The sequence below is a fragment of the Panicum virgatum genome, chromosome 1K, assembly GCF_016808335.1.
Source record: "Panicum virgatum strain AP13 chromosome 1K, P.virgatum_v5, whole genome shotgun sequence".
NCBI classification, from domain to species: Eukaryota; Viridiplantae; Streptophyta; class Magnoliopsida; order Poales; family Poaceae; genus Panicum; species Panicum virgatum.
Genome location: NC_053136.1, coordinates 3,624,992 through 3,901,574, shown reverse-complemented (window position 1 = coordinate 3,901,574; position 276,583 = coordinate 3,624,992). Strand labels below are relative to the sequence as shown.

Below are 276,583 nucleotides of genomic sequence, written 5' to 3'. Positions count from 1 at the left end.
AGGAGCAGCCACGGGATGCGCCTCTGCCGCCGCCACAGGAGCAGCAGCAGCAAAAGCAGTCGCCGAGCCTCCGTGGGCGCTGGAGACCCGGCGCTTCAGGGTAAGTGTTCTTCCGTTCACTTCCCTTATTCTTGGTGCTCCGCTTTTTACTGAAGGCTTTTTCTCTTTGTTTGCCAGGGCTTCTCGCCCAAGCAGTTCTTCCACCGCCACTGGCTCGTCAGCGGGGATCCAGGCGACCGGGGCCTCGGCGGCGACGGCGGGAGCGACGGCGGGTGCGGGGATTTCGGGTGCGGCGGCTTCCGCTAACCCGACGGTGCCCAACGTGGCGACGGCGGGTGCACCAGCACCAGGCGAAGGAACGCCCGACACGGCGACAATAGATGCGCCAGTGCCAGGCGCAGCCACCCCCGATGCGGCGACAGCGGATGTGCCAGTGCCAGGGGCAGCCACACCCGACGCGGCGACGGCGAATGCGCCAGTGCCAGGCGCAGTTGCACCTGATGTGGTGGCCCCCGAAGCTCCAGCTACGGCGGCAGCTGCGCCGACACCAAGCTCAGTGACGGCGAGCACAGCGGTAGAGGGCGCAGCAACGGTGAGCACCCCGGCAGCCGAGGTCCCGATGCTGTGCCGGAAGTTCCCACCCCCAGCTCCGAACCTGCGGCAGAGGAGTTCCCACCCGACGTCTCTGGTAGGTGGCTCCTGCAGGGTCCCCCGGAGGAGGAAGCGGCTCCCCTCCCGCAGGTGCTGGTCCGGGTCCGGCAGTCGATAGAGGAGGCGACCTCTACCGCCGAGGCGGCCTTCCGGCGGGAGTGGGCTGCTCTGGAGAGCGAGCGCTAGCACCTCGGCGACTGGCACACCCGCCTGGAGGCGCGCGCGATGGCCGAAGCCTCCCTTGCTGCGCGTGTCCGGTCCGAACTCAAGGCCGACCAGGAGGCCTACCGAGCTAATCTTCGGAAGGTGTTCGACCGGGAGTTTGTGGTAGCGAGTCGGGAAAAGGCCCTGGCGCTGCGGGAGGAGGCTTTTGCCAAGGAGGTGGCCAGCTTCGCGGCTCAGCGGTCCAAGCTTGAGACTCGCCTCGTGGCTCAGCGGTCCGAGCTTGAGACTCGCAGCCAGGGTCTCGAGATCCGCAAGCAGGAGCTCGACAAGCTCTCTGAGACCCTGCAAGGATGGCACGAGCAGCTGCAGGAGGCCGCCAGCAAGCAGGCTGTTGCCGAGTTGGAGCTTGAGGAGGATAGGAAGTCCCTTGCGAAGCGGGAATCCCTCACCGCCAACATCGAGCTCCAGCTCGAGCGTCAGCGCGAGGCCCTCAAGTCCCTGAAGGAGTCGGCGGCGAAGAAGAAGGCCGAGCTCGGGGAGAGGACCCGCGAGGTGGAGGTGACCAAGGCAGCACTGGACACCCGGGTGCAGGAGGCGGTCCAGAAGCTGCAGGAGGACCAGCGCTTGGGGGCCCAGCGAATCATCGACTGGGCGAGCGAAGCAAGCTCAGCTCTAGTGCCAATTGGAATGAGTCCAATCCAAGTGGCAGAGCTACCTGCTTCGACTGCTGACACCCTCCTAGTGCTGAACTCCGCTTCGGATAGGCTTCGGCGTCTAGAGCCGGTCCTTGCTGGCCAGCTTGAAGCTGAGGGCCGCGAGCTGATCCGGATGGTGGCGGAGCACATCCTGACCTGCCTCCGGAGCCACGACCCAGCCATCTCGCTAGCCCCCGTGGTTGACAGTCCTGTGGCGGAGATGGACGCCTCTGCTCGAGAAGGCGTGCGGGACGTCGTCGACTTCGTCGCCGCCTACTTCAAGCGGGAGCATGCAAACTCCTGAGCTGGACATTGTACTTTTGTTTTTTTTTGCGTTATGTAACAAACATTGTACTTGTTGAAATTTTAATAAAAGAAAATTTCAACTTAGTTGTTTGTCAGTTGCTCTGGTTGCGGTATACAGCACCCCGGCGCCCTAGCCCCCTGGCAGATAGGTTCACTTGTTAGGACCTATCTGCCATCCGAGCCGCAGAAGACACTCCGGACCCCCGTATGAGGTTGAGCAAGCGTCCTTGGGCATAGGCGTAGCATAGATTGCAACTCGAACGAGCGACTTATTCCCTGTATAGCAGAAAAACTACAGAGAGGAAAATCAAACTCGCTTGTATGGTAGTAATGATGCTGCAACTTAGCTGTTTGACGCATGCAGGATCGATTCTTGGTGTCTGGCTCAAAGCAAATGCCCCGGGCCCCTGGGAGACAGGCTCAGTTGTTTTGAGCCTATCTACCATAGAGACTGGACCTCGATCTGCATGAAGTCTTAAAGCGGATGCCGGGACCCCCTTGTAGGTAGGCTTAATGGTTTGAGGCTAGCTACCACCAGTCAAGACTTAACCTGTGTACCACTCAAAGTCACAGCTTAGTAGCAGGCCCGCGGGACCTATTCTGGACCGGCCCCCAGGCTAGTACGAGGTCCGGAGCTCCGGATACACAGGTCCAGGCAGTTCAATGCTTGTTACAGAGTGGTTGAGTGTGTAGGCTTAGGGTGCGGAATCAGGTTAAGGTGCTACACAGGGCTCCGTACCACTCCAGGAAACAAACACGACTTTACCGGACCTGGCTCCGACGCTCCAGACCCCTCCTAGCAGTGGGTGAGGTCATTCTGTCGTACTCGATCCTTTGAGATATGGAGCTGGACATGCCGTGTAGGACTTAGGAAGCCAACCCTTGGGCTAAAACGAGGTCCGGGCCCCTAATTACCCAGCTCCGAGTACTAGAGCACTCGTTACAGGGTGGTGGAGTGTGTAGGCTTTGGGTACGGAACCGGCTAAGTGGCTACACAGGACTCCGGACCACCCCAGGAAACAAGCACCCCCTCTCCAGAGCAGGTCCTTAGGGGTCCGGACCCCTCTCCCAGCAGCTAGGGGGTCCGGACCTGTACGGCAGTCCAGCAACTCAATACAGATCTTAGCTGTAGCGACCAGAGTGGAAGTCCGCGCGGGGGTTAGAAAGGTAGAATCTCGAGAATCGAAATGCGAAATAAAATTTTGACACAAAGACAGAACCGGGGCAAATCTTTCCTTTGCAACTTGATATACATGGCTTGCGCTATGGATGCCAGAGGCCGGGTTTACGAGGGCGGACCTCTATCGTTCTGGGCCGCGCGTTAATGCTAGCCGATGGTGCGATGGATGCCAGAGGCCGGGTTTACGAGGGCGGACCCCAACCGCTCTGGGCCGCACGCTGATTCTATCTTATTACAAAGGAAAAAATTCATTTCCATGCTCTGCCTAAGTGTAAAACTTACGCAGATGCTCTATATTCCATGGATTGGGCAGCGACACCCCATCTTCTATGGCAAGGCGAATGCATCCGGGCCGGCATACTTCTGTAACCTTGAAGGGCCCCTCCCAGCTGGGGGAGAGTTTGTGGAGCCCTGCTCGGTTCAGGATCCGTCTCAGGACGAGGTCACCAGCCCGGAGCTCCCTACTGTGCACGAACCGTTGATGATAGCGCCTGAGCGCCTGGTTGTAGCGTGCATTTCGGATTGCTGCTCGCCACCTTCGTTCGTCAACGAAGTCCACATCGTCACGCCGCAGCTATTGCTGCATGGATTCATCAAAAACCTAGACCCGTGGTGAGCCCAGGTGAATTTTTGGGGGAAGGCATGCTTCAGCCCCGTAGACCAGGAAGAATGGAGTCTCCCCGGTGGCTCGGCTGGGTGTGGTCCGGTTGCCCCATAGCACGCACGGAAGCTCATCAACCCATTTGGCACCATGCTTCTTCAAGCAGTTGTAGGTGCAGGTCTTGAGTCCCCTGAGGATCTTTGCATTCGCTCTCTCGACCTGTCCATTGCTGCGGGGATGTGCCACGGACGCAAAGCATAGCTGGATGCCGATGTCCTCGCAGTACTCTTGGAAGAGTCTGCTTTTGAATTGGGTCCCGTTGTCCGCGATGATGCGGTTTCGGACACCAAATCTGCACACAATGGACTTGAGGAATGCGACTGCTGATTTTTTAGTGATGTTTACCACAGGGGTAACCTCCGGCCAGTTTGTGAACTTGTCGACGGCGACGTAGAGGAACCGGTACCCGCCGACGGCCCGGGGGAACGGCCCCAGGATATCCACGCCCCATACGGCGAATGGCCATGAGGGCGGGATCATTTGTAGAGCTTGAGCCGGTGTGTGTATTTGCTTTGCATGGAACTGGCATGCTTTGCAGGACTTTACCAGCTCAGCCGCATCCTGGAGTGCTGTCGGCCAGTAGAAGCCATGCCGAAAGGCCTTGCCAACAAGCGTGCGAGATGAGGAATAACTTCCACACTCGCCTCTATGGATCTCCGCGAGCAACTCGCGGCCCTCTCCCTGGAAAATGCACCGCATGAGGATACCATTGGCGCCACGGTGGTAGAGATCCCCTTCTACCACCGCGTAGCGTTTAGCCAATCGTACTATGCGCTCAGCAGACACATCATCATCAGGAAGGATATTGTCTTTCAGGTAGCCCCAGATCTCGGAGATCCATGCATCGGGACTTCCCTGTGCAGGTGGGAGTGGCTCTATGAGGTCTCTAGGATCCTCAACAGAGCTCACAACCCAAGGCGGGCACCACAGGTGGAATGCCGCCGGGACCGCCAGCTTCGAGGTGCTAGCTTGATCCCCTTCACCCAGTTCGGCAGGCTGGGCGGTAGGTCTTAGCAACCATCTTTCGAAGACGCCCTTGGGCATAGGTGCCCAGGTAGATGCTCTCGCGGAGAGATCATCTGCTGCTGAGTTGAGTTCACGGGGAACATGTTGCAGTTCCAAGGCGTCGAAGTCCTTCTCGAGCTTCCTCACGTGGATGAGGTATGCCGCGAGCTGGGGATTGTTGCAGCTGTAATCCCCTCAGACCTGCTTGATGATTAGCTGAGAGTCCCCCCTCACCAGAAGCTGCCGGATCCCCAGAGACAGGGCTTATGTCAGGCCAAAGACCAGAGCTTCGTACTCCGCCATGTTGTTGGTGGCCTTGAACTCAAGGTGCACCATGTACTTCAGCTGATCTCCGTTTGGGTCGATGAGGATCACACCAGCTCCAGCCCACTTCTTGCGGACGGACCCATCGAAGAAGAGTGTCCAGTGCGGCTCGGTGAAGACTGGTGTCCTGATTTCCGGCTCCGGGGGTCCGGCGTTGAGGTCCGGACCCCCAGAATTGCTTGGGGAAGGAGTCAATTCCGCTATGAAATCAGCCAGGATTTGGCTCTTGACTGCATGGCGAGGCTGGAAGTCCAGTTAGAACTCAGCCAACTCTGCTGCCCACTTGGCGATGTTGCCGGTGGCGTTGGAGTTGTGTAGGATTGCTCTTAGCGGGTAAGAGGTCACTACGATAACTCGGTGTGCCTGAAAGTAATGGTGCAGTTTCCTGGACGCAAAAAGTATGGCATAGATAAGCTTATGCGTCTCAAGATACCTGGCCTTCGCCTCGTGGAGGACTTCACTGACATAGTAGACCGGCTTCTGGACGGTCCTGACCCCGGCGACTGGGTCCGGTTCGCCTTTATCCACCACGTCAAGTCCTTGGGAACCCAACGGTTATGGGTTCCCACTGGGACGAGGCTCCTCCGGACCCCCTTGTCCGGGGTCCGGACCTTCAGACAGAGGTGAGGCTGACTGGCCCCCATGTCCGGGGTCCGGCTCACCATCCTTGGCCGGGGAGACCCTGGTGTCCCCCTGGCGAGCTTGCTCCGTCCTCTCGGCGACCAGCACCATGCTGACCGTCTCTGCAGACGCAGCAAGATACAGAAACAACGTCTCACCTGGCTCTGGAGCCACCAAAACTGGCAGTGAGGTGAGGTGCTGCTTCAGTTCCTGGAAGGCTTGTTCAGCCTCTTCGGTCCAAGAGAATGGACCGGACCTCCTCAATAGCTTGAAGAAGGGGAGGGCCCTCTCAGCCAGCCTCGATATGAAGCGGCTAAGAGCGGCAAGAGATCCAGTAAGCTTCTGGACGTCCTTGATGCTGCCAGGAGGCCTCATCATCTCGATCGCATTGATCTTGGCTGGGTTTGCCTCGATGCCTCGATGTGAGAATAGGAAACCCAGCAGCTTCCCTGCCGAGACGCCGAAGATGCAGTTCTCGGGATTCAGCTTTGTGCGCGTGGCGCGCAGACGGTCGAAGACGAGGGACAGGTCCTCAACTAGTGTTGACCCTACCTTAGTCTTGACCACAATGTCATCAACATACACCTCAACAATATCTCTAATTAGATTACAGAAGGTTTTGTTCATAGCTCGTACAAACATGGGTAAGGCATTCCTCAGACCATATGGCATGACAATATAGCAATAAAGCCCATCCACTGTTACAAAAGCAGTATGCTTCCTATCCTCTCTAGACATCTTAATCTGGTGGAAATCTGAGTATGCATCTAGGAAAGACAAAAGGTCGCATCCGGAGGTGGAGTCCACGATTTGATCGATACGTGGAAGAGGATAGGGGTCTCTAGGACATGCCTTGTTGAGGCTGGTGTAGTGGATGCACATCCGAAGCTTCCCGTTGGCCTTTGGGACGACGACCGGGTTGGCCAACCACTCGGGGTGGTGGACCTCCTCTTCACGGATGAAGTTCTGCCACTCCATGGACTGCTTCTGAGGCTTCTGGCACACCGGCGTGGCATCGGGGTAGATCCTCAGATGGTGCTTGATCACTTCCCTGGGAAACCCAGGCATCTGCAACGGTTCCCAGGCGAACACGTCCACATTTGCCCGGAGGAAAGTGATGAGCGTGTCTTCCTATTTCTCCTCCAAGTTTCCAACGATGCGAGTGGTCCTGGAGGAGTCCGCTCCGATCTGCACCGTCTTCACGGGAACATCGTCCGGATCTGACGGCTGGACCTTAGGTGCCTTTGCAGGCGCCCTGGGTCGCGAGGTGGATGGGTCCTCCTTGGAACGTGCAGCCTCTGCCACCAGAGCATGCAGTCTCTCAACTGCAGCGACGGCAGCGGTGCGGTCACCCCGCACGGTGAGGACATGTGGCAGTACCGCCCTAATTAATCCGGCTCAAGTGCGCTAACCATCATCTTAAAGATAATCCCGGCTAACACGCACTTCAAACGGAGTAATTCGGCAGTGCTGTCGGGTAAAGTGTAACACCCCTGTGTTAATCGTCTCGCTAATCATGAGTTAACTCGCTAATCGTGGACTCAAATTCGTCGTTAACGCTAATCGCGTTCGCGTAGTAAACAGCTACTTAGCTGTGTTCGATCTCGTTTTTGTCCTTGTTCCGAGCTCCAAATCAACTTTCGCCCAAAACGAAAGTTGTAGATCTTATTTTCCTCTACAACTTTTGTTTTGGCCAAATTTCATGTTCCCATATGAAAATTTGAGTTTCAACTGGTCAAACTCGGGCAAAATCATTTAAACGAAGAAACAGTAACTCCACTGTGCTCTCCACTGTGACGCCCCGACGCCATACCGGCGACTGTGGCCGGCGGCGAGCTTCCACGCGTCGGCCATCGCGTCTGTGCGCCGCTCTTCACCTCGCGGACGACCTCGAACCTTCCTGCCCCGTCCCGTCCTCCCCTTCCATCCTCATCCTCAAGCTCGTGCGACCCGAGTCGAGCAGAGTCGCCGCCGTTCGTCGCGACGGCCACGGCTCGCCGCCCCGCCTCGATTCGTCGCACCCCGAGCTGCACAGCCTCGCCGTCCACCCACCCCGACCACCCACGAGCGCGGCCGAGCCCCTACCCGGCCGAAATCGCGCACCAGACCACCATCCACCATTGAAGCTCCGCCCCGAGCTTCGCCCCTCTCGTCGACGACCACCTTCCGGCCATCCTCCGCCCCAAATCGACTCACGGTGAGCTCAATCGCGGCCTCCTCCTACTCCCCGACCTATTCCCCACCCGAATCGGCGCCGCCGGCGTCGAATCGGAGCCGCGCCGCCACGGAATGCGCCGCCGCCGCCCGCGCATGCCGCCGGCTCTTCCTGGGCGCTGCCCTTCGCCGCTGCCGCGCGCCCTAGGGCCGCCTAGCCCCCCTGAGGCTCACGCCGCCCCACCCCGCGGCCGCCGCAAGCCGCCGCCGCCGGAACGGCCGCGCGCCGCCGCCGCCCAGCCCCTGCGCCGCCGCGAGCCACGCTGCGCGCGTGCCCTAGCACGCCGCCGCGGGCTCCGGCCTCGCCTGGCCGCTTGGGCCGCGGGCGGGTCGCGCCGCGCCGCCGGCAAGCCGCGCCCGGCGAGCACGCCGCCGCCGCCGCGGTGCCAGGCCGCCTCGCCGGCCACGGCTGGGGCACGGGCGAAACAGAGGAGGTGGAGGGGGCGGGCTGGGCTCCCTGGCAAGTGGGGGCCCGGCTGTCAGCCCCCCCCCCCCTTTTTCATGTTTTCCATTTCTATTTTCAGCTGAAGTGTTCTTAATTGCATAGAAATTCGTAGAAAATTCCTAAAAATGCAAAGTAAATTTTGTTAGATTTCTAAAGCTGGGATGTTTAGAAGAAAAATTGCTGTGCAGAGCAATTGTCACTTTTGCTCTGATGAAAAATTCAATTTGTGTTTAACCTAATTTATTTTGTACCACTTGTTCTATGACTCAAAAAATTATGAAAATTTTTGCAGTGGCTTAGTTCTTGCATGTGCAGTCCACTGTAAAAGTTGCAGATGCTTAGCCTATGTGCTTGGTTGTGCATCTGTTAGTGTTTGTTTTCCTTTTCTAGGGCTAAAAGAAATGTGTTTCTATATCAATAAATGTTAGAAAAATTTGGGTGGCATGCTTCCTGTTTTCAAGTTAAGCTCGCAAATTTTTGTTACTAGAGCTTATGCGCAATTGAGGGTTTTGCTTAGATTGTGCCCTAGCCTTACTCTTTTCTTTATATAAGTGTTGTTAGTTGTTATTTTCATGTATGTGTACCTCAGCAAAGCAAACTCCGGTTTTAATCCTTGCTGCTCTAAGCAAAGTCAGTAGTTGTTTTTGAAAGGAAACACTTCAGGCTAATTTGAGTTAACCATTTCATCGCATTATGTGCTCATGCATTGCTCTGTGTCCTATTTGTTGCATGACATATTTTATTCGTGTAGACGCCACGACCGACGCTGTCCACGAGCTAGTTGCTGAGCCGGTCCAGGAGCCACGAGCAGGAGCGCAGCAGGAGGACGCTGTTGAGCACGCCCCCGGAGACCTAGTTAACCCCGCTGACCTGCAAGGCAAGCCCCGGAGCATAACCATAATTTAAAGTATTCATCGTTTATTTAAGTATTGTGCATTTATGTTCTAGGAGTTGAATGGAACCATAGTATGCATGTGCCCTAGGTACCGTGGGCCTATACTAGTATGCAGGTGTCGATAGAAATGCTTTGCTAAATAGGATTTCGGTAGAAGTCGAGTGATTGCTGTCACTCGCGAGTTTAGGATCTTGATCCCTTAGCTTTGGCTTGAAATGAATTGTGGAGTAAAGAGAAATGGAGACCGGGCGGAAATGGGTTGGTTTTGGTATGGAATAGATGGAAAGTTAGCTCCGCCTGTGTCGATTGAGGACCGTTCCGTTGTTGGCAGTGCTGATCGAGGATTGAACAGTACTAACCACATACCGGAAGTAGGAGGTAGTCGAAACCGGTAAGCTGTGTACCACCTTACAGCGGTGATTTGAATTCCGCCATGCTACGCTGGGCGTGGGAGTTGGCGGGTGTTGGATAGGATGCCGCCTCCGGGTTCTCCGGGAGTTCACTGCGAGGGGCCCATCACCTGGGTTTTAGCAGGCGTAGTTCAGATGCCGTGGTAATGTGGAAACAGTTGACGCGAGTGGCCCGACGAGGCTTACATGTGTCGTGTGAGTTAGGTCCACCTTGCAAGGTTAAATCGGATCGATTCGCCGCGCCGTGACTCGCGGTTATGAGAGCCTTGATCTCTTTGTGACATCGTAGTAAGAAGTTGAATTGAAAACGGAATGAAAAAGACTGGTTTGGAAGTTACTAAAAGATAATCTGTTCCACCATGTGTGTTTTAGATGAATAGGCGAACTTAGTAATACTTGGTATACTAAATGGAGCTAAAATATTGAAAGTAAGGATTCACTTCTAGCAGCTTTTCAGCAAAAGCACTCCAGAGCCAAAAAGCTTTGCATGTCTAGGTAATGGGCTAAGTATACCCAGAGTCGGGTAAGCCTTGCTGAGTATTAGTATAATCAGGGTTGTTGTTGTAACCCTTCTGAGCAGGTTGTGTCCCTGCGGACTTCGAGGAGATCTGTGCGTCCTGGATTGGACAGCCGCTTCCTCCAGGTTGGACCGTCGAGTGGGCCCCGTCTTCCCCGTGAAGATTGGGCAGGTTGGCGTCACATCGGTGGGCAGGATGTGGAGCTCACCTTTTATCGTCGTCGTAGCTATCGTATTGTATTTCGAACTCAGTTTTAAACTTCCGCTGTGCGTTTGAACTCTGTTGTTTGTATTTAAGACTTTTATGTAAAACTGGTGTTGTAAATTAATTTGAAGATTTCTGTATGCTGGTAACACCTGTGCTCGTCTTCGTACGGGTCTAAGTGCAATTGTGATCCTGGAGTACAGTAGTTTAATCGGGATTTTACCCGACAGCCTGTCAGGTTACACCGTTTTAAGTGCACAGTAACTTGATTAATTATTAAGATGATGATTAGTGCATTTAAGCCGGTTTAATTTGGACGGTGCTGCTACAGCTGGCATCAGAGCTCTAAATTGCACTGGGGTGATTACCTTGCAACGATTTTGGGTTTTTCGAAAAGTTGACGCTAGATGCGCTAAGGAATAGAATAGATAGTTCGTATGCCCTAATTATGTTTTATAAGTTAGGTGGCAACTAAGTATCTATTTTATTCCAGCACTTCCAGCTTTTACTTTTTGTTAAACCTTACTTCTGTAACGACGCACCTACGTTGAGGTAAGCAAGGTAAGCATTCTGGTAGTCCTTAGAATAGCCCACGTGTTTCATACGTGCGCGGGTCCCGTATGTTGAGCATACGAGGAGGTGATAAGGCTCAATTCAAATGAGCCTGTCACTATCTGCCGCCTGATATGGAGTGCGGATTTCATGCCGTGTGATTGCGATCTCGGCCATTTCGTAAGGCAATATTACGAGATGTAAACCTGTCATGCGGTTGGCCATGACCGTGACCCTTGGGACACGTCTACCCTTGGATGTCCCGTAAGGCGAGTGTACGGGAAGTGAATACATTGTTCTGACGTATGCAGCGCTGCCCATTCAGCGTCGAACGTCTGGGTGCCATCTCTATAGTGGATGGTAATGTATGTGTGAATATGTGGAAAACTGCATATGCGTTACCCGTGTGGCGTAGGACACATGGGGGCCGTTCGTGTGTGCTGGCACGAAGGGTCCAGAAATGAATATTATATCTGTCTCTGTGTTCTTCTGCAGGAAACTAACCACGTAAGCGCGTTATAACATCCTTGATCGTAGGAACGACTAGTCTATATATAGGGAGAGAACGTAATTGTGCCACCGATTGCTCTCGTATACCATATTTTGGTACTTGTTTGGGTGAGAAACGCTAGAACGTGGCATGCATCTTGCATTCCTGAGTTGTTGTTTATTTTTGTTACCTTCGGTTGCGCTTCACAGAAATTTATTTGGATCACCATGTTTTTACTATGTGTTCTTAAAAATTTATTTGTGTTGCGTTGCCAAGTTTAAACCTGTTTCTTTTGAAAACTATCACTTACGTCAGCACTATGTGTTCTTACAGATGGCTAGCTTCACGCACGTGATCGTGGACGCTGAGGGTTGGGCGCACTCCAGTGCCCTCCACACCGGCCACTTTCCTCGTCTGCTGTGGCAGATGCTCAGGGCGTTTGGCTACACTGAGCCCCCACAGTACTCCGGACACGAGTCTAGCTTGCTGGGCACCGAGCGCTGTCAGATGATTGTGAAGATTCCTGCTTGCCCCGCTCGCTTGGATTGGGACTCGTGGCAGCTCACTGTTTATGGTAGGAAGCTGGCAGACTCCTGGGAGATTGCAGCTAGGAGGGCCATTGAGGAGTTCTCAGAGAAGCATAATGCAGAGGTGATAGATACTCCTTACAGTGTGTTTCCTCTGAAGGATGAGACCACTCAGGCCTATGCAGATCGGGTTAACCGCAACCTGAACATCATGATGCCCGACTACAGCGTCAGGATAGCACTCTCGTTCAGCTACTCCTCAGCTTTGAGCAACATGTATGAGCAGCTTTGTGAGGAGAATGCGATATGCAGGAGCAAGGCTCGAGAGGCTCACCTCCATGAGCAGCACATGATTGGTACCCAGGACAAGATCAAGACCCTGAAGGCCAAGTCTAGAGCAAGGAAGATCAGGATTCAGGAGTTGCAGGAGGAGTTAGAGAACAGGACTCAGATGGTGCAGCACCTTGAGGGGCAGCTTCAACAGGCCCAGGAGTGGATTGAGGACGCCCAGGCTCAGGTGCAGGCAGCAGCAGAGATGGAGGCTGATGCAGCAGAGGAGGAGCCAGAAGAAGAAGAAGAAGAGGAAGAGGACCCTGAGGAGATCGAGGGAGTGTCTGGAGTCGAGTCGGGACCTGGGACTCCGTGAGGACGTGGATGGATAATGTTGATTCTCCCCTTGCAGTGTAGCCTTACTGTAGGATAGTTGGGTAGGATGACCAACATAGAGCTTTAGGCTAACCTTGGGTTGAGAATTCTTTTGTGGCTCAGTAGTTCGAGTCATGTAGGATAACCCTCCTAGTGTGGTGTGTAGCCGGGTCGTGTAAGACCCCGTAGTGGTGTGTTGTAGGGTCGTTTGTGAACCCTTCTCCCATGTTAGTTTGTTGCCGTAGCACGGCTTGGGGTGTACTGAACCTTGTTCCAGCTGAAGCAGCGTGGCTGCTTATTGTAAATTTTACTTCCGTAATGATCTTTTCTGTCAGTGTGTGAATTTTCAGATTTGAGTTGTGTTTTGATCGTCTTCGAATCTGAAACATTGTTGAGCGAGGTTCAGTTTTGCATACGTTAGAGCTACTCTGGACGAAAACTTGTTGTATTGATACATTTTCAACCAAAGCAAGCTAGTTTATCTTCCCTCGGAGAACCATATCGTGAGGGGAAGGATTCATGCTGTGTGTTCATATTATATATGCACATTCTTTATATTGCATGAATTAGTCCTGATAGCGAAATGGCTAACCAGGGGAATGATTATTTTGCAGATGGGTGATAATCATGACAATGACAATCACGAGGCACTGCCCCAGCAACCTCCCTCTTTGGCTCAAGCTGTTGCAGCTCTTATCGCCGACCGCAACGAGCAGACGGAGTTGATAAGGCAACTGGTGCAAGCCCAGGTCAATGCCGGCAGAGGTCGACATGCTCCCCCGCTAGCACCAGCAGAAACTGACTATGTCGGATTTCTGGCCACCCAGCCACCTCTGTTCCATAAGGCCGATGATCCCCTTGAGGCTGATGCCTGGATTCGCACCATTGAGGATAAGTTCAGCATCCTCAATTGCACAGAGATGGACAAAGCCGCCTTTGCAGCGCAACAGCTGCGAGGACCTGCGAAAATATGGTGGGTCAATCACAAGGCTCTACTTCCCGCTGGTACACGTCTCACCTGGGATGAGTTTGTGGCAGCTTTTAAAGCCCACCACATCCCTACAAGCTTGATGAGGAGAAAGATGGCAGAGTTCCTAGCCCTGAAGCAAGGGAACAACACCGTACTCCAATATGCTCAGACCTTTAACCAGCTATCCCAGTATGGTGGTTTTCATGTGGACACTGATGAGAAGAAACAAGATTGCTTCAGAAGGGGACTTAGTACAAAGCTCCAGGACAAACTGGCTCTCACTACTTGCAACAACTTTACTGATCTGGTTAATAAGGCCATCACGCAGGAAGATGCCACACTAGCACACAAAGCTGATAAGAAGAGAAAAGCACCTGCTGGATCCTCCAGCAATGCACCCCAGAGGTACAAACTGGTTCAGACAGGGAATCAGCAGGCTTCAAACCGTCCTCCACAGCAGGGCCGTTGGGTCGCTAGGCCACCCCAGCAATAGCAACCGTGGGTACCTCGTTTCCCGACACAGCAGCAGAGGCCGCTAATGCTACAAGCTCCACGCCCCAACAACTACCCTTGTTACAATTGTGGTAACCTGGGGCACTTTGCACGAGACTGCCGTCTGCCACCTCGGCAGAACATCTACAAGACTCCAGCACTGAGTCAAGGTTCCAGCCAGAAAGATCAGAAAAAGAAGGTTGTACCTGCCAAGACTGGTCGTGTGAACTACACCACTCTGGAGGAAGTCCCGGAGGGCACCCAAGTGATGGCGGGTACGTTCTCCGTTAATCACTGCCCTGTTACTGTGCTATTTGATTCTGGAGCATCTCATAATTTTATCAGTGAAGCATGTGTGGCACGACTTCACTTACAAGTAACATGCCTAGAGAGACCCTACATTATTCAGACACCTGGCACCCGGTTAAATGCTGGCCAAGTAGTTCGAAATGTTTCCCTTACCTTGGGTGGGAAAAATTTTCCACTCACTCCCATTGTTCTTCCAAGTCAAGGGATAGATATCATACTTGGAATGAATTGGATGAAGAAGCATGGCGTTATCATCAATACCTCTTCTCGTATTCTTCAGTTCAACTCTTCCATGTATGGTTCTATGGACATTCATCTTTCCCAGCATGCAATTCCAGCCACTGTCATATACCATCTGGAGGGAAAAATTCTAGAAGTAATTCCGGTGGTTTGTGAATACCCCGATGTGTTTCCTGAGGACTTGCCAGGCATGCCTCCCTATCGGGATATTGAGTTTGTCATTGAGTTACAGCCTGGCACAGCCCCCATATCTCGAAGGCCATATAGAATGACTCCCAGTGAGTTAGCTGAATTAAAAATCCAGTTACAAGAGTTGCTGGATAAAGGCTATATCCGACCGAGCACCTCACCTTGGGGTTGTCCGGCTCTGTTCGTAAAGAAGAAAGATCACGGACTGAGGCTATGTGTGGATTATCGACCGCTGAATGCAGTCACCATCAAAAACAAATATCCACTTCCTCGTATTGATATTCTTTTTGATCAATTAGCTGGAGCTAAGGTATTCTCAAAAATAGATCTACGATCTGGTTATCATCAAATCAAAATCAGACCGGTGGATATACCAAAAACAGCTTTCTCTACTCGTTATGGTTTATATGAGTATTTGGTGATGTCTTTCGGATTAACCAATGCTCCCGCTTATTTCATGTACCTCATGAATTCGGTATTCATGCCGGAGTTAGACAAGTTCGTCGTGGTCTTCATTGATGATATCTTGATCTACTCCAAGAATGAGGAAGAACATGCTCATCATCTTCACATAGTACTTCAGCGTCTGAGAGAGCACCAGCTTTATGCCAAATTCAGTAAGTGTGACTTCTAGCTGAAGGAAGTGCCATTCCTCGGTCATGTCATATCTGCGGAGGGCATCTCTGTGGATCCCAGTAAAGTGCAGGATGTACTCGATTGGGAAGCCCCAACTTCAGTCCCTGAAATTCGCAGTTTCTTGGGTTTAGCTGGGTATTATCGTCGGTTCATCCCAGAATTCTCCAGAATTGCGAAGCCGATGACTGAACTTCTTAAGAAGGGTGTCAAATTCTATTGGAGTGCCCAATGTGAGGAAGCTTTCCAGAAATTGAAGACACTTCTCACTTCTGCTCCAATCTTGGCCCAACCAGACACTACAGAATCATTTGATGTGTACTGTGATGCCTCAGGCACAGGACTCGGCTGTGTCCTGATGCAAGAAAACAGAGTGATTGCTTATGCTTCTCGATCACTCAAGAGACATGAATAAAATTATCCCACTCATGATCTTGAATTAGCAGCTGTGGTCCATTCACTGAAGATCTGGCGACACTATCTCTTAGGTTCATTGTGCAACATCTATACCGATCACAAGAGTCTCAAATATCTTTTCACTCAAGCTGATTTGAACATGCGTCAAAGAAGATGGCTTGAGTTGATTAAAGATTATGAACTCGAAGTGCATTATCATCCTGGCAAGGCGAATGTAGTTGCCGATGCGCTAAGTCACAAAGCTCACTGTCATTGCATCTCAGCTATACCATTAAGCAAATCTCTTTGCTTTGAAATGGAAAAGCTGAATTTAAGTATTGTACCACATGGCACATTGGCTCATTTAGAGCTTACTCCTACTCTTCGTGATCTCATCATAGCGGCACAAAAGCAAGATAAGGGGGTGAAGGAAATTCAGAGAAGACTATTAGAAGGAGACCCTAAAGTGAATTGCTTCCACCAGGATGCTGAGAATGTGTTATGGTTCAAGCACCGACTAGTGGTGCCTAAGAATTTTGAGCTTAGAAAACAGATCCTTGATGAAGCCCATACTTCACGACTATCAATTCATCCGGGTAGCAACAAGATGTACCAAGACCTGAAGCAACGATTTTGGTGGACTCGGATGAAAAGGGAAATTGCCAAGTATGTGTCCGAGTGTGATATCTGTAGAAGAGTTAAGGCTAGTCATCTCAGACCAGCTGGAACTCTCCAGCCCTTGAATATTCCAGAATGGAAATGGGAAGATATAAGTATGGATTTCATCGTCGGCTTACCTCGAACTCAAAAGGGTTACGACTCTATTTGGGTTATAGTGGATAGATTAACCAAGTCGGCACATTTCCTCCCAGTTAAGACGACGTACTTGACCAAGCAATATGCGGAATTGTACATGGATCGCATACTATGTTTACATGGTGTGCCAAAGACTATCATTTCCGATCGAGGAACTCAGTTCGTTGCTCGTTTTTGGGAGCAATTACATGCTTGCTTGGGAACGCATCTTATTCGCAGCTCTGCATATCATCCTCAAACAGACGGCCAAACTGAGAGGAAAAATCAAATTTTGGAAGATATGCTCCATGCTTGCGTCTTGACCTATCCACATAAATGGGATCAATGTTTGCCGTTAGCTGAATTCTCTTATAACAATAGTTATCAAGAGAGCATCAAAATGGCACCATTCGAAGCACTGTATGGTCGTCGATGCCGTACACCTCTACATTGGTCTGAAACCGGAGAAAGAACAATATTTGGGCCTGACATGGTTCAAGAGGCTGAAGAACAAGTTCGCCTTATCCAAGCCAACTTAAAGATTGCGCAATCTCGACAGAAGAGCTATGCAGATAAAAGAAGAGATCCACTCGTCTTTAAGGTCGGTGACCACGTCTATCTCAAAGTATCACCTTGGAAAGGCGTGCAAAGGTTTGGAATAAAGGGAAAGCTAGCTCCCCGCTACATCGGTCCATATTCAATTGTGGAACGATGCGGTCCTGTGGCTTATCGGTTGAATCTTCCAGCGAATCTTTCTGCAGTTCATAACATCTTCCATGTATCGCAACTCAGAATGTGCCTTAGAGTTCCGACTGAAGTTGTGACAAGTGACTCGATTCAATTAGAATCTGATCTCACTTATTCTGAGCATCCTATCAAGATTATTGATCGCAAGGATCGAGTTACTCGTCGCACAACCAACCGATTCTACAAAGTTCAATGGAGTAATCACTCCGAAGATGAAGCCACTTGGGAGAAGGAAGAATTCCTGAGATCCAAGTATCCGGAGTTTTTAAACGCTCATCCAGGTACTACATCTTCGAACCCTTTCCGCCTGTTTGAATTCTCTCATGCTTGAATCTCGGGACGAGATTCTTTTAAGGGGGGAAGGCTGTAACACCCCTGTGTTAATCGTCTCGCTAATCATGAGTTAACTCGCTAATCGTGGACTCAAATTCGTCGTTAACACTAATCGCGTTCGCGTAGTAAACAGCTACTTAGCTGTGTTCGATCTCGTTTTTGTCCTTGTTCCGAGCTCCAAATCAACTTTCGCCCAAAACGAAAGTTGTAGATCTTCTTTTCCTCTACAACTTTTGTTTTGGCCAAATTTCATGTTCCCATATGAAAATTTGAGTTTCAACTGGTCAAACTCGGGCAAAATCATTTAAACGAAGAAACAGTAACTCCACTGTGCTCTCCACTGTGACGCCCCGACGCCATACCGGCGACTGTGGCCGGCGGCGAGCTTCCACGCGTCGGCCATCGCGTCTGTGCGCCGCTCTTCACCTCGCGGACGACCTCGAACCTTCCTGCCCCGTCCCGTCCTCCCCTTCCATCCTCATCCTCAAGCTCGTGCGACCCGAGTCGAGCAGAGTCGCCGCCGTTCGTCGCGTCGGCCACGGCTCGCCGCCCCGCCTCGATTCGTCGCACCCCGAGCTGCACAGCCTCGCCGTCCACCCACCCCGACCACCCACGAGCGCGGCCGAGCCCCTACCCGGCCGAAATCGCGCACCAGACCACCATCCACCATTGAAGCTCCGCCCCGAGCTTCGCCCCTCTCGTCGACAACCACCTTCCGGCCATCCTCCGCCCGAAATCGACTCACGGTGAGCTCAATCGCGGCCTCCTCCTACTCCCCGACCTATTCCCCACCCGAATCGGCGCCGCCGGCGTCGAATCGGAGCCGCGCCGCCGCGGAACGCGCCGCCGCCGCCCGCGCACGCCGCCGGCTCTTCCTGGGCGCTGCCCTTCGCCGCTGCCGCGCGCCCTAGGGCCGCCTAGCCCCCCTGAGGCTCACGCCGCCCCACCCCGCGGCCGCCGCAATTCGCCGCCACCGGAACGGCCGCGCGCCGCCGCCGCCCAGCCCCTGCGCCGCCGCGAGCCACGCTGCGCGCGTGCCCTAGCGCGCCGCTGCGGGCTCCGGCCTCGCCTGGCCGCTTGGGCCGCGGGCGGGTCGCGCCGCGCCGCCGGCAAGCCGCGCCCGGCGAGCACGCCGCCGCCGCCGCGGTGCCAGGCCGCCTCGCCGGCCACGGCTGGGGCACGGGCGAAACAGAGGAGGTGGAGGGGGCGGGCTGGGCTCCCTGGCAAGTGGGGCCCTGCTGTCAGCCCCCCCCCCCCCCTTTTTCATGTTTTCCATTTCTATTTTCAGCTGAAGTGTTCTTAATTGCATAGAAATTCGTAGAAAATTCCTAAAAATGCAAAGTAAATTTTGTTAGATTTCTAAAGCTGGGATGTTTAGAAGAAAAATAGCTGTGCAGAGCAATTGTCACTTTTGCTCTGATGAAAAATTCAATTTGTGTTTAACCTAATTTATTTTGTACCACTTGTTCTATGACTCAAAAAATTATGAAAATTTTTGCAGTGGCTTAGTTCTTGCATGTGCAGTCCACTGTAAAAGTTGCAGATGCTTAGCCTATGTGCTTGGTTGTGCATCTGTTAGTGTTTGTTTTCCTTTTCTAGGGCTAAAAGAAATGTGTTTCTATATCAATAAATGTTAGAAAAATTTGGGTGGCATGCTTCCTGTTTTCAAGTTAAGCTCGCAAATTTTTGTTACTAGAGCTTATGCGCAATTGAGGGTTTTGCTTAGATTGTGCCCTAGCCTTACTCTTTTCTTTATATAAGTGTTGTTAGTTGTTATTTTCATGTATGTGTACCTCAGCAAAGCAAACTCCGGTTTTAATCCTTGCTGCTCTAAGCAAAGTCAGTAGTTGTTTTTGAAAGGAAACACTTCAGGCTAATTTGAGTTAACCATTTCATCGCATTATGTGCTCATGCATTGCTCTGTGTCCTATTTGTTGCATGACATATTTTATTCGTGTAGACGCCACGACCGACGCTGTCCACGAGCTAGTTGCTGAGCCGGTCCAGGAGCCACGAGCAGGAGCGCAGCAGGAGGACGCTGTTGAGCACGCCCCCGGAGACCTAGTTAACCCCGCTGACCTGCAAGGCAAGCCCCGGAGCATAACCATAATTTAAAGTATTCATCGTTTATTTAAGTATTGTGCATTTATGTTCTAGGAGTTGAATGGAACCATAGTATGCATGTGCTCTAGGTACCGTGGGCCTATACTAGTATGCAGGTGTCGATAGAAATGCTTTGCTAAATAGGATTTCGGTAGAAGTCGAGTGATTGCTGTCACTCGCGAGTTTAGGATCTTGATCCCTTAGCTTTGGCTTGAAATGAATTGTGGAGTAAAGAGAAATGGAGACCAGGCGGAAATGAGTTGGTTTTGGTATGGAATAGATGGAAAGTTAGCTCCGCCTGTGTCGATTGAGGACCGTTCCGTTGTTGGCAGTGCTGATCGAGGATTGAACAGTACTAACCACATACCGGAAGTAGGAGGTAGTCGAAACCGGTAAGCTGTGTACCACCTTACGCGGTGATTTGAATTCCGCCATGCTACGCTGGGCGTGGGAGTTGGGGGGTGTTGGATAGGATGCCGCCTCCGGGTTCTCCGGGAGTTCACTGCGAGGGGCCCATCACCTGGGTTTTAGCAGGCGTAGTTCAGATGCCGTGGTAATGTGGAAACAGTTGACGCGAGTGTCCCGACGGGGCTTGCATGTGTCGTGTGAGTTAGGTCCACCTTGCAAGGTTAAATCGGATCGATTCGCCGTGACTCGCGGTTATGAGAGCCTTGATCTCTTTGTGACATCGTAGTAAGAAAGTGGAATGGAAACGGAATGGAAAAGACTGGTTTGGAGTTACTAAAAGATAATCTGTTCCACCATGTGTGTTTTAGATGAATAGGCGAACTTAGTAATACTTGGTATACTAAATGGGGCTAAAATATTGAAAGTAAGGATTCACTTCTAGCAGCTTTTCAGCAAAAGCACTCCAGAGCCAAAAAGCTTTGCATGTCTAGGTAATGGGCTAAGTATACCCAGAGTCGGGTAAGCCTTGCTGAGTATTAGTATAATCAGGGTTGTTGTTGTAACCCTTCTGAGCAGGTTGTGTCCCTGCGGACTTCGAGGAGATCTGTGCGTCCTGGATTGGACAGCCGCTTCCTCCAGGTTGGACCGTCGAGTGGGCCCCGTCTTCCCCGTGAAGATTGGGCAGGTTGGCGTCACATCGGTGGGCAGGATGTGGAGCTCACCTTTTATCGTCGTCGTAGCTATCGTATTGTATTTCGAACTCAGTTTTAAACTTCCGCTGTGCGTTTGAACTCTGTTGTTTGTATTTAAGACTTTTATGTAAAACTGGTGTTGTAAATTAATTTGAAGATTTCTGTATGCTGGTAACACCTGTGCTCGTCTTCGTACGGGTCTAAGTGCAATTGTGATCCTGGAGTACAGTAGTTTAATCGGGATTTTACCCGACAGCCTGTTAGGTTACACCGTTTTAAGTGCACAGTAACTTGATTAATTATTAAGATGATGATTAGTGCATTTAAGCCGGTTTAATTTGGACGGTGCTGCTACATAAAGTCCCGAAGAATCCACCTGAGCGTCGATCGAACCCAAAGCTTACATGCAACCCACACGAAGGTGAATCCAGAGAGTACAACATTTCACAGATACATTACATTACAGAGTCTTAACTTAATTATTACAAACCAGTTTCGAAATCTCCGAAAAGTATTTGAAGTTCGAAAAGAAAGCAGTTCAGAGTTCATTGCAGCGGAAATAAAACGAGTTCTAAACGACGATACATGATGTCACGATGAAGCCCGTACATGACATCACTCGGCATTGACATCGTTGGCCGGAGTCGTATCCCACTCGACCGACCAACCAGGCGGTAAAACACACGGCCAAGTCAAATTAGCTATCTGATCTTCAAAAGTATCACCTGAAACAAAATTGAGCCACAAGCAAGGCTGAGTATACTAATACTCAGCAAGGCTTACCCGACTAGGATATAATTAGCCCTCTAACTAGACATACAAGTCCTTTGGCTTGAGGGGTTTGTCTTTGCCGAAAAGCAATAAAGAGTAAGTCCTTATTTTCCGATTTTAGCCTTCAAGTTCTAGTTTGATTAACCACTCTACATTAGCATCTACCCTAAAGCATACATGGTGAAAAACAATTATTTTTCATCATTCAATCATATTTCTCATCATCATTGTTCCACTTCTTACTCTATGTGGCAAAAGGGTTAAGCAGTCTCAATATCCGTGAGAGACGGGCGATTCGAATCGAATTTGTTAACCTGGCCAGGCAGACCTAAACACACGCATGGGGAATGCAATCACCCACGCGACTTTTCCCCTTTTTCCCCGGGCATGAAACAGGCCCACCGCCCTAGGGTGCCCTGCACCCGTGCGTGACCAAAGACCAGACAGTGGGGAGTATGTTCCACGGCCGGTTCCATCAGGTACTTAAGCTTACTGATTACCATATTCTCGGCATGTGGTTAGTACGTTCAAACGCTTAACCACCACTACCACACACCGCGGCCTTATCCATTTTTGCTAAACAGATGGGGTATCACGAGTACAACAACCCCGCCCGTAAACCTTATATTGCAGTGTGTAGCAGTCATTCAACTCCTATGAGCTCGCGAGTGACAGGAAATCACTCGACTTCTACCGAACCATTAGCATAGCCAACTAACGACCTACACATACTAGTGCTCAAGCATAGGTACCTAGGATCATGCAACTAAGGTTCCAAACAATTCCTGCAACTTAAATGCACAAAGAAAATAGGAATATAAATAGTTGCATAAATTAAAATAGGTAGAACATGCTCTGGGGCTTGCCTTCCTGAGCGGAGCTAGCCTTGGGCTCTTCAGAACTCTGGTTTAGGTCTTCAGTGATTTCAGTTAGGTTAACTTGAGCTTCACGCTGCTCACTCTCGGACTGTGGCACCAACTCGTACGTACCGTCGGGGAGAGTAGTCGAATCTATACGAAATGCATAAGCATGAGTTACTTTAGTGATAACGATTTATTCAATTCTTCACGATAGAGTTGTAATCCAACGCAACTTAAGATGATTTGCAAATATTCTGTTACATCCTTTTGGGCAATCATTTATAGAGTAATAATCATTATATCTGGCGTCACAAAGTAACTAGGGTGGATTTTACCTTTTCTCCCTATGCAGCAAAAGAATGATTTTTCCCATTTATTACTAGGTTAAGCATGTCCTTATCATAATTAAAGTTACACAGAGATTCTGGGTTTGAAATTTTTATGCAAGGTACATATCTAAGTAACTTGCCTACTGTGAAATTTTCAGCCCATTTCATGCAGCCTATTAACCATGAAAAATAAAACAAACAGCTACTGCTGGAAACAAAACTGAATTTTACAGGTCAAACTATGCAAGTTATGGTAACGAAATTTTAACTGAGTGTTTCCTACCTAAAGTTGAGCTATCCATAAATTTTTCACAATCAAACAATCTTGGTACAGGGCATGAAAAATAGTACAATGCGTATCTGCATGGATCAAAATTAAATTCTATAGACTTCTATAGAAAGTTCCAGAGCCTCATCTTTTACCAGAATGGTTATATACTCAAATTTAACCCCTAGAAAAATTATTAGAATTTTTCATGTACAGAAACTATTTTTAATGATTTAAAGTATCTATCTTCACCAAAAATCATTTGTTCCAGATTGACTTAACTAAAATTCCTAAAACTTTTTATTTAGACTCTGGTAACTAACATACCAGTACTGTAAAAGTTTTAACCCATGAAACATATCAGAACAACTTGAATAAATAAAACTATCCCTCCTAGGCATACATCAAGATTTATAGAAACTGATAGTTAGGCATGTCAACTGTCCACGAAACTTTTACACAAGACTATACATCTAACATGTACCCCATTGACCAAAAATGGATAACAACTCATGCTTGTAACTCGAGATCTAATATAAAATATATTTTCTTTGTATTTTAAATGAAGCAAAAACTGTTGAGCAAAAGAAAAAGTGTACGTAACAAAAGTTGTAGATTTCTTTGCAAAGATTACAGAACAGTTGAGTTTGCATTTTTCTGATTTTTCTACAATTTTTAAACGAATTTACAAGTTTGCTGATTTTCAAAACAAAAAGAAAAAGGAAATGTAAACTTGCATCTAGGCCCCTGGAACAATTTGGGGGCTCACAGACATGCCCTTGGCCGGAGCCAAGAACAGGGGAGGCGGCGGCGGAGGTTTTCCGGCGAGGAGGAGGCTCGCCGGCGGCGGGGATGGTGTCCAGGGGTGAGAGCTCACCGAGCTCTACCTAGGGGTGGGTGATGTGGTCGACGGGGATGGCCGGAGCAGGGATGGCGGCGTAGCAGCACGGCCGGCGGCGGTGGCGAGCTGCGACGGCGGCACTCCGGCGCGAGAGGAGGGGCAAGAGCAGGCCGGGGAGCTTCACGGCGCCATGAGGAAGCTAGCTCGGGGGTTGATTGGAGTCGGGGAGGGGCGGAGCAGGGGGTTCCGCGAAGGGCGGCGCTGGCTTCGGCTCTGCCCCGGCGAGCTTCGGTGGTCGGAGCGGACGGAGGAGGGGGCCGGTGAGCACCAAGGGGAGGTGGGGATCCCGTTCTCGGGCTCCGTTGGGGCGGAGGGAGGCCGGAGGTGGGGGCTCCGCGGTGAGGCGGTGCTCGGCGGCGGCAATGGCGTGGGCGGCGGCGTTCCAGGGCGCGGGGAGCGGAGTGGGGGCTGGGCTTGGGGTGGAAGGGAGAGGGAAGGAGCGGGAACGCGGGATGGCGAAGCAAAATGGGGAGGAGAGGGCTGCAGAGGGGAGCTCGGCAGGGGAGGAGTTAAGGACGGGCGCACTGGCATGGGCGGCGGCTCGTCGCGTCGCCGTCGTCGCGGAGTGCCAGCACTCGAGCGTGGCACAGCGAGGCAGGCGAGCACTCGAATGCGGCGCGGGGTCAACGGTCGGGGAGGGGCATACGTGGCGTGACCGGGCGGCGGGGCAGTGCTGGCGCCACGGCAGGCTCAGCGGGCTCTGGTGGCGAGGGTGCCGTGCGGGCGGCGGCAGCGAGCGGCGTCCTGGCGCGTGCGCACTCGAGCGGAGTAGGGGGGTCAGCGGCGCGGCGAGGCAGCGCGGCGGCAGCGAGCGCAGCAAGCCCGCGGTCAGCGGCGTAGCGAGGCACGCGCGGGTGGCGCGCTCAAGTGCCTGCGCGCGCGCAGAGCAGAGAGGGGAGGGTCAGCGAGGGAGAGAGAGAGGAGAGAGAGAAAGGGAGTGGAGAGAGAAATAAAAGTCAGCGGTTTGACTTGGTTCAAACTCGAAATTTTCAATTGAAACTCGAAAAATTTTGAACACGAAAGTTGTTCAAAATTAAATTTCCTACAACTTTCCTTTCAGGCAAAACTTCGTTTGAGCAACGATTTGAAAGTTAAAAATTTGAAATCAAGTTTAAATGAACCCACTGTTTTTCGGGGTTTTTCTCAAAATTTCTTATTGTAACTTGAAAAACTTTGAACACGAAAGTTGTTTATCTTGTCAAACCCTACAACTTTCATGTTGGGCAAAAGTTCATTTGGGCAAAGGTGCGAGAGTTGACTTTTTGGTGTATTTAAACAAAACTCGGCTTTTAAGTAATCACCAAAATAGGGTTTACTGTGTCATTTGATGTTAATGGCATGTTTAAACAGTGCTAAACACCGGAGGTGTTACAGGACACCGGCAGGGGAAGAAATCTTCATGACCAAATACCCGTAATGGGCAATGGTCATGAAGCGGTAGAGAGCTGGCCGGCCAATGATGGCATTGAACGGGAGGTTCACCTCCGCAACATCGAACTTGACGCTCTCTGTGCGGAAGTTCTCCTCAGTCCCGAACGTGACCGGCAGAGTGATGCTCCCCAGAGGGAACACCGGATGGGGGCCCACTCCAAAAAATGGGCGAGGGAGTAAGCTTGGACTCCGAGATCTGCAGCTGCTTGAACGCTGCATAGCTGATGACGTTGAGGCCGGCCCCACCATCTATCAGCACGTGATAGAGCTTGATGTTAGATATGACAGGGGCGGTGACTAGAGGTAGTACACCGGCCCTGGGCATGTGGTGCGGCGCCGCCTTCGGGACCCCCGGCTTCACCGAAAGGACCTCTCGGCGATGGGTCTTCACGTCCCGCCGGGAGACAAGATCCCAACTTCCGCCGTACATTACGTACAGCTTCTTGCGGCGGTCGTCGTTGTCGGAGTCGGAGTTGTCGTCGTGGTACACGCCCTTCAGCTCCCGAGCGGGGGATTGGTACCCCAGCTCCTTCTCCCCGGTAGCGGTCCCGCTCTCGGAGGCTTTCTCCTTGCCAGACCGCTGGCGAGGAGGGGGTGAGCCGTCCTTGGAGGACTGCTCACGCCGCCCACTGACCCGCTTCGCGAGTTTTTGGATCTCGCGGCAGTCAGCGGCGTTGTGGCGAGCGGTGGGATGCACTGGGCATGAACCTCCGCTGCCACCTTGCGGGCACGGGCATTTTCCATGCGCATTCTGGCCCCCAGCCGCTGCCGCAGCAGCTGGTGCCGCTGCTGCAACGGCTGGACCGCCGGGTTGCGGCTCCCCGCGACTCCGGTTCTTGTTCTTCTTCTTCTTGCCACCGCCCTGGGCGGTAGCACTGGAGCCACCAGCTTTGGAATCTCCGTCTTGGTGGACTGAGTGCCAAGCGCAGCCCTCAGCGGCCCTGACACACTTGTCTGCCAGGGAGAAAAGCGTGGTAACGCTTTCCACCTCGTGCGTCGCTAGCTTCTCGAGCATCTTCTCATCACGTACCCCCTGACGGAAAGCAGTGATAATGGATGCGTCAGAGATACGAGGAATGGTACCCCGTACCTTGGTGAAGCGCGAGATGAATGCCCGGAGTGTCTGCCTGGGTTTCTGCCTCACGGTGTGGAGGTGAGCCTCCACACCATGCTGCTGGTACGCACTGGCGAAGTTCGCTATGAACCTCGCACAGAGCTCCTCCCAGGACTGAATTGTAACACCCTGGGTGTCTGCACAGTAATTAAAAAGGTGTCTGCACAGTAATTGTGTATGTTTGCTATGCATCATGTGCTTGAATTGCTTAAAAAGGATCTTTTTGTAAATATAAAGGTTATATGTGTAATTTTAATTTTATGCAAGGTCCTTTCTATAGTTATGTTGAATAGGTTGTGAAATTATAGCTTTTGTGGAGGGTGTTTTTGCAAAAGTTCAGTGCATTTAATGCATGGCAGCAAAATTTGCTTTTAAGTGTAAGTTTAAAGTGAAATTGCATTGAAAAAGACAAGTTTCCTTTGAATTCAAAATCCTTTCAATGTTTTAAATTTTAGATCTTGAATCTTTGATCAAATGAATTTTTGCACAACATCAAAGTTGTAGATCTTGAAATGTTGAACAACTTTCATGTTGAGCACTTTTTCATTTGAGCCCTATTTTAAAAGTTATTGCTTATTTACATAGTGGTCCCTGGAATTTTTGGAAATTGCAAAACGACCCTTATCCCCATCTCCCACCTCCCTGCTCTGTTCTCGCCGCCGCCCACCGACAGCGCCGCCCGCCGGCGTCGTGGAGAGACTTCCCGGCCATTAATTCGCCTCGCACTGGCACCCACGCGTCGCACCGCTCCTCCTCCCCCTCCTGTTGCCTCGCGCTGGAGCTCCCTGGTCGTGCCACGCGCGCCGCCGAGTCCAGAAGCACCCGCGCCGCCGCCACCTCGCCGTCGCGGTGGAGAGCCCGCTGCAGAAGCCGCCGCACCCTTCTAGCGAGCGCCCGAGCACTACAAGAGCCCCAGAAATCCATTCCTCTCTCTCTTTTGCTTCCCTCTCGCTCCCACGCCTCGGAACGCTGCCGCCGCACCACCCTGAACCCCGGCGAGCTCACCTCCGCCGCGGAGCCGCCACCACAGACCCGCTCCACCCCAATAGCCCCCACCATTAGCCGCGCCTCGTCCTAGCGCAGCTCCCAGACCGCTTCCCCTCGCCCGAACCTCACCGGAGCCACCCCGCCGCCGTGCTCCGAGCTCCACCGGCCGCCGCTCGCCGTGGACCGATCTCCTCCCGCCCTCATTTCGCGACCCAAGAGCCTCCAGAGAACCGCATCGACCTCTACTCCATTTCCCCCAACCCATACCTCGCCGCTGGTGAGCCCCTCGCCGGGAAACAGCCGGTCAAACCCGCGCTTCCCCTTTGACCCGACCCGAGGACCTCGGGTTTGAAATTCCAGAAAACCCAGGGGGTTATTTGAATAGGCCTAGACTCAAATGAATAGTGCCTTAGGGACTGCTTTGTAATGTTTTTCAGTGAACTTTGAAATTCAATATCAATTCGTAGAGAATTCGTAAAATAGCAAATCTTGATGTTTTGGAATCCTCTTGAAGATCTCTATGCAGTAGAACCATAATATGTTAGGCTTTAGTTACAAGTTTTTGCTGTAGATTTGGATTTGTGTTACTAGTGCATAAATATTAGTAGATTTTATCTTTTTCTTATCTACTGTTTGAAGCCTGATCTTGCAATGAAATTTTTATGGTGATTTACCCATATGTATATGGTGTTTCTATAAAAATTTCGTGCTTTGTTCTTATATGTAGCTCTTTCTTTGATTTAACCCTTGTTTGGTAGACTTTAATTATGGTAAATAGTTTATGTTCATTTTAAATCATGAAAATAATTCTGCATGTTCTTCTAGAGTATCTTAGCCTGTCCAGGAAGTTTGAGCTTCAATTCTTGGCTAGATCAGGAGCTAAAAATATATCTTGCTGATATGTTGTCTGTTTTGTTTATTTTCTCATATTTATTTCTTTGTAGATAAAATCATGAAAAATTCACTGTAGTTAGTTGATTTCTGTGTCAACCTCCTGTTAAATTTTTAGCTTCTTATTTGCTCTAGTTTGACCTGTATAATTCAAGCTTTTGCTAGGTGTTGCTTGCATGAATGATTTGTTGTGGTTAAATGGCTACATGTCTTGGCATGATTTTTACAGGGTAGCTTAATTTGTTCATGTTCTTCTTAGGGTAATTTTTGCTAAATTTATTACTATTTGTGCTTTGAGTTATTTATTTATTAGCAAACATGGAATTAATTGCTATAGGAATCAACCACCACTCATTTTATGAAGTTAGTGTAATGTGCTTGTGCTGTTGATCATGATGCCTTGTGTAGTTAAATTTGGTATTTAACTACTCTATAAACGATTGCCCATGTGTGTATTTATAATGTTGTTCTTGCATTACATATAGACACGACTGCCTTATCGGACGGGACGTACGAGCTGATCCCGGAGTCTGACGGAGGTGTTATTGAAGCTCAGGTAAACACTGCTGAACTAACTGAAACCCCGGACCAAAGTTCGGAAGAGCCTAGGGCTGAAATAGTTAGCAACTACCGAGAAGGCAAGCCCCGGACATAACCTATATTTCAAATTATTATCATTTACTGTTATTATTTACTTGTGCATTTACAGTTCTTAGGGTTTGAATTGAAACTCTAGATTCGTGATCCTAGGAACCTATGTACTGAACACTAGACTTGAGTTCGACTACTTGCTAAGCTTATAGGACCGGTAAAAGTCGAGTGATTGCCTGTCACTCGCGAGCTTTATAGGAATTGCTTGTTTACTTCTGTTATCAATATAAGGACGACGGACGGGGTTGTGATCGATATCATGACTTTATGTGAGACCCCGTCTGTGTTGATGAACTTGCTAAGGTCGCGGTGTGTGGTAGCGGTGGTTAAGTTTTTGAAAGTACTAGCCACATGCCGTAAATATGGTACGCGGCAAGCCTAGTAACCGATTGGACCGGGGAGTGGATATACCTGACACTCTCTCTTAGGGATAGGTTTTATTTTATGTTGCGCAACACTACGACTTCAAGGGACAAGGTTTGGCCTTGGAGCTCTGTAGTCGCGGAGAGTGTTCCTATCCACAAGCCGGAAAGAAAGGTCAACGGTTGTTTGGAAACGACCCGACGGTGTTCCAGACGTGTGTGTTATGTTTGTCTGGCCAGGTTGAATTTTGATTCAGAATCGTCCGCCTCTCACGATGAAATGAGACTGCTTGATCCCTTTGCCACACAGAGTAATAAGAGCAACAATATTATTTATCAATCTTGATGTTTGCTTAGTTTTCTACCATGATTGAATAGTAGTTGCTTACATAGAATGGTTAATCAACTAGAATCTTGAAAGCTAAAACTTGAAAGTAAGGACATACTCTTTATTGCTTTTTAGCAAAAGGAAAACCAGAACCTCACAAAACCTTGCATAGTCTAGCTAAAGTGGGCTACTTATACCCGTTGACGGTTAAGTCTTGCTGAGTATTAGAATACCCAGCCTTGCTGTTGAACTTTCTTTCAGGTATGAGTTTTGAGGATCAGATCGCTAGCTTGACCTACCCTTGCTCGTTGCCTCCTGGCTGGTCCGTAGAGTGGGATACGTCTGCGACCGGCAATGACTATGACGAGTGATACCATGCTTGGGCTAGCCTGGTGTCCTTTTGCGACGTGTTGTAGCCGTCGTGTTTTATCTTCCGCTGTTTTAAACTCTGAACTTATAGTTGTGGCTTGTATAACTGCTTTACTACGTTTGGTCTTGTATTAATGCTTTAGAACCGGTTTGTAATAACTTTTATGCATGTGATGTAAAAATTGTGGTTGTAATATCTCTGGACTCGCCTTCGTGCGGGGTATCCATGTTCGATCCGAGAACCGGTGGTTGTATCGGGACGTTACCCGACAGACCAAGAATTGTTCCGTTTGAAGTGCGTTTGAGCCGGCGTTGCCTTTATGGTGATGGCCCACGCACTTGAGCCGGGATAATTTAGGCGGTTCTGCCACATGAATCGTCCCAGGAGTGAGGTTCATGAGTCAAGTCCGGGCTGGCCCAGTCAAGGCTACATGAAAGTAGCTCGCCATGACGGCGTCGTTTCCACCAGCTGTTGTGATGGCGGTAACATACACCTGTAGGAATTTCGACGGGTTAGTGGTACCGTCGTACTTCTCCGGCAGGTGTGGGCGGAACTTGGATGGCCATGCCACCGCGCGGAGGTGATCCGCCAGCGCAGCGCAGCCCACCCCGGCCACCGGTGTACCCGCCTGTATCCGGGCGTTTACCGGAGGCTTGGGTGCTAAAACATCCAAGTCTGCATTGAGGTTGTGGCCCTCAATGTTGAGGCGGCGCTCTCGCGCCCACTCCACAGAGATGCGGGCGTCCTCACCCGCACGCCTGCGGTTGAGCACCGCCCGCAGGTCTTCTGTTCGTGCACCCCTCACTGTGGGGGAGCGCACGGATGCCGACGCACCGCCCTGGCGCCGGTGGTAGGGTACCACCGCATTGCCAGGCGGAGGTCGTTGCCCAGTCCTTGCAGAACTGGGGGAGGCCTGAGCCAGATGGAGGAGACGGTCAACGTCGTCCCTCTACTGCCTCAGGGCGTCTGGCGAGGCTGCAGCAGCCGGAGGGTTGCGAAGCAACTCCCTAGCCGCCGCCAGCGCTCCACCGCTCGCAGCTTGTGAGGTGGCCCTTTGACGGGCGCCCTGACTCTTGCCGATGTGCAGCGTGCGCCGCCGCCGACGGTGGCTGCTCCACGGGCACGGTTGCCCCTGGAGCAGGAAGGCGAGAGGCGTGTGGCGCGGATGACGCCACACCCTCCGTCATCTCCACGTCGTCCACCCGAACCATGGAGACGAGCAAGAGATGAACTGAAACCAGCTATGCCCCTACCTGGCGCGCCAAATGTCATGGTGTGGTAAACCACATCCGGGTGGCGGAATGCACCCGCCTAAGCCCAGAGGGTGAGTACTCGGGGGTTAGCTAGGACTAGTTCGATCTCCTGGAAGAACACGATGAACACAGCCGATTTAGAGTAGTTCGGGCCGCCAGAGCGTAATACCCTACGTCCACTGTGTGCTGTATTGCTTGAGTCTGAGTGAACCTGGAAAAACCTCTTTTTTTGTGTGCGGCGAGCGCCTCCCTTTTATATCTCAAGGGAGGCGCGTACATAGCCGTTGGGTCCCCGGCAAATGGGCCCAACAATGCAGTATAAAATAGCGTACTATTCATACATTATGGCGCTGCAGGCGAAGTAGATCTCATCCCCGGATTTCCCTGGTTTGTCCGCGGGAATCTTCCGACCGGCGTGCTTTGCCCTGTCTTGTCGAAACGGCGCCAGGGTGTAGCGTGCGGCGTTGCCTGCAGCGTAGCTGAACGGGCTGTGTAACTTGCGGCGTAGGCGACATGATGGAAAAGTGTCGTGCCGTCGTATCCAATTAATGCGGCAGACGGGCTCTGCGCGGCTGCAGCGCAGGCGGCTGCACTGTGTACCTTGGTAATACGCGGTCTACAGTGAGGACTGACAAATGCTTTCAATTCGGTGGGTGGGCGAGTCTTCCAGCGGAAGACCCGCGCCCGCGCCTGCAGGACACGTGGCGGCTCCGGACCCCCCTGGCGGTATGTTGGTTCTACGCGCGCGGAAGGTCCGGACGGGCGCGAGGAGGTCCCGGACCCCTATGGGGGGTCCGAGCCCTCGGTTGTTGGTTCGGAGCCTCCCCTCCTCAGGGACACGTGGCATCACCGGACCTGTCCCAAAGCGTGGAGCGGGTCCGGGGCCGTTGGCCCGGTGAGGTAGGAGCCTGACCCGTGGGGCCCGGCTGCTCCGCCCCTTATGGCGTAGTTACGGTTGACTACACGAGTTATGCCTTGCTGCAGGAAGAGTGGGTATCCCTGCTGCAGGGTACCGACAATATCTTAAGACCAAAATAGCTGGAGTCCAGCCCTGAAAAATATATTGCAAACGGAAAAGGTAGAATATAGATGTATGAATTAAAGCATGCATAAATTTGGCTAATATTTTCATTAAATATTTGAATGTGTCTGCAACAAATCTTGATGCTTTATCTCAAGCAAATTGAATGCCCCATGCATGACCAAATAAAGAATTTGTTTGCGACACAACTGAAACCTGAAGTCATTCACAGGTCACGCACACCACCACCTGTGCTCTTGAGCAGGGTGTGCGAACACTCGTCGACCTCAGGTTCCGTCAATATAAGTAGAGGGAGGTCTATCAAAATGCAACCCAAAGAAGCTAAAAAAATGAGAGGGCAACAGTAACAGTTAACTGGGTTAATCAAAACAATGTGCTTGCACATAAAATTCTCGATTGGAGTATGTCAGTAACAATTATGCAATTAAAATTTCAAACAAGGAAGTTTGCACCAGGCGGAGTGTGCTACTGTCGTTGTGGAGCGTGGAGACCTGCTACTCGGGGCTCGGCATTACAGGGCTCGAGATCCTTGGTCGTCCTCCAGCTCATCAGGTACACCCTCTTCCGCTCCCGCGCTTGGTGTGCGTGCGTAGGCGCGATTCCGCAGCAGACACTTCAGCCAGATTCTGCTTCTTGTCCCCCACGGTGCGCCCGCGCTTCTTCCTTGCCCACGGCGACTGCCCCTGCGCCCCTGTAGGCGCCACCAGCTGCCACAAGCGGGTCGTGCCGACCGACGCCAATCTACTGCACAACTGATGACAGGAATACAGGATCGCGCTCGCGAGTGCTTTTGCAGCGAAGTAACCAGGGTCCGGTCATCCCTCTCGCTGACTCCCTCCCCCTTCGTCCATGCCATGGCGGCGCTCAAGAAGAACTCCCTGGCCAATGATCTTGGTAGGACTGGTAGTGCTATTGCTAATTAATAGCCGTATAGTAATCAATCGTTCTCGGTCCAAAGTCCTTCTCTCCATGTTGAGGATCACATATTAATTCCTGATCAACCCAAGCAGCGTTCCAAACCGTGAAACTGTCTGCCTCCTCTGAATCACAAAGTGGGGACAGATTCTGCCCTGCCGTTTGTGAAAGCTTGGTGCCTTGCTTGATTTTGTTCCCTCCCAGCGACGGGAATCTTCTGGCTCAATTAGACTCTTCCTCATACCATCTCTCATTTAGCCTTTCTGGGGTTTGCTCTGATTCGTGATTCCCCGGGAGGAAATGTTCCTCATGAGTCATGAGTTGGTGTAATGAGATGATTCATCTATCTGTCTAAAAGTTTCAGAAGATTTGTTTTCTTATATATATATATATATGCAGAGAAGAACGTATATACTAATTTCTGAAACGAACAAGGAAATGTGTGCTCTCTGTTCTTCCATGGGTGCTGATTTGCAGGTTTTGCATGGTCCAAATCCAGGTTCAGACGTTCACTGATGCCCAGAAAGTTACTACCTGGCGCCATGGAAAAGGTAGCTTGTACATTTCAACGTACTAGTATAGCATGCAGTAACATAAACTTTTATGTTCTTAGCGGTCGATTGATATCACTAATCATATAATTATGATAATTTATAACTGTATTTAGGCATTGAAACCCAGTCAAAAAAATCCAAACTAAAAGAAGTAGAAGTAGAAAACACACACCTTGCAAGAGATATATAGAAAAAGGAACATGCATTACAAAAAGAAACTGAACATAATTAAATTTGAAAAGTATGAATTCTATTGCATCATATATGGACGTGTTCCACCGAAACCTGTATTTGTCAGTGATGATGAGAACCTCATCAAAACCCTACTTTTCAACGAATTAAAGTTCGCGCAGTGTGGTAATTACGTAATTAATCAGTAGCTTAACCTCGTGCATGTATCTAATTAACTGATGTATCTATCTACAATAGAAAAGGGGAAGGAAATTCTGCCGCGGACTCCATGCTGCGCGCACGGTCGCGAGCTCGATCCCCTCGGGTCATCAGTCACTGTGCAGTTCCCGTCACGCCATCTCGCCGGCGGCAACGGCGACCTGCGCCTTCTTGTCGCAGCAGGAGGCGCAGACAGCGAGCCTGGCAGGCGCCGCCCGGAGGCCGGCGAGGTCCCGGCGGAGGCGCGCGTTCTCGTCGGTGAGGCGGTCGCACCAGCGGCGGAGGAGCTCGCAGTCGACCTCCGTCTGCTTGAGCTTGGTCCTGGCCCGCCGGTTCTGGAACCACACCTCCACCTGCCGCGCGCTCAGCCCCACCCGCCGCGCCAGCTCCTGCTTCTCGCCCTGAGGTCGATCGACGCCAGAGAAAAAAAATCCAACTCTGATCAGATTGATTATTTATCCAAAATTCCAAACCCAACAGACGGGATCGAAACGAAAAGGAAATTTAATTTGGATATGAAGGATTATCATAAGAGATGGAAGCCATGGATTTCTTGATGGAAATGAGCGAGCGTGTGGGCATGGACATACATGAGAGAGGATGTTGTGGGCGCGGAAGCTGTCCTCCAGCATGGCGGCCTGCGCGGCGTTGAGCCGGAGCTTCTTCCTCCCGGCGCCGCTGCCGCCGCCGCCGCCGCCGCCGCCGATCGTCAGGCTCCGGCGGTCGCCGTCATCATCCGCGTCCTTGACCTTCCTCGCCTTCTTGTTCTGCTGCCTACTAGCCGGAACAGCCGCGGCGCCGCTACCGCTGCGATCCCTCCTCTTCCTGCCCGCCGGCGCCGCCGTGGGCTCCCCGTTGTTGTCGCCCTCCAGCGACAGCACCTCCCCGAACAGCTGCACCGTCCGCGGCCGTGGCCTCCCTCCTCCTCCTCCTCCTCCTCCGGGCCCGCCGCCGATGCCCAGGGACAGGTGCGTGCCGAACTCCTCGGCGGAGACGGAGTAGTGGCGCTCCTCCGCGCTGCCGGCCGTGGTGAGGCTCGACATGGCGGCGGATCGATCTCTGGCCGATCGAGCTGGTACGGCGACGATCGATGGAGAAGAGCTAGGCTCAGCTCGTGCAGCGTGGCAGCTTCGCGGCGGAGGCCTGGCTGTGGTTTATATAGGCGTGGCAGCAGCGGCGCGGCCAGCCCGGCGACCTGATGGACACGGCCGCGTCCGGTGTCGATCGTGTGGGGGGTTAGCAAGCAAGAGGGCAATTAATTAGGTTGATGATCAATGGGGACCCTGCTAATTACACGTTGATGCATGCTTGGACCCTGCCAATCTTTTTTTTTGCGACTTTATTTTGGACCCTGCTAATCAATACGCACCTGATGCACGAAACAGCTGCTGCTGCAAAGTACGGGTAGTATAGAAATCTCGGTTTCGTCTTGCATTGGCCGTCAAGATGAGATGAAATCATCAGGTGCATGGCCCTGATTAATTAATGGGCACTTAATTTGCTAATACTAGTAGTAGTAGTAACGCTGGCTGGCCCTGTTAAGTTGTTGGGAAACCGACGGCGATTTGATTACGAGTAGTAAAAATACATTTAACCAGGCGTTTAGTACTAGCTTTATTTACATTTTTTTTAGAAGAAAAATGTATTGATCTTAGCGCATTACACCGGCTCTTTCACAAACAGGACCCCCAAGAAAAGGAAAATTACAAAAAAGTCCAAAGCTCATGTTCATGTTCATCTTCCTCGAAGCCTTCAGAGATCCGTTCGTCACCGCCGCCGAAGCCGCTTCCCAATCGTCGTCGGACACCAGAGCCAATCTCCACAAGATAGAGGCCGCAGAGAAGGGCTTACTTCTAGACGAATCAGCCGAGTACACTGCCTCCCAGGCGCATCGGCCAACTCCCATACCCACGACGCATTCTTCGATTCCACCGCCGGCAACCCGAGCAAAACTCAGATTTTCACCAAAGATCATCTTCCTCGAGATTAACAGGGTCAACAACATCATCACATGAAGAAGACGACGATGCGCCGGCTCTCGACTCCTAGACAGGTCTCCCCAGCCTCTCCGTTGACGTCGGAGTAGATCGCCATCGGAGAACGGAAGATGCTGGGAGAAATTATTCCACTGCGCCGCCGTCGCTTCCGCATCGCCGGCGTCGCCAGGAAAAGCAAGCCGCAGAGGGGCCACACTCCACCGGCAAAATCTAACTCCACCGCCGAACATCGACGGCGAGCAAACTCTAGATCTAGGAGGACTCGACTAAGACCCTACGAAGACAGACGGTCTGTTGAGGAGACAGACCCCCGCTCCTCGTCACCACCGGCAGCGAGGCCGGAGGCGAGGGAACGGGGGCCGCAAACGGTGGCCGCGGCGGCATCGCCCCTCGGCTCCTTTCTTTCGCCCCCCTTGGAGAGAGAGGCGGCGGCCTTTTGGGATGTTGCATGCATGCAGATTTGTTGGACAGCTTTATTTACACTTGATGCGGCAACAATTAACCTATAGTACAGCAAGAGGGCGCTAGTAATACAGTAAAAACGTTATGATTATTATTGTTGCCTGATTCTCTGACCGTTGATGATTGTCCCTAGCTAGCCCCAAATCTCTAACACATGATGAAATAATCTTTAAAAAAAAATGATACGGGTATTGGGTAGTAGCCTGCATGCTTTGGAAAGTACTATTTATTTACAGAAAATCTATTTCTATTCTACTACTCTAAGCTAGCGGGCGTCAAAGTCTAGGCAGGTGGTTTGATGCAACATGTGCATGCATGCTGGGCAGTCAAAAGCACCACCGATCGAGTGGACGCCGAATCGTCAGGGCAGACGTCGAACGGACAAGGCGAGAAGGCGAAATTGATTAAGGTGTGGAATGTAATTAAGGCAGGTGTGAAGGGGTGGGTTAGGGTAACAAGTAAGGTGATTGGAGTGATCGATTGCTTAGTTGAAACGCCAGCTCGCAGTGGTGATCTGGAGCGAGCGATTGACTTTGACCATCCGGTGGGCCGGATGGCCCGGGCAGCAGCGCCGTACGGCATGCATGCAGGGTGCTCTCGCGCATGCGTACGTGTAGCCGCTGGATGTCTGCCACGTGGCGCCGGGAACTTGACAAGCGGGGAGAGCCGAGTCATGCATGCTACGGCGAATAATCTTCTAGAGACGGAGTAGTATGTATGCATCCAGCACTGTTCACACGGATGTATTCAGGCATGCATGCATGTTCTAAATCATATACTGTCGTTTTAACTTTACTACTGGATCTGTAGCTTTTTGCTAACAACTTATATATCCTGGAACAACGAAGAAGCAAGGATACATACCAGAGGCAAAGCTAGATTAGAATTAACTCTGGTGCACTCTCCGTTGGATAGTAGGAAGCTACTATAATTTACATGGTAAAATTTAGCTAACTAGTAGAAATTTTCCATTTCACCATGGTGCATGTGCACCAGGCAAAGAGAACGTAGCTTCGCCCCTGATACATACTAACTATAAAGAGTGATATTTTTATGATTTGGTCGATATATATGGATGCGTTATGCTGGCACAGTAATGTGCAAAGTATCGATCTATAGGGGCAATTTGATCTTTTTGCGTACAATTCTATTAAAAATGATTATATTGATAGGTGTAGTGTCCAGCATCCAATTGTCATAGAAGTTTAGTGTGTTTGAGCAAAGACACATTGTTTTAGTGTGTTGTGGCAAATGCCACTTTTTTTAGTATCCAGGATCTAATTTTGCCATCTCTGGGACGCCGTGGTACCCACGCCGGCGGACGAGTCCTTGGACGTGACCTGCGGGAAACGCACGGCCCAACGGCGTCAACGTCCGCGAGCGGCCGCCGTTTGTTCGTTCCCGCTGACGCGACCAAGCAGCCGAAACACACCTAGCTAGCGGATCGATCGGAGCCTCGGAGCGAGGTGAGACGACGACGTATGCCATGATGATTTGATACATGTCTATTTGTCAATCCATTTTTGCACGTACACAAAGTCACAAACTAGCTGGTAAATTAAAACCTGAGCTACTACATAGGAGAGAGAGGTTATCGTCATAGCACACTGACACAAGTCAAGGGACAATTACTGCGGGCGCAGATAAGAGAGCAGAGGTCTACTTTATTTTTACCACGAAACACGGTAGGGTAAACTTGAGTCTAATCACATCAAACGTGTGGATGCCCATTAGAAGTACTAAATAAAGTTTATTTATAAAATTATTTGTGGAACATGTAGGCTAATTCGTGAGATGAGTGTAATGAGAATAATTAATTCATAATCAGTGGATATTTACTATAGCATCATTGTAGCAAATTAAGAATTAATTAACCTCATTAGATTCGTCTCATGAATTAGCACCCAGTTGTGCAAAAAAGATTTATACTCAAATTTTATTTAGCACTCTTAAGTGATAAGATTCTCGTTTAATGTGACAGGGTTAAAGTTTAGCCATATGGAAACAAAAAGTATATAATTTTTGTGCTCTCTCTCCCCCTCTTTATGTCAAAGGAACGGTGTTCTCGTGAATGTTTTATTCGACACTTGTGTTCCCATGGGGAAATCTCAAATCTGTTGTTTTAATTTTTTTTTTCAAAAAAATCTCAAATCTGTCGGATTCTACGTAGCTAGCTATGCTACTTCTGTACGATCGAGTACGACGCCGTTCGATCAGTCTTTGCAAGATAACCTCAGTGTTGACGTGTCATCGTGTTGGGACCCAATAACAATAATGCATGTAGGAACAAAAAAACGTCCAAGTAGTCAATCATATACGTGCGTGACTGTAATCTTGCGTGCACGTGCCATGCTGGTCAATGCAGGAGCTCCATCGGCAGCTAGCAGCCTCCCTTACCTGGTACCACCCCTCTTGACCGGCCTCCTGCTCTTTCCCAAGCTAGCTTAGCTTGCAGCAGAGATCTTTGAACGAACAGGGAAAAAAATCAAGGTTTTCTTGTATCTCTTCATCTCCGTTTCCCGATGATGATCCAGGTCACTGACAGGACTTCGATCTCAGTCAAGGAAGAAAAGGGAAATATATAATATCACATCGAGTGCAAGCCCATGGTCGGGGGGGGGGGAGGAAAATAGATAATAAAAAAATAATTGTTTCTTTCCCGTACTAAAAGTTATTTCATGATTTTGACATTAAATCCGTATATCCTTCACGAGAATTAATTACAATTGCGGGTCGTCAAGATAAACCGCAGCGGCGGCAAGAAAAGAATTTATTTCTTGGTCTGCCGCGGTTGCTGAAATTTGCGCGGACTACTCAGCTAGTTGGCAGACACGACCATCTCAAAAGCCAAGGTTCGAGAGCAACATTGCCAGCAAAAGACGGTGCATCACCATGTTTTTCTTTTCATGGAGGCGATGCGTGCATCACCTTTACTTGCAAGAACACCGATTCTTCTTTAATTTGTTCATGGGCCCAACATAAGCAAAATCTCTGATAATGATCTCCATGACTCGGTCTATCTAGAGCACACGCGAGGAAGGATCGTATCATACACATCATACACTTATTACAAACAGTCCTTTCATGCACTTTGTTGCTTTCACATCAGATCATGCCAAAGAGCTTTGTTTACTACTACTTTTGTGTTTTGTCATGCATGAACATCGTTTTCATCGGTGAATCGCGGGCAATCGGCATGGGCGAGATAGATCTTCCCTTATCATTAGGATATTCTTGGCCAAAGCACGGTCCAAACAAGTAAAGCCCGGCAGTTTAATTTACACGAAAGCATGCCTTATGCTTAAGCTGATCTGCATGTTGACCTCCAAAAAGTTCTGTATCAATCATCAAGTCAGTGCCTAGTACCTTCCTGGAACATCATGCATACAATCGATCAATTTGAGACGAGTACGGCGTCCATATATCTGATCCCCAACTCTCTAGTATGCTCTCACTTTATTATTTTGACTATGTGTGATGGATGGACTGGTGGTGTAGCTATCCCCTAGAGTTCAGTACTGCAGCTTGACTATTTCAGATGATCTCTGTTCTAGTTAGCTGAGATTGATGTATGAATTGTTCAGTACTAGGTGTGGTTAGCAGTTGATAGGTGTTCTTGTTTATCTTTTCTTTCCATCTATCATAACTGTAGTTCTTGTTGTTATTGTTAGGGCAGGGCAGGTACTGCAGTAGAAATGGGCCGAGTTGCTCCAACAGTCCAACTGATATCCACAGCAACCTCATATTTTACCTGTTCAAGAGCAAGATTGGTTCCAAGGTTGTCATTGCTAATTTACCGCGCGCTGTTCATCAGCTTAAATATCACTGTGGAACATGTCAAAGGTGGTAAAATTACGTTATTTGTTTTTAGTCTATGCTCTGATGTATGATAAAAATGCACATGCGTGCCCATGAATAATAGATCGAGTCAAAAAAGTTCGCTATATCAAGTCTTAATCAAACAAATCGATCACAAAGATAATAAAAGTTAAAAAAAAGAATCATAAGTATATTTAGTGGAATTTGTTCTCTACTACATACTCGAGTACGTGCTAATAAGTAATAAAGATACAAAAGGCGAGGTGACCAAGACCAAACCAATGAGTGGACAAATTAGAAGGGAGTATAAAGTGAGCAGCAGACAGAACCAGATGGACCAATTAAAGGCTCTTTTCTTCTTCTTTTCCCCCCCTGAATGTCGCACTTTACTATGTACTCTGGTCTCTGATGCAAACAAACACTTAGCTTTTCTTTAATTTGTCGATCGTCAGTGATGGCGCCAACGCCGTCAACATCCACGAGATCTGACGACTGAGCGCATAAATCCTTTGGCAAGCAGTGCAATTCATCTACCATCTATCATCATCAGATCAGCATAGACGAGATCATCATCATCAGAAGCTCAAGAGAGAGGGATGGGTCTCGAGATGACGAGATGTGAAAGGAATTCGGGACGAGAAGTTGGTGGACGGACCGGAGGAGGAGGCCAAGTCCATGTCGCCGGCTTTGGTGGACGCCTGAATTGGATGCACGCCAACAAGGGTTGTGCAGTTCTCGATCTCCGGCTGCTGGACAGGGTGTTGTTGTGGCACCGGCACACACGTGTGTAGACCTCACGTACGGGGTCGCTGGTGCGCGCGTAAGCGGGCGAGACCTTTGGAACTCGACGCCGTTCTTCGTTCCCTCGCCGTGGAAAAGGATCGGTCCTCATGTACGGCAGCAGCCAGCACCGATGGTATTCATAGTTTACATTGTAACCTGAAAATGGTTTCATTTCTGGCCTGCTGTTTGGAGTGAACTGCAGGATGCAAACTCACCGTAAAAATACTCTCATCATTGGATCGAACAAAAAAGTTGATAAATTGAAATTCATTGTAATTAATTTGGTAGAACACATGAACTAAGACAAATTCCGGGAGGGCCTTACGAGAATTTAGAAGCACGATGCTAAAGAGGCAGAATCTTCAAAGATCTCTTGATCTCTATTTGCAAGAACATCTTTACCAATTCCTCTTCATTTTCTAGCGCCCGGCAGAAGCAAAATCTCCGGTAATGATTTTGACGATAACTCGGTCGGTCATTACAGGCCTATCATTAGGCTATTCTTGGCCGCCCAAGCACGGTCCAAAGAAGTAAATTAAAGCTCGTTTAACTTACACGCAAGCATGCCTTGATGCTAAGTTTGAACTGTGCATGTTGACCTCCAAAAAGCTCGAGGTCTAGTCAGTGCCAATGCAAGGACCTTCCCTGGAACCTAGCTACTAGAACCGACAAATTTGAAACATGTACGGCATCCATATATAATTATAATTAATATCCCAAATCTGTATTATTGTCTCACTTTGGTTTATGTTTGCTTTGACTCTCTACAGTATGCACGGATTGGTACGGTGTAGCTAGAGATCCCCAAGAGTTCAGTACTGCAGCTTGACTGCTGTTTCAGATGGTCTCTGTTCTAACTCAGATAATTGATGTGTGAATAATTGTTCAGTACTAGCCTACTAGGGGTTGTTGGGAGTTGATGGTTGTTTTTGTTTATCATTTGCTTTTATTTTATTAATCATAACTTTTTTATTTTAGATAATGTAACGAGTCCCGGCCTCTACAAAGTATATACAGCCAAATTATTACTGCATAATATAGCCAAATTATTAATCATAACTAGTTCATGTTATATATCTTGCTAGGTCCAGGCACATATGCTGATCGAAAGTTGACAGTAATAAAGGGTCACGGTGAGCTGGAGCACATGGTAATGTCGAAAATGTTGTATCATGCACATAGGGAGAATACATAACTATTATTTTTAAGAAATTTTTTTACGTAATCCAGAAAATGCATATATAGATAACGCTAAATTTTAGAAAATGCTGACACGAGCTTACAAAAGTTCCTTGCAAGCGAAAGGCCTGGATAATGTAACAAAGTTTTCCTTTCTGACAAATAATGAATACATAATATTCACGCTCACCAGTCAGTGCAAGTTATTTTTTTTAAAAAAGAAAACATTTCGTGGAATTTGCTCTCTACATGCTAAAGGCGTAAAGGGGTATGTTGGTGGAGAGTGTCTCCGAGAAGGACAAACACTACAACAGTCGGAAAATGTGTGTGGAACGAAGATGCAATGAACTTGGGGAAACACGGGTGGTCTTTGGACAATCGTCCGGAGTCCTTTCTCTCAATATTCAATGTTTCATCGGGTATTTATAGGCGGCGGTTTACATACTAGACCTCCAAATTACACTATAATGCCCTCCAAGAACTAGATTCCCAGTATATTCCCGGAGCAGAGCCGTACTTTTACATTACTCGGTGGATTACAGCTAGATTCTCACTCGGGCTTGCCGCAGGCCCAGCCGCCTACGTCATCCTCGGTTCGTTCCGGCCTTCAACGCCTTCGTCGAAGCTCGGGTCTTCGGGCTTGTCTCCGGACACCGCTTGCATTTGGTACTTGCCTCCTCGCCCCGACTGCTTGAGGGTTTCGCTCTTGATGAGGCGGCCAAGGCCTTCTTGAGGCCTTCGCTTCGCCTTCTCTCGTTGTCTCTTTGTTTGGCTGACGAAGACCTTCGTCGGGTCGAGGCTTTCGCCCGGTCTTATCTCGACCAGCTCGCCCAAAGGCGGACCCTTCGGTGAGTGGCCGAAGGTGGCGCCCCAACATGGTACAAAAGGATTGGTGATCAATGCAAGACCAAACCAATGTGTCTACAAATTAAAGGGGACTAAAGTGAGCCGAAGATATATAGAACCAGGTCGATGGACCAGTTAGAGGCGTTTTTCCTTTTCCCTGAACTTGGCATTGCTACATATATACTCCTGGACTCTGATGTAAACCCTTAGCTTTTCTCGATCGTCAATGATACGATACCGTCAACATCCACGACCACGAGATCTGGTGGACAAAGCGACCGTTAAAAATCCTTTGGCAGGCAGCGGTGCAATTCATCATCAGCAATTCGGCATAGACTGAAGTGGATGGACCGATGGACCGTCGACGGATCGGAGGAAGAGGGCATCGTGAGAAGTTGTTGGACGGAAGTGGAACGGAGGAACTGAGGAAGAGACAAGCAGCCTATGTTTGTTGCCCTCCCGGTTAGGCCGTTGGGGCCTTGAAGACTTTTGCGACTGGGATGCAAGTAATCACAGAAGGACCTAAGGCCTATCATGAGCCTGCCCCTGCCGCCGGCCACCTTTTTTTTTTTGTGTGTCTCCGGCGGCTTTCTGCCGCCAGATCCGCCAGCTACTGTCCCGCTCGGTTTTCTACACCACCGTTCTAGTCCTGTGTCACTGGTTATCTACCCGACTACCAGCAGCGGCAGCGCTCTGCCACCTCACGAAACCGCCCCCTCAGCCCACCACCACCACTAGGCTTTCCTGCCGCCCTATCGCCTTTATTCTATATCAGGCGGTGATGGATGCCAGTGCCCAACAACCCTCCCCTCTCCTCGAAACCAGCCAGCGTCGTGAGGACAAAGATGGACAGGTGCTAGATCCACTTATAGCGACAGAGGCGGAGCTTCTGCTAAGATTGCACCCCCGCGCGCGACTCCTAACATTAGCGCCCTCCGTTCTAAAATGTAAGATATTTTAATTTAGTCTAAGTTTAAGTAGTCTAAATTTTACTAAAACCTATAAATAAGAATATTAATATCTAACAAATTATAAAAATATTAAATCTAATCATTTTTATTTGATATTCAAAGTTATTATTCGTTTCTATAATTGATCAAATTTAGAATTTAAAATAGTATATCTCAGAATGGAGGGAGTATGCCTGCATTGGATCATTGGATGCATGAGCCGCGGCGCGCACACATGTGGAATGGTGGCCTGACCTAATCACCTAATAATGTTCAGTTTCCTTCTGTGGCTGTCGAGGGTTTAGGTAGAATCTGTGTACATCAGCGGAACGGAGTGAATGGATCGACACGCGGAGAGGAAACGCCCACATCGGATTTTCGTTGGGCCGACCGACTCGCCAAGAAACACACAAAACCGCGGAGCCCGAAAGGCCCAGAGAAGCCCGCCCGCGCCGTTCCCCCAGCAACCAGCTGCTCGTCGCCCTACTGCGCCCGAGCCAGCAGCCAGCAGTCTCCTCGACGCCGATGGAAGCATAGAATCCTCCACGTAGAATTGCTAAATGCTCTTCTTTTCAAAAAAGAATAGCTGATGCTCTAGCTGTTCATACAGCAGGGAGCAGGCTATCTTGCATAACAAATTCAAACACACAACTCTGAAGAAGAAACAGATCAGATTCATTTGGTCGCACAAACAGTAAATCGACGACTAATGTACCAAATTCTTAAGTTTGACACCGAAAGGCAACAGAGCGAATGTTGGGAGATTAATTGTTACATACTGCGGTGCACAGCTTGCTTCAAATCGTTCCAACAGTTTTACACGCACTTGCTGCGAAGAAAACCTCCAAGCACGATTCATGAATCAACAGCAACGGAAAAGCTACATTACAAAGCTTAATGGAAATGGAAGAGTCCACCTTGGATCATACAGTAACAGCACTAGCCCTGTCGTCCATCTAGGCCAGCCAAGACCAAGAGCAACAGGAGAATGACAGTTGGGGCGAGTCAGTTTCCTTGCGGAACAGCTGCGCGGACGCACAGCGACAAGGCATCTACTTCGAGCATCAGATACAACATCCAGAAGAACGCATGCATGATTCTGCATGAGCAACTAGGAAGTTTGGTCATGGGCAGACTCTTTCTCTTTCTCTTCGCCTGATTTATCACCAGAGGTCGTTCCATCTAGGAAGCGGACAATGACAACTGTGATGTTGTCGGAACTTCCCCTTTTGGAAGCTTCTCGGAGAAGCTTGTCTGCTGCTTCCTGGGGGTCCTGAATAGGCTTCACCATGGCAACAGCTTCCTGGGAAATACATTACATCAGATAGGCAGAGACCAAGTGCAGAATATCCAAAGTCCAAACAAAAATTTTTCAGTAATATTTTCCATACATCATTAGTCACGACATCCCAGAGTCCATCACTAGCAAGGATGAGGAATTCAAGGGAGCTGTCAACCACCTCCTCCTGGTAGTAACAGAAAAAAATCGCTCTGAGATGGTTATGACAATTGCTGATGATACAACCTCCACTTCTAGACACTTACAAACTCGAAATACTTCCTCAAACCATGATATGTTTGTACAAATATTCATCAAATTCATAAGAAAACAAAACTAGACAACAAACCTTGATTTCTGGGTCAGCAACAACATACTGCTTCAAGAGTTTATCACCAAATGCTCGAGAAACGGCAAGAACACCACCCACACGCCATGTCCCTACAAAATTCCAATAATCAAACAGTAAAAAAACAATTATTGGCACATATTAAGATAGTTTTATTTTCACAGATAGATTCAGAGGAATCATTACCAGCCCACATAACAAAGCCTCCAGCATCCTCAATTCTTTGTCTCTCATCTGACTGATCAGGTTTGTGATCCCTTGAAACAGCAATGGCTGCAGGTCAAGATGAGAAAAGCATTGTTAAACAGGAATGCGAGTAACTTGGAATGCTGCTATTCAGTTTATCCATGCGTCATGGTGAAATACTCGACCGCAAAAAGGTATAGCACATAATAATTTGAAAAGTTCTGATGGAAGTGGAAGTATAGGAACACAAGACACTGAGATATGTTATGTTACAGATAATAAACTTACCCTGTCCACCTTTACTTATAACGGCTCTAGAATCTCCGACATTTGCAACAAGTAAACGATCACCAACAATAATAGCTGTTGAGGCAGTTGAGCCAGCATCTCGAGTCTGACTACTATCAGCTTTCAAAAATTCTGAATCTGTTTGGTTGTAAGTTTCGGCTGCAGAAAAATAACAAAAGGATAGGAAATCAAGATCACCCTATCCCAGAGTAGAAGAAGCACAATGTCTGCCGTAGTTATGTGCGCGTACCGATTGCAGCCTTGGTATCAGTGATGAACTTTGGGTGTTTAATTAAATTGCTGAAAAGGTGCTGCTTGACATATTCAGCTGCTCGCACTCCACCGTGACCTACAGAAACACAAAACTATGCTCACTTTACAACTCAAAATAACAGCTCCGTGAAGGGTGCTGGCACTATGAAAATCAATGGAATCAGTACTTTTAATGACACTTGGCATACATACATACCATCATATACGCCAAACATTCCAACTTTCTCTCCATCAACGTCGTCTATCCTTGCCTCATAAAAGTCCTCCATCGATGCTCTTTTCCCAGGAGAACTTGCAACTCCATAAATGTAGCGACCATTTTCACTGTTACTGCAAAGGAAAATGTTCTGTCAACCCACTGTGAATTCAAACTTGCGCGATATTGCAGACTTATCATATAAAGAGAAATCCGGTACAAAGAATTTCCTGTGACATTGATAAATCTAGATAGGAAGTCTGTGTGCTCTATATATCATGAGGAGAAGATTTGATGGCAAAAAAATAAACATCTTACTTCCACCAAGTTCATCAAAGTGACGATTTCTTTCTCTCTCTTTTTAAGTAACTTAGAATACAGTTTTACACATTAGTGCAACTAGTTATCTTATAGTGCTTATGCTTAACACGTAATTATCTTATTTGTATCTCAGGACAAGTGATCAGTCTACACTTCTATTGTAACCAAAGAGCACGGATGCAAGGAATGTTTTATTTGCAAGGGGTACATTTGGTGATCCAAGACATCCTTAAGGTCCAGTGATAAATATATCACAGAATCAAATATCAGAAAAATCCACAATAAAACATGCACGAACGAGTTTTAGTTAGTGCGGACTTAGAGCAGCCACGGGGCAAGGAAGGTTAATTAACTAGGGCGCTAGACAAACTGACTGGATGTCCAAAACCTTAATAGATCCTGACGCTTTTGGCATCAAAACGGCAAGCTATGCATCTTTGATCTGACTTTGCGCGACACATCGTTAGGGGAAAGTGGGATCAGTGACGTGCAGTAACAAGCAATGGAATGGTAGTCCTTAATGATGAAAAAGGAAGGAAATACTTGTAGGCAGAAGAGGATCAGAGGAACTCGTGGATGACCCCCTACAGCACTAACTCATCACGTTCCCGTGCTCGTCAGCATCGCTACAGCACGCAGCTACCAGAGATCGACGCTAGGAATCGGACAGATTCAATTGAGAGGCTGGCTGCTCAGCTCGCGTCCGCCGTCTAACTCACCCGAAACCCGTGACCACCCCACCCCCCGAACACCCAGATACCGCAAGCGGCACAGCTCACCCCCGCGGCCATGGATCTCCGCTCCAGAGCCTCCCAGAAAGCTAAAAGTCAACCAGAGGAGGAGGAGAGGGAGGGGGCCAATAATGAGATCGCGCGGAGCAACCGGGTTCGAAGCGGCGAGGCATCACCTGATGCCGCCGCCGGCGTCCGGCGGCCCGTCCCCGTCGAGCCCCATGCGCTTTGCTGCTGCCGCCGCCACCCCCGCGGCGCCTTCCTCCGAGCGGCAGGAGCAGGAGGCCGGCCGCCCCGCGAGCAGGAGGGAGAGGAGGAGGAGCAGCACCACCACCAGCACCGGAAGCGGGGGCGAGAGGCGCGCGGCGGGAGGCGGTGGACCCCACGGACCCTCGCGCATGAGAGGTGGGAGGAGGAGGAGCGGTGGGCAGCCGGGCGTGTGGGGAGGAGAGAGAAGGGGGGGTGGGGGAGGAAACGGATGGACGCGACGGGTAGTGGTGGAAGGAAGGGAAGGGAAAGCGAGCGGGGCGAGGAGGAGTGGACGAGAATGATCGGCCGGTGGCTGACGTGGCGGGGCGCCCGTGACCGGGCCGACCCGGTCAACGCCCCCCCCCCCCCCCCCCCCCCCCGGTCAAGCCGCGCACGGAGTTTACGTGTACACCGGAGCGGGGCAGGTCGATCGGCACCCCCTGTATTTATTTATAGCTTCGGCACGACTCGTTATGGTGTTCGTGACTTCGTGGTGGTGGAGCGTTGTGTGTCTAGCTCAATGTGGTCATTACTAATGACTTTTTCGGATCATGTCAATACTACTTGCTCTATTCGGCTACAACCAGCTAACGATATTTTTTTTCACACTAAACTAACACCAGCCAACCAGCCCAACAGAGTGAGTTTTTCTTCTTCTTTCAATGATCCGAATAAATTCCGACATACTTCCTCCATTTAGAAATACAAGTTGTTTTAACTTTTGTAAACTGTGCGGATAGACAGAGTATATATCATAAAATATACTCTCTCCGTGCGAGAAAGTTGGTTATGGGATGGAGAAAAACGTGTAGAACCAATCAAATGTTTAGCAGATTCTACTTTTCTAGTTACAATATATATGCATTTATGACGTGTAAAAAAATCAAATGAAAATAAACAGCACGGTTTTTTTTTGTCACAATTGCTCTTTTGGTGCAAAGTTTTTGAAGTATACGAACACACATTTAAAGTATTAACGTAGACTAATAACAAAACAAATTACAGATTCCGTCTGGAAACTGCAAGACGAATTCATTAAGCCTATTTAATCCATCATTAGCAAATGTTTACTGTAGCACCACATTGTAAAATCATGGTACAATTAAGCTCAAAAGATTCGTCTCGCAATTTACACGCAAACTGTGCAATTTTTTTTATCCACATTTAATACTTTATTTATGTGTCCAAACATTCGATATAATATTTTTGGCCAAAAATTTTTGAATCTAAAAGCCGGCCAACAATGTCATTTCTAGGATGGGTAACGTGTCTAAAATTTTCTAAAAGCTTTAAAATAATTCATTATTTAAGACTGATGGAGTATGTATTAGTAGGAAGTACATAGTTTTGCATACGAGAGCTTGGTGTAATTATACTAATACGCTAGCTAAAAGGTAGCAACAACGCGTTCTACTTAGACAAAGGGGACGGAGGACGCGTATGAGCATGACCACGGTGAGGTCAATGGGGTGTGTGGGTGTGGCCGGCGCAATCTCTAGCATATCCCACTGTTGATCCATCCAATGATCCCCTCAAGTTTACTACCTGGAATGTCGAGCGGGACAGAGACACAGGTGATGGGGGGGGCACAAGCACATGCAGGAGTTGCCCGCCCATTTCCTTGCCTCGCTCGCAAGATGGCTGGGCTGGCTGCCTCCCTGCCCCACGCGGTGCACTCGAGATGCGCGCGCGGGTACACGTGGCCGCTACAGGAGTTGGAAGTTACAAAAAAAAAAAAAAGAATCCGGAATGGAAGGAGCAGGCCGGCCTGCCCATGACCCGACCAGAATTTTCAGCAGCCAAGGATATTTTTGAACTCCCGCTTTCGTTGGTCCGTTTCGGCGATTCGTCACTGAATTTCGTCAGGATTTCATCGAAGAATCAGACAAGTTTGGGAGGAACACCCTATGGATCGTTCGCCTTCCTCCAGGACCATCGTTGGATGGATCCACGAGCGAGCCGCTGCGGTCTGCGCGGCTGTACAGCACCTCCCGTCCGGCGTCCGGAGCTGTGCCTGGAGCTGGAAGCACTAGTGTGTGTCTAGGCCTGAGAGCTGGCACCAAAGATGATACGAAGCTATACAAAAGTTTGAGAAAAAAAGGCGGACGAAAAAAAAGAGCAGGAAACAAGAAAGCAGTAGAACAGGGAATCTCAAAAAAAAAACTCAAAGTCGGTTGCAGTGGCCAGTGGCGAATCCAGAAATTCTTAAAGGGGGGCTGATTTCTTTTTTCCTCTCTTCTTCCTCTCCTTCTTCCTCATCTTTTCTTCTCCAAAATGAAGGGGGGCTCCATGGTGTTTTTGGGTCTAGGGGGCTCCAGCCCCCCTAGACCCACTGCTGCTTCCGCCACTGGCAGTGGCTGCTGTAGCCAGGGATAGTTCTGGCTGTTATTTGGGAGCATCAACCTTGGTTTTTGCTGGCGTGTCTGATCCAGAACTATTGGAGGTTTTGGCTTGCAGGGAGGTTCTTGCTTTAGCAAATGATCTCCTAATCCAGCAGGCTAGAGTGGCGAGTGACTGCCTTAATGCAGTTAGGAGCATTCAGACAGGAGGAATGGGCATCTATAGCCATATCACCCAGGAAATCAAGGCGAGAGTGGAAGATTTTCTGAAGATTGAGTTCGTCCGCGAGCGAAGAGAATCCAATACCGAAGCGCATAACCTGGCAAAGAGTGCCATTTATGATTCCCCTGGCCGCCATGTGTGGCTTGTAACTCCGCCTATGGGCGTTTGTGCTCAGCACGTTTTAGCATCTTAATAAAGTTCGCTAACCCTATAAAAAAGCAAAATATGGAATCTTATTTTCTGGGGTGGTTTTGTGGGGGGTTCAAAGGGGTGGTTTTGTGGGGGGTTCAAAGGGGCCCAGCCCAAGCCCACGGAAAATCGATCTCCAACAGCAGAGAGGCAAATGTTCATTTGCCTTCTGTATATAGTACAACGAGATATATTTTTCATTTGTGTCTCCAACAGAAGAGAGGAAGAGGCAGTTGCAGTCCCGCTCGCCACGCCGCCGCAGCCCCACTCCTTCGCCGGCGCGCCGTCCGGAGGCTGGGCCGCCGTGGATGCCTAATCGATTCCCCGATGGAGGAGGGAGAGGGCGCTCCTGCGCGCATAGGAGGCTCCGACGTACGACGACGACACGCCCGCCTCCGCCTCCCCTGCTCCGCCCGCCGCGCTGGACGATGACGAGCTGGACGACGCGCCCGCCTCCGCCTCCCCTGCTCCGGCAGTCGGGCGTGGTCGCATCTGCCGAGCCCTCCGTGGCGCACAGCGAGGCGAAGACGGCGAGGCGAAGGCGGCAGCGGCCCGGCCTCTCTCCCCCTGCTCCGCCACGCACCGGCGAGCTCGAGCTTGACCCTCCCGACACGGATCTAGTTCCGCGCGCGTGCGCGAGCAGAGACCGCCGGCGGGTCGAATCCCGGCGGCCGCGCCGCCCCTGCTCCCTCCCTGCAACGCCGCCGCACCGGACCGGCGGGCGGGCGGGCGAGCTCAGCGGGGCCCAAGGAGGTGCGGCGGAGGTCGGGATGGGGCAAGGGGGTCCGTGGCGCGCGGAATCGAAGCGTGGCGGTGGGGAAAGTCCGGCGCGGAGGTGCTGGGTGGGGCTAGAGAGCTCGCGGCACGCGGCGAGGTCGTCCTCCTCCATTGCCGGCTTGCCTCGAGCTCGTGGATCTCGCTCTCCTTGCGGCGACCAGGAGCTCCGCCAGGCTCGAGCTCGATGGCCTGGAGCTCCGCGGTGTAGGGTCGAGATGGCGGACTAGAGGGGGGTGAATAGTCATTTCTAAAAATAATCGCGTTGGCTAACCGAAATTTATGCGGAATTGAAACTATTCGCTTAGCCAAGACTTCACCCCTATAACTATGACTCTAAGCACCTCCAAAAAGATTCTACATAAAGCAAATAGAGTGCCAAACTAGCAAGAACTCTCCTGACAATTCTAATGCCAAGCCACACAAGACTAAGCACTAGTACTTCACAAACCGAGGGAGCTCCTACACAATTCTAATGAGCAAAAGCACAAAGACAAACCTAAGCTCATTACATGCTCAAGGACAAGGATACACAATCCAAATCCAAGAGCTCAACTTGCTTAGCTACACAATCTAAGCAAGAGCAACTAATTGAGCTACACAAGCTAACTAGTTACACTAGAGAGCAACTACACAAGCACAAGATATAGATGAATGTAAATACAAGGCTTGTGATTTGGAGAATACAAACCACCGAGAAGAGTAGACAAAATTGACATGGTAATTTTTATCCCGAGGTTCACTTGGTTGCCACCAAGCTAATCCCCGTTGAGACAAGCTCCAAGGTTGCCGCCGATCCTCTTGCTAGTGGTGACTCTCAAGTCACACTCTCCCACGTGGAGTGCTCACACCGAGCTCTAAAACATAATCCGGCCGAATCACTTGTTGCTCTTCACATCTCGCTCAACTAGAGTTGCTCTTCGCGGCTCCCGCGGGGTGAGCACAATACCCCTCACAAACTCTTCTCCGGAGCACCGCACAATCTTCTTGTGGGCTTCAACGGGGCCTCTTGCCACCAAGCCGTCTAGGAGGTGGCAACCTCCGAGAGTAACAATCACACCGGCTTGCAACACGATCACCTAGGGCCACTCGATACAATCTCTCAAAGCAATCGCACTAGAATTGCTCTCTCACTCGATCGGATGATTACTATCAAGTTAGAGTGAGTAGAGGGCTCTCAAGCACTCTCACACAAGGACACCAAGTCCCCAAAGTGCTCAGCAACCACAAATGGCCGGCCACACCCTCTATTTATAGAGGTAGGCCCCAAACTAGCCGTTATATTCAAAGCCCGTGAAAACAGAGTTTTCGCGGACTGTCCGCCTCACAAAAACCGGACTGTCCGCCATTCAAACCCAACGGCTAGATCTGCAATGATTATGTGTCAGAGTCGACCGTTAGAGCCCTTCGCGGACTGTCCGCTCCCTATTGGCGGACCGTCCGCCGTTCAGACACTCCGATCACTCAGAGAGAGAACGTCTCTGGACAAACTTAAAGTTTGAGGGGCGGACCGTCTGCGCCCCTTGGGCGGACCGTCCGCTCTTCACATCGTGCAACCCACCAGAAGCGAAATCGTCTCTGGACAATTTTTCAACTGACCTGCGGACCGTTCGCACCCCAGGGGCAGACCGTTCGCCCTTCACTCTTAAATCCCACCAGAGACCCAACACGTCTCTGGTCAATTTGTTAAGTGATCTGCGGACCGTCCGCTCCCCTTGGCCGGACTGTCTGCAGTCCAACCTTTCATCCTAAGCCAGAGAAACAACCTCTCTGGACAATTTCTTTAAAACACCCGCGGACTGTCCGCATCCCAGGGGCTGATCGTCCGCAGTACGGCCTTCAAGCCCAAACAGAGCTGCAACCTCTCTGGACAAAAATGAATTATACTTGTGGACTGTCCGCCCTACCGGACCGGACCGTCCGCCCGTCACTTCTTTTTCCCACAAGTTAATCAACATCAATTCCAACACCTTCTCCTTTGCAAATGTGCCAACACCACCACGTGAACAACACCATGTGCATGTGTGTTAGCATTTCACAATTATTTTCAAAGGATTTTCACTTGATCTCGCCACGCCACTCGATCCTAGCAACATCGTAATGTTAGATCGCTCAAGTGGAACTAGATGACCGATATGCAAACAAGTTTGCCCCTCTTGATAGTACGGCCATCTATCCTAAATCCGGTCATGCACTTCTCTACACAACCTTTGACCGGTGAAATGAAATGCCCTACAAGTCATACCTTTGCCTTGCGCATTCCATTTCATCTTCCCAAATATTGATGCCTCACAAGCACCAAACTCCATCAAGCCTTTTGATCATCATCATGAGTCTACACTTAGCTTGATCTTTCTTGAATGATATGATCCACTCCATATCATCACATGACCTCTTTGGTCCATCGATCTTGACCTTTCTCGCTCTTCACCGTTGCCTCGGTCCATCGGCGCCAAATCTTGCCCAAGCTTCACCGCCTCGCGGTCCCTCGCTTCAAAGCCTTGACTTGCCCTTCTCCATTGCAACCGGTCTATCAAGCCAAGCCTTGTCTTGATCTTCTAAACTTTGGTCACATAACTCCATGTCATGTCTCATATGCAATGAGCTCCTCCATCACACTATATGAGCATAGCATCAACCCTTAGCCATTTCTCCTCCATGACACATGTTGCTCATACTAGTGTCTTTGTATGGACTAATCTCCTGAGTATCTCAACATAAACACTTATTAGTCCACCTAAGTTGTCACTCAATTACCAAAACCAAACAAGGGCCTTTCACGCGGCCTCGTGCGGACCGGTAGGGCAAAAGTGGCGACGGCACACGACGGGGCAGAGGCGCGGCGCGCGGCACGCGCGGGCCGGCCGGGCGAAGCGGCGGCGGCTCTCTCCGGCGGCTCTGGTGGCGGCAGTTGGGGATGGCGCACCGAGGCCGTGGGCGCGCACTCCTCCCTCCCCGCGCGGAGCTCTCCTCCCCTGCGGTGAGGCGGGCCGCGTGCAGGACGGCGGCGCCCCCTCCAGCTTGCCCCGCGCAGGCAAATGCGTCGGAGGAGAGAGGGAGTGCATTTTTCCATCGTCTCTCTCCTCTGAGGCATTCTGCCTCTCTGTTTGCATCTCTTGTTGGAGATGGTTGCATTCGCTACAGTACCCAGTGGTGAGGCAAAAATAGAATTGTCTCATCCGATGCCTCACCTGTTGGACTCAGTCTCAGCAAGTGGTGTGGTCAAGGCATCAGGCATTAGGCCCATGTATGCATTAATTAGTTAAGCCTATCTCCTTCCTCTCTTTCTTTCTTTAATTGCAGCTGGACTACTGGGCCCAAGAGGTAGACCCAACATTTGACCACTTCTTCTAATCCAGTGAGCGCGGCGGATCTCTGTGTGCCCACGAAAATAGGGGGTGCTCGCAGTCAGCCGCCGCGTGAGAGCAAGTTTTATGGTTGTGCCGAGCAGCGGGCAGAAAGGGAGCTAGCACGGCATGCGTTTAATACTGCTGCAGCAACGGCAGCAAGCGGCGCAGTGGCAGCGGCCAATCGCCAGCGAGCGGCGCAGCGAATGGGAGCACCCCGGCGCGCGCATCCGCTCGCTTCAGCCGGCGTCTCGCGAAACGTCAGCTTGCTTCTATTATATATTTTCTATCTCTTCCACGTCGGATTCCACGGCTCCCTGTCGCCTATAATACTTGCTCTGACTGTGATGCCATCCATCGCATCAAGTTGCCCCCACACTAGATTTCATGTTTTAGGACAGCGTTCGGCAGCTCTTCTTCCGGCTTATTGTGCAGTACTTTCTCTCACAATCAATCTGCCGTACAACTTCTTGCGCTGTACTTTTCTCTCACAACGAATCTACCGGCTTATCCATTTAATACCTGCCGAACAGAGTCTAGATCTAAATCGGCCCAACAAACCAATTTACTGTAATTTAGTTAAATTTGTTTCGAAATAACTTTTTTGTTGTGGAACAATTTTTAATTGTTTTAGTAATACAAAAAATTGTTTTGAAAAAAAATTATTCTAAAATAAAAAAGAGTTATTGAGCTTTGTGTGATGATTTAACTATCATTTACACATGCGACTCTTAACATTTGCGCGAAAATATGCTCGACATATGAGAAGTGTTGTTGGGCCCCACCAGTGCGCCTGCGTCCAGTGGGCCCATACGTCCCGCTGGCGCCGCAACAATCCGACGGCCCACGTCTGCAGCTTGTCCGTCTTTGGACTGTTTGTGTTATGGGTCGGGATCTCATTTTTTCTTTTTCTCTTTTTTTTTACCGGGCTCATCCGCCACAAAGACCAAGCCACTTCAAATCTCTCCGTCTCCTGTGAATTTTGTCTGGATGAATTTGAAGCAACATCACTTTGGATTTGTAATTTGTTCCTACTTTGTGTACGTTGAGAAGTGCACGTGAGTTTGCGAGAAGTTTGAAGCCTGGACGACCGAGGAGAGAATCTCTCAACAACCAGACCAGGCCGCGGCAGACGACGGGCGATGGCAGTTTTTTTATTTTTTATTTTCATTTTTTACAAAAATATATTTTCGATTTGGAAATTTACGGGAATATACCCCGGCCGCCCAGCTGCCGAGCGGCCGGGATCTGGCCGCTCGGCAGCGGGGCGGCAGGGGCATTTTTAAAAAAAATTTCGCGAAAAAAATTGCGCGCAGGTCCCGGGACCGGTCGCCCGGCAGCGGGGCGGCCGGCCCTGGCTGCTCCAGGAGCGCCTCACATCCAGCATCGGCAAGGTCGGGATCGCCGTCGCAGTGCTGTCTTCGCCGTGCTCACCGCGCGCCACTTCACGGGAAGCACCAGGGACGAGCAGGGCAAGCTGACGTTTGACAGGCACCTCGTCACCGGCCTTCAACAGCGTCTTAACCGCGCTCGTCGGCATCTTCCAGCAGGGCATCACCATCATCGTGGTCGCCATTCCCGAGGGCCTCCCGCTCGCTTTCTCCATGAAGCGGATGGTCAAGGAGCACGCGCTAGCTGGTGCGCACGCTCTCGGCCTGCGAGACCATGGGCTCCGTCACCGCCATCTGCACCGACAAGACGAACACTTTCACGCCGAACCAGATGAAGGTGACAGAGTTCTGGGTCGGCTCCGACCGACCAAAGCAGGTGGAGGTCACCAGTGCCGTCGCCAGCTTGCTGCGCCAGGGAGCAGGGCTCAACACCACCGGAAGCGTGTACCCGACGGAGAAAGCACTTTTGTCTTGGGCCGTGGCGGACCTCGGCATGGACGCCGACGCGCTGAAGAGGAGCTGCAAGGCGTTGCACGTTGAGGCGTTCAACTCCGACAAGAAGCGCAACGGCGTGATGATCAGGGACAACGCGACCGGCAAGGTGACCGCGCACTGGAAAGGCGCCGCGGAGATGGTCTTGGCGAGCTGCCCAGCATGGCCATCAGGCATATATAAAGTCATGTCCCATGAACAGCTGACTCCAACCAGCATGCTCGTTAGCAGTATGAGGCCATGTCTCATGCACAGCAACTCTGCCCCTTCGATAGCCCATCAACGCCAACCAGACCTCTCTCGGGAACCTTTCACGATGGTCCAGTCCATGGCCCCAACGAATAAAAAACCACACCGCTCCATCCTCTCTGCTTCTGATGACATGCTTCCACAGGCTTCCACATTCTTTATTTATGGGGCATGCACGGAAGCGGGCGCGTGAGAGAGGCTGGCCGCCCCGCTGCCGGGCGGCCTGGGGAGCCGGCCGCCTCGCTGCCGGGCGACCGGCCTCCAGGGACTTGTTCGTAATTTTTTTTGTAATTTTTTTTTAAAAAATGCTCCTGCCGCCCCGCTGCCGGGCGGCCAGATCCCGACCGGGGTATATTTCTGTAAATTTCCAAATCAAAAATATATTTTTATAAAAAATGAAAATAAAAAATATAAAAATAAAAGAACCGCCGGGCGATGGCCCTGCCTGCGGATGCGCTAGCCTCTCAGTCAGATCGAGCCCGTTGCGATTTGTCACCTTGTACTGCTGCAGCGTGCACGTGCTTGGCCCGCCGCCGCCCGGACAAAACATTGGATCTCCGTCACATTATTTCCGCGCTCCACATGCAATCAAAAGATACGATCGTCTTTTCCTACCTTCAACTCGGCAATGATTTCAGCCAGGATTGAGGCATGCCGGCCGGGTGGATCCATGCGGAAAGTAAGTAGTAAATCTAGGGCATGCACACCCCCCCTCTTCTAAAACCCATCAAGTTTCTATTGTTAGCCTCCTCTTTTTCTTCTTCTTTGCGCCCTCTGTCCCATATTATCAGTCGTTTTGGTTTTTCTAGGTATATAGATTTTACTATGCATCTAGATATAAATTTACTCTGTTCAGCTAGCGTGGTTGGGGGTGATACTACTCCTGTATGATTGAAGATGGAAAACTATCAGCTCTGTATTTGCGATTGCAACGAGCTAGGATTAGATTGTGATAAGTCGTAAGAAACAATCATCTAAGCTTACTGTATGTTACTACCTTTCCCCCACCCCACAGCCGTAGGTCACCAATTTTTTTTTTCTTTAAGGCTGTGTTTAGTTTCGTTTTTCAAAAATTTTGGAAATAGAATCTTGGCATTTAGAAGTACTAAATGAAATCTATTTATAAAACTTTTTACACGGATGTGTTCTAAATCGCGAGACGAATCTAACGAGACTAATTAATCCATCATTAGAGATTATTTACTGTAGCATGACGTTGTCCAATCATGACATAATTAGGCTTAAAAGATTCGTCTCGAAATTACACTCGGGGGTTATAGAATAGGTTTGGTCAGTTATCCACACTTAAAACTTCTAATTAGTGATCAAACGTTCGAAAGCGCTAGAAATTTTTTGGAATTTTAAGAACTAAACACGGGCTAAGTTTCCGCTTGCACAAGGCGGAGCAGAACATTCTCCCTCCACTTCTCCTCCCTGTTCTCTCACTTGTCAGCAGCACAAAGCGCAAGATTGCCACAAGGCTTTCATGATTGCCGCCGCACGAGCAGAGCAAAGCAAACCCTTCGAAAAGCAAAACAGCCACGCGAGCGCAGCCAAACGTGCTTTTCCGCCCGGAAACAAAACCCCGCCTCTCTTTTCGTCGTCCCCTTCCCCGTTTGCCCCCCTGCCTCCTCGTCTTCGATCCTTCCCTCCCTCCCCCGTCCCAAACCAACCAAAATCCCCCTCAAACCTCTCCCACTCCATCTCCACCCGCAACCCGAGAGGAAGCAGCCGGTTCCTGTGTGTGTGTGTGTGTGAGAGAGAGAGAGAGAGAGGGAGGGGAGGCTCCGGCATCCGCCATTGCGTGCCGGATCCCGCCGATTCGGGCGGCGGCGGCGGGTGATGGGTCAGGAGGAGGAGCAGGACCGGGTGGCGGCGAGCCTGGCGGCGGCGCGGCGCACGCTGCGGGCGGGGGTGGAGAAGTCGCGGGCGCTGGGGGACGCGCTGGCGCGCGCGGGGCCCCGCCTCGAGGAGATCCAGGCGGCGCTGCCGGCGCTGGAGGCGGCGGTGCGCCCGATCCGCGCGCCGCGCGGGGAGCTCGCGGCCGCGGGGCCCCACATCGACCGCGCCGTGGGCCCCGCCGCCGCGGTGCTCAAGGTGTTCGACGCCGTGCACGGGCTCGAGCCGCCGCTCCTGGCGCCCGGGGAGGACCTGCCCGGGTACCTCGCCGTCCTGGCGCAGCTCGAGGAGGCGTCCCGCTTCCTCGCCGGCAACTGCGGCCTCGCCGCCCAGTGGCTCGCCGACATCGTCGAGTACCTCGGCGACCGCGACCTCGCCGACCCGCGCTTCCTCGCCGACCTCGGGGTCACGCTCGACGGGCTCAAGGCGCCGGAAGGCGACCTCGACGGAGGGCTCCTCGCCGCCGCCCTCGACATCCTCGAGGCCGAGTTCCGCCGCCTGCTCGCCGACCACTCCGCGCCGCTCGCGATGCCCAAGTCTGGGGCGGCGGCGGCGCCTGCCCGCGTGCCCGCCGCCGCCGTCCACAAGCTCAGCCTCATCCTCGATCGCCTCCTGGCCAACGGCAGGCAGGACCGCTGCGTGGCCGCGTACATTGATGCGCGAGGGAGCGTGGTGAGCGCCAGCCTAGGTTCTCTAGGCCTCGACTACCTGCGCGACCCGCCGCAGGATGCGCAGGAGTTGGGACCTGCACTTGAGATGTGGGGGCGGCATTTGGAGTTTGTGGTGCGCCGCCTCCTCGAGTCAGAGCGGCAGCTCTGCGCCAAGGTGTTTGGGCAGTACAAGGATGATGCATCTGCGTGCTTCGCTGAGGTGGCGGCACAGGCCGGCGTTCTTGATTTCCTGAAGTTTGGCCGTGCAGTTGCCGATGCCAAGAAGGACCCCATCAAGCTCCAGCGGTTGCTGGAGGTGTTTGATTCGTTGAATAGGCTGCGCCTGGACTTCAATAGGTTGTTCGGTGGTAAGGCCTGTGCAGAGATTCAGAGCCAGACGAGGGACCTTGTGAAGCTGTTGATTGATGGTGCTGTTGAGATCTTTGAGGAGTTGATTGTGCAGGTTGAGCTACAGCGACACATGCCTCCCCCATCTGATGGGGGTGTGCCACGCTTAGTTACCTTTGTCGTCGAGTACTGCAACCGGCTGCTTGGTGATCAATACAGGCCAGTGCTTGGGCAGGTGCTCACCATTCATCGCAGCTGGCGCAAAGAGGTGTTCAATGACAGGAAGCTTGTTGACTCGGTGCTTAATATTGTCAAGGCCCTCGAAGCTAACTTTGATGTTTGGTCCAAGGCGTATGACAATGCTATGCTGTCGTATCTCTTCATGATGAACACACACTGGCATTTCTTTAGGCATTTGAAGGCTACTAAGCTAGGTGAGATCTTGGGTGATGTGTGGCTGCGAGAGCATGAACAATACAAGGAATACTATTTGTCAATGTTTATCCGGGAGAGCTGGGGAGCACTTTCCCCGCTATTGAACCGGGAGGGATTAATATTGTTCTCAAAAGGCCGAGCCACGGCGAGGGACCTGGTGAAGCAGCGTCTCAAAACATTCAATTCAAGCTTTGATGAGATGTATTGCAGGCAATCATCGTGGGTCATACCGGACAAGGATTTGCGTGAGAAGACGTGTAATCTTGTGCTACAAACAATCGTTCCTACTTACCGGAGCTACTTGCAGAACTATGGGCCACTTGTGGAGCAAGAGGGAAATACTGGCAGGTACATAAGGTTCACTGTCGATGGTATGGAGAAGATGCTCGGTGCTCTCTACATGCCCCGTCCCAGGAGGGCTTCAAGTATCCAGATCAGGCACTCGAGTGGCAAGATTAACAGTGCAATGACCGGGTTGCATCGGAGCGCTTCTGCAGTGAAATAACTTCTGTTGACGAACCCAAAGATTGGATCAAGTATTATGCAATGACTGGTATGTGGCAAACGATTCATTTGACCCAGTCGGTAAGGAGTCCCGCGCTGGATAGGTGACCCAATAATGGACCAGTGATGATAGCAGTGGTGGCATATGAACATAAACTCCTCTTTAGTTAGCATGAGAAGAGAAGATGGCGTGATCGGTCGTCAGCTCCTACTTGAGATGTTACTTCCTCCTGGACTATCTTCTCTTGTTTTTGTACTTCTAGTGTCCCCGACACCATATCATTCATTTGGAGGATATTCAATCAGCAGCGTAGTGTATGTAAAATCTGTTGTATTTTGAACTCATTAATTCATTATATATGGTGGATTATATGGAAACATAACCCAATTTCAAGGAACTGGGAATCTTGGTTGCTAGCAGTCCCGGGGCTCCAAAGTGAGGCTCTGTGATTTGTTTAACCTGTGATTATATGTGCTCTATATCAGTTGAATTTCATATTTTCCTTCAGTTCGTGCCACGATTCCAAATGAATTAGTTCATTTCTACAAGACCCTTTTGTTTTTGGTCGAAACTGATTTGTGCACCTGAAAGCCTGAAAGGCCCCCTGTATCTTGACTCGACATCCAATTCATTGACTTCGATCCGGGACAGGTTTTTAGCTCTGATTGCAAGTTGCAACTCAGTCCAGTGAACCATGAGTCCATGGCATAAGCTACTGATGTTTACAGTGTGCGCTGATGCAGGATGAATTTGAAGGAGCTTGAAATTATGTAGCTTATCTTGTGCATATTCAGTAGTAAGTATCTGAAATTTGATTCGAGATTTCTTTTTTCTCCCTTGCAGTTTGATTGGTTCCATCAATTTTTCTTTTTGCGGGAGAATATTTTTATTCACCCGGCTCATCATTTTTCAGTTCGGTTCAGTTCAAAATGTATTGACGGGCCGAAAAAAAAAACGTTTGGGCCGACAACAGATAGTCGTGCTCGACGAGCCCACGAACAAAATGCTATGATACGGCATCTTTTATCTGGACCGTTGGTCTATCTCAAAAAAATAAAAATCTGGACCGTTGGTTGGGCCCCTTCCCGTGCGCGAAGCTTAACCTGTCTGTCTCGTGCGCCCTTAGCCTGTCTGTCTCGTGCGCGAAGCTTAACCTGTCTAGTGCGGCGACAAGAGTTACCGTGATTTCGCCCATTTTTTTTTAAGATTATATATTACAATTCAGACACTCACAACGCATGCACACTCACACTTTTATGAATATACGTACGTAAACCCTACCTCTATGAGCATCTTCGAAGACTGAGCCGGCAAATCCTCGAAATTGACGAAGTCACCACAGACGCCTCGCTGTCGACGAGAACGTCGCCTACCACTTAATGCACAATGCCGTTCAATCCCAGAATATTCGCTCCCATAGGGAGTCGAACTCAGGACCTCAGGTGCTACCAAGGCTCTTATAACCACTAGACTACAGGCCATTTCGCTGATTTCGCCCATTTTCACTATGGTAATAGATGCAAGTTGCTACTTCATAGTGGCCAGAAAATATTTGGCAGGAGTGACGGGTGCTTTTTTCTTTAAATTGCTAATGGAGCTAAACCTAAGCTAATGAGAGTTAATCAAAGACTAATATACTCTAATGACTAGTTAGCTTGTGTAATTAGATCAATAATTATTTCAAATTTAATCCTACTATTTGGCATTTGGCATGGGAACAAGCTACAGTTTAGCCACTGAATCGAAGCACATTCCGAGTCTCGTTAGCAACGTAGGTGGATATTCACTAACAATTTGGTTAGCACTTCGTACTACTTCAAAGGCTCATCTGTCAGACAACTATAGTATTAGATGCACTAGTATTATCTAACATAGGAGTATGGGTTGGAAATTTTTTTAAATAAAACTTCTATTGGACTTCTTATCTACGCCGAGGAGTCTAGAATTGTAGTGATATTTTTTGTTATATTATGAGACAAAAGCTTCAGGAGGGCTGAAACTGGTTTTCTGGAATCATTGTCACAAAACAACAAATCCGAACAACCCCTAAAGCATGAGACAAATAAACAATCCACAGGTGAAATAGGTAAACCGCAACTTCCAATAAACATCACTCTGAATGTAGCAGAAAACGGGCACACGACACCACAAGCAACTAACCACAGAAAGTACGCTGCTTACACACTCGCATAACGCAGTTCATACAAACACCAATTGTTCAGACTGGACGCAAAAGACTGACACCATCACATATGACACCAACAATAACACACGAGATAAGACAACCACGACACAAGCAAGACACAGATAAATAGTAGTAACGGAGTGCTGTGAGATCAAAGCAGTGCCGCATCCACAGGCCTCACTCATCATCCTCTTCTTCAGACTCAGCGCTCTGGAGCCACTCCACAAACGGCTTGGCATTCTTCACGACCTGGGAGTTCTTGCCAGCAGCCACGGCGGCATTGTACCACTCCACGATGGTTTCCTCCTCCAGCACATCTCCATCGTACAGGGCTTTCAGAACGACCGGGACCTCCTTAAGTGCCTCGGGGCTGCACTTGCCACCAAAAGACTCAATGGCCTGGACCAGGACAGTCTGGGCACCCTCATCAGGCACAGCTGCGGCAAGGTACTTCTTGTTCTTCACCACCTCCTTTGCAAATCCCTTGCCCACTCCATCAAAGAGAGCCTCAAGGAGAGCATTCATCACATCCTGGGGAGGGAGGGCTGAGGATGCCAGCACGCCCTTGAGCTGAGGGGGTGTTGCAGCACTTCCCAAGCTAGCCTTGATGTCTCCAACCAGTTCATTGTAGGGACTGGGCTTAGTGACGGTTGGCTCAGAGCTCTCTTGGGCTTTCGCAGAACCATTAGCAGTGGCTTCTTTAGGGGTGGCCTGCTTCGTCTTCTTCTCAGTCTCATCAGTGGACAGCATCACCATCTCAGCAGTTGCCGCACTCAGTTGCTCCTGCATGCGTTGTTTTGCAGCCTCCAAAGAAGTGTCGGTCTGCCACTTGACATCATCATCATCATCATCCTCGTCTGCAGCTGCATTGTCACCATCACGACTGCGAGTTGGAGACGTTGAATGATCTTCATCGGAGCCAGCAGCAACAGCTGCAGCAGCAGCCTTCTTCTTTGAAACCTTAGCTGTTGATTCCTTGGAAGATGCACCTTTCTTCTTTGCATCCTTCTTCAGTTTCTTCTGCTCCTCATCAGCAGCCTCACCTTCCTTCAGACGCTCCTTCTCAGCTCTCCTCATCGCCTTCTTATCTTTTCCTCCCTTCTTCTGTTCAGGTGGGTTCTTCAGGATAAAGGTTGTGAGCTTGTCCCTCATGTCAACATCTGAGACGAAGCCACAGGCAGCACATTTCAGTGATATCATCTGGGTCTTGGAAATGAGAATCTCAGTCTCAGGGTTGCCACACCCATAACACTGGACATACTTCTTGATGAACACCTCAAGGAGACCAGCCAGCTTTGAAGTGTCATGAGCCCCATTAACCAAGGAAATTCCTGTCTTCTCATCAAACTTAGACTGTGCGCCAAGCTCACACCCAAAGTATTTGGTTGTGTAGGAAGCTGGCCTGGCAAGTGCTTTTGCAATATCAACCATGTTCACAATATTTGTCTTGATGCCATTACCACGCCCTTCTATTTTGGTAATCATCCGGGGCATCTTGTACCTGTAGAAGGCATCATCCCTGTTTGAAGCACCAATGTTTTGCAGCGCCATCTTGGATAAAGATTTCTGAAGCAGATGCTATCAGATGTGGAAGAATCCTGAACCGAGAGTAACTGCTGATCCTTGGAGAAAACCAGGCTGACTCTGAGCACCAGCAAAAGACACCTCAGAACAAGATGACCAGATGGGCTCTTGATGCATGCAGTGGAATGGAAGCTTGTGCCTTTTTCTCGTTGCACGAGAATACTCTCCCAACAATCCCAAATAAAGCAAAGATTGTTCAGACATAAAAGAAGCAGCAACACCTAAGCCCTCCACTTTGTCAGACTGCAGCCTGCTACCTGTTTTAGTACAAATAGAGGAACAAATGTCAGTGGTCAAGTATGATTGATAAAATTTGTCAAGGTAAAAGGCAAATCATCACACCATACCATAACAAGGAATACTGTGTGAACTATCAAACATTACATCAGAAGGCACCCAAATCTAAATCTCCAAATGAGGCGCAACAGCATAAATTACATTGCATATACCACACAAATAGACATTAGAGTTTCTACAGCCTATACAACAACACTCCAGTCTTACCACAATCAGAACTGTGCCGAAATAACATACCCAGGACTAAAACTAAAGGAGATAGTAAACAGAAAAATCCATGACTTGGCAACAAAACCACCAAAACCTTACACGATCCCACAGCTACAGTGATGTTATACTAATTCAGTAGTACAGCAAGACATTACCAGGTTTATTCCTCAACGTGAGTAAGTACATCACATATGCTTAGCAAATAATGAATTTATGTTGCATTTGTAAAAGCAATGGCAAGAAAATACAAAACATAATAAATAACAAAATATGCAAGTGGTGAAGCTGGCAATCAGAACAAATCAGCAAACGAGTAAAATTGAAAGTGCATTTATGCCCTCCCACACTATAACAGATAGGCAAAATATTGTGCATCAAAAAGAGACCAGCAATTCCAGTACAGACAACAAAACAGAGCAAAATAAAAAACCACAGCAGCACTAAATCGTTTAATCACTTCCGCTGTAACATCCAACAAAATATTAATGACTTGAAATAGCTAGAATAACCACGTTGCACACGCTAGATGAAAATTAGAATTCCAATCTCCCTATCAGAACAGTTCCTAAAGAGCTAAGCTACGCAGGACTCACAGTTCCTATCTACACGATTGAAAATTACATCGACCTGACGTAGAACCATATCCCACCTAAACCCAATACATGGATTGCTACCAAAACCAACACCAATAAATACTAGTGCCAAGCTGTCACGAAACCACTCAAACCCTAGCTTACGCCGACATCACAACCACCACCTACGAAATTAACTCCAGGGTCTGGAACTCTGAATCCGGCAGCATCGCGCCCAGATCCGACGATCAGGACGCCCAGGCTACCACCCCGCGACCGCAAATCGAGCATACCAGTCCCAGTTCGCCGACGGCCAACGCCGCGCCCACCAGCTACCCGAACCAAGCGACCGGCAACCAGCGCGAACACCCTTGCTCCGGCGCCGCCGGCTGAAACCGATAAATCCGATAAGGGGAACACAGGATCCGAAGCCTGGAGAGGCCGCTACCTACCTAACCCCCGCGGATCGGATCGAATCGAATCGGAACGGAACGAGCATAGCAAGCAATCAACGAGCCAAGCCGTGGACGGACGGGCGCGCGGGTGCTCACCTCGGCGGCGGGGCGGAGATCTGGAGGGGGCGACGGCGAGCAGGGCCGGGGCGCGATTAGGGCGAGCGGTTGCGGGGAACGGCGGCGAGGCGATGGAGTGCAGGGGAGGGGTGGAGGCGGGCGGCTTTTATGGGGGAAGACGCGCAGGGGCAAAGCAAAGCGAGCTAGGGCTGCCGCTGCCGCTGCCGTATCCGGCTTGCCTTCTTTAATTTTTTTTCTCGAGTTTTTTTTTTCCTTCGCGTTTTCGGTGTGGTGTGCTCTGGCCTGGGGTTGGCTTCTCGTCCGCTTCCGAAAACTGCTTTGCGTTCTGAGTTGTGTGGCCGGTAGGACCGTGTTGAATAATCTTCCACAAAATATCTGACGAAACTTGGGGGGCCACTGTAAGTCGGTACTAGAATTAAGGGAAATTAACATCAAATTTCGAAGAAACTTTTGAACGAGTGTCTCGTGTAAAAATGAATGCTTAGGGAGGGGAAAATGTTGGAAAACAAGTTCCAGTGATAGTAGCTTCTGTTTAGGTTAGGTGACACAACAGGTCCAACCTAGAATGCAACCAAAATCGGTGACCAAGATCAAGATACTTTGTTACAAGATTAGAAGCAGAAGGAGCATGTTTAAAGCATGAGAGATGGATGTAATTCTGCAGCGGTTGAAGAGCTTGTGCTCAAATCTGAATGCCTAGCATTACGAAATGCATGAGCTGATTAAGCAATCTCGATCTGGCTGTTTCGATTATAAAACAAAAAGGGTTTTGTATTCAAACATTTCTTTTCCAAACATCTTTTTATTTTCTGGAATCTCAATAGAGATTTTTGCTAAAGGACTTTTATGAAGTGCCTGAACAATTAAAAAAAGAAGAGGAAAAAATATGCTACTCATAACTCATTGGCATTGAAAATTTTTAGTGAAAATATTGCGGGATTTAGAAATACATAAAGATTTGATTGGCTCTAACCCTCAGCTGAGCACGATCACTACTGTACCGGCCTGGGTACTGATACTTTGCATCCATCAAGAGGTCATGCTGATCATCTAAAGCTCTTACTGGTAGTTTAAAAAAAATGACTGGCCGCAGCTGCTTGTCGGTGTCCCGACCCGGGGGCCCGGATCCCAACTAGTAAATGCTGCGTGTTTCCTCGTCACAGATGATGATGCAAGAGGCAACACAGTAACGCATGATTTATCCTGGTTCCGGCCACGGGGCCGTACGTCCAGCAAAGGGGGTGTGCGAGGGCACTGTATTATCTTGCACCCGGAGTGCTTGTAGTAGGGGATACAAACGAGGCGAGAGAGGGAGGAAGACTCCCAAGTCTCTGCTAGAAGAGGGGTTGAACGTGGCGAATAGGGATGCCGGAGTGTAAGTGATGATGGATCTCGTCTGGAAGCGTCCCGTCTAAAGGAGGCTCGCCTCCTCCTTTTATAGTCACAAGGAGGGGCGGCGCACATGAGTGGGGCGTGGAAGTCGTCGTTTTCCCCCGAATCGCGGGGTACAGTGGTCGGATACTGTAGAAAGTACACTGTGGGGCATGGCGTTGGGCGTGGCAGCTGTCGTGGATATCGTCCTTGGTCTTACGGAGATCGTGCCGGCGTCCTGCCAGTCCTTGCGGGCGGCGTGGTCGTCGCTGTTGGAGGTACTGTCTTCCATATGTGGCGCGGTGGCGTCCGGTGGGCCCCGCAGGTCAAAGTCTTGCGTGCACCAGCGGGGGTGGGGCACGCGGCGGTCCTGAACCCCCTGGACGGAGTGCAGGCGCGCGCACCAGGAAATCTGGGAGACACATGGAGGTCCCGGACCCCTCGAGGGGGGTCCGGGACTCCGGCTGCGGGTGATGGACATCCCTCCTCGAGGGGCCCGTGGCGACACCGGACCCCCTCCCGAGCAGGAGGTGGGCCCGGGGCCATGCGTCTGATGAGGTAGAGTCCGGACGGCCGGAGTTGGCAGAATAGTGATGGGAACTGTGCTGGGCGCGTCTTGTCCCGCGTCACAGGTTCCACAGAACCGCCACAGCGTCCGGGATGGCGGAGCAGTGACCGGAGGTGATGGATAGGACTCCTGTCACAGCTACTGTGGGAATGGCGGCCCGACGTCGTCTGTCCTGAGCACTATGGAAGAGTGATGGGCATTTAATGCCTCCGTACGGCGAGCGGTTGGGCGGCGGGGCTGTTCGTCCCTTGTGCTGAAGGGTGACCTCGAGCGAGGCGGAGATGACTTACCCGCTCGAGGGTAGATTTGCTACCCTCGAGCGAGGCGGAGATGCGTTGCGCGGTCGAGGGTCCCGAGGGGAGCCCTCGAGCGAGGCGGAGATGAGTGACCCGCTCGAGGGTGGGCTCGCTACCCTCGAGCGAGGCGGAGGTGCAGGGCGCAGTCGAGGGGTCTCGACGGGGACCCTCGAGCGAGGCGGAGATCGTCCCGCGGGTTCGAGGGGGATGCGAATGGGCCGCACGCTGGGCTTCTTTGATTTCTTTCCTTTCTTCCAGATTTGGAAGGAGGCCGTGGGCCTTCGTGGGCTCAGTCACTTAACATGTGTTTGCGTTTTTAAGGCGGTCTGAGTACCCCAATTAGGGTGTCCCTAATTGTGGTACCCGACAGTAGCCCCTGAGGCTTTGGTCGAGTCAAGGGATTCGGCCAAAGGGTAATTTGGCGATTTCTCCCTTGACGTGATCGGACGAAGTCGTGCACCTGCTAGGCGCGCCTGAGCGCGGGCTCGGCGGATGTGACAACTCGTCGGTCGGAGTAGTGCGCCTGCGGGGAGGATACTCCGAGGCGCGTGCCTCTTTGTTTGTTTGTCCCGGGGACAAGACGTGTCCGCGTGCTGAGGGGGGCCAGGGTGACAACGGCGTCTGCTGCTCGGTAGCTGGCGCTTTCGTCGCACTGTCCCGCACTTAGGGCCTTGGCCCTGCCTTCCCTGGTTGCCTCGCGGCGCACCGTTCGAGGGCGGTCGGCCTGAGCCGATGCTGTGCCGCCTAGCGTCCAGGGGCTCAGCTTTGCTTTATTTCGTTCAGTCGCGTCTCGGCGCGGTGACCGAGGGCATCCTTTGCTCGTGGAGTGCCGCGCCGTCACGGGCGATCCAAGCCCCCACTTTTCGACAGGCTTGAAGCTTGGTGCCCGGCGCAGCTATAAATAGGGGTCGTGGGGTTCCCTTTCCTCTCCAACCTCCCAGCTCTTTCTTCCAGCCTCGCCTAAATCTTGTAATGTTTTCCTTTGCCTTTCGTGACCGGCCCCCAGATGGGGTGGCCTGGCTTTTTTAGGCTTTGGCGCTAGAAGAATGCTTGCGAGCGATGGGGGAAGACCGGAGTGGGCGTGTGCACCATCCCTCAGCTTAAGTGGGATCAGCAGAAGAGCATTGGGCCCGTGGGGTCCTACTCCTGCGATGTCCCCTAGCCTGAAGGGGGATGAAGACGACTGACCGTGGCGCCGGTGCTAGGTCTGGTGGCTGTTCTTCGCATCGTCCCCCCGGCAACAAGGTTGCTCTTGGGGAGACGGTGCGGAGGGTGTTGTCCGCCAGCTCGACCCCCCCCCCCCCCACGTTGTCTTCGGTGGAGGAGATGCTAGAAGAAAGCTTGCGAGGAAAGCATCCTGCTGGACCCGTGCGGCCTGGGGGCTGTTCCTCGCATCCCTAGCAGCCTGGCCGTTGCGTCAGCCAGGGGCTCGGTGCCTTTCTTCGTCGCTCGCTCCTCCCCAAGACAGGGAAAATTGCCACGTAGGTGGCAACGTGTTTGTATCTTTCGACGGCCTCGCGTCGGTAACCCTTTGTAATCTTTATTCGTATTGAGCAATACAGTCCCTCTTTCTTTTGTACGAGAAGTATGATTGAGGGTATAGGGGCATGCAGAGGGTTATAGGCCTCGAATATGTGTGAAGTCTCCTTCGCGGGGGCGCATCAGCGCACCCGCGGGTGTAGCCCCCGAGGCCTTGGAGGAGAGTTTGTGCTCGTCCAAGGGCTATGAACGTTGTCCCACTGGGTTGCCACACCGGGATGGTCGTCCAGCGTCTTTTTCAGCCGGCAACGGCACTCTTTCAGCCGCCCTCGGCATTCTCCGTGCTGGTACAACGACCCGGCGTTCAGCTTAACCGTCAGGAGAGCGCACGTAAATAGCGGAGGATTTGGCTACACACGTGGAGCTTCGTAGTTGACAGTCGTCGACTTATTCGAGGGTGCGATTGGAACCGTGGTGTGCGAGGAGCCCCCGAGCCCAGGCTCGTGGGAAGGCGTTCAGGGGAACCCTCGACTTTGATTACGACCCTCGTCGCCCTTCCGTAGGGAGGAGGGGTGAAGCGCACCACGCTACCCATGCCCGGGCCGCGAGCTATGGCTGCTTCGGTCAGCTGTTAGCGGGTTGTTCAAGCGGACGTCCGTGCCCCGTTCGATAGGGATCGGCTCGTGGTCCATGGACACGTCTCATAGAGCGCTCGCGAGGGTTAGCTAGGCGGGGCTCGGACCCATTCGATAGGGTCTGAGGGCTCGATGCTCTCCCTCGATGGGATCCCCCTTCTAGGCACCCTCGACCGGCCTTGAACACTGCGTAGGATGTCTCGAACTCCGCGTTCGAGGGTGGCTTGTACGGCACATCCCTGCAGTCCCTGACTCTGGTGATCTGGGCGCCTGACGAACCTCCGAAGGGCCAGGCTTCGAACCCCTGATCAGTAAGGCCTCGAAATGTGATTCCTTCGAGGGTAAAGGGACCCCTGAAGGAATATTCCGTCTTGATTCGAAAACGACGCAGAGTCGCGAGTCGCACGCGCGGGTCTTCCGCTGGTGGTGGGCGGCGTGGCCCGATTCGTGCAGTGTGGTGCGGGCGCGCCTTTTCAGGCGGCAGCCTTGGGCAGACGAAGCGGCGTGGGCGGATGGGATAGCGCAATAGTCGCGCCGCGCCCGCCGGTTACCGTGTCGCAGTTATTGCTGCGTGCGCGCGTGGGAGACCCCGCGGTCGTGGGGCCCAGCCGTCAGCGACAGAGAAATCTACCGCATTCAATGCGGCAGATTCGGGCTGAGGTGGCGGACCCGCCCATCGTGGTGAATAAAAACAAAGAGAAGGTGGATGTTTGGGCTCACCTGGCTGTTTGCCTTCATCTCACTTTGCCTTCTCCGCCTCCCCTGCATCCTGAGCCCGCAGCCAAGAGCGAAAGGAGGAAGAGGAAGGAGAGAGAGAGAGAGAGAGAGAGCACCTTAGCCATTTCGGAGCCTTCACTCCCGCATCCCTCCTCGACTCGCAGAGATGTCGGACATCCAGGAGCCATTGCCGTGGGGGAAATCCTCCGCCACCGCGGCGGTTCTGGAGCAGTTGGTCGCCAACCGGCTGCTGCCACGGATTTCTGACTCGGGGGCGCCGGCATGGATTGCCCCGCGGCCAGAGGAGACCGAACCGAAGCCTCCGCAGGGCTATGTTGTGAGCTTCGTGCGCCTTCACGAGCGAGGCTTCGGCGTCCCCGTCAGTAGGTTTATGCGGGCGTTGTGTGACTATTATGGAGCGGAGCTGCACAACTTCAGCCCCAACTCCATCTCGCAGGCGGCGGTCTTCGTCGCCGTCTGCGAGGGGTACCTCGGGATAGAAGTGCACTGGGATCTCTGGATCCACCTGTTCCGCGGCGAACTCTTCATCTAGAGCGGGCGGGGCCAACCGAGGTGGTTCGTAGGCGCCGGCAGCCTGACGTTCCACGTGCGTCACTCCCGGAGGAACCTCTACATCCATAGCAAGATGACGACAAACAACGCCGGGTGGAGCCGAGGGTGGTTCTATCTTCGGAACTACCGTGGCGCGCTCCCGGCGTTCACCAACAGAGTTCTCCGGGAGCGACTGCCGAAGTGGGACTGGGGGGTGTCGCCCCCAGTACAACAAGACAAGCTCGAAGTCCTCACCTACGCGCTGGCGCACCTGGCGAGGAAGGGGTTGACGGCAGCGGCCGTCATCGCGAACTTCCACCGACAGAGGGTGATCTCTCTCGTGGAAAGGGCCCTGCTGATCTTCCAGCTCACGCCCGGGAGCCAGGTGGAGGGCTCGAGGACGTCGTTCAAGCTTCTCTCCCGCACCATCGTCGCCTGGAGGGCAAAGTACACGGTGGCGGAGTTCCCCCAAAATCCCGAGGATCTTTGGAGGATCAAGATGCGCCCCGAGACGGGGTACATTTCTCTGGTAAGTTTTGACTTCAAATCCGGTGTGTGTTGTGTAGCCCCCTTTTCCTGACTCCATCTCGGGCGTGCTTTGCAGGGGTTGAGGTGCGGCACCTCGAAGCCCCCGGTCCCGGAACAACGCCAGATCAACCGCCTCCACGCGGAGAAGATGAAAAGGCGAAAGGACGCGGCGGAGGCAAAGGTCGAGAGGAAGAGGAAGGCGAAGCACGACAAGGCATGCAAGCTCGCTCGCGTGGAGGGGAAGCCGCAGCCCGCCACGCCCGAGTCCTCGGAGGAGGACAAGGAGGAGACCTCGGATGCCGAGGACCACTCTCTGGGGGGCGACGGGGCGGCAACGGGTGCGAGCCCCCCGCAGAGCTACCAGTGGGAGGATGATGAGGGGGCGCCGGCGGCGCCGGAAGAGACAAGGGTCGTGGCAGAATTATCGGCGTGCCCATCCCTTGAGGGTGCAGAGCGGTAGTCGTCGCCTCCGGCAGCCGGTGAGGAGACGCCCGCGATCCAGGTGCTGATCCGTGGTGACGAGGCTGCGGCGGGTGCGGAGTCGTCCGTGCTGGCAGCCTCGAGTCACCAGGCCGACACGAGGGGGGCGCCCTCGGGGCAGTCTTCGAGGGGCAGCACGGTGCCTCGGGCCTGAAGAAGCACCATGAGGAAGCGGAGCATGAGTGCTCGATCCGGGTAAGTAAACTTTGGGTTTCGTTTCTGTTATGCGTTTGGTCGATTTCTTGATCCTGTTGTCCTCAACTTGCGTTCCTCGATTTTCAGCCCCGGGGCCGTCCCCAAGGATGCGGTGTAGCTTGCCCCGGCTAAGGCCCTCAAGACCGGGGCACGCAGCACGCCGCACACGGCACCGCAGCCCCTGCCTGCCGTGGACCTCGTGGCGGAGGCGGCGAAGCTGCGGGCGGCCGTGGCCCGAGGGGCCCAGGCGGCCCAGCAAGCCTGAGTACAGGAGGAGGGCGACGCCGGCCAGAGCGGTGCCGAAGCAGCCGCTCAGGCTGACAACGCCGGGGAGACCGGCCGAGGCGGTGACGGTGGCGCTGCTCGGGCCGTCATTGAAGTTGAGGCCGGTCAGGGCGACGCGGCCAGCGCCGCCCGACCGGATACGGGAGGAGAAACTGGCAGGGGCGCGCAGGAGCGCCCTGCCGACCATGTAGAAGAGGAGGCCCTCGTCCTCGAGCCCTTGAGGGCTGAGGACGAGGGCGTCGCAGAGGAAGAGACGGCGCAAGGGGCGCTAGTGGTGGAAGGAGCCCCCGTCTCGGAGCCCACCGAGGCCCGGGACGAGGGTATCGTCGCGGTAGTGCCCGTGCCAACATCGCAAGGGAGCGTGGCGGCGGTGGTGGAGCTGCCGGACAGCAGCGAGGAGTACGGGGACTCGATGGACATCGACCCCGCTGTTGCGGCAAGCACCGCCGCGCACATCGCCGAGTTCGCGTCGGCCAGCGCGAGAGTGCTTGAGGCGGGGACGTCCGAGGGGCGTCATCTCGGGGCGATCATCCCGTCCGGGATCCCCTCGGAGTTCCTCCGCAAGGAGCAAGAGGAGGAGGAGGCCTGGAACACGCAGCTTGGCGTCGGCCGCGATATCCTACAAGCTCTCGACCGCGCGTTCCAGCTCCATCAGGGGGCGGATTACCAGGTCAGCCAGGTAAATGCTTTCCCCTGAAAATTGCTCGGATTCGATTCGTCCTTAACAAGTTTTTACCCACGCCTTCCCACCTGCAGCAGCTGAGGGACATCTCGCGCGAAAAGAGCACCGAGATGACCCGGATGTACTCCCAGATGAGCCAGCTCGGGCAGCTCAACGCCGAGCTGGTGCTCAAGAACATCGACGCCAACACGAAAATGGCGGATCTGGGAGCGCGTCAGCAGGTGCTGGAGGAGGAACTGGTGCAGGTTACCGGTGAGCGGGACGTCCAGAAGGCGGCAGTGGAGCAGAAGGCTCGGGAAGCCGAGGCGCAAGCTGCCGAGCTGCAACGCCTCCGGACGGCACTCGAGGAGAAGACTCGGGAAGCCGAGGCACAGAGCGCCGAGCTACAGTGCCTCGGGACATCGCTCGAGCAGCAAAAGTCCGAGCTCCTCCACAAGGAGGTGGCCATAGCTGCGCTCACCGGGACCCTCCGGGAAATGGGCGAGGCCCTCGAGGGGAAGGAGGTCTCCTTGTCCTCGCTCGAAGAGGCCGCCCGAGCCCAGAGGGAGGAGGCACAGAGGAACATCACAGGTGAGTACCTTTGAGTTTTCGTCGATTTGTTTCCTTTCATAGCTTACGTTGATTTCCTTTGCCCAGAGCTGAGGCAGAAGGTGGCGGACGAGTCCGCGGTGAAGGAAGCAGTCCACACGGCGCTCACGGCGGCGCAAATGGAGTTTGCTGAGCTGGAGCAAACCGCCGTGAGCATGTGTCAAGAGCTCGAGGGGGAGGGTGCTGTCTTGGGCAGTTCGGTGATCAGCCGCCTGCGCGCGCTGGGCGGTCGGATTGCCGAACACGCCAAGAGCACCTTCCGTCTCGGTGTCCTGCGGGCCCTCGCCATGGCCTCGACACACTACCTCATGAATCTCTAGAGGGTGTCGTCGGGGTACGTCGTTCCCGATGATGCTGATGCGGACGCCGCGTCGGCCATCATGGACGAAGCCGACGCAGCCGCAGAGGAGTTCGCCACCGTACTTGCTGAGAAGCTCGAAGCCGACATCCCTCCCATTGCTGAATTCGACGCCCCTGAAGACCCGCAGAGGGGGATGGCAGCCTGGAGGAAATCTGGGCCTCGAAGCCCGTGTAATAGATTAGTGAACATATCATAGTCGCGCTTTGTAATCGCATCATATGAATATAAGATATTTATTTTTGTTAAATTGACTGTGTGGCCCATCGAGGCCTTGTGCGTTCGAGCCTATGTTTCTTTACTTTATTTCCGTGTTCTCGTATGCGACTTAGATAAATGTCTGCGAGGAATTTCGCGTTCATAAGCAACGAAGGCGTAGGGTGGTGAGGGGGGTGCCGTATCCCGGAGGCGTAGGTAGCCCCACGACTCGGCCGGCCCCGTACCGTAGTTGCTTACGCCTCGCGTCTGTTTTTTTCAAGGATACGAGAAGCTTAGGGTCGAGACGGAAATATTTCGAAAAAACATTGGCGACTTTTTGGGGACGTTCGGGGGTTCCCCCCGTAGTAGCCCCCGAGGGAGGCTCGGCTTTGCCGAGGGTAAAGCCGAGCGTACCTCAGAGTTAGCGCGCATCCTAGCCTTTGAGGGCCCGGATGGTTCCCAAAAATAAACCAGTAAAGCGTACTTTATTACTTCGGGAAATTTAAAATGCGAGTAGGAGCAAATGTACAAAAAACTTGAAGTTCTAGGGATAGAAGCGACGTAGTTGTTGTATGTTCCAAGCGTTGGTGAGGACTTCGCCTTTGTCGTTTGCCAGCTTGTACGTGCCGGGTTTGAGCACCTCGGCTTTTATGTACGGTCCTTCCCATGGAGTTGAGAGCTTGTGGCGGCCCCTGCTGTCCTGTCGAAGCCTCAGCACCAAGTCCCCTTCGTTGAGGTCTCGGCGCCGAACCCTCTGTGCTTGATACCTTCGTAGGGGCTGCTGGTAGCGCGCGGAGTGGAGGACCGCCACGTCTCGAGCCTCGTCCACTTGGTCCAGCGAGTCTTCGTGAGCTCGCTGGTTTTGTTGCTCTTGGTATGCCTTGAGCCTTGGCGATCCGTACTCCAAGTCAGTGGGAAGTATGGCCTCGGCGCCATAGACGAGGAAGAATGGGGAAAAGCCTGTGGATCTGCTTGGGTCGTCCTCAGGCCCATGGATCTGCTTGGGGTCGTCCTCAGGCTCCAGATGACCGAGTGTAGCTCCGTGAGCCACCTCCGGCCAAATTTATTCAGCTTGTTGAAAATTCGTGGCTTTAGTCCTTGGAGGATCATGCCATTGGCACGCTCCACTTGCCCGTTCGTCTGTGGGTGCGCCACAGCCGACCAGTCCACACGTATGTGGAAGCTGTCGCAGAACGCCAAGAACTTCTTGCATGTGAACTGGGTGCCGTTGTCGGTGATGATCGAGTTCGGGACCCCGAACCTGAACACAATGTCGGTGAAGAATAGAACTGCTTGCTCGGATTTGATCTTGCCGATGGGTCGAGCCTCGATCCACTTGGAGAATTTGTCGATTGCCACCAGCAAGTGGGTGAAGCCCCCGGGCGCCTTCTGCAGCGGACCGACGAGGTCCAGTCCCCACACGGCAAACAGCCACGTGACCCAGATGGTCTGCAGAGCATGGGCCGGGAGGTGTATCTTTCGAGCGTAGAACTGGCAACCCTCGCAGGTCCGCACGATGTCAGTGGCGTCGGCGATCGCGGTGGGCCAATAGAAACCTTGCCGGAACGCGTTACCCACGAGGGTGCGCGGCGCAGCGTGATGGCCGCAGATGCCGGCGTGGATGTCGCGGATCAGCTCCTTGCCCGCGGGGACGGGGATGCATCGCTGCATGACGCCCGAGGGACTGCGCTTGTATACCACATCGTCAATTAGAACGAAGGACTTGGCCCTCCTGGCGAGGCGCCGCGCCTGGGCGCGGTTCGAGGGTGAGATCCCTCGAATCATCCAGTCGAGGTACTGGACGCGCCAATCTTGCGAAGTGGGGGCCTCGTCAACTTCCATTGCCTCGGCTTCATCCGCAGAGGTGGTCTCGAAGTCAATGTTCATGGGCTCGACCCCGTCCGCCGGGGGGTTCCCGACGAGGGGCCTGGCTCCGCCGGATCCTTGAATTCGGCGGAGGGCTTGGTGATGTCGCAGGCGAAGATATTCGGAGGGACGGTGGTCCGCCCCGAAGCGATCTTGGCCAGTTCATCGGCGTCCTCGTTGTACTTGCGCGGGACATGATTGAGCTCTAGGCCGTCAAACTTGTCTTCGAGGCGGCGTACTGCATTGCAGTACGCCTCCATCTTCGGGTCGTGACAGCTAGACTCCTTCATGACTTGATCGACGATGAGTTGAGAGACACCGCGCACGTCGAGGCGCTTGACGCCGAGCTCGATGGCGATGCGGAGGCCACTGAGGAGGGCCTCGTACTCCGCCATGTTGTTCGACGTAGGGAAATGCAAGCGTATCACGTACCGCATGTGTTCTCCGAGGGGTGAGATGAAGAGGAGGCCGGCACCGGCGCCGGTTTTCATCACCGACCCGTCGAAGTACATAGTCCAGCATTCGCCCTGGATTTATGGTGAAGGTAGCTGAATGTCCGTCCATTCAGCCACGAAGTCGGCCAAGATTTGGGATTTGATCGCTTTGCGTGGGGCATAGGTAAGAGTTTCTCCCATCAGCTCCACGGACCATTTGGCAATCCTACCCTCGGCTTCCCGGTTGCGGACAATCTCTCTCAAAGGGAAAGACGAGACCACGGTGACGGGATGGGCCTCGAAGTAGTGGCGCAGCTTGCACCGAGCCAAAACCACTGCGTAGAGCAGCTTCTGAATCTACGGATAGCGTGTCTTAGTTTCAGACAACACCTCACTGATGTAGTACACCGGCCGTTGGACGGGCAGGGCATGGCCCTCCTCTTGTCTTTCGACCACGATCACCGCGCTGACCACTTGGGTCGTCGCAGCTACATACAGATAGAGGGGCTCGCCGTCCGTGGGTGGCGTGAGAATGGGGGCACGAGTGAGCGACGCCTTCAGCCTTTCGAGGGCTTCTTGGGCTTCGGGGGTCCACGTGAAGCGTTCGGTTTTCCTCAAGAGTCGATACAGGGGTAAGCCTTTCTCGCCGAGACGCGAGATGAACCGGCTTAGGGACGCTAGGCATCCCATGACCCTCTGTACCCCCTTTAGGTCTCGGATCGGTCCCATCCGAGTGATGGCCGAGACTTTTTCAGGGTTGGGCTCGATGCCCCGCTGGGAGACTATGAAACCCAAGAGCATGCCTCGAGGCACCCCGAACACGCACTTCTCGGGGTTGAGTGTTACCCCCTTGGCCCGTAGGCAATCGAATGCGATCCGGAGATCGGTAACCAGGTCGTCCGCCTTCCTGGATTTTACAATGATATCGTCGACATATGCCTCTACGCTGCGCCCGAGATGGTCTCCGAAAACGTGGAGCATACACCGCTGGTATGTGGCTCCGGCGTTTCTGAGGCCAAAGGGCATCGTAACATAGCAGTACATGCCGAAAGGTGTGATAAAAGAAGTCACGAGCTGGTCGGACTCTTTCATCTTGATTTGGTGGTAGCCGGAGTAAGCATCAAGAAAGGATAGAAGTTCGCACCCCGCAGTAGAATCTACAATCTGCTCAATTCGTGGCAAAGGAAAGGGAACCTTCGGACATGTCTTATTTAAACTAGTGTAATCTACACACATCCTCCAGTTTCCACTCTTTTTCTTCACTAATACTGGATTAGCTAGCCACTCGGGATGGAATACCTCCTTGATGAATCCGGCCGCCAGAAGTTTCTGCAACTCCTCGCCGATCGCCCGGCGCTTGAACTCGTCGAAGCATCGCAGGCGCTGCTTCACCGGCTTGGAGTTGGGTCGGACATCAAGGGAGTGCTCGGTGACCTCCCTCGGTATGCCAGGCATATCCGAGGGGCTCCACGCGAAGATGTCAGCGTTGGCACGGAGAAAATCGACGAGCACCACTTCCTATTTGCCGTCGAGGGTGGCGCTGATCTGCAACGCCTTGTCGTTGGGGTGGCTCGGGTCAAGGGGCACCTTCATGATACCCTCGGCGGGTTCGAAGCTCCCGGCGTGTCGGTGCGTGGAGTCCAAGGCCTCGCTTGCCATTTTGTCGAGGGTGGCTGCGAGGGCCTCGTCCTCCGCTTGAGCCTCCGCGCGCTCAACGCACTCGACGTCGCACTCGTAGGCATGCTCGAACGAAGAGCCGATGGTGATGACGCCCTTTGGACCCGGCATCTTGAGCTTGAGGTAGGTGTAGTTGGGGACGGCCATGAACTTGGCGTAGTAAGGACGGCCAAGGATGGCATGATAGGATCCTCGAAACCCCACCACCTCAAAAGTGAGTACCTCCTTGCGGAAGTTGGCTGCCGTACCGAAGCATACAGGCAGATCGATCTGGCCGAGGGGTTGGACGCGCTTCCCCGGCGCAACACCATGGAATGGCGACTTGCTGGGGCGAAGCTTGTCCAGTCCGATCCCCATGAGCTCCAAAGTGTGGGCGTACATGATGTTGAGGCTGCTGCCTCCGTCCATGAGCACCTTGGAGAAGCGGGTGTTGCCGATGATGGGATCGACAACGAGCAGATACCGTCCCGGATGCGGGACGTAGTCGGGGTGGTCCTCGCGGCCAAAGGAGATGGTATCCTTCGACCAATCGAGGTAGGATGGCATGGCTTTGGTGACGGAGAAAACTTCCCGGCGCTCGCACTTGCGCTGCCGAGAAGTCATGTTCGTCGTTGCTCCTCCAAAGATGAAGAAGGAGTTCTCCACTGGGGGGGGGGAACTCGTCATCTCCACCTTTGTCGCCCGCATCCTTCTTCTTGTCTTCGTCACGATGCGCGACGCGGTTGTAATACTTCTTGAGCATTTCGCACTGCTCGAGGGTATGATTGACCGGGCCCTTGTGGTAAGGGCACGGCTTCTTAAGCATATCGTCGAACTGGCCACCACCGCCTCGAGGGGGCCTCGAGGTCCTTTGCGATCCGGGGCTGCAGCGAAGGCCTCCTCGGAGTCCTCTGCCCGCCCCGACCCGTGCTGGTTCGGTGGGACCGGCTTCTTTCCCTTCCTTCCCCGCTTCTGTTTCTTGGCGGGGGCGTTGGGCTTGACGTTGCTGCCCTCCGCGGGTGCATCGTCCTTGCGCTTGGTCGGCTTGTCGTCGAAGATGGCCCCAACAGCCTCCTCGCCGGCGGCGTAGTTGGTGGCAGCGTCGAACAGCTCATTGGTGTTGGTCTGACGGCTTCTCGCGAGCTCATGCACCAGGTTCCTACACGTCGTACCCTCGAGGAAGGCGTTGATGACCTCGACGTGGGTGACGCTGGGGAGCTCGGTGCATTGCTTGGAGAAGCGCCGCACGTAGTCGCGCAGGGATTCGTTGGGCTTCTGTCGACACCCTTTGAGGTCCCAAGAGTTCCCAGGGTGCACGTATGTGCCCTAGAAATTGCCCACGAAGATCTGGACCAAGTCGGCCCAGTTGTGGATCTGATCCGCAGGTAGATGCTCAAGCCACGTTAGTGTGGCGTCAGCAAGGTGAAGAGGAAGGTTGCGGATGATGACCGCGTCCTCCGTCGCGCCGCCTAGCTGGCACGCTAGGCGGTAGTCGTTGAGCCAGACTGCAGGATCAGTCTCGCCCGAGTACTTGACGAGGGTGTTGGGTTGTCGAAAGTGCGGGGCAAAAGATGCAGTTCGGATTTCCCGGCTGAACACCCGGGTGCCCGGAGGCTCCGGTGACTCACCCCTGTCGTGCTCGGGGTCGAAGCGTCCACCCCGTCGAGGGGTGTACCTCCTGACGTCGATGATGTAGCGGGCGTCGCCGTCACCGGCGTGCCCGCGCGTGTCACGGTTTCGCTCCCTTACGAGAACTCTGCCGACGCGCTCGTGCTCCGAGGGTGCCTTCGCACTGGGCGCTACGGCTGCCTTGCCCTTCCCAGCTGGTGGTGTGTGCACAGAAACCTCGCGGTCCTGGTGCGCAGTCCCACCAGGCTGCTCCGGGGCTTTCGAGCGCATACGAGACGCAGAACTCTCGGCTGGCTGCACGACAGCTTGCTCGATGAGCTCCTGTGCCTCGCGACGCAGGTTGCGGCCCGAAGGCATCGATGGCTCGGGCATAGCTTGGAGTAGATAGGCCACAGCGATGAGTTTTTCACCGGTCGTCTTCAGTTCCGGAGATTTGTCGACGTTGTCGTCGGCCAGGATGCGCTCCCGGGCAACACGTCCCGCCTCCTGGGCATGTACACCACGCGCGGTACGCTGCTGCTCGAGTGCGGCGCGCAGCTCCTGGGTTTGCTGACGCTGCTCGTCGAGCTTGGCTTGAAGCTCCTTGAGCTGCGCCAGCTGAGCTTGCCGCGCCGCCGAGCTTGACGAGGAAGGGGCTGCAGGCGGCATCACTGGTTGGTTTGCCTGCGCGTCCGCCCCGCCGTCCCCGTCGTTGCTCGGGGCGTTGTCGTTTTACTCGTCCGCGAGTTGGACCATGAAGCACTCCCGGGAAGGATCGAAATCCCCCTCGCTGGAGTCTTCGAAGCAGGTGAGGCAGTAAGCCGTCGCCAGCTGGAACGAGCGAAGAGCGTTGGGGTCGCAGACCCCGGAGTAGTCCTCGGCCTCCTCGGCCGTGAAGTTATTCATGAAGAAGTTGATGTCCTCGGCGATCGAGCTCGTCGTCTCGGGGTAGGATTCGTCGAGAGATGATGCGATGAGGTTGCGGATCGACAGAAGAGGCATAGGTGCAAGCGGCAGTGTTGCGCATCCCGAAGGGGAAGGGCGAAGGCGAGGTCGAGCCCCCCCTGGGAGACACTGGTGCCGCGGCAGGTGACGGTGCCGGCGCAGATGACGCCGAGGCACGTGATGTCGAAACGGTGGCCCCGTTGGCCATGATGCTGAGTTGCGACATGCCAGCCTCGACCCACGTGGGGGAGCTGTGGCGTGCCGCGCGATGCCGCTCCGCGCGTGCTTGTCGCGAACGCTGACCCGAGCGCCTGTCGTGCCGGGCTGGTGAAGTCAGGGTGATGGGGTTGCATCTGGGCGAGAGGAGCCGCATGAGGTAACCGTTGCCGGTCGCTGTGAACTCGAGACTCCCGAACCAGATCACGAATCCCGCTGGGAGCGGATCCGAAACACCCATAGGATATGGGTTGGATCTGCCCGCCATCCCTGGAGATCAAATGGGAACAAGAGAGAAAAATGTCACGCAGCGTGCCCCTACCTGGCACGCCAACTGTCGGTGTCCCGACCCGGGGGCCCGGATCCCAAATAATAAATGCTGCGTGTTTCCTCGTCCCAGATGATGATGCAAGAGGCAACACAGTAACACACGATTTATCCTGGTTCCGGCCACGGGGCCGTACGTCCAGCAAAGGGGGTGTGCGAGGGAACTGTATTATCTTGCACCCGGAGTGCTTGTAGTAGGGGATACAAGCGAGGCGAGAGAGGGAGGAAGGCTCCCAAGTCTCTGCTAGAAGAGGTGTTGAACTTTGCGAATAAGGATGCCGGAGTGTAAGTGATGATGGATCTCGTCTGGAAGCGTCCTGTCTAAAGGAGGCCCGCCTCCTTCTTTTATAGTCACAAGGAGGGGCGGCGCACATGAGTGGGGGCGTGGAAGTCGTCGTTTTCCCCCGAATCGCGGGGTACAGTGGTCGGATACTGTAGAAAGTACACTGTGGGGCATGACGTTGGGCGTGGCAGCTGTCGTGGATATCGTCCTTGGTCTTGCGGAGATCGTGCCGGCGTCCTGCTAGTCCTTGCGGGCGGCGTGGTCGTCGCTGTTGGAGGTACGGTCTTCCATATGTGGCGCGGTGGCGTCCGGTGGGCCCCGCAGGTCAAAGTCTTGCGTGCACCAGCGGGGGTGGGGCACGCGGCGGTCCTGAACCCCCTGGACGGAGTGCAGGCAGCGCGCACCAGGAAATCTGGGAGACACGTGGAGGTCCCGGACCCCTCGAGGGGGGTCCGGGACTCCGGCTGCGGGTGATGGACATCCCTCCTCGAGGGGCCCGTGGCGACACCGGACCCCCTCCCGAGCAGGAAGTGGGCCCGGGGCCATGCGTATGATGAGGTAGAGTCCGGACGGCCGGAGTTGGCAGAATAGTGACGGGAACTGTGCTGAGCGCGTCTTGTCCCTCGTCGCAGGTTCCACAGAACCGCCACAACATCCGGGATGGCGGAGCAGTGACCGGAGGTGATGGATGGGACTCCTGTCACAGCTACTGTGTGAATGGCGGCCCGACGCCGCATTTCCTGAGCACTGTGGAAGAGTGATGGGCATTTAATGCCTCCGTACGGCGAGCGGTTGGGCGGTGGGGCCGTTCGTCCCTTGTGCTGAAGGGTGGCCTCGAGCGAGGCGAAGATGACTTACCCGCTCGAGGGTAGATTCGCTACCCTCGAGCGAGGCGGAGATGCGTTGCGCGGTCGAGGGTCCCGAGGGAAGCCCTCGAGCAAGGCGGAGATGAGTGACCCGCTCGAGGGTGGGCTCGCTGCCCTCGAGCAAGGCGGGGATGAGTGACCCGCTCGAGGGTGGGCTCGCTACCCTCGAGCGAGGCGGAGGTGCAGGGCGCAGTCGAGGGGTCTCGACGGGGACCCTCGAGCGAGGCGGAGATCGTCCCGCGGGTTCGAGGGGGATGCGAATGGGCCGCACGCTGGGTTTCTTTGAGTCATTTCCTTTCTTCCAGATTTGGAAGGAGGCCGTGGGCCTTCGTGGGCCCAGTCGCTTAACATGTGTTTGCGTTTTTGAGGCGGTCTGAGTACCCCAATTAGGGTGTCCCTAATTGTGGTACCCGACACTGCTTAAGATATTTTGCTAATCGATTTTACAAGGAATTAATAAAGTGGCCCTGAATACTACTACTAGTACTCTCTAAAATAAAACTACGTGCAAGTCAAACTTGTGTAACTAAAACGTATGATCATTTTTTTTCTATAGATTGCTCATTGTTCAAATGCTGCCGTGCAGAGCCCACATTCGCCACAAAGATAATTGAGGGAAAAAATAGTTACAAAAGGGAGTTTTTCCCTGGATCCCAACATCCAGCAGCAACTATGAGCAGTTTGAAGTTGAACGACCATGCAGCTTGTGTGTCTCACAAATGGAAAAATACAGTAGTGAAACAGCAAACAGCCAACAGGTAACTGTTGTATAAGAAGTCTATCTAAAATATCCTCATATATGAGCGTATAGGACGTGCTAGAGCCTGCAGAACATGATGAAGCATCACATTATTGGAGACCTAAAAAAACCTTTCGGGCTTCATGCCTCAGGAACCGAACGTAACTGCTTTCAGGTCAGATACACTGGTTGCACATGCTATCAGGATGAACTAGCTATGGTTATCAGCGAAATCAAAAAGGACAACTGGAAATTCTCTACAATCTTCTCAAGTCAAGAGCGGCGATTTCTTCCTTTGGAGCATCGAGATCTTTGTAACTGCAACCAGAGCGAGAAACAAGTTAGATATAGTTGAAAAGGTTCATTAAGACAGTGGATTCATGATGAGACATTCTATCGCTGCACAAAGAGTAAAGTGCAAATATACAGCAAGTCTTTCAACCCTAGGATAAGTCCCTGCATGGTAAATCTAAAATAGTGGGAAATCTGTCAAAGTTACAAAGCTATAACTTGCAAAATGGGGGAGCACGGAAGAAAACAGGGTTGAATATCACATTAAGCTGAATGTGGCAGCCACTTATATGGAATGTACTAGTTCTGCATAGTCACAAAGCAGTCTGACTAATCCAAGAGAAAGTTGATGAGTAAAAATTGGTTGTATTCCCACCATAGAAAGCAAACCAAGTACCATAATCTTGTGACACAGAGTTGATCAGAGGGGAACTAAAGTACCTTCGATAAGTATGTATGTCAAGTGGAAATGATGGATACATGGGTAGCATTGGTCCCAGCACCGAAGGCTTCCATTGTCGAGCAGCATCTGGTCCTGAATGTCCTTTCTGCGTCATCTGCATGGCCATCTCTGAAGGTGCAGGAACAAATGGACCGTATGGGCTATAAGCAGAAAAGAAAAACAAAATACCCAACTTTAGTAGACTTTAGTAGACAGCATGGATATTCGAACCGAATTATTAGCTGTTGAATTCATAACCTACCCAGCACCAGGCACAGGTATTAGTACTAGTGAAGGTTTGGGGAGAAGTAGAGTGTCTGAACCACGTCCACCAGAAGCACCATACTTCTGTTCATCAGGCCTTCGTCTCATTCTATCCTGCAAATGAGGAAGTAAGATTACCAACAAAGATGTTAAACTGCAAATCCAGCATGTTGAGAAACATCACTATTAGCTATAAGAAATGAAACTACAAATGCAAGTGTGTCAGCACAAATCCTACTCAGAATCAAACAGAATCCTACTCAGCACAAACTAGAAATGTAATTTTACTGAAGATGTTCTTATCAAACAGAAGGGTCATGGGTGCAATAAGAGCATCAAAATCTTGAATCAGAATCTGAAGTTTAGTAATTAAAAATATCTAATTTTTCTAGTAACAAGTCTTTAGCAGTAAACTTAATGCAACTGGAAAAATGGAAATCAGAGGGTTCTGTTTCTTTTTTCCTCTAATAAAGAGATAAATGCAGTTCAGTAAACAAACTAATGAAGAGGGAATTTTCTGACAAGAAGAATTGTCAAAGGAATGAGTTTGCTACAGCATATCATGTAATAAAGAGAAACACTCTAGATCATGCCGTTCATATTAGAGTTCCTTTGTTGGAGCAAGCATCACATTTGTCTTGCCTGCTGGACAAACAAGGAAATGCTGAGCCCAAGTGGCAGAATGTAACTAAAAGGCAAAGATTCTTACAGGTTCCATTTTCTGCATAACTGGTTCTCCTCCTGGAGCATCTGGATCACTGCATCAAAATTCAAAAACAGAGGTGAATCATCACCTTTTGTCACTTCTGAGTATAATGATATTTCAGTTGTGTATGGCCTTACTCCATGTAATTTTGGAAATAGATATCATTTTCGACTCTTGAGGCCAAAATAGAGACCAAACCAGGATGCTTGAGCCTCAGATGCTTGTGTACATACTCAGGAGCATGAAAAAGCTTTTCACATCCATTGGCACCACAACCATACTTCCAGACATACTTCTTATCCCGCATTTTTCTGACATAAGTTTCTAGAACTTCAGCAATTGCTGCACCAATTCTGTCCTTGGCAGTCAATACAACTAGAGGATCCTCACCATTCATCAGTCTTTCTTCCCAGAAGGAATCCAGTTTCCTCTCCCAATCAGCAGCATTGATATTTTCAACCATACTGCCACTCTTGTTGTCAGCTCTCACATGACGAAAACCTTTTGCATATTTCATCTCAGACATGCCATAGTAATCAACACCATGGACACGCCACAGATAAGTAAGGAGAGTGTCTAGGAGCTCAACACCTTCAAGGCCCTTGACAGTATTTAAGCTCCGGATAATAACTACAGGCCCCATGGACTTGCTGAATGATTCATCAACATTTGACTTGCCGTGAACACCAGTTAATAGCATGTTTCCCACAATATCCTTCTCTGAATCAAGCTTTTTCAACAAAGCAAGAGTTCGCTCTATGTCAACGTGAATCCTTCTGTACTGTGAACTGACCGGATGAGCTCTAGGAGCAGCTGAAAGCGGTTCTATCTCTTTCCGGGGACCTCTTCCATGCTTTCTTTCCCTTTCACCATAATCTGCATCATCCTCAGGGCTTCCATCCTTGCCTCCTGATTTAATCGGTGCATCAGCAGTCACTCCAGGACCACTACACCACCAAACATCAAGATATCAGCAAAACTAACAAAATGCATCACAATAATTCTAGCGACACAGATTATACAGAATGCATCTCACAGATCCAAAGTTCCATTCCGCAGGTCGAGAATCAAATTTTTTGCAACAGTCTTGCAAAACTCATTCCTCCTGAGTGTAGAAGTCTGACGGTTAACAATCAGCAACAAGAAAAGTTCCAGCAAAAATAAGGAAACAGCGAACTAAAAAAATGCTAGAACTTATCAAAAGGAACTATTATGGTCTCTTGTAAATGCTATACATAGACTTTCTATGATAACAATGGGAAAGCTTTTCACCTTTCAATAACAGATAATAATTTTGTTGGGTGGTACATGTCTTTCAACCTGCAATTAAAGTTAAACCAAAATCAAGGAACCATCTAACTAATAATATTACAATAACACCTAAACAGAATAAGGACTTTAGCATACCAATCTTCATTCTTATTGAGATCAAAATAAGCACGTTTCTGAGTAGCTATGTATTCTGTCCTGTATTCTTTGTACCTTTGTAATCAGGGAACAAACAGTATCATTAGACAAGCAGGTGGTGTGAGCTATAAGTAGAATTGATACCAACTATCATCAAAACGAATCCAAGCTCTGGTGTTGATTACCTGGCCCCAGCTTGAGCTGGTGAAACATCATCCTCAAGAACTTGGGTAAACTGTTTGTATGTCATTAATCCTAACCTAGAAATAATCAGAATCATATAAGCTGTCATATACTGGTGGCAATCCATCAGGGAAATAAAAGGAACTGAATATAGAAGAAATGGATGAACAGAACACCCATGGAGCATGGAAATAAAATAACAGTAACCAAGATACAAGCATGTCAAACTGGACCACTATTGGGTAATAATTTACATACCTTTCAGTATTATCTTGACCATTAGTGGTAACACCATAGTGAGGCCTATCTGAAATAAAAGAAGCCAATTTTTATGAGACATTGTCAGGAAACACATGAACGACCATGGGCTGTCTATTCATTAGTTTGTCTTCTTAGTAAATACCAAATTATTCGGCTGCTTTACTTTGAGGAATCCGACAAGTACTGATGTCAACTCGTGTTATCAAGTTAGGAACTCTACACGACGTTTACCCCTCAAGGCGTCCAACAAGCAACGTGATTGATGGAGCAAATGTTCAACTGAGAGAACAACTCAAAACTCATTATTTGTATGACGGCACATTGTGCAATGCACAGCTATGACCAGATGCCCACCTATCTACGTATTTACTTAAGCTATATAAGACGACGCAAATTCAATCTCCAGAGCCGTTTGCTTCCAAAATGCTGATTAGGACAAAGACAAACTTATGAATAATACCCAATTTCACAGTTTTTTTTTTTTGCGAGGAGCTGAGGAACCCAATTTCACGTTCTATTTTTAGAAGACTGATGGTTGGTAAGAAGTTTCCCCAACGAGATCAACGCAAATTCACCAACTTTAGGCTAATATGGAAGAAGATTGAGGGCTGACGTACAGCTTGAGAGCACACAACACCATGACTACCACACACTGTTCATGCCACGTACGGACATCAATTCAATGCACGATCGTGTGAGCTAATCAGTTCGGAAATGCCAAAGACCGATCAGTTTGGAAATGCCAGAGACCATGCCGTAATTAGGCTCACCTGGAGAGCGAGAGCGGCTGCCCCTGCCTTCACTTGGCCTGTCCTTGCTCCAGGAACTGCGCAACACACAAAACCCCAAAACTTTCACTATCGTACATGTACATCAGCTACGAACTCTACTAAACGTAAAGCGAGACGCACGGCGACGAGGCCTCACCTCCCACGGCGCGACCGCTTGGGCGGCGCGGGCGACGGCGACGACCTCCGTTTCGGGGAGCGCCACCGCCGCTGCAGCCGCTGGCCTCCTCCCGCTCCCGCTCCGGGGCTGGCGCTCCTCCCCATGCTCCCGGCAGCGGCGGCAGGCCGCGCGTCGCCGCCCTCGAGGCGGGCCACGGCCAGCTCTGGGCGCGACGATCCCAGCGGTGGAGGCGGAGGGAGAGGGAGCGGCGGCGCGTCCTGCGGCTCCCGCGGCGGCGTTGCACGGGCCCGGCCACCCGCTCCGGGGCTAGCGCTCGTCCTCCTCCTCCTGTAACACCTCCTCGTCCGCGGCGCGAGGGCCTCGAGGCGGTCGGCGAGGCGCTCCGGTCGCGACGATCCCAGCGGCGGCGGCGGGGGGAGAGGGAGCAGCGCCACGTCCTCCGGCGCGCCGCCCGCCGCAGCCGCCGCGGGGGGTAGGGACGGCGGGCCGGGCGAGCCGGCGGGGGAGCGGAGCACGTCCTCCATCGCGGTGGACGGAGCGGGGTTTAGGGTTTTGGCAGTTGAGTGAGACGGCGGGGAGGAAAGGGTGGGAGGGAGGAAGACGACAAGCAGGAGCGGAAGCGGGAGAGCAGCGCAGCGATCATTCAGCGAGCACGCACGCCGCGGAGGCGGTTGCTGCCAGCTGGCGAGAGAAAGAGAGGAAGGGGAGCAGTTCGTGCGCCCGGCGCGCGGGGTAAGAGGTCTTGGGCCGGGCCGAGGAAGACGTTCGAGCCCAAAATCGAAACGGGCCCGAAAGCCCGATGGGAGGTTTCAGTACGTTTTTCCACCAAGGGCCGCGCCCGAACTTCATTACTTCAAGAAGTAACGAAATTGCAGAAGTACCAGTTTATAGGTTCTACAAAAAAAAAGGAATGGAGTAACCAGCAGATTGCTGGCCCGACCAAAAGGCTAAGGAGCCAGAGTCTACCAAGCGGGGGACACAGCCACCCAAACCGAAACAAGACCAAAACCTAAGCCAACAAAGACTACCACCAGCCGGGAATGCAGAGGGCAAAAAGTACTGAAACTATCTCCTGCAGAAAGAGGGAAGCCAGCTCGCGTCTACCGATGAAGAACCAAACCCGTGTCTTCAGGGGGAGCTTCCTGTGGGTGGAAGGACAGAGCAGTGTTCTTTAGAGCTTCAGCACCCGTCATCAGCTCCAGCTTTCCTTGGGGCTTTTGCAATCCTGCCCAATAAGAGAGAAAAGATGATGCCAAGCAGATGATCTCAGTAGGAGATCGACATTTTTTATCTTCAAAACAAATAGAGTTTCTTGTTCTCCATAAAGCCCAACAAATGGCTGCCAGACCGACCATGAAAATATTTTTATGATGAGGCATGTATTTAGCAGCTCACACCCAAAATTGTGAGAAGGAGGATGGTCTACAGTCAGCTGCAATTACAATAGAAACTAGACTCCAACAGTATCTGGCCATTGCACAACCAAAGAAAAGGTGCTCAATAGTTTCTGGAGTACTGCAAAAGGAGCAAGTTTGATCTCCCCGCCACCCTTTTTTGGACAAATTGTCCTTAGTGAGAATAGCATTAAACTTCACTAGCCACATAAATACTTTAATTTTTAGAGGGATTTTTGCCTTCCAAAGATTTTTATTTTTATCTTCAGTATCAGCTGCCCGTAGAGAAGCATATTGGGATTTGACTGAGAATTTACCATCTCTTTCACCCAGCCACTTGGGATAGTCTCTTTCACTTGACAACGCACAGGGAGCCAACATATCCCTCAGCTTTCTCACGCTCTCCTGTTGTCTCTCATCTAGCCATCTTCTAAATGACAGGTTCCAACCTCTATTTGCAAAAAGGGCTACTGATCCTGTAGTCTCATTACATATGTCAAATAAATCTCGGAATTTCTCTTTGAGAGAGATCATGCCACACCAAGAATCCCTCCAAAAATCAGTAAACTGTCCATTTCCCACACACATTACTCTTCCTTTTAGATAAATGTCCTTTATTTTCAACAGATCGTTCCAGACCGGCGAGTTCACTGGTTTTACTTTCAGTTGTGCTATATTTTTATCCTTCACATATTTTTTCATAACAATTGTCTGCCAAATTCCCTGGCAAGCCTCCAACTTCCACCACCACTTACACAGAAGGCTGATATTCAATTTCCAGAGATCTTGGATGCCCAACCCGCCTTTATTTTTTGGTCGGGCTACTTTTGTCCATTTCACTAGATAGTATTTCTTTTTTATTCCACCTCCCTGCCAAAAGAAACGTTTTCTTGTTTTGTCTAACCTCTTGTGAATTGTTTTTGGTAGCATATACAAAGACATACTATAAATTGGTATACTGCTAAGACAAGAATTCAGCAGGGTTAACCTCCCCCCAAAGGACAGTGAATTCCCCTGCCAACCTCCCAATCTTTTAGTAAGTTTTTCATCAAGAGGCAGCCAATCCTTAATGTGAAGGCGAGAACCACACACCGGAACCCCCAGGTATTTCATAGGCCACTGTCCAACTGCACAGTTGAAAAGTTATGCATATCTCAAGGATCTTCCTTCATCTTGCGATATCATAAGCACTTCACTTTTTTCAAAGTTGATCTTAAGACCAGACAACTGTTCATAGAGATAAAGCAAAAGTTTCATATTTTGAGCTGTGTCGTCCTCATCTTGCAGACATAGAATTGTATCGTCCGCATATTGGAGAATTGCAATGCCTTTATCAACGTAATCAGGTACCAGGCCTTGGATTAGATCGTTTTTTGGGCCTGTTGTATCATTTTTGCTAATGCATCAGCTGCAAGGTTAAACAGTAAGGGAGACAGAGGATCCCCTTGTCTCACATCTTTGCCACTTTGAAAGTAACTTCCCACAAGATCATTTGCTTTTACACTCAGAGTACCCCCAGTAACCACCAGCTTAATCCAACGACACCACTTTTCACAAAAACCTCTCTGCCGCAGGCAGCTAAACAGGAAGTCCCAATTTAATTATAAATTATAAATCTGGGAGGTTTCAGTACGTATTCATGATTCTTTTTTTTTTGCCATAAAAAATGATTCTTTTTTTTTCCTTATAAACGTATTCATGATTAATCTCTGCGAAGACACGATGCAAGGTGACTTGACAGTAGGGCAAGTAAAAGGATTTGCGATGTCAGATGGTTGGTGTCGGCCATCAAGTGTCATGATGTGGCTGCGTAGTTAGGGGGACTGCAGCCAGACGCAGTTTCATGATCTGACGAGGACACTGAAGTTCAACTCCTTAAAAGCAAACACATGCAGAAAAATTTGTGAGCATTGCAACACGCACACGTGTTATGAACCGTCGACGCAGCGTTTGGACATCCACGGATCCACGGGATGAGAAAACATGAAAGAGGAAACGAAGAACAATTGCATGGTGCTCGTGTTTCTGTCCTGGCCTCCTGGGTGTGCGCCTGAGAATCTCAGTGCCTGATTGCCTAATACTTGTAGTATGGAAATTGAGATATGTACATGGGGAACGAGCAGAGCAGCAGTTCAGGCTTCAGAGCTCGCCAGCCTCCTCTTGAGGGACTCGTTCTCCTTCCGGAGCTTCATCACCTTCTGCTTCAGTGTCTCCACATGCTGGACCGACACGGAGTCCCTCTGCTGCTCGGCCTGCCTCATCCTCATGACCCTCGCTGCAGCATGAGAGAACGAAGCCGTCAGAGGCAATAATGGACTGATGGGATCAAACAAAGGATTCGAAATTCATGTTCCCCTGCTCAAAACTGGACGGCATATCCATGGAACACTAGTTTACATAAGCATGTTGGCAATAAGAATCATGTTTTCCTGTTTGAATTGGTTCATGATGCCGGTGCAGTTTTCAAAAGCTTTCCCCCTCCCCTTTTTTTTCAGCTAACCAGCTCAGCTTGAACTTACACTCGTTTTCTGCATTCTGAAGCTTCCTGTGCATGTCCTTCTTCTCCTCCTGTTCAACAGCAATCACATCCCTCAAATCCTGGATCTCATTTTTATCTGTAGAAGGGACCACGGGGGATTTCCATCAGGTGAGATAGAGACAAGATTCCAGAAAAAAGAGCAATGCAACTCTTAAACATGCGTAAACCTTACATTGTGCATGCACATCGGCAGTAACCTGCTCCAACCTGCTACTTAACATGTTGATATGAGCTTTATGAGCACCCAGCTCCAACTTCAGTTGCTTCATCGCAGCTTCATCTGTTGCTTGCTGAACAAGGGCATGGCTGATTGTCGACAATCAGTACTCAGTAGTTCGTTCAGTTTTCACAAGGCAATCAGCAGTAAAAAAAAATCATCTGAATATCATGACTCCCACAGCAGTCATATAGGCCACCCTCAAATATAGTTTCTTACCTGAGCTCATTCTCCAGGGCATTGCTATTTATTTCATTGTTGTGCCTAAGTTGCTCAACTTCCCTCTTATGCTCCTGCATTAAATTGACACCTGCTAGATTAATACTATGGATGACCGGCAAAGCTTAGGTGTTAGGAGGCAGTTGGTTACCTCTTCCATTGATATCAATTTACTATTTGTCTTTTCCAGTTCTTCCTTCAGGCTTTGAGCTTCTACATGAAATTTCACCTGAATAACAGTAAACATATCAGAAACAATCCAAGGTTTTACAAACAATGATAGGCTCTGCATACCAACCAAAGCACATATCATATCATAAAACTTTATGCTACAGCCGGGCACTATCTTCTGACATCACAATGTCCTTGAACAGATGTTGAGATACTTAATATGGCCATGATAGCACATGTGCTCGAACTGGTTTCACATTTTCAGGAGAAAGAAACAATAAAATCAAGATCAAGGTGCAGGTGCATTAGATGAAACGATCACTTGCTCCAATCTATGTAAAGTATTAGCGTTGGAATATGCCAATTAATTAGTTGTGACATCATCTAAGTACTACATTTTGACCACCTTGTAATTGCATACAGTAACTAGCAACCTACCTGGTTGGTGAACTTGAACAGAGTTTCTGTGTACAGTCTTCTTAATCGCTCATTATCTGCATGACATGAACAATTGATAATTTCTTTTTTTTATTTCTTTGGAAAAACAAATGCTCATTTCTTTCGACCCTCAGGAAGGAAAGTAAATGATCAGTTATTGCATAACTTACAGTGCCTTGAGAACAGGAAATTTAATTTGAACTTGTACAGATCACAGAAGTTTCAGTTATACCGCTCTTAAGATCTGCAATATGAGATTCAAGCGCTTCACGCTTCTTGGACTCAGCACTGCAGTTAACTCTTAAAGCCTGGACCTCCATAAGTGCATCTTTGTACCCCTGTTCAGAAAAAAGAACCGAAGGACAGCAGAAGATCAATGAGAATTGAGGACAGAAAATGTATAGTATAGGCCCTCCTACTTAAACAAATGCAATCATGTACGTGTAGAAATTTATAAGGAAATGAGCTATTCTTCTGCGTATACGCCAGTCGCCAGCCACACCGCATTGTGATCTCAGTGCAAAACCCAACCAGCAAGCAGCTGCTAGCCTGCTAGGCTGCTACTTTCTGGGCAAGAGATCCTGCCAAACATGCCAATGTAAGTGGAGATGCCCGCTTCCCACTTGCATTCACTTGGGCATTTCATCAAACACCAGCTGCGCACGCGTTGACTACCTCAGTATAGACTGCAAGGTTCCGCAAACGATCACAACAACTCCCAGGCCTCAAACTGGTCAGCGGAGCAACACACGAAAGAGACGTTGACGATCTCGGCGCAAAGCACAGCTCAAAACCTATTCCGAAAATGGGGCGCGGGTGAAGCGCGACACGATCGGCGGCCGGGCGACCGTGGCGGAACTGAGCAGTAGGCAGTAGAGGTGCTGCGGCCTGCAGGAAGAGGGAGTTTAATGAAAATAATCGGATCGCTATTATTAATCGCGATCCTTTTCAGGGGGGTATTGGCAAAAAACTGCATCGCTGTCTGGCGTCGGTGTCTGTCCCGAGGCCCGGCGAGCCCGCGTCGGTGCTAAGGAAGCTACCTCCGCTTCATATCCTCTGCCCAGTTCACTGATTCCTCCATCCCTAAGCTCCCGTCCGCACTCGGATGAGGAAGAACCGAACAAGGAGATGGCCGCGTCGTCGGCGGCCATGGAGCCTGCCAGTACCTGGGAGACGCGGTGGAAGTTCCGGAGCAGCGATTCCAGCTCCTCGTCGCTCGCCGTCGCCTCCATTGACCCGCCTCGTCGCGCTTCTTGGCCCCGCCGCTCCGGTGGACGGTGGTGTGGCGGTGCCGGGACGCGTCGGCGCCGCGCGCGGCCGTTGGCGGGTGGGGAGAGGAAGGATAGAGAGACGTGGGGCGGAACGCGATACGAAGGAACTGTGGGGTCTCTTTTGCAAAAACGTGATCAGGACTCCCACGTGTCGCCAGCTAATGATTTGGGATGTCAAGAGAAAAATGTTGCAGTTTCACCTGAGTATCTGACATGCCACTCGGATTAGTGACTATTTAGTCACCTCCTGTTTGGATCAAGTGACTAAAAGGAAGTAAAGTTCAAACAAAATGACTAAAAGTGATTAAAATGAGGAGCATGCTCACTCAACTCCTCCTTTTAGCTGCTTTTAGCTACTCTTTGGGGACTAATGAGACAAACGTTTTTAGTCGCTTTTAGTCACTTTGTTTGGAATTTTAGTCATAAAGTGACTCAGTTTAGTTACTTTGCTTTAGAAGGTGGGATCCAAATAGAACTTATCCTTCTACAGAAAATTTTATTTGTTACTACTTCGCATCCGGGCTGCAGTTACTTCGAGAGGTAAATGTCACCAGTTCTCCACTCATCAGACAAGACATGGGCCACAAAAGCACTGGAACCTGTCAACGCAAAGTGTGCTCTGAATGTACGCGGCATTCATGTTCCAGAACCCTTTCCTTCCAACTTAAGGGTAACTGCTTGACAGTTACACAAGTTCAACTGTTAAACATCCTGTAAGAGCGGCCTCAAGTCCTCAACACTGCACTAGCAGTAACATGTTTCGAATTTTACTGGGGATATTTCGAATCTCCTGCTTATTCGACACACAAAGGGGCTCATGGTGATTGAGTTCTAGGCCCTCAACAAAAACACTGAAATGAAGTCTCTCTACGACAACTCCGGCAAATCATAAAGACTAAAACACCCGCACTGTACAAAACTTTTTGCAGAACTTCCAGCTTCAGCTTCAAGCGCGTCTCAAAATAGAGCTCTTTGTCCACCTAGACTTGCTGATGATCCTCTTAAGCGCTTCCTTGGCTTCGTCCAGTGTTTCTATGCTGCGATTCACCTCAAATGCTATCCTCTGGATGTTGAACTGCAAAACCCGCGCAACAAAAGCTTCAGGAGTTTCTTGTGTCGCACCACGCAACAAGAAACAATGATATTGGCTGCATACTATATCAAAGGAAAATTGCATGATGCCGTAGTAAGGGTCGGGAACATAACAGGTATTGAGTTAGGGCTCACGTCTGACAATTGACACGTACATTCAAATAATGTGGTAAATTAACTTCGACAAGTTTTTTTAAAAAAGAATCATTTCTTGTTTAACAACAAATTCAACGTCACGGTTATGTCCACTCCGGAGAAAGATAAAATAGGGGAAAGGAGAAACAGACAGATTGTGATTTCATCATGCAAGTACAGTATCATAACCACCTCAAGGCCACGTACGGTAACACAGATTTTCATTACCCAGAGATGCAAACCGAGTGCATCTGAATATAAGAATGGACTTTTCTGCTATTACTGCATAGCATGAAACACTGCATCTGCAGTGCAAAGATAAGTTTTAGAAGGTTTTACCTGTGCACCTTGTCGCACACGGATATCAATACCTTTGCTATCCATTGATATAACAGCTACATCATCTACCTCTGCTTCAGCTGATAAGAGTTCTTTCAGAGGCTTTGAGAACATTGAGTTGATTTCCTATTCAAAGATCAAAAGATGGTCAGAAGGGAGCAGTGAAATCACTTTCACTATAGTGCCTTGGGTCAAATGATGAAAACATATTCAGGAAAAGAGTTCTCTTTAGTCCTTAACGCTGTTCTCTGAGCAAATGTACTCATTACTTACCTTCAAATTTTGCTCCCCTCCATCCATTGAAAGCTTATCAGGTTGCAGAGACTCGTATTCCTTCACATCTATCCAAGCCACAGTACCAAAACCTCCAATGAAATATATGTCGCTGGAACAAAGTTCAAATGTAATTATCAGAGTTAGCCAATCTAAAAAAAATGGGGGCAACACAGAAACAATAAATTATGAGCTGATGTACTACCGATACCGCAAATCAATGCAATACCAAACTAAATAAGTTAAACTTATGCAATCTCACAAATTTATTGCAACTTTGTGCAGGAAAAGGGCATTCCATTTGGTGTTCTTTGTATTTTGTTCTTTGAGAGTTCTTTAGAAAAAATGCATCTTACAAGCAATGCCCATGAAATCCCAAAAAATACCGTATGGAATGTTGCAAAAATAGTTCTTACTAATGCAAGTTCAGGAGCTACCTTATCGTCTGCATTCTGTAGTAGTAAAAGTTACCCCACTGTTGAGATGCCCACTGCTGGTGCTTTGAAACATACTGCTGATGAGCCCATTCCTGATACAGAAGAGAAAAAATCAAAGGCAGAAGCATCATCATAAAACCTACCTCATTGAAAATAGACTCTTAACTCCCATATGTTAAAAGTCATGTTCAATGAATCTTTTTACCCCCAATTTATTTTGTCCGTTTTTCAGTTAGGTGGCTTCCATTGACTGCCACTGATCACAATTGGTGAACAGAAGTACTAAAAAAATAACTGCAACTTTAACTTTAACATGCATTAAGCAGAAGGAAGGTTCAATAAGTGCCTTGCCTTTGAGTTTATTTTATTAATTCCCATGTATAAGCAGTATATTAATGTGCTGAAGCCAGCAGGGGTTAGCTTTCTGCCGTTAATACTCCCTCCTTCCCTGTTTATAAGGCATACACGTATATCAAGATTCAAATCTTGTCATCTTTGACCAATAATTTGACTATTAAAATTTTATTTTTATAATGCAAATTTCATATGATTGGATTCATAATCAAATATATTTTACAATGATTATAAATTTATAATCAAAGTGATATAATATATGATAAATAAATGGTCAAAATGTTGTTTAGAAGACCGTGTCATGTTCCACCATGCCTTATAAACGGGGAAGGAGGGAGTAGTTCACATACAAACAACATAGTAGCAATATGGCACACATCCCCATAAATAGTTTCATAAGTGTAAATACTAAACACAAAAATTACTGAATTGGATGACTTGCAGGAGGCGGTATTAAGGAAAATAGATAGTATCACTAGCAATTTTAGTACAAACCTGTTGTTCAGCAGGCAATGGAACGACATCACCAAAGATAGTTACCCGTGTATTTGATAGTCCACTCGATCCAGTTATCTAAGGAAGGTTCAGAAGATTTTATAGCACAAAAATCAACAGACATTTCAAGAGCTAATTATATAGTATATTGGAATGTCAAATTTACTTGTACAACAAGGCTGCATCTTGGGTCTGCCAACAAATTTCTTGTGTGGATGGCTAGTGGGGATAATGAGAGGATTGGGTCTGCATGACAAATTGTATTTTGTAAAAAAAAATAAGTATAACCATCTAGAAACTTAATAGATACAAAATGAGATATTGAAATTACTTACGGCCTAATGAGTCAGGTGCAAAATCTACTAGAGAACCAAATGGGTATCCCGCACGACGATGATGCATCTGAGACATTACAGTGCATAACTGAGCAAACCTTGCCTGGTTTTGGAAAAGAAACATGGGCATCATCATTTAAAGTTAATAACCATATCCATATTTAAGTCTTTACCTCTTTCTATCTCAGATACAACTAAACCTAACAAATGGATAGTTTTAGTGACTGCTAGGAGTGCTAGCTCCTAATAGATGGCTTCTTTTTGTAGGAAAAAAAGAGAGTAAACATACCTGTTCCATGAGATTGCGAACGGCCAAAGCTGGTGGTGGCAAATCATGAACAGCAGTTGCACTGTGCACACCACCTGAAATAGGTGTTCTGAATAGACCAGCCCTTGAGCCGCCAGTGTTACTCCCACCATTTCCAGAAATGCCAATCTCATCATGTTTAGTGGTATCCATTTCATGGCTTTCACGTACAGTATTCTTTCAATATTACAAAGAGAAAGAGAACAACGATCAAGCTCATATAATTTCAAAATGATACAAAACAAAAACAGTTAACCATATGTGTCACAGGTACCCAAAGTGTAATAGCCTATGAAATAAAAAAAGATTAAGAATTCATTGTCCTAATATTCACTTCATTGTTGTTGTTTATAATTATTGTGACATAGTTTGTTGTCCTGATATATTCTTCATTCTAATTGCTTGTGATTTCAGTACAAGAATGAAATATTTTGCCAAAGTTGTCATGTATCAGCAATTGGTATTGCTTAAAGAGCTCTTAAAGAGAAAATTCCTGCCAGTCTCCCAGACTACTAACTGTCCACTTGTTTAAATAATCTGAACTGACAGCAAACTTGACAAATATTTTGATCCTTCAAGTGCCGATATATTGTTTATATTTTAAAAAACAGTTACAACCCTTTCACTTTACGGAGTACTAGAGCAGTTAAACTGTCAAAAACGCCAGCGAGTTTAGAGCAGCGATCTAAACAACTGAAGTACAGTATCAAAAAAACAGCTGAAGTACGATCTCTCACGCACAAAATCGCACAGGTTAATCCCGACAGCGCATCAGCGAGTACCTCGAGTAAGGGAAAGTATTCCTCCTTGCCACCCGCATCACCGGCGGGGTCGGGGGACCCGCCTTCCCCTGACCCAGCGAGCAGACGGCCGCCGCCGCGGCGGTGAGCACGCGGCCAGCGCGTGGAGATGGCGAGGGCTGAAGGGCTCCTGCGGGGCCTGGGAAGCGCGACGGACACCCGGAGGGGCGATGGGGAGGGAGACGCGTCTCCGGCGGCCGCCGGCGGCGAGAGCACGGAGGAGCGCGCGACGAGAGCATCCATTAAAGGAAAAATAAAAAGAGGTAGGGAAAGGCAACAGTGAATTGAGAGCGAGGGGTGGGGTGCAGGGGTGGTATCCATCAATGCCATCCGTCACCGTCTGATGGAGATCCAACGGCTCGAACAGCGCTTACACGGTGAAGTGACCCCACCTGCATCCCTGGGAGAATCTTCTTCCACTTTCTCCAATAATGGGGAGTGGGATTGGATTAGATCGCTGGGAATGGGATAAACAACATTCCTTGTTTCACCTTGCAAATTTCAGTCCAAAATGGATGTTTATAGAACACAAACAGAACAGTGTTTGTAGACACCAGAAACCGTTGGGCCTAGTGTGCTTGTCAAAGGTGACGTTCTCGGAGAAACTTGTCAAAATTACAAATCAAATCGATGCTTTCTTTGTATTTTGCTCAAGCCTAGCATGCATCCACCAAGGCTCGAATGGTAATTTTCCAGATCCAGCGGACCCCCAGCTTTGAAACGACAAAATCTGGCATGAACTTTCGGCCCTCATGGTGGGTCCATACAATTATACTTTTTCACAACTTCACTTGAAGAGAACAAAAATGTGCAAGCTCCCCATTGCACAGTATGGATAATAATAAATGAAATAATCACTGTGTTGTACATGTAAACGAAAAGGCTTGAGAAAATATGTGGGGGCAACCCAAGGGAGGGGGATAACCTCTTACCATCCCAAAACCCTAACTTCCAAAACTACCATGTCACTTTCCTATAATCCTGTATCATATAGTATAGTAGATGCTAGCACGTAAAACGCCCTCCATCTTTCTAAAAGCAAAGAATAGAGCAAACAAAAATGTATGTACATGGGTTCGTTGCTGCTGTTTCTTCAGTTATCTTCCATCCATTTGCATCATTGTCTGGCCATTGCAGGCGCTCTTGGGCCCCAACTAAGCTAGACGGGATTCAAGGCATGAAGAAGACGGGTGAAAATGCAACCTGAAGATGGCTCGCAGCTGCCAGTACGGCTCAAGTATTCAGTAACGTTTCCAAAATAAAACACGATATTAGTGCTGTCTGCTTGCTTAGCATAGTTTGCTATGGACATAGAAACAGTACTGTACAATCACTCGCCAAGGGCATACTAAAGCTGCACAATAACATCAAGAGAAATTTGTTAATATGACTGGAAAAAAACAACACCACAATTTCATGCGGGTAAAACATGATGGAGTAGTGCACCTTTGTTAGGATGGTTCTGTAATAATTTTATTGACATATTTCATTTAATCGAATAACTGGTGGCTCTTGCTTCATTTGTTTTTCATTTCCTAAACTACTGATTTGGATCAGACCGGTGCTACTGCTATAGTGATGCAAGTTCAGCAAGTCTGCCGCATACATTTAGATAAAACATGGTGCAAGAATATGCCGTATTTGAGCATGTGCAACACAGTTTGCCAGACAGCAGGGCCATAACAGTAGAAAGATCAATTGGAGTTTAGTAAAATTATCACTCACCTCTACACATAGACTTCAAATAAAACTTGCGAGCAATGCATGCAATGCGATCCAATATATCAAGACACCAAGTCTTAAGGTCGGTTGCCTCATGAGCAATCTATCACCAGAGACCCTGTTAAAATAAAAAGGAAATTAGTGACTCTGCCAAAACCTGATTGACCAGTAAAGTACCAGGTGTAATTGCAGTTACCACATCCCATCAATTCTGTCTGATATCGGCCGAGTGAACTTGGGAACAAAGTGTGACATAGTCAATGACTTGAAACCATGTGCTGCCATAACAAATGTGAAATCAAAAAGAGAACAAAACTAAAAGTGAGTCTGCGTTCAGGAAGCAGAAAATATGACTACCTTTATCATCATCTTCATCATCTAATGGCTTGTCCTTATCCATCTCTACATCGATAGCAACTTGGTCATTGTTGACTTTTCGCACCCCTCGAAGCTGAGTGACAACTGCTGGGCTTACTTTTTCATTCTGCACTCAATTGAAATATGCAGGTAAGCATAAATAATACATATTAATTTGTTCCAAGTTCTATCCAGTTTGTACAAGTACTTGTATAATCACAAAATAGAACAGACTTACCATTTGCTCAATCTCTGAAGTACCAGGCAAGTTTATAGATCGGCTCAGCTGACTGGAAGCTCTGTCCCGGCGAAGCAACCCTATTTGAGAATCCTTTTGGCTCAATGAAGCTTCTAAAGCATCTGATTTACGCATCAATTCTTCCATTTTGGTCCTTTCAACCTGTAGTAAAGAATCTTTGCTTTGAACTATAACCCTTAAATCATCTGATTCAGTTATCAGAGATCCTATTTTTTTGCTCAACATATCCATATAGGCAGAAACTTGAGAGCCATCACAATCACAATGCACGCCAAACTGCAAAAGTGCTGTTTCTAACCATTTAATGAAATCGCTTATCTGTGATGAGTACTTTTTGTTGCTCTCTTCAGTGGTTAGCAGTTCATTAGTACTTCTTGTAACTTCCTGACGCAGAAAAGAGATCTCTGAATCTCTTTCTTGCAATTGTGACTGAAGGTTTTCCACTTCTGCAAGAAGATTTTCAGACAAGCTATGCAACTCATCAAACTTGTCGACAGTTGTTGCAAGTTTTGCTAGAGCTTTAGTCCTAGAAATTTCTGCGCTCTTTAAAGCAAATTCTTTTTCTTGCACCAATTGCTCCAACTCATGGCTTTTGTTCTCCATGACTTCAAGCTCTTTTTCTTCTTCATCAAGTGCTTGCATCAAACCTTCAATTTCTGCAGAATAGACAGAAAACATATAAATCACCATAGCAACGTATGTTTTCATTTTTGTATTGTGCGAAAATAATTTAGAAGTGAACAAAACAAAAGTGATCATACTAAACTGAATCATAGCATTCTGACAGAGCTCACCTTGGTCTTTTCTGCTTAGCTCATCAGTCAATTTCTTAATTCTTCCGTGCTGCTCACTTGCCACTGACTCCATATTTTTAAGCTCATTTACTTGAGTCTCTAGAGCCTTGTTCTGATTATGCAACATATCAACTTGTTTTGCCAAATTGTGGACCTCCATTCTTGCATCTTCAAGCTCAACTGAGAGTTGCTTTGCAGAAGATTCAGCTACCCTTAACTGATATGAAAGCTCTGAACTGATCGTACTAATTTGGATATCTTTAGCTTGAAGCTCCTGCTGCAACTCAAGAACAGTAGCCTTCAATTCCTCTGTGCTGCCTTCATTACTGTTCTGAGAAGTTTTTACAGCCAATACTAACTGTTCAACTATTGATTTTATACATTCATCCGCAGAATGCTCAACAGCATAGCTCCGGTTACCAGGGTATATATCAGTCATCCCTTCAATCTCAGCAACTGAACTGGTGCATGCCTCATATAACAAGCTCATATTCCTGCGTGCAGATACAATCTCCTCATCTCTTTCCTTCATCTCTGACTGTAGTTCAACAAATTTTGCTCTCAAAGATTCCAACTCATTATGCTGAGAAGTGAGTCGGTTCTGCAAGTTGGACATAACATCAAATAGCTCTGTTGCTTTCTGTTCAACTGAAAAGCCATGCTCATCGATGCTCCTCTTGATATCATTACAGTCCTTAACACAATCAGATAAGGCATGGCACGCAAGAGCAAGATGATGCAAAATCTGCCTTTCATCGCTATCATTCATCTTAATTTCCAAAGGAGCATTTGGAATATGAGCCTTCTGTAAAGAGCAATTTAAGACCAATTAGAAAGTGGTTAGAACGTATTACAAATCCAAAAGTAACACTTATAATTCCATATTGTGTGTACTGTTTCAGCACAGGAAAAAAGCAAGGTCTTCCATCTTACTATGGGTGGAAATGCCATATTCTGAGGAAAACATTAATGACTTCCATGGTGAACGAATCAACATGAAAGTTTAAGGATAAGGATATATTATATATAAATATTATCTTTCAGGTTTTAACAATATGAATCTCACTTAAAGAAAAATAGGTTGGAGTTACCTAACTATGCAGAAAATGCAGGATAATGAGCAGGTAGTACATGTCTAGGATATACATGTGATGAAACACAGATACAAGTTAACCTAAGCAACCAATTTTACCTTCAAAATGGTACATAACTAGCTAAACCATAGAAGATGCTGTGAGTATATTGAAATGAAGCAAAACACATAGAAGAGTACTTATAGCATAATATACCTTGTTATTTATGCGGTTGGACAAAACATGTTTAGAAGCAATGGGTACATCCATCATATTTGTGCCATCCATCCATTTACCAGAAGACTTCATGAAGTTTTCCATATAGCAGATAAGGTCCACATCCTTACTGAATGCATTGACAAGATGATGTGAAAGTTCATAGCAGACTTCTCTTAGTTGACTGCTGGAGGAGTTCAACTCCATCAAATGATCTACTTGCTTCCTTCTTGTTTGTGACTGCACATGCATAATATGCTCAAGGTGACGAACAGCATCAGCTCTTGCAGATTCTGTAACACGGTATTGTTTAGAAGATTCAGAAAGCGCAGCTTCTGCCTTAGCCAATTCCTCCTGCAGGTTGTCAGCCCTTTCATGGGCTTCATTTAACTCAGCTAGAAGCAGCTCTGTTGCTCGCTTCGATTTCTTCACTTCATTTTGTGATGAAACCACTGTTTCCTGTAGGTCAAGGCAAAATTTTGCTATTTTCTCAACCTTGGTGATTGGATCCATATCAAATTCCCGAGCAACATCCACTTTATTTAAAGCATTTAATAGCCCACTCAAGTACTGGTTTGTTTCATGCAAGCTCTTCTCATTCTCAGCCAATCGGTCCATCAAAGATGATTTCTCAGTCTCAAGTGATTCTATATGCTGTTTTCTTTCATCTTTAAGTTTCTCTATCACAGCACTCATCTCTTCCATAGTTTGCTTCAGGCTGTCTCTGTGTTGCACTAGGCCCTTCCCTTTTCTGACAGCAACATTTAGTTTCTCCCTCAAAGAGGCACACTTTTGTTCCTCCTGATTTAACTGCTCCTGTAGATTGTCCCGCTGCTTACCCACAGATTCTAGCTCAAGAGCTAGCGACTGGTACTTTTGCATCTGCTCAGCATCACTTTCGTGCAATTTGTTTATTTGAGCATGTAAGGTCTCAATTTCCAGCATTAGTGATTGCCCCTTCTCGATAGCTTCATCACGCTGCTGCTCCACTAAGGCCAGATTGTTGCGAGCATGATCTAACTCACTATTTAAATAATTTAGTTCAATCTCTTTGTCACTTGTACCAGTGTCTGATGTAGATGCATTGTTAGATGGCTTGATATCCTCTAATTGAACATCTCTCTCAGCAAAATTGCCTTCAGCGGACTTGGACAAAAGAGTACCATAGTCATCTAAAAGTTCCGTCACCAATTTACCCAAGCACAAAATGGCAGACGTGTCACCTGATGAAATTTCAGATTTACTGCCATCCTGCAATGTGTTTTGCACCAAATTCAGCAGCTTGTGGATCTCTATGTCCATTTCATGATAGTGCCTGCTTTCCTCAGTTTTCTCAGCTAACTTCTCCTGCAATTCAGATAGATCTTTTCGCAAATTACCTCTGACAAACTCATCTTGAACTGCTTTCTCAGAGAGTCCAAGGAATTCAAATCTTAGTTTCTCTAGGCTTTGTGAGAAAAAATCCTTCTCAGCCTTTATAGCAACAACCTCTGCGCTGAGTTCAGATATCCTTTTATGTGACTCTTCCAGATCAGCAATAAGCATTTCAGAGGAATCCTCAAGGTGCTCAATCTTCATCTGTAATGAATCTCTTTCCTGCTCCACCTCCAAGAGTCTGTTCCCTAACCATGCTATCTTATCTTCTGCTCCCAACATCCTGAACTGTGGGGGGATGCTAATTTGACCAAGGACTTCTTCCCATTTCTGTATAACACTGTTCCTCTCCACTAGAGATTGTTCCAACATGTTATTGTGTTCAGCCAGCTCATAGAATCTCCTATGCAACTCCTCATATTTGTTCTTTAATTCATCTGATGCTGGATTTGAATTTGAGTTCTGCTCGTCGTTTATGACATCCATGGCCAAACCAGACTCAGAATGCCCATCAACAGAGGATCTCTTGTCACCATCAGGTAGAGTAAAAGAAGTGCCAACGGCCATCTTTGACAGCAGTTCTATTTTGTCAACTATATCTCGAGAATGAAATTGCTCTGGCAAATCCAGGTCTTCTAAGACTTCTTCGATTCTCTGAAGAACAGAGTCTTTGAGAAGAAATGAGTCCCTTAGAGCTGTAGCTGAATTCCTTATGTACGAGAGCTCTGATTCCAAAGCTTCAATTCGATCTGCTTCTGTATAGGATTTGAGCTTGGCTTCCAACTCTTTCAGTAATGTTTCCTTCACCTGCAGTTCTTGTGTGAGCTTCTCGACCTCGCCAGACTTCTCCAACAGAGACTGCTTCAGGCTGTCACGCTGCACTATCAAACCTTTACCTTTTGCAACAGCAATACTAAGTTTCTCCTTGACAGATGAAAGCTTCTGATCTAACTGTTCGAGTTCAGAAACCTTTTTCTGAAGCTCGGTACGCGATGTTTTAAGAGCTTCATCCAACTTTTCCATGCCATCCCTGAAGACCGGAACTTCAGTTTCCAGCTGAATGTTTAGTGCATTGAGCTGGTCGACTCTGTCTTGCAAGTCATACAGCTTCGGTAAAATTTCCTCTTTGATCAATGTAGGCAAGGGGTAAGACCACTTGTCAAATAAAATCTTGTCAAAAATATTGATCTCTTGCAAGGATATCTTTGACGAGCGGATTTCTTCAGCTGCATTTTCAAATTTTTCAATGCATGAAGTCACACCCCCCTCAATGCATGGGAGAATGGTGTTAAGGATATGATCTTCCTTGCTAAACCCTTCATCACTATCAGATGTCAATTGAACAATTACTGAGGAATGATTTGCTGAGTGGGAAACCAACTTTTCTGCTAAAGCAAGGCATCTACTTCGTAGTTCATCTTGTGTGGCATTTTTACTTAAAGAAGCTGACTTAAGCTCTTCATTCAGAATGCAAACATCGTTCAAATTTTTTGTAAGAGAACTGCATCTCATGTTGAGCTCCTCGACTTCTTCACATTTACTCAACAGTCTCGACTCAAGGTCAGCATTGGTTGACAGCATAGAATTGTGTTCGTGCAACAAATTCTTTAAATATTCGATGAGTCTTCCATATTGACTTTCAATTGGTTCCTCAGCACTATATCCTGTACCCAATTGATCTGAACTTTTAAGTGAATCACATAGAACTTCCTGCAGGGAATCATATAGTTTCTTTATAATTTCAAATGCTTGTTCACTCCCCTCTTGAGCAACACAGTTTGCTTTCCTGAGCTCCACCAGAGAACTATTGAGCTGAGCATTATCAATTTGAGCAGCCTCTAATTTCTCCTGAAGACTTTGCAATGATGTAGAAACAAGGTCTACACAGCTCAAAGCGCGGAAGCAGATATCTTCACTTTCACTGGAATCATTAGGAAACACAGCACGTCCCAAAGAGGTGAGCTTATTTGTTACATCAATGAGCAAATCTGATAAATACACCCTCTCCTTCTCGAGAATAGAAATCCTTTCTACCGCATCCTTCTGCAACAGTTCTGCTTGATCAATGAGCCTTCCAGCATTACTGTTTGCATCCTGTTGTATAATAGTAACCTGATTGTGCAGATTATCAATTGTGTCCTTGTAGCTGCCCAGCTTCGCAGAAAGTTCATCCATTTTGGCCTCAAGAACAACAGTCTGTTGTCTATCTATATCATGCTGCACAGTAGACTTGATGGTAAGTTCAATTTTGTCACAAAGTTCGGCCACATATTCTTCGGTCTTTGCAATGTCTGTGCTCATCGCCATAAAATTTTCCCCAAGGCTACGTATCATCTCACGAGTTGACTTTCGTAAATCATCATGCTCCCCCTCAGACGGTCCAGTATCATCCTCATTTCCTTTTGGCTCAAAGGATTTTATGAGCTTTGATACCAGAACACGTCCATCAGACCTAGAGGAAATCCTCTCTAGCAACTTTTCAAGGTCATGCAAATCACCTTTTGCCACCTCTAGATGGCCCTTCAATGACTGCAAAGCAGTAGAGTTACATGAGTGATTCGTGTTGGCCACATTAAGTGTACACTGATTACTACCATGACTAACAATTATAGGGCTCATAACGGCTCTTTCAGCATTTTCAGTAGTGACTTTAGGTGAATCCAAATGAAGTTCACTTTCTTGATGCACAACATTCTGGAATTGGCCCAGCAACAAACTATACTTCGTGTGCAAATCTTTGATTACAGATTGGTAAATATCGGCGCTGCTACTCGCGTACAGACTTTCCTCAATTAGCTGTTCATTAAGTTGTCCAAAGTATGTTTCCGTATCTTTGACATGTGACTCAAGCTGCTTATGCTTGGCATATGAAAGATGCAACTTGTCATTTAGTTCAGATAAATCTGAAGAAAGCCTACCCATTTCATTACATAGATCCACATTGTCTTCTTCAAGTTTCTTTTTTGCTTCTTTTTCAGAGGCAAAATCCGCAGATAACTCCAAATTATCTTTTTGCAATGATTCCAATAAAGCCCTACAGTTTGCCAATTCTGTCAAAGTATGCTCCAAATTTTCATTGGACGAACGCAGCTCAAACTCCAAAACTTCACATCTGCTACTGCCAGCATCCATTTCCTGTTTCATAGAAGCTAAGCTAAGCTCAAGACCTGACAACTCTGATAAAAGCTTCCTGTTATCAGAAGATAGATGGTCCCGCTGCTCCTCAACTGCTTTTTTTGCTTCTTTCTCAAAAGTAAGGCTTGCAGTAAGCTCCAGGTTCTCCTTTTGCAGGGCTTCCAGTAACAATCGACTGTCAGCTAATTCACTCTGGATTTGTTGTGTGTTTTCCTTGGATGAATGTAGCTCACTCTCCAAATGTGCACACCTTAAGTTGCTAGTGTTGATTTCTTCTTTCAAGGAAGCCGTGATAAGTTCAAGTTCTCCCTTTACTGTGATCACCTCGGAGAGCTCATGTCTACATTGATGAAGTTCTTTGCTTACTGCTAGTTTGGTTTCTTCAGTTTCTTTTAGTAGTAGCTGGAACTTGGTAGTCTCATCAGAGGACTGCTGTGTAGCAGCTGAATAAAGGCCAGCAGTCTCATCTAGCTGCAACTGGAGAAAATCCCTCGATAGAGTTACAGAATAGAGATGCCTCTGTATATCCTCAAAATGATTTGGCACACTGCCTTGCAATACCGCACTTGTAAATAAAGCTGGATCACCATTCAGCTCGCAAAGTGGCATATCCACCGCCCCTGTTGGCGTGGTTGTATTGACAACTTCATCAGTTACATGTGTTGTACTTGGATTTTCTTCAACAGGTTCCCTGTCTACTCCATCAGTTTCCTCCACAGTGCCTATTCTCACAGTACTTTCAGGAATCTCATTTGAAGCTGCAACAGTCAACTCTTCTTCAAGTGCAGTCGCAGGAACTGCAGGCTCAACATCACGTTGTACATCTCCAATTAATGGCCTCCCAGAGACATCCATCACCATTTCTTGAGCTCCTTCATCATTGTTACTATCAGCTCCAATGTCTTGAGAAGGAATTGGCATCTCAGCGACTTCTCCGAAACCGGGGCTTGTTGGCCTGTCAACAGGATCCGTTTCCACCGGCTGGTGTTCCCCTAGTTGGTTGGAATCATCATCAGCTCCATCATGTTGAGAAGAAGTATCCAACTCCATGTTGTCCTTCAAAATCGTATCTGGCAGTTTACTATCAACATGCACCTCACCCAGCTGAGCTCCTACAAGATCACCACTGTCTTCTCCGCTGGTAGAATGAATTACCAGGTCCTCACCATCAGCTGTCCCACTTTCACGCTGCTCGGAACTGCCCTGCTCACTAGTACCGGCATTATGTGCATCAGAGCTATCAGCTGCCGTCTCCTGCTCTCGCACTGCATCTGCATTCTCCATAGAGCTGGACTCCACGGTACCAGGCCCCTCTCCATTACATTGCTCCGCTTGCGACCCCTCGGCTTCCTGCATTAACAGACGAGCATTACACACAGAAACAACAGCAGCAACCCACTCAAAACCCAGACCCCCAAACTGGCGAACACGAGCTTCACCTCAAATGGAGTGCTGCCGCCCTCCCCGGCGAGGAACTTCAACCCAACAGGCGATCTCGGCTCGGGCACGGGCTCCTCCGCCTTGGCCGCCCCCTCCTCGGCCTCCGCGTCGGCGTCAGCTTCCGCCGCCTTCTTACCGGGCTCCCGCTTCCCCTTCTTCTTCCGGAACTGTTGCAGCTGCACGCAAGCAAAACGCAACACACCCGATCAAAAATCGAGATCGAGAGAACTCCAAAAAAAAACCCACGGAAATGTTGAGAAGAAATCAGCGGGACTCGGTACCTTCTTCCGCCCGGCAGAGAGGAGATCGGTGCGGCTACTGTTGCCGCCGCCGCCTCCTCCTCCTCCTCCCCCTCCTCTGCCGCCGCCGCCGCGGCCCCTGTGATCCATGCGGAGGAGATCTCCAGCCCCGGGGCAGCGGTCACGCGAGGCGGGGAGGCATCAACCAATCCCGTCCCGCGGCGCCCGCCCCCGCCCAACCCAAACCCTAGTCGCCGGCGGACCGCCTGAATCGGACCGGGTTGGCGCCAATCTGCAAGATCTGGGAGGCGGGAGGGAATCGGCGCGCTCGAGTTTGGGGGGATTCTGGAGCACGAGGTGCAGGAAGGAAGAAATTGACGCCCCGAACAAAAAAAAGGAAACAGGAGGTTGGCGTTGCACGTTACGTCCCGTGCTGGGTTTGGGCTGGGCCCCGGCCTGGTTGGTGGCCACAGTGGCCTGGCCGGTGTCGGTTCGCCAGATTCCTATCCATCCTCCGGATGAAATTTACTTATCTTCCACTTTATAATTCGCATGCAATCAGTTGCCCGAACGAGACGGACTGAGCCTGAGCGGCTAGCCCATCAACAGGAGCATGTGGGAGCACGCTGGAGGCTAGTCTGGATAGGGTGGCAAGCTATTGCTAGTGGATGGATCGTTTGATTTTCTAAAGTTCAAACGTGATTTCCTCTCAAATGGTGCATCCAATTTTAATTTTATTTGAACCACTGCATTCTTCAGAATTATTCTAATAAAATGAGGTCCACTATGGTCATATTTTTTTCTATTTTTATTGTTTTAAAATGTCAACATTTTTAAATATATTGGTTCAACATTTTAGCGATACTACTTCAATATTTTAGATATACTATTGCAACATTGCCATATAAATGTTGAACTAGTTGATTCAAAAAGTTGAATCAGATTTGAAGAAATGTTGAATACAGTGTCTCAAAATGTTGAACATAATAGATCAACATAACTCATTTTTTTGCGGGTAGTCCAACATAACTCATGTTAAGTAAATTATAAGGACATATAATGAGAAGGAAAAAATTACCATAAGTTCATGACATGTGTTGATGGGCTCATGGTCGCACTGTACAAATTTATTAGCTCCAGTAGGACCATCTGTTGATGGGCTCATGGTCGCACTGTACAAATTTATTAGCTCCAGTAGGACCATCTGCTGTCTCTTCTAGTGCGTTGTTCTCCATTGGCCATTAGGGCCTTAGCACTCCGCTAGTAAGCAGCAACAAATAACAAATCAGGCACGCCTGTGTTTTGTTCCGTGGAGGTTCGTGGGCTGCTATGGGCCTATCAGATATATTAGCTGGACTGCTACTGGATCTAAGATGGATAGCCTATCTATCTACCAGAAAATAGATAGGAGCTCCCGTCGGTTCGAGGGCTACAACGAGACGGTTTCCGGCCTGTGCTCTCAAGCTGGCTGCGTTGATCTGCTGCTCGACCTCTCTCGTCTCTGATGGTTTCTTTAATCTTTTCAGGATAACAGTGCAGAATAAAAATGAGAGATATTTTAGGGAAATCAAGAGAATTTCCCTACTGCTTGCAATGTGTAAATCCACCCTGAAAATAAAAGGAAGTCGATCGTTTTCGTGTGTCGCATTTTGTACTTACCTACTGCTTGCAATGTGCAAAATGAATAGGCTAGCCGGCTAGGTAGTAAGCTAGAGTCGTCTCTTCTTAAGACTCTGGATAGTGCCTTAGTAAGTTCTAACAAGCTGATCAGTTACTGCAAGCTGATTCTAAAGATTGCAAGTCATCTTCTAGCAGGGGTAATGACTGACTGATGGGTGTTAAAGTAATCGGTCACAGTACAGTTACGAGAAAAGCTCTGACAAGCTAAGCTTGCTCCGCACTGTTAGTCTTAGGCTTGCCAGGACGAGCCCTCTTCCTTAGCCAAGCCTTTTCCAAGTCTTCTCATGTATTTGGGGATATGAAACCAGATTTCATATATTTTGATTATACAAATGAGGTGTTTGATGCTATGTTATGGATACCTAGGCCATTTAGAATGCCATTGTAGAAAAAAAAATTCATAGCATACAGGATGACACCAGAGTTAGTGATTTACGACGACACATCAGAGTTAGTGACTTAGCATATATATGGATTGCTCTTGTTTTAGTCAAAAGGTGGCACTGAAGGAAGAATACATAACAATCTACAAGGTTGGAGAGTCATTTTGCGATGTTTTAAAATTTCATGTACTATTAACAGATTGTTTCATGAAAACACCCATAAAAGGATTATCGGTATTGCGTCTCTGTTTTGGTATGAGGACACGACTCTTTCAAAACTCAGGGGCGTCCCGGCCAAACCGGGGGCCCAGTGCGAAATATTAACATGGGGTCTAGTGGTCTAATAAAATTAAACAATAGTAATAAATAACAATAGAGCATATATGATATATATATATAATGTATTACATATAAATGGGATATTTCAAGAATTACCGTACTTGTTCTTCATATTTTCTAGACTGATTTGCCAACGATATGACTTGCAATGGAAAGAACAAAATTAATAGATGTATTTTAATCATCAACATAATTAAATGATGAACTAAAAAAATAACACGATGCTCTTAAGTCTTACTCGGCGTTTAGGCTCCGGTAACCGTCTAGGAGTTGCAGTGGCCCGCGGCCATGTATCTGGCGACCGGCGTCGGCGTCAGCGAGTCGACACTTTGACCTCCAGGCATGAGTCTGCTCTGCCTCCGCAAGATTGTGGCACGAGTGTCAGTGCGCAATAGAAGAGGAAGTAGCGTTGGTCTTGCCTTCAGTGTTGGTGATCGAGTCAAGCGCCGAGGCGGCTGCCGAGCGGAAGGCTGGGAGTCGGACGATTGACAATCAGCGATACGATGTGACTTCTAGGTGCAATTTGGATTGGACTGCAAATTAACAAAATTGAAGCCTATACATAAGATATATTTTATATTTTAGGGGCCCTTCAAATTTGGGGGCCCGTGCGATCGCACGGCCCGCACGGGCTCAGGGACACCCCTGTCAAAACTTTGAACGATATGTTTGGTATATTTGCTAATCTTAGTTCAGGCCGAAGCTAAAAGGATATACAACCATGAGAAAATCTATGGCCCTGTTTAGTTTAAAAAAAAATATACAGTACCCGTCACATCAAATCTTGGGACACACGCATGGAGCATTAAATACAATTAAAAAATAATTAATTGCACAGTCTAACTGATTTGCACAAGGTGAATCTTTTAAACCTAATTAGTTTATGATTGGACATATTTGTCAAGTAACAACAAAATGTGCTACAATACCAAAATCCAAATATTTTCACCAACTAAACACACTCTATGTGTATTTATATGTCTCGTTTGGTATGGCTACGGCTTCTCCAAAAATAATTCCGGCTCCGACTCCGACTCCTCTAACAGAGCAAATTTTTTAGTGGAACTGAAGGCGTGTTGAAAAATGTTTCACAAAAGGACTTCTTCAGTTTAAACTTTTCTTCCATGAAAGTCGTTCATAAAGCTCGTGGAGACATGATTCGCGGCTTTACCTCCGCAGTGGAAGCCATTTCCGGTTGCACTGGCCGGCTTCATAGTTCATACACGAAGTCGTCACCTCTTTCGCTGGCGAAACCGGTTATGGAGCCTGCCAAAGAGTTTTTTTATTTTAGTTTTATTTAAAAATATTATAAAGCTTCGGATGCGCTACTGTCACGGGCATTCCGTGCCAAGTGCCACCTTTCCTCCTCGCACCCGGTTGGTCGGCACGTCGCCCCCCCCCCCCCCCCCCCCTCTCCCCGAACACACACGCATCGGTCGCGTCGCGCGCCGCCCGGGCCGCCCCGTCGTCGCATGCATGCAGCCAGGCGGCAGCACAGCAACCCACCTACCCTTCTCCTTCCCTTCCTTCCCGGTCGCCCCGACTTCCGAGCACACCCCCGTGTCGGCCTCGGGCGCGCGCGACGTAGCCCCCCACCACCGCCGCATCCGACGGCCGACCGGCGCCCGGCCGCCGGATCGACGGCGCGCGGGGCCGATGCCTCCGTGACCCCGTCAGAATATTCCTCCCCCTCCCCACCCCCCCGCGGCCTCGCCCTCTCGCAGTCGCCCCCGCATCCTCACGGGACTCCCCCCCTTCTCCTCTGTTTCTTCCTCCCCCTTCCTCCCCCACGCCCTCGCTCGCGGCTGGAGGTGGTGGCCGTAGCGTGCGTCGCGAGGCCTCCGGTTGGTTCATGGCGCTGCCGCTCCGATCCTAGCTGCGCACCGCCCCCGGCCAGGCGCGCCACCCCCCTCTCCCTCTCTCGTGTGAGTGAATCCACCGCGGTTTGGTTCTCTCGCGTCGTATTTTTTTTCTTCCCTTTCTGTCTGCTAGTTTGGTTTGTCCCCCCACCGTGCAAGAGCGGCGGGTTGCTGTCCGGACTCGATCGATCTCGCTTCGGCGGAGCTGGGGCGCGGTTCCGAGCTCGTGATCTGGGTTACCCTAGCTCTAATTGCAAGCTCTGATCGATTGGCGCCTGCGTAGCTGAGTGTAATTTGGTACCGACCGTCTGGTACTCTGGCGACGATGAATTCGGGGGGTGGGGCGCGTCCCTATCCGCGGTGACGATCAGGGAATGTGGTGATCGGTCGGTCAGTGTCCGTGATCTGCTGGTTCTGTGATCAGTGGCTGAGTAACCATCTGGGTGGTTGCCTTCAGGAGCTAGATGTGGGCTCAATTGCTTGCACGGGGCGAATTTGGGATTAGGAAATTAGCTTATGATTGCAGCACTGAGGCTATTCTATAACACGGGAGCTGGTAATAGTAATGCTATTGCATGCTGGCCAGCGATCGAGGGCACCAAACAGAGAGTGCCTTGTGAGTTTTTGGAGAAAGAGTCACGACAGGGGTGGAGTTGCATAGGTGGGTTGACCTAGCATTGAATATGCTCGGTTGCCCAAACAATGCTGTGCTCCTTTTCTGAGTTGATGTAGTGTTAATGTTTGACTGCACGTCCATGTGATGATGTGAACATGTACTCATTGGTGCTACTAACTGCAGGATCTGATTATGATATAATAATGGATATTATTGATTTATAGTTATAGTACACACTACAGTTTTTGTCTCGGTTCTAAATATTCTAGCTAAGTTTCACCTCAATGCTCATTGGAATAAAAGATGAGGAGACCATTTTATTTGGCGTGCACTTTCAGGTGGACTCACTCTCAGCTAAGAAGTGAGAATTGAGAGCATGTCAGTTACCACATTGTATTATAGCTGGTGACCTACAATCTGTGGGCATTCTAGATAACCGTGGCCACCCTGTTCTATCTGGTCATTGACTACAAGTTTTTAGGTCCTTTGCATTTGTAATTTTGTAACTGTTCCAACTCCTCTGTTTTAATCATTACACTAATAAGCTAATGGCTTTTGTTTCCTTAGTAAAAAATGGCGACGATGGTGGATCCTCCGAATGGAATAGGAAGCCAAGGAAAGCATTACTACTCTATGTGGCAAACATTATTTGAGATTGACACCAAATATGTGCCGATCAAGCCCATAGGGCGAGGAGCTTACGGAATAGTTTGTTCATCCATCAACCGCGAGACAAATGAGAAAGTAGCAATAAAAAAGATTCACAATGTTTTTGACAACCGGGTGGATGCACTAAGGACCTTGCGGGAGTTGAAACTCCTTCGCCATCTCCGCCATGAAAATGTCATTGCTTTGAAGGACATAATGATGCCAGTACACAGGAGGAGCTTTAAAGATGTGTACTTGGTCTATGAGCTCATGGATACTGATTTGCATCAGATAATCAAATCACCTCAGGGACTTTCTAATGACCACTGCCAGTATTTTCTTTTTCAGGTAAATATTATTTCATATCTATGTTGTACCCCACACAAATGTGCAGGGTAAGGCTTGGGGCTTAAAGACAACCCTTCCTCAGACCCCGCACAGTGCGGGAAGCCTACGGCACTGGGTATCTATGTTGTTATCTACACAATCGCAGTCAAAAGAGCATAATCTCCAGGGCAATTCTAGTGGGTTTCACATATGGTTGCACTTAGTTACTAGTGTTAGATATAACTGACAATAACTCGTCGTTATCTTCCCCTTTGAAGCACAGATTACTCTATAAATATAGACAACTTCGAATCTAATGTTCTGGAACAATTTAAGCCTTTCTATTTCTTTTGGGCTCAAAAAGATAATCCTACCTTTTGGGCTATTCAATCCATAGAATAGTCCAAATGTGATATGTAGACCCCCCCCCCTCCTCCTCCAAATACAAATTAACAACCAGCAACGTGAGTGCGGTCTTCGACGAATTTTGAATTTCTCAAGTTTGATTTCATATGCGTATGTTGTCACAGGCTCATAAATCCAGTCATTCTTTCATTGGCTTATCAAATGTACATTAGTCATAGCCGCATGCTTTACAGAGCCTAACACTAACACCCTCTATTTAGACATTTAATATCAATCACAGTATGTTTTACTGACTTGTTCGAGCCACATCTCCCATTCCATTTGATATATTAAGGCAACTTGGACTTGATCAGACTTCCTGTTTAAATTAAACAACAGATTTTATTGAAAATGGGATCATCTGATAAAACTGCACAATAGCAATTTTTCAGCTCGATTGCATAGTAGTTCTGCATAGGGGTTTCTGAGGCCACAGAAAGTAATCTCTAGATGAAGTAAAGAGCAGGTTGATGAATTTCTCATTCACTCTAGCCTTAAGCAATTCAGCTTCATTTTTATTTTGACGACATTTGAACTATTTTGTCCTTTCATTCTTGATGTTTGCTACCTACGTTTCACTGGTAATCTAAGATGCTGTTCCTTTTGTTCTTGATTGTAGTTGCTCCGAGGACTGAAGTATCTCCATTCAGCAGAAATACTCCACAGAGACCTAAAACCTGGAAACCTGCTGGTGAATGCAAACTGTGATCTGAAGATATGTGATTTCGGTCTTGCACGTACAAACAGTAGTAAAGGCCAGTTTATGACCGAATACGTCGTCACCCGCTGGTACAGAGCTCCTGAATTGCTCCTCTGCTGTGACAACTACGGCACTTCCATAGATGTTTGGTCTGTTGGGTGCATCTTTGCTGAACTCCTTGGTCGGAAGCCAATATTTCCAGGAACTGAGTGCCTAAACCAGCTCAAGCTCATAGTAAATGTTCTCGGCACGATGAGTGAGTCTGACCTAGAGTTCATCGACAACCCGAAAGCTCGGAGATACATCAAGTCCCTTCCCTACACTCCTGGTGTCCCCCTCGCAACTATGTACCCACATGCTCACCCTCTTGCCATTGATCTACTGCAGAAGATGCTCATCTTCGACCCCACCAAAAGGATTAGTGTCACCGAGGCTCTTGAGCACCCTTACATGTCCCCTCTGTATGATCCAAGCGCGAATCCTCCTGCCCAGGTGCCCATCGATCTCGACTTAGACGAGAACATCAGCTCGGAGATGATCAGAGAAATGATGTGGCAAGAGATGCTCCACTACCACCCTGAAGTCATCACGACAATAAGCATGTCATGATCTTGCACTGCCCCAGGACCTCGGCAGGCACACCTTTTTTTTTTTGATAAAAGCCTACTGTGATGCGATTGCCAATTATGGCGTCTAGCTGTTGTAGCACCCTTAATGTCTGTTTGGATACTTCGCTTGTGTAAATATGATGCGCCGAATAGGAGCGGCGTATGGATATCCATTATCTTTATGGACCATCACATGGTGTATGTATACTGTATATCAGTCGACTGTCGTTATGTTGTATGAGTTCGTGACACTCTGTTAAAGTGAACCCAGTAATCCCATGAGTACTTAGTTTCAGTTCGTATATATGTGCCGAGTTTCAGATTTCAATGGCTGGCTTAATTTTCCGGGTGATATTCTGAGGTGATCTGCTGTTAAAAAGATTTCAATGGCTGGCTTAATTTTCCAGGTGATATTCTGAGATGATCTGCTGTTAAATTCTCTTCACTTCCGGGCGATACAAGTATAACACTATCAAGGAAGTGGAGTACATTTCTGAGAGGAAATTCCTGATTACAAAAGTGGAGACCTCCATTCTGAATTTGGAGAAGCAGACGCCCATATCCAAGGCACATCTGTCCAAGTTCAAGAAGCTGAACTGAACGAAGATTGATCAGTAAGCCATTGGCCATCATCAGCAAAAGCCTACCTCGTTCTCGCAAGATACTGACGCTCCCGAGTCCGCGGCCTCACATTGCAGCCTGCGATGCGACCGCAGGCAGGCCGGCGGCGTACGGCCCCCACGGCGGCCGCCGATTGCCGGTGGGTGGCGGTGGTAGCGGGAGGCGGGGCATCTCGTGGAAGGGACCCTCCTCCGGAAGCTTATTCGCTGGGAATGGCGATACCAGGGGGCGGACGGTAAACGAAAGCACGATCGGGGGCGGACGGTAAATGAAACACCGTCCAGGCCGGATTCACTCTTGACCGTCAGATCTGGGATAGACGGCCCCGATTTGCCAAGGGAGGGGAGGTATCTTTCAAAAGGCCCCCCCTTTCCAGCGCTCCCCTTCGTCCTCCCGCGGCGTCAGGCTCAGCAGATCGAAGAGCGGGGAGCAATGGCGGCGCGGCGCGGCGCAGGCGCGGACTGCTCCGAGGAGTTGAATTGGATCTCACCGCTTCGAATGCTTCCTTTGATTCTCTCAGGTCAGCAGCCGCAGCCGCAGTCGCAGCCGCTCCGTGCAGGGCGCCATTTCCGATCAGTTGATCAGCTGTGCAGACTGCATGGCAGCATCTGCAGGATGGCTCCTTCCCCCCTATCATGTCGAACCAGGGAGGAGGCCGTGGATTCACGAGTTGTCACCTCTCGAACTCTAGCCGCGCTGTTCATGCCGTTGGGATTTTGTACTGCAGGTGGGGATAAGTGAGCAGAGGGCTCTCTGTCCTCTCACCTCTGTGCGCTCAATCATTTCGTTGTTTCTGTCTAATTCTCTGCAAGTAAAAAGGTACTACCATCTGAGAGCTTCAAACACGTGCTGCTTTGTATACTGTTTTGTAATCAACACCTGATGTTGTGAAATTGCAGAGTTTTTTTTTCAAGGTGGTAGTGAAGTGAGATCTACAGTGCTCCTTTTTTTCGTTTGCTATTTTCCTAGTGACTGCAGTAAATGTTTCATGTAGTTGCATGCCTGCAGGTAATTTCTCACTTAAAACGGTGACAAGAATAATGCTTGAATAGCAGATGTTGTGATTTGTGAAATGGCGTTAAAATCATCCATGCTGTTTGAAGTTGCATTCAGTCAGTAATTTTGGAGCAGTAGAAGTAAATAAAAACCCATCATTTGTGCTGCTTGCTATATGACTATATTCTAACATCACTTTATTTCCTTCCTTTACCTCACATTGTAAACCTGAGACAAACTATTTCACCACCACACCATGACAATCCACTCTAAAGGCATCCTATTCTCTCCAGAGCAAAACTCCGAAAAAACCCCGGGGAAAATCCTCACTCACATCTCTTAGCTAATGATAAACTAAAAGGGACAAAAAGATGCTGATAAAAAAGGCTAGCAAGTATCACTGTCTAGCTCTCTTCCTCCAGGGCTTGCTGAAGAAGAGATGGGCTCCTAACAAACCTTCCCTGCAAGAATCAGAACAGGAAATAAACAAGTCAGTACTTCAGACACTTTGCTATGGTTAACTGCATGTGCAGGCTAAACACATGGTAATTTTGGTGTGATTGAACAGTGAGTTTTTTGCAGTTTTTGCCTTACGAACAGATCTTTTATGCTTTCTAATCAGTTCTAGTGCTTGCCTTCATCCGAGGCCGGCAGTCAGCGTTCATCTTCCGCACTTGGTACCGGATCTTCTTCGAGAACAGCCGGGTGCGCCTCTTCTCCTTGTACCTCAACACACTGGCTTCTCTGATGCCGCCACCAGCTCCATTCTCTGGGAACAGATCAATGTCTGCAAGTTTTGCCTGCAACAACGATAGATCTTCGTCAGTAAAACTGTGTAAGAGCAGGTTTACATTCTCTGAAAAGTCTCTCAAGGAGAGATACATGTCATAATATGTCCATATCACAAAATACTGAACGTATCTATAATTATGATTCTTGTCATTTCTGACAGCTGCAAATATTGGCGGTTGCCTGTGCAAATTGCAGAAAATCCAATAGAATTGGGGCTGCAGTTTGTTGCAATTGGTCTATCATTGGACCAAAGGGCATCAAAATGAGCCCAAATGACCCTTTGCAAGAAGACAGACATGTAATCCTTGGCATAAGGTCTTCCCAAAAAAATCTTTGGCCTAAGATCTCCAGGCTCTATTGTCTGTGGCCCACTGTTGGATAATTGAGTTTAACCAACCATAGCCGAATAAAATGGCTGAATTTAATTTACACATAAGTTTAACAGATTTTTAAATGCCTCATGAGTTCTAAGAACGGTTCTTATTAAAACTTCCACAATGGAAAACTTATTTTTTTGGATAATTTTATTCTATGAGTTACTGCAGTACCACTGATACTCTGGAAAGACGTGTACTCACAGATAATGTAGCAGTGCGGTACTACACAGTACTTTGTGCGAGGGACCATCCATTTTTTGGATAAACAGTACCTAGTCTAATTTTACATGTGACTTCTGACGTGTGACTGTGTGAGTGTCCATTTTTACTCTTTGAAGGAAGCAAATGTCCAATTGACAATTCCCTTCTTTCTTATGAAATCTGAAACGAATTCTTTCTGATAAAATCGATACAATATTTCTATCAACAAAACATATTCAGAGAAATTGTCCAATTATATGAATGTAATAAAGATGTAAAATTCAGCTATAAAGTGTCAAAATCTTACTATTTGATCTAATTCCAAATGTTATAGATACAGTCACCGATAAAAGCATCAAAATTATGCTCCACTTTCCTTCACTGCAAGAACCTTCCCCTTTTTTTGTCCTCAGGGAAAGCAGCAACACAACACTGAAGACGCAAGCAGATGGTAGTCAATTACTTACCCGCACGTCGGCGGCCGACGTCGGCGACTCCGGCCCGCCGCCATCGGTGAACATCGACCCTTTGTCGGACCACGCCTTGAGCACCTCGTCGGCGTCCAGCTTCAGCCCCAACCCGGTCTTTGGCGCCTTCGTCGTCGGCGTGCTGTCAGCGTCGCCATCGCCATTAGCAGCCTCGACCGAGCCGTCAGCTTCCTCCTTGCATTTCGCGCTGGGCAGCTCCTCCTTCCCCTTGGCCATAACCTTCTCCATCTTCACCACCTTCTTCTTCTTGCTTTTCTTCTTCTCTGGCGCGGCCGGCACCTGCGTCATTGCAGTGTCCGGCGCAGCCGGTGCCGGCGGTGTCGGCGGTGCCACCGTTAAGTCCTTCACCGGCACGGCCGGCCACATCCACCAGGCGCCGTCGTCGTCCCGCCGCTTCAGTGCGCGGTTGAGGTTGGGCCGAGCGCCGTGCCGGAACCCGAGGCCGAGCTCGAACCTGCCGGCGAGGCCGACCACCATGAGGCTCCTGAGGTAGGGGTGTATGCCGGAGCTTGACAGGATGGAGTCATCGGACGTGGTGGCCGTGTTGCTCTCCACGGTGAGGCTGCCCATGATGCCGTCGAGGCCCTCGGCCGCGCCGGCGGTGGCCTCGTCGACGTCGAGAATCGACTCGGCGTCGAAGCCGTCGTCATCGAAGTCGATTTCGCCAAGCTCGTCGACGTCGACGGTGTTGGGGCTCGCCGGTGACGGCGCCGGGTCGCGGAAGTCCCGGAACACGCTGCTCACCGGGGCCGGCGATGAGCAGTTCTTGGCGCCTGACGGGCTCTGCGGCTGCGGCGACGGCGACGGCGCGGGCATGTCCCGGAGCAGGAATGCCGAGTCCGCGAGGACGGGGAGCGGCGGGAGGAGGGAGGAGGAGGGGTCGAACGCCGCGGCGAGGCCGGAGAGCTGCCGCGCCGGCGGGCGCGTCGCCGTCTTGGGGCTCTTCTTGACGGGGAAGACGGAGGGGTGGATGGACGCGAGCAGCGCGGCGGCCTCGTTGTACGCCTGGTTCGGCCGCTTCCGCGGCGCGCGCGCCCGCTTCAGCGACACCGACGTCGCCGATGACGACGCGTTCGACGCCTCCGACAGCGTCGACGACGGCGACGAGTGCACCGGCCGCAACGGCGACGAGTGCGCGACAGGCGACGTCGCCGCCTTCACCATGTCCAGGTCCAGCCGCAGGCCGGTTGGTATGCAGGAAGACGACATTGCAACGCCTCAACAACAACAACTACTACTGCTCAAAACGATCACTTCGCCCTCGCCTTCAGGGAAGGTGAAATGAACAGCTGCAGATATTCTTGGATTGATTCTACAACCATCAACCCAAGAACACAGGAGCAAGAAATTCCTAACCTAATCAAGAGCAAAAACTAGTATAAATTCACACTTTGCCTCCACCTGGGACACCAACAACACTTTGGGAGGATGAAGTGTAAAGATTCTGTCTTTGCAACGGCTGGACTCCTCTTCTCGGTGGCAAGAAGAGGTGAAGAAGCAGAGCAGAGGGCCAGCAAGAACACAAGAGCAGGAGCAGGGGAATTCCCTTCGCTGAGCAGAGAAGCTGTGTTGGGATTGGGGATGGATGAAGAAAGAAGCTGCAACAGTACTTCTTGGATCCTTGGAAGGAGAGAGAGATTATGAAGAGAGAGATAGAGGGGGATGTGGGGGGAATGGCAGCTGCTGGGGGGAGGAGGAAGAAAGGGTTCAAGAGAAGGGGGTACAGGGTGGGGTTTTAGAGGGCTTGGGTAGGAGGCTACAGGAAGAGACAAGCCACCCTCTCATCAGGTCCCTTTCTCTCCCCCTGCCTGTGGGACCCCTGGCATTTGCAGGGCCCACGCAGAGTTTTGTGCAGGCCCCCCTCTCCGGAGACATATCTGGTGCAATCACGGAACTAGTGAAATCACCGTGCAATCCGACTAAAAAGGTCTTCAAAAAATTCTGAAAAAAATCATGAATGTACATCTCGGTCTACCCCATCTACATATAAAATTTCATGGTCAAATTCATCTTACTCTAGCAGTTACAAAAAAGACAAATTTGGGCTGCATTTGAACGTTACTGATTGTCAGAAAATTTGTCTTTTTTTAACTGCAAGTGTAAGATGAATTTGATCGTGAAAATTTATATGTAGATGGGGTAGACCGAGATGTACATTCATGATTTTTTTCAGAATTTTTTGAAGACCTTTTTAGTCGGATTGCACGGTGATTTCACCAGTTCCATGATTGCACCAGATATGTCTCCCCCCTCTCCAAGTCATTTGTGCTCTTTATTCCTAGGCACTAGGTTGGACATGGTTGTGATTTGCTTGGGTCATCTGGGATTTGCAATGGCTAAAATGAGACCAATTTGCCCTAGGTTGTGGGGTTCTCCAAATTTGGTACCATCATCACCCTTTTTTTCAGAAGAAACTCACAGGATAACTAACTGAAGGCATTTTGTTTCGGATTTAGTTAAGCCTATAAAAAGGCAAACTATATACTGGAAGTTTTAATCTCATATGTGTGCCTACAAGGAATCAGCTGGTACTAGCTAGAGGGTGTGTTTAGATCCAAAATTTTGCAAAAAAACTGTAAAGGCCAAAAGATGGATGTAAAACTTTACAGTTTTTTGTGTTTACATGCGTTTAGTACAATGGCTCATTTTGCATTCTGCACAGTTCAATTAATGCTTCACTGTGCAAGCTGCATGGCTGCATGCAGCCGCTACCCATGCATGCGACGCTGGCCATAATTCCGTTTGCATGCTGCTGCGCTTTTCTGGGAAGGCAAATTACAACTTATCTAGCGAAACAGTGTACAGTATAAATGCAAAACAAATTACAAGTCGTCAACAGTACAATTCCTCACAAATTACAACAGAAAGTACTAGTCCCGATACATAAACACAGGTCATCCTCGATTCAACATATCGAGCGCAACTGAATCACGAAAGGCATTCATGTTTGGACATTCCAAATAACTTGGGGCAGGCTCGCATTCAGGCTGATCTTCATATGCTTCATCAGGCACATAGTTCTCATCACGATCACAACGCCTAAAGTCTTTATCCCTTAACCCACTCCGCCTGATGAAATTATGCAGAACCATGCACGCAACAATTATATGTGTTTGCGATTGTGTCGGATAACAGGGTATTTTGTTGAGTATGCGCCACTTTTGCTTTAAGACTCCAAAGGATCTTTCTATGACATTTCTAAGGTATGAATGTGCATAGTTGAATATCTCCTCTTTACCTTGTGGTTCGTTGGCGTTTTGAAACTCTTGGAGATGGTACTTGCTCCCCTTGTACGGAGCCAGGTAACCCGGTCGGTTTGGGTACCCCGAGTCCACCAGATAGTACTTGCCTGCAGCAGCAAAGACCTGTAAGCGTCAACAGATTGCAGTTAGAAGTCGAAATAGAACTACATGTTGCAAATGTACCTGGAGGGGGATGGGGAAATGCATTGCTGTACTTATTCATTGCATCATCAAAAACCCTCATATCATGTACTGAACCAGGCCATCCAGCAAGAACAAAGGTAAACATCATGTCAAAGTCACATACTGCCATCACATTTTGGGTTGTGATGTTCTTACGACACATGTACTGGACCAAAAGGTTTTGGGACACCACAACAGGTATGTGAGTGCCATCTATTGCTCCAATACAATCCTTGAAGAAGGGATCAAACCTATGCTGCATCAATCTTGGGTGCCTACTTCTGAACTCTGGGTCTCTGGGTTTAATGATGTCAGCAGCAAGTTTGAGTACAGACTTCAAAACTTTATAAAACATGTTGTGAACTGTCCCCATGGATCTTTCAAATCTGTCCTCGGCTTGTCTTACTGACTGTGGAGCTCCAACCATCCAAAGAAACATGCCTAAAGCCTCTATTGAGGTCGACTTTGGACTACTGGTCAAACTATAGTTTTCTACCAGAAGGTCATGCAACCGATGGAAAAGTGTTGGGGTCATTCTAAACATGTTGTAGCATTTCTGCCTATTCAAAAGTTTCCTCTCTACCCATTCCAGACCACTCATGCCTACTGGTACTTCCCTATAGTCAGATCTAGAGCAGTACGTGTCAATATGCATAGCTAGCTGAAACGTACCGTAAATGAAACCCATGTCTGCCCCATCATCCATGAATTGGGTCATCATAAAGTTATCAAACTCCTCATCAGAATCAGCAGCTTCATTTCCCATGTCTGAAGCATGAACCCCGGCCTGCAACAATGAAACATTGACAACTAATTAGTATACAAGCTACAGATATGTGCCCCTAAATGTGCTGCAATGTCAGGATGAAGAACACATCGTCCACATAAATAACATCGACCCACTCGGCATCCACATAAAAACCGACCACATAAACATCATCCACATAAATTTCACCGAACAGACAACAATCATGGAAATTACTTGTTCAAGCCAACTCACATACGACACGTAGTTTAAAACACGGACATAACACACATTGGTTAACACACTAACAGGACTAACTGAACTAAGATTAGCTGCAATGCAAGGATATAAGGGTCTAGTCAATGACCCTAGAGTAGTCCTCAATAAGAGCCTTCCTTCCAGGCGGCATAGAGCGCAGGAAAAAGTAAGATGCAGCCTTGTCCTTTGCAATTTTCAGCACACCAACCCACAGCTGCACATTGTCATCTGTGACACCACAAGCCCTGGCTGCATCCATGATGGTGTCAAGATGTTTCTCCAGCTTTGATTCCTCGGCCTGCTTCTCCTCTTGCCTTTTGCAGATGAAGCCCTCCATGGCTACATTCCTTTGTGTTTGTATGTCGTTGTGCAGCTGCAATTGGGACACCATGGCTCTGACTGCTGGGCTCTTCATCTTCTTGTTGGGGCTGCTTGCAGTACTGCGTAGGCTTTGGGAGCTGTTGCTGGTCCTCTTGCTTCCAATGCTGTGGGGGGTGTGCAGGTCATGATCTTCTTCTGAATCTTCTTCTTCATCACTTGGGATGTCGTCCAGGGGGTTCTTATCTCCAGGAATATAGGAAGTGGACCCATCAACTGCAACACCCATGAACATGCGGTCCAATTCATCCAGATAAATAGGCCAACCGGTCTGCAGTTTTTTCCACTCAGGATGCCCCTGAAATATACAAATACCATCAGAACAGTATCCAATCTGTAGTATGCATACATGCAGGACCTCACACTTGAATGAATAAAGTGCATACAAGACGTACCATTGTGTTAGAGTTCCACCAAGCCTCTGTAGCAAGAACAGAACCATCTGGTCGACGGCCAAGCCCTGAATCAGTGCGCAGTTGCTGTATGAACTGCCACAAACCCTTGAGCTGCCTATATCTGTTCCCAAACTGCTCTCTCTCTCATGCATAAACCCAGTGGCGGCATAGAATCTGGATTTGATCTCTTTCCACCCAGACTTGTTCATCACACCCTTCACGCAGTTTCCTTTATCGATTTGGCTGCAGTAAATACGACAAAAGGCCAGGGTATGTTCTGGTGTCCATGCTGCCCTGTTGATGTCGGCCTAAACGAAGCGTAACATGAGCACGAAATGTACGCAGTGACGCACAAGGTAATTCAGTCAACAGTACATCTAATGATTCACCAGGAATTCGTAACAACAGATCCGACATTGGGAAGACAAAGGGGAACTTACCAGTGCTGCACGACGACGACGACGGCCACCGCCTATGGTGGCTTGGTCGGCTGCCGCCGATTCAGGTCCAGCCGGAGGACACCTTGCAGGCAGGTCTGCGCGCCCAAAGGGTGCAGACCGGCCGCCGTGAGCCGACGCAGCTGCAGTGCCTCCAGATCTGCGGCCACCGGCGGCCGCGGTTCGGCCTCCTCCTCGACCGCTGCATGGGCGCCGCAAGCCGAGGGTTCGGTGCTGGCCCCGCGGAGGAACACGAATGGGAGGAGGCAGGTCGCTTCCCTGGACTTCATCGCCTCGGAGGAGGGCTTGCACCTCCGACCACCCGTGCTCCGAGTTGAGGTCCAGCCCGTCGAAGTCGAGGCGGCTCGGGCGTAGGCTGCTGGATCCGCTGTTGGAGTACGCGCCGGCCGTGAAGCCGGCGGACCCACCTTGTGCTGACGACCCCGGCGCCATGGACAGGAAGTCCCTGGTTCCACCGCCGGCGCCGAAAAGGTCCTCATTGCAGAACCCTCCGGTGTTGTAGTCGTCCCCCTGGCCGTACCCGCCGGCGTTGTAGGCGTCGGCGTTGTAGTCGCCCATGGCTGTCGAGGTGCGCAGGTGGTCGTTGCACCTGCGCAGGGGCTAGATCTGCAGGCGGCGGTGCTGGATCTTTGCTGCGGCGGCGGCGGAGGGGGCGTGGACGGCAGGGCGGCGTCGGGGGGGAGGGGGGCGAGTGGGGAGCGGGGGAGGTAGGGTTCCGAGTCACCCTGTGCTGCCGCCGAATGGATAAGGCGGGGCGCGGAGGGGGGGGGCGTGGTAGGTAGGCAGAGTGCGGCCGAGCGGGCCTCCGATGCGGCAAAAAAAACGTGCCGGCCCGTTTAGATGTGTAAAGGCAAAAATGCCGTTTTTGCAAACAAAGTTTGCGTTTACGCCCGCATCTAAACACGGCCAGAATCATCATGTATGATTTCTGTAATAGCTGCACAGCTTTGATTGAACAGATATTTAAAACATCGTGTTAAATCAGAGGTGCTCAAAATTCTAAGCATGGCGATAAAAAAGAATCAAACTTCTCTAAACGTGGTGAACTTTCAATTGCTTCATGTCACGATTCTCGCCCGGAATCAAAACAATTAAAAGCAAATTATTTATTGTCAAGCTTTTCTCAAGCTTGTTTGGTCTTTTGTTTTTTATTGATTGTCTATTGGTAACCACGTGACTGATCAATAATATTTCTTCTGGAGACGGCACTGGCCAATGAAACATGGGAGTAAACATTACTTAATGGCATCCTCTTTTGTACTAATACACATTTTGTCGCCATGCTTCTTGTGCCGTATGAAAAGCAAGGCTTTGAAGGTTTCCTCCCATTTTTTTTTTTGTAGAAATGTCAAGTTTCACGCTTGTCCTGATGCATGCTACCTCCATGTCTGTGTATGTGCAGATGTTAAATATACTAGTTTGTTAATTCAGTGTCCCATAGTAATAATCGTATGATTTAGCATTTATTTGTGAAAGTATAATTTAATATTTGTTCTGATGATCTTTCTCTAGTGGACTGGTATAATTATATTGCAATAGCATTTGTTTAAACTAGTTTGTTGTCATTTTGTATGAAGTATATACATGCTTCTGGACGATTGCATCAATAGATTCAGCACTGAGTATGAATTGTTCTACCCCTTTTTTTCTCTCTTCGGGTTAGAGGACAAAGAACAACCTGGGATCCAACCAAGCGCGATCATTTGCTAAATGTAGGTGCAGGAAATGAGATTCAAGATTCTAATTGTATACTACACTTATAGATTCTTATACGAAGGGTATCTGGAGCCTGTTTCCATTTATCAAGAAATGCACCGTATTTTTAATAATATTTGTCCCTATTGTCAGGGGTAGTAGTTTCAAAATTAGTGGTCCATGGAGGAAGACAGGAGTACACACAGTTATGTGCATGTTTATAAATTTGTGAAAGAACTTTTACATCATCAAAAAAATTATTAAATAATGGTAACTTTTATTGACATCGAGAAAGTGTTTATCTAACCACATGTTTTGAAGATTGTATCAAACGGCGGATAAATCAAGCTGAAAATGATGCTAAATTTGTTGCCATCACACATCAATTCAGACAATGTATGGATATTTTGGGCTGAACCAAATGATTCTGAGCTTGTGGTGGCAAAAACATTTGTTTATATCCTACCTAATAAAAACCATATGCCTTGCCTTGTGAGTTGTAAGTTGTAACCACCAAAAGCAAACCGGAGGGGCATTTTAGGAAACAGCCGAGCTAGGGCGCTTTTAAGCTCCTGATTTCCGATCCCATCCACCCCAACGGAAAAGACCCCATGATTTTCTCTTATCCGCTGACATGGCGTGCTCCCATTGGTCGCGCCGGATTCTCGGGCCTACGTGGCGCGCTCTTTATCGGCTCGGCAACCTTTTCACGTGAAGCTAAGCGCGGGGCCCGCAGGATCTTGGAAGCTTGTATGTTCATGGCTGATGGCGATTGGTCCAGCACAAAGAGCAACAGTGCTACGCACACACAAGCCGCTCACCTCTTGCACCTCCATTTTCCATTTCGTGGAAGAATTTGGGGGGTGTGCAAAAATGTTTGGGTCCCTCTTAATCCAGATAAGCTTTGCATATCGAAAGTTTGCGTCACAACATTCGATTGCGAATGGGCCACGAGTTGCATTGCATCTCCTGGCGCCCTTGAATTTGTCAGTGAAAGTCGGGAGTTCCGGTGCTATTTCTGTCAGCGATAGCGGCGCCGTGAGCGGAGTTTTCTCCATATGCGCGTAGCACCTCCCTTCTTACTTTTTGGACTCTTGCCTCATACTTGCGAAGTAGGATGTGTGGTTGCGATGCCCCATACGTTGTGTCCCCGAGGTTCAGTCACTAATGATAGAGGAGAGGGGCCAATTGAGGCATTCCCAACCAACCAAATTAATCTTGGCTCATTGTTTAGGATGAGGTTTTTTTTTTCCTTTGTCCCTGGTAGGGCCAGCCTAGCTGCAGGATCTTTGTTGCAAGATATTTTATTTTTACATCAAAAGTGTCGCTTTGTGGTTGGTGGCTCATTTTTAGAAATTCTTAGAGCTAGGGATCAAGTCACTCGATATTGTGGAATCAGCATGCACAGTTCCTCAACTATTATAATTGATAACTGATAGCACATGCATAATAGCAAAAGCCAAACTGATTAGAAATCAACAATATGGTATGTTTTGTGTATTAAAAAAATAGAACATACTTGATTTGCAAATATAACTTGATCTAGTTAAGTGCATGTACATTATTAGCCTTTTATTTACCTTTTGAGATATTTATGTGGCAGAAGATAAATATCTCTTTAGCGGTGTTGCCACCAAAATTCCAACACGACATGCAGTAGTTTTACAAAATCCTGAATGGTCAGGATGTATCAGCCAATCATAGTACACGGTCTGCAAAGGGATTCAGATAGGCTCATCATCAAGCTGCTGTGTCTAGAACAGCTAGAACCTACTGTCTAACAGATGTGTGTTGCATTTGTGGCCAGCTATTTCTAGATGTTTTGTCTGTTTTGTAGTGGTCGTACTAGGCTTCTTTTACGGCTCTCCTTTGTTGATGACGTATGTGCGAACATCTTCTCCAAGGGCCACAAAATTTAAATGGATAGGAGAAAAGGAGACATATATACTTTTTTTTTCATTTATCCAGCGACGGCGATACATTTCTCTGAACATATCGTAATAAACTATCTCCTAGAGATACATTTGCGGAGATAATTGTACTGGAAAAACAGAATATTTAGTTCAACATCCACTAACAACATTTATATATATGAACATATCGTAATAAACTAGCTTCATGTCTTCATTTTGTTGTATTTAATTATGCTTATCAAATACATTACTATACTACTGCCCCTTTTTTGCGATATACTATACTACTATCCTTACAAAACAAAGAAATACATTACACCACCGGAAACCGAAAAACCAATTTAGTATCTTTTTGAAGGCCATACTGATGTCCAGTAATAATGCTACACACATGAAAAGAGGGGGGAAAAAAGAGAAAATAATAATACACTCACGCGTCTCGGATGAGTCGGTACGCGCTTATCCGTAGGACACGAGTACATGTACTTGTGGACATATACTCACTTGCTGCATTTGACCACCAGCTAGCTAGATTGGATATTTCAAGCTAGGTACCAAGCTTGTGAGAAGATTTCCCATACGGAAAATATCATGGCGATATGCGTGCATGGCGGTTAGATGATTGTCGCTATAGCGCCAAATGAATTAAGTGAGATCCGTGGCATGGCGAAGGGCGAGAGGTGTATGGCGGCACGAGCCCTTGCCCAAATGGTGGTACCACGGCGGATGGGGGGCCACAAGAAAACAAGAGGGAAATGAGGGCATGTCTGGGGTGGAAATGCTCAGATTTGGGCTTTGCCAGAGGCAGCCAGACAGAGAAAACAACGTTGCTAGCTCGAGCCTGAGCAGAAGAGCCAGAGGTGACCACACCCTAATACTAACAACACAGCATGTGTGCAGAGAATTATTGTAGCAAGTGTCATCTATTTCTGTATGTAGATCTTTTATTTGGAGAAATAATTAAAGAGGAAGGAGAAAAGGAAATGGAAACTGGAGTGCTGTAATATGTATGAGCTGGATAACAGCAGTCTGCAGTTTGATGGTGAATTTTTATCTTTCAAAAAAACGATGAATTATATTTGACCATATGTGACCTTAATTTGTGCCAGTTTAAATTTCCTTTCACCAGATCGCACTTTTTGTTACACGAAATAGCTCCTGCAGGCTGCAACAGCAGTAGTGGTTTTAGCAGCAGCCGTGCAAGTAGTTTGCATGATCTTTGGAAAAGAAAAAAAGAAGAGTAAATTGCACCTCAGGTCCCCAAACTTGTAGTGAAGTTCCGCTTAGGTCCCTAAACTCTCAAATCGTCCATCTGAGTCCCTAAAGTACATTAAGTGTTTCACGGGGGGTCCCAAACGCGTCATGCGTGCATCCGAAGCCGACGTGGCATGCCACATGGCGCCACTGTAGCGAATATTTGCAAAAAAGACTCTAAATTTTTTTATCTTCTCATATTTAGTCATTTCTCTCTCCCTCTCTCTCCCTCACCAATCTCTCTCTCTCCGCATCCTCCCGGCGCCACCATCCCCTCCGGCCGCCGCGCCACCTTCTGCCCCTGCTGCAGCCCCTGCAGGCCGCCGTCGTGCCTCCTTCTGCCCCTACTGCCGCCCCCGCAGGCCGTCGCCGCACCTCACCCACCGCCGCACAGGCTGCACGGGCCTCCTCACCGAGCACGCTGCCGCGCGGCCTGCTGGGCATCGCCGCTGCACCCCGGCCATAGCACGCACCTATGCGCGCCCGCGCGAGCCTCACCGAGTCGCCCTGCTCCTGCTCCGCCTCCGCCCACCGGCCTGCACGCCCGTGTGCCCTGCGTTGCGTCGCGCTGCATGCTGGCCGCCGCCGCCGTGCCTCGGCCACAGCGCGCGCCGTGGCGCTTGCAGGCTGGCGTGCGCACGAGCCTCGCCGCGCCGCGCCGCCTTGCTCCTACTCCACCCCAGCGCATCGCCCTGCACGCCCGCTCGCCCTGCTCCGCGCACTGACCTGCATCCCGCATGCCGATTCCCGGTGAGGAGAGTCGCCGACGGTGGGGGCCTGTAGGGGAGAAGAGAGAGGGGCTCAAGGGCTACCTCTGGGTGGGCTCGGTTCGTCGGGAGATGGCCGGAGTGGGGCTCGTCAGCGTGGAGCAGATCTCCGGCGAGGGTGGTGCACGGCGTGGTGGTCTCCGGTGAAGGGGAGCAGCGGTGGTCGGGCTTAGGAGCTTCACGAGGACCAGGGCGATCCGTTCCCGGGATCAAATTGGGTTGAGGGAGGTCGGAAGGGGGTTGTCCACGGTGCTCAGGCAAGGCCGGTGGCCATGGCGGGCGGCGGCCTCCCTGGCGGAGTTCTGGCAGGGCTAGGCGTGGGGGAAAGAGTCGGGGAGCTCCTTGGGGGTGAGGTGAAGCTGCCTGGGGGCTCGAATTGGGTCGAGGTGGGGTGGAGAGGGGGTTATGCAGTGCAAGATTGGTGGCCAGCAATGGTGGCCGTGGGGGTGTTCTATGAGGGGGAGGGGCTCAGGGGAGGCTTAGCCTCGAAGGAATGCGCCCAAAGACTCGGCGAGCTGGGGAGGACTCGGCCGGGGCAGCTCAGGCAGGGGCGATTAGGGACGTGGGCAGTGGCCGGCCGGCCTGCCATGGCGCCGTGGCGAGCAGACAGCAGGCAGGGGCACGTGGCAAGCTCAAACAACGCCAGGAAGATGGTTTCGCGGAGAAAACCAGGGGCGCATGGTGGTTTGGCCGGAGGCGCGGCCAAGTGGCCAGCCAGGTGACGAACACCGGCGTACGGCCGCTGGTGTTGGGAGGGGTAGGGACGGGTGGCATGTGGGGGAAAGAGAGCGGCCATCTCCGGCGGATGAGCTATGCGCGGCTCATGGCTGATGGCCGGGAGTGGTGGTGCCGGTGTAGAAGAGGGCGGAGAGGAGCTCGTTTGCTGCCGATGTGGGGAGGGGCAGGGACGGGCGGCGCGTGGGGGAGAGAGAGCGGTGCGACGGCGGCCAGCTCCGGTGGATGAGCTGGTGAGAGATGGGAGAGAGAGGAGAAGAGAGGGAGAAAGAACCAAATATGAGAAGATAAATAAATTTAAGATATTTTTTCAAATGTTTGCCGCCGTGGCACCACGTGACATGGCACGTCGGCTTCGGATGCACGCGTGACGGTTTTGGGACCCCTCGTGAAACACTTAATATACTCTAGAGACCCAGATGGACGATTTGAGAGTTTGGAGATCTAAACGAAATTTCACTACAAGTTCGGGACCTGAGGTGTTATTTACTCAAAAAAGAAAGTAGTCTGCATTCTGGTAGCTGCTGCTGGAGCTGCCGGAGCGGTGGATGGTGCCTTTTGACGCGCTGCAAGGCCTTTGCCGTTGCAGGCAAACCGCCAAAGGCTCCTCTCCTTTGCAGGCTTGCAGTTGCCGCTGTTGCTGGGCTGTGACAGTTATCCTTTTCTGCTGGGCTGTCGCCGGGGAGGAAAAAAAGCCGGCGTGGCCGCATGATGCTGGGCTGTCGCTGCATGACCTGTTCGGCGATCGGCGGCTCGTCCGTCGTCCGTCCATGGATCTTGATCGATCTGATGGGGAAGATGATGATGATGATACGCAAGCGGCCAAGGGCGTGCGTGCTGCCCCGATGCAACCAAAAACTCGCAACGATCGATGCATGTGAGCATGTATATATGCAATGCAATCGATCCAGATCTACAGTGCCTGCCAGGACAGTGCTTGATCATCACCGCTGCACTGCACAGGAAGACACCCAGAGAGAGAGAGAGAGAGAGAGAGAGAGAGAGAGAGAGAGAGAGTTTTGCTTTTGCATTGCTTGGTCCAGGGCGCGGCTGCGTCGACGCAGCACTGTGCGGCGACGCAGATTCCGGCTGCGCTGCCGACGACCCGTGGTGCGTGGGTGCCTGCAATAGTCACACCGCCGCGGAGACGGAGCCGGGGCCCGGGGGGACAGTCGCCGACTAGTGGACCCCACCGCGTGGTCACCGTGCGTCGTCGTCGGCTCCGTCTGCTTTATGCCTGTGCGAACTTCCCACGGATCAGACCGTGCACAAGCCCAGGTAGTACGTACTAGTACACACCGCGGACGGAGGTAGTTGTGTGCTCTCTCCTGCATGCAGGCCACAGGGCCTCTAGTATATACGAAAAATGCAGCTCCTCCTAGGGTCAAACGATATCGACACGGTTTTACTGGGTGAATCTTTAACCCATAATCACGACAAAATTAAATATACCATGTTTCTAATAGTGATGATTTTTTAACCAAACAAGAGAGCTGCCGATTGTATTAACAAGAAGATGAAAGTTGTAGACCGGACAATACAATAAACAGGAAAAACACCGGCTTCGAACACGAAGCAACTCAACGGCAACCTAACATCAAGCAGCTTAACAAACAAGCTGTGTGCACCACTCAGATACCAAGCCAGCACTCAGCTACTGCAAACTCCACAAATCAAACATCACCATCTGTCACCGCGCTTTGGAATGATAATTAAGTACATGTTGAAAGCATCTATCTTATCTTATCTTGTCAGCGTTTGTACAAATTCTACGTTAACGGTCAAAGTCAAATAAAAGTTTGACCCACGGGAACCTAAAACTACGGAGAAGTACTATCTAGTCTGGCGGTCGTGGTTAAAAACAAAAAGCAGAAACAGATTGGCGTGCTCTGTAAAAGAGCCTGCTGCCTCAAGTCTGTACCATTTCCCACGTCCAATAACTTATCACTCTCAAACAAACTGCTCCCTCCATCCTAAATTATTAGTTATTTTATATTTAAAAAATTAATATACTTGGCTACATATATATTGTTTATATCACTCCATCCTAAAATGTAAGATATTTTATTCTATCCTAAATCAAAGTAGTCTAAATCTGTTCAAATTTACAAAAAACGGGATACTAACATATAACACATCAAGGAAGTAAATTACGAAACATTCAGAATATTATTATTTTATTAATTTGGTCAAATTTAGAACAATTTGGCAAATCAAAATAATTTATATTTCAGGACGGATGGAGTAGGTGCTTTGCAAAGCCTATATATTTATAGAAAAATAAAACGATTAATAATTTAGAATGGAGGAAGTATGCAAAGATCCCCCAAAAGCACATCAAATCCGGCCGTCACCAATCACTGGCGCCGAGCAGTGCGAAACGGTGACGGCGCCAGATCTGCCCCTGCTTCATATTGGAGGTTAGGCTTTTGTTTGTTTGCTGTCTGTGTCTTCCTTGCGAAAGGGAGGCGACAGGATTTCCCTGCGTGGGGGTTCTCTTCCGGGCTGCTGATGTCCTCGGCAGTCGCGGAGCTTTCTTCTGGCCGGCGAGGTGTGCGTCGCCGGTGGCGGATTGCTTCTTCCTTTCTCCTTGTCGATGGAATTGCTGATGTTCTTTCAACGGAGTCAAAGCGCTGTGATGTTACAGCGTGGGCTGATGCAGCTGAACCAAAGCTTTGGAGTTTGTAACGATCCGGCCCGAGATAACGGCTAAGATCTACTCTACATTTTGAGTAAACCACACCTGCTAAATAACTCTCTTGCGCTTTCGTCCTCGCTTCGCGCAAAAAGCTACAGCCGGAATTATTAGCTTCCCGCGATCCGGCTATTTAAGATGGTCTTGCTCGCGTTCGGTTTCCCGTATGGGACTAAACTGGGAACACTGTGCCGGAGCTACAGTATTTTTCGCGCTACAGTACTCGAATTCAGCCCGGCCCAACTGGCCACGGGCTGTCACAGTCACCCCCCATTGAGGACTCGACGTCCTCGTCGAGACATCGAACCAGCTTACCCATACGGGACAAAGGAGCAGGATCCCCTCTCTTGGGCCACGTCCCATACGGTGGGCCACGTCCCATACGTCTACTACTACGATCCCATGTGCCACGCCCGTGGCTGCTAGCAGCCCATGTGTGTCCGTCCACATGCTGTTGGCATCTGTGTTCCCACGCGCCGACGTGCTCATGTACGCGCACTTCTGCCCGTACGTGGCGTGAAACCGCGAAAGTATGGCTCTGATATCCCTGTAACGACCCGGCCCGGGATAACGGCTAAGATCTAGCCTACATTTTGAGTAAACCACACCTGCTAAATAACTCTCTTGCGCTTTCATCCTCGCTTCGCACAAAAAACTACAGCCGGAATTATTAGCTTCCCGCGATCCGGCTATTTAAGCTGGTCTCGCTCGCGTTCGGTTTCCCGTATGGACTAAACTAGGAACACTGCGCCGGAGCTACAGTATTTTTCGCGCTACAGTAACTCGAATTCAGCCCGGCCCAACTGGCCACGGGCTGTCACAGAGTTCCTCGACGAGGCGGATGGAGGTGACGGCCGGACTCCGGCGATGGTCTGGAGGTGTCGGCGTTGAGGATAGGGCTGAGGACTTCCTGGGGTGCGTGCGTATTTTTTCTTTGTGCCAGGGTGTTCTCAATATGGCAGGGATGTACTGTACCTCCTCTGTTTAATACAATCTTCCCTTTCGCAAAAAAAAAAGAACACCCACCACAAGGTTCCAAGCGAGGATACATATCTGCCGTCCCCATCGGCAAGAACACCCATGACCGACCATGAGCTGCCCATCTTATCCCGGCCCTAGTCCCGCGCGTCCCCTAACACAACAGAGGGGATTGCATTGCATGGAGCGCAGCGCGCACACTTGGACCCCTAAACCATCCTCCGTTCCCTCCGGATAACGCGAGACCACGCGCTAAGTTGGCTGATGCTGCTGCGTGTGCAGCACAAGGATGTCAGTGGTCACGGACCATGGGTGAAAAAGGATGGCCTGGCCTGGCCTCCTTCTAGGCTCTTATCCAGTAGCCAGCCTTTTCCCTCTCGCTGCTCCAGCCAATTTGACTGCTTGAAAAAAAATGTTGTCACGTAAATTTTTGGCTGGGTTTTGGAGCTGGAGATCTATCTCGCCGAGGAAATCTCTTTTTCTAGGGCTGCCTGGTCTTAGATAGTGTGATGGTATTGCAACATCAACATGATGACATGATCCATTTCCTGATACACGAACCGGTGGGTGTTAGGCACTAGGCAGTTTCTGCAATCTGATTATTTCCTGTGTCTTAAGATTAAATGGACACGGTACGTTACTGATTTGTGTCACCAGCAGTTTCCAGGAGCGAATTCTAACAGGACTACAACAGGGCAAAGCTTCATCATTCAAACGGCAGTAAAACAAACAAAATTTGTACAGCACACACATTGTCACGCGACAGCACAGGGGAATCGTGCTTGATTGTTAAAGATCTCTCTTTGAAATTAAATGACCGGTTGAGATCAGTGTGCTTGGTACAACCATCAGGTCATAAGAACAACTTTGCTAACAAGTCCACCTCTGATCTAGAACATGAAAATTCCAAGGCACCGAAGGTATGTTTCTGGCTCATTAGACTACCAGACGCCTATTAGTAATGCCGAGGCCCCAGAGCACTCTGACAGTATGCTATGTAAGCCGGCACTTGTCTGTTTCTTGTTTCCTTTTTTTCTTTCTTGGTTCTCTATACAGTTATCTGCTATATAAAACCTATGGGCAATGCCCAGATAAAGCGCCAAGCTACGCTTTTTCCTTGAGCTCAGCGGATGGCACGAGCACCACAGCTTGGTTTTTCATGTCACTCCCACCATTACCACAGCCCACTGCTCCTGATGACAGCATGTTCTTCTTCAGCTTCTGCAGCCTACATTCAAGTCCACACATCTCATCAATCACATCCAGGAAAGGCTGATAATCTGAGGCCCCAACATCCACCAAAGGAGCAGCTTGCTCTTCGGCACAGGCACCAGTATCCATATGAGGAGCAGCTTGCTCTTCAGCGCAGGCACCAGTATCCATATGAGGAGCAGCTTGCTCTTCAGCGCAGGCACCACTATCTATCTGGGAAGCAGCTTGCCATCCAGCGATGACTTCATTGTTTATTGGATGGCTCAAATCTGTCCACAAACAAGACTTGCTTGTAGGTGACATGCTCTCCTGCAAACATGTTGAGGCTACACAATCAATTCAATGGATCTGACAAGTAGATCCTTTTTCAAGGCCCCTGCTACTGTTGATTAGGTCTAAAAATTAGACAAGATAAACACAATCAGCTTTGTGTATAGTTTCTACCTTGACTTGGTCTGTTGGAGAACAAGCTTGCCTCACAGGGCTGCTAGTTGATTCCATCTTCCTCTTCTCAAGATTTCGTTGCAATCGTGTAGGCACATTGATGATTTCAGACAAGGGAACAAAGCATGAATTGTCTCCTGAATCAACCTTGCCCGAGATACCAGCTTTTTCTTCACTTGTTCCCAAGTTATTGGAGGTAGAAGTAACATGACCATTTCTTTCAGCCTGCAGGACAAAAGAGATGATAACAAACAGTCTGTTGAATATATATCCACAAGATAAAATGAAAGAAATATTTGAACCTGACACTTTGTATCCTTCAATAGATTTACACAATGGTGATGTGTTGACTTACAGTTACAGAAATCATTGATTCAAGTATCTAATAAACACTAAGAGTCTATGACTACAATTCCTTTTAGCGCATGGCACTATTATAACTGCCAGAATTAACATGAATACTTCAGAAAACTGAGAAACTCTTCTCAATATTTGCTTGCGTGGTAGGGACCTTGGTGATTTCAGACATAGGAAAATAAAAGAGTACAAATTGTCTGCTGAATCAACCTTGCCTGAGATTCCAGCTTTTCCTTTACTTCTTGAGCTTTTGCTGGGAGCGATATTATGACTGTTCCCTTCAGCCTGAAAGATAGCACTAATATTAACAATGTTGAGTATATAACCACAAGAAAAACTAGAACTTGGTTCTGTGTATCCTTCAATAAATTTACACATGGAATCAAAGCATATGAAATAGTAGAACATATAATAGTTAAATTGCAGTTTAGTCTAGAATTTGGTTCTGTGTATCCTTCAATAATTTTACACATGAAATCGAATCATATGGAATCGTAGAAAATATATAACGGTTAAAATGCAGTTTAGTTTGTGGGAAAGAAAAATTCTGTATAAAATAAATTGTGAACTTGTAGAAATCACAGATTCACTGGACTAAATAAATTGACATCATTATTTTTAGGACTTTGCTTACGGGCCTCCCAGCAAATGCTAGCATAGAGAAACAGGAGTCATTGGGTGGGGAGAAACCAAAAATCAAAGACAACACTTAGGGCAACTCGGGAATGCAAGGAAACATTATTTATTCAATGAAATTACACAGATCATATGAATAACCACGAGATAGAAATCCATGCCTTACGATCTCTGAGAGCAGCACAGCGAGTATTTTTGAACCATTTATCAATCTGCAAATGGATGGCAGTCACTGGTTACTGCTGCTGAAGACATTTTAAGGCAAAGCAAGTTGGTAATCATTCTATACTTAGACACCCTGCCTATCACATTGTCAGATGAAAAGAGTGGCAACTAACAACTGTGATATTGACTTGAGTATCTGACTTTAATTATGAACGACATTTATAGTATCTCATATAACAGCAGTTATAAGTCAGGTGCCACAGGGTAATTGAACGGCAGAAGCAACTTCTAGGTGAATAAACACATACATGTTAGAAGTAACACAGAGCTGCCAAAATTGATCCAATTAAACACAACGTACCTTTTCAAAAGAGATGTCCAATTCTTTCGAGAGATTTTCTTTGACATCCCGGGGTGGGAGCTCATTTTCAGCAAAAGATTTGCGAAGCACCTAATTTACCAAGGTTAAGGACAGATGATATTAATGACAAGAAAGCGTGAACAAGACAAAATTGACAATTTCACAGTTGCAGGCACAATAAGCCAGATTGAAATCCCATTACAGCCTTGAGTTCATTATGTATCATAACAAATACAATTGTGAATAACAATATGCATATATAAAGAGGCCTACCAATTTATAAAGGTCATTAGAACTATCAATTACCTCGACTGCCGCGGGAGGAATCCTGAAAAGTTTTCTTCCTTTCTTCTGCTGGATCTTTTCATCTGATATAAGATTCGAGAAACCTTCAACAGAATTATCCCCATCACTCCTTGCACGTGTTTTTCTTTTCTTTCTTCTGTCATGACCCCAATCTTCATCCTCACTTGGCTCTTCATTCTCAATTATTTTCCCAAACATTTCCTGGGCAGGATAAAAAGTATTCAACATTACAGCCTGTTGGGCTAACTTAATCCCGCAATCAAAACACTTAATGAAGGTGCGACCTATAAAAAATACTTCCAAGCAAAATGTTTTAAATTGCAGTACTGATGGCAATAATTAAGGCAGGTTAGACAAACCTCATTAAGTCTTCTGTAATCAACATCTCTTCTCGGCCTTTGGTATGTAAGGACCTGTGCGCAATCATCTTCACTAGAATCAATGCCTAAGTCCAAATTGGCATGACAGAACCCTTCAGCATTATTGAATTCTGCTGATATGAATTCCGGAATATCATCATTTGGAGAATAAAGTGGACTTCCTGAACCATTGGAATCATCAGACATAATTTCTTCCCCGCTGTTCATGCAACTGCTGTTGGCCTCGTTTTCTTCAGGATCATAGTCCTCATCACCTGAATACTCAGAAAGCCAATCTTCATCTAGTGCATCCTCAGAGTCAATTTGTTCAGTTGCTTCCTTGAAAACATCCTATAGAAAGCAAGTAGAGTTGACAATCGATAGAAATAGTATGGAATAACAAAAGTAAAACGATCATAACAGGTGCGGAAATGATGAACACTCACTTCAAAAGGGCACTTCACCGTAAAATTTGTTCCTAGATGTGCATTAATAGCATCTAAAATTTTCACCTTGCACAAACAGAATTTGCAAAGCCATCCAAGGCTACTTGTTGGAAGAGCTGAGGTTGCACAAGACAGATAGACATATTAATGGTAAAATAATTAGTACTGCAATACCTGTTTAAAAATAGAATAACAAGTCTATCTGTATTTCAAATGAGGAGCAAAAAGTACAGCAGGCAACAGAAATAAGTACAACACATTCAGAACAGAATCTGTACCTCTAACACAGGCCATTGCAATCTAGATTATAAGATCAGGCATTAAATTACATCATTTTTTAAAATTTATCCTGATGAAGGTTGATCAACATTCAAGGTACATATCTACCCATGCTCAAATAATTATGACAAACTAAAAGTAGAAAAGCTGTGTGATAGAATGGCTCATTTATGGGAAGTATCTGAGCAAAATGTTTAAATAGAACTATTGCAAAACCAGATAATGTAAAGAAACAATAGCAATAACTCAAAAATAAGCAGCAGTTCTTATAAAATAAATGCTACTCAACAATCACTGGTGTCCACTGCATTCAAAACCTAAGCAAAAGCATACCGAATTGTGAACAGGCAACAACACTACAACATGAAAGCATTACATAGAAAAGAAGAAAAAAAATACAATAATTCAAAAACCAAGAGACAATCTCGAGTTAGCGCCTACTTCAGACTTAGCTAATTAAAGATTGACCCTAAACTCTAATAGTGCTGATTTGGTACCTAGTATTGAGTTGCATGCACCAACCAATTCAACCCAAAAGCTTAAGCTGATGGGGGAGAGGTGGTCAATTCACTTATATTCCAACACTCCCCCTCACGTGGAGGCTCCCTCAGGCCTTGAACGTGGAATAGGAGCGAGTAGCAATTATTTTATTTAATTGCGCTAACCAGGATTCGAACTTGAGACCTCTGGCTGTGATACCATATTGAGTTGCATGCACCAACCAATTCAACCCAAAAGCATAAGCTGATGGGGAGAGGTGGGCAATTCACTTATATTCCAACACCTAGTAACCTCCACTTTGCTGACTGCAGTTCATAAATTGCAACATTGTTGTATTTCTGCACAAGTTCTCTCATATCACAAGTTGAGTTGGACAATTGGCACAGCTAACTAGGGTCTGTGCCAAAATTGCCAATCAAATGTCTGTATTGCATATGGCAACCATGATAAGCAAACTAAACATTGGCAGTGTCAGTAACAAATGCATTCAAACTGCGAACCATGGTATGCAGATGCAACTGAATTTACATCCAGCCTTGTCCATCTACAGCCCGTGTGGGCAATCAGACAGTTAGATTGTCTCAACTTGTCACACCTGATATTTTTTTTGATATAATAAGTAATACAAGGAAGCAAATGAGCAAAACTAAAAGTTAGGCAGCAAGAAGTCGATCTCTAAAATATGTTTACAATAGAGGAACTAGTGTAAAATTCAACTGTGAGTGCTTGGAACCTTGTGGCACATGAAATAGAGAAAATTGAACACAGATTTTCAAAGTCAACCTGGAATCTAGATGGAATGACGAATAACATTTTTTAGTAAGGGACAAATCTAACAAAAGATATGTCAAGTGATCGTCTGGTTTTTAATTGGAAGACTTAGACATTAACTTTTACCGTCAACAGACAACCTAGACGACATTCGCCATAAATGTGTACCTATTGTATCACACATTCACACTATATACAAAAAACAGCATGACAGGCTGAAACAGATAGGAGGGAGGGAAGGGGAGGGTGCAAGACAAATATGTTATTGTTCAATCTCATTAATCTAACAAACAACCATATCAAATAATACATAACCAAATATTTGGAAGGAAAAGAAGAAATAATTACCATTTTTTTCTAAAGGAGGTTCCAAACATTTCTCATGATATGCCCTTTTGCAAGCCCCTTCGCAGAGGATAATTTTATAGTTGGGAAATGATTCATGAGACTTGCATGTCGAACACATGATCTAGCAGAACAAATATTGATAATTTATCAGATGAAGGATCCAGTGGAACTGGAGGTCTCATGATGGTATACGTACATGTTCAGAATTGGTAGGTGCGACTGGAGGCATCACTGGGTCATCAACACCCCAAGTGGAATTATACAAATCGAGTTGGCGAATAACATCCCGTATAGCAATTTTGCATTTTATGATCTGTTTCTTGGCACGCTGCAGTTCCTTCTCTGGTTTTATTTTCTCTCGGCTGTTTGGAAAGTTGCACTTAATTAGTGTACTATTTAGTATTTACTATCATACCATATTTCACTGTACTAATTCATAAAAGCAAATGAGTAACATAAGCAAGGAAATTATATAACAGCATCAAGGTGGAACTGATAATGACAGTAATATGGCCTGTTAACATGATTCTATAGGCAGGAAAAATAAGAGTCTACTTTCACTACACCATGTCAACAAAAGGTACCATACAGAACTTTCATCTCATAAAACAAACTTCAATCACATAAGTCCAAAAGTATACTTCCGACAAATTAACATATCAGCATTATCCCTAGACTTGTGATCATACTACAATTAAGAAAAAATAATTGCTTAAAAGTGTGCCCTTGTCGTATTAGCCACACGAAGCTATTCTACATGGAGTATATAAGTTCCAAACAAATTGGCGTCTTTTGGCTTCAAGCCTTAAAGTCTAAGCTATCTTACATTTATGTGAACTTCCTCCCCCCAGAAAAGTTTGTCCCAACGTGATAACGTTATTCAGCTTACTTTTTAAATGAAAAATGCATTAACTCTAGGTGGATACATAGATTTGAAATTTTTCTTTCACCAGCAGATGACAGCAGTTAGAGCGTGGTGTGCACCTTTGGCCATTCCATCCATCCCCAGAGTAAGCATCTAATAAATTCTGCTCCAATTTTATCTTGATTAGAAAATATCTTGCTCTTCTTTCCAAACGAATTGCTTCATCAATATTTTGCCTTTTTCTTTTTTTCTTCCTCCTCGTTACTAGTCCTCTTACAATGTTTCCAGCAACAGAATCTGAATCCTTCCGCCGTTTTAGAGGACTACAATGATATTTCTTCTTTATGCTTTTTGCCAGAGTAGCATTCCTAACTTTCCTTGGTGATCTCTTCGAAGGAGAATCAAATTTACACCGGCGGGAAGCATTTCGTCGACTTGGTCTGTTTGACACAGGAACCAAATCTGAAGAGGTCTCTTTCCTCCTTTTTGATGACCGTCCTGAGTTGGAGCATACCATTTTATTTTCTGAAGAATGCATCACTAGTGATGGTGATGTGATGATCACAGGGGACTAATACCTAATACGATAAAAAGATGTGTTAAATACAAGATAGGCACAGACTGGCAAAAAAAATACTAGTGGCAACATGGAGAAAATATGGTAAGTAGATAGTTATAGAGTGCTAAAAATAAAAAAAGGTATTATTTAGCACAAATCTATGCTGATGTCAACTGTTATTTCTTAGGCATGCCATGTGTGTAAAGTTGGTCATACAGAAATCATCTACAGAAAGCAATTGTTGGAATGCCAGGTTCACCCCCCCCCCCCCCAAAAAAAACAGCATTAATCTTTACAGGCGTGCACAGGAACATATCAATAAACTTATCAACGCTGACATAAACATAGTACACTACTGTTTCAGATGATGTACAGTACCGTGTTACTTCTTCACAACCGTGCAAATCACTGTCACAAGGTGGACATGTGAGCGCAGTGCGTTTTGCACATACCAAACCCGAGCGGACAGTCTGGCCTCTGGAGTACAGAGTTGTGGTAGTTTTAACTTTTAAGCTGGTTGATTCCAAGCCAACAGTCGAAATGGGGTCGACTTGCATGGAGAAGCAACACCTCTAACACTAAATCCACTAGAGGAAGCAGATCCGGACTCTACAACACCGAAGAGAACCAAACGAAAGTACGAAACCTACCCAATCGACCTCCTCTTCAGAAACACCAACCAGCTACTGCTACACAGCGACCCGCAGAGCAGAGACACGGCTAGCTAGTGGAGAGCCGAGAGGGAGCGAGGCGGGGTGAGCGAAGCTGAAGTGGGGGGCTAAGATAGCGTAGCCTTGGCGCGTACCAGTACAATGGCACCGGCGACGGAGCTGCCGGGGCGCGCCGACCGCCGGCCAGCCCGCCCGCCCAGATGCGGGGAGCGCGTCCGGCCACGGCGGGCGCTGGACGCAGCCGACGGAGCTCGGGGCGGAGAAGACGGCGCTAGGGCATGGCGGCTGCTGCTGGGGGAGAAGAAGAGCGAGGAGAGCGGAGCGGCGGTGTGAACGGGAAGGCGGAGGCTGCGTTGCTGCTGAGAGAGAGAGAATTCTTTTTTTTTTTTGATGTGCTAGAGAGAGGAGAGAGAGAGAGAGAATTGGTGAGGACACGGAAATGAAAGGGGGGCAGCCGGGCAGGGATGACGCGTCGCCTCGGTTTCTCTGCGCCCCCGGCTGTTGACGCCCGGGGCAGAGGGGCGGACGGTTGGGATGGTCGGGAGCGGGCGATCGGACGGCCGGGACAACCTTGGAGGCTGCGACAATTACTGCTCCGGCACCCGTCAGTCAGAGTCCGTGACGGGCGGCGACGGGTTCGAAAGAAATAAAAAATGATGATCCTTTTAAAAAAACAAAAAAAATCATTTCGTTTGCTTTGGTGGAAAGCTGGTAATTTGAAGTGAAATCAACCAAATCAAGGGAAATTCAAACTGAAGTGGAGTCGCTCGAATTTTTTGCGAGTGAGGCTCGGGATGGCCCGACATTTTGGAAAAAACTCCAGAATTTTGTATTAGTTTACAACCTCTGCATGGAAATGAGGATACAGAGCTCCTGGAGTATGTAAAAACAGTATCGCCTTTGCAATTTTACACTCTATTTTCTTCATCTCTAAAATTCTCCTAAGTGCTACATGATGTTACACGCCCGATGAGCCCGGATCAGATATCTCAGCAAATAGCTGCCTGTTCAGACAATCAGACTTCAGAGTGGATTATCAGCCGCCAGCTATCTCAAGTTCTCGACAGCTTTTGATTCGCACAAAAAAAAAATCAACAAACATCATTTCTTCGCCTTCCTAGTTCTCTTCGCTGGCTGGGTTTTCCTTGCGGCCCTTTTAGGGGCCTTCCCTGCAACCTTGGCCTTCTTCGGGGCCTTCCCCTGCATATCACAGGAGTCCAGTCATGGCTTTCATCAGGAGCACCTTGATGTCGAGATGCACAATGTTAAATGAGAATAGCCGCGCGCTAGCACTAAGGAAGATATAGCAAGCAAAACCTGTTGGTAGCGGGTTCTCTACATCTTTGGTAATGGTTATGTGAAATTACTAGTTCAACATGGGAACAGCAAGGAAGCCTAAAGCCTAAGGAAACAGGAAGGCAAGTGCTGAAGGCTTATGCAAATTTCCTGATAATGACCCTTAGAGCCAAGGACATAATAACAAGATACGCACAAGCATGTTAATAATTAAGCCTTCAAATGCCACTCATAAAAACTCAATCGGGATTTGAACACCTCTAATTCAGAATTCCCAATCACTACAAGTCTGGAACACTTCAATGGCCATCTTCTGTACATAACAAAATCCCAGAAACTAGCTAAAAATAATAGGGTTAATTTTTTCTCAAACGCTCACATAATTGGGTTATAATAAGTTAGTCATCAACTAAAGTGGAGGCAAGAAAACGTACCACTTGTTTCTCAGCTTTTCTTTTGGTTTTCGCCTTAGGTTGACTGTCATCTTCATTATTCTGATCATTTCGGTAAGCCTGTGATTCAGGGAGCTTATCACCCTCCTCATCTGAATCAAATGTGAATCCATCAAGGGTACCTATACAGAAGATAGATCCATAATATTAGTGAAGAGAAATTATAACGCAGGCTGTCATCACATAAACAATGAGTCCATAACTTCATGCAGATTGGTTTTTCCTCGCAGGCGCATACTAACACTATGTCACTAAAGCTACACTCAAAAGAGGAAGCACCAATAAATAGCTTAATCAAAGAATTAGGAGCATGCCGTAGTAACTATGTACATTAAAGATGATTTGATCTGATGCCTATTATGCTAACCTTCCATCATAGTCTCCGCTTCAAATACATTGGACTGTGGTTCAAGTTGAATGAAGTCATTCATTATAGCCTCTATCTGCACAGGAAAAACAGGGAATGGATTATGATAAGCAGCTGCCTTGGAATAAAAGTGACCTAGAAAAATGGAATACATAGAGAAATGTACAGTTGGAGATGGCACATTAGACGCTCGAATTTATGACATGTATAAACTGATATAATGGATAACACTAATATGCTTATAAATTTATTTAATCGCTTACGTACCTTTGCTTCTGATTGTCCCACACTCACCTGAAAGAGGAAACCAAGGATTAAATACCAAGTCTGCATAATAAAATTGTACTTGAGTTTGACATATAACTTACAACACAAAATGTCCTGGATGGAACTATAGTTGTTTTGTATATCGTTCCTGTTTGAGTACGGAAAGAGAAATAATTAGCTAACTCTTCGAATATGCATGTATCAAGGACAAAAAGAGCTGGTTTTCAAATGCTTTAGCAGAGTATTAATGTGGATATCTTGCCTGGGATTTCCTACCACAGGAATTAAGAAATCTAATGAGGTATCTAACGTGAAAGTTACTTGATGATACCTTTCAGGTCTAACAACAAATCCTGACTTCCAGTAGGACCATTTGAAACTACTATCCTCCCAACAGCGCCAATATCTCCGCTCAAATCAATCGAGTCACCATCACATTCAATCAGTGCCTACAAAAACAACCAAATAAACAGAAGAAAGATTATTAAATAAAGTAAATATTAATAGCATAAATTGTTGGATAATATAATTGGAAGTTTCCAGGTAATAGCTTCACTAAGTTATTTACCAGAAGTACAATTGTTGATAGTTCAGCTTTACGACACAGTCACATGTACACAATTCAGAAATTTTAACCTAACCCATGCTCTCGTTCTAAGTCATTATTTGCTATGAGTGGACATGTACACAGTATCATAGAAAAACACAATATACATGTCAAATCTTCTGACTGTACCTCCGATGATTATAAATTTAAATACCTTTGCACCAATGCTAATCAGACAGTTTTTACATGAAGAAACAGAAGAAGAGCGGGGGAGGACAACAGGCTTGTTGATAGCATTTGGTTGCAAGCATAAACGTTTTAATGGGAAGCATTCACATAGGCAGAGGCACAGAGCACAAACTCCAGCAAGAGTTGACCATACCTTTGAACGTTGAACTTTATCGGGAAATATTAATGGTAACCTCTGGGAGACCTGGCAATTTAGGAGAAAAGCATGCACTCAATCAAAAAGCAGCACAGACCTAAATAATCACACATAAAGGTACAAGCTGAATTTTTTTCCTTTTATTCTTTTCCTTTGGTATTATCGTTCAAAATATCAGGGGGTGAAATGGCAAAGAGTAGAGAGAGGTGAGTAAGACATCTCACAGGGTTTCCTGTAAGTTTATCTTGCATTTCATCCTCAGCAACTCCCTCTTGATGTTCCAATGTGTCTATGTTGGACCATGAAACAGTAAGTACATGTTATTCACAAATCTCATTGTTAAGCTGGTAAATAAAATGGCAGCCGCACTAAAATGTCTTACCACCTATTTGGTCTGGATCAGATTTCGTTCCCGCAACCTTTGGTTTTTTATTCTTAGTTTGTTGAACACCTTTTCTCTTGGGACTGCTGAATGAGTTCTCTTCATGATTAGCATCACCAGCCCTTGAAGGGCTGTTTCCAGGGGAAGCATCAGAACCAGATGAAAGTGTAACCGTATCCTTCTTTGGAGTCTAATTAAAAAAAAATAGGTACAGCAATTAATTGCAAAACTACAACACCAGTGTCTGCACCTACTAAGTTGTAAAAGTTAAATTTAACATAAGAATTGCAATATCTGATCACTAGCACAACATAAAGAATTGAATATTCCAATGATAAGGTCCAAAAAAACAGTTGCCACAAACAGGAATTATCACCTGTGCACGAAAAAGATGCACGGTCAACTATATCGATGGCAAATGTTAGAGTAGCCAGAGCCTTTAATAGTTCATTTGATGTTTACGAAGTCCTACTCCCTCCCTCAGGTCTTAAATATATGCTGTTTAGGACAAGCTAAGCTGTCCTAAGCGCCATATATTTAAAAATGGAGGGAGCATATTTTTTTATTCTTTGTTTAATTTTGATGGAAGTAGCAAAAAAATCAGACCTGGATAGCAACATAACATGAATTAAAACTAGGGAATTCAAAACAACATTTAAATCCATACCGAGCGACTAGTGTTATCTTGTTTTTCATATGTAGTTGGTCCTTCTGCATGTTTGCCAAAAGAATCTATAAGCATCTTGAACTATGTGTAGCAAATGGATCAAATTTTTAATGAGAAGCACTTGCTGCTTCATAATTTCATCGCACAGTGTACACGGGTCGACCAGATCTACCTTTTTTACGACTAAGGGTTTTTCTTCTAGCAAATGCCAGAGTTTTGCCCTTGTTTTGTCCAGGGTCATCTCTGTCACCAGCATAATCTGAACTAGCCTGATTTTCTCCATTTCCTTGTTCTCTAGATGGAGTGGTCCTGGTAGGACTAGCTTCAGGAGAAGCATCAGACCCAGAAGAAAGCATCACCGGCTCCGTACTTGGTGCCTATACCAAAAAAGAGGAGAAAAAAGTTCAAATCCATGTAGTACTCCTTATTGCTACATAGTAAAATTATATGAAGAGATGATTTGGAACGAAAAAAAATTCTGGAAAGCTAAAGACAGAAGTATGAGTAGCCAATGTATACTGTGCCGAGAATGGCGAGAATGACATTTGGCACTACTGATGGGTTCTGATATTTATAGATCCAAAAGGTTCTACAAGCTCCCCTTCCAAAACATTCACCTCCCTCCCTAGACCAATACTATGGATCTGGAAATCAAATTGCTAAAACAAGCTCAAGGACTCAAGGATTTCCTGTGGCTTCTCTATATTGACAAACTTGTTGGCTTTCTTGTTGTCCAGTCTTGAACACCGCTGCGCCGGTAGTTTAGACTGCGAGGGGGTGTTGGTGTATATGTGAGCCAATGTATAGAGGTCCATCTAGAGGCCCATGTATAGAATCTATATATCCCACCTGTTGTGGACTCATTTGTGGGCCGCACATATGAGAGAAGGAGGAAGAAAAATGTGTGAGAAGTGTTATGGGCCGATCTAGGCCCACGAGTACTGTAGCGCGTGCGTGAACAGTGCCGAATCCTATTTGATTAGGTTAGTTTGGTTTATTAGGAAAGAGATAAGATAGATTGATTCGGTTAGGATATTGCTTAGGAGTCAAGTCAGTCGTCTCTATAAAAGAGACTATCTTGTATCAATGAAGGACAAGTAAGATTAGAATCAAATACTTCCCAGAGCCTCCAACGTGAGGGCGGGTAGCATCTAATCCTGTTATCTACCATATCATCTGGTATCACGATCCTCCGACCCTGCGCCTCCAACCCCACCACCAACCCTAGCCGCCAAAACCCCTACACAAACCATCCCTGCGCCTCCAACCATAGCCGCCAACCCCTCCCTGCGCACTGCCACCGCTAAACCCTCAACCACCAGCCGGATCAGAGACTTCCTCACCCGGCGCCACCTCTGTCCGCCATGGCCGACGCCCAGGTTCCGGCGGACATCAGCGCCAAGCTCGACAACCTCCTCCGCGCGGTCGAGCTCAACACCCATGAGATCAGCCAAGTCAAGAACCAGTATTCAGCACTGGACGTAGCCGTCAATCGGATCCAAACCCGGGTCCTGGAGAAGTTTCCCACAAACCAGTTCGAGGCCTCGAGATCTGACCCGCCATCCCCCCACCCATCGCCGCGCACAAGCTCAAGTTCCCCGACTACTATGGCAAGGACGATCCGGCAATCTGGCTGCACAAATGCGAGCAGTGCTTCCAAGCCTATCGCACCCCGGAGGCGAACAAGACCTGGACGGCATCCTTCTACCTCCACGAGGCAGCCGCCCGATGGTACTTTCGGCTGGAGCGTAATCGCGGCGTTCCATCGTGGCCGGAGTTCGTTCAGGCCATCAACCGTCGCTTCGGGCCGTCCATCCGCAGCAACCCCCTCGGCGAACTGGCCCAGCTCCGCCGGACGGGTACGGTCGACGACTTCATCGACCAGTTCCTCACCCAACTCGCCCGCTGCGACGACGTCTCTGAACGGCAGCAGACCGACCTGTTTATGGCCGGTTTGGGCGGCACACTGCAGATCGATGTGGAGATGCAGCACCCGGAGCACCTCGAGGACGCCATGAATCTCGCTCGGGCATACGAGCGGCGTTCGACTTCGATCGCCACGGAGTCGCGATCTGCGTGGCGCCCTCCCCCTCGGGGTTCCAGATCATCGTCAGCAGTGGCGTCGCCGGCCGCCCCAGCGTCCGCGGCGGCCTCCCAGCATCGGACGGCGCCCTCTGCGTCCTCGGCCGTCCCTCCACCGCCACCAGATCCTTCGCCAGCAGCCCCGCCGTTTACACGCTTCCGGCGGCTGTCCGCAGAGGAGATGGACGATCGCCGCACCCGCAGCCTGTGCTTCAACTGCCCCGAGAAGTTCACTCCCGGGCACAACAAGGTGTGCAAGGGCAAAGGGGTCTACACCATCGAGATATCCGAAGACTTCCCCCTGGAAGACGACGCCTCCGACAACGACTCCGAGCCGGCCGTCGAGGTGTCCTTGTGCGCCATGACGAGCCTCGGCAGCACCGACACCTTCCTCCTCGAGACCGACATCGCAGGTGTCCCCATCACCGCCCTGGTCGACTCGGGATCCACGCACACCTTCATGGCGTCATCCACAGCAGACCGCCTGGGCTTATCTCCAGAGCCCTTGAGCGGCGTCCACGTCAAAGTAGCCAACGGCGAGCGGCTGCAGTCATCCGGGGTTTGACGTGCGGTCCGCGTCATCATCGGCGGCGAACCCTTCAACATTGACGTCTTCGTCATCCCACTGGAGGGCTACGAGCTGGTCTTGGGGTACCGTTGGTTGCGCTCCCTCGGCTCCTTCAACTGGGACTGCGCGCGCCAGCGCCTATCCTTCTGGAACGGCGGCCGACGGGTGCGCCTCGTGGGCAAGGGCGCTCCTTCTAGACCGCGCCTTGCTGCGGCCGTGGCGGCGATCGACTACCTCCAGCTCCCCCTCGACTCGTTCGCCGACCTCTTCGAGCCGCCGACAACTCTCCCACCGAGCCGCAGCTTCGACCACCACATTCACCTGCTGCCCGGGACGGCTCCAGTGGCGGTTCGACCGTACAGATACCCCCAGCTGCTGAAGGACGAGATCGAGCACCAATGCGCGGACATGCTGCGGCAAGGCATCATACGCCCCAGCACGTCTGCGTTCTCCTCCCCGGTCTTGCTGGTGCGCAAGAAGGACGGGACATGGCGATTCTGCGTCGACTACCGCGCCCTCAATACCGTCACCGTCCGCGACATGTTCCCCATCCCTATCGTCGACGAACTCTTGGACGAGCTCCGCGACGCCGTATTCTTCACCAAGCTCGACCTGAGTAGCGGCTACCACCAGGTCCGGATGTTCGCCGCCGACATCGACAAAACGGCATTCCGGACCCATCATGGCCACTTCGAGTTCTTGGTGATGCCCTTCGGCCTCACAAACGCGCCGTCCACGTTCCAGGCGCTCATGAATGAGGTACTGCGCCCTTTTCTCCGTCGCTTCGTTCTTGTCTTCTTCGACGACATCCTCATCTACAGCAAGACATGGAGCGAGCATCTGCAACACGTCCGTGCCGTCTTCGACACCCTCCGGGCGCACGGGCTGGTGTTGAAGCGGTCTAAGTGCTCTTTGGGCGAGAAGAGCATGGCTTATCTGGGCCACATCGTCACCGGCGATGGCGTGGCCATGGATCAGTCCAAGGTAGCGGTTGTTCAGGCCTGGCCGCTGCCTAGGACACTGCGGGCGCTTCGGGGCTTCCTCGGCCTCACAGGCTACTACCGGAAATTCATCAGCAACTACGGCGTCATCGCGGCGCCCCTCACCGGCCTCCTCAAGAAGGAGGCCTTCTGCTGGACGCAGGAAGCAATGGACGCTTTCCGCGCCCTCCAGCACACCCTCACCACAGGACCCGTGCTACAGCTTCCTGACTTCGACAAGCCGTTTGTCGTCGACTGCGACGCCTCCGGCTCGGACTTCGGGGCCGTGCTACATCAGCTTGACGGCCTACAGCAAGACGGTCGCGCCCCGTCACATGAAGCTGGCGGCCTACGAACGCGAACTAATCGGTCTTGTGCAGGCGGTGCGTCACTGGAGACCGTACCTGTGGACGCGCCCATTCATCGTCCGGACCGACCACTGCAGCCTCAAGCATCTCCTAGACCAGCGGCTGTCCACGATCCCTCAACACACGTGGGTCAGCAAGCTCTTCGGGTACTCCTTCACGGTGGAGTACCGGCCGGGGCGCCAGAACGTCGTCGCCGATGCTCTCTCCCGGCGCGATGAGGATCAGTGTGCCATCAACGTCTTGGCGCTGTCCCTCCCCTCCTTCAACGCCAAGCGCAAGGAGATCGCCGACGGCTTGGACGGAGCAGCCTGGACAGAGCTGGACGGACTGGAGCTCCACAAGGGACGCATCTTCGTCCCCGACGACTCATCCTTGTGGCCGGTTCTTCTTCAGCATGCACACGGGACCGGCCACGAAGGGGCCCAGAAGACGCTGCATCGCCTGCGGACATCCTTCTACAGTCCACACGCGTCCAGACTCGTCACCGACTACGTCCGCAGCTGCGTTGTCTGCCAGCGCAGCAAGACAGAGCATCTTCACCCAGCGGGCCTGCTGCAACCGCTGGAGTTGCCAAGCTCGGTCTGGGCAGATATTGCCATGGACTTCATGGAGGGTTTTCCCAGGATCGGCGGCAAGACGGTGGTGCTCACTGTCGTCGATCGTTTCTCCAAGTACGCCCACTTCATCGCACTGGGGCACCCCTACACGGCGATCTCCGTCGCCCAGGCCTTCTTCGACAACATCGTGAAGCTCCATGGATTGACGTGTTCCATCGTGAGCGATCGCGTCCCCGTTTTCACCAGCAAGTTTTGGACGGAACTCTTCTCCCTCGCCGGTGTCAAGCTGCGCCTCAGCTCTGCCTTCCACCCTCAGACGGATGGGCAGTCTGAGGTCACGAACAGAATCTTGGGCGTCTATCTACGGTGCCTCGCTGGTGATCGACCACGGCAATGGTTGCGGTGGCTGCCATGGGCCGAGTATTGCTACAACACCAGCTACCAGACTGCGCTTAAGACCACGCCATTTGAGGTGGTCTACGGGCGTTCTCCACCGACTTTGGCATCTTACAGGCCAGGTTTGGCGCGGGTGGTGGCCCTGGACCGCCAGCTCTATGAGCGTGACGTCTTCCTCACCGACATTCGTGATCGCCTTCACCAAGCCCAAGACATCATGAAGGAGACGGCTGACCGCTCTCGCCGTTTCGTGGAGTTTGTTGTCGGAGACTGGGTATGGTTACGCCTCAACCATCGGGCTGCGGCGGGCATTACATCCAGTGCGGCTGCCAAGCTGGCACACAAGTTCTATGGTCCCTTTCAGGTTGTGGAGCGCATTGGGGATGTCGCCTACCGTCTACAGCTTCCAGCTTCAGCCCGCATCCACAACATCTTCCATGTGGTCTTACTTAAGAAGCATGTGGGCGATCCTCCTGTTGCACCAGTACCCCTACCGCCGATCGACCACGGCCGGGCTGTCCCTACTCCTCAGAAGGTGCTGCGCGCAAGGCTCAACCGTGGCGTGTGGGAGCTTTCGGTGCAGTGGCTCGGCCTTTCGGCGGCCGACACGACCTGGGAGCCCTTGGAGTCGTTCAAGGAGCGCTATCCATCATTCCAGCTCGAGGACGAGCTGTTTCGAAAGGAGGGCGGAAGTGTTGTGGACTCATTTGTGGGCCGCACATATGAGAGAAGGAGGAAGAAAAATATGTGAGAAGTGTTATGGGCCGATCTAGGCCCATGAGTACTGTAGCGCGTGCGTGAACAGTGCCGAATCCTATTTGATTAGGTTAATTTGGTTTATTAGGAAAGAGACAAGATAAATTGATTCGGTTAGGATATTGCTTAGGGGTCAAGTCAGTCGTCTCTATAAGAGAGACTATCTTGTATCAATGAAGGACAAGCAAGATTAGAACCAAATACTTCCCAGAGCCTCCAACGTGAGGGCGGGTAGGCTCTAATCCTGTTATCTACCATATCACACCCTTCTAGGGTTTAGAGGAATAAAAGTCATTATTCTCTCCATCATGGTATCTAGCCTCTTTCCTCTCCTACTACCCACCCTCTAGACGCCGTTGCCGGCCATCCCGCTGCCGGCGATGCCGCCGGCGCCATGGCCCGCCGGCCACGGGCGCCACCGCCACCGCCGCCCCTCTCCTCCTTCCCTCCCCTCTCCTCTGCTCCCGGCGGCATGACCTCCTCTGCTCGGGGCTCCTCTGCTTGGGGCCTCTGGCCGCCGGCGCCGTGGCCTGCCGCCCCCTGGGCTCCTGCCGCCGCCGCCACGGCCCTCGCCGACCCGCTACACCCGCCGCCGGGCGCCGACGCGGCGGATCCCGCCGCCCTAGGTGCGGATCCGGCCGCCCTGGGCGCGGATCCGGCCGTCCTAGCCGCGGGGGGCGCGGGCGCGCTGACCGCCGCCGGCCCTCCAGCCGCGTGGGCCGCCGCGCAGGCTGCGGGGGGCGCTGACGCCGCCGCCGCGCACCGCGCCGCCATCGCTGCCGGCAAGCAGCATGCCGCCGACGCCGCGCCCGATCCCGCGGCCCTCCTCGCCGCCAAGTCGGAGGCTTCGGCGGCACAGGAGCGGGTCCGCGTGGCTGCCCTCGCTTGGGAGCGCGAGCGCGCCACGGCCGACGCCCTCGCCCTCCGGCTCGCCGAGGCGGAGCACTACGTCCGCGTCGCTTCCGGCCAGCAGCCCATCGTCCCCGAGCACGGCGCCTCCTCCTCCCACCAGGCCCCGCCCGCTGGATCTGGACTCCGGCACGACCCGACCGACCCCATGGTCGCCCAGCTCCACCTCCAGGCAGCCGGCGTCCAGAACATCAGGGCCCTGGTCACCGTCCTCCTCGACCCGACGTCCTCCTCCTATGGACGCAGGCGGGACCAGGTCCTGCTCGCCCTCCGCTGCTACGCCCTCGACGACCACGTCCTCGTCGACTCGCCCTATCCTGGATCTTCAGGACCTCGTCAGGGCCCACGGAGGCACTGCGCGCCAGGCCTGGGTGGTGCTCGAGGGGCAGTTCCTCGACAACGCCGAGTACCGCGCCCTCCAGCTCGACGCCACCTTTCGCACCTTCGTACAAGGGGATCTCTCCGTCGGTGAGTACTGCCGGCGGATGAAGGTCATGGCCGATGCTCTTCACGACCTCGGGGATCCGGTGTCCGATCGGGTATTGGTGCTCAATGTCCTGCGGGGCCTGAGCAGCACCTATGACCACCTAAAGAGCTGGATCGCCCGCCAGCGGCCCTTCTCCTCCTTCCTGCAGGTCCGGGACGACCTCGCCATCGAGATCACCAGGAATCTCGCGCCTGGATCGCCCTCGCCTACCTCCACTGCGCTTTCTTGTTGTCCAGTCTTGAACACCGCTGCGCCGGTAGTTCAGACTGCGGGGGGATGTTGGTGTATATGTGAGCCCATGTATAGAGGCTCATCTAGAGACCCATGTATAGGATCTATATATCACACCCTTCTAAGGTTTGGAGGAATACAAGCCATTATTCTCTCCATCAAAACTCAATACCAGAAATTTGCTTAGAAGCAGAACAGCAGTTATTGAATGTTTTGGAAATTTCTAAGCAATTCGAAACCATTATATTTACTAAATATCTTAGAAGGGCGTATGAAAATTTTCTTAGTACTCAAAGAGCAATTCGAAACATAAATGGCCTGCAGCAGTACAGCTCAATTCTACGAGGAACAGCAAGAACAAGAACTTTCTTGAGGAGGACATGGGACCGTTTGTGGCACGGGAAGTGCCAATTGGCAGCATGGCACAGATCAATTGCTAGTTCGACACTGGTTTGCTTCTGATGTTGTGAAACTAAAGCCGCACATTTAATTTTGACCACGATACGAGTGACCAAACAAGAGGGAGGTTAGCAACCACAGGAGGAAAACTCTTTTCACCCATCGGGGCTCAGTACAGTCTGACCTAATTCGCAAGAAGTTCACAAGCAGCATTGCGGGACACTAAAGCGAAAGGCTACCCCCAGCAGCAGCCACCAGTCCAAGATTTAGCCTCATAGGGTAGAAGAGATACTCCAAAGCGAGATGGTACCTGAAACGCGGTGAGCCAGTCGGGATCCTCGTTTTCCTCCCCCATGTTAACCTGTCGGTGGCGCCCAGTACCCTCGGGGGAGATCACGGCGCCGCCGCCGCTCGTCGGCTATGGCCCGGCGAAGCTGCTGCGCCCTGCGCCGGCGTCGGGGAGAGAAATTTCGGGGAGGAGGGGTGGAGGAAGCGGAAACGAGCCGAAAAGATCATGGACCCGGCCCATTGGCAGCCCATTTGGCCGGTAGTGCTTTTTCTTTTTTTATAAAGGTTTTATTTGATTTTTTTTTTTGAGAAAATTTGAATTTTTTTTAGGCACAGCTTCGAAGAGGTTCTCATACTGCGACTGCGATCTGATGAAAAAAAAACCTCCACGGAATATTGAATCTCTGCCAAAAATTGATAAACTGGCGACGTAGTTTGGATCACTCAACGGAAAGAAATACAGCACTGAAACTTGCAATGGCAGGTGGGTTGGCCGGAGCTGCAAGGAGAGACCCGGTTCTGGTGCGACATATGTGCTTGGATTCAAGTTGAAAGTAGCATATATTCATAGAAGAGCTTTGTACTTGAAATTACTAATTCCGGTAACGCCTCTGAATACGGATTCAAAGCATCAAAGTAGGTATGGTGCTCCGATCATTAAGTGGTCAGTCATAGCAATTAGATCATTCAACTATAGTTGACAGGCAGGGTGGATGCTTGAGGAACATTGAGGATTCTTTGTGCGATTCATAGGATCAACAGGTTTGTCGTGCCATTTGTCAGTTAAACAAAATACAAAACCTAGATTTTAACAGCTGATGAACAATTGCAATTTTTGTGTGTATGACATTAGAATAACTTTAAAATAACTAATGCGTTATTCTATTCCACTTCTAGATAGGGAAACAAACATAGGGTCACATTGTGTTACCCAGCTATATTCTATTCTAATTGCCAAATTGCCTACACAAAGCAGACCCCACCATACTTATTATTGTTGGAAATTTATTAATTGAGACAAGCCAATTGCACGGGCCATTTATAAATGTTGTCAAGTAAGGGGTTGGAGCGGCAAGACAGAGTTAAATGTCAAATTACAATGCAACTTATCTAACTTGATCACGCGAGTCGAAAGCCAAAAATGCTAGTGTGTACCATCGTATCATCGAGTCAGTTCTAAGCATGCCCCTCAGTAATTCCGATACAAAGATAGATACAAATAGTCTGGTGGTACAAGTAAAAAACAACACCTATGCGCCCCCAGCATGCATATCCAACTAGTATGCCATCACACAACCAAACATGCGATTAAGTCAGCTACAACTCTGGTGCGAAAAGCTAGCCTATTTGATGAACCACCAAAAAGTGCCGAGCAAGAGATGGAAGGGCATAACAAGGGTGTCCATATCAAGGACAACCACCAGGGCTTATGAGGTTGCAGTGCAGGCGAGCCCGTAATCAGCATTATATCTATCAGGCATACCATCTCACTCCTCGTGATATTCTGGGTTTTTCTTGAGAATTACAAAGCCCTCGAGTACCGGTGTCAGTGGAATGTATCTGCACAACACAAACCAACAGTGATTAGTTTTCCTGGGACAAACACATGCAGATGGTGCAACACATTGTTAGTTCAATCTGCATTATTACTTTTCAGTTGCTAGTTCAGCACGCTCCCCAGCTGCAAGCAAGACAGGTGTGGAATGTGTCTGAAAGCCTGTAATTGTTTTGGGCCTTCCTGCCTGACCAACAACATCAACAGCTTGCCCAACCCGGACTGGAACAGAGAGGGGCTTCAGATCCTCATCCACCGTCAAAAGCATCCTCGGCTGTATTATAAGCAAAATAGAGTTCAGCAACAATATCTGACAGTTCTCTATTGCATTTATAGACTTAGTGGCAATTGACTATTGAAACATACCTGCATTGCCAGGACAATAATGTAAAGGATGTAGTGATATTTCCCTAGGATAGTAGACTTCATATCAAGGCAGGCATGCAAAACAGTGACAAGCCCACCAAGCGCCATCCTAGAAAGACCAAAGGAAAATATAAAAATATTCAAGTGTAATCCAGTGACATTCACAGTTGAACTGGCTGTTAAGAGATAGTCACTTACGGGGAAAGAAGAAAACGATCAGAATGGTATGGAGAAAGGGTCAACAAACCCTTTCCAAGGTGAACAAGACCCTGAGCAATTCTTACCTGATGAGCAGAACAAAATCAATCAACTTATGCAACATAGCCAAGAAACCATTGTACATTTGTACATCATGGAGTAAGGACGCCAAAGGACCATTGTGGAGCTACTTACACAAAACAGGTGAGCAGCTTCTTTGTAGTAATAACTTGAAAGGTTGCGAAGCATGCCAGCTATTCTGGCATTGTTCGTCCCAGCACCAATCAAACCCAATGAGATGATTGCAGCCTGGAGACATTAAAATTAGGATGTAAGATATGTTTAGGAAAGGAACGGTTAGGTACAAAAAAGTTAAAAAAAAATACAAACCATTGACACATCAGCATCTGCGTCATGACTCAATCTGCTCAGTGTGTCCATCACATTTACCTGAGAAGGCAAGTATTAGAAATGAAATTTTGCCTAATTGGGTACAGTTTTGCAATACTATGCACCACTGAACAACAACTAAATGGTTAAATCATCACACACCCTAATAGAATATTTTAGTGGTTGGAAAGAAGAATATGCAACAAGAAAATGTGTAATCCAAAATTATGAACCTTGCATAGGCATAAATGATGTAGATCAAATTTGAGAGATTTAGGATGTAAGACCAACTTATACACATACCTTGGGATTAGATATACAGAGTATACCAAGAGCAAGAGGAACTGCCCGTCTAATATTCTGCTCGCCATACTGCAAAAGACGCTCAAGTGAGCGCACAGCCATTTCAGCTCCTAATTCTTCAGCCATAGCAATGAGAGCAATTCCAAGGACCGCTGGCCCTTGGTGTGTTTCGCCTTTCTCAAGATGCTGTGAGCAAATCCCAAGAAGTTTCTGAACCTGCAAGCATAGTTAAAAACATTTATTCAAACCAAACAATCCAAGTTTTGTACAATTTTGAGGTTGCTAGAAACCTTTCCAGGATATTAAATACCTTAAGCACATTCCCTGTCCCGGCATATGCCAATGACATAAGCGTTACATCACAGTACTTCCCTATCTTCTCATCAAATGTTTTAGAGACCTCCGCAGTAGCCTCTACACTTTCCTGAAATAGGAATTGGCTATCAGTGTTCAGTAATAGCAGCTAAACATCTTTGAAAGTCACTAAAGTGACCTATAAAAGAGCAGGGACGAACATCTAGACTACATTTGGAATGTGGCATGTGGCAACAAGGTTAACAGAAAGATACTCCAGATAGATATCCTTAATCTAGCAGCAACTTATTTGAAAAGCTAACCTACTTAACAAAATGGGCTCAAATTACTTATTTAAAATCAGAACTACCTCTCAAGATTGCTTAAATTACCTGTTTTCCAAGATATAGAAGGCCAAGTGCAACGGGAAGCAACCTTATAATGGGCTCTGCTAACTCAGCTTCACTACGCTCCATCAAGGCGAATATGATAGACTGCGCAATCTCTTCATTGCAAGAACCGACAAACACCAATCCCAAGGCAATGGCTGAGAAGACCAAGACCTCAAGAGGTGATTGGGAGTCTCCCAACACAGCAGAAAGATGCGTTTTAAGCTGAGATTTAACAAATCATATTAATAAGAAACATATAACCAATCAGTGAGACAGCAAGACAATAAGCACTAATTTCCACCTCTTCTTTCTGGGAACCAGCATATGCAATTCCAAGACCCAATATTGCACCAATACGAATGTTTGAGTCATCCTTTCCAATATACTCCATGAGAATTGCAAGCGCCTGGCAGAAAGGTTAAGGTATTAGAGGGAGGGGGGGACTAAGAGGGAGGGAGCTGACAGGAGCAAGTCTAATAAAGTAAACCACATACAGGATCACAATCATTCTTCACGCCGCATGTGACAATTCCAATACCTAGCAATGCTCCAGCAACAACATGAGTATCATTACTATGCAAGTATTTGTCAAGCTGAGCAAGCCCAGAATCAGTATCCCACAGGAGAATCATTCCCTGGAAACAACAAGTTATTTAACTATTATTGGATAGTATAAATAAAACAAGATTCAAATTGTCTAACTATTATTGGATAGTTCAAATAAAATAATACTTTATGTTTAAAAAAACATAAAGAATACTGTAGTTATACCAGACTAGCGGCTGCACTGGCTTTTCCATGTTCCTTGTTCTTGAATAACCAGTTTCCGGAAGACCCACTGCTGGACGAATCAGATGGAGCAGTCATCAACTTGTCCTGCGCACAAAGTATATATATATATATATTAGTAAAAAACTTAAGATGGATCATTTTCACACAAATTAGACCACAAGTAACAGTTTCTTCTCAAAAGCTAACCTGACCAAACCCAGCATTCACAAATGCATTGACAAATGTTGCAGCCAAATTCTGTCTTGCAGAATCAAGACTGGAGCTGGCGCCACGGCCATCAATCAAATGGACCTACAAATTGCACAACCACAATTATTATGGATGACTAGTGCTACCACAAATATGGTAAGCAGTCAAATATACATCACCTTATATATATCCTCAGGAGATTTTGGCTCCATGACCTCAATATCGCGAGCAAGAGTAAGGTATCCCTCACTCAGCTTAGTATTATTAACTATTTCTTGCAAAATCTCCTTGTCATTGTCATCAGCAGCTATTTCATCATCAATCTCCATAGCCAAACCCTTCATAAGAGGAGAGATGATGGTTCAAAACCAGGGGGGAAACAGTGTCATAATGAGGTATATCTCAGTGGTATGTGCTAGCTAGTTGCCATGATTGAATATATGCGGACACATGGTATCTGACATACGGAGAGGAGAACGGGAGCAGAGGGGGGCTTACATGGCGTGCTATGATGTATGAGAATTGTTTCTTGAGCAGAAAATCATCAGTTGATGTGTAGACTTGCTTCACATACTGCATGGGCTACAGACATTTAAACATGTGTTAATATGGATTCGGTTCTCAAATGAATTGGCATGACATGAGACACTCATGTACTAACTTTTTCAAGTTGCAGAGCAATTCTCAAAGCGCTTGCAAGGTCTCCAAACTTCATGTAGATGGTATATGCTATGTCAAGTGCCAACATATCATCAGGAGCAGGAAGATATCTGCAAGTTTCACGTTCAAGCACAGAAAAGTGTTACTTTAATTTCACAGAAAATCAAGTATATCTAAGTTCCACATCCATTCTAAAATAGAGGGTGGAAGGCTGGAAGCAATACCACAGAAGAGCATACAACATATGATAAAGAGATGCATGCTTACTTGGACGAACTAGTAAGGTACAAGCAAGCCCTTTTGTAGTTTGTAGTGTCCACATGCTCAACTAGCAAATCAAGGTCTTCAACCTGCAAAAAGATGAAATTTATGCATCAGTATATTCATTAGCAAGAAATATTAGAAGTGCACTCTGAGAGGAAACAAGTATAAGGATTGAAGGTACCTCCATTAGAAGATCTACAGCTTCAGGTTCAGCATTATGCTAATAAATAAATAAAGATAAAGAAAGTTAGCATAACGATTTTTTTTCAAGATGAACAGAATAAATAAACATTCAACCATGAATTCTAATCATAACAAACCTTCATGTGAAATGAAATAATTTGCTGCACGAGCTCCATTAAGGCATCAATGGGCAAGTCATCATCCTGGAAACGGTGACAACCAGCATTAGAGGTTTGAAAGATAAACAATGGAACATAACAAACATGGCCCGCTACTTAATTCCGCTATTGCAGCCCAGTAGCGTGAACAGAGAAATAAAGCAAGAACAAGCAACAATAAAAAAATCTACAGCTATGTGCAACGAAATTTGATCATGGTCACAAGTACATGGGACTCGTACAAATGATAGATACTGAGGGAAATAAATAAAATGAGACAGGAAGGAATGAAATGCAGCTGTTTATAATATCAATTAAGACATTATGATTTCCAACTATTCAACAATCAACGTACCAGAGGTCAGCTGCGAAAGGAAATTAACTAAGACTAAGAAACAATCAAACAAAGTTTTATGACTTCAACTGGGTGTTAAATATAAGAACCAAGAACGCAAGTTATGGATGACAACAATACAAAAGGATTCAGGAATTCTATTATAGCATGAGTGAGAGGGCAACCTGACGCTTTTGGAACTCTTGTGCAATCTCGCCAGCCAAATTTCTGTAGACAATTATTCATTTAGAATCCAACAATACCGAAACAAAAATAGCATGTAAACCAACAACGGCAAAATAGAGATATTGAAATATAGCTTAATCAACAACAGCATTTCAGTACGAGGTAACTATATGCAAATTGTTTAGACTTCATGACCCCATGACCTTAGATATTAATTACTTCAGTTTTATACATACCTTACATATTCATGACCCCATGAACCGATGTCTCCTTCAGAGCCCAATAAACGATATTTCAGGGACTCCTGAAAAACAAGGTGAGGAAAATCGAATTTTAGGAGCTGAGGTCAACTGGAGCTGAAGGAGAACAGCTGAAGGCCTCTTTCTCCAATAAAGAAGAATAACTCATCTACTACAGTGGGGTGAGATAATTATCATAGCAGGCACATACCCTTTCTCCTTCAATGGACATTGTCAAAGCTAACACCGACAGAATGTCCGCCATGTATTTCTACAAAATAAAGGAGACATTAGCACTGTATCAAACCGATCTAAATCACAGCGCAGCAGTGTGATCAACACTTCACACAAACCTTCATTTCAGATTCTGGCATGGTCTCAAAGTAGGACTTGAGGGTTCCATAGTGCGGGCGGAGAAATTTCAGCGGCTTTGGAACAGAAGTCATTGAGCTTGTGGCAGAACGAATCTCCTGCCTGAAACGGATCGGTTTAAGCGACAGCAAATTGAGTTAAGCAAGCTGTTGGTTTGCACAAAACTACAGCAGCAGTACTCAATAAAACTCATCTTAATGTTAGCCCATCAGGGAAAACAGAGCATACGGCACACTGAATTCAACCACACATCGCAAGGATGAAAAAATTGAAACAAAGCGGTAAGACTTTGCCACCGGGGGAAACGCAACCCTAGAACCGAATCTGGTGGATGTGAATACCTCATGCTCTCGAGGGCGAGCTTCTGCACACCGGGATCCGCGTCCTGCGCCCGCAGGACGTACAGCTCCAGCTGCTCCTTGAGCGCCTGATCCTCCTCCGACTGCACCGACGAACGCGTCAGGCGGAGCCAAGGCATCAGATCAAAGCAGGAAATGCCAGATTTTCGCGCGGACTCACCAGATCGTCGTCATCCTTCTTCTTGCCCTTCCCCTTAGCCGCCGCCGCCGGCGGCGGAGGCTGCGAGTGCTCCGACGGCGCGGCGGGGGTGGGGTGCTCCGGCGGCGCCATGGCGGCGGACGGTTATTGACGAGGGTTTGGGGGGCAACCTGGGTGACGCGACGAGAGGGGAAGCAGAAGCAAAAGCAGAGGAGAAGAAAAGGGATCGCCGCCTGCTTTGAGATGGAGGGCCTCTTATCTGTCGGTTAGCCTACTTACTTGCAGGCGAAGTTGATGAACTCTGTCTCAGTTCGGTCAGCCCAGTTCGGCCCACCACGGAGAGATGAAAGCCCATGCAATGGTTTTTTTTTCTTTTTTGAAAGAGAAGCCCATGCAATACTTAGCTCGTTTTCTTTTATCTTTTCTTTTATTATTATCATTATTATTATTATTATTATTATTATTATTATTATTATTATTATTTTGATTTGTTTGAATTTACATCTTTTCTATAAATATTTATGCAAATATTTAAATGCAGAAGTTAAGCTCCGTGGCTATATATCGCTTAGGCTACAGGTCACTGATCCATCATGAAGAGTGAATGACTGGTGTTTGGACATTTTCCTTTTGAATTTAAACTATTTGACTCACTGTTGCGTGCTATACCGTATAATATAGGCTTTGCAGTACTGCTGATTTTAACGAAGTCGTCGAAGATGAATTGGATTTCACGGTTGTGGTACGCTTGGCGTGTCTGGTTCTCCCGTTTCATTATTTCCATTTTCTTTCTTTTTAGCTTGCGTTGCTATTCCTCGTGTTACTTGTTATATTTTCTTCTTCCATATCCGTTTTAGCTTCTTTCTTCCCACTCTGCTTGTTCGATTTATTCCATTACTTTCCTTTTTTATTTTCTAATTTGTTACTATTTTTATTTTCTATTTATTTCCTCTTATTTAATTTGTTTTCTAAATCATACATATGTTATTTTTAATTTTGTAATCCGTGATAAAGTAATGTATCCGCTCGTTTCCGCTTTTTTAGGCCGCCAGTATATGAGATTGTTCATGTAATAAAATTTTATTATTTTATAGTATACTAGCCTAATGTTCATACACTGCTACGAGTAATATAATAGACCTATGTAATATCATTAAATTTGTGTTTGTTCACTTATGTACAGACCGTGTTGTGATTGTGCGAGATATTGATTGTCCGTGTTTCGGTTGGAATTCCAATAGATTTATCCAGTTCTTATTACAATTTCAATTAATTTGTACGGATTCCGATTAGGATTTTGATTGACGGGCCAAGAAAATATTGGTTTCTTTAGAAATAGTATAGATATTATATTTGTGCAAATAATAAAAGCATATTGGATTGATGAAAAGTACAATGGTGTATTGGTTGTTTCATTTGTGCAAATAATATATTATTCTATAATATTATAATATTTAATCACACCGAAATTTAAGACGTCGTTCGCCTACCCTAAGCAGCCGGCTGCCATGCGGTTGTGCCTGTCATTCCTGAGACACTTGTGGCTGCCGTTTGGCGCTGCAGCATTAGCTGCCGCACAGCGTTATAAAGCTAGTCTCAGTAGAAATTTTATGAGCACAATTATCTAAACTGTCAGATGAGTTTCATGGTGATAAAACTCTCCTCAAATCTCATAAAACTTCATCCTTCTATGCTTGCCATATTAGCAAAATTGATGATATTTAATATCAAGAAATTCTCCATGAAACTCCTATTGGGACTAGCCTAAAGTGCACTTGATTATAGATCTAATAATAGTACTTATTCTAAATTTACTTAATAATTAATTGAGAAAGTAAGGATTATTGGTTAAAGTTTGAATAAGTCAATGGGTCATATATTAAGAAAGGAGGTAGTATAGTGTGTAAGTTTATGGTGAATGCCATGCACAAAAGAATACTAGCTACAGTCCAATTTGTACTCCCTCCGTTCTAAATTATAAGATATTTCAACAATTTTGGAGAGTCAAAGTTTTTTATGTTTGACCAAATTTATATAATAGAATAATGATATTTATTATATAAACTAAGTACCATTAGATTTTTTATTAGTTATATTTTCATAGTATATCAATTTGATATCATAAATTTTTATATTTCTCTCTATAATCTTGATCAAATTTGAGATTGTTTTAACTCTCTAAGATTTTTGGAATGTCTTATAATTAGGGATTGAGGGAGTACTTATAAAATAAAATGGGAAATGGACAAGCTAAGCTGTGCACAAGCACAAGGACATGCGTTTTATATAGCTGGCGGCCTGGCGCCATCGATTTCACCTTCGCGTCAAGATCAAGAAGAATCACATTGCCCGATCTCTTCTGCCCTCCATCCTCCCGAGTCCGTGCTTCCAAGAAAACTTGTCGTCTCCATCTCCTCAGCGGACGATGTGCCGCGGCGAGACCGATGCCACGGCCGCGGCGGCGCGCGGGGCACCGCCACACGTCGCGCTGCTGTCGTCCCCGGGCATGGGCCACGTCGCGCCGCTGGCCGAGCTGGTGCGCCGGCTGCACGACGCGCACGGGTTCACCGCCACCGTGCTCACCTACGCCAGCTCCGACTCCGCCGCGCAGCGCGCCTTCCTCGAGTCCCTGCCGCCGGGCGTCGGCGCCGCGTCCCTCCCGGCGGTCCCGCTCGGCGACCTCCCCGCCGGCGCCGCCATCGAGACGCTCCTCTCCGTCGAGGCGCGGCGCTCCATCCCGGCGCTCACCGCGGTGCTCTCGGGGCTCAAGTCCACGACCAACCTCGTCGCCATCGTCGCCGACCTCTTCGGCGCCGACACGCCCCAAACGCGCGCTCCAACTTGGGGTGGGCACGGGCCACTGTGCGAACAGTAACCGCTTCGGCCGACACGCTGCGGGCGGCGCGCGACGCCGGAGTGCCGGGGTACCTCTTCTTCCCGTCCAACCTTCTCATGCTCTCGCTCATGCTCCACCTCCCGCGCCTCGACGCCGACGTCGTCGCCGGCGAGTTCCGTGACCTGCCCGAGCCCGTCAGGCTCCCCCGGCTGCGTGCCAGTGCCCGGCGCTGGCATCCTGCAGCCGCTCCAGGACCGCGCCGGCGACGCGTACCGGTGGATGGTGCACCACGGCGAGCGGTGCCGCGACGCGGCCGGCATACCGGTGAACACGTTCGACGCCGTCGAGCCCGGCGCCGCGGCCGTGCTCCGACAGCCCGAGCCGTGGCGCCCGCCGGTGTACCCGATCGGCCTGCTGACGCGGCCGGCCGCCGGCCGCCGCCGCCGCCGCCACCGGCTGCATCGACTGGCTCGACGCGCAGCCCGAGAGGTTCGTGCTGTTCGTGTCATTCGGCAGCGGCGGCGCGCTGTCCGCGGCGCAGTCGCGCGGGCTGGAGCTGTCCAGCCACCGGTTCCTCTGGGTGGTCCGGAGCCCCACCGACGGCGGCGCCAACCCGGGGGAGAGCTACTACGACGGGTCGAGGAGCAAGGACGACCCGCTGCGCTTCCTCCCCCGGGGTTCGCGGAGAGGACGAACGCCCTCGGCCACGTGGCCCCCTCGTGGGCCCCGCAGACCAGGGTCCTCGCGCACCGCGCCACCAAGGAGATGCTGAAGCACTGCGGGTGGAACTCGGTGCTGGAGAGCGTGGCGGCCGGAGTGCCGATGATCGCCTTGCCGCTGTACGTCGAGCAGAGGGAGAACGCCGTCATGCTGTGCGAGGAGACCAAGGTGGCGCTGAGGCCCAAGGCCGGGGGCGCGGACCGATGATGGGCGGCAGTGGCGGAGCTACGGCTTGCCGTTGGGGTCCGTTGACCCCGACGAAATCCTGATAATCCTATGTAAAACTACTGTTTATTACTAGTTTTAGTACTGATGACCCCATCCTAAAAAGATGATGACCCCGGTGGCCATAATTTCTGGCTTCGCCCCTGATGGGCGGCGAGAAGGGCGAGGCGGCGCGCGCCAAGGTGAGGAGCTCAAGGCGGCGTCGGCGAGCGGGCTGGAGCCCGGTGGCGCGTCGTACGAGACGCTAGCGGCCAATCTCAGTGGGAGTGTTATAAGAGTGTCATCGATATTAAATTTGCTAACATGTACCAACAGTATGATGAGAGAGAAGAGAGGAGTGTCATGAGATGTGAGAGGAGTGTCATCAGTATGACCCTCCACTGGCACGGTTCTTAAGATTCCAGTCTAGATAACTGTGTCGATGACACTCCCACTGAGACGGGTCTAAAGTCGTGCTGATTGGAATCGGACGTTCCTTATCCAAAAATTTGTGTGCCGGTAAATTCGTGGTGATTGTTGATTGTTTCCCGTGCTTTTTTTTAATGGTCTGTCATCAAATTTGAAGTTTGTGCTGATCTTTGATGGGGAATCAGACTGATTATTGCAGCTCGGCAATGAAAAGATCGATCCAGAAACAATGCACAAAGGGGGAGGATGAAACGAGGTTGAATGGATTCACTCGGTTCGACTGGCTGAGGCCGGTGACTGGTGCTGTTTTATGGTGAGACAGCAGCAGCATGCCATTGAAACGAACTACTAATCTAATGGCCACTGGCTACTGCAGCTACACAACAAATGTCCACTCTTGACCTCGTGCAACAGCAGCATGCATACCCAGCTGGCACTTTAAAAGACCAACAAAAATCATAACATGCTCCGCATGTTCGTACAAGTCTGGATATTTGTCTGATGAGGTGTCGTATTTTCATGTTCAGCCAGGAAAAACAATGTATCTTTATCTAGGTTTGGTGTGAGAGAAAAATACTGCTAGTTGGTTGTAGCCGAACAGAGTGCATATGTCTTGCCGCTTGCTTCATGTGTTTTTTTCTCTCTCTCTTTTTACCGAGCAAGCATCGAACGCACCAGCAGGCGCCGCTCCAACTTTTCTTGTGTTGGCATCGCACGTTGCAGGGTAGAACGGTGATGCTTAGGTCAGTCTCAGTGGGAGTTTCATGGAGAGTTTCATGACATTAAATATCATCAATTTTGCTGACATGACAAGGAGAGAGAAGGATGGAGTTTTATGAGATGCGAGGAGAGTTTCATCACCAGGAAACTCATCTGGCACGGTTACTGTAACACCCCAGGTGTTAATCACCGTAACTACAAAGTTAATTCAATGGTTAATATGATTATTAGCACTAAACCTGCCTGAACAAAACCACAAAAGAAATTCTTGCTAGCAATTTAACATGTGAAATGAGAAAATCTCTTTTAAAATGATTTCTAAATAAAAATTCGTGTCATTTTTGAAATCAAATAATATTAAAAGGTAGGAACATGGAAAGAAGAGTGTTTAGCTAAACAATATAGTTGGGGGTTGTCAAATGACTCAATTTTGATGTTTGAACAAATTTTTAAAACGAATCAAATCGACTCAAAACTCGATTTTAAATTCTGGAGCCAGAGGAACCCGGATACTCCGGGTTTGAACCCGGAATTCCGGATTTACCCGGATACTCCGGATTTTCTTCCGGATAGTCCGGACCTGAAGTTTTATATCATGTGCCTTGGTTCTTTTTACTATTTCCAAATGTTAAAACATTAGCCACTCGCTTTCCTCACTCCCCCACGAGCTCTTCCTCTCCTCTTAGCCCTAACTTCCAAATCTTCCATCCCAAATCCATCTCAAGGCCAAGGGAGCCTTAAATCATCGTGAAAGACTCTCTTCCCTATGTGTTCCACCTTGGGGTGGCTTTGTTTTCAAATTAGGGCTAGCCGATTTGGTGATTTTGGGAGGTTTTGAGTGATTTCTTTTGGGTGAATCATCTCCATATGAGTCACTCTATTAGGATCTAGAAGGGTTTTGATTTTTGTGGGTCAGTTTTGCCGAAATCAGAAATTCAGTTTTGGGGGCGAAAACTGTGAGAAACCCGGATACTCCGAGTATTAACCCGGATACTTCGGAAAATCCGGATATTCCGGGTTGCATTAGGAATGTTAAGTATAAATGATACAAATTAGTAGTGTTTATACTCGGTACTTGTTCAGTTGTTGTTGTATGCCATATTTGTATTCTCATGTCATATGCATCTCATGTAGATGTGCTAGATGTACAGTGCGTGAGCGTGAAGCACGCGATGTTGGAGCCGAACCCAAAGACGGTGTTTGGTGGATGTATCCTAAAGAGAGAAGGACGAGCTGGCGCAACTGAAGACACGGCCCAAGGTCGGAAGGGCCCAAGGCCTTGATAGCATTAACACTGACTTAGTGTTACCCTCAGACAAGCCCCGGTGTATGTCCTACTATTTCAATTTATGAATTACTATGTATGCTTATTACTTGTGCATTACGTTTCAGGAGTTGTTTGAAACCTTTGTTGCATGATCCCTAGGTTTTCCTGGACCTTATACTAGTATGTGTAGGTCGGTAGCACTGCTATGCTTAATAGGTCTCGGTAGAAGTCGAGTGATATCCTGTTACTCGCGAGATATAGGATATTTTAGAGTCGAGTAATTTCCTGTTACTCGCGAGATATAGGATATTTTAGAGTCGAGTAATTTTCTTTTACTCGCGAGATATAGGATGTCTCTATAAATTGAATATATGGAATATTGGAAGATGCAGGAAAGGAAAGAAATTGGAGACCGGGCGGAGAAAGGCTAGCCCCGTCTGTGTCGGTTAAGGACCGTTCGGTGTCTGGCCCTGGGATCGAGTTTGAATTGTACTACCCGCATGCCGGGAGTAGGAGGTAGTCGAAACCGGTAAGCCGAGTACTGCCTTGATTCGAAAGTACAGGAACCCGCACCCAACTCCTGGGGTGGTCGAGTAGTCACGGAGAATTGGGGATGCATATGTTTACTTTTGGTGGTCTCACGCTGAGCTCGGCTGACCATATGTCGTTGGGCTGGTTCCCGTAGTTCGAGGCGGGGAGGGGAATGGTTGGTGCGTGTGGTCCGACGGGGCATACGCGTGCCGTGTTGGTTAGGTTCACCTTACAAGGTTAAAGCGGATCGATTCGCCGTCAGTCGCTCTCAGATATGAGCACCTTGATCGCAGCACCGCATCGTAGTGATACAATATGGAATATGGATTATACATTTATAATGATGGTTACATTGAATTATAGTATATTTGCTCTACCATGTGTGCTCTAGTTGGTTTAGGCAAATATTAGATTATAGTTAATCTATATAGAACCTGGAGTTAAAATATTGAAAATAAGGATCCACCTTTTAGATGTTTTTTCTACAAAATAAACCACCAGCCTAATGTCTTGCATGTCTAGATATGTGGGCTAAGTATACCCAATAGTCGGGTAAGTCTTGCTGAATATTAGTTGCTCAGGGTTTGTTATTTACCCTATTTCAGGTTTAGGAGCTAACTAGGTGTCATATCGGTGGGCTCGATGTAGCGCCTTATCTTCACGTCTCGGTAGTTCTCGAATTATTTAGTTTGTTTTATTTATTCTCTAGTAAAAAATGCTCTGTAAGTTAGATTCTCTTCCGTGCTGTCATTTTTTTTTGTAAATTTTATAGTTAAAGCTGTTTTGTAAAAGTCTTAGTTTTAATTACTATTTTTGTAAGATTTTATCATGCTGGTACCTTCTGCGCTCGCCTTCGTGTGAGACTTCTGGTGTGTTTCGATCGGCCTGTGGGTTGGAAACAGCCTGTCAAGTTACACTTAATTAAGCTAATGCGCCTGATGTGTTCAAATGATGACAGTTACGCTTAATTAAATGCTTTAACTCGGCGAGTCTGTCACAACTACCTAGTTTTCAGTCTAGATATCTGTGTCCATAAAACTCCCACTGAGACTGACCTTATTGTTCTCACTATGTCTTTGTTCTCACTCATGTCCTAGCATCACTCTGGAGTCTGGACCAACATTGTAGAGGGGCGAACAGCCAGTGCAAAGTGGTTTTCAGCAACTATTTTCCAATGGAATCGACCAATTGATTCCCCCAGCTGACTCGCCAACCAACGCATTGGGCACGAGCAGGACGCATATCACGCGTTTCCCCAGATAACTCCTTTTGGCAAATGCAAGACAATTAACGGCAAATCAAAAGGGCTCAGGTTGTGGAATTGTTAGGGCTAAATTTTGACTCGCCCTTCTTGTCAAGGGAGAGGTAAAAAAAAAAAAGCAACCGTCCAACCATCGAGCGACCTGAATGCTGAATGGACATCAGGTCGCTTTCAACGGGAGGAAGCAGCAACAAGATGGCACCGAGGCTGTCATGTTTCACGTCTTCGCAGAGAGCCTTAAAAGATCGAAAACGCCCCCAACAAAGGGAAGACAATGACGAGGATCTGAAGGGGACAACACCAAACGGAAAAAAATCCATCGCCATCGCTTTGCTAACAAATGCTCTTTCCAAGCAAATCTTTGGAAGAACGCTGTAACCGCGTCAGACACAGCAAACAGGCAACTAGTTTACCATCGTGATGCACAGAAAAGTAAGAACTCAGGGCAAGCATAGCTTAACAGCAAGGTAATACTCCAGTAGTGTCTCAGCACCCAGCTAGCCCAGGATGCGGCACAGACCTACAAGCTACAAAAATTTTCCCAAACGTTGCATAGAAGAAAAGCTTAGAAACCATCCTTAGCCACAATGCAAATAGTAGATAACCCGACATTACCACTCCTCCAGGAAGAGAAAAGTTGGCGATATTTAACTAGAACAGACTTCTTTATCCAGCACCTTAGCAGCAATATCCTAGGACACAATCTAGAGAAGATCTGCAACATTGGCCGGCAGCTCCTCAATGGTCACGTTGTAGAACCTCTGGATGTCAAACAGCATCCGCTCGTCGTCGCGGGTGACAAAGTTGATGGCAACACCCTTCCTCCCGAACCGACCACTACGGCCAATGCGATGGAGGTAGTTCTCAGGCTGGGTTGGCAGGTCGTAGTTGATGACCAGGGAAACCTGCTGGACATCAATACCACGGGCAAGCAGGTCCGTGGTGATGAGCACACGGGAAGACCCAGACCTGAACTCCCTCATGATGATGTCCCTGGTGTTCTGATCCATGTCACCGTGCGTGGCGGAGACAGTGTGGTCCCTGCTCCTCATCTTGTCTGTGAGCCAGTCCACCTTGCGGCGGGTGTTAACAAAGATGACACTTTGAGTGATGGCCAGGGTCTCGTACAGGTCACAGAGAGTGTCCAGCTTCCAATCTTCCTTCTCCACATTGACATAGAACTGCTTGATACCCTCAAGGGTGAGCTCATCTCTCTTGACAAGGATCCTGACAGGCTTGTTCATGAACTTGCGGGTAATCTCAAGGGCCTCGGGGGGCATGGTAGCAGAGAACACGCCAACCTGGATCTTTGATGGAAGAAGCTGGAAGATATCATAGATCTGCAAAGGGCACATGATATCAGTTCAAAGAACATGAAAGATTCAAAGCTGATTTAGGAAGATTAGACCAAGCAAAGCCTGCTCAGCAAAATTCTCAGTGCATATTACAATCCTACTAAAGCTGAATACGAAGATAAAATTACAACCCTACTAAGGTTAATTGAATCAAGCACTGAATACCATGTAAAATTTAGAATCCTACTAAGCTGGTAAAATTCAGGCAACTCATTAATCAGATATTTTTTTGGTAAAATTTCACATCAACCTAACTATTTCAATAAGCAGACAACTGGATAAACCACAGGTCCATGTGACATAAGTAAACTAAAACACTACTGATTGCTAGACCAATAACAAGTATCAAGCATGAATTACCATAGAAAGTTTCATAACATAAAGGAGTAAGAAGCCAACCTGATCCTTGAAACCACGAGAGAGCATCTCATCAGCTTCATCCAACACAAACATCTTAATGTTGTCTGGGCGTAGAGACTGCCTACGCAACATATCAAACACACGCCCTGGTGTGCCCACAACAACATGCACTCCACTAGCAAGAATCCTCTGGTCCTCACGGACAGATGTTCCACCAACACAGGCATGCACTTTGACACCCAAATAGTCCCCAAGAGCACGCATGACCTTCTCAATCTGCTGCGCAAGCTCACGGGTTGGAGCAAGAACCAATGCCTGGCACTCAACCAATCCATAATCAAGCTGCTGCAAAATTCCAGAACAGAAGGTTGCTGTTTTCCCTGTTCCAGACTGAGCTTGCTGAATCACATCAAGCCCCTTGCAGAAAGGAACAATTCCCCTTTGCTGAATGGCTGATGGCTTCTCAAAACCTGCAAACGGAGTAAAAATGTTTACATAGCAGATCAAAACTGTAACCATTGAATGAATATCATGAAGTATAGAGTTTTACATACCATAGGCATAGATGCCTCTCAGAAGGTTCTCTTGGAGCCCCATGTTATCAAAACTTTCACAGACCTCATCATACGAGGTAAAGAAGTCTTCAGTCCTGGGACAAAAAGATAACTATTGTGAATCCATGAACAAAGTGATGAGAGTGCAGACTGCAGAGAGCTAAACACAGCGTCAAGTGGCTAAACAAACAAAACTGACGCAATATGACTTACAGTAGCTCCTGCATCTTGTTGTCATACTGCTTGGCATCAAACTGGGAACCCTCCGGTGCTAGTCCTGCCATGGCTGTACAGTAAAAAAAAGGAGTAGGTTAACCTAACAGCAATAGAAGACTGGAACATCGACACCAAACGGAGATGACTAGCGCAACACAGGCAAGGCAAGTACAAGAAACACTGCGCCATATTTTCTGCTCAAGCTTCTTATCAGCATCACTTGTAACAGTACAATAACAAAAAACTCATTGGATTGACAAGACAGAGGAGGCCGCAGCGTATAAACTTGGAGGCAACCGCGAAATTGAATTTCTCTACCCAACCAGAAAAGAAGAAATTTTCTACTAACATGCGCTGCTAATAGTGAAAAAAAACCATGCTTCTAGAGCTGAAACTGTCAGATCAGCAAGGAACGCCTAGACGCCTCCTAAATCCATGAGCAGTGCACCAACGTTTCCACCAGCCAAATCCCCCGCGCCGCTCCTCTCTCAAACCCCTCGCACAGAGTCGGCGAAGGCCACGAAAACCTTCCGCATCGCGCCTCGAACTCGTTCCTCCGAATCGACCCAGATCCGGGCCCGCCGGCGTTAGACGGACCCGACCGCTCACCAAAACCGCCGGGGGGAGCCACGGATCGAGCGCCGGCGAACTAGACACAGATCTCGGCGTTACCTGACGAGCGGCGGGGAGGAGGAGAGCGCGGCCACGGCGAGGAGGAAACTCTGGGTGCGGCGGCGGCGAATCCGAGATCGGCGTCTCGGATTCGATTCGGCGGTGGCGCTTGTGCGGGGGGGAGGAACAGGGGCTAGGGGAAGGGAGGGTTTGGGGGGAGGCGGCTTATAAGGGGTTCCGACGGAGGCGGGGCGCGGCTCGACTCGTTCCGCCTCTCTGGCTCTCTCTCCCTCGCCGCGCGCGTCTGTGTGGGCGTGTGGGCGCAAGGCGAGCGCAGTAGGGTTTGCTCTGCTGCTCTCGCGGTGGGCGGGCTTCGGCTCTCGTCCCGGAATTGGGCCCAAGGGCCCGCCGCGTCCTGGGCCTTTTGTTTCCTTTCCGAGCCCACGGCCGCCGCCTTCCCTCCCTCTATGTCGCTCGTCGTGGCGAGTCCCGTCGGCTTCCGCTTTCTTCTCGTAGGCCGCCGTCACGTCGGCGCCGGCTCCCGGCAGCCTCCGCGCACGTTGCGTGGCGTACCTGCGCGTCTGTGACATGTGGGTCCTCGCCTCGTTTCCTTCCCTGCGAAGGAGCCCGTGGCAGCTGCCATGAGTTTGAGATCGTGTCTGTACCTGATCGATCTGCGGTCGTGCACCTCCTCGTACGTGACGCGGTTCTTGACGTGCGCGCCACGGGCGGACCCCCCAGGTTCTAACGCGGCGACGCGTACATCTCGTCGCGGTGCTCACAGCTCCAGCTCCATGCTGGAAACGGTCTAGCAATTTCTGTGGCTGAAACTTCCAAGAGGAAAGGCGTTTCCAATTTCCAAATCGGGTACGAGTACGAAACATGGTAGATATTGAGGAAACTTCGCAGGGCTTGTCGATTGACAGTTTTGACACACACACAAGCTCCGAGGTGGGAGACGTGCAAGCTTCATTTTGGCGCGGCCGACTCTCCCCTGCGCAACAGGCAGTAACAAAAGAATGGGAGAAACACAAACGTACAGTGACTTGCCAGGGTAAGAAAGTAAGAAACACGCGCACCAGATTTGGGACGAAGACACAGCATCCGCCCTCACACTCCCAGAATCATCGCCAGCTACTAACAAAAAAAAAGCATCAACCGAGCGCCCCGGATGCCATTAGGCAGCGCATTCCTGTTCATGATACATGGTCAGCCCACACTCCACATATATAGTGATGATCAGAAGCATCGACATCAAGGCATGATGCTAACAGGCTGAAACTGGCTTCTGCAACATCAGATCTATATATATGAAAGATGATGAACAAAAACACAACGTATATGAACTCGCAGACCCACCCAGTCACCTTCTCCATTCTTACCCGTGGGCGGCCCAAGTAAGAGAAGCACCGTGCCCACAAATTGTTTGGAGGAACAACATGTATATTACAATGACAGGTTCAGATAATACTTTATGTACAGTCAACTATGCCAAAAATGCAATCTATTGGAGAACATATATATTTTCCTACTTCTGTTCCTACCCTATACCAACTGTTTCAACCACGAGCACCTCTCCTGAACTTCTGAATAGAGATCACAGAGAATGTGATCAGTTCAATCAGGCAGTTGATGCGCCAAGGAGTCCGAATCATGTTGAAATAACATATCTCACTATATACTAGCATATATTAGCAAACAAAAAGAGGACCTCAAGGTCAGTTTGATGTATAGAAGGTTACTCCTATAGACATAGAAGACTATAGAACACGAGAGGTATGAAAGCATTGTCGAGCTGTGCTGTATATGCCTCTAATAATCCGCTCAGTGTTACAGCTATCAATAGCGATAACCAATTCTGTATAAGCAGGAAAGATGGTCAGCAAGATGTTGTGATTTCTTTCTTGGCTTTACTTTCAGTAGCTCAAAAGCAAGAATCAGCTCGAACCTGTGAAAGAATGTATCCACTGGAAGCTAAGAGTGACACCAGAATCGAGCAGGCTGCAAGCACAGAAGTTATGCCTGCTGCTGTGCCTTCAATTGTTTTCTCTAATATTTCAGAAAAAACCAAAGCACACGAGTGAGAACAAAGAGTGGAAGGACAAAACACGGAAGAAAGTAAGAAACTAATACTCACTTCCTGTCTTGCTCCATCTTAACACGCCATACTTGTACCCTATCATTGATGCCTAGGAAAGAAAAGGAGAGAATTTATCATATGGATCAAAGATAATAATTAACAGGTCACACATTAGACATAGAACTTACCATGGTATCACCTATCCCTAAACTGAGAATTCCAGCGAAAGGGGCAAGCGGTCGGTCATTTAGTCCAGATGACATCCATTTAGGAAGTGCACAGCCCAGTAAGAGTGAAAAATGGCTGGAAACAATATTAGGTTTATCATACTATAAGACATGAAAAAAAAATGATGAGATATGAAATGAGAGAAATGAAGCCTACTAAAGCACACTTACCTGACGATAAGAATTTCAGAATCACGATGGTCGGTAAAGGCGTTCATAAACTGATGCACAACATGCCCAAGAGGGTATATTTCCCAAATCTGATGAATGGTTAAACATTTTGTGGGGCAAAGAGCACAGGTTACTTAAATTAAAAGCAAATAAGTAAAAAGGAATCGGGAAGACAAAGCAATAGATTTCTTACTCGTATCATCTCCAGTGTTAAGAAAACTGCAAATGCTGCACCAAATGCCAAGTCCAAGAATGCAGGCTGCAAATCATGAACATTTTTCCAGAGCAAACTACTGAATATTCTGATGGACATTGACCTTTGTTTTTAGCAAGATGGAAATTGAACTAAAAAAATGCACAAATCACCTGAAATATAACTGCAGGAGAGAAAATTAGAACAGCGACAAGATGGTAATACTTGCGCAAAAGAATCCTCTCTGTTTTGCTTTGCTTTGATATGCTGTAGAACCGTCTAACTGATACATATATCACACATATCCAGTATGCACATAAAGCAAGGTGTTCATGTGAATCAGTGAACATGTAGTTAATAATCCTGTGAAACAATGAATCATTTAGCAAACATAAGTCAACATCTTAAAAAAAATTTACGAGCAATAGCATCTCAAAAAGTGTAAATACATCCCAAAAACGTTGTCCAACTACCCTATTCACACAGACCAAGGAGTAATAAACTTGAAGCAATAGAGGGTACTCATCCCTGCTAAATTATGTCTCCCAATCAGTCAACATTAATAGCACACATATATGATGAAAAATAGAATAACTTTGCTGTCAACTCTAGGAGACTAGGACAATATATGTTGAAATGAGGAATCCCAATAACTAAACAACTATATCTGAGCACAGAGGGATATCCAATTTAAGGGTGCCAAACTCAGTGATATATATGATTAAGAACGGCGTGTTCATGCGCATGCTTTTTAGGCACTTTCTGTGAAAAGGTGAACTGCAGTGCTTACCAAACAAAAGGATGCACTTTGAGACCTTGAACAAGGTGTGTCCATGATGGCACTAAAAACATTAACACCACCACCAACAAGATATAGAATACAGCAGCACCAATTCTTTTCGGTGTATGTTCCTCAGCTACTTGTGTTTGTTGCTTCCCCTCCATTCTACAGTAATCCCAAAATTGAAGCAAACTTTTGTACAGCAACGGAAGTAGAAAAAGCCCAAGTAAATTCCCCTGCCAGAAAAAGGGAAAAAATTATAAATGTGCTATTACATTCATGCCAGACAACAAAAAGCAATTCTACCTGAATAATTGTGGTCATATCGCTTCTAGTTCCAGGTGTGTGAATGAATGCTTTTGATGACATAGAGAAATCCATCTGTCATCCCAAATGCAAGACAAAATAATTAAGTAAATAAGTACAATCAGCTTTGGCACTATTTTTCTGGTAGGATAAATGACACCTTTGAAAGAGTATGGGCCAACATATCACCAAAGTAAAGAACAAGACCACTGGACACCAGAAGTGCCTCCCCTGAAATATGCAACAGTGTAAACAATGAGAGGGGGGTGGGGGGGACCTCCAAGTCAAGGTAATTGAGCAATATGCTGATAGATTACAGAAACTAAAAGAATCACACAAGGTAACAGGACTTGTAAAAACTATAAGATATTCAAAAGTTATTGAATTTATATTATCATAAAAAACCAGACATGACAAAAAAGAAGAGAAATAAAGATCTAATTACATCTCAGACTTCAAGTACAAACCAAAAGATGAACATGAAGGAAACTTCTCTAGAATATGCTTGATTAAGATCACAGCAACCACTCCATGGCAGAGCATATACACCATATTGGTAATTACCATCAGACCTACAATAAATTCAACATATATGTCATTTTGACAACTTCCCTGGGCATGCTAGACCTAAATTGCATTAAAATACATATTAAACATGCAAGGTACCTCCATCAGTCTTCAGTACAAAGGACATGAAGTATGTCACGAGATATAAAGCTACCGACAACGAGCCGTATTTGAAATGTTTTGGAATTCCATTGCTGATAGACCGCCGTAGGTTCCATAGGAAGAAAGCTAGCACACTGAGACAGCTGATTGATGCTGCCCAGTACTGCATTTCAAGGTATGCGAATTCTGGCAACAGAAACAGGATATGTAATTAGTAAACTGTGTCTATCACATAAGAAACTAACCAACAACAAAATAGACAACAAATACACTTCAGAAACACTTCGAATCGTGAAATTTCAATGTAAAATTCAGGAAAATCTTATTTAATAGCCAACAAGATCAAGACAACAAAACATAAATATACCTTCATGTCCATTAGGATCAGCTGACAAGAGCCTTGACCGCTGGATTAGCCGAGAAAGCATGACGCTGGGCAGAGTAGTGGCACCAAGAAGTATGCCAGATGAAGCACCTGGCCTGGAGCACACAATACATCATTGTTATTATGGTTTAACTTATTATAGTCTTGGTAGAAGCACACATAAGAGCATCTGGATACTAGAAACTAGGCAGATCACACCCACACACAACACAGAAGGTGAACTAATAGTTGAGAAACTACAGACAGTTTAGCCTCAAAAGAGCATGCAAGTGGGTTTGGACATCACAGAATCCTAGTTAGTCTGAACGGAGTCACTAATCTGACCTTGGCATTCCTACCAGCCAAATAACCATGGGCTAAACGCATTTGGTTGCTGTGGAGTATACTGCATTTACATTTTATGTTAAATCCAGCAATCCAATTGTATAGGGATTCACCTATTACTTCTCCAATCCAATCTCTAATGCATCTGCTAATTCCCTAATTATTCCCCAATTGTGCATGCGCTAGAGCCCACACGTTGAAGCAACCTGTATTCGGCCACCATTCGCATGAATCAGCCTCAGGCTTCACAGCTCCACCAGGAGCTTTGCAGGACACTGCACTACCATCCACTAAACCGGAGCTCCTACGCACCTGGTTCGCTGGATGGGGGGGGGGGGGGGGGGGGGACCGAGCATGGCCCCAGTTCCCACCGCAGCAAACCAAATCGCGGACCGGGGACATAGACTCCAATTGAACGCGGGGCACGGGGGAGATCGCACGGAACGAGACAGGGGTGATCATCCGCGCACCTGGTCCTGAAGCGGCGGAGCGGGGAGGAGGCGGGGGCGGAGCCATCCACGGCGATCTCGACGGCGAGGGCGGCGGCGGCGAGGGCCGCGAGCGGCGCGGCGAGGCCGGCTGGGGCGGCGAGAGCGACGCGGGCGGCGAAGAGGAAGACCACGAGGCGCTCGCCGGTGAGCAGCGCCGTCCCCGGCGCTGGGGACGGGGGCGCGGTGGCGCGCGCGAACCCGGCCATCGGCGTTGGTTGGTGGGCCCGTTACGCTAACGCGGCGCGCGGGTTTGGTCCGGTCCGGTCTGGTGCGGTGTGCCGGTGTGGTCTTGGGCGGTGGTGGTGTGGGCTGGTGGTGCGGGACTGCGGGCGCGGACGCGGTCAAAGTTGGTGACCAAACTGACCACCTTGCTCTCCGCTTCCTCTCTCTAAAAAAACTGAGGTGGTGTTTGGTTCATTTTGCAAAATTGTGTAAAGATGTAAAAAGGATATTTGAAGTACTAAATGAAGTCTATTTGTAAAACTTTTTGCATAGATGGGTTGTAAATCGCGAGACGAATCTAATGATGCTAATTAATCCATGTTTAATCAATAATTAGCGGATGGTTACTGTAGCATCACTGTTGCAAATCATGAATTAAGTAGGCTCATTAGAATCGTCTCGCGATTTACAGCCCATCCATGCAAAAATTTTGTAAATAGACTTCATTTAGTACTTCAAATTAGCAAGATTCTGTTTCACTTTAATGCGTTTACGGCTTTTTTGCAAAAACCTGTAAAGATCTAAACAGGGCCTGACTACCTTGCGACGCGTTTCTACACAAACTCCCCGTTTCACCATTTGTACGATTGTACATCTACCATGAAATTGTGTACATTGACGTACATTGACATATTTTTCTACTTCAACCATCATTATTCAGCGGAATTTGAAGGCATCTTTGCACCCCACAGATGAAAAAGATCATTTTGTCCTCGTTGTAGCCAAGCCAAGTCCTACAGCATCATCAGGGTGGGAAGTTCTCATTGTCTAGTACTTTTTTTTTCAAAACAAAAACACTACAAAGATTTGAGATTACGATGGGTTAAGAAACACTGCAAACATCCTGGTAGGATGTGTGGTTTCAATTTCAAACAAATAAAAATGCAGTTCTAAGAAAGTACTAGACAATGGGAACTTCCCACCCTGATGATGCTGTAGGACTTGGCTTGGCTACAACAAGGACAAAATGATCTTTTTCATCTGCGGGGTGCAAAGATGCCTTCAAATTCCGCTGAATAATGATGGTTGAAGTAGAAACCATTCAAGTCGTGATCGACAGCAACAACATGCGGTCAATTATCCGTGCGCTCCTAGATCTGGATGGGCTTGAATGGAAAGTAGCGTGCAGAGATGCGTGGCGTGTCGTCAACGACAAAACTCTGCATAAAAAAACCAAGGACGCGCCGCCTAACATTTTCCCCTTCCCGTCGGCCGGAGAGCATATTCCGCTCACTGACACTGCCGTAGGTCTAATTGGAACGTCCACGGACAAAAGTTTGCAGGCGAAATGTCCAATTCTTGTTTCAAAATCTTTTAACATTAATTTGACCCCACCTTCTTTTTTTTTGGAAAAAATGATCCTAAATACTCCTCAACATTCAATCTCAGAGCAGAGTCTCAGGCAGGATCAAAGTTTAGACTGGTTCAATTGTCACAATCAGAATGTTATCGAGCTTGTTAAGGTAACATGCGGACAATTGGAAGGTTCCCATTACTACCAAAATACCAAATCCCTCATTGGATCACCGATCACGGCATGCTACATGAGCAGGAAAACCACAAACGCCAAACAACTTCTCCAGTTTGTATCAGACAGTGTTCGAGAAAAAAGTTTGTATCAGACCTGCACCAGACATCTCATGTCCTCTAAACAATACAGCGAGGGAACAAAAACACGGAGGAGCTCGCAATCTCCATCGTTCACAGCATATTACTGAGTATATAACATCCTGGGGCAAATACAAAGTTTACGAACACAACGCCTTAATTTCATAACAAGACACAGCAAACTAGCATTGTCATTTCTCCTTCAGGATACACAGGATCATAATAATGTAAACTAAACATGCTGCGGGGACTCTGCGCTTAGGACTGGCGCCTAAATCCAGGTGCAACTCTTCAGCAGCTTGAACCCAAAGTGCCCTGAAAACAAAGCATTTCCAAATGGTCAGTAGGTCAGATTATGTCAGCAATTCAGCACTAAATTACAGTAAACCAGGAATAATAATTCCTAAACATTGCACACCCCCCTTCAGAAGGAACAATCCTGCAAATACAAAAAAGATGCAACTTCAATAACATGCATCACAAGAGGTAACGCCGAGTAATTTAAGTAGAAGCTCCAACTTAAATACCACCCAGATCAAGCTTCACATGCATATGGATGACGACATATGGACAAGTACATCCAGCCTGCCAATGCGTTTGCATATCAGATCCTTCTTTTGCAGAAAGACAAACAGAAAAACAAGATGAAAAGCAGGAACATGACACAGACGGACAGACCAATTACTGCTTGCTACAGCACTTGCTCAAACGCTAACAACACTTGGGTGCCAATCGCGCTGCCTACAGGCAATGGACATCTAGTGATGAACATATCTAGATAGCCTTGATAGCTCACAGAACAATGAAAGATGTCATATGAATAGTTGAATACTATCATCATTTTAAGTAAACATCACAGCAATAATCACCCAAGGGTTATCCGTAAAAGAAAAATCACCTAAGGAATAGTACAGCATGAGAAATCAATTAAAACATAGCAGCAATCTTAAAACATACCATGAGACTTGACTTGAGCATCTAAGAAAGTAAATTACAGCCACACGTCCAAGGATACAAACTTCCAGGTGAAAATAATTCTTTTAATAATCATATCATGCAGAAAGTTGGAGTAAGCAAGACTCACGTAGTCACGTTAATCAGACAAACATTGCCAGCTCGGGACGGCTAAAGATGTTATCCCCGTCATCCTCCAGTGCAGGATATGAAGCAACAAGCGCATCCTGGGCACCGATGTATAGAGAGTTGTAGATCTTCCAATACACTTCTCGCACTTTCCTTGCTGGATGGAAGAGACCTTGCAGGCAATAATTCAAAATCACAGCTGCACCTAGTGCAACCCTCATCCCCTCGATCGCCTCCATGACAGCATTTATAACGTGGGGAGATGTCTCAAAAATGTTGGGCCACACATAGTTAAGCAGATGGACAAGAGCATCCTCACATCCCAAGCCAGCAACGCCCAGAGCCATGTGCTTAACAGCAGAGGCAGCAGTCTGCCGGTGAACCAGATCTCTATCCATAAGGGCATCTTCAAGTAAGGGAGTGACAGCATATATGTAATCTTTGCCCATCTCACCAATATACTCAAAGAGGAAAGAGAGGGACTTCAGAACACCATTTTGGACATTGAGCTCTGGGACTCGGTACTCGTTCATAAGGGCAGGCAAAACTGTGAAAGGTGAGCAAGTTTCAGCAACAATTGCAATCGCTACAGTTGTGCAAACACGGTTCTGACGCTCCTGCACCTTCAAGTTATTCAACAGGGTCGCCAACACATCCTGAGGTCCAATAGCCTTAGCAATATAACCAAATGTGTTCACAGTGGCTCTCCTAATACCCTTCTTGTGAGCCTTCAACATTTCAAGCAGCTCAAAACAAATCCTCATCCATTCTCTTGCTGGCACAAATTCTGCTCCACGATCAGCAATCCTACCAACAAGATCAATGCAGTTCTCTTGGACCTTCTCATGCCTGTTCTTCAAGATGGGGGTCAGACGAGGAAGAAGATCCTTGATTGGGGGAGTCATTTTAGTCATACCAATGACATTGACGATAGCCTTCAAGGCTCCAAGAATCGAACCCAACACTTCAGGATATTCCTCTCCTAAGTACTCATACAGCACAACACCCAAGTGACCCATGAGCTGCTCCTCCTGGCACTGCTTCATGACAATGGCTATCCTGGAGATCAGATCAGCAGCTTGCTGCCTAACTTTTGCGCTCTTGTTGTTCAATCTCCACTTGATGGTACCACAAATCTGAGGAAGGTAAGGCTTAACTCTTTGTCCAAGTGCATTAACCACAGCTCCAAAACCATTAAGCATAACATTTGCATCATCACTTGTCTGCTCTTGGAAAGCATACAGAATACCATCAATAAGCAGCTCCTCTAGACGAGCATCAATATCTGAAGCACCCAAGTTGGCCACCACCTTCTCAATTGTTTCCATCACCATTCTTCTATAGGGCTCGCTTTCATCTTTCAGATCCTCAACTACCCTCCCAACAATATCAGCAACTCCAACCTTATTCGCCATCTCCACTGTAGTCTCCACAAGCTGCTTATAGTTCCTACGATCTAGAGCCATTCTCCTAACCCAGAAGTGCTTGAAGAAATGAGGAAGGATGTCGTTCCGGATATAATCAGCCTCCACACCCTCTGTACTGACACACTGCTTCACGACCTTGAGGACAATCTTCTTCATCTCTTCATCTGGTGACTGGAACTCCCTAATAAGGACCTGCATAACCTCCTTTGTGTAGTAACTAGCATACAGAGCGTCCATCAGAGGGATGATGAAACCAATGGCCTTCAAGAAGGCAGCAAGGACCTTTCCACGGTGAGATCTGATACCCTTCCACAAAGGCTTCAAAACAGTATCAAAGCTTTCTATGCCGTAGGGTGCAGCAGCCTCAGCTAGTGCAGCAAGAGAAAGGGCGGTAATGGTCCGCACTTTTTGGTTCTCATCGCTCAGACCATGCTCAATGATCTCAACTAGTGACTTGAGATGTGGCAGAACAGCGCAGCCCATGAGAATAGCAATCTGCTGAACGATTTTGATACCAGTGTGCCGCGCCTGCCAAGACTTCTTACTCTGACAGACAGCCTTCAAGAATGGTAGGAGCGCGGGGATACCCAAAGCAGATGCCACCACACTGAACGCCCTAGCAGTGGTGTTTCTAACATACTCATCAATGTTATCAATATCTGGCCGCATGGCAGCAATCATAGTGGCAAGACCAGCTGCTTTGCTAAGATTTGAGATGATCTCCCGGCCCTCAACACGAGCATAGTAGTCCTCATCAATCAGCAGTGGCTCAATAACCACAAGAATCTTGTGCACAAATGGACGGACCAGCTCATCCAGCTTATACAGCACCCTATCAATGACCTTCACCAGAAGATGCCGCTCCTGGTCCTCCAGTGTTGGCTGCATGAGTAAGGGCAGGATCTTGTTGAACAGCGGTCCAGCACCAAATTCCCGAGCTTTGTCTGTCAGCTGCCGAAGTGCTGTTTTACGCTGTGGGGGTGTGCCATTCTTCACTTTGAGCAACAGCTTCATGATTTTCCTCTCCTTCTGCTCCTCCGGCGATAGCTGCTCCTCCTCTTCCTCATTCAGCAAAGATCCAAAGTATTGATAATCCTCTGGCTTTATGAGCGGTAAACCACTGACCTCCTTGGGCACATCAAAATGCTGCCCACGATTCTCCTCTGGAATAGCATAAAGTGGTGTTCCCAGAGGTGTTGGTGTTGCAAGAAGCTTCCTTGCCGGGGTCCTTATAGGCTGGTAGGAAGCCGGAGGCTCAAGAATCTTGTACCCCTCCTGCGGGAACATGGCATCAAGCTCCTCATCAGTGAGAGGCCTGTTCCTCTCCTCAATGTCCCGCTCCCACCGCATGAGCTGGTACTGCTCTGGAGTCATCGGGCCACGAGCAATCTGGCTAGGAGTTGGCGTGGCAAGGTTCTCTGCACCAAATGGTGTCGGTCCAGGAGTATAACCAGCAGGTGTCGCAGCACCAAGACCACCAGGGGTGGCACTCCCCATACTCGCTGGTGTCTCATCCCACCTTGATCTCTGCTTCTTACCAGGGGTTGGTGTGACACCACCAGGCAGCTTTGGAGTTGCATCCCAAGCCCCAGAAGGAGTTGCACCCGGGGTAACACCACCAGCTGCAGGCGTCGCATCAGCATCAGCCATCCTCCCTGGAGTCGGTGTCTCGTCCCATCTATTCCTTCTCACAGAGGGCGTAGCATCTCCAACACGTCCAGGTGTGGCGTCCCAACGGCCAATCCCAGGAGTTGCATCAGGGGCGTCCCAGTCCGAGGATGTCTTTGCCTTCTTGGCCCCAGCACCAGCATCGCTGTCCTGCGACTGATCCCACCTGTTGCGCCGCTTCGTGGTGGCGGCGGGCTGCTCGGGCGCAGCAGCCTTCTTCTCCTTCTCCTTCTCCTCCTCTTCCTTCTTCTTCGCAATCTCCCGCAGCAGGTCCTCCTTCTTCTTCTGCAGCGCCGCATCGCGCATGACATCGGCGTAGGTCCGCACCGAGGGGTCCGGGGTGGCCTCCCCGGCAGCGAACGGGTCATGGCGCTCCGGCGAGATGATCTGGTTGAGGCGGCGGCGCCGGTAGTCGTCCTCGCGGTCGATGATGCGCTGGGACCTCTTGGGCAGCCCCCCGTCGTCGTCGGCGGAGCGCGGGAGGTCGGCGGCGGCGATGGCGTGGCCCGTGTAGGCCGCGAGGCGGCGCGGCGCGGGGTTGGCGGCCTCCGTGTCCTCCTCCGCGGCGTCGTCCTCGGACGCCGGGATGGAGGTGTCGTAGCCGGCGAAGCGGTTGGGGTCGGCGCCCCCGCCGCCGTAGAGGTCGGTGTCGAAGGTGACGGAGGAGACGGCCATGGGCGCGCCGGCCGCCAGCGCCTCCTCCATCTTGCGCCGCTCCTCCTGCGTGCGCGCGATCTCCGCTTCGACCCCGTCCATGGCGGCGGCGCGGGCGAGCTAGGGTTTGGTGGACGAGACGGAAGATGCGAGATTGGGGAAGGGGACTAGCAAAGGTTGAGAACTCTTTCCTTCCCTTTCCCTTGTGTGGGCTTGATAGATCCGGGCGCGTAGAAGTGATCTCGTCCGTCCATCTATACAAAAAAACGATCAAGGCCGTCGATTTGCATGCTCGGAACCGACTTAATCGATGTCAAAATCAATTTCGCATCACAAAAGTCAATTCGACGGCCGTGATAATTCGCCTGATCGCCTCCGCCGCTGACTCATATTTTTTCAATGAGTAAAGTTCATCAGCGCTCCATAAATTTATATCGTTGTACCATTCCGGTTTCTAAACTTGCAAATCGATCGTTTAGTTCCTCAAACTTATTTATTTGGGTATCTCGATCCTCAAATTTGTTTGGATGTGTCATCTCGGTCCATAAACTTAAAAATCACACATTTAGATTCTCAAACTTGTTCAATTGTGTTATTCAGAGCTCTAAATTTGATTTTGAGTATCATCTAGGTTAAAACAATATGATCTAAAAACTCTATACCAAATAATAATTCATAACTTTTTTATATAAACTTAGATAAAGACAAATTTTAGGATAAAAACAAATTTTATATCTAAACTGTAGCTCTCAACACGATCTATATCTTCGTAGTTGAAAAATTTCTGAATTAAAATTGTTTAGGGTTCCAAAATATTGTTGTAAGTCTATAGATTTTGAAATTTAAAATTTAAATTTAAATTTTGGGACACTAAATATAATCCTTATATTCATTTAAGTTCATATGAAAAAATTATAAATTTTATTAATGTAGAATTTTTAGATTATCCTGTTTTGATCTAGATGAAACTCAAAACCAAGTTTAGATATCAGGATGATACAATTGAATAAGTTTGAGGATCTAAACAGGTGATTTATAAGTTTAGTGACTAGAATGACACAATCAATCAAGTTTTAAACCGAACAAATTTAACGACGATGGACTTTACTCTTTTCCAAATAAGCTCATTCATCAATCGCAAACGTCTCCAAACAAGGTCCCCACATCCATCCCCAATCCGTGCACGCCTCCACGGTCTCGCCGGCGCCGGCGCCGGCGCCTCCCTCCTCGCCGGCAGCCCCCGCCCTCCGTCCTAAAAGCCCCACCTCTCCATCATTCCCCACCTGAATAAACAAATCTGCACAAAGCTCCGCCTCCTTCACCCAATTGGTCGGCAGGGGCGGCGGCGGCGGCGGCGCGATGGGGAAGCACGAGTTCCTGACGCCGAAGGCGATCGCGAACCGGATCAAGGCGAAGGGCCTGCAGAAGCTGCGGTGGTACTGCCAGATGTGCCAGAAGCAGTGCCGCGACGAGAACGGGTTCAAGTGCCACTGCATGTCGGAGTCGCACCAGCGGCAGATGCAGGTGTTCGGCATGGCCCCCGAGCGCGTCGTGGAGGGCTTCTCCGAGGAGTTCCTCGAGTCGTTCCTCGCCCTGATCCGCCGCGCGCACCGCCACTCCCGCGTCGCCGCCACCGTCGTCTACAACGAGTACATCGCCGACCGGCACCACGTCCACATGAACTCCACCAGGTGAATTTTGGTTTCGATGAAGAGGACTCTGGTGTCCGAGAGAATGAGAAGGATGAGGTGGCCAATAAGAATGGGAGGGATGTAAAAGCAGCAGAGGCAAGAAGGTCAGCATTGGATGAGCTGATGAAGGAGGAGAAGGCCAAGGAGAGGAGCAACAGAAAGGACTACTGGGCACTGGCTGTGTCCCGGGATTGTGGTCAAGGTGATGAGTAAATCATTGGCAGAGAAGGGTTACTACAAGCAGAAAGGGGTGGTGAAGAAAGTGATCGATAAATACGTTGGGGAGATTAAGATGTTGGAGAGCAAGCATGTTCTAAGAGTCGACCGAGATGAGCTTGAGACTGTGATCCCCCAGATTGGTGGGCTGGTTCGGATTGTGAATGGGGCTTATCGGGGTTCGAATGCCAGGTTGCTCTTGGTGGATACAGAGAAATTCTGTGCAAAAGTGCAGGTTGAGAAAGGCCTCTATGATGGGAAGGTTCTCAGGGCTGTCGAATATGAGGACATTTGCAAGATTTCCTCGTGATATACAGTGTTTTTCATTTCATTTCCTGGATCATTGCAGAAGCAAACAAGAACTATGCAATGCAGGGTACTGGCGCTGTCAGTCCACGCATCCGTGCTTGTTATTACGTGTGCTGGAATATCTTCTGTTGAAGGAGTTCAATATGTTGGTGTTTCTAGTTCACTGTAACTGCTGAAAGGCTGTGCGAAAAAACGTTATCATTTGGTTTGCTTCATACTAGACCAGAATAACTGTATTGACATTTTTGTAATACTCGGTCAGCTTCTATATTTCTGTGTCTAGTGATGATCTTTTACCAGATATTTGCTTGGTATTTTGAGCATTAATACTTGCCAATCAATTCTTATGATAACATCAAAAAAATTCTTATGAGAAGGTTTGACATATTTTTTTACGATATTACGAAGGTAAAGGATTCGTTAAAAGAAGGCCACGAAAGGAATTGTGAGTATGTTGCAGAAAGTTATTTGTTGACAACTTTGAAGTTTCTGCATCTCTCTTCGGAACTGTTGCTTCATTGAAGTCGCAAAAAAAATACATATATATCTTATTAGCAGATTTATTGATGCGCATACTTTGTTTAGCTATAGCCTATAGCAGATGAAATATGCCAACTAAATCTCTCACGACATAAAACTTTATTGGTTTGAAGACCATCGTTTTTCTTTAAGTATAGCAAAATACCACTAAAACTAAACTGCTGTTACTCTGAAATTTGGACTAAGCTTTTAGATAGAATGTGTGAATTCTAATGGTAGCTCAAAAGCAGCAATGGACATAGACAGTTTTTGTTAACTGGTTCTGTGTAGTTCTTATTGACAGCTTTATTTAAACATAATAAATCCAAATTCCTACAAAACTTACATGGTCTACTGTCCTGTGTGACACCATTTTGCTTTGCCTCAAATTCTTAGCATTCTACTCAAGGAACTAATATCTGGTCACTCAAGCTTGCACATCAGCTTACACATCAAACCGTATAATAGTCAGAATTATTGTGTAAGACATCTTCGTTTTTTCTGTTTATCCTATCACAACTCATGGTTCGTATCTGGTTATGCTGTTATGGTGGGAGTAGAGCGCTATGACTGCACCGGACCCTGTTGATATTTTACTGTGGGTGAATGAGATACAAATACTGCTCTCAAGATGGAATTGTTGTAGTTGTAGACTTGTAGTCAAGACATGCGAAGCAAAAAGAGTATCTGCTTGGATGGAACTAAATGAAAAGTCTCCTTGAACAAGTGTGGCGTATTACATTGGTAATTATTGGGCATATGTATTCCATTCCTTAATTCTTCTGCTCTGATTGGTTGGTTGCATAGATTTGATATGTTTGATTATGTGAGGTGATCATCTTTCCCTTGAAAAGAAATGGAAAAGGAAAACTGTAGTGATGATCTTTGATGAATCCAGTACCCCTTCCTTTTCATTGGGAGTTGATATGTTTTCATAACTGACAGCCGAGCTACTAACTGTTGTTGTTTCCGATTTCATATACAAATTTGAATATCTGACAGACAAAAACAGGCGTGACTATGCTTTGGTAGATGGTGGATTAGCAATGATAAAAATGCAGTTTTAAACTGTGCTTGTGCTGCGACCTTATGGTCACTGTGGAAGAGTCGTAATCATCTATGTTTTCAGGGAGGCACTTGGTAGGGCGAGGGGCAAATCTTGGGATTGATAGCCAAGATGCTGAAGCGTTGGCGCGTGCTGTTGAAGCAGGAGAAGCATGTAGGATTGGATCATATTGTGCAACGCCTGCTGGAGGAGGGGAGCAGTCCGCCGAAGATATGTTGGGACAGCTCTACACAACTACAAGTTTCAAGTTTGGTTCGATCTCCAGGGGATCAATCCCGGCCGGCCTCCGCCGCTGATGCGTGCGCAATTGCTATAAATGTTCAGACTCTAGATGTTGTGTTTTCATAAACTCTTTGGGCAGGCGCGCCTTGAATATGTTGCGCTTTTGTTTGTGAACTATGTACGCTTTATTCCTTTATTGAAGCGGGGGAAACCTTTTGTCTAAAAAAAACAGGCGCTATAAGGTCCCGTCTTGTCCTTGTATATTTAGCGTCAACGTGATTATTCAGTTGCAGATAAATTCTTAGTTACTTATTATGATTTATGAGACCCTTATCACCTTTATGTACACTCAAGTTCTGCCACAAGAAAACACCTGTTGTACTACTACTAAACACTGGAAGTTTTGTGTTCACCTACGTTCGTTTTGGCGGCTCAGTGATGATCTTCCAAATCATGGATGTGAAGAATGACATGACTTAAGCTTCCCTCGCTATGCATGTGCCAGCTCCAGAGTCCATGAGGCCATGATACCAGATCTGGTAATTTGTGTCATGCTAGCATACCTGATGCTATGGCATGTGATCTATGGTGTTGCACTCCTCATATCATCTGCTAGAGTTTCTACCCATGTGAGTGACTCGTGTCAGGAATAAGGTCCCAACAGTTACTTCAGTTATGCACTCGGTTGCAACAACTTGACTCATTTTTCTGGCCACGGGTGCAGGCGCCTTCTCTTTCTTTAAGATGCATCCTGAGGACCTGAGTCCTGATAGTATTTTTTTTTGTTTAAGACGTGTTCCTGAGTGAGCCAACATTGCTCTAGTTAAGAAACTTAAGGTGCATGAACCTCTGGTATAGCAGTTGGTGCATTGTTCTGTTCAGTACCTAAGAGGAAATCTTGTGTGATTCTAGACAGGCTAGTAGGGAGAGCCATGCTACATTCATATAATAAATTTCAGAGGTTTAAGAAATTAATACTAATCTGACTCGGTCTACTACTGAAGGAGGAATCTTCTGTTCTGATTGTCCGAAAGAAATTTTGTGCACCGATAGTTATTTTTTTTTGTTAGGGGAACCAATATTTACTTTATCACCATTAATCATTAGTAAACTGAGCTTGATTTGTACCTTAAATCTGTAAGTAGCAGTTATTTGAGATAGTTAACTAGTGCCTGAAACATGATTGTCATTGTTCTTATAGCACATCTCCGTGTTGGGGGAGTTAACTAGTGCCTGAAACATGATTGTCATTGTTCTTATAGCACATCTCCTTGTTCTTATAGCACATCTCCGTGTTCTCCCCAACAACTGCAGCTTAGAATCAATGTATTCTTTTCACAGGGTGGAGGAGGTAGCAAGAACTGTGCTATTATATTATAGCAGTTATTTCAGGAGCTGACCATACACGGAAGATACGAAGCATAACCAAGGTTTGAGCACTGATATTGACCCAATAACCCCCAAATAAAGAAAGAGGATATCAAAGATTAGTAAATGATATTAAGCAGAGAAAAGGTATCATTGTGAATGATTAGTATCAGAAAGAAAACTGAGGAATAAACAATGAGAAACCGTGTATATACAATTGTCTGCGAACCTTCTGTTTCATAGTCAAACACCAGAACTTGCAGGGGTAGTTTGGGATGCTACCTAAAGCTAGGACTGAGAGGCGTCCTTCTTCAATCCATGAACTGTCAATTGGTTTGCAGCAATGATGAGGTTGAAGCAAATCATTCATGGTAGTTGTTCAGATAAGCAGACTAGAGTTGGTGCTGATTACAAACATATGGGCCCTTTGCTCATCATTAGCAGAGTGGGGGAATCTTTCATCAGTTGGATCGCACTTGCATTCTTCAGAAGTTAGTCAGGTTTTTGACATGACATGGAAAGAAAGACTTTCTTTTTAGAAAAAAAGGTACAATGTCTGTGTATAAAATTCAGGGAATCTTTAAGCGATTTCACACTTAACTGGCTATTAGCTTATTATTATTTTTGTTCAGGAAATACTTTGTTCAGGAAATACTTTGGAAATCTGCATGATGATATTGATGTAACCAAGTTTTCCATGTTCTTCCATATAAGCACATTCCAAACTAATGAAGTATGATGTCACTGCTGAAAGTGGCTGAGGGCTTCAGATGCAGAAATCAGAATGTCACTCACACTATGCATGTTTAACAGGATAGTACAATCAGAATACTCTCAGCAGCTGCTGCCACAGGTGCTCATCGTTTCCTTTTCTGCTTTAATTAATGTCAGAACAGCAGCATAAAAAATAGTACTCTCAGACATAAACTAGGCATCATATCAAGCCACTGATTAGTACATTCAAACTAACCCGATGAACACGCTAAGCCATGTTTAGACACTGATCCAACCTCCTATATATTCGCAGTTGCACCCAGCAAGGGGAGCAGAAACCAGAGGCAGAGATAGGTAACTACCTAGACTGACAATGGGGGAGCAAGGCAGGTCAAGCAGCAACAAGATCAGAGACATTGTGAGGCTGCAACAGCTTCTCAAGAAATGGAAGCGGCTTGCACTCTCACCAAAAGCCAGCAAGAGCAACAGCAGCCATGGCGTTCCCAAGGGGTTCTTCGCGGTGTGCGTCAGCGAGGAGATGAAGAGGTTTGTGATCCCCACTGAATACCTGGGCCACTGGGCATTTGAGGAGCTCCTGAAGGAGGCAGAAGAGGAGTTCGGGTTCCGGCATGAGGGGGCCCTGAGGATCCCCTGTGATGTTGAGGTGTTTGAGGGCATCCTGCTGCTGGTGGGCAGGAAAGAGGAGGCAGTTTGCTACTGTTCTTCAGAACCTGGGATCTTGTGCAGATGATGAGTTTCTTTTTCAACATTTCCTATTTTTCCATTCTTGGTTGGTTCTTGGCGTTCCATAGAGAAGAGATGAGGAAGAATCCGCAAATTGATGGGATTTGCAAATTTATACCGGAGGATTAAACAAGGGATTCACATTCTTTTTTGTGTAAAGATTTTAAAATGAAGGATCTGCGCCAAGGAGATTGGGTAAAAGTCTCCTTTTCAAGAATTCTTTTTCCACCCTGTTCTTTGTACTTTTGACTTTCCTTTTAATTGCTAAGAAGTTGAACAATGTTCTTGCGCGCTATTTTTGAACCCAGGGTCTAATATGTACTTGTGCCTCAATGAATGAAGTAATTACTGCTTCTGTATTTCCAATATACACACACACACACAATTGATGCATCCTTGCTTAACACTCTGCAATGATGAGTTGGCAGCTCTCATCTGTCATTCTGTCCTCTTAAGTTCTTTGTGTGTATCCAAATATTCAATATAGTTCAGTGCTGGAAAAAAAAAGAGAAAAAAGGTTCTGTTTCTGACCACCAAGAATTCTATAGGGAAGTCAACGCTTTACCTCAGAGTGCTGTACCTTTGGGTACTATAACTTAGTATACCTCTCTTGCTAAATCGCCTCTTGACACGTATGCTCCCTTGATTACCTTAATCCCCTCTGCTAACAAGAAATGCTACATATTTCCCTAAACAAGGTGATGGCGTGATACTATCCTGCAGCACATTCTTTTAATCTTAAACTATGTTACTGAGACATATTAAAGAGAGTTCTAGATCAAAAGAAATAGGCCGTACGGTTACACATGCCCTGAGCATTAGATCACAAAGGCATGAAATCTTCTTCACATGTATTGTGACAGATAGGCACATCGCCGTCATCACCAAGTGATGCTGTGCTGCCAGCTCAAAGAATATATCTTGTTGAGAACTGGAAGAGCAGAAGATCTTTGCCATTCTGTTTTCTGATCAAATCTGGACAGTATTTCAACAGATAACCAAATACAGGGAAAGTGGCAGCTCGAGAAAACCGGAGAAATACAGAGAGGTAATTTTTCGTTTTCTGTTTCATGTCAGTTTTGGAGCCCTTACAAAACAAAGATTACTCCTCAGATTATCTACTGTTCAAATCAAGTAAGTTTGTGTCGTGGCTCTAAGAGGAGGGCCACAGCCGGGTGGCGTAGTGCACCCGCCTAATCTCTGAGGGTGGATACTCGGGAAAGTGCAAGCTATTCGACCGATCTACTCCTCCCGTAAGAATACATGAACATTCGAGGATTTTAGAGTGGTTCAGACCGCCGGAGCGTAATACCCTACGTCCACTTGAGAGTAGTATTGCTCTTTTGTGTCGGTGGATGAGTCTATCCTCTACCTTCCAGTCCTCTTTTGGACCTGAGTCCTTCTCTAACGGGCGTCCCCTTTTTATAGAGCAAGGAGGGCGCATACACAGGTGTTGGACCCCGACAGGTGGGTCCAACAAGGATGTATACTATACTAAATAGACACTAATGGAACTACAGTGATGGAGAATCTCTTGCCGGATTCACTTCATCGTCTCGTAGACTCTCTGACTGAGGGAGATCTTCTCCTGTCCCATCGGCGAGGCGCCCGTTGAGGTAGTGTAGGTTGTGGCGTAGACTGTTGGGTCTACCGCGTAGGCGTTATGATGCTCCGTCGCCGAGTTGTCGTGTCTAACTGGCGTGGCAGACTAACGCGCGTGGCGTGAGTGGTGCCAGCGGCTGTATTGTGCACCTTGCGCGACCAACAGTACAGCCTGGCTAAAGTCTCCTCGGGCTCTGCCGTGGCAGAACGCACTTAACGTCTCCTGCATTGAATGCGGTAGGTGGGCAAGTTTTCCCGAGAAAGCTTGGCAGCCGTGCGCGCGTACCTGCGCCTGCGGACACGTGGCGGCTCCGGACCCCCCAGGCGGGGTGTCTGTTCACTCCCTTCTGAGGGGTCCGGATAGTACACGGGGGTCCGGGATCCGTGGGAGGTCCGGGGCCCCCGGCTGTTTTTTGGCTGAGTGCTCCCTTCTCTGGGACACGTGGCGTCACCGGACCCGTCCCAAGGTTGGGAGCGGGTCCGGGGCCGTTGGTCCAGTAGATGGAATCGGACCCCAAGGGTAAAGGTCCGGCTGTTAAGCTCTTTTGAGTATAGTTACGGATAACTACACGAATCTTGACAGAGCCAGAGGTACCCTAATCGATTAGAGGTCCGACAGTTTGAGATGAAAATAATCCTTTGCTTCCGTCTTCATCACGATCTTGATCTCCATGACTGCAATTCTACATGCATGCATGGCTGCCAGGTTTCTAGCTTGCTACAACGACCAGGCCTTGGGCAATTTGGCCGCCGCCGTGCCGACCCTGCCGGGCCGCCGGCGCCGGCGCCGGCGCGCCGCAACAGCGTCGTCGAACGCGGCGACGGTGGCCTCGAAGTCGTCCTCGCGGCACGGGATGCGGATGCCGCCGGCCTGCGCGAATCCGAACTCCTCGGCGGCGCGCTCCATGAGGTCCCGGAACGCCGGCTGGCGGAGGTAGCTCGTCGGCACCACGAACCACCGCGCCTCGGCGCCCACATACACCGCGAAGTACCCCCTGGGTACCGCCGCCATCCCGTCGCCGGCGTCCAGCAGCGCGGCGCTCGGGCTCTCCCCGCCGTACAGCTCCGCCTGCTGCTGCTGCTGCTGCTTCCGCCCGGGGAGCCTCGGCGCCCGGAAGTAGCCCTTCACCGCCATCATCGGTTCGATCCAAGAACAAGACCGCCTGATGTCGCCTCCGATCGAGGTGAACTCTTCCTACGCCGATATCAGGCCGAGATGGCGCGATTCAGAACCCGGGTGATCGAGTTCTTTGCGATCGATCGACTCGACACTCCGGAATCGATCTTTTCTTGGTGTTGAGGGCGAGAGAGTGAGCCGGGGAGGAGAAGAGAGGAGAGGAGAGGAGAGATCAAAAGCAATGTGAGTGCCTTGGAGTGTTGTTGCATCGGGCAGCACGCGCATTCCATGGCCGCCTGGGGCGCGCCTTATTGCTGGGATTATTTTAGGGGGTGTTTAGTTAGTGAAAATTTTTGGATCAAAGGTCACATTGATTGTTTGACCAGATGTCGGGAGGGTTTTTTGGGCACTAATTAAAAAATTAATTTCAGAACTTACTTGGAAACCACGAGATGAATCTTTTGAGGCCTTTGACCGCGTCATTAGCACATGTGGGTTACTGTAGCACTTATGGCTAATCATGCACTAATTAGACTTAAAAGATTTGTCTCGTCATGTACATCCAAACTGTGTAATTAGTTTTGTTATTTAATTACATTTAGTGCTTCATACATGTGTTTAAAGGGGAGGTGAAAAATTTTGGGTGAAAATTTTTGAGAACTAAACGGTTAGCTGTCTCCTTGCAGCCGCTAAACAGAGTACGCTCCAAAAGTCGGGGCGTTTCGCTGGCAGGTGGGGCCTGGCATCGCTGCAGCCGTTGGTGGGGGTACGGTTGTCAGTGTCTCATTGTCCGATGCAAAGGTAGTACTGCGACTGCCCAATTAGAAGATGAACAAGAGAAAAAAAAAAGTTAAATAGTGCTAGGTTGTTTTGATTTTTTTTACACCAACTTTGATCACTCGTATTATTCAAAAATTTATTCAAAATATCACTTCTTTTGTCATAACATGTTTTATCAATACAAGTTCATCAAGAATAACTTAAATTTAACTATATTTGTACAATTTTTTTAAATAAAATGAGTAGATAAACTTCGAGTTAAAAAGTCAGATGATTTTTAATTTGGAATGAAGAAAGGAGCAGAAGAGTTACTCGCTCGAGAATTACCGAGAACGACGCATAAAACCCATCGAACATAGCTAGGTGATGACACGTTGGCCGGAAGTCGAGGACGAGAAGGAAATTCCGGGGTATGGTACGGAGACGGAGTACGGATGGTGCTAGGAGAGTTGGAGTACGTGGCCGGCCACCTCCCGTCTTGTTCTTGAACCGGCCTAATTTTCATCGGAGAATCCGGACGGTTCCCGTTCTCTGAACCTACCAGGTCTCAGCAGCTTCTCGATCTGAACCTGAGATCGTTGTAAGTAGAAAGCGTTTTTCGTGCCTTGGATTCATCTCTGGATTCTGAATTGGTGAGACGGATTTGGACATGTAGAGAGACGCAAGTGGTGACATGTAGCTTGGAGTAGTTTTTTTTTTCCTGGTGCAACCAGAGCTTGGTACCAGTTCATTCTCTTTTTCTTTGTGTTCCTCTCATTGAAATGAAGGTTCCGTAGTTTATTTCAAAAAAAACACCACGACGTTTAATTCATTTAGTCTAGCGGTTTTTTCACAGCTTTGAAATCCAAATCAGTTCTATCAAACGAGATTTTGGATCGACCCATCGAGAAAGCAAAACCTGCACTGCGTGATTTCATAAAAGGGGGGGGGGGGGGGGACTCCGCATGTAACGCTCTTGTTTCGATTGCAAGGTCGAGGCAGGCAGCTTTCTTTTACAAATACAGCACACGATATGAACGCGATGAATTGGGTGTGCGCCTTTTCGCTTTTCCTCTTTTTTTTTTCCCAGGTCACAGCTGTACAGCATCAGAATGGCATCTTTCGCCTGTGACCCATCAGCTGTAAACTCAGTATCCACACAGGCTTAAAATCAGCAGCCAGCAGCCTTGAGGAAGTTGTCATACGGGCTCGACGCCGGCAGCCTCAATAACTGCTGCTGGACGTCACCATCAGTCTGTTGCTCACCGCCGCCGGCAGTCAAACTCTGAGGGTAGCCATCCAGGATCTGCCGGAGGAACGGGTTCGTGTTCTGAAAATAAAACGGCAATAGTTATAGCCTCCATCCCGCCCAACCCAATACCCTGATATTTTTCGGGTAGATTGCGAGCTCGAAATCAAGTTGATCCGCACCTGCTCGTTAGAGGTATAGCCTGCTTCGATGTGGTTAACCTGGTCGTTCGGCACGATGGACGCTTGCCTGCTGTGCCTGAAGCTCATGAGGACAGACATCTTGTGGTGCTTTCCCATTGAAAGTGCCTCGCAGTGGCTAGTCATCTCCTGGAATGGGATGTTTGGGGCAGCTGGCACTGAGCATCTTTGGGCCTGAGATGATGTGTCATTGACCACCTGGAATATGCACATAGATGGCGTTATAAACTAACCCAGGAATCATATATAGCAGATAAATGGTTTATTATATTCTTTTGGTAGACGAAATTCCTCGCCATTCAAAGTACTACTGCTTAGAAGAAGAATGAAATGGATTATTTGGAGTAAACAAGAGTAAAAGCAAAACATCCCAATACTTTGTTCTAGTTTAGCTATGTAACTTTTAGCTCACTGGGCTCGTGAAAAGCTGCAGCCTACAAACATGCTCATATCAAGTTCTCAACCAGTTAAATAAACAAAGAGAGAGGAGGTGAACAATGACCTGAGAGAAAGAACATACCGTTGGTGTATGTGTATGTGGCCGTTATGGCCCAAGTGTTAAGACTCATCTAGAGGCCCATGTACAGCTACTATATACCCACTCTTTTAGGGTTTGAAGGAATACATTGAATCATTCCTTCCTACATGGTATCAACTAGCCTTCTCTCTCTCCCTCTCTTCCTATAGCTGCCGCCGCCGCCGGCGGTACCATGGCCGGCCGGCCGCCGCCCTTCCCTCCCCTCTCCTCTCTCCCTGCCCCCGGAGCGCCGGCCGCGTGGCCCTAGGGCCGGCCGCCCCGATCCGCCGCCACCCTGGCCGTTCTCAGGCCCGCGCCCGACGCCGGCGCCGCGGGCGCCGCGGATGCGAGGGCCCTGGCCGCCGCCCGATCCGGCCCCTGGGCGGGGTGCGCCGCCGCCGCCGCCCTTGCCACCGTCCCTGGCGGCGCAGCCGCTGCCGCCGCCCCCCTGCAGCTGCCGCCCGTGCCGCAGGTGCCCGCGGCCGCCGCCGCCGCCCACCATGCCGCTGTCGCTGCGGGCAAGCAGCCCCTTCCCGCTGACGCCGCCATTCCTGAAGCCCTTCCCGTGCCGGCCGCGCCCGCGTGACCTGGGCTCGGGATGCCCCCCGCGGATGCGCCGTACGCCGCGCCGCCCTCCGTGGGCAGCAGGCCGACGCTGCTCTCGCCGCCAAGTCCGAGGCTTCGGCGGCTCAGGAGCGGGTCCGCGTGGCTGCCCTCGCTTGGGAGCGCGAGTGCTCCACGGCCGATGTGCTCACTCTCCGAGTCGCCGAGGCGGAGCACTACTTCCGTGTCTCCTCCGGCCAGCAGCCCGTCATCCCCTTCACCGAGCACGGTGCCTCTTCTTCCCACCAGCCCCCGCCCTCTCGATCTAGACCCCGGCTCGACCCGACCGACCCCATGGTCGCCCAGCTCCACCACCAGGCCACCAGCGTCCAGAACATCAGGGCCCTGGTCACCGTCCTCCTCGACCCCACGTCCTCCTCCTACGGACGCTGTCGGGACCAGGTCCTCCTCGCCTTCCGCCGCTACGCCCTCGACGACCACGTCCTCCTCGACACGCCGATCGAGGCACGAGACGTGGTGTGGCTGCGCCTCGACAGCGTCGCCATGTCCTGGATCTTTGGGACCATCTCCCTAGATCTCTTCAGGACATCGTCAGGACTCACGTCGGCACCGCGCGACAGTCCTGGCTGGCGCTCGAGGGGCAGTTCCTCGGCAACGCCGAGTTCCGCGCTCTCCAGCTCGACGCCACCTTCCGCACCTTCGAGGAGGGGGACCTCTCCGTTGGTGAATTCTATAGGAGGATGAAGGGCATGGCTGATGCTCTTCACGACCTCGGGTGTCCGGTGCTCGATCTAGTCTTGGTGCTCAATGTCCTGCGGGGTCTGAGCAGCACCTATGACCACCTGCAGACATGGATCACCCGCCAGAGGCCCTTCCCCTCCTTTCTGCTGGTCCGGGACGACCTCGTTCTCGAGATCACCAGGGGTCTCGCGACCGGAACATCCTCGTCCACCTCCACTGCGCTCGTGGCTGCTCCACCGCCTTCCTCCACCCCTCCTGCCACCTCCCTCCTTGGTGCTCCTCCCACCGGGCAGACTTGAGGTGGTGGGGGGTGTAACGTCCCGCCTCCCCGAGGCCAGGCCCGCTTACATCTGGCAGCTTTTTAGGACATAGACTACCCTCACAGACCAATACATGTCTTTTCTGCGCACTTTGTCCTCACTCGTGCGCACCCGGGAAGAAGTTCCTGGTCGGTCACCCATCCCGAAATTGCTCCAGGCCAAGCACGCTTAACTTTGGAGTTCTTTCGAGATCGGCTTCCGAAAAAGAAGTTGCAACTTGTTGATATAAGTATTCTATCAATTCTATTAAGGCCTTGGGCTGGGGTGTCACATCCTCACCCCCTTAAGAGACCGACGTCCTCGTCGGTCAATCTCAAGTCAGGAACGTCCTCTCTTGGCCACGTCTCGTACGTCCAGTACCAACGGCCCATGTGCGACGTCTGTGCGTCCAGTGCCAACGGTCCCTGTGCGACGTCCGTGCGTCCAGTGCCAACGGCGCATCCCAGATGCCCGCGCACTGACCCGTCACGCGCCCGTCCACATGCCGGTGGCATCTGTGCCGCCACGCGCCCGTCCACATGCCCGTGCACTTACGCCCGTACGTGCCCGTGAAACCGCAAGAGTCGGCTCTGATACCATTCTGTAACGTCCTGCCTCCCCGAGGTCAGGCCCGCTTACATCTGGCAGCTTTTTAGGACATAGACTACCCTCACAGACCAACTCATGTCTTTTCTGCGCACTTTGTCCTCACTCGTGCGCACCCGGGAAGAAGTTCCTGGTCGGTCACCCATCCCGAAATTGCTCCAGGCCAAGCACGCTTAACTTTGGAGTTCTTTCGAGATCGGCTTCCGGAAAATAAGTTGCAACTTGTTGATATGAATATTCTATCAATTCTATTATGCCATTGGGCTGGGGTGTCACAGGGGGGCATGTACGTCGTCGGCAGGGGGGACGGGGTGGTGGTGGTACTGGTGGCCTTGCTTCTGGAGGTTCTGGTACCGGTACCGGTGCTGGTGGGGGCTGTCGGGGGCGCCGGCTCCTACCCCTGCCCCTGGAGGTACGCCCTAACCATCCTTCGGCAACCCATGGTCAGGGCGCATCTCGATGTGGCCGTTTCAGGGTCGGTGGGGGGGGGGTCGTCCTCAACTCCAGCCGGCGGCCATGTTCACCGATGCTGGTCCCCTATTCGCGCCGTCCTGCACTCCACCTGCTCAGCCCAGCCAGCCACCGACCTGGCCTGGGGGGTGGGAGCAGGCCGCACTGGCGCAGTCCTTCAGCACCATGGGGCTAACACCGCCGGTATCCTCTCTTCTGTCCGACCCCCACATCCCTCTTGCCCTTCTTCCATCATGGTTGGCGATGGGTCTTGTCTTCCTGTTACCGCCGTGGGTTCTGCTCCTGATTCTTTACGTCTTCCCAATGTTCTTGTTGCTCCTCAGATGATTCATAATCTTCTTTCCATTCGCCGGTTTACTGCTGATAATTCTTGTTCCATCGAATTTGACTCCTCTGGTCTTACTGTGAAGGATTCGGCTTTCCGGTGTCCGCTCCTCCGATGTGACAGCTCGAGGCCCCTTTACACCCTTTGTCTTCCTGCTTCCGCTGCTCCGCCTTCGACTTCTTCTTCGTCTGCTGCTTTTGCCGCGACGCCATCTTCCACCACTTGGCATCGCCTTGAAGAAGGCCGAGCACTTGCCGTAGTTGGCGCTGTACAGTTCCAGCTCGATGAGAACGTGCGCCTTGACATTGATCGTAGCGTAGGGGTGGAGGAAGAGGGCGCCTGCTGATGCATCCGCGGCATAGGGCATGGAGGGGGCGCCAGAGGAGGGAGAAGACGCCGCTGATGTCGCAGAGGAGGTCGACATGATTGCAGATGCAATCTGGGCCACGCAGCAAGGGTCTGCGGCTGGTGTGGTGGGCGCCCAGGAGGGCGCAGGGGAGGAGGACAGGGCGCCCTAGGGTTAGGGCGCAGGGGAGAGATGCTGGGCGCCCAAGGAGGGCGCAGGGAAGGGAAGGAAGGGTGGCGCCGATGGGGAGGAAGCCCCTGGATGGCGGCTAGGGCAGCAGAAGGGAGGGGGCGCACGGCTGGGCAAGGGGAGGGTCCGGACTCGTGATACCACGTAGAGAATTGGCAAACACCACACACCCTAAGAAAGAGGGGTGACCTTTTATTATATAGACCGTATAGGCTTGGGTTACAAGAAACACAATACAATCACAAATACAACTCTATATATCTAACAGTCACCCCAGCCGCGACGTTTTGGCTCAGCTCAGTTGTAGTACCGATGTTCCTTGTACTAGGGCTCCTGCTGAGCACCTCTGTCATGCGTGCCAGTTAGGTCGTCATGTTAGACTTCCTTTTTCTTCTTCTTCTTTGCATGCGACGCATGTCTTTGATCTTGTTCACTGTGACCTGTGGACCTCTCATGTACTCAACATTTCTGGCTATAAATATTATCTGGTGGTGGTTGATGATTTCTCTCACTACTCTTGGACTTTTCCTTTGCGCGCCAAGTTTGAGACCTTTCCCACCCTCCTCCACTTCTTTGCCTGGGTGTCCACTCAGTTTGGCCTCACCATTAAGGCCGTCCAGTGTGACAACGGGCGTGAGTTCGACAACTCCACCTCTCGTTCCTTCTTTCTCTCTCGGGGTATTCAGCTGCGTATGTCTTGTCCGTATACGTCTCCCCAGAACGGCAAGGCTGAGCGGATGATTCGCACGACGAACGACATCATGCGCACCCTGCTGATCCAGGCCTCTCTGCCTCCCCGCTTCTGGGCTGAGAGTCTCCACACCGCCACCTACTTGCTTAACCGCCTTCCGTCCACTGCTTTCCCTGCCCCCACTTCACACCACGCTCTTTTCGGTACCTCGTGGGACCTCGTGCCGCGTCCGTCTAGTTGCAATGTGGTCACTGGCAAGTGGATCTGGACGCATAAGCGTCGGGCTATGCGTCGGGCTGATGGCACACTGGATCGCTACAAGGCTCGCTGGGTTCTCCGGGGCTTCACCCAGCATCCTAGTGTGGACTATGATGAGACCTTCAGTCCAGTGGTGAAGCCTTCTACTGTGCGGACGGTCCTCTCGCTCGCCCTCTCTCGCTCTTGGCCGGTGCACCAGCTGAATGTGAAGAATGCGTTTCTCCATAACACTTTGTCAGAGACCGCCTACTACAGTCAGCCAGCGGGATTTGTGGACTCCAGTCGTCCGAAAATGGTCTACTGGCTCAACAAGTCTCTCTATGGTCTGAAGCAGGCTCCTCGGACTTGGTATTCTCGGTTTGCCACGTTCTTGATGACATTGGGGTTCACCGAGACCAAGTCTGACACTTCTCTGTTCATCTACCGCCGTGGGGATGAGACTGCCTACCTGCTGCTCTATGTTGATGACATTGTGCTCACTGCCTCCAGTCAGCAGTTGCTTCAGCACATCATCTCCTCTCTGCAGCAGGAGTTTGCTATGAAGAATCTTGGTCAGCTTCATCACTTCCTGGGTGTCACTGTTGAGCCTCGCCCGTCGGGCCTTCTCCTTCACCAGCGGCAGTATGCTCTTGACATTCTGGAACGGGCTGGGATGACTGATTGCAAGCCATGCTCCACCCCTATCGACACTCAGGCGAAGCTGTCTGCTGATCTGGGTGATCCAGTGGCTGATCCTACTGCCTACCGGAGTCTTGCCGGTGCCTTGCAATACCTCACTTTCACCAGGCCGGATCTCACATATGCCGTTCAGCAGGTCTGCCTTCATATCCATGATCACCGGGAGTCACATCTTGCTGCGCTGAAGCATCTACTCCGCTACGTCCGTGGCACTGTTGACTTCGGCCTAGTTCTTCACCGCTCTCCCTCTGCTGAGCTGGTTGTCTACACCGATGCTGACTGGGCCGGCTGTCCAGACACTCGCCGCTCCACTTCCGGCTATGCCGTCTTCCTGGGCGGTAACCTTGTCTCCTGGTCGTCCAAGCGGCAGCCGATTGTCTCCCGCTCCAGTGCCGAGGCGAAGTACTGTGCTGTCACTAACAGCGTGTCGGAGGTGTCCTGGCTACGACAGCTCTTGGCGGAGCTCCATAGCCCGCTCGCCAAGAGCACGCTCGTCTACTGCGACAACGTCAGCGCCGTGTATCTCTCCACCAACCCCGTTCAACATCAGCGGACGAAGCATGTGGAGATCGACTTGCACTTCGTTCGCGACAGTGTCGCTATCGGCGACGTTCGGGTACTCCATGTCCCGACCACCTCCCAGTTTGCTGACATCTTCACCAAGGGTCTCCCCTCCTCAATCTTCTCGGAGTTTCACTCCAGCCTCAACGTAGCAGGTGGCTAGTTGTGGCTGCGGGGGGTGGGGGGTGTTTGCCTGTGTGTGCTTTCTTTGTTGTCCAGTCTTGAACTCCGCTGCGCCAATAGTTCAGACTGCGGGGGGCTGTTGGTGTATGTGTGTGTGGCCCTTGTGGCCCAAGTGTTAAGGCCCATCTAGAGGCCCATGTACAGCTACTATATACCCACCCTTCTAGGATTTGGAGGAATACATTGAATCATTCCTTCCTACACATACTGTTTCTAGAAGTTCATCAATACTCAAAAGGTTTGTTGTGATCGCAGGGACGCCTGGTGTAGATGCAGAGACTTCCGTAAACATATAGTTGTCATTTGCCACATCGATAAGTTCAGCCTGCTCAAATTTAACATGTACTTTAGGACAGAAAAAAGAAAGCGGGAGAAACATATAGGTGATATGTCATGTGTATACCTCTTGATAGTTGGTATCATCGTCATACCTTGACTCTGCATCCTTGCCCGGTGATTCAAAAAAGTGAGTACTATTGGGACACATGTCATCAGGAGAGAAGTCACTTAGCAGTTGACTTCTTATATTTTCTAACTCTGACTGCAAAATTTGTGGGGAAAGTTCATCAAGACATTGCAGGGAATTCAGTTCAGGAAATTCAAGAAATGGTTGTACAGAATGGATGGAAAATTACATCTGGTATATCTGCTATGGAATTCATAATTACGGAGACCATGGATTCTCTCGAGTTTCTTTCTGTTAGTTCTACTGCTGAAAGAGACCTCAAGGCATTTTCATTGTCCTCTATTGAGCCATAGGATATTTCTTGATAATCCTTCACAACCTGAAGTTTGTTGTCATGTACCAAACGAAGGAATGGATCCATCTACAACAGTTGCCATACATAAAGCTTAGCAATTAATAAAAAAAGGAAACACATGCAGCAAAAAAAAATGACTTGAAGCACAACAATACAAAATTAACTCATTAATATATAATGTACACACTATATGTTTTGCATCTACAGCAAAAAATTATTGGTGCAACTGGAAAGCAATTGGTGAATGAACTACAAGATGCTCCATAATTCTTTGTTCATTTGATGAAAGCATGTTCACTTTCGGGCATTATTTGGCTAGCCATGTGCTGAGGTGCAGTGGTATTTGCTATATGTTAACATTCACAACACTGAACACACATGATATACTGGACTCTACCAAAAATAAGAAGGCTTTGGAGTGGTGGAGTGGAATTTGACGAGACATACCGTTCCATCATTGAGCATTGATCTACAGATTGGCAAAAGAGGTGCTATGTTGAAAGCTCTTGAAGCAAAAACAATCATCGATGTAGCCAGAGTAAATAGGGACCGACGGCGAGATGGCGACAATGATTCTAAACAAGAATATAATGGTTAGGTAATTCATCAGACAACTAAACCTGTATGTAATTTGGAAACTGCAAGGCAAACAATAAGTAATGTGTACTCACCTGTTCTTCCAAGTGAATGGCTCATTAAAGAAAATGCAATCTGAAAACTGGGAGCAAGAGCCTCAAAAATTGATGTCTGGAAGAGGAAATGGAGAAAAATAATAAAAAAAGAGAAATAATGTTTTGAGCGATGACTAGTCCAAATGAGTAAACAATAAACTGTATAAGTGTGGAGAATAATGTTATAAATTATAATAGCAAAAACAATAGTGAAGAATAAACTGTGTGAGAATGGTCGAGCATGATACTATACGATATCATCCTTTTTACAGGGGAAAAAAGCTGGCAGGAAATAGAAATTTTCTGCAAAACTCAGATAAAAATACACATAAAATAGATGACAACTTAATAAAAGTACCTTTGATCCCAGAAATAACAGAAGCAAACAATAAGTATGAGCAATAGCTTCATAATTTCGAGGAGTATTTTTTGGAGAGATCGCTTGAGCCCAGATAGATGAGAGCAGAAGTGCGGCCTGATGGCCGCTTAGTCTTAACACAGTTGGTTCCTGAAAGTATCAAAAAGTTCATAGAAGGATGTGAATAGAAGCAAAGCTTTGCTCAAACGTTACTAGCCTGTATATTGTTGAGCATAAGATTCAACATGTTAGACTTCTTTTCTGTGAGAGTAATGGACAGGTTGCACATTGCAGAACATACTGTTTCATTGGTTGCCTCAGTCAACGAGTTTTGGCTTTCCTTTAAGGATGTCGAAGAATATTTTTGAGATGCTGAAGAAACTTTGAGGCTGTGTCTCAAACTTTGTGAGCCTTGCAAGTCATTGGGAGTAGCAGTTCCATTGTCGGTACCATGCAAAATTCTGCTCATAATTTCTTCATGTACATTTTCTCTAAAGGAGTTCTTCTCCCATCTCAACTTATCAAACAAAGCAGCTGAGGATGAGAAGACAGATACAGCCCTCGAGAGTGTCCTCTGAACCTCATGCTTTCTACACTGATCTGGGGATTTCAAATTGGGGAAGGGAGAAACAGAGGATGGGACAATGACAACAGAAAATATGCGGTGTGCAGCAACACGTGTTTCATGATCAGGGTGAACCATTGCTAAGAGTAATTGATGAAAAAGCGCTTCTGAGAATACCTGACAAGTATGACAGAGAATAAGTTGTTATAAAGAACATGCACTATGTGTTGCTGTTAAAATAAATTCAAAATTAGTATGTGCTCCAACATCATACCTTGTTCTTATACGACAAATTTGGTATAGAAGCGATTATTTGAGCTGTGCGATAAACAGCGGAGGTAGTTGCTATAGCAACAAGAGGGGTGTGTGATATGTTCTCTAGCATCACGGACATCATGTCAAGAACTGGTCCAGCATCACCTACCTGATCAATAACACCAGTTGAGTTGTGGGCTCCTATGAACTATAAGTGTAGGTTGCATGTATAATCATAATAATATTGTGCAGATCAAGCTAAGATGTAAGAAGCATTATATTAGCAGCATCAAATTTGCAAGGAAAGGAAAGGTAAGAACATAAGGTAAACAAACATCAAGTGGCACAACACTATTAAGTTTGAATTGAAATTGACCTTCTTCGACAGCTGGACTATGCATGCATCAAAAGCCTTCCGGAGTTTGTCATTCCACTTTACCACCTCCAAATCTTTGCTGCCAAGAGCAATTTGCAGTGTCTTTTTCATATGCCTCACAAGATCACTTATAGCACCAATGGTTGCTGCTGAAGCTTGAGCTCTTGATTGTTCTGCAAGAGCAGATATCACTTCCACAATACTGAGTTGCATCTCAGGTTGTCTCAGTATGGCCTTGTGTTCAAGATGCTTTACTAGTACTGATATCATCAGATTAATGTTTTTCCCTGAAAAGCCAGTTATAGCTAAATAAATGAAGTACCCAATTTAATGACGATTGCCAAAGGTCTACTTTCAGGTGCCTTAAAATATGCAAATAGAGCACCTGAATTTTCCATGAACATTTGCATGTCCAATAGAACACAAAGTGCAAGTCCATTCTTGGATGACCATGAATTAGTATTATCGAAGTGGCGAAATAGGGAATCCATAACACGGCGGAATGTGGTTGCCTCCCTGGACAACGTGGCCATGTTATGCACGCAGATCCTTGACCAAAAATAAGGATCTTTGGCGTCTTCCCTACAAGACAGAAGTCAGTTAAGAACTGTACAACAAGAGGATACAAATTTAGGTTAAAAATATATTATATTACATAGGCAGATGAATTCCACCATTATCACCAACTATGCTCTTCCAAGAAGGTATCTCAGAGACAGAAATTGGAGATGGAGAGGCATGACCCTCTATTTTAAGGACTTCTTCCACCCACTGACCACCTGGATTTTCAATGGTTCTGCTGTCCTTTTGCACCTTTTCAGGCTCATAGCTTTCCAGTACTACTTGGACAACCTGTTAATTGCAGTGAAGATAAGGACAAAAATTTGAGAGCACGATATATTTGCACGAAAAATTCTCATAGTCACAGCAGATAACATCTAGTAAAAAAAAATATAGAAGCAAAAATAGTATCATATGTGGAATAGGTATTGTACTACAGCTGTGAAAAAACTTGAGCAGATCTGCATAAAGCAATCTCTTTTCTAGGTTGTACAGTGTTAGACCGCAATATGTGAGCAAACATCTAACGTTGAGAAAATAATGATAGTCTGAAGTTTCAAAGACAAAGATAAGTAAAACGCAGCATCTACAAGAACTACTACAAGATACTTACATTATCAAACTCGGATGAGATATGAGAATGCTCACCCATGAACCAGACCTGTTCAGCATATAATAATAAGGTGAAGGGCATGTGAGCATTGGAGCATATTTGATCTGCAGTTTGCATTGCTTTGGAACTATATGTATTGTAACAAGAATGCAAAATAAAACCAAAAGTCTAACTTAGACATACACACAAAGTTACTCAGCATGACCCTATTATTGGCAGTGAAATACATATTGCAGAATCACAAAATCCAAGGTGACAAACTACTACGGATTTCTATTTGGAGTTCTTAGCCAGTTTTAGAAGCACTGTACAAATATCAACTGCACGTATGTATCCATGCACAATTGCTATGCTAACGGTTTTATATATTGCTTTAAGAAGCACACTTAATTGTGATGAGAATCATCATAATAAGTTTGATTGGGCTATATTTTTAACACTGCAGGCAGTTTGCCAAATCGTAGCTTCACTGACAACTACTTGATGTTGTTTGATCCAAGCTAAAACAGCAATCTAATATGGCTTGGTGACAACATAGTAACATAGAATGTGTATAATGAGATACTGTGCAGGTGACTAACCATAGCGGAAAGAGATTGCAGGGCTGCTGCACGAAGTGCATGAGCCTTCTCATCCTCCCTTACTACTTGAGAAAGTTTGCACAGTCTTGGAACAAGTTCTTCCAAATTGAACTGATATGTACCATCCACCTGGAATCAACTCAGAATTCAGCGACTGATAAAGATTGAAATAGTGCCATGACTATAGAAAGGCATCTGCTGCTTACTGAATTGGGTACCTGAGTGACAACAAAATCAAACAAGGTTTCACAGCCAATGATGCGCATGTCATCCTGCCTTGATTGATCCAAAAGTGTTTGTATGATGTTTAATAAGCTACTAGCAAGTAACGGTCTGCACTGAGAAAATTAACCTTCTGATTTACAAGTTACAACCATTTGAAATGAACTTACAACATGCAAATACAGAAGCTATATTCTATTTTGAAAGCCAAACATCAAGCTGTTCTTCTTTAGGGTGAGATAGAGCTGAGATGCATTTTAGACTGAACGTGAAAAATCAAAACTCACATCTGTTCTTTACAAGATACCAATAGCCTGCGGTATATTAGCACAACTACTTTTGCATAGCCATACTGCTCACGTCTTAACTCCTTGTAACACCTTTGCTCCAAGTAATCCGTGATCTGCAGACACGGTATGCAAAAGAGAAAGCAAAAAGTCAACTGGAAGCAACGAATCGTGTGCAATCTGTAGGACACTTAAGGTGGAAGGAACACACCCACACCTTTGGCACGCGATGAGGGTTTCTAGCAACATACTCACACAGTTTCCCAATCCTCCTCTCATTTGGTTCATCTTCCTGTAATATGTGATGAAATTAAGTCATGTTTTCACTCTTCAGGTAATCAATCACCACTGCATGTAATTCATACCCATCTATCTTCATTGAGAACTACGACATGGGGGAACCTAGTTATGTGAGGACACCGAAAGAGATTATCATGCCATCACCATCTCCCTATTGTGAAGAGTTAGTGAATGATCAAGAGATTCATGATGGAGACATGTTAGTCAAACCAGGGCACTAGGCAGCTCATAACTGGTAATGCCGCATTACTTCTATTTGCATGCGAAAGGTGAAACTAAGACAGCCTTGTGTGCCACCAGGGAATACAGTTGATGGCGAGTAAACACCAAACAGAACCATGGAAGTAGACTAAGCAGACGTGCGGGAGAAGGGAATCGCCAACCTGTGCTGAGGGGAAGATGTCGGCGATGATCTTTTTGTAGCGCTTGACGGGCTGCCTGGAGCGGGCGCGCAGCGAAGGGCAGAGGTAGCAGAGCCCGCCGCACGCCGGCAGCACCTTCCTCGACACCACCCCCGACACCGCGCCGTTGAGCCCCATTATCCCCGCGCCCCTCCTGCTCGCCGGAAACACCCCACGCCCGCCGCTTCCTCCCCGCCTCAGCCTGCAGCGTGCCCGTGGGGGCGCACGCGAAATGTGCTAGCTGCCAACAACCCCGCCGCACCCGGAACTGGCGCCACCACCTGATCGGATCAGAGTACCAGACAACCGGGGGGCATCGCGTGGCGACTGGCGAGGTGAGAGGTTACCTGCGCCTAGCTCGCGGGCAGGGCTGGTGCGAGTTGACGCCGCCGCCGCCGCCGCCGCTTCCGACCTACCTGCCTGCCTCCTCGTCGCGCCCGCGGCGGCGGAAGGGGAGGGTGGCGGGGTTAGGGTGCGGCGGGAGGTGGGAGGCGACGCGCGCGCACGCAGCACCGGGGTTTGGCTCGGTTCGGGGTGAGGAATCGAATTGAATTGGGGTGCGTGGGTGGGGGCAAGCAACGCGACACAACGGCCGGCCCGTGGTTCGCGCTTGTTTCGGGCTCGTCCCACCCTGTCAGCCAAAGCCAAGAGGTGGCTGCCGGGGGCTCCTATATGATGTATAAGCTATAGGTTCAAATTAGCTTCAAGATTTTGAAGAAATAATTCAATATTTGAAAATAATAGATTCAATATTTTTTATAGACTATTTTAACATCTCAAATAAATAGATTCAACAAACCAAAATCTAAATCAACATTTTTTTCAATCATCTTCTTCTCCGACACCGACGGGAGCAGAGGCGGCGGCGCGTGATGCAGCAATACCACAGCAGCAACAGCACGTGCGCGCGCAGCAGCAGGCCAGGCGCGGCAGCGGCGGGCGGGAGCAGCGGCGGCCGGCACACGAGGAAGGAGGAAGAAAGTTAGGGTTGTTGAGATCTAATGGATGAGAAGTTTTGCACGAATCTCAAATACTGGAAAGTGGAGAAGAAAAAATCTTCCGAAAGATATATAGGATTTCCGGTGACCGCCGCCCTTCCACATGTGACTTGACTGGGCTCTTGCAATCATGATTGCTTCCAGCATTCTCCCTGCTTTTTTTTTAATACAAATTCTCCGTTCTTTCTTCTACTATATATACTCGTGCCGGCCCTGCTTGTACCAAAATGTTACAAATCGAGCAGTCTCCAATTGGAGCAATCCCATTGCGCCCGTCGCCATTGCTATTTCCGAACGACGACCGGGATACACCAGCACTACAAAAGCTCTGATAGAAAAAATGGGGGTCACAACATCTACAAATGGAACCCGAACACGTTGTCGGAACTTCCATGTTGAAGTTTCTGCACAGGCAGTTTGTTTTCCAAGACACATGGGTCACTCGATAGACAGCTATACAAACAATTACGTGCAAGATTCAGCCTGACACATCGTTCTCCGATCTCTCCACCACGGACCAACACCAACACGACCTCAGCTGCTTGGGACCTCCATCCCCTGCCCACCACCCCCAACTGACGACAGCACGTCCTCCGAGTCAACCACCAACTGGAATGGTGGAGCAACAAGAACGGAATCAGCATCAAACAGTTCAACACGCACAACAGAACGCGGTTTGCATGTGGCACTAACCTGCTGCAGGTGGCTCATCAGGGCTCCGTGCAGTTGCTTCTTGAGCCGGTCGCACTGATCCACGCTGTGGCCGGCGCGTTGAATCTCCTCTAGCTGGCACCACAGCCTCTCCACGGCTGTGTAGGGGAACCAAGCCGCCGACATCTTTTTGCGGTGGAGGATGTCCGCTGGCCTCTGCAAATGGTTTCCAGGGATTTATATGTTATTAAGATTATATTTGCTGCAATCTCGAATGTGGGCATTACGGCCTGTCGGTTCATTACCGATGATGCGAACGACTCCAAATACTCCAGCAGCAAGTTGGTTGCTTCTGCATGCCGGCCGTAGTTTATGTAGAGTCTGAATAAGGCAGCAGGATCTGCCTCTTTCCCGGACATGCCCCATGAGATCCTGCTCCCTGCCTTGTTAGTCTGAAAACAATGTGTAGCAGCCAACAGTCAATCAGCAAACCATGTAATTAAACAACAGATCTAGTAGATGCTATTGATCAGAGGGTCACCTTGAACATCTGAACCAACCAAAGAGGTAGCTCAATCTCGGGATCAGTATAAAGAAGTGTCTCGGCAACAACGACTGGCAACCTAGGATGCAGATCATTGTATTTCTCCTGAAAAAGGGAATAGAAGTATTGACACGGCGATAGAACTACTATATGCAATTCATAGAGACCAGCTAGAATTTAGACTAGCATGTTGAACATGCGTCGGCTATCATTGTTGGGAATGCAGAGAAAATATCAAACACTCCATACATTAATATGTAGAAAAGGCATGCCTCTTTAGTTTGACTCTCTCTAGTTTGGAGACTTTCTTAGAATATGGTTTAATCTAGTTTCAAGGGACAAACACTTCAATTTAAATAGATATTCAGATTTTCAAATTCAAACTCCAATTTTGATGCGGCATAATAGTGCTTGCTGACAGAACTATTTTAATGCGAGCCTCTGCCAGCCCCGGATTCAGCTGCATACACCCCTGCAACTAATAGGTCTATTCTGCTACTCAGGAAATAGAAATCATTGACTAATAATCAGATAAAGATGAACAAAAAGACTGGTCATAAAACATATCACATGCAGGACCCAAAATGTTAGGACTCATTCCTATAGATCCAGTACCAGGGGTCAAAAGTGTAAGTTTCATATATTTGATACTGTTAACTGACTCTCAGCTCTCACTCAAGAGGTCAACAGTAAAGAATAGTTCAACACGGTATTCTGGAGATTCCCGACTTCAACAAATGTAATAAAAGAAGCCCATTCAAATAAGCACTGACAATGCTTAAGACAGCAAAAATAGAAATGGCACATACCATAAATAGTTCAAGGGTTTCCCAGTGGCAGCTTCCCTGAAGCTGCTGGTTCACAGCAATACTCTTAGTGTTGCCATCCCATGCATCATCCTCAGACGAAGGCAGAAGCAGCAGTTGTCGACTGTCAGTCAAATTTCCCCTGTAATTAGGTTACAACATCTCACTTCAGTAATAACACTATTACTTGTTAATACAATAACCTACCCAACATACCCTGATTTATCTGACCTGTTCGGGCAGCAATGTTGTGCAATGGCTGAAAAGACACGCTCCAATTCCCTACAACGAAGCAATTGAAACAATAGCTACATTCAGATTGATGCAGAGACCAGAGCTAGGGCATGACAAACAACAAACAATTAATACAAGACTACAGGTAAAAAACTGAATAAGAAAATTCAATCCACCTTTTCATTCCAGACTCCTTCCAAAATTTGAGCACGATTGTGAAGGCCAGATCATACAATTTCTCATCTATAAGAATATCCATCAGGGACTCAATAGATTGGCTTTCTGCGGTCACACACAAACAGTTTCGGTGTTAATTCTCAAAAATTGTTAAGATGTTGATCTTTATAAATTCAAGTAATAAGGTCTTACGAGTAGTTTTGGACATACCTGAAAAATTGAATGTTGATTTCACAGTGCTGAGCATATACTGAGCTTTTGTTAATGTGTATTCCTTTTCAAGGATTTCAACATCAACACAAAATTGCAATCTAGAAAGCTCAGAATCTGTGCCAAAAGCCACTGCAAACAGAGAATAAAGTTAAATCATGCATATTGCTGTGCAATGCCACAAATCAACTAGAGGTTAAAAAGTCTGACAAGACATACAGTTCTCCATCAAAAGATTCCGAGGCCTTTTACTTGGAGAAATTTGATCATCAGCTTCACAAACAACATCGAGCCATGCAAATGAGGGATCAACAAGCTGCAATGCGTTGATAGCAGCAGATAAAGCATCCAACCTCTCTTGCAACACGTGAGGAAGTTGGCGGCTGCCACCTGCATTACCCTCTCTATTCAATCTAACAGAGTATCTGAGCATGTATGCAGCTGCCTTCCTCCAATTGTTCCTATACGCTTCAAATGAATAAAGAACCTTATAGATATTCGGCCTTGAAGATAGATCTGAGCGCTCAGCCTGTGAAACCAATAATAAGAATGATATGGCAGGAAGCAATAGACACAAAGATTGGACTATTCTGATACAGGGTGGGGCTAGGGAGGGAGGGAACCTTCCAGAACAACTCTTGCTCCACTTTCTCTACCAAACTAGTGAATGGAATCTCTCCGTTGCAAAGAACCTATTTCCACAGACAAGAGGCGATTTTAAGCTCCAATCAAGCAGCAAACATACCTTACATAAAATGAAAAGGAAAGCAACTAGATAGCATGAACACAGATAACATTGATTTATATGTTTTTTAGTTCATGATGCTTAGAGAAAATCCTTCTAGATTGGTCAACATGTCTTGCATACAATTAATGACTTGTTTAGAGGAAAGCCTGCTAGATTTGTCGACATGGCTTGCATAGTCAGGAAAAAAATGCTCAAACACAACAAAAGCAGACAGGCAATGATTTTAAGCAATAGTAGTTGGGAACATATCTAGTGCAAACCAAGGACCTCGTGCAAACCCGTGCAAACCTACTAAACAAAGTTTCAAAAAATTCTGAAAAAAATCATGAATGTGCTTCTCAGATTACATCATCTATATATAAAATTTCATGGTCAAATTCGTCTTACTCTAGAAATTACAAAAAAGACAAATTTGAGATGCATTTGAACCATTATTGTTGTCAGAAAATTTGTCTTTTTTGTAACTTCTAGAGTAAGACTAATTTGACCATGAAATTTTATATATAGATGAGGTAAGCTGAGAAGCACATTCATGATTTTTTTTCAGAATTTTTTGAAACTTTTTTTAGTAGGTTTGCACGGGTTTGCACGAGGTCCTTGGTTTGCACTAGATACGTTGCCATAGTAGTTAGAGGAGCCAGCTTGACCCGTTGACAATACCTTGCATACAATGGAAATTAAAATAATCGAATAGGTAACGCAGAAAAGGAACAATTATGATTTTTTTCTAACAACAAAACTGCACTGCACAACCCTGTAGTGCATCTCGCGCTGTAAAACCCCCAATGTAAAAATACCAAAAATTTAGAACACAATCAAGTGTGCTAGATAATGTCAACAGCCAAGCTAGTAATCCAATAGTACCTAGTTGGCGTGTAAACATGTATCATGACCACTACCTATAACACTTTCTAGAATCACCCACCCACTTAATTGCTGCCTAGGCATTACAGTCTACCCTAAAACACTAAATGTGTACATGAACATAGCCGATTTTTTTTTCTCGAACACGCAGGAGAGCTGCGTATCTTTATATTAAGAAAGAAAATTGGTCCAAAAACAACGGCGCTGTGCCTGGACCATAGCACGGGCTGTTAAGGTTCTCATAAGAAAACTATTACAGACAAAAAGGAGAAAAAGGACCTGACCACAAAACAATCTATACTTAAAATGGTAATTATCCATTGCATGTGGTGAAGAATATGGGGAAATAAGCAACTTAATATGCCAACCTTTGTCTCCCCAAGCTCACAAAGAACTATGATGAAACGCCTCAAACAGATATATTTGCTATCATCATCAGGGTTTGAGATAATTGCACAATATGCATCTCGAAAGTGTTTCAAATCCAAGCTGTACTTGAATACATTAGCCCATAGTCGTCCTTTAATCATTGCTGCAGTCTCAGGAAGGCTCTCGGCTTCAGTTCCATTATCCAAATCAAAGATGTCGTCAACTTGTTCAAGAGCAGCAAGAGCAAACTGGCACGCTCCCTCACTCATGGAGTGCTGCTCAAAAATTTGCATTGCCCACTCGTAGTAATGAAGTCTCCACAAATAAATAGATCTGCATTCCCCTGGAGAAAAGCTAAACAGTTACTCCCTCAGTCCCAAAATAAGTGTTGTTTTAGCCTGTAATGAAATCCATCTAATTAAAGCAATACCAAGTACCTAGAAAACAATGTATTGGAAAACACAGAGCCAATCAAATACTTAGTGGATGTTATTTTTCTAGTTCCAATACATATGCTTTCATTGAGGATCCAGAAAACCAAATAAATAACACGGTTTTCAATCACAATTGCTAGAAGTAATTAGGGGGTAACATAGTCATTTCTTTGGATGAGTAATGTGTCTCAAATTTTCTAAAACAACACTTATTTTGGAACGGAAGGAGTAGAATATAAATTAAATGGGGTATATACACAGCAAGGAAAGGTAGGAGGAGGATCTCACCAGAAACTTGAAAGCCTGTCACCCATGAGAACTTCTGTAAAACCTTTGGAGCTTCATGCCCGGATGCAGCTCTGTTTTCCAAAGTACATGTCAAGTTAACAGTTAACACCAGAGAGAGCTAACCAGTAGCCCAGTATTATAACAAAAGAGACTACCAATATTTAAAAAGAACCAGATAATGAGACAGTATATGCATCCAAGTATTTTTATTAGTAGATTTTCAAGCCTTGCAGGATAAGATCCTAATTGAGTTATGCATTTGTATCCCACTCCTCCAAAGAGTAAACTACAACATTCCTGCAGTTTTTAAAGGTGAGTTTAACAGTGAGATATCTTTGATCTGATAGAAGAAACTAACAGATGATGATGCCTTAGTTCTGAACTAACTTTCACAGAACCCGCGGAACTAGATAACTAAAATTAAATGAAGTGACTCTTACCAGAAAATGGTAACATGAAATCATTGAATTGCTTGTTTGACAATCCCTTACCTGATGCTAGCAAGAAACCAAATGCTACAGGTAAAGATGAGTTGTTCCATGTCACTACTTTGTAAGGGGTGTACTGGATTTGTGCTTACGGTTCTATAAATTTTGAGTTTGCAAACCATGTATCAGACTATTTGCAAGGTCTAGGACAAGATTTATGACCTCCAGGTTACCGATGAGGAACTGTTCTTCCATTGTAGTTCCATTAAAAACATAAGAATATTGTACGTAGATGTAGAACCATATGTTTTCGGTTATCACTATCATGTAAGTTAGATCAACCAAACTTTTTGAACCTAAACAGCTGAATAAACTAGAACTAGATCAAGTGCCTGGTCAGTTAGGCTTCTAAATAACAGCTAGCAACACTGATGCAATCCTTTTATATTCAATAACTCAGTAACATATGTGTTTATGTAGAGTATTGTTTGTGAAGGAGAAAAATAAGAAAATTAAATTATTGCTGCCCCCAACCGCTAAAGACGGTTTCCAAAAAAGTGCCATTTGGTAATCAATAAGGCTCATTGCACAAGTTCAAATAGTGAAAAAGTAGTACCTGAAAAAGCATCGGATAGCATCATGAGCCTTGGATTCTCTCAAAACTGTATTTGCTTCATCATGTGCAAGCATCAGAAGGCAGAATCCATTGAGATGAAGATATGCTGAACATGCAGTATCTGCATCAAGACCAGCACGGGATACTTTCTCATTGTTCAAGTATGTTTCCACAATTCCCAACAAATTCTATAAGAAAGAAAAATGAGGATAAGGGGGCTTATCTGATACATTGTATAAATAAAGCAACATCAAATAAAATCAAAATATGCTTGTAATAAATAGAGCACAAAACAAATATTTGTACCTGAGCAGCTTCATATTGACCATTGCGGATGAGAATTGCTGATAGATTGATTGTGGAACCCAAGAAAGTCTGGACACCCTCAGAATTTCTTCCACACAAAATCAAACTACTAAACGTCCTTACGAGATTGATTACTTCCGCTGGACTAGGAAAACAAGGTGACATAACATCCACTTCAGGAGATTTTGGAAAATCAAGTAAACAAGCCAAAGTAAAATCAGGGCAGCCAAGCTTTCTGTGCAAAGACAGCTCATCTACTTTACCTGTAAAAGACAAGTAACAATAAACAGTTTTTTTAGAACAGCATGAGCAAACAAGCTTCAAAGATTTATATAAAAGAATCAACATTGAGAGTTATAAGCAACTGGTATCTACTTGCAGAACATAATCAGCTACCAGAAAATCATAAAATGGCAAGGTACAGTGTACAGACTGACGAGATATAGAAAATTTCGCATCTACTTCCTTAGACATTTACTAGCATGGTCAGGTTTTGATCATATATGTGTGATACGCAAGATATTAGTTATCCAAATGTAGAGTTTGCCAGCAGTTGCCAGAACAAGTAAATAAATGTGTCATCCAATTCATTTCACCATTTACAATCTGTCATCAGTTGTACCCTCGGGACCACAAATTCCAGCATGTTTTATTTTTTCCTTGCCCACCTGCCTAGCCTTGCTAGATTACTAGTGGAGGACAGAGGAGGCCAAATTTGACTATCCCTCAGAAATAAAAAACATTATAGCTCAGTCTTGGGAGGGAAAGAAAACAACACATATCTCTAATTTGTCCAGAACAGTAAATGGGGGCAAGCTGGGTAATGATAATCAGTTGCCAATTAGGTCTTTGCTCTAAATCAAAAAATGAGCTGGACTCTGTCCTCTACAATCAGAGGCAAGACACCGCAATACCCTTGTCCTCAATATTCTTTCAGTTGAACAGAGTATTAGGTATCATAACTAATACAAAGACCTTACATTTAATTAATGCAATAATGGAAGGAATAAAAACTAGTGAATGTGAAGTTAACAAAACATTCTTTGGGCTCTCACACATAACGCGTATATGAAGCTGTTTGGAGGCTTTGTAGGAGCTTGTACAGTTAGTTCAGATTCACAAAAACACAAGAAGCCAGGGTAACCATTGTCCTGTGGAACATGCTAGATGTGATCGCACAAGTGTCCCTAAAATACAAAATCTTATGCATGCCATTACAAAACACCAAACCGACAGATGGTCCTTTGGTATGACTCATTATATAGCATAATTAAACAGAGGAAAATAAGACACTAAATGCAGTGGCAGGATGCCCACTCAAAATATGCATATAGACAACACAGGTAAGATACAGTCATATCTTTTGGGCGATCATTACCAAGCTGAAGAGAAGAAAGTTGATAACTGAAATCTTCGATGGTTGGTGGCGAGGTTGGTGAGATTCCTACAAAGTGGAGAACAATCCACTGTCCCAATATGTCTTCAATCATTGGGAACAGCTTTAGTTTCATTCTGGCAACATCACTTTGCAACAAGGAGACCTGATTCAGAAATTATTATTATCAAAGAAAGAAACCAAAATAATATATACTATTGAAGAACAACCGTATAAATGATGATGGGGGCTCATTCATTTACAATTTTACAACCCAAACATAAGAAAAGGCGTAAAAAATTAGGGGGAAAAAATACATTGTCACTTACTATTTGCACATGGAATTAACCTTTTTAAGCCCAAAGACCTAAGGCCGTGGCGCTACAATGAAGTTATTTTGAGAGGACGTGTAAAATAGCAAATATTCACCTAGATGATTGTTAGACCATAGCAATTGTTGGTAGTTAGCCATATGGTATGTGCACAAGATTGGCTCACCAACCAAAATTCATTGCTATTTAACTTTCCAGTTGCAATATCACAAAGAGCAATCCAACATCCCAGTATTTGGATAAGTTCGTGACAGTTCTGACCAGCTATTGCAAGTTACAGTTGAGATAAGGCAAGTAAGCTCATGAAGGCCAAAAATGTGTATCTTTAGCTATGTGACAGTCATGTGTGTACTTGGTAGAGGAAGCAAAATTGAAGGCACTTACACAGCAAACAGAAATACCTAAAGTCAAAAGGGTAAAGCATACCTGCCCACCAACACCAACAAGATAACTGAGGAGCAGAAACAGATCAAAAGCACACTCAAACATCGTCCTTGCAACCTGTGAAGTAGCCTGAACTAGTAACATGGAATTAACATTACAAACTCTCTTTGATTCATAGTCTTGTATGTTGATGTTTGTGTTCAAACACTTCATAAACTTCTCGATCACATCGAATACCACCGACCAGGATGTGGATCTTGATTGCAACTTATGAAAAGATAGTAACATCTCAACAGAAAATTTCCTTTGATTTTTGTGAGCTGCCTGCCTTCTTTCTACATAAGTATCCCTTCCAAGTAATGTAATGAGGGATGAGGATGATTGAGGACTAAAACCAGTCTCTAGAATCTTTACTATCTGCGAAGCAATTTCGTCAGATGATATAACAGAACTGATTAAGGACTCATAATATATTGCCGCAGAAGATCTCCCCAGCAGATGGTGTATATGGCCCATGCATCTAAGGACTTCATTGAGGAGTTCAGAGTCAGATGTATCATCCAATAAGTTCATCCCTAGGCCATCAGTATTGCACAATTCATCAGATGAACCTGAAATGTTAGGCTAGTTAGCATTGCGTAATTACTCTCAACTGATAAGCTGAAACATTATTGGAAAATACTAGGACAGAAACAAACCATAAATAAGCATCTCAACACCCTCCAAACAACGGAAAACAGAAAATGAACCCTTTCTTATTAAACCAAACACTTCATTGTTAGTATCAAGAAGCAACCCATATGGCCTATTGTTCCAGCACCAATTGTGAAGATATCGTGCACAGAATTTTTTCCAGTGATAAGCTGTAGCACTCGCTGTCTGTGAACTTCCCTAAAACCAAAAATAAGTATGGAGATTCAGCTATAAAGACAAACTAGAAATTAGAAGCCTTTAAAGTACAAAAGAAACAAAAGAAAAAAAAACTACCTCTTGTTCTATAATGGATAATATTTCTTTTTGTAGCCCATTAGCTGTAAGAGACTGAAACTCAGAATCTGATAGAAATCTTTTGTGCTCTAATAAGGTTTCACGTAGAGCAGAACAGTGATTTACTCCTGGTTGAAGTAGCCTCCGCAGAAACATGGATGAAATAAAATTGAAAGCATGTTCCTACAGATACCAAAGATGCACAGATATGCACAGATAGCTAAGGGACATTGAAGTACTCTCCACAGTCACAAAACATACCAAAAAAAAGTTGAGTTAAAATGCATGGAAGAGCTCTGAAACGCTAAACAATATATTCTGCAACAGTATAGAACTCTATCATCTGAATAATATGATATTTCACTTGAAAAGATAGGTTTAAAAGTATGCTGATAAAACTAACCGTTGTTGAACTTGCAAGATCAAAAAGAGCCAACAGGCAGAGTGGAGGGATCAAATTGATCATAACCCTAGACCAAAGAACTACGGAAATTACTATGAATATGCAACTATCAAGAGAAATGTATGCCACTTGAGAACGATTATATTGCCCAAGAATCTCTGGAGTTTCAGTGACCATGTATTAGAAATTAAGCATCCATCAGAAGATCACTCAATTTACAAGAGAACATAACCAAAAAAATAACAGCAATGCAAAGTAGCAAGCAAATGATTCAAGTTAATCATCAGATAAACATATCTGCGTGTTCCAGATGAAATGAGAATAGTGAACAGAATCAAAAGGAAAATACAGCTACCTTCAAGGAGGAGAACATTGAATCAGCTGTCCAGACCAAATCATCCAATGCATTGTCAGAACTTTGAAACAATAGCTCACTGATAGCATCTTCTTGTAGCACATAAGAGCAAATTTGCCCACTGCAATATTTTACATTGTAAATAAAATCTCGCCAGTCCATCAGCATTACTCGATATAATTTAGCAACCATGCCCAGAAATTACATAAGAAAAAGGAAATCAAATACTGACTAGAATTTTGAGAAAAGCATGGAGATAGATCGCAAAAGGTGACATCCAACTATATCATGATGCAATCAACTGATAAAATAACCGACAATCAAACGGAAGTGGTTAAGAAATTAACTATTCACTGGTTAATATGAGATGCATATATGGGCTTGGTGGCGAATTCACCCCAGCACCAATTAACTCAATGTTCATACATGTGCACATCTGAATATTCCCCAAAGAATTCACGGAAGTAGGATATGTTAGTACATGCACGCTTACAAATTTATGTGCAGAAAGGTGATAATATATGTAATATAAATAAAAGTAGAAAAAACAACTATGTTAGTTGACTTGCCTAGTACAGTTGATGGCATGTACTTATGTAGTGATCAAGGTCCTTAAAATAAGTATGACAGTTGATGCTATGTACTTATTGTAAGAGAGGGAGAATAGGAGAGTGTAGAAGGGAATAGAATTGGTGTAATGGATGGATGGTTGTATTAGCTTGAGGCCTCGGCCGGTATATATAAGAGTACAAGACTTGGGTTGCAAGGCAACCCCACCGGATATGTATGGCAGTCCGGATACAATATCTAAACTACCAAATATACTCTAACATCCCCCTGCAGTCACAGCGGGAGCACTGCAGACGGTGAGACTGAAGGAGAAGCCGAAGGTAGGAACCGACGGACTGATATTCCCCCGCAGTTGTAGCGTCGGCGCAATGCGGATGCTGCGACTGGAGAGAACTGGCGAGAAACTCATGCGGATGGTAGCCCTTTGTGCCGATGTCGAGATAGCCGAGCTGAAGGAGCCATGGTCGAAGATGCCGTGCGTAGAGTAGCCGTGGTCGACGTAGAGCTGTCGAAGTTGCCGAAGACGAGGTAGCCGCACATGAAGACGCGGGCGCACGAAGAGGCGCCATGGTGGTGGCGTAATGGAGAAGACGCCGGAGACGAAGATGGCGACGCGTTGAGGCAGTCGTAGAGGGAGCGATGCCAAAGTCGATGCAGTCAGGCCATCGGGCGACACATGCCCGAGTTTGCCAGGCTCGGGAACGCATCGGGGACGATGGGCACGCACCGGTGTTGCCAATACCGGACGTGCAAGGGAGGATGCACAACCAGACGCCGTCGCCGAGGGACCAGCAGAGAAGGCCTCCACGACGGTTGCAGGCGCAGAAGAACGGCGAGGAAGAAGATGCCGATGCAGCCCGCAGTTGCTGGAGTAGACGAAGGGGTAGAAGTGGACGGCGACGATGGCGACGAGGTGGTGCCGGACGAAGCGACGAGGTAACCCCGGACGATCTAGCGCAAGGCCTGATGATCCGGAGGATGCAGCGGCGGAGCTCGAAGAAGGCGACGAAGAACTCGAACAGCTCGGTGAAGACCATGTGCGCGCAAGGCGCGCAATGACGTAGTCGTAGACGATGTCGAAGATGCGGTCGAAGTGGCCGGCGTGGACGAAGTCGAGGACGTAGTCGGCGGCGGTGAAGATGCAACGACGAGGAAGACCACGGGTGGCGCCGCGGCTGCCCGAAGAGGCGAAGCAACGGCAGCCCTCCATACTCGGGGAAGAGGCGCGCAGTACGAGGACGGACGTCACGGGAGACGGGTGGATCACGCACATCGGCTGATCAGACCGAGTAGCGTGAGACGAGACGACGGTGGGCGAAGTCGGTGAAGGCGTCCCGATCGGTGAAGGCGACGACGAGCCGGCGAAGGTCGACGTGCGAACGAAGCGGCGAGGAGGGCAGTGCAGATGGGCGTCCCCTAGGGAACCGTCCATGTCACCATGTCACATGTCGAAGACGAAGAAGAGGCCGGTGAAGTCGACGCCGACGTCGAAGTAGAGGCGCGAGGTCGACGGGCGGTGGGCGACTCAATCTCGATCAGTGATCGAGTAAAAATCAGAGAAACTAATCAAAAATAAACCAGCAGCAGCTCGTGTAGCACCTCTGGGTGCGCGTAGCGCAATCCTCTCAATCTCCTCTTTTTCTTTCTCTCCCGTCACGGTCAATGACCGCATCTGAAGCGGAAGAAATAGAGTGAGAGAGGGACGGCGGACGGCGATGAGGGAGGCGGGCGGCCGGCTCCCTGCGGCGGCGCTGGAGGTCCTGCGCTGAGCGGCTCCCCGCCGGGAGGGGCCGCGGAGGGGCGGTTGAAGCTGGGCGGCTCCCTCCCTTGCGGCGGCTGGAGCCCGCGCGGGGAGAGGCGGCTGGAGCCCACGCGGTGAAGGGGCGGCGCCGTCATGCATGCCGCCGGCGACGAGGTCGACACGCTGTGTCGGGGCCCCTGCTGCCACCACGGCAGCACGGGGTAGGGCACAGACGCCGGAGGAGACTGCGGCTGCCACCACGGCAGCGCAGATCGGGGTCGTCATCGACAGCTTTCATGGCGGCGGTGGCGAGGTACGACACGATCTGCTGCTGCTAGACGGGAGGACGGCGGCGGATTAACTCGATCCGCCGCGATGGAGGGCGCTGCCCCCGGCGGATGTCATGGGGGACCTCCCCGGGGGCGCGCTAGGAGGCCGTCGAGGGGGCGCCCTGGATGGGAGCCGTGGGGGACGGCCGGCGGCGCGCAGGAGGCAGGAGGGGCGCCAGCCGCTAGGGTTAGGGCAGCGGAGGATAGCCCAGGATCTCAAACCCTAATCTCATGATACCATGTAGAAGGGAATAGAATTGGTGTAATGGATGGATGGTTGTATTAGCTTGAGGCCTCCGCCGGTATATATAAGAGTACAAGACTTGGGTTGCAAGACAACCCCACCGGATATGTATGGCAGTCCGGATACAATATCTAAACTACCAAATATACTCTAACAGAGAGAATAATGGCTTGTATTCCTCCAAACCCTAGAAGGGTGGGATATATAGATCCTATACATGGGCCTCTAGGTGGACCTCTATACATGGGCTCACATATACACCAACACCCCCCCCCGGCAGTCTGAACTACCGGCGCAGCGGTGTTCAAGACTGGACAAGAAGAGAGTACAAATAGAGTACAAAGGGCAAACACCCCCCCCCCCCCCCCCCCCCGCAGCCACAACTAGCCACCGGCTACGTTGAGGCTGGAGCGAAACTCCGAGAAGATCGAGAAGGGCAATCCCTTGGTGAAGATGTCAGCAAACTGAGAGGTAGTCGGGACATGGAGTACCCGAACATCGCTGATAGCGACTCTGTCGCGCACGAAGTGTAGGTCGATCTCCACATGATTCGTCCGCTGATGCTGGACGGGGTTGGTGGAGAGATACACGGCGCTGACGTTGTCGCAGTAGACGAGCGTGCTCTTGGCGAGCGGGCTGTGGAGCTCCGCCAAGAGCTGTCGTAGCCAGGACGCCTCCGCCACGCCGTTAGCGACAGCCCGGTACTCCGCCTCAGCACTAGAGCAGGAGACAACCGGCTGCCGCTTGGACGACCAGGAGACCAGGTTGCCGCCTAGGAAGACAGCGTAGCCGGAAGTGGAGCGGCGAGTGTCCGGGCAGCCAGCCCAGTCAGCGTCGGTGTAGACCACCAGCTCAGAGGTGGGAGAGCGGTGAAAAACCAAGCCGAAGCCAACAGTGACACGGATGTACCGGAGGAGACGCTTCAGTGCAGCAAGGTGAGACTCCCGGGGATCATGCATGTGAAGACAGACCTGCTGAACGGCATAGGTGAGATCCGGCCGGGTGAAGTTCAGGTACTGCAAGGCACCGGCAAGGCTCCGGTAGGCAGTAGGATTAGCCACGGGAACACCCAGATCAGCAGACAGCTTCGCCTAAGTATCGACAGGAGTGGAGCATGGCTTGCAATCAGTCATCCCAGCCCGCTCCAGAATGGCGAGTGCATACTGCCGCCGGTAAAGGAACAGTCCAAACAGGCGAGTCTCAACAGTAACGCCCAAGAAGTGGTGGAGCTGACCAAGATCTTTCATAGCAAACTCCTGCTGCAGAGAGGAGATGACGCGCTCAAGCAACTGCTGACTGGAGGCGGTGAGCACAATGTCATCAACATAGAGCAACAGGTAGGCAGTCTCATCCCCACAGCGGTAGATGAACAGAGAAGTGTCAGTCTTGGCCTCGGTGAATCCCAAAATCAGCAAGAACATGGCGAACCGAGAGTACCAAACCCGAGGAGCCTGCTTCAGACCATAGAGGGACTTGTTGAGCCGGCAGACCATATCCAGACGACTCGAGTCCACAAATCCCGCCGGCTGAGAGCAGTACACTGTCTCTGACAGAATGCCGTGAAGAAAGGCATTCTTCACATCCAGCTGGTGCACAGGCCAGGAGCGAGAGAGTGCGAGCGAGAGGACCGTGCGCACAGTAGCAGGCTTCACCACTGGACTGAAGGTCTCATCGTAGTCCACACCAGGCCGCTGGGTGAAACCCCGGAGAACCCAGCGAGCCTTGTAGCGCTCCAGTGTGCCATCAGCTCGACGCTTATGCATCCAGATCCATTTGCCGGTGACCACATTGCAACCAGACGGACGCGGCACAAGGTCCCACGTCTAGTTGGCAAGGAGAGCCGCGTACTCTTCTTCCATCGCACGACGCCAGTGAGGATCCGCCAGGGCGTCGCGGACAGAGGAGGGTACCGGAGAGACCCGCGGCTCGCCCTCGGTGGCGGAGAGAGTCGCGGCCTGAGACGCCATCCGCCGAGTCACCATGGGATGGATATGCCGAGGATCCCGGTGGACGACTGGCGGGTGGTACACCTCCGGCTCGACTCGAGAGCGAGTCGGCGGAGGCGGCGGTGGAGGCGGCGGCGGCGGCTCCGGTGTAGATGGCGGCGGCAACGACTCCGGTGTAGGCGTCGGAGGAGCCACCGGAGCCAGAGTCGGCGTTGGCGCCGGCGCCGAACGACGCCAGTACACCGGCACCGGCTGAGCGTACGCGGCGGCGCCGGAGTCGGCACCGGACGACACTGGTACACCTGCACCGGCTGAGCATACAGCGCAGGTGCAGCGGGAGGCACCGGGGCCGCGCGTGGCGCAACAGGAGACACCGGGTCCGCGCGCCGCGGGCACCAGGGCCGCGCGTGGCGCAGCAGGGATCACCGGAAGCGGTGCCGGTGTGCCGGGAAAACCTGCAGGGAAAGGAAAGACATGTAAAGGTGGCTGAACCACCAGGTCAGTAGGAAACAGGGACTCCAGCTCGAGGTCAGGAGAAGGTGTGGAGGAGGTGGAGTAGGGGAAATCCGACTCGTCAAAGACGACGTGTCGGGAGATCAGGACGCGACGAGAGGTGAGGTCAAAGCATCGGTATCCCTTGTGGTCAGGGGAGTAACCAAGGAACACACACCGAGTCGAGCGGGGCACCAGTTTGTGAGGAACAGTGATAGAGGTGTTAGGGTAACACGCACACCCGAAGACCCGAAGGTGGTCGTAGCAAGGAGGGGTCCCGAAAAGAGCGTGGTGTGGAGTGGGAGCAGGAGAAGCAGTGGACGGAAGACGGTTGAGCAAGTAGGTGGCGTTGTGGAGGCTCTCAGCCCAGAAGCGCGGGGGTAGAGAGGCCTGGATCAGAAGTGTTCGCACGACGTCATTGGTCGTGCGAATCATCCGCTCAGCCTTGCCGTTCTGAGGAGAGGTATACGGACAAGACATATGCAGCTGAACACCCCGAGAGAGGAAGAAGGAACGGGAGGTGGAGTTGTCGAACTCCCGCCCGTTGTCACACTGGACAGCCTTAACGGTGAGGCCGAACTGAGTGGACACCCAGGCAAAGAAGTGGAGGAGGGTGGGGAAGGTCTCAGACTTGGCACGCAAAGGAAACGTCCAAGAATAGTGCGAGAAATCATCGACCACCACCAGATAGTACTTATAGCCAGAAAGGCTAAGAACAAGAGAAGTCCACAGGTCACAGTGAACAAGATCAAATGCATGCGTCGCATGCGAAGAAGAAGAAAAAGGGAGCCGAACATGACGACCGAATTGGCACGCATGGCAGAGGGGCTCAGCAGGAGTCCTAGTACCAGGAACATCGGTACTACGATTGAGCTGAGCCAGAACGTCGCGGCCGGGGTGAAGGGAATAAGTCTCTGTACTTGTGGTCTTTGTGGGGCTGTGTGGGGCTGCAGCATGTGGGGCTGCAGCATCTCATTTTTCTGCAGCATACACTAGCACCATTGCTGCCCTAGAGGACAGCATCTTGGACTGCTTTAGCATCTAGATAGGACAGCAGTTAGTCCTTTCATTTGGCATCTTAGACTAGGAGTAGTCCTTTCATTTGGCATCTTAGACTAGGAGTAGAATATGCCTCAGTGTTGGCTGCCCTGCAGCTGTGTATAAATGTGTTGCCTCCCCTCCCGTTGGATGGTATGGCACTGTGAGTGTGAATGAAGAAAACCCAGAAAACTTCCCCAACTTGAGTGTCATCCTCTCAGCTCAATGAGAGTGAAAATTGAGCTGCTAACATCTGGTATCAGAGCCGTACTTTCCTGTAGGTTAGACATTTCCTGCACTTCTCCCTCCCAAGCAGCAGCTAGCACAGCAGCAGCTAGCGCAGCAGCAGCGGCAGTTAACGCAGCAGCAGCGGCTAGCGCAGCAGCAGCGGCTAGCGCAGCAGCACCTGCTGCACCCTCTACTCCACCTTCCTCACCCGAGCAGACGAGCCATGTCCGACGCACCGTCTCAGCGCTCGGTCGCCTCGAGCGCACGGCGTCAGCGAGATGCCGAGCTCGCCGCGGCAGAGGAGCGCAGGCGAGCGACGGCACAAGCCGCTGCAGCAGCGGCGAGGGCGGCCTGGCTGGCTGCAGCGGAGCTGGCGGCGGCCAGGGCGGAGGTGGAAGCAGAGGCGGCGGAGGATGCAGCGCGTGCGGCGGAGGTCGAGGTTGAGACCTTGCGCGGCAGCCTCAGCGGCTCCATCGCCGGCGACGCCACCGCCGACGAGGACCTTGAGGAGTTGGAGAGGGAGAGAGCGCGGGAGCGGACCGCGCGGTGGGCAGCAGTCCACCCCGGCGGCGGCGGCCTGGACGGCGGCGCGCCCGGCGGCGGCCTAGATGGCGGTGCGCCCGGCGGCGCGCCCGGCGACGGCCCAGGGGGCGGCGCGCCCGGCGACGGCCCAGGGGGCCGCGCGCCCGGCGGCGGAGGCGGCGCCCCTGGCAGCGGCCGCGCCCTTGGCGGCGGCGCGCTGGGCGGTGGCGGAGCTCCTGGCTGGGGTGCGCGCGGCGACGCCCCCGGCTACCACGGCCTCCAGGCGGTGGTCAGGGACGTCGGTCCCGGTGGTGGGTGGCCCACCCTCACCAAGACCAACTACGTCGAGTGGGCCGCAGTCATGGAGGTGAAGCTCCAGGTGCGGCATATGTGGGAGGCAGTCCGGTACGGCGACGTCGACTACGATGAGGATCGACGGGCGCTGGATGCTCTCATCACAGCAGCCCCGCCCGAGATGCAGTTCCCGCTTTCCAAGAAGCGAACTGCCAAGGAGGCCTAGGACTCCATCGCTGCGGCACGTATCGGCAGCGACCGCGCCCGCAAGACCACTCTCCAGGCACTTCGCAAGGAGTGGGAGAACCTGGCCTTCAAGCCAGGTGAGGATGTTGATGACTTCGCCCTCCGTCTCAACACTCTACTGCAGAAGGTGGTGCAGTTCGGCGACGACACCTACGACGAGGAGAGAGCCGTCGAGAAGCTCTTCCGCTGCGTCCCCGAGAGGTACAGGCAGACCGCTCGCTCGATCGAGTCTCTGCTAGACCTCTCCACCATGACGATCGAGGAGGCGATAGGTCGCCTCAAGGTCGCCGACAGCGACGAGCCACAGCCTCCCTCGGGAGGCATCTCCATCGGTGGGAAGCTCCACCTCACTCAGGAGCAGTGGGAGGCTCGGCGCGGTGACAGGAGGAGGGGGGAGCCCTCTTCCTCGACTGGTGGCCGCAAGCGCGGCAAGCCGCGAAAGGGGCGCGGAGGTGCCCAAGCCGGGGCACGAGGGCGCGCCGAGGGTGGCGCCCGCGGAGATGCTCAGGGCGGCGCCGCTGACAGGCCCAAGGCGGCACGAGACGACGCCTGCCACAACTGTGGCAGGCCCGGCCACTGGGCCAGGGACTGCCCGCAGCGGAGGCGTGGGGGCCAAGCCCACGTCGCGGAGGCCCAGCCGGATGACGAGCCGGCTCTGTTCCTACTCCACGGGGACATGGAGCCGCAGCCGGCGGCACCGCCTGTCACCGCTCTACTCCACCTCGACGAGCCGCGTGCCCGAGTTCTCCTCGGCAACGGCTCCGACGACGACAGGGTCGATGGCTGGTACCTCGACTCCGGCGCCACGCACCACATGACCGGGCGGCGGGAGTTCTTCTCCGACCTGGACGTCGACGTAGGTGGCTCCGTCAGGTTCGGGGACTCCTCCGCCGTGGAGATCAAGGGCGTGGGCTCCGTGATCTTCACCGCCAAGTCCGGAGAGCACCGGATGCTCACCGGAGTCTACTACATCCCGGCGCTGCGGAACTCCATCATCAGCCTTGGGCAGCTCGATGAGAGCGGCTCCCGCGTGGTGATCGACAGCGGGGTCCTCCGCATCTGGGACCACCGTCGCCAGCTTCTCGCCAGGGTGGTTCGAGGGAAGAACCGCCTCTACATCCTCCATGTCGGGGTGGCCCAGCCTCTTTGTCTTGCAGCTCGCAGGGACGACGAGGCATGGCAGTGGCACGAGCGCTTTGGGCACCTCCACTTTGAGGCCCTGAAGCGGCTCGGCGCCAAGGAGATGGTGCGAGGCCTCCCGTGCCTCGACCACGTGGAGCAGCTCTGCGACGTCTGCGTGCTGACGAAGCAGAGGCGGCACTCCTTCCCCCAGCAGGCGAGCTTCCGAGCCAAGGAGCGGCTCGAGCTCGTACACGGGGACTTGTGTGGCCCGGTGACACCGGTCACACCAGGAGGACGGCGCTACTTCCTGCTGCTCGTCGATGACCTCTCCCGCTTCATGTGGGTGATGATCCTCGGCAGCAAGGGAGAGGCTGCGGACGCCATCAGGCGTGCTCAGGCTGCTGCGGAGGCGGAGAGCGGCCGCAAGTTGCGCGTGCTGCGCACCGACAACGGCGGCGAGTTCACGGCGGCCGAGTTCGCGGCGTACTGCGCGGATGAGGGCATCCAGCGCCACTACTCCGCGCCGTACAGCCCGCAGCAGAACGGCGTCGTCGAGCGGCGCAACCAGACGGTTGTGGGGATGGCCCGGGCCCTCCTCAAGCAGAGGGGGATGCCGACTGTCTTCTAGGGAGAGGCGGTGGTGACGGCCGTCTACATCCTCAACCGCTCGCCCACCAAGGCACTCGACGGCATGACACCGTATGAGGCTTGGCATGGGCGCAAGCCGGCGGTCTCCCACCTGCGGGTCTTCGGCTGCCTCGCGTTCGCCAAGGAGCTTGGCCACATCGGCAAGCTCGACGACAGGAGCACTCCGGGAGTGTTCATCGGCTACGCGGCGGGTTCGAAGGCCTACCGCATTCTCGACCCGGAGACACAGCGTGTGCGCACGGCGCGCGACGTTGTGTTCGACGAAGGGCGAGGATGGGCGTGGGACAAGGCGGTGGACGACGGCTCGGCTCCGACGTACGACGACTTCACCGTCGAGTACGTCCACTTCGAGGGAGCTGGGGGAGTAGGCAGCTCTTCTTCGCCGAGCGTGCCTACCCCGGTCCCCGAGCCTCCACCGACTCCGGCGCCCGCCACACCGGCGGCACCACACCCTTCAGCTACGACTCCGGCTGCGCCGAGTTCCTCAGCTTTACCACCACAGCCGCGACGCCGCGCACTCCAGCACCGACAGCCACTCCTCCGGGCACGCCTACTCCAGCACCTGCTCACAGCCCGGTGGAGTTCGCTACTCCGCTCTCTCACGACGAGGAGCGCATCGACGCGTACCACGACGGTGAGCCGCTGCAGTACCGTACGATGGAGGACCTTCTCGGCGATCAGCCGGTGCCGGGACTGGTGCCTCACGACCTGGAGGCGCAGTTGCACCTCGCGTGCGACGACGGCGAGCCTCGGTCTTTTGCAGAGGCCGAGGGACACGCGGCATGGCGTGCCGCGATGCAGTCGGAGATGGACGCGGTTGAGAAGAACCGCACTTGGAAGCTTGCTGATCTCCCTCGCGGTCACCGCGCGATCACCCTTAAGTGGGTGTTCAAGCTGAAGAGGGATGAGGCCGGCACCGTCGTCAAGCACAAGGCTCGCCTGGTGGCACGAGGTTTCGTGCAGCAGGAGGGAGTCGACTTCGACGATGCCTTCGCTCCCGTGGCACGGATGGAGTCCGTGCGACTCCTCCTTGCGCTAGCTGCCCAGGAGGGCTGGCGTGTCCATCACATGGACGTCAAGTCGGCGTTTCTCAACGGCGACTTGAAGGAGGAGGTCTACGTGCACCAGCCGCCGGGGTTTGCGATCCCCGGCAAGGAGGGTAAGGTGCTACGTCTGCGCAAGGCCCTCTATGGCTTGCGGCAGGCCCCGAGGGCGTGGAACGCCAAGCTGGACTCCACGCTCAAGGGGATGGGCTTCGAGCAAAGCCCGCACGAGGCGGCCATCTACCGGCGGGGCAATGGCGGAAATGCCCTGCTGGTGGGTGTCTACGTCGACGACTTGGTGATCACCGGCACCAAGGATGCGGAGGTGGTGGCGTTCAAGGAGGAGATGAAGGCCACCTTCCAGATGAGCGACCTGGGGCCTCTCTCCTTCTACCTGGGGATCGAGGTGCACCAGGACGACTCCGGGATCACACTTCGACAGACCGCCTACGCCAAGCGCGTCGTCGAGCTCGCTGGGCTCACCGACTGCAACCCAGCTCTCACTCCGATGGAGGAGAGGCTGAAGCTGAGCCGTGCCAGCACGGCGGAGGTGGACGCTACTCAGTACCGGCGTCTTGTGGGGAGCCTCCGCTACCTCGCCCACACACGGCCGGACTTGGCGTTCTCCGTCGGCTACGTCAGTCAGTTCATGCAGCGACCGACGACGGAGCACCAGCAGGCCGTGAAGAGGATCATCCGCTATGTTGCGGGGACTCTCGACCACGGTCTCCACTACCCGAGGTGCCCTGGGGCGGCACACTTCGTTGGGTACAGCGACAGCGACCACGCCGGCGACATCGACACCAGCAAGAGTACGAGCGGGATCCTCTTCTTCCTCGGCGAGTGCCTCGTTAGCTGGCAGTCGGTCAAGCAGCAGGTGGTGGCCTTGTCCAGCTGCGAGGCCGAGTACATAGCGGCTTCCACCGCGTCGACTCGGGCGCTCTGGCTCGCTCGACTACTTGGTGATCTACTCGGCAGAGACACTGGAGCAGTGGAGCTCAGGGTGGACAGCAAGTCCGCTCTGGCCTTGGCGAAGAACCCCATTTTCCACGAACGGAGCAAGCACATCCGGGTCAGGTATCACTTCATCCGAGGCTGCTTGGAGGAAGGAACCATCAAGACGAGCTACATCAACACCAAGGATCAGCTTGCGGATCTGCTCACCAAGCCCCTTGGGAGGATCAAGTTCCTTGAGCTCTGCTCCAAGACCGGGATGGTCCAATCTTCCCACAAGACGATGCACAAGACTTACGGAGAGAATGAAGGGAATAAGTCTATGTACTTGTGGTCTTTGTGGGGCTGTGTGGGGCTGCAGCATGTGGGGCTGCAGCATCTCATTTTTCTGCAGCATGCACTAGCACCATTGCTGCCCTAGAGGACAGCATCTTGGACTGCTTTAGCATCTAGATAGGACAGCAGTTAGTCCTTTCATTTGGCATCTTAGACTAGGAGTAGTCCTTTCATTTGGCATCTTAGACTAGGAGTAGTCCTTTCATTTGGCATCTTAGACTAGGAGTAGAATATGACTCAGTGTTGGCTGCCCTGCAGCTGTGTATAAATGTGTTGCCTCCCCTCCCGTTGGATGGTATGGCACTGTGAGTGTGAATGAAGAAAACCCAGAAAACTTCCCCAACTTGAGTGTCATCCTCTCAGCTCAATGAGAGTGAAAATTGAGCTGCTAACACGGGGTGACCAAGACGGCGGTGCCAGGTGGTGGAAGACGGCGTCGCGGCAAAAGCGGCAGACCAAGACGGCCAGGGCGAAGAAGAAAGCGAGAGTGGTGCAGCGGAATAAGGAAGGCGAAGGGTGTAAAGGGGCCCCGTGCTGTCACACCGAAGTAGCGGACGCCGGGAGGCCGAATCCTTTACAGTGAGGCCAGAAGAATCAAACTCGATGGAACAAGAATTGTCAGCTGTAAACTGACGAATGGAAAGAAGGTTATGAACCATCTGAGGAGCAACAAGGACATTGGGAAGACGAAAGGAGCCAGGAGCAGAACCCACGGCGGTGACAGGAAGGCAAGACCCGTCACCAACCATGACGGAAGGACAAGAGGGGTGTGGGGGTCGGACAGAAGAGAGGATACCGGCATGTGGGATGGTGTGGAAGGAGGCACCCGAGTCGGCGATCCACTCGGTGCTGACCGGCGGCATCCGCCCCATGGCGCGGAAGGACTGCGCCAGTGCGGTCTGATCCCACCCCCCAGGCCAGGTCGGCTACTGGCTGGGTGGAGCGGCGGGGTCCAAAACGGCGCGACCAGGGGAGCAGCAGCGGCGAGCATGGCCGCCGGCTGGGGCTGAGGACGAGGGTCCCCCTTGGCCCTGAAATGGTCACATCGGGATGCGCCCTGGCCATGGGGCGCTGAAGGATGGCCAGGGCGTACCTTAAGGGCCAGGAGCAGGAGTGGGAGCCGGAGTCGGGGTCGGAGTGCCCCGACGGCCTCCACCAGTACCACCAGAGGTAGCGCCGCCAGCACCACCACCACGTCCGCCCCGACAACGACGCCCGCGGCCTCCCCCACTCCCGGTCTGGCCGGTGAGAGGAGCACCAAGGAGGGGGTCGGTCCGGGATCCAGATCCAGAGGGCAGAGCCTGGTGGGTCTTGGCGGCGAGGAGGGTCGCGGCGAGAGCAGCATCGGCCGTAGTAGCGCAGGCCAAGCGGCGGCGAGGGAGGCAGTAGCCCACGCGGGGTGCGCGGCGGGCGCGACACGCCGCGGTGAGGCAGGCGGCGGCCTGCGCGGCGTGTGCGGCGGTGAGGCAGGCGGCGACCTGCGCGGCGTGCGCGGCGGCGAGGGAGGCGGCGGCCCGCGCGGCCTTGGCCTCGACGAGCTTGGCCTCGAGGTCCCGCAGCACCTCCTGCGCGCGCTCTTAGGCAAGCTCAGGGCCCGCGCCTCCTGCCGCGGCAGAGGCGGCGGCGGGTTCAGGCGGGGGCAGCTGGTGCCAGGCGGCCGAAGCAGGGGCCGGGCAACCAGCCAGCCAGGGGCGGCAGGGCGCTGTGGGGCAGCCAGCCAGCCAGCCAGCGCCAAGGGGCGGATCAGCGCGCGCGAGGCCGGCGGCCAGCGCCCGCGGCGGGGGCCAGGGGCAGCCCTGGGCGGCACCCGCAGCTTTAGAGGCCGGCCCGGCGGCGCCAGAGGCGCGCCAGGGCAGGGCGGCTAGAGCAGAACTGGCGGCGGCCGGAGCATGGCCCGCTGCGCCAGATCCAGAGGTAGGGGAGAGAGGAGGGAAGGAGGAGAGGGAAGGGAAGTCTGGCGGCGGCGGCGGCCGGGCGGCCATGGAGGCGGCGGCGGCGGCCGCCAGGAGCTAGACTAATACCATGTAAGAGAGGGAGAATAGGAGAGAATAATGGCTTGTATTCCTCCAAACCCTAGAAGGGTTGGATATATAGATCCTATACATGGGCCTCTATACATGGGCTCACATATACACCAACACTTATAGTGATCAAGATCATTAAAATAAGAGGTGTTTGGTGCGACACAAGTTACGAAACAAGTTACCAGTCTACCACTTGTTGAAGGATTGCAATGGAACATGGTGACAACAATGGTGTACAACGGACTTACGTTTCAATGTCATACTGCAATATTTCATACAGCATTGATCCAAATTCTTTAAGTATCCAAAGCTTGTTCATGCCTATTTTCAAGTCAACAAGCTTCCCCTGAGTAAGAAGGTTGGAATATTAGCTAATGAGGGAAGATGTTTTAACATGTAAGGATGATGTATCAATGTTGTTTTCCATAAAAACACATAAAAATATAAAATATTTGAAAGTTCAGAATAACTATGATAGTTGATTCATTTCAAATTACTTAAGTAGATGGAGATCTTACAAAAGTAAAGATTATTGATGTCAATGCTAATAAACTAAATAAAAATAAAAGCACATCACCCACAGTGGCGCTTTACCTCCAGCAAAGGTATAGTGGAAATTGAAGGCTCAGGAGAGAATGGGAACTTTTCCCCAGCAGAAAAAGTGAAGCCATATACAGAAACATGATCACAATCTTGAGCCTTCAAAATGTAATAATGGTAACCAGTCAGCTATTTCCAGCAATAATGATGAGAGAGAAAAGTAACAGTTTTCATCACATTATGCCAGTATAAAGTGGTGACCAATCCACAATAGAAAAAAAAATAGATTTCATGAAGTGACAAACATGAGCACAACTGCACAAGCAAAGGATAGATCATCAGATCCAACATTTAAACATAAGATAATCACCAGGTAAAGGTTATATAATCCACAGCTAGTAAATATTACCATCTTATAAACTAAGGGGGCAACAATGTTTCACAGTAATTTATGCCACCAGTCAATTTTAATACTACAACAACCAGGGCAAGCTCGAAATTAAGTCCATATAACTGCCACCCTCAATCTGCCCAACTCCTCTTTCTCAGAAAGATTAAAAAAGTTTTCTTTATTCTCAATAACATTCAGATCATGTAATTTACCAACAATGCTAGTCCCATCAAGTAAGAAAATACTGGCAAAGCATAGCTTGCGATTAGATTATTCTTGGTGCATAAAATGTATGGATACACTTCCGATTAACACTAAACCTAGAGTAGAACATCCTCTTGGCATCTTCAAACAGTGGAGTTACCTAGTTACTTCACAAACCTTAGGTTCTGTTCTCATGGTGTATACATGTGGATTTTGTGAAAATGGTGAACGAGCAAGTAAAAATAACTGGTGAGACAACATTCTTGACATACCACAGTGTTCTGATGCAGGATAGCCAAAGATATCAGCTCTTGATCATCATCAGCCTCACCAACCCATAGCCTTGATGGATGGCCTGATATAGAGAGATATCGTCAACAGTGTTGCCAAACAAAAGACAAAATTGCAGAGGCAACAGCAATATTGCAATGCATTGACAAAGCAGACCTGTTTATTCATGAAAATCATTAATCTTTATGCATCTCAAATTACTCAACCAAACCCTTCCCTTGACTCTTAGTCTTAGAACTAGTGCAAACAAATGAAACCCCACATGTTAGCTACAATTGGCCCTAGCTGTACTTCTTTTCCACGTTGCAAAGCTATGCCACTGGGCTCACTGAAACAAGCATGTCAGTACAGAACTACAGATAAAGCTATAATCAGCCCACCACAAAAGGTTATCAGTTGTCCAGTAACTAGTATAGACAATGGATGTCAAGAGCATGAGCAGAATGGATACGAGGCTGGAAGCAAAACTGACTTAAGGACTTGAGGTTGTGCTTGTGGTTTACACAAGTGTCAGAGCGGCATTGCATGTATTGTAAATACAGCAACATTGCTTACAAGAACCATAACATAACGATCAACAGCTCAGAAGGGCACGATCAAGAGAGTAGCAAGTAAACAGAACATAGGCATTACCTTCAATATCATTCGAGTTAACATTACAGTTGAGAAGTTTTGTGTGATTATCCCATATGCGCAAATTACCATCTAAATGAAGAACAAATAACAGGTCCCTTTCATTTACGACGGTTGCCACTATATCCTGCACAGGACCCACAGTTTTGGTTCTGCAAAATAATGTAGATAAATTTCATGCAAATCGATAAAATAATATGTAACATGAAATGTAGATCAACTAAACAAGCTGTAAAATAAACTGGAACTCCGTTCACATATAGAAATATGCTATGTTGCGACTTGCAACAGTGAATGGAAGTGTCAATTGAGTCAACCAGCGTATGAACAGTGCACATGCAGTTCCTGCCTCCTAGTCTATGCTACACTAAGCTATGAAATGTTTTCATTGCTTGGTATAAGCAAAGTAGTACCTCGACATAAGAGTCCACAATCGCCCAATCCCGGCATCATCTCGCAGCTCATTCGAGAATCCTACAGTAGAAGACAGTAACTGTCAGAAACCATGGGGAGAGATACAGAAGGCCCCTAGTCCAATCATCTGGAACACATTAAATCCGGAACAGTGAGTTTGCTTCTGTGAATACCACATGCCTGGTGTGTTCGGAGCTAACTTGCCAAGACTGTAAGACCAGATGGACCCATCTTGTCGACCAATTACTATACATCCTGGTTTTGCTGTTACCGCTGTAACCTTTGCACTCTGAGCATGAGTTTGGAGACTAAACTCAACTATATCATCTTGATGCAGCACTGAACCAGATAAGTATGAAAATGGAGTGCGTAAGTGGCACAAGAGCGCAACTCCAGAAACGGTTAGCACATATAACAGATATACAAGCTCCCCTAGCCTTCGACCCTGCATTGCCATAAAAGTGATTAGCTAGTCTCTAAGGTTCCAGAAAGTTACTGAAAATAACAATTAGCATAAGATATGAGGAATGAGCCAACCTCTCGTTCGCATAAAAAGGCAAATGGACATAGCGCCTCCTGGAAGACCAACCGCAGTCCAGAGCTAGGGAACTCCTTGGAAGCGCCAAGTTCAATGACCTCTAGCACATTTTGGTGTTCCTCGTGAATCCTCCTGTAAGACAGAAGCCATAAGGTCCCTTCAGAAAATTCACACCTATTATGAACCTAGGGTTTCTCTGAACGTGGCAAGTACCACAGCAATACTGAGTGTGCGTTTAACTTTTATAGTTCTAAAAGGATTCATCTCACAGAGACATGAGCACAAACAATTCCGAAGGCGCCAACTATATTCTAAGCTAAATCTAATCAGATTGCTGAGCCAATAAAATGTGCCACTCATCCCGAACAGAATAACAATAGAGCTCGTAGAATTGAGGAGAGGCGACAAACATACCACGAGAGGTAATACTGAGAATCTCCGGAAGGAATGATGTGGCAACCCGAGGCGGCGCGCGGGGGAACGCAGACGAAGGGATCCGCGGGACTAGCCGGCGCGGAGGAGGAGGGGACGGTAAGGTCGATCCACCGCAGCTTGTCGGAGCTGGGGATGGGAACCTCGGCACCAACGATCCGTCGGGTAGCGGGGGCGGCCATGGCTGCCTCACCGTCGCCGGCGGCGCCGGCGGCCGCCGCGGGAAGAAGGGTTTTGGAGAGAGTGGGTTTTGGGCGGCGAGGTGGAGACTGGAGAGTGGTTGGAGTTGGAGAGCAGCGCTGCGAGAACGAAGAAGAGTCCGGTGGGCTCGGAAGAGTCCGGCTAATATCTTTTTGATCCGTTAACAGTCCAACGCACATATTAGCCGGCCCAAACTGGCCCATAATCAAAGCCTTCGAAAAGTGACACGTGTTGTTTTTTCTTGCTCCCGTTGCACTTAAAAGCTGGTGAGTTTTAATTCTTCTTTTCACCAATCGAAAAGATGAGTAGTTATTGAGATAGTATTTATTATTTCAACATTTAAAATACTTGATCCAACATTTTTTAAATTCAAGTTCAACATTTTGAATAAATTACTCCAACATTTTTGTGTAGTAGTGTTCAATTGGTATACCAAAAATGTTGAGCTAATACATCTAAAAGTTAATACATCTATAGTGTTGAAACTTACAATAAAAAACTAAACAGGAATATTACAAAAAAGTACTTCAACATTTTGAACTAAACAGGAATACATCTAAAAGTTAATACATCTATATTCATGTTTAGTTTTTTTTTGCAAAAAAAAATAAACAGGAATATAATTATATGGGATCTCAAACTGAAAGAAAAATTCCAACAAAGAGGACGGTTCCGATACAATTGAAATTGAACATATCTTAGTTCAAAATTTGAAAAACAATCTCGCATGAGCCAGTGACCTTATGACACCTCACCATCCCCTCAACCTACGTCTTCCTATGTAGTACTCCTTGAAAGTGCATCTAGACCCCTAATGAGTTTTGGTGAATTGAATGACAACATGATTAAAGGACTAATATTTTAATTGAAATATCATGAGCAGGGATTTATTTGTATATCAACGTGTGTATTGACTCGTGTATCAAGGAATCAAATAAAAGAGAGCTCACTATTGAAAGTCAAGCATGTTGTGATAAGAAATGAGAAACAAGTATTCATGCAATGTTGATATATGATTTCTATTCATGGTTTGACATATTTGAAGAATATTTGAGATATAAAATTATTAAAAGTATTATTGCAAGGTTTCATGGAGTTAAACAAAAAGAGAAGACATACACTTATGTGCTACATATTGATTTTACATTGAGAAGCTTGCAATGCTTGGAATATTATTATTAAATCATGGTTACAAAGCAAGATAAGCACATCATGAAGAAAAGATAGAAACAAGTGCTCATGTATTACTTGGAGGTTTCTAAATATGGCTTGTCAAAATAAAGCATATCTTGTCTAAAGGATCAAAAGCTCATGATTACAAAGTAAGACAAAAAAATGAAGATATGCGAATGAAATATGGAATTCATTGTTGATGTGCAAAGTTTAGCTTAACATGGCAAGGATAAAGTGATGAAGAAGCCAACCGAGATGACTAGTGCAAGGGACTAAGCAAACTTTGGTGAAGCGATGGCTTACCATGTGTGCAAGTGCTAAGATGAAGTGCTAGTGTCCGTGGGGTATTCGAAGTATCATATCCAAACCTTATTTGAGAGAAGCAATGCAATGCATCAAATATTTTATTAGAGTGACTTGAGTATTCAAGGATAGTTTTGCTAAATGATTTGGAGCTCTAAGTCACTAGTTTAAGTATGAATTTGCTCAAAAGAATGTTGTGTAATGTTGAAATCCCGAAGTTGAAGAAAATCAAAAGTATGGCAAAACTGAAGCAATTCAAGGCTCAAGTGGTTGAAATGTGGTTCATATTTAATTTTGAGTGTAGGTACGCCCGTAATATCAAGAGGGGTGCAACATTGATTGATTGACATGGTTAAAAGTGCTCATAGGTCACCCCAAGAGAGAATCCTGAGATAAAATCCCTCAGAACTAATTTTGTGCTACTTGGATGATCAAGTATAGACTTGGTGGACCAAGTAGAGTACATTAACTTGAGTTTGGGCTTCTCTGGGGGACCGGTCTGACCGATCTGGGTATAACGGCTAGTCGTTTGAATAGATCGGTCTAACCGGTCTGACCGGTCTCTGCTGACAATTACAACGGCTAGTTTTAGAGAGTGGGGTATTTATACCCCTCAGCCTTCTCCTTCTAGGGCTGCTAGTTCCCTAATCTTTCTTGAGCTTCCTTAAGAATTTTCTTGACCAGCTAGCTCTTCCCAACACTCTTTGTGAGTTGAGCCATTTAGATTCCATCTTGGAATTGGGTTGAGAGATTGAGCGAGTATGAGATTGTAGAGCATTGTGAAAGCTGCATTTTGAGCAGCAAGTGAGCAACCATAGCTTGAGCACCTTTGAGATCCGTCAAAGCTTTCAAATTGCATTTGTTACTCTTAAAGGATTGCCTCCTAGACGGCTAGGCGTCGCCGGCTAGCTCCCAATGTTGTGGTGAGCAGCGGCAAGTCTGTGCGGGCGTGATCTTGCCCTCTTAGTGGAAAGGATCAAAATAGTAGAATCAAGGAAGTGGTTGAAAGATACTCAACTCAAGGGATCGAATTGAAAGAGACTCACCCAACGAGTTCCTCAACGGAGACATATGATTCACGGTGGTGAATCTGAACTTCGGGAAACAAATCCTTGTGTCTTCTTTGTGGTTTGCCTCACTATTTTGAGTTCTAGCATTTGTTTTATAATTCCGCATCGATCTACTTTGGTGTGTTATTTCTATGTGTGCAGGGACTTGCAATACATTTATAATCACATGCAGAAATATTACATCAAGTTGTATTTGTGCTAGAGCTCGAGGAGGGAAAAAACTCTGATATTTGTGCAGGTTCTATATGTGACCGGTCAGACCGGTCACCACAACCGGTCTGACCGGTTATCTGTATTGGTCAGCAGTCTAAGTGTTAGATCGGTCTGACCGGTCTGTCTGACCGGTCTGTGTGTTGATAGTATGCTTAAGTATTTTAAATTGCAAAATTTGTTAAAACGCCTATTTATCCACCTCTAGGAGACATCTAAAGTCCTTTCACTCCTCCGTTCCAAATCGAATTGTGTTGGGGGTATGTTTATCCTAAGAGCACCTGCAACAATTCCCAATACACGTTACCTAAAATAGAATTTTGGACGTAAAGAGCAAAACCGCCCTCTGACGTATCTCAAAATGCATGCCTAATATTTTGGTCCGTTCAGCTCTCAGCAGCAGCCAACATAGCTAGATATAGGAAAGGTCTGGGTACGCTGGTCCATAAATTTCCATTATTTTAAAAATTGATCTTGAATATCAAACATTTTCTAAAATGTGTTTCTAATAAAAAAAATATATATAACCCCCAAACGTATCAATAGTGGATCACAACACCCTCTGAACTACAAAACCGTGTTTCTAACCCTCTCAACTTAGCAAAATCGGACATTTAACCCTCCAGGGTAGTTTTGCAGCCCAGTTTGCTACAGTGGCACAGTTTCATCCTTTTCTTATTTATTTATTTGCACTAATTTTAAAAAAATCATATTAAATCACAAAAAAATTATAAAATAGAAAATCTAATTTTTGTTAGACTCCACATGAGTAAATCTACATAATAAATATATAATATATTATGTTTTAGTACAAATTTTTTGATATATCTTTAGATCTATGTTTTTCTATAAGTAATTGGAATAATTAATAGACGTAGTTTATATGGTTGAATTGTGGCGAAATTTTTATGGTGGACTAATTATAGTGTGCTTGAGTTGTAGTAAAAATTTCATACTCATTGGATCATGTATAACTTAGTTAGATAAAGCATAGATTTAACAAGCATAAACCTAAATAAATCTATAACTAAGTTATACATGATTCAATGAGTATGAAATTTTTACTATAGTTCAATAATACAATAATTTACCCACCATAAAATTTTTACCACAATTGGATCATAGGAATTGCATCTATGAATTATTCTAATTAATTAAAAAAGTATAGACCTAAAGCTACAGCAAAAAATTTGTGCTATAACATATCATATTTTATGTTCACTGTGTAGATTTACTCATGTGGAGTCAAAAAAATTTGGATTTTTGATTTTATAATTTTTTGTTATTTAATATAATTTTTTAAAGATTCAGCAAAAATAAATAAAAAATAAAAAGACAAAACCAGGCTGCAAAACCACCCAAGGGGTTAAATGTTTGGTTTTGCAAAGGTGGGGGGTTAAAAAGCCAATTTTATAGTTCAGGGGTGATGTGATCCACCATGGTGCAAAAACTTTTGAAACTATTGGTGAAAGGAAAAGGTTTTCTTTTAGGCAATTGTATGCTTGGCCTCACTTTGACCTCCAACTACATGTTTGGCCCTATTTTTTTTCAACTTTGAATAGTTACTCTTGTTTTACCAAGTAAATGCATTTTCACCCTTTATTTTTGCTACTTCGGGAGTAAAAGGTGGCAAAACTATTAGCGAAGATGTGTTGACTTGGTAAAACAGGAGCCGTATATGATGTTGGAAAAAATGAGAGCAAATATGATTGTTGGGAGTGTTAAGTTAGAAGTGTAAATGACCTCCTCCCCCCCCCCAAAAAAAACAGATTGTTGGCACTGTTATTTTGGAACTGCTGTAGATGCTATAATAATAGTTTCTAGCAAGGTCAAAAACCATAATAGTATTTTTGTAGTCTTCTATTGTAAAAAAAACTGTTTTTAGAAGGATTTCTGAGTTGTTTGGTTCTAGGGGCTAAACTTTAGTCTGTATCACATCAAAGAGAATTTTAATATTTACAAGTAGAATCCTAATAGTAGAATTTTAGTAATTATAAAACTAACAGTAGAATCCTGGGGCTAAACTGCGAGGCGAATCTAATGAGGTATATGAATCTAGAATTACTGAATGATTACTGTAGCATCACTGTACCAAATCATAGATTAATTATGCTCATTAAATTTGTCTCGCGAATTAACATTTAGCTATAAAAAAATTTATTTGATACTCTAAAATAGTATAATTTCTTTTGATGTGACAGAAATTTGAAAAAATCTCGGAAAACAAACAAGACTGCTGGGAAATATAAGCGCTTCCACGAAAACAGTGGGGGCAAATCCGACCCCACCTGTAAGCGAGCATGCTCGAGCCCCCCCCCCCCCCCCCCCCCCCCGCGTTTTTTCTGGAAGCATCCATCTCCAGCCGCAAGCCAACCTGCAAACCTTACCAAACCAGGCAAGCCGCCGCACACGAGCGGAGCGTGCGAAACCGGAAGCGCGAAAACCCACCCACCAAGGATCCCGCGGCGCGCGAAGCGAAAACCCCCACGGGCAGCACTTGCGAGCGCGGCGGGGCAGCCGCCGCCGCACTCCGGAGTCCTCCAACCCTCGATTCCGGCGGGTTCCTCAAGGAATCTGCGGGTTCCGCGGCGGGATTTCGCGGGGCCTCGTGTTCTGGTGGACGAGACGATGGTGGGGTTCGCTGTGAAGAGGAAGGAACTGGAGCAGGTGGTCGACGGCCTCTCCGACTTCTCCCTTTCCGGACCCGCCGCCAAGAGCCGCAGATTGGTTAGTTGTTGAGCTTGTTTTTGTGCATTTTTTTACCCCTTTTAGTTGGTGATGATTACTGTCTATTTTTAGAGGCGTAACTTCTGCCCTAATTGTGTGCTGCTACCGTGCCTGCGAGTTCACCTCTCCAATTAGTGATAATTGATGGACGCCTACCTTGATTTGTTGATTATTACCCCCGGGGGGGGGGGGGGGGTCATGTTAATAGATACATCGGGTAAATTAAAGAGTGGTTCCTCTCCAGCGCTGGAGAGGACTTCACGGGCCACGTGCCCCTCGGACGGCTCTCCCTGTTGCAGAGGCGAGGGGCTTTCCTTTCTTTGGAAAAGACTTGGACTTGTAGCGTGGGGCCTCTCAGCTCGTGTCACACGCTGCTCAGATGGGACCTGCAGGATTCGTCACTCGTCTGGTCAAAATGGTCGTACAACCTACCTACGGAGTAGTAGAGCTCTAAAGAACAGGTGAACTGGTGTCAATTGTTGTGGTTCATAGACCAGGAACGATGGGCTGGGCCCGTAGGGAATAGGGAGAGCTAGCGCAGCACACCTACTGTTTTCTGCATGTGCCGGCCTTCTACTAACTACTCCCTCCATCCTAAAAAAAATCCCTCTAGGATTCAAATTTTGTCTTAAAAAATAAGTCGTCTTATCATATTTAAAAGTACATGTGCATCTAAGAATCGATTAGCACCAAATATAGGTAATAAATTAGATAAATATGGTTATTTTACCTTCTTGTTAATTTGTCACGAAATTTCTAGAATGACTTATTTTTTTAGAATGGAAGGAGTAGGTTCGCCAAATGGTGGGCCTAAGCTGAATATAGCCCCACATATAGCGATAAGATTGCCAATGAGCCATGTATTTAAGTATAAAAAGAGCGGAGAGGCTGGTGGGTAAGGTCATGATTCCCACGCTAGGAAATTGAGTGTCATCCTCAATCCTCCTTGCAGCATAGCGGGCTAAAGCCCGGCTGGTGAAAGCCCGTAGTTGGGAACCAACAGCGCGGGAGTTCGACTCCCAGCTTGCACCAAAAAGATTCTCTCGCCTATCCCATATCCAAAGCATAGTAGGAGTCCGGCCTTTCTCACAGGAGACGGACCACTATGTATGAGTGAGGTAGGGGTTCGAGAGTTTTCTTGACCTGTATGAGAAGGTCTTCTTCTAATACAGTGTCGTGGGGACGGTCTTCCCTCGCAGGTCGAGTTTTTTTTGTTCTCCTTGTAGCATCTTAGAACACCAGGCTATATATTTTCACCACATCATATACCACTAGGTAAATCCTTTCAGAAAAAAGCACTAAGTAAAAGTCTACTCATATAATACTGTAGTTATAGATGTGGACCAAATCATTAAAATCTAGCCCACTTTATTCTCATAAGAATTCTAGGAACTTTTGCATCAGATGGCTGTAAAAAAACAACAGACCGCTTCTTTTCTCTCCTATCTTCTCTTTTCTCAAACACATCACAAATCTGAAGTTATAATTTTTACAGCCCGTCTATCTCAGTCCTCACCTTATAATATTTGCTCATACCGGAGTGTCTAGTCCGGTCAAAACTGTGCCTTGCCGGCATGGCACCTCACCTGTTTGCGCATGTGCTCTGCTGCGCTATGATGCTCTGCTCCGTAGCGCATCCACCCCAGCCCTCGCTCTCTCCGCAGATGTTAAGACCGTCTCTTGGAGCAATTTTGTGAGGCTATATCATCCTATCGTGGCTGGGAGCGTTCGTACTACCTGTCTTCGTCCTACTCCTACTGTAAGCGCCAAGATAAGTCCTCCCTCTTCCTTATCTATCCCCTGCTTCAGCATCCTGTCCGTCTTGCCGCAGCAGTCGAAAACCATAACAATATTTCTTATTTGTTTTTCTCTCTCTCTTTTTTCCATCTGGTTCCTTCACTTCCCCAGCTTAGAACGTGTACATAAGATAGTTTCATAAATTTATCAATTTCACCGTACTTATGTTGAAATAGATATTGCTAATAGAAAATTGTTTTTTTACTGCCAATAGAAAATCGTTGATGGGGCACGCAAAGCGCGCGTTACGTTCTAGTTCGTTTTAAAGCTGGAGCGGTTCCCTTAATATATTTTCCAGCTGTGGTAGATACTCACAAATTCCGGGAAGTAATTTGATCAATCGCACGGTCCCAGGATTGTGCCACTGTTTGCTCCTGCATTTAATGATTCTCTATGCATGTCCCAGAGCTATATAAGTGGCTATTTGTTTAAAGCATCTTCATGCAATTGGCCCAAAATATTCAGTAGAGGTTTGATCAGTTCTGACATCCTGTTTCTGTACCATTCTCTAATTCCTGATTAACTAAACATGAGTTTACTCACCAGTATCTGTCCTGTCACTGTCAGGAGCTTCCTACTGAATGCTTAGGTAATGAAACTGTCTTTTCTGCAAATACGGTAGCCTTTTTGTAGGTCGTCCTATTTCATGAGAATGTCTGTTTTGTTTACATACAGGTAATTGCACGTTTTTTGTTTTCATTGAAGTTCTTGTTTTGTGTAGAAGTGTAGCATGGTTTGTCTGAGGATTATATCCAGGGTGTTCTTATGGCATCATCTCTATACACTAATTCCATAAGCTTTAGTTACTATGCATTTGCTGAGACAAATCCTATTATCTAGCAAAGTAGCCCCTTGCCTTCTCTTTGATGACTTTCAAGTGAAGAAGGAAAAATATATGTGTTGCGATTTTCTTCTACATGTATATAGATAAGCGAGTTTTATCCTGCATCGGTGCTCTGCATATCTTGCTGTGCATATAATTAAGTATTCTGTCATCATTAATGTTTTGCATGCGTTGGAAATATTTACTTAGAATATTTACTGTAACTGTAATGTGTCACGGAATAAAGTGTTGCTTATTTTTGGTAGGACCCTGGGCTCCCACCAATTATGGAAGAACCACCAGCTCCTTCCATCTCATTTCAGGAGCTGGGAGACAAAATCAATTGTGGTGTTAACATGCCCAGTGTGGAAGTCATGATGGAAGGTTCAATGTCACATTATGTGCCTAGTGAGGACATGGCACTTGTTTTATACAAACCAGTAGAAAACACTGGCATTTCAAGCTCATCATTCATAGTCAGTTCAGACTTGATTCGTGGTTTAAAAAGTAAGTAGATTGTGACCAACCATCTCGGCTGTCACTTATATTTAAATTTATTCTTCCGTTGAATCTTTGCTACTAGTGTCAAATGTAATTTCGGACCTTGTATTAACATTATGTAAATGCAATATATGAACTAACATATTTAGATGATCTGTGAATTTTTATATACATGACATGTCCAAATCTGTTGCATAATACTTTAAGCAAGTTATGCAGGGCTGCAAAGAGTCTCTACTTAGTTGTGCTTAGTAGTTGAATATTTGCAAGCATGTCAGCCATTTGCCTAGGGACATGGGATGAGTATTTGTTTTAGGAAGGCCGCACCTGTCTACATTCCAATTTGGGTGGGTACTGCATGGTGTGCTTTATATGATCTTTTTTTAGTGTTATAATTGTTCTGCATCCATTGCTGTTCTGTGATTTTTAATGCGGCGTACTTGCAAATGACTATCTTTGTCCTTTTATTCTCTTTGGTTCTGTTGTCTCCACGTGGAGCTTATTCATTGGTTTGCTTTTTAAATTTCTTTAATGTGTTCTGAATTATAACAACTCACCAGTTTCTTCTCCCTTTTTTACTTTTCAGACCATGCTTTCAATCAAGCGAACTATCTTGAGCTGGAGGATGAATCTCCGGGGCGTAGCAACAGCTTGGCTCTAGTTCCTTGGAAACCACCACAAATGCCTATAAGATCTGACTGGGTTGCGTCTGAGCCAGAGAGCGAACAGACTATTGAGGTGCCTATGGAGGCCGATGAGAGTGAAGTGACTTCTATGGATTTTGAGGAAGCGCCTGAGGCAACTGCCGGGAGTTTTGATGGTGAGAACGTTCACCAGTGGCAACATTGTATGACCCCGCCATCATTACCAAATCCATCAGCCCATGTTATGTGGTCAAGGTGACAGCCCGGAGGCCCTGTATACTGTGTTTTATGGAATCCTCCAATGGGCCTTCACCAGCTGTCGAGGAAGTGGATGGCTACTTTAGATCATATGATGATGATGGTAACAAAACAACATATTAAGTATGCGTAGCATGATACCTCCTGGTGTACGCTGATCTTCCTGGTGCAGTCAGTAGACTGCTTGTCACAGGTGAACCTTGTTAGGTTGACATCCAATTAATTGATATAACACGTTGGAGTTGGCATCTTCTGGTCTATAACTTCTAATGACATTTTTTTGAGCTGAAGCTTCTTATGGCATTATAAAGCTTCTAAAATCGGGTTAAAGAAAAAATGCACCCGTAAAGCTAGAAAAAACCATTCCAGGTTTCAGAATGGGGGTAGGGAAAATGGGGAAAAATAATATTATTGATTGAAGGTAATTGAGTCCTATTATTATAGCAATATGCATATATTTTTTTGTCAAGAGGGGGAATACTTGGTTTTATTTTCTACTAATCCGTCCCAAGATATAAGGATTTCTGAGTTCTTCGTATGTCACTGTTTCAAATTTGACCAAGTTTATGAAAAATAATATTAACGTCCACCAAAAATCAATGGAATAGCCTATGAAAGTATAGTTCATTATGGATGTACGGATGCTCACTTCACATCGTCAAAATTATTGTTTTTTTTAATACGTCCCAACTTAGAATGCATTCATTCATAAGTCCTTGTGTTTTAGGACGTGTACAAGCATGGCGTTAGTGATTTATGCAAACAGGATAACTAGAGGTTGCTTCTGCCATCATGCCCGGAAGATAAGATCGGAGGATATGGATATCCATACAAATATTCTGGGCAAGATAGCGCCCCACTCCCGCGCAGTCCCATGATCCCATCACATCCGGCAGCACAGCATACACCGCACATCATTGTTGCTTGAGACTCCCGAACTCTCGGGACCACGAGACCAAGCAAATCAACGATGATGACTTGATGAGAGTCCCGCATCAGCCGTTGGGCAGGTGGATAAGCGAATGGGCGCAACGCACGGCGGCGCATTGAAGCCGGCGCCGGGATCGGATGTGACCAAACCCCCTACGCGACGGCGACTTAAAACAGAAGAAGACGAGACCACCGAGAGAGAGAGAGAGAGAGTCCCCTCAGGTGAAACAAGCCGCAGAGAGAGAGAGAGAGTCTTTGTGTGATCGCTCGATCAGCGAGCGGAGGATGAGGGTTCGGGACGGCGACGGCGTCGGCGAGGTGACCGCGCCGCCGCAGCACCTCGTGTTCGCCTACTACATCACCGGCCACGGCTTCGGCCACGCCACCCGCGCCCTCGAGGTCCGGTTCGGCGCCCCGTCCCCCCCTCCACTCCACCCTCCCCGTGGCTGTCCGCTGTGCGTGATTCCGTCCGCGGTTCGCCCTCTGCAGGTCGTGCGGCACCTGGTCGCCGCGGGGCACGACGTGCACGTGGTCACCGCCGCGCCGGAGTTCGTCTTCACCACCGAGATCAGCTCCCCCTGCCTCCACATCCGCAAGGTCCTGCTCGACTGCGGCGCCGTCCAGGCCGACGCGCTCACCGTCGACCGCCTCGCCTCGCTCGAGAAGGTATGGTTCCGGGGGCTTTAACAACGGGCACAATCCATTTCCACCCCACCGCGACGCTTCCTGCCCCTCGCTTCGACCTCAGAGTCCTGCTTCGCGTAATCGCGTTTGCGTGCGGAATGCAGTATCACCAGACGGCCGTGGTGCCCCGGGAGTCGATCCTCAAGGCCGAAGTGGAGTGGCTCAACTCGATCAAGGCCGACCTAGTGGTGTGGTACCATGATCACTGACAGTTAGCTGTTACTGCTTGTCTCTGAACTTTTCTGAATATTGTACAGGACTGAACTCAACCCACTTGACCAAATGCTGCAGGTTTCAGATGTCGTCCCCGTGGCGTGCAGGGCGGCTGCAGATGCCGGCATTCGATCTGTGTGCATCACCAACTTCAGGTTGGTGGTTACTTTGATTCCTCCGTTCCAGGTGTCACGGAAAAGCATGACGTTCTACAGAGAAACATTAGATTCAGTTATGCCTCTTTTTTTTTCCCAACTTGATGAGGTGTAGGAATATGGGGATTCGGGTTTACTTACTGCAGTCAACTATTACAGACTGTATTTGCCATGCGTTACTCTGCCTGAACTTGATTAGCTCTGTACTTGAAAAAAAACTCCTGATTACTGAACATACTCCCACATGCAAGTTGAATTCCCTGACATATCTTATTGGTCTGCAGCTGGGACTTCATTTATGCAGAGTATGTCGTAGCAGCTGGAAATCACCATCGCTCAATTGTGTGGCAGGTATCTCAGATCTTTAACTTTTGCTAGGCAAGCTTGTGACACCTACTTACAGAAAGATGGGTTGGCGGGGGTAAAGCAGCACAAAAATTGTTAAATTGTAGATCCAAGCTTTGATATGTCATAATCAATCGTTGATTGCTGGCTAGTACTGAATATTCCTGCTAAATCCCAACAGCCATACACAGTAAAATTTCTTGAAATAAATTGTACATAGTTCTAGTTCAGCATCTGTTCTCTTCATTTATACACAATCTGATAATTATGTTGTCTGTTAATTAGCCATGTGTGCTTGTTGACAACAATTGTAGATAGCAGAAGATTACTCCCATTGTGAATTCTTGCTCCGACTCCCCGGATACTGCCCTAGTACGTCATTAAGTCTGAATAATGATTTCCTAATGGTCTAGATGTGCAGTTTCATGAAAAAGTTATCAATTATGTTTTCTGCAGTGCCCGCTTTCCGCGATGTCATTGATGTTCCTCTTGTGGTCAGAAGGTTGCACAAATCTAGATCCGAGGTTTGTATATCCTGCTGGAGAGTGATACTACAAATTTAACCCACTTCTTGATTTCTAAGTTAGTTCCATAATTTTCATGTATCAGGTGAGAAAGGAACTAGGAATTGCAGATGATATTAAGGTTGTCATTTTCAACTTTGGAGGACAGGTGAGTGAGGACATTGTTTTTTCTTATATGTAGATGCCTTCATTTAATATCTAACTGATGGCTGCCAGTAGCACATATCTCTTCAGTTGATTTGCCTGTTTCTTGATTTGTTTAGGTTGGTCTGAATCTGCTAGTAGTCACAAATACAATGTTATGATGGTATATCAGTTTCGAGTAATGCTCTGTGATCTGATTTTGCTAGTGGTGTTGATGCATCAGTTTATATGCTATGATAGTTGAACTTACAATCAGTACTAAATTCAGGCGCTGGGAGTTCCCTTCTATTTTTCAACAGAAGGGTAAATTTTCCAGGAAAGAAATAGTGCTTATTTTGTCATTATATCAAAGTTATTTTAAAATTTCATTAATTTTGTTTTCTATTTATATATAATTATTTAAATATTAATTAATAAAATCGTGATTTGCTATATTCTTATCCAGCCTGCAGGGTGGGAACTGAAGAGAGAGTGGTTGCCTGACGGATGGCTCTGTTTGGTATGTTTTTTCTGATGGCAACATTTTCCCTCGCCCATTAACGCCTGACCAACCCAGCTGATTGGCATTTTATACATTCTGAAAGGTATGTGGTGCATCTGATACTCAAGAGCTTCCTCCAAATTTCATTAAGCTTTCAAAGGATGCCTACACACCTGATTTGATGGCGGCATCTGACTGCATGCTTGGTAATGAAATTTTTATATCCTTTGGTGTTTAAGGTTATTTATTATCTTGTTTTTTTATTACACCTTGCTTGACACAAACAAAAATTCTGCCTGTTCCAATGTAGGGAAAATTGGATATGGCACTGTGAGTGAGGCTTTGGCTTACAAGCTGCCATTTGTATTTGTTCGAAGAGATTATTTCAATGAAGAACCATTTTTGCGGAATATGCTTGAGGTTGAAACATCTTAGGTTCTACCTTACGTTAAGACTAATTTGAAGTTTCACTGTCGCTCAAGTACCCTGTCTGAGGTTATGTTCTGTGTTCTCTTCTGTTCTATCACAAAACAGCATTATCAATGTGGCATCGAGATGATACGGAGGGATTTACTTACTGGGCATTGGAAACCTTATCTTCTACGTGCCATCACACTTCAACCCTGCTATGATGGTCCCATAAATGGTGGCGAGGTAATATCTACCTATTGTTAGATACAATATTTATATTTTAAATATTATGACAACTCGATCTAGCAATCATGTTTTGCTTCTATTTTTACAGGGTAACTTGAATTTGTTTATTTTCTTTAAGGGCCACATATTTAGAAGCATTTAAATTGCAGGAAAACTAGTTCTTCCAATAGGTCAGGAAGCAGCAGCTTAATATCCACCACCTGTTTTCCTTAGACCAAACAGATACAATGTGTATGTGATTCACTAGTTGTTTAGATTGCATTTACAATACTTAGTAGGCAAGCTAATGGTGATCATTCAGGTGGCTGCACATATCCTCCAAGATACTGCTGTTGGGAAGAAGTATATTTCTGGAAAGGTGAGTTAATGTACAAGTTATATTTAAATTGTTGAGCCATAATTTACCCTTTATATTGGACCTCCAACTGTTCAGATGAAGAATTCTGCTGTCATTAGTACAGAGCTAGAATTGTATTTTCTGTTGTTAAGTAAATTTTTTGTTTGCTAATAGTCCTTGTTTTTGCTCTAGGCAAAGTTTTCCATGTGATTATTTTGTGAATTTTTTTCATATGATGTATTTGTGTTTGTTAGCCTACCCCAACTTGCTTGGGAAAAAAGGCTATGTTGTTGTTGTTGTTGTTGTTGTTGTTGTATTTGTGTTTGTTACTTCAGAACATTTAATCCAAACGACTTTTTTTTTGTTCCAACAATTTGCTATAAAAAATATAGTTGAGCGGAGCAAGACGTTTGCGTGATGCCATTGTGCTTGGATATCAACTACAAAGGGCTCCTGGGAGAGATGTAGGAATTCCTGACTGGTATTCTCTCTCTGAGAAAGAAACCGGTGTTCGTCAAGCACCCACATCCCATGATATGAATGGAAGTGCAGAGTCGTAAGTTTTTGCCTTTTGTTCCCCTTTATACTTTATACCACCTGCAGTTTCTGCAAGAGTGCACTTTGTTGCATTCTGATACAAATATGTTCAACATCCTTTTCAGACCGTTCGAAGACTTTGAGATACTCCACGGTGATATGCAAGGCTTAACTGATACCATGTCCTTTCTGAAGAGTTTATCAGGACTTGCTGGAAATGACCCAAGAAGCCCTGAGAAGCAAACTCGAGAGAGGACCGCTGCTTCTGTTCTTTTTGACTGGGAGGTACTCAGTTCTGTCTAAAAAGTATGGAGTTGTGAATTCTGTTATCATGTGCCAAGTTCCTGTTCTTCTCTATACTAAAATGGAAGCATGCATAAAGTTACAGCCAAGTTTGATGGAGCACCCTTCATTTGTTTGAGAGAAATATTGTTCAGCAACATTCCTTGTGATATTGAATTAAGAACAAGATTCCTATGCAATATGAAATTAACTGATTTTCTTCTGTTACAGGAGGAAATATATGTTGCAAGAGCACCTGGGCGATTAGATGTCATGGGTGGCATTGCAGATTATTCTGGAAGTCTTGTATTGCAGGTTAGTTAGACTGCCAAAGCAAGTGCTATTTGTTTCATAGATTAGTAATAAATGTACTTATGCAAGACATGTTTTATATGTCTTTCCCTTTTGTTTTAGTTACAGGTATAGTACAGATGATTGTGTTTCAATATTTATCGAATTTTCCTTCTGCATCCCCCTAACATTCTCGGTTCCCTCTTCATGCTATTACTTTGCTCTTCATTCTCACATGTTGGATATTTTAGCATGCAACGTTGTATTGTCAGTTATTTATTTATAGATATAGTTGGATGAATAATTTATTACTCAGTTTTCTTTACCTGAGACAATTCCAGATCTTTCACTATTGTTTGGAGGATTAATTTAGATCTACATTTTCTCAAGAAGAACAAATGTCATTTCTGATTGATTATCTTATAAATCATAGTTACCTAGTAGCTAGGACTGTAGGAGCATGGATTTTTGCTAGCTGCAGCTATCTTTCCTAGTAAAGTTTATATTTGTAAGGAATTGATATAGTAGCCTTCTGAAGTGATGTGTCGATTCTTTTTTTGGCATGGGTGATTGATATATAGATGCCCATCCGAGAGGCATGCCATGTTGCTGTTCAGAGAAGCGACCCTAGCAAGCAGAAGCAATGGAAGCATACACAGGCTAGACAACTAGCAAATGGAGGAGCAGTACCAGTGTTACAAATTGTATGTTATAATTCTTAATTTTTATGTTTCCTTACCTTTTCTGAACAAAATCTTGCATTCTTAAAAGTATTTTAATTTTTTGTTTCTTTCATAATTCACTGTTCAGTGCTGGAGCTAAGACCCACATGTTTACTAGAATATCTAATACGCCTGTGCCATCGGGTGTTCTTCCTAAATTTGTTTGTGCAGGTATCATTTGGTTCTGAATTAAGTAACCGTGCACCAACGTTTGACATGGACCTGTCTGATTTTATGGACGGTGACAAACCAATATCATATGATAAGGCCAAAGAATATTTCTCTCTAGACCCATCCCAAAAGTAAGATATTTTATTTTGCTCTATAATCAACAACTTTTCATGTGCATTGATGTTTAGCAAAACTTTTCCATCGCAGATGGGCTGCCTATGTTGCTGGAACTATTTTTGTGTTGATGACTGAGCTAGGGGTGCGCTTCACAGACAGCATGAGCATTCTGGTCAGTATTAACCCTTTCTATTTCCTGTTATCGGAATGCAGTCACAATTCATAACATACAAAATTGCATCTATGGTGTTACCTTTCTCATATTGGGATATATCTGATATGCTTGTAGTAGTTAGTCTGTAAAGGACAATGTTTGTTGATTGATTAGGCATTCACATTTTATTCTTCTATGCCATGCTATCCAGTTTGGCTCTTACCTGTTTGTTACACACTTGTAACTGTAACATTTGTGTCAGTCATCAGTGATGCTTTTGTTTTGAATCCTTAGGTTTCGTCATCTGTCCCTGAAGGCAAAGGTGTCTCCTCTTCTGCATCAGTGGAGGTAGCTTCTATGTCTGCTATCGCTGCTGCCTATGGTTAGTATATTGGGAGAGGTCTACAGCAATATTTGTTACATTAAATCTTAAGGAAAATAGCAATAGTAGCTAATTTTGTAAATTTCTTTTGATATTTTCGAGCTCTTCATGTTTTAACTTACATTGAGACATGCAAAATGGCATTAAGTCACGTGTTATTCTTGCCTGTAGGTTTAAACATTGCTCCAAGAGACATTGCTTTACTCTGTCAAAAGGTACAGTACTCTGTCAAACTTTGTTACATTCGTCACTTCATCTATGCTCAAGTGAGCGTGCGCTGTTCGTTGGTGGACAATTATGCAGGTTGAGAATCGTGTTGTTGGAGCTCCTTGCGGGGTAATGGACCAAATGACATCTGCTTGTGGAGAAGCTAACAAACTCCTTGCGATGGTTTGCCAGGTTAGTAAGTGTTGTAGATCCAACCATTCCTACAGTTCAGCTCTATGCTGCCTCTATATTTAACTGGTCAAAATCTTGCTGCAGCCTGCAGAAGTGAAGGAACTGGTTAACATTCCAACTCATATACGATTTTGGGGGCTTGACTCTGGGATACGGCATAGGTGGATAAATTCCTGATTGAGCTTTGCATTTGGAATAATTTATTCACCATATTACTTATTGGATTGACTGGAGCTAATTTTACTGCCCTTGAGTTTTGCAGTGTTGGCGGGACTGATTATGGGTCTGTAAGAGTAGGCACTTACATGGGTCGCAAGATGATCAAGTGCACTGCATCTGACCTACTTTCAGAATCGTTGCCCTCATGTGTACCTACGCTATCAGGCGACACAAATCCTGAAGAATATGAAGAACATGGTGTAGATCTTCTGAAATCTGAAGCATCAATGGAGTATTTATGCAACTTGCCACCTCATAGGTCTCTTGCCTTATTAAAATCAACAGAATACTAGCATGTTTCGTGTTCTACAGTTTCTTATGGTTATAATTCTGCTTTCAGATATGAAGCTGTTTACGCAAAAGATATTCCAGAGGTGATAACTGGTGATGCATTTTTAGAGAAGTATGGAGACCATAATGATGCGGTAACACAAGTGGACCCAAAACGGTCTTACTGTGTGAAGGCTCCTACAAGACATCCCATATATGAGAACTTCCGAGTTGAGGTTTGACATCTTCAAACACCATTTGCCTATTTCTTTGTGGCCATCGTGTGTCTTCAGTGCTCTAAAATTTTAAATCTTCCTGTTTAAAAATAAATAAATCTTAGGTAACTTTTTTGTTTTGGAGTTCAGAAATTAGCAGCAGTTAGAAAGTCTGTCATCCATTATAATAGCCACTTCCATCTTATCTGAAGTTTGCAGGACTAGCTTAGATAAATAAACCCTGATGGTCATGATATGCAATGGGAACTTGATTTGACTAAGCTCATTTTTTCTTAAATAGGGCCTGCCTGATAAGATCTTTCCCTTCTAATTCTATGTCTGACATGTTTTATGCTTCTGGCGTGTAGGCCTTCAAATCATTGTTGACAGCGGCTAAAACAAATGGGCAACTTTCAGCACTTGGAGAACTTATGTATCAGGTACACTTCTATCATTTTTTTTTCATTTACAGCCACACCTGTATACCATAACTGAACTTTCTGAACAAAGTATAAAGAAAAGTCATTGGTCAAGTAAATATGAAATTTATTAATTGTGGCATGCTGCTGACAATTTGGTTTTTCTCTTTGATGGCAGTGCCACTACAGCTACAATGCTTGCGGGCTTGGTTCTGACGGCACAGACAGGCTAGTCAATCTTGTGCAAGAAATCCAGCACAGGAAGACCACACGAACTGGAGGCCCTAGCCTGTTCGGCGCAAAGATCACTGGTGGAGGTTCCGGTGGCTCGGTTTGTGTGATCGGGAAAAACTGCTTGAGAAGCAGCGAGGAGATATTAGAGGTGCGTTTCTCGATCCTATGCTAATTGACTTGAATAATATACTTTAACTACTCGCATGTTGATCACAGACTCAGTCAGAGTTACAAACTACAATTCATGCATGGCGCTTTCTTATCCCAAACGTGCACGCCACCTTCTCCCTGCCTACAGAGTTGCAATTTTCACCATGGCTGTCGGGTTTATCTCTGATGTGCTAACGTTTACGAACCTGCTGGTCCCTTTCAGATTCAGAGGAGATACAAGGCGGCTACAGGGTACCTACCGATCGTCTTCGAGGGCTCGTCTCCGGGCGCCGGCAAGTTTGGGTACCTCAAGGTTCGGCGCCGGTCTGATTGACCATGTCATCCAAGCGAGCCAACGATCTGGCCGGCTGTAGAGTTAGTATAGGTTGTGCAAAGCATTCGTCACTCGTCAAGGACCCCCACGGAGACCACGCGTTCTCACGGATCGCGCAACGAACAGCACGTTAATAACCGAACAGAGGTGAGGATGTAGCGCAGCGCTGCCAATTTATGTACTGTGTACCAGTAATAGCTTTGCCGGCGCTAGCCGTTGGATCCGTCGTCGCGTGTGAATGTGTGATCGAATGTGATTCAAAGGAAAAGGCAGGTGCGGGACTTGTGGAGCCATCTAGTCTGGGTATTCGGTTCCAATTGAACCGATCAGTTCAATTTCTATACAAGCTCGGTTCTTAAAAAATAGGAATCGATTATTTTTTTAGAAGCGGAAAATGAGGACATTCGGTTTTGGTTACTTTAGTTCGATTCTGGTTATAACTAAATTAACAGAGTCTATCGCAACATATAGGTTGACAAAAAAATAAAAACGGATCCTATCCTCGCCTACCAGCCCCACCGTTCGCCTCCTCGGCCATCGCTCTTGCCCTGATGCCCGAGCGGAAGGCGCCGAGCGGCGCACGCGCTGGCCACCGCCCACCGCCCACTGGGGTGGGCTGTCGTGCATGCGCTGGCCGTCGCCTCCCTCACCGGTGGATCCGCGCAGCAGAGGTGGAGGAAAGGAGCGGTGGCGCACGCCAGGGAGGGGCGGAGAGGAGGGCGCTGCCGGTGCCGTTGAGCGACGTCGGGCGCTCGGCGCCGGCGGGGTCCGGTTACGGCGGGCGCGGGCCTGGGGCATGGCACGAACTGCCGGAGGGTGCGGGATTCAGAGTAGGTTCACTGCTTAAATTACAATAACCTCTTACACATTTTATTTAGGGAAACTTCGACACTTTGTTGATCAAAATAAGCATCCTACAACAAGGCACAACCTATTAAAGCTCATAAGGTCTCTAGTCCCACAAGAACTAGTGTTGTGATTAAAGATTGTACATGTAAATGAGCAAGAAGTAGAGTTTCTAATCCAAAATCTTTCTGAACTCGGTTATGTGCCATTGTGTTATTCTCTGTTTTGTAAACTCTAGCTTCTTGCTGATTCACTACCTACCCTGCATTGTCAAGACATTGCACCTGTAAAAATATGATAATTTTCTCAACAGAAGACAAATAGGTTGAGATATCATCCAGTTTGGTCCTTGCAAAGCTTAATTGCCTTGGTGTAATAGGAAAAGAGGAAATATACAAGATTCTACCTAATTTCAGGTGCCCCCAAGCCAATAATAATCTTGGCCCCACGTTATAAGGATCATCTTATACACATGGTTTTTTTTCAGAGGATACAAGTTATTACTTGTGAGTATTGAGTACATGTAAAAAAGCATCTAATTAAGCTCCAATCAAACTTTTAAATCCATTAGGATCACCATCTTACAGTCTACAAAGAATCACCATCTTTTTTGGCCCAATAGTTGATCACTTGATTACGTAGCAGTTAGAGGCTGTTGCAAAGAATCACTGTTGGCAGAAGCTTTTGGCAAGCATACTCTTTTTATGATGATGCCTGAGTCCGATGCGTCTCCCTGCATCTTCTGATCTTTCCCGGCTTGCCGACTTGTCATCTAGCTAGGACTGTGCTGTTGTTGATGTTGCGATGCCTGTTTGCTTGCACGATTGCATCTGCTCTGATGTCCGCTGGATCACAAGCCATGGCGCTGCATGGTTTGTGCAGCAAGGCTCAAGTCTGTCTGGGCCTCCACAGCTCCACTGAGCTGACTCAAACTAAACCCGAGGTTGCTGCTGATTGGCTCGGATTCGGGCGGCGGATCGGAGGTATGCCGCCGCATGGACGGTTTCCGAATTCGACTGCAGCTAGGTAGTAAAAGCAAAGCCCTGCCTGCCGCAGGCATGCCGATCGATGCCTAGTACTAGGTTGCTCAACCTATTGGCAGATTACATCTCAATCCCATCGATCGCCAACTGAAGAACAACCTATTGGCCTTGTGTCAGAAATCTCGATTGCAACGCAACGAAAAATCCAATCGGACGGAGTGGGGATAGATGACGTCGAAGCGGTGGCAGGAGCAGGGCCAGGGGACGGGCAAGAGGTTGCAGACGAGGCAGAAGCATCTCTACCTGGTGCTGGATGATTGGGCCAAGGGCTTCACCATCCGCAAGATCGATGCTGACAACGACCCTCACCTCGGGGTGCCCCCCGTCGTCCGTCTCGTGGCACCCGAGCGCCGCGATGCCATGAGCTTCGCCGCCCTGGGCAGCAACATCCTCGCCGCGGGCAACCGGCACCCCGGGACCCTCGTCTACGACACGGAGACGGCGGGGCTGGCCACCGGCCCCTGCCTCCCCGGCCCGCTGCTCGGCGGCGTCAACATCTTCGTGGTCGTCGGCGGCGCGCTCTACGCCTTGGCCTACTTCTTCTGCACCAGGCGGCTCTCCTTCGAGGTGATGGCCACGCCCAGCGCCGAGCTCCTGCGCCTCTCGAGCCCGGCTTCGGACTGGCCATGGCGGAGCGTGCCTTTCCCGCCGCCGCTCAGGCCGGAGGAAGTGATCGTCTCCTACGCCGTGCACCCGGACGAGCGCACCATCTTCCTGTCCGCCGCCCGCGGGGCGCTGAGCCGCCGGACCTTCCCCTTCGACACCGGGCGCCGCGAGTGGAGGCGCCATGGGAATTGGGCGTTGCCGTTCACAGGCCAAGGCTACTTCGACAGCCAGCTGGGCACGTGGGTTGGGCTTCACAAGGATGGCGGCGTCTGCTCCTGCCGAGTTGCCTCCCGCAGCAGCGCGAGCGCCGCGCCGCCGGAGTGGGAGGTGGTCGGGGACAAGCTGTGGAGCCATGACAAGGTGGCTTTCTGGCCTACGCTGACGTACATGGGCGGCGCCAGGTTTTGCGTCGTGGAGTGCGTGGTGCGCGAGGGACTCGAGTACGAGGACGCCTTCGGTGACCGTGATGGCTGCGTGCTCCACATCACCACGTTTGGCCTCAAGTACGGTCGAAAGGGGGAGCTGCGAACCATCGGCTGCACCACCAAGTCCCATGTAGTGTCCAAGCATTCTTCGCCATTTTCCCCTGTAGCCTTCTGGATGTAGGAACAACCTCGATCACCTGCTGTTTGATTTTGCTGTATTCAATGCAATGCATGCATACTTCTTGTCTGTCCGAGAGTAAGGACCCTTGATGTAAGTTACTATTGTTTATGGCAATAGAAAGTACTGTTTGCTATCCCCTTTGTGGTAGCTGGGGACCTATTGTTTTTACAATGTAAGAAATAGCTGGATAAAATATTTAGCGAAAGTCTTTCCAAAAAGCTAAAAGAGCTATAGCGGAAGCTAAATCATTTAGCGGAATAATAAAATAATCAATAATTACATATAAATTTAGAAGAATCATTGGTCTAACACTCTAAAAATAGACTCAACACATATCTTGACTGTCCAACTGTGCCCCTACTGCTTTGTCTATGATCCACTCTAGTTATATTGATTCTTTGTTTCTTTTGAATAAATCTTTAGTGGACATAACAGACATTTATTACCGCTAAATCCTGTAAAACCCGTTTAACGGACATAACAGACAAATGTTGTATAGCGTAGCGGTAGGTCTCTTAAAAAGCTAATAGCAGGCTATTTTGTACATTAGTTTTTAGAGAAAAGTCTGTTTTACACTTTCAAACTACAGTAAAAGTCCGATTTTCAATTTTCATCAACTATAAAACCAGATAAGAAAAACCATCCAGCTGTCGAAACCGGATAAATTTAATTTGTCCCTTAGGGTAGTTTTGTAAATTTTCAAAAAAATAAAATTTCTAGTTAGATCTAAAAAAGTAAAAATTAATTCATTTTAAATTAGAAAAATATGAAACTAGTACCAAAATGTTTCTAAAAATGTAATGTATCTATTACTGCTCTATTTGAATCTCATTTGTTAAAAAAATGATAGATATAATTACAAGCAACTAAATATATGAACATAACTTAAAATTGGATCCAAATAACTGACAAGTACTCCCCCCATATCCAAAATAATTGACGTTTTGGACAAGGTTTAAGTCAAACCTTGAGAATATAAATCATGAATAATTCTAAAGTTGTTGAGTTTGAAAATGTAAAAATTATATGAATAGATTTGTCTTGAAAAATACTCTTATGAAAGTATACATATATCACTTTTTGATAAATATTTTTAGAGAAATAAGAAGTCAAAGTTGTGTTTTGGAGATCGTGTCGCTATCCTAAATGTCAATTATTTTGAGTATGGAGGGAGTATAGTGTCAATAGATAGATTACGTTTTTAGAAAACTTTCGATACCTATTACATTTTTTTGTAATTTAAAATGAATTAGTTATGATTTTTCAGTTTTAAATTGAATATTTTTAATTTTCATAAAATAGAAAATCAAATTTGCCCAGTTTTAACAGTTGAATGACATATATTATTCGGTTTTGTAGTTGGAAGTTAAAAATCAGATTTTTATAATAATTTAAAGGTGTTAATCGGACTTCTTCCTTAAAAAAAGTTGGAGGCGCATATGGCCCGAATCCGAGAAGCAATCAGCACACCGGCCGTTACCTTTCCCCGAATTCGACCACTTGTTTAGTTTGGAGGATTCCTAGTTTGGCGGCAGGCTTTCCCAAAGGCAGCCTGAGTCAGCTCAGTGGATGGCCCAGTCAGACTTCATCGGGGCGTTTTTTTAGGAATATTGGGCCCAGACAACCTTGACGGCCCGGCCCACACGCACGTCCAGCTTGTGGTTCTGGGTCCTATCGTGCTTCCACGTTCAGATGCCTTCAATCTTTTAGCTAGACTAGAAGCCTCGTTTAGTTTTTTTAAGTAGCTCTCTCATCAAATATTCAGATGTCAATTTGATTGTTTGGATGCCAATTTAATATAAACTAATTGCATAGATTGTAATTAGGGCTCTAGATGATTCTATTAAGTATAATTAATGCACGATTAGCAAATAGTTATTATAGCAATTAGTGATTAAATTATTGACTAATTAGGCTTAATAGATTTATCTCGTAGTGAAGTCACGACTTATCAGATTTGGAATAAATCTATGTTTAGTGCTTCTAATTGACGTTTAAATATTCGATGTGACGAGACTTATGACTTATGCTCTCTTTAGGAGGGCTCCGGCTCTGGCTCCAAATCGGCTCCTACTGGAGCCCTCCCAAACAATATTTTTGGTGACGGCTCAACCTTGGAGCCCCTGAAATCACGCTCACTGGAGCGGATTGGGTGAGGTGGAGCCAGGAAATCGTGGCTCCGGCCAGCTCCGCGCGGCTCCTCCTCGCACTTTCCCAGACCTGCCCCCGAGTCGGACCCGTCAGGACTGGGGACGCAACCCGCGGAGAGGAGGTCGCCGGCCAGCGGCGGTCGCAGGGGCGCAGCCCACGGGGAGGAGGTGGCGGGTTGGGGAGGAGGTCGCCGATGGTGGCTGCAGACAGGGGCCTGTGGCGGATGCGGGGAGGAGGTGGCTGTGGGAGAAGGTGGCTGGCTGGCTGGCGGTAGTTGCAGGGACGTGACATGTGGGGCTGGGGAGGAGGTCGTCGGTGGAGGCTGTGTGGAGCAGGGGGGCACAAGCAGTGGAGTAGGGAGCCGGCGGCGGCCACAGACAGGGGCCTGTGGTGGTTGCGGGGAGGAGGAGGCTGTGGGGAAGAGGTGGCCGGTGGGCGGCCGCTGGTTGCGGGGAGGAGGTGGCGCTGGGGATGAAGCCCGAGTGGAGAAGCGATAAGGAGAAAAGAGAAGGAAGGGGAAAAAAGGAGAAGGAAGAAAAAAGAAAATGGAAAAGAAAGGGTGTTGTGGACATTTTACCTTTTCTATATATTTTAAACAATCCGAAGGAGCTGTTTTGCGAAACATTTTTCAAAACAGTTTCAGCTCCACAAGAGAATCTGCTCCACAAGAGGAGCCGAAACTGTCAGACCCGGGGCAACGGGGCTGCTCATAGGCGTGGAATATTTTGGAGTAAGGGATAATACGTGGAATACCCCTTACTACCTTGTATCTACTCGTACAACAATAGGATTAGCTGAAGTACAAGGAAACTACTCGACCTCGTTGGAGTAGGACTCTGATCGTACTCGGCTAGGACTTTCCATGTAACCCTATCCCCCTATGATATATAAGGGCGGGCAGAGACCCCCTCAAAACATCGAACAACACCTAAGGCCATACAAACCACCACACAGGACGTAGGGTATTACTCTCCGGCGGCCCGAACCTGTCTAAATCTTTGTGTTCCTTGCACCATCACGTTCTGATTTCGACGAGTCCTTGCCTACAAACCACTCTCCTCGGGGTATACCTCGGAGAACCTGCCGGTAAAACACCGACAGCTGGCGCCCACCATGGGGCTGGTCGCCGACGATCAACAGAAGAATTCGATGGCATCTTTTAAATTCGACTCCCCGGCGATCACCGCCGGAACCACGTTCATCTTCGGTTCATGGAGTTGCACCGCCGATGGATCGGACGGCTTCGCCAGCCACCTGATTGAAGCTACGAACACGAAAGCACTACAGTAGGAACTCGATGAAACTATTTCCGTCGAGTTCCTTCTTCCTCAGCTCGCGGAAGAGGTCGTGAAGATGTCTCTCTCAGACACATTTTCGACCCGCCTCCCGTTCGGACTGCATAACTCAGCCACATCATATTCGGCGATTATCCACGGAAAGAATTTTGCCTGGAGTTTCGCCAGGACTCGGACTACTCCTCAGTTCGACTCCTATTGGGATTCAGATGACGACTTCGACCCGAACTCTCTCGACTATCCAAGTTTGACCATCCTGGCAACTCCGCAAAGCCGAGTCGTATACTGGAAGGATTCGGAATATGCTAGCCTACTCAACAACGCCCGGCTAGTAGCTTGCTTACGGGACCTACCCTACCAATCGGGCAGGCCACTCTCTCCAGTCAGGGAAGAAGGAATCGGCGATACCGCTCTGGTCGACTACAGCACGTCCCACTCGACTCCAGATCAGCAAGTGTATGTACCACTTCATGGAGACGATAGTGCACTCGGATCTCAAGCCGATCGATATGCCAATGAAAGACTAGAACAGATTTCAGACAAAGAACTGTCAGTCAATGCTCCACAAGATGAATCTCCTCAAGACAAAGACAACCGCCGGCGCCGCAACTGCCGACGTGCTGCCCGTAGAAGGAACGCGACTGCATGAGCTCAGCAAGCTCCTGCACAACATGGGCCTCGTGACTTACGACGAGACTTTGATGAAGCAGCCGACAACATTTTCAGCCCAGTTATCAATCTAGCCGAAGCAGCCATCTTGATGCAAAGTTTGCCAAATTCTCCTGCAGTTTGACAGATTCAACGTCTAACCAGAGATGCCCTTCACCAAATCAGCTGGCAGCAGAATCCGCCCCCATTGGTTTCCCGTAACAGTCGCACTCCTGCTCGAGACTAGGACAATCAGAAACCAAGACACCAAGATGAAAGTCATCATGCTAGTCCATCACATAATCGCGATTGCAATCATGGTAATTTTGGTGATGCATGAGATATCATCAATGCCAAGCGCTATGGATGGCCAGTAGACGAAATTGACCGCTTTCCAGCCTTCAGTCAGAATATAAACTACGCTGAGTACCCGACCGGCTTCAACCTAGTCAACATGCAGAACTTAAAAAAATATGATGGCAAATAAGATCCTCGTCAGTCGCTACGCATCTACTCGACGGCCATCGAAGTGGCAGGAGGGACAAATTCTACTAAAGTCATACGTCCCAATGGCGTTAGAATCTGTGCCCCTCACATGGCTCGAGAGCTTAAGGCATGACTCGATCCACTCATGGGAAGATTTGAAGAAACTCTTCATTGACAACTTCCAAGGCTTCATTCATCGCCCAGCTACTCGCCACGACTTGCGCCTGTGTAAACAGGAGCGCGGCGAGGACTTGAGATCATACATCAAAAGGTTCTTTGACAAACGTGCAACCATCGCCAACATAGCAGACGACGATGTCATCGACTGCTTTCACAACGGCCTTACCACCCAGTAGTTGTACCGCGACTTCGGAAGGAACAGACCGCGTTCAGCCGTAGCACTTTGGGATATGATGTTGGGATGAGCCGACCAAGAAGAACAGGAGCGCGATCTCTTTTCCCGTCGTGATGACAACAATCAGAAACACAACGGAGACTCATGATCCGATAAAAATCAGTGCAACTTTGACAAGAAGCAGAAGCCGGAAGACACAGTGGCGACAATGGATTGGGGTCAACGAGGCAAAAAGGGAAATCAGCAAGACGATTTCCAAAAACTACTCGCTAGACCTTGTCCTCTCCATCCAAAGGGAAAACACACGATTCTTGAGTGCATAAACCTATGGAAGTCTCTCCAAGAGCGCCAGATGGAAGAAGATAAAAAGAAAAAGGACAAGCAGGATGATGAAGACAACGATAAAGATGGAATCATGAGATTCCAGCAACCCGCAAACATGGTTAACATGATCTACGAAGTAGACTCTTCCTTCAATAAGAGAAGTCAGAAACTGGTTTGGCAAGAAATATTAAAGATGGAACCAGCCGTTCAAAAACCACTCAGGCACAGTGAGGTCCCGGTTACCTTCTCTAGAGAAGACCAGTGGACCAGCTTCTCCGAGCCAGGAAAATTTCCACTCGTTTTGGATCCAGTGGTGGCAGGTTCCATACTTACTCGAGTGCTTATTGATGGAGGTAGTGGCTTGAATCTCATCTTCATGAGTACAATTACGAAGATGGGGCTCGATATTTCCGACAAGCTGAAACCAAGTAAAGCACCTTTCTACGGTATCATGCCAGGAAATGCCTCCATCCCAATTGGCACTGTGGTACTCCCAGTCACTTTTGGTACTCCGGATAATTACCAAATAGAGCTCATCAAATTCGAAGTAGCAGACTTCGAGTTCTCATATCACGCCATACTCGGACGACCGGCTTTTGCCAAGTTCATGGCAGTTCCTCACTATGTCTACCTATTGCTTAAGATGCCGGGGAAGACATGAGTCCTCACCTTTCATGGAGACCTTCAGAAGTCGTTCGAATGTGAAAAAGAAGTTATCACTTATGCTTCCACAAATCGACTACCGGACACTGCAGGAGAAGTACTTGCAATCGCCCTGCAGTACTCTGCATCAGGGATGGAAATCCCTGCGAAGAAAACAGACCGCTCTGCTCCAAAACCACCCGATAATGCGGGAGTGAAAACAATCCAGCTGCAAGAAGGTGACCCGTCAAAAACAGCATTGATCGGAACGGGGCTTACTGACAAATAGGAAAGTGCACTCGTCAATTTCCTTAGGGCCAACCATGACGTATTCGTCTGGAAACCAGCCGATATGCCCTTGTCCCGAAGGAGTTGATCGAGCACTCCTTAAATGTCAACCCTACCGCTACTCCAAAGAAGCAATGCCTACGAAGGTTTTCAGTAGAGAAAAGAGAAGCTATCAAGAAGGAAATTGCCAAACTACTCGCGCCTAGATTCATAAAAGAAGTTTATCACCCAGACTGGTTGGCGAATCATGTCCTCGTCCTCAAGAAAAACAACAACGAGTGGAGGATGTGTGTCGACTACATAGACCTCAACAAGCATTATCCAAAAGATCCTTTTGGGCTTCCTCGCATCGATCAGGTTATCGATTCGACGGATGGTTGCGTTCTACTTTCCTTCCTTGATTGTTACTCGGGCTACCATCAAATAGCCCTCAAGAAAGAAGATCAAATCAAGATGGCGTTTATCACTCCGTTTTTGGAGGAACCGGAGCCCTACCCACGGGTGAAAGAGCCGGAGCCCAACAGGGTGGCCTGCGAGGGGAGGGCGGCCGTGGCAGACCAGCTCGTAGGCTGCGGCAGCGCGAGGAAGGGGCGAGGGGGGGGGGTGTAACACCTCAGGTGTTTAAAAATAATTAGCAAGGTCTTTAACCATGTCATCATGCATAATAACCAAGATTAAATTAAATAATGCAATTCTTGTATGTTTACAAATGCATGTGTATGTATGTGTGTCTATGTGTATGTGTGCAAGATATGTGTAGAATAGAGTGCTCATGTACTTTTTTCTCCCTCACCATGAAATGACAAATAGAATGCATCAACATACACCCTAGGTGATATTTTATAATTTTGCAAGAATAATAGAATTCAAATTAGAGGTGGTCACATGAAATGATGAATACATTCAAAACTTAGCAAAAATGCTTTGAAATTAATTTCTAAGACATAGCTCAAATAAACTTTTTCCTAAACACAAAATTGTAGGATTTCAAATGATGAACAACTTTCATGTTCAAAGTTTTTCAAGTTGCTATGCAAAAATTGAAGAGAATTTTGAGTTCAAACTTGAATAGGGCAATAATGTACATTCCTCAAGAATTTAAATTTAACTCTTTAACTATGCTTCAAATGAGTTTGTGGCTGAAACAAAAGTTGTAGGATTTTAAATTTTGAACAACTTTTGTTTTTGAAGATTTTCGAGTTCATGTGAAATTTTTTGAGAAAAAAATCAAATTTGACTCAGTCAAATCTCTTTCTCTCTCTACTCTCTCTCTCTCCCTCCTTTTTCCCTCCTCTGCTCTGCTTCCCTGCTTCCCGAGCGCAGGGCCGAGCAGGGCATCATTGCCCCTGCCGCACATGCGCGCTTGCTCGCTGCCTCAGCCCTGGCAGTGCAGCCATGCTGCACCGCTGCTGCCTCGCCTCCCTGCCACTGCTTGTGCCGTCGCTGACACCCCGCTCCAACCGAGCACGCCACGCCACGACGTCCGCAACGCGACGCGCACACGACGCCGCCGACCATCAATGCCGAGCCCGCCGCGCGCCTACCCGAGTTCTTGCCCGCTGCCCGGCCTCCCTTGCCGAGCCAAAGCACCCCACTCCTCCTCCCCTTCCCCCTTGTTTCTTTTCCCCACGCAGAGCTCCCTGCTCGCGCAACCGAGCCGCCCCGCGGCCACCATTGCTGCATCGAGCTAGAGCTCGCAGCCGAACCCGCCCTTCCGCCCCGTCCCAGACTCCACCGAGGCCCCAACCACCACCACACCACCCTACTGAAGCTGCATAGCCCGGCCTCACCCCTACTCCCTCGCCGTGGAGCCGCCGCCGGCCGCCCGCTCCCGTGGAGCTCCTCCCTCCACCCCTCCGCAGCCCAAACCGTGCGCACAGCCCCCTCCCCCACCTCTCCCTGAAGCTTCTCGACCTTCCCACGCCGCACATCCCCCGCCGGAGCGCCGCCGCCGCCGACCAGACCGGCCGCCGACCCCTGTTCCACGCCGGCGAGCCGACTCCGGCCATCCCAATCCCGTCCGAGCGCACCCCGAGGTAGCTACGGCCCTCTTGATGCTCATACCCCTCTCCTCCCTCGCCGCCGGCAAGCGAGCTCGCCGGATTCCGGCCGGCCGAGCTGCCTCCCCTGCTCAAGTCCGGCCAGGGGCCTCCCTGCAAATATTCTCAAGATTCCAGGGGCCTAGCCGCGAATCTTTATTTTCTTTTTGTTTTCAAAAATAGCAAACTTGTAAAATTGATATAAATTCATAGAAAAATCAGAAAAATACAAACTCAATTGATCTGAGTTTTTTGTTACTAGATCTACAACTTTCATTACATGCATTTTTCATTTGCTCACTAGTTTTGTTCTAGATTAAATGCAAGTTTATTAGGCACTTAATTAGATCTCAAGTTCTATACACTGCATGGCTACCATTTTTTTTGTCAGTATGTTGCATATTAGAAGATTAGCCTTGTGTAAAAGTTTGTTGGCCAGTTGACACTCCTAGCTATAGGTTTTATTTAGGACTTTATGTATGCCTAGGATAAATAGTTTTATTTATCAAAATTGTTTTGATGTGATTCATGAGCTGAAACTTTTATAGTTGCTCTATTGTGATGCATATATTCTTCAGAAAAAGTTTGGCAATTATTAGTCAAACTGGTCCAAATAATTTATGGTATGAGGAAATGTATTAAATCATGAAAAATAGCTCCTTTGCCTGTAAAAATCTAATATTTTTACTACAGCCTGTACTTAAGTTGGGAACCATTCCTGTAAATTTTGAGGCTCAAAATCTTAGTATAACAGTCTGTGGAATTTAGTTTTGATCCATGCAGCTATATATTGTGCTATTTTTCATGCCTTGTGTACTGCTTAGTTAAATCTGAAATTTTTACAGTAGCATGATGATTAAGTTTTGCATCCTTTGTAAAAATTTCATGACCATAGGATATTTGCAACTTTGAATTTTGATTTATGCTTATTTAACTAATGTGAGTAAAAGTACTTGAGTTGCATGAATGAATAAAAGTTTTGAAGCTCAACCCTAGTTTCCTTTAAGAACTAAATCATGTTAGATAATACTCGATAAATGATTGCCCAATGTTTTGTATATGAGATGCTTACCAACTGAACTTGAGTTGTTGGATTACAACTCTATAGTGAAGAAATGAATAAATCGTTACCACTAAAGTAACTCATGCATGAGCATTTCATATAGAATCAACGACTCTTGCTAATGGAACGTACGAGCTAGTGCCGGAGTCCGAGAGTGAGCAATGTGAAGCTCAAGTGAATCTAACTGAAGCCACTGAAGACCCGAACCAAGTTTCGGAAGAGCCCAAGGCTAGTTACGCTCAGGAAGGCAAGCCCCAGAGCATGACCTATTATTTTCAACATTATGCCACTTATTGTTTCTATATACTTGTGTATTTAAGTTTACAGGAGTTGATTGAAACCTTAGTTGCATGATCCTAGGTACCTATGTTTGAGCACTAGTATGTGTAGGTCGCCAGATAGCTATGCTACTGATTCGGTAGAAGTCGAGTGATTTTCTGTCACTCGCGAGCTTATAGGAGTTAAATGTCTACTACATGCTCCAATCATAAGGTCCATGGGCGGGGCTATGATACTTGTTGATGCCCCGTCTATTTAGTGAAAATATTAAGGCCGCAGTGTGTGGTAGTGGTGGTTAAATGTTTGAACGTACTAACCACATACCGAGAAATATGGTAATCGGTAATCTTAAGTACCTGATGGAACCGGCCGTGGAACATACTCTCCACTGTTTAATCTTTGTTCACACACGGGTGCAGGGCACCCCAGGGCGGTGGGCCTGTTCCATGCCCGGGAAAAGGGGAAAAGTCGCGTGGGTGACTTCATTCCCCAAGCGTGTGTTTAGGTCTGCCTGGCCAGGTTAACAAATTCGATTCGAATCGTCCGTTTCTCACGATTATTGAGACTGCTTAACCCTTTTGCCACATAGAGTAAAAAGTGGAACAATGATGATGATGAATATAGTTGAATGATGAAAAATAATTATTTTTCACCATGTATGCTATTGGATAGATGCTCACTTAGAATGGTGAACTGAACTAGAATTTTGAAGCTAAAATCGGAAATTAAGGATTTGCTCTTAGTTGCTTTTCGACGAAACAAACTCCTCTAGCCAAAAGTCTTGCATGTCTAGGTAGTGAGCTAAGTATACCCATAGTCGGGTAGGCCTTGCTGAGTATTAGTATACTCAGCCTTGTTTGTGGCTCAACTTTGTTTTCAGGTGATACGTTTGAAGATCAGATAGCTAGCATGACTTGGCCGTGTACTTTACCTCCTGGTTGGTCGGTGGAGTGGGATCCGACTCCGACCAATGATGACAATGCCGAGTGATGCCATGTACGGGCTTCATCATGGTATCCTGTATCGTCGTTTAGAACTCGCTTTATTTCCGCTGCAGTTGAACTCTGAACTACTTTAAATTTGACTTTCAAGTATCTCTCTAAGATTTCGAACTCGGTTTGTAATATTTAAGTTAAGACTCTGTGATGTAAGATTTTGTGAAATGTTGTACTCTCTGGACTTACCTTCGTGTGAGTTGCATGTAAAGTTTTGGGTTTCGATCGCTGCTCAGGTGGTTTCATTGGGACTTTACCCGACTGGACTGCCGTTTAAAGTGCGTGTTAGCCGGAATTACCTTTATGGTGATTGTTAGCGTACTTGAGCCGAATTAATTCGGGCGGTTCTGCCACAGGGAGCGCGGCGGGAGGCATGCTGGATGGGAGGCGAGGGTTTTCTGGGATCCGATCGGCAGACAGACGATAGGGCCAATCGAGATCGGACGGGGAGGCTGGTCGAACAAGCGATCAGGGACCGTCTGAGGCTTAACCAAACGGGATGACCAAGCGTAGACAAAAAAACGTCACCCTTAGCTTTTTTTTATAGTTGTAGAGATTTTGATAGACCTCTATCTACTTATATTGACGGAACCTGATGTCGACAAGTGTTCGCACACCCTACTCAAGGGCACAGGTGGTGGTGTGCGTGACTTGTGAATGACTTCAGGTTTCAGTTGTGTCGCAACAAATTCTTTATTTGGTCATGCATCGAGCATTCAATTTGCTTGAGATAAGGCATCCAGATTTGTTGCAGATGTATTCAAATATTTAATGAAAATATTAGCTAAATTTATGCATGCTTTAATTCATGCATCTATATTCTGCCTTTTCCATTTGTAAAATATTTTTCAGGGCAGGACTCCAACTATTTTGGTCCTAAGATATAGTTTGAATTTTTTTGAGAAGCTTCACGATGAACCTCCACCTAGACTCTAGATATTTTGGTCTGCCCTTGAAGCTTCTCGAAAATGTCTTCCATGGGCTGGACTCTAGATATTTTGGTCTGCCCAACATATAGTAGACTCATATAACCTTTGTCCTCAATACATTTATGACCATGTTTGGTTACCTAGCACAAGTTATGCTAGGGAATTTTGACCATTAATTTTTGGTACTAAATAAAGACAGTTTGTAAAACTAATTCTATAATCCTTGTGCTATTTCACGAGAGGAATCTAATGAATCTAATGAGGCCTTTGACCGCACGATTAGAGGATGGTTACTGTAGCATCACTGTAGCCAATTATAAATTAATTGCTATCGTTAGATTCGTCGCGAAAAGTTGCACCTAATCTTAAAAAGGTTTTGCAAATAGACTGTATTGTATTATATCAACTGAAAAAGAAAAGACAATCATCTTCTGCTAAGTGAATCATTAGATTCCTAAGGAATTGGTACATCAGATGCATGAGTACTTATCCTGCTAAGTGAATCATTAGATTCCTAAGGAATCGGCCAGCTCTTTGAATTCCTAAGGAATCGGCCAGCGTATAGAATGGAACATTTGCTCACATGAATCAGCCCAGCTTACTCTCAGTGTTCCTGTCAATTGCAACGCTCAAGGTTCAGAGCTAGCGGCACGTGTTAGATTTCCTGAAATCTTGCACTACATGTAACTCTTTCTGTTTGGCCTTAACATGTTAGGCAATCTTCCTATAGATGCTTTCTTTTAGCTTTTTGATCAGTGTGAGTGGAACTAGTGCAGTTGTTCCTTATTTGATGTTTTTTGGTGTAACTAGTGCGGGCGTAGTCTTCTTGTGTCTGGTCCTGCCCCACAGGAACTAGTTTAGGGGAGCTGTATGATGTGCTAGAAACTAGTTCAGATTTTTGAAGTGTAATAATTTAATATATGATTTCGTACTGAACTTGTTGTAATGATTGATATGCTGCTTATCTTACTCAGGTCTCATTATACACACTATGATTCAGAGAAGGCAGACAATTCCACACGTTTGATATGCTGCTTATCTTACTCAGGTCTCATTATACTCCCTCCGTCCTCAAATGTAAGTTATTCTGAGATTCAAAAATTTTCCTCAAATATAAGTCATTTTAGGTTGAGAGTGGACCTAAACATCTTAATTCCGCATCGTTTTCGGATCTTTCCCAATAGAAAAATGTGCTTGCAACCATGTAGGAGGAAGTGCATGTGGGGGAGTTGCATGGGAAAAATCATACTAGTTTAATTAGAATATTCCCAATGCTTAATAATTTGGAGTAGGAGAGTCTTTTGTACACAACTACAATTTGTCCTAAAAACTCTAGAATGACTTACATTTGAGGACAGAGGGAGTACACACTATGATTCAGAGAAGGCAGACAATTCCACATGGAGTCGTGCAATTTCCGTCGACGGAACCTGAGGTCGCCGAGTGTTCGCACACCCTGTCGGAGTTTTACGGGGTTTTTACATATTTACCATTATAACAAATGTTACTCATCGGAATATCACTCTTACGATGACACCTAGAAATTTACCATTCTTATCTCGCGCCTCTTACATCTTTACCACATTTGCTTATGTGGCATGCCACAGTGGCCTGACACGCTGGCGCACAGTCAGCAAGACATGCGAAATGTCATGATTGCCCCTGTTCTTCTCCTCTCTTCTCCCTTCCCAACAGGTGGGTCCCACAATTCCTCTCACTACCAGGTGGGTCCCACTAGTCAGATTCGTATCCTACCTCCAGCGCCATTGCCAAACTCGGCT

At 48.1% G+C, this 276,583-nt stretch overlaps 25 protein-coding genes and 1 pseudogene across 65 annotated transcripts; 8 read left to right on the top strand and 18 right to left on the bottom strand.

Moving 5' to 3' along the window:
- Nucleotides 1-34,113: 34,113 nt before the first annotated feature.
- Nucleotides 34,114-35,345, bottom strand: LOC120651044 (putative homeobox-leucine zipper protein HOX26). The gene is made up of 2 exons (XM_039928377.1): nt 34,823-35,345; nt 34,114-34,633 (listed from the first exon to the last, which is right to left on the bottom strand). The coding sequence occupies exons 1-2, from the start codon at nt 35,273-35,275 to the stop codon at nt 34,364-34,366; spliced, it is 723 nt and encodes a 240-aa protein (XP_039784311.1). The 5' UTR covers nt 35,276-35,345; the 3' UTR covers nt 34,114-34,363.
- A 9,622-nt stretch (nt 35,346-44,967) lies between these two features.
- Nucleotides 44,968-48,374, bottom strand: LOC120650248 (probable protein phosphatase 2C 45). The gene is made up of 8 exons (XM_039927321.1): nt 48,068-48,374; nt 46,840-46,973; nt 46,621-46,719; nt 46,371-46,529; nt 46,083-46,169; nt 45,897-45,988; nt 45,660-45,734; nt 44,968-45,571 (listed from the first exon to the last, which is right to left on the bottom strand). Exons 1-8 carry the CDS (start codon nt 48,289-48,291, stop codon nt 45,380-45,382), a joined length of 1,062 nt encoding a protein of 353 aa, XP_039783255.1. The 5' UTR covers nt 48,292-48,374; the 3' UTR covers nt 44,968-45,379.
- A 10,334-nt stretch (nt 48,375-58,708) lies between these two features.
- LOC120650161 (exocyst complex component EXO70A1-like) lies at nt 58,709-61,378 on the top strand. The gene has a single exon (XM_039927213.1). It carries the CDS (start codon nt 58,987-58,989, stop codon nt 60,979-60,981), a length of 1,995 nt encoding a protein of 664 aa, XP_039783147.1. The 5' UTR covers nt 58,709-58,986; the 3' UTR covers nt 60,982-61,378.
- Nucleotides 61,379-63,057: 1,679 nt separating this feature from the next.
- Nucleotides 63,058-66,643, bottom strand: LOC120650072 (eukaryotic translation initiation factor 5). Its single transcript, XM_039927125.1, has 2 exons — nt 66,381-66,643; nt 63,058-65,007 (listed from the first exon to the last, which is right to left on the bottom strand). The coding sequence occupies exon 2, from the start codon at nt 64,715-64,717 to the stop codon at nt 63,344-63,346; it is 1,374 nt and encodes a 457-aa protein (XP_039783059.1). The 5' UTR covers nt 64,718-65,007; nt 66,381-66,643; the 3' UTR covers nt 63,058-63,343.
- Nucleotides 66,644-84,105: 17,462 nt separating this feature from the next.
- Nucleotides 84,106-89,338, bottom strand: LOC120649656 (serrate RNA effector molecule-like). 2 transcript variants are annotated; one of them, XM_039926548.1, is made up of 12 exons: nt 88,716-89,338; nt 88,559-88,614; nt 87,786-87,834; nt 87,530-87,604; nt 87,345-87,419; nt 87,210-87,257; nt 86,974-87,042; nt 86,075-86,884; nt 85,941-85,989; nt 85,230-85,345; nt 84,967-85,128; nt 84,106-84,552 (listed from the first exon to the last, which is right to left on the bottom strand). In XM_039926548.1, exons 1-12 carry the CDS (start codon nt 89,219-89,221, stop codon nt 84,492-84,494), a joined length of 2,076 nt encoding a protein of 691 aa, XP_039782482.1. In that variant the 5' UTR covers nt 89,222-89,338; the 3' UTR covers nt 84,106-84,491. The 2 variants fall into 2 exon arrangements, 1 of the variants encoding a protein (XP_039782482.1); XR_005665362.1 differs by lacking the exon at nt 84,106-84,552 and having other exon boundaries at nt 84,986-85,128; nt 85,230-85,340.
- Nucleotides 89,339-91,981: 2,643 nt separating this feature from the next.
- LOC120649898 (protein At-4/1) lies at nt 91,982-95,044 on the bottom strand. Of its 3 annotated transcripts, XM_039927005.1 has the most exons (9): nt 94,351-94,602; nt 94,117-94,256; nt 93,908-94,013; nt 93,676-93,731; nt 93,218-93,295; nt 93,067-93,140; nt 92,803-92,936; nt 92,611-92,706; nt 91,982-92,366 (listed from the first exon to the last, which is right to left on the bottom strand). In XM_039927005.1, exons 2-9 carry the CDS (start codon nt 94,180-94,182, stop codon nt 92,224-92,226), a joined length of 753 nt encoding a protein of 250 aa, XP_039782939.1. In that variant the 5' UTR covers nt 94,183-94,256; nt 94,351-94,602; the 3' UTR covers nt 91,982-92,223. The 3 variants fall into 3 exon arrangements, with proteins under 3 accessions (XP_039782939.1, XP_039782871.1, XP_039782795.1); XM_039926937.1 differs by lacking the exons at nt 94,117-94,256; nt 94,351-94,602 and adding an exon at nt 94,842-95,044; XM_039926861.1 differs by having other exon boundaries at nt 94,117-94,602.
- A 528-nt stretch (nt 95,045-95,572) lies between these two features.
- LOC120649765 lies at nt 95,573-99,797 on the bottom strand. Of its 2 annotated transcripts, none has more exons than XM_039926754.1 (9): nt 99,496-99,797; nt 98,696-98,890; nt 98,407-98,473; nt 98,238-98,317; nt 98,072-98,149; nt 97,223-97,314; nt 96,786-96,897; nt 96,513-96,638; nt 95,573-96,021 (listed from the first exon to the last, which is right to left on the bottom strand). In XM_039926754.1, exons 1-9 carry the CDS (start codon nt 99,754-99,756, stop codon nt 95,893-95,895), a joined length of 1,140 nt encoding a protein of 379 aa, XP_039782688.1. In that variant the 5' UTR covers nt 99,757-99,797; the 3' UTR covers nt 95,573-95,892. The 2 variants fall into 2 exon arrangements, with proteins under 2 accessions (XP_039782688.1, XP_039782619.1); XM_039926685.1 differs by having other exon boundaries at nt 98,407-98,509; nt 99,496-99,795.
- A 507-nt stretch (nt 99,798-100,304) lies between these two features.
- Nucleotides 100,305-110,542, bottom strand: LOC120649574 (nuclear mitotic apparatus protein 1-like). The gene is made up of 9 exons (XM_039926442.1): nt 110,165-110,542; nt 109,883-110,059; nt 103,935-109,793; nt 102,646-103,450; nt 101,831-102,507; nt 101,593-101,719; nt 101,432-101,513; nt 101,239-101,353; nt 100,305-100,867 (listed from the first exon to the last, which is right to left on the bottom strand). The coding sequence occupies exons 1-8, from the start codon at nt 110,270-110,272 to the stop codon at nt 101,254-101,256; spliced, it is 7,935 nt and encodes a 2,644-aa protein (XP_039782376.1). The 5' UTR covers nt 110,273-110,542; the 3' UTR covers nt 100,305-100,867; nt 101,239-101,253.
- A 3,694-nt stretch (nt 110,543-114,236) lies between these two features.
- LOC120649491 (mitogen-activated protein kinase 3) lies at nt 114,237-117,991 on the top strand. The gene is made up of 3 exons (XM_039926336.1): nt 114,237-114,449; nt 115,567-115,995; nt 116,999-117,991. The coding sequence occupies exons 2-3, from the start codon at nt 115,573-115,575 to the stop codon at nt 117,686-117,688; spliced, it is 1,113 nt and encodes a 370-aa protein (XP_039782270.1). The 5' UTR covers nt 114,237-114,449; nt 115,567-115,572; the 3' UTR covers nt 117,689-117,991.
- A 1,471-nt stretch (nt 117,992-119,462) lies between these two features.
- LOC120649341 (protein CHLOROPLAST IMPORT APPARATUS 2-like) lies at nt 119,463-122,885 on the bottom strand. 2 transcript variants are annotated; one of them, XM_039926225.1, is made up of 3 exons: nt 121,142-122,885; nt 119,894-120,104; nt 119,463-119,765 (listed from the first exon to the last, which is right to left on the bottom strand). In XM_039926225.1, exons 1-2 carry the CDS (start codon nt 122,369-122,371, stop codon nt 119,919-119,921), a joined length of 1,416 nt encoding a protein of 471 aa, XP_039782159.1. In that variant the 5' UTR covers nt 122,372-122,885; the 3' UTR covers nt 119,463-119,765; nt 119,894-119,918. The 2 variants fall into 2 exon arrangements, with proteins under 2 accessions (XP_039782159.1, XP_039782089.1); XM_039926155.1 differs by having other exon boundaries at nt 119,940-120,104.
- A 1,159-nt stretch (nt 122,886-124,044) lies between these two features.
- On the bottom strand, nt 124,045-124,922 carry LOC120651034 (protein ALP1-like). Its single transcript, XM_039928368.1, has 3 exons — nt 124,588-124,922; nt 124,401-124,511; nt 124,045-124,231 (listed from the first exon to the last, which is right to left on the bottom strand). The coding sequence occupies exons 1-3, from the start codon at nt 124,847-124,849 to the stop codon at nt 124,218-124,220; spliced, it is 387 nt and encodes a 128-aa protein (XP_039784302.1). The 5' UTR covers nt 124,850-124,922; the 3' UTR covers nt 124,045-124,217.
- A 12,638-nt stretch (nt 124,923-137,560) lies between these two features.
- Nucleotides 137,561-145,541, bottom strand: LOC120649150 (pathogenesis-related homeodomain protein-like). Of its 3 annotated transcripts, none has more exons than XM_039925973.1 (12): nt 145,273-145,541; nt 144,028-144,486; nt 143,240-143,405; nt 143,044-143,164; nt 141,145-141,260; nt 140,699-141,049; nt 140,340-140,540; nt 140,034-140,123; nt 139,669-139,719; nt 139,082-139,156; nt 138,515-138,739; nt 137,561-138,379 (listed from the first exon to the last, which is right to left on the bottom strand). In XM_039925973.1, exons 2-12 carry the CDS (start codon nt 144,444-144,446, stop codon nt 137,963-137,965), a joined length of 2,232 nt encoding a protein of 743 aa, XP_039781907.1. In that variant the 5' UTR covers nt 144,447-144,486; nt 145,273-145,541; the 3' UTR covers nt 137,561-137,962. The 3 variants fall into 3 exon arrangements, with proteins under 3 accessions (XP_039781907.1, XP_039781825.1, XP_039781980.1); XM_039925891.1 differs by lacking the exon at nt 145,273-145,541 and adding an exon at nt 145,118-145,229; XM_039926046.1 differs by lacking the exons at nt 141,145-141,260; nt 143,240-143,405; nt 144,028-144,486; nt 145,273-145,541.
- A 369-nt stretch (nt 145,542-145,910) lies between these two features.
- LOC120648982 (DNA-binding protein BIN4-like) lies at nt 145,911-157,746 on the bottom strand. 3 transcript variants are annotated; one of them, XM_039925715.1, is made up of 12 exons: nt 157,545-157,745; nt 149,674-149,878; nt 149,502-149,545; nt 148,838-149,024; nt 148,677-148,741; nt 148,450-148,500; nt 147,852-147,969; nt 147,622-147,668; nt 147,521-147,547; nt 147,254-147,329; nt 146,869-147,008; nt 145,911-146,338 (listed from the first exon to the last, which is right to left on the bottom strand). In XM_039925715.1, the coding sequence occupies exons 1-12, from the start codon at nt 157,587-157,589 to the stop codon at nt 146,240-146,242; spliced, it is 1,104 nt and encodes a 367-aa protein (XP_039781649.1). In that variant the 5' UTR covers nt 157,590-157,745; the 3' UTR covers nt 145,911-146,239. The 3 variants fall into 3 exon arrangements, with proteins under 3 accessions (XP_039781649.1, XP_039781568.1, XP_039781723.1); XM_039925634.1 differs by having other exon boundaries at nt 148,835-149,024; nt 157,545-157,744; XM_039925789.1 differs by lacking the exon at nt 145,911-146,338 and adding an exon at nt 146,361-146,775 and having other exon boundaries at nt 148,835-149,024; nt 157,545-157,746.
- Nucleotides 157,747-158,560: 814 nt separating this feature from the next.
- Nucleotides 158,561-165,143, bottom strand: LOC120648810 (26S proteasome non-ATPase regulatory subunit 2 homolog A-like). Of its 2 annotated transcripts, none has more exons than XM_039925494.1 (25): nt 164,917-165,143; nt 164,739-164,839; nt 164,379-164,499; nt 164,237-164,296; nt 164,023-164,090; nt 163,786-163,828; nt 163,246-163,311; nt 163,107-163,145; nt 162,929-163,011; nt 162,663-162,771; nt 162,500-162,583; nt 162,181-162,339; nt 161,999-162,103; nt 161,792-161,896; nt 161,515-161,655; nt 161,322-161,426; nt 161,021-161,242; nt 160,645-160,758; nt 160,335-160,550; nt 160,032-160,091; nt 159,837-159,950; nt 159,642-159,727; nt 159,444-159,552; nt 159,173-159,351; nt 158,561-159,082 (listed from the first exon to the last, which is right to left on the bottom strand). In XM_039925494.1, the coding sequence occupies exons 1-25, from the start codon at nt 165,025-165,027 to the stop codon at nt 159,010-159,012; spliced, it is 2,673 nt and encodes an 890-aa protein (XP_039781428.1). In that variant the 5' UTR covers nt 165,028-165,143; the 3' UTR covers nt 158,561-159,009. The 2 variants fall into 2 exon arrangements, with proteins under 2 accessions (XP_039781428.1, XP_039781478.1); XM_039925544.1 differs by having other exon boundaries at nt 162,500-162,574; nt 164,917-165,127.
- A 2,110-nt stretch (nt 165,144-167,253) lies between these two features.
- LOC120651027 lies at nt 167,254-169,006 on the top strand (annotated as a pseudogene).
- A 4,290-nt stretch (nt 169,007-173,296) lies between these two features.
- LOC120648695 (eukaryotic initiation factor 4A) lies at nt 173,297-176,263 on the bottom strand. Its single transcript, XM_039925412.1, has 5 exons — nt 176,021-176,263; nt 175,346-175,418; nt 175,133-175,227; nt 174,618-175,048; nt 173,297-174,203 (listed from the first exon to the last, which is right to left on the bottom strand). Exons 2-5 carry the CDS (start codon nt 175,414-175,416, stop codon nt 173,568-173,570), a joined length of 1,233 nt encoding a protein of 410 aa, XP_039781346.1. The 5' UTR covers nt 175,417-175,418; nt 176,021-176,263; the 3' UTR covers nt 173,297-173,567.
- Nucleotides 176,264-177,298: 1,035 nt separating this feature from the next.
- LOC120648580 (dolichol kinase EVAN) lies at nt 177,299-181,857 on the bottom strand. The gene is made up of 14 exons (XM_039925343.1): nt 181,567-181,857; nt 180,755-180,867; nt 180,385-180,573; nt 180,186-180,290; nt 179,879-179,949; nt 179,719-179,793; nt 179,422-179,648; nt 178,805-178,994; nt 178,632-178,697; nt 178,439-178,527; nt 178,229-178,343; nt 178,098-178,149; nt 177,909-178,009; nt 177,299-177,818 (listed from the first exon to the last, which is right to left on the bottom strand). The coding sequence occupies exons 1-14, from the start codon at nt 181,791-181,793 to the stop codon at nt 177,705-177,707; spliced, it is 1,734 nt and encodes a 577-aa protein (XP_039781277.1). The 5' UTR covers nt 181,794-181,857; the 3' UTR covers nt 177,299-177,704.
- Nucleotides 181,858-183,408: 1,551 nt separating this feature from the next.
- LOC120647440 (splicing factor 3B subunit 1-like) lies at nt 183,409-188,477 on the bottom strand. Of its 30 annotated transcripts, XR_005664944.1 has the most exons (5): nt 184,502-188,436; nt 184,096-184,158; nt 183,948-184,002; nt 183,836-183,856; nt 183,409-183,732 (listed from the first exon to the last, which is right to left on the bottom strand). XR_005664944.1 is itself a non-coding variant. In XM_039925266.1 (3 exons), the coding sequence occupies exon 1, from the start codon at nt 188,349-188,351 to the stop codon at nt 184,515-184,517; it is 3,837 nt and encodes a 1,278-aa protein (XP_039781200.1). In that variant the 5' UTR covers nt 188,352-188,436; the 3' UTR covers nt 183,409-183,732; nt 183,836-183,856; nt 184,510-184,514. The 30 variants fall into 30 exon arrangements, 6 of the variants coding, with proteins under 6 accessions (XP_039781200.1, XP_039780634.1, XP_039780279.1 ...); XR_005664861.1 differs by having other exon boundaries at nt 183,409-183,856; nt 183,945-184,002; XR_005664956.1 differs by lacking the exon at nt 183,836-183,856 and having other exon boundaries at nt 183,945-184,002.
- An 894-nt stretch (nt 188,478-189,371) lies between these two features.
- LOC120647365 (KIN17-like protein) lies at nt 189,372-190,768 on the top strand. Its single transcript, XM_039924170.1, has one exon. It carries the CDS (start codon nt 189,609-189,611, stop codon nt 189,942-189,944), a length of 336 nt encoding a protein of 111 aa, XP_039780104.1. The 5' UTR covers nt 189,372-189,608; the 3' UTR covers nt 189,945-190,768.
- Nucleotides 190,769-194,571: 3,803 nt separating this feature from the next.
- LOC120651018 (auxin-induced protein X15-like) lies at nt 194,572-195,457 on the top strand. The gene has a single exon (XM_039928349.1). The coding sequence runs from the start codon at nt 194,728-194,730 to the stop codon at nt 195,103-195,105; it is 378 nt and encodes a 125-aa protein (XP_039784283.1). The 5' UTR covers nt 194,572-194,727; the 3' UTR covers nt 195,106-195,457.
- Nucleotides 195,458-197,323: 1,866 nt separating this feature from the next.
- Nucleotides 197,324-198,094, bottom strand: LOC120651012 (auxin-induced protein X10A-like). The gene has a single exon (XM_039928338.1). The coding sequence runs from the start codon at nt 197,836-197,838 to the stop codon at nt 197,419-197,421; it is 420 nt and encodes a 139-aa protein (XP_039784272.1). The 5' UTR covers nt 197,839-198,094; the 3' UTR covers nt 197,324-197,418.
- A 1,279-nt stretch (nt 198,095-199,373) lies between these two features.
- LOC120647245 (protein SEMI-ROLLED LEAF 2-like) lies at nt 199,374-212,939 on the bottom strand. Of its 2 annotated transcripts, XM_039923995.1 has the most exons (19): nt 212,388-212,938; nt 211,922-211,996; nt 211,705-211,820; nt 211,414-211,528; nt 211,196-211,324; nt 210,615-210,662; nt 210,096-210,292; nt 209,826-210,022; nt 209,441-209,727; nt 209,084-209,233; nt 208,546-208,986; nt 208,245-208,394; nt 207,887-207,962; nt 207,663-207,790; nt 207,090-207,281; nt 206,858-206,995; nt 206,663-206,779; nt 200,008-200,223; nt 199,374-199,906 (listed from the first exon to the last, which is right to left on the bottom strand). In XM_039923995.1, the coding sequence occupies exons 1-19, from the start codon at nt 212,541-212,543 to the stop codon at nt 199,748-199,750; spliced, it is 3,087 nt and encodes a 1,028-aa protein (XP_039779929.1). In that variant the 5' UTR covers nt 212,544-212,938; the 3' UTR covers nt 199,374-199,747. The 2 variants fall into 2 exon arrangements, with proteins under 2 accessions (XP_039779929.1, XP_039780002.1); XM_039924068.1 differs by lacking the exon at nt 199,374-199,906 and having other exon boundaries at nt 200,085-200,223; nt 206,886-206,995; nt 212,388-212,939.
- Nucleotides 212,940-213,631: 692 nt separating this feature from the next.
- LOC120647171 (nuclear pore complex protein NUP160-like) lies at nt 213,632-241,452 on the bottom strand. The gene is made up of 27 exons (XM_039923878.1): nt 241,117-241,452; nt 240,702-240,834; nt 240,345-240,609; nt 240,164-240,224; nt 239,751-239,902; nt 239,099-239,181; nt 238,286-238,390; nt 237,940-238,037; nt 223,915-224,035; nt 223,157-223,339; nt 222,868-223,060; nt 222,212-222,780; nt 221,457-221,619; nt 220,079-220,341; nt 219,773-219,960; nt 218,729-218,799; nt 218,006-218,349; nt 216,649-216,717; nt 216,245-216,554; nt 216,026-216,157; nt 215,815-215,920; nt 215,621-215,686; nt 215,408-215,528; nt 214,596-214,703; nt 214,360-214,506; nt 214,097-214,270; nt 213,632-214,012 (listed from the first exon to the last, which is right to left on the bottom strand). Exons 1-27 carry the CDS (start codon nt 241,314-241,316, stop codon nt 213,938-213,940), a joined length of 4,500 nt encoding a protein of 1,499 aa, XP_039779812.1. The 5' UTR covers nt 241,317-241,452; the 3' UTR covers nt 213,632-213,937.
- Nucleotides 241,453-246,463: 5,011 nt separating this feature from the next.
- LOC120647099 lies at nt 246,464-251,099 on the top strand. The gene is made up of 3 exons (XM_039923761.1): nt 246,464-246,818; nt 249,705-249,945; nt 250,526-251,099. Exons 1-3 carry the CDS (start codon nt 246,720-246,722, stop codon nt 250,840-250,842), a joined length of 657 nt encoding a protein of 218 aa, XP_039779695.1. The 5' UTR covers nt 246,464-246,719; the 3' UTR covers nt 250,843-251,099.
- Nucleotides 251,100-251,767: 668 nt separating this feature from the next.
- On the top strand, nt 251,768-260,570 carry LOC120647026 (L-arabinokinase-like). The gene is made up of 28 exons (XM_039923653.1): nt 251,768-252,170; nt 252,261-252,437; nt 252,560-252,643; nt 252,747-252,823; nt 253,108-253,174; nt 253,483-253,540; nt 253,625-253,692; nt 253,778-253,840; nt 254,282-254,335; nt 254,421-254,523; nt 254,628-254,737; nt 254,852-254,971; nt 255,276-255,332; nt 255,704-255,867; nt 255,974-256,133; nt 256,362-256,445; nt 257,003-257,125; nt 257,315-257,445; nt 257,522-257,603; nt 257,880-257,967; nt 258,139-258,182; nt 258,271-258,366; nt 258,451-258,527; nt 258,629-258,844; nt 258,926-259,091; nt 259,439-259,510; nt 259,668-259,871; nt 260,097-260,570. The coding sequence occupies exons 1-28, from the start codon at nt 252,057-252,059 to the stop codon at nt 260,205-260,207; spliced, it is 2,970 nt and encodes a 989-aa protein (XP_039779587.1). The 5' UTR covers nt 251,768-252,056; the 3' UTR covers nt 260,208-260,570.
- Nucleotides 260,571-262,264: 1,694 nt separating this feature from the next.
- On the top strand, nt 262,265-263,308 carry LOC120647973. Its single transcript, XM_039924769.1, has one exon. The coding sequence runs from the start codon at nt 262,265-262,267 to the stop codon at nt 263,306-263,308; it is 1,044 nt and encodes a 347-aa protein (XP_039780703.1).
- The last annotated feature ends 13,275 nt before the right edge of the window (nt 263,309-276,583 follow it).

What these genes read in the sequence shown, in the direction of transcription:
- LOC120651044 (XM_039928377.1), bottom strand. Translation starts at nt 35,275, where the DNA reads ATGTCGAGCCTCACCACGGCCGGCAGCGCGGAGGAGCGCCACTACTCC. An exon ending in CCCACAACATCCTCTCTCAT is followed by an intron (nt 34,634 to 34,822) that starts GTATGTCCATGC and finishes GATCGACCTCAG; the next exon opens with GGCGAGAAGCAGGAGCTGGC.
- LOC120650248 (XM_039927321.1), bottom strand. Translation starts at nt 48,291, where the DNA reads ATGCGCGAGGGTCCGTGGGGTCCACCGCCTCCCGCCGCGCGCCTCTCG. An exon ending in TTGCTGACCCAGAAATCAAG is followed by an intron (nt 45,735 to 45,896) that starts GTTTGTTGTCTA and finishes TGTTACTACCAG; the next exon opens with GAGGAGGTGGTTGACAGCTC. An exon ending in GGGATGTCGTGACTAATGAT is followed by an intron (nt 45,572 to 45,659) that starts GTATGGAAAATA and finishes TGTATTTCCCAG; the next exon opens with GAAGCTGTTGCCATGGTGAA.
- LOC120650161 (XM_039927213.1), top strand. Translation starts at nt 58,987, where the DNA reads ATGGGTCAGGAGGAGGAGCAGGACCGGGTGGCGGCGAGCCTGGCGGCG.
- LOC120650072 (XM_039927125.1), bottom strand. Translation starts at nt 64,717, where the DNA reads ATGGCGCTGCAAAACATTGGTGCTTCAAACAGGGATGATGCCTTCTAC.
- LOC120649656 (XM_039926548.1), bottom strand. Translation starts at nt 89,221, where the DNA reads ATGGAGGACGTGCTCCGCTCCCCCGCCGGCTCGCCCGGCCCGCCGTCC. An exon ending in CTCAATAAGAATGAAGATTG is followed by an intron (nt 87,258 to 87,344) that starts GTATGCTAAAGT and finishes CTTTAATTGCAG; the next exon opens with GTTGAAAGACATGTACCACC. An exon ending in GACATACATACTTATCGAAG is followed by an intron (nt 84,553 to 84,966) that starts GTACTTTAGTTC and finishes CTCTGGTTGCAG; the next exon opens with TTACAAAGATCTCGATGCTC.
- LOC120649898 (XM_039926937.1), bottom strand. Translation starts at nt 94,907, where the DNA reads ATGGAGGCGACGGCGAGCGACGAGGAGCTGGAATCGCTGCTCCGGAAC. An exon ending in ACTTCCACCGCGTCTCCCAG is followed by an intron (nt 94,014 to 94,841) that starts GTACTGGCAGGC and finishes TTTTCTGAACAG; the next exon opens with GGGTACAAAGATGCACTTAT. An exon ending in TGCCGATGTGCATGCACAAT is followed by an intron (nt 92,707 to 92,802) that starts GTAAGGTTTACG and finishes TCCCTTCTACAG; the next exon opens with ATAAAAATGAGATCCAGGAT.
- LOC120649765 (XM_039926685.1), bottom strand. Translation starts at nt 99,756, where the DNA reads ATGGATGCTCTCGTCGCGCGCTCCTCCGTGCTCTCGCCGCCGGCGGCC. An exon ending in AATACTTTCCCTTACTCGAG is followed by an intron (nt 98,891 to 99,495) that starts GTACTCGCTGAT and finishes TAATATTGAAAG; the next exon opens with AATACTGTACGTGAAAGCCA. An exon ending in GAGGGGAGCAAAATTTGAAG is followed by an intron (nt 96,639 to 96,785) that starts GTAAGTAATGAG and finishes ATCTTTGAATAG; the next exon opens with GAAATCAACTCAATGTTCTC.
- LOC120649574 (XM_039926442.1), bottom strand. Translation starts at nt 110,272, where the DNA reads ATGGATCACAGGGGCCGCGGCGGCGGCGGCAGAGGAGGGGGAGGAGGA. An exon ending in CCAACCGCATAAATAACAAG is followed by an intron (nt 103,451 to 103,934) that starts GTATATTATGCT and finishes TGCTCTTTACAG; the next exon opens with AAGGCTCATATTCCAAATGC. An exon ending in GCTAAGCAGAAAAGACCAAG is followed by an intron (nt 102,508 to 102,645) that starts GTGAGCTCTGTC and finishes TCTATTCTGCAG; the next exon opens with AAATTGAAGGTTTGATGCAA.
- LOC120649491 (XM_039926336.1), top strand. Translation starts at nt 115,573, where the DNA reads ATGGCGACGATGGTGGATCCTCCGAATGGAATAGGAAGCCAAGGAAAG. An exon ending in GCCAGTATTTTCTTTTTCAG is followed by an intron (nt 115,996 to 116,998) that starts GTAAATATTATT and finishes TCTTGATTGTAG; the next exon opens with TTGCTCCGAGGACTGAAGTA.
- LOC120649341 (XM_039926155.1), bottom strand. Translation starts at nt 122,371, where the DNA reads ATGTCGTCTTCCTGCATACCAACCGGCCTGCGGCTGGACCTGGACATG. An exon ending in CGTCGGCCGCCGACGTGCGG is followed by an intron (nt 120,105 to 121,141) that starts GTAAGTAATTGA and finishes TCGTTGTTGCAG; the next exon opens with GCAAAACTTGCAGACATTGA. An exon ending in ACTGCCGGCCTCGGATGAAG is followed by an intron (nt 119,766 to 119,939) that starts GCAAGCACTAGA and finishes TGATTCTTGCAG; the next exon opens with GGAAGGTTTGTTAGGAGCCC.
- LOC120651034 (XM_039928368.1), bottom strand. Translation starts at nt 124,849, where the DNA reads ATGCAGCATAGGTTTGATCCCTTCTTCAAGGATTGTATTGGAGCAATA. An exon ending in ATTTCCCCATCCCCCTCCAG is followed by an intron (nt 124,512 to 124,587) that starts GTACATTTGCAA and finishes TTGCTGCTGCAG; the next exon opens with GCAAGTACTATCTGGTGGAC.
- LOC120649150 (XM_039925973.1), bottom strand. Translation starts at nt 144,446, where the DNA reads ATGCATTCTTCAGAAAATAAAATGGTATGCTCCAACTCAGGACGGTCA. An exon ending in CGGTGAAGTGCCCTTTTGAA is followed by an intron (nt 141,050 to 141,144) that starts GTGAGTGTTCAT and finishes TGCTTTCTATAG; the next exon opens with GATGTTTTCAAGGAAGCAAC. An exon ending in CTCCAACAGACCAAGTCAAG is followed by an intron (nt 138,380 to 138,514) that starts GTAGAAACTATA and finishes ACATGTTTGCAG; the next exon opens with GAGAGCATGTCACCTACAAG.
- LOC120648982 (XM_039925634.1), bottom strand. Translation starts at nt 157,589, where the DNA reads ATGGGGGAGGAAAACGAGGATCCCGACTGGCTCACCGCGTTTCAG. An exon ending in TGGGACAATCAGAAGCAAAG is followed by an intron (nt 147,330 to 147,520) that starts GTACGTAAGCGA and finishes TTTCCTGTGCAG; the next exon opens with ATAGAGGCTATAATGAATGA. An exon ending in AGCGGAGACTATGATGGAAG is followed by an intron (nt 147,009 to 147,253) that starts GTTAGCATAATA and finishes TCTTCTGTATAG; the next exon opens with GTACCCTTGATGGATTCACA.
- LOC120648810 (XM_039925494.1), bottom strand. Translation starts at nt 165,027, where the DNA reads ATGGCGCCGCCGGAGCACCCCACCCCCGCCGCGCCGTCGGAGCACTCG. An exon ending in CTCCTGAGGATATATATAAG is followed by an intron (nt 162,104 to 162,180) that starts GTGATGTATATT and finishes TGCAATTTGTAG; the next exon opens with GTCCATTTGATTGATGGCCG. An exon ending in AAGCTGCTCACCTGTTTTGT is followed by an intron (nt 159,728 to 159,836) that starts GTAAGTAGCTCC and finishes TCTGCTCATCAG; the next exon opens with GTAAGAATTGCTCAGGGTCT.
- LOC120648695 (XM_039925412.1), bottom strand. Translation starts at nt 175,416, where the DNA reads ATGGCAGGACTAGCACCGGAGGGTTCCCAGTTTGATGCCAAGCAGTAT. An exon ending in AACAAGATGCAGGAGCTACT is followed by an intron (nt 175,228 to 175,345) that starts GTAAGTCATATT and finishes TTTTTGTCCCAG; the next exon opens with GACTGAAGACTTCTTTACCT. An exon ending in CTCGTGGTTTCAAGGATCAG is followed by an intron (nt 174,204 to 174,617) that starts GTTGGCTTCTTA and finishes TGCCCTTTGCAG; the next exon opens with ATCTATGATATCTTCCAGCT.
- LOC120648580 (XM_039925343.1), bottom strand. Translation starts at nt 181,793, where the DNA reads ATGGCCGGGTTCGCGCGCGCCACCGCGCCCCCGTCCCCAGCGCCGGGG. An exon ending in TAACACTGGAGATGATACGA is followed by an intron (nt 178,528 to 178,631) that starts GTAAGAAATCTA and finishes ACCATTCATCAG; the next exon opens with ATTTGGGAAATATACCCTCT. An exon ending in TAGGGATAGGTGATACCATG is followed by an intron (nt 178,150 to 178,228) that starts GTAAGTTCTATG and finishes TTTCTTTCCTAG; the next exon opens with GCATCAATGATAGGGTACAA.
- LOC120647440 (XM_039924700.1), bottom strand. Translation starts at nt 188,351, where the DNA reads ATGGACGGGGTCGAAGCGGAGATCGCGCGCACGCAGGAGGAGCGGCGC.
- LOC120647365 (XM_039924170.1), top strand. Translation starts at nt 189,609, where the DNA reads ATGGGGAAGCACGAGTTCCTGACGCCGAAGGCGATCGCGAACCGGATC.
- LOC120651018 (XM_039928349.1), top strand. Translation starts at nt 194,728, where the DNA reads ATGGGGGAGCAAGGCAGGTCAAGCAGCAACAAGATCAGAGACATTGTG.
- LOC120651012 (XM_039928338.1), bottom strand. Translation starts at nt 197,838, where the DNA reads ATGATGGCGGTGAAGGGCTACTTCCGGGCGCCGAGGCTCCCCGGGCGG.
- LOC120647245 (XM_039923995.1), bottom strand. Translation starts at nt 212,543, where the DNA reads ATGGGGCTCAACGGCGCGGTGTCGGGGGTGGTGTCGAGGAAGGTGCTG. An exon ending in GTATCTTGTAAAGAACAGAT is followed by an intron (nt 211,529 to 211,704) that starts GTGAGTTTTGAT and finishes TTCTCAGTGCAG; the next exon opens with ACCGTTACTTGCTAGTAGCT. An exon ending in ATTTGTCGTATAAGAACAAG is followed by an intron (nt 208,987 to 209,083) that starts GTATGATGTTGG and finishes CATACTTGTCAG; the next exon opens with GTATTCTCAGAAGCGCTTTT.
- LOC120647171 (XM_039923878.1), bottom strand. Translation starts at nt 241,316, where the DNA reads ATGGCCGCCCCCGCTACCCGACGGATCGTTGGTGCCGAGGTTCCCATC. An exon ending in CAATGTTCTCCTCCTTGAAG is followed by an intron (nt 223,340 to 223,914) that starts GTAGCTGTATTT and finishes TGGTATCTGTAG; the next exon opens with GAACATGCTTTCAATTTTAT. An exon ending in GAATCTTTTGATGGAGAACT is followed by an intron (nt 216,158 to 216,244) that starts GTATGTCTTGTC and finishes CTCTGTTTGCAG; the next exon opens with TGGCTTTTGGCACAGATTCT.
- LOC120647099 (XM_039923761.1), top strand. Translation starts at nt 246,720, where the DNA reads ATGGTGGGGTTCGCTGTGAAGAGGAAGGAACTGGAGCAGGTGGTCGAC. An exon ending in CCGCCAAGAGCCGCAGATTG is followed by an intron (nt 246,819 to 249,704) that starts GTTAGTTGTTGA and finishes TATTTTTGGTAG; the next exon opens with GACCCTGGGCTCCCACCAAT. An exon ending in CTTGATTCGTGGTTTAAAAA is followed by an intron (nt 249,946 to 250,525) that starts GTAAGTAGATTG and finishes TTTACTTTTCAG; the next exon opens with ACCATGCTTTCAATCAAGCG.
- LOC120647026 (XM_039923653.1), top strand. Translation starts at nt 252,057, where the DNA reads ATGAGGGTTCGGGACGGCGACGGCGTCGGCGAGGTGACCGCGCCGCCG. An exon ending in TCTCTAGACCCATCCCAAAA is followed by an intron (nt 257,446 to 257,521) that starts GTAAGATATTTT and finishes TTTCCATCGCAG; the next exon opens with ATGGGCTGCCTATGTTGCTG. An exon ending in GACTCTGGGATACGGCATAG is followed by an intron (nt 258,528 to 258,628) that starts GTGGATAAATTC and finishes TGAGTTTTGCAG; the next exon opens with TGTTGGCGGGACTGATTATG.
- LOC120647973 (XM_039924769.1), top strand. Translation starts at nt 262,265, where the DNA reads ATGACGTCGAAGCGGTGGCAGGAGCAGGGCCAGGGGACGGGCAAGAGG.